The 252,826-nt window shown below is 41.6% G+C and overlaps 9 protein-coding genes across 18 annotated transcripts; 3 read left to right on the forward strand and 6 right to left on the reverse strand.

The window, feature by feature from the left end:
* Positions 1-41,620: 41,620 nt before the first annotated feature.
* Positions 41,621-54,305, reverse strand: LOC131469778 (NLR family CARD domain-containing protein 3-like). Of its 5 annotated transcripts, XM_058645105.1 has the most exons (12): positions 54,237-54,305; positions 52,686-52,778; positions 52,326-52,475; positions 51,311-51,430; positions 50,272-50,391; positions 48,714-48,931; positions 46,492-48,304; positions 45,861-46,034; positions 44,058-44,231; positions 43,405-43,578; positions 43,070-43,243; positions 41,621-42,115 (listed from the first exon to the last, which is right to left on the reverse strand). In XM_058645105.1, exons 2-12 carry the CDS (start codon positions 52,712-52,714, stop codon positions 42,097-42,099), a joined length of 3,165 nt encoding a protein of 1,054 aa, XP_058501088.1. In that variant the 5' UTR covers positions 52,715-52,778; positions 54,237-54,305; the 3' UTR covers positions 41,621-42,096. The 5 variants fall into 5 exon arrangements, with proteins under 5 accessions (XP_058501088.1, XP_058501086.1, XP_058501085.1 ...); XM_058645103.1 differs by lacking the exons at positions 41,621-42,115; positions 43,070-43,243; positions 43,405-43,578; positions 44,058-44,231 and having other exon boundaries at positions 45,842-46,034; positions 48,723-48,931; XM_058645102.1 differs by lacking the exons at positions 41,621-42,115; positions 43,070-43,243; positions 43,405-43,578; positions 44,058-44,231 and having other exon boundaries at positions 45,842-46,034; positions 46,492-48,307; positions 48,723-48,931.
* An 18,288-nt stretch (positions 54,306-72,593) lies between these two features.
* On the reverse strand, positions 72,594-76,736 carry acd (ACD shelterin complex subunit and telomerase recruitment factor). 3 transcript variants are annotated; one of them, XM_058645119.1, is made up of 3 exons: positions 76,621-76,736; positions 76,401-76,481; positions 72,594-74,437 (listed from the first exon to the last, which is right to left on the reverse strand). In XM_058645119.1, exon 3 carries the CDS (start codon positions 74,381-74,383, stop codon positions 72,725-72,727), a length of 1,659 nt encoding a protein of 552 aa, XP_058501102.1. In that variant the 5' UTR covers positions 74,384-74,437; positions 76,401-76,481; positions 76,621-76,736; the 3' UTR covers positions 72,594-72,724. The 3 variants fall into 3 exon arrangements, with proteins under 3 accessions (XP_058501102.1, XP_058501103.1, XP_058501101.1); XM_058645120.1 differs by lacking the exon at positions 76,401-76,481; XM_058645118.1 differs by lacking the exon at positions 76,621-76,736 and having other exon boundaries at positions 76,401-76,584.
* On the forward strand, positions 76,735-90,788 carry gan (gigaxonin). 2 transcript variants are annotated; one of them, XM_058645117.1, is made up of 13 exons: positions 76,735-76,849; positions 77,674-77,870; positions 78,032-78,146; positions 78,910-79,260; positions 79,364-79,432; positions 82,012-82,163; positions 82,955-83,076; positions 83,672-83,784; positions 85,640-85,789; positions 86,072-86,208; positions 86,641-86,775; positions 87,458-87,567; positions 89,503-90,788. In XM_058645117.1, the coding sequence occupies exons 2-13, from the start codon at positions 77,701-77,703 to the stop codon at positions 89,673-89,675; spliced, it is 1,797 nt and encodes a 598-aa protein (XP_058501100.1). In that variant the 5' UTR covers positions 76,735-76,849; positions 77,674-77,700; the 3' UTR covers positions 89,676-90,788. The 2 variants fall into 2 exon arrangements, with proteins under 2 accessions (XP_058501100.1, XP_058501099.1); XM_058645116.1 differs by lacking the exon at positions 76,735-76,849 and adding an exon at positions 76,910-77,186.
* A 977-nt stretch (positions 90,789-91,765) lies between these two features.
* On the forward strand, positions 91,766-131,087 carry cmip (c-Maf inducing protein). Its single transcript, XM_058645106.1, has 21 exons — positions 91,766-92,707; positions 106,739-106,864; positions 109,792-109,842; positions 110,028-110,189; positions 110,577-110,618; positions 110,927-110,989; positions 112,383-112,463; positions 113,267-113,370; positions 113,602-113,706; positions 115,898-116,323; positions 117,185-117,250; positions 119,205-119,231; positions 119,699-119,747; positions 120,629-120,736; positions 120,988-121,104; positions 121,210-121,350; positions 122,627-122,674; positions 122,777-122,923; positions 125,447-125,552; positions 126,957-127,027; positions 127,741-131,087. Exons 1-21 carry the CDS (start codon positions 92,363-92,365, stop codon positions 127,792-127,794), a joined length of 2,439 nt encoding a protein of 812 aa, XP_058501089.1. The 5' UTR covers positions 91,766-92,362; the 3' UTR covers positions 127,795-131,087.
* A 5,364-nt stretch (positions 131,088-136,451) lies between these two features.
* On the reverse strand, positions 136,452-179,609 carry plcg2 (phospholipase C, gamma 2). Its single transcript, XM_058645088.1, has 35 exons — positions 179,519-179,609; positions 178,846-178,883; positions 178,495-178,690; positions 173,875-174,063; positions 173,198-173,347; positions 172,877-172,970; positions 171,674-171,721; positions 171,096-171,180; positions 170,901-170,981; positions 170,771-170,814; positions 170,607-170,679; positions 170,060-170,161; positions 169,843-169,961; positions 167,666-167,751; positions 167,157-167,274; positions 166,463-166,631; positions 166,284-166,379; positions 165,929-166,024; positions 164,221-164,378; positions 163,604-163,804; positions 158,079-158,201; positions 157,182-157,362; positions 155,662-155,730; positions 155,456-155,565; positions 155,165-155,261; positions 154,998-155,070; positions 147,891-148,063; positions 147,703-147,805; positions 146,750-146,953; positions 146,434-146,573; positions 143,650-143,758; positions 143,393-143,560; positions 137,415-137,503; positions 137,175-137,341; positions 136,452-137,095 (listed from the first exon to the last, which is right to left on the reverse strand). Exons 4-35 carry the CDS (start codon positions 174,059-174,061, stop codon positions 137,053-137,055), a joined length of 3,756 nt encoding a protein of 1,251 aa, XP_058501071.1. The 5' UTR covers positions 174,062-174,063; positions 178,495-178,690; positions 178,846-178,883; positions 179,519-179,609; the 3' UTR covers positions 136,452-137,052.
* Positions 179,443-189,006, reverse strand: meak7 (MTOR associated protein, eak-7 homolog). The gene is made up of 9 exons (XM_058645125.1): positions 188,936-189,006; positions 186,834-186,977; positions 186,402-186,665; positions 186,154-186,298; positions 185,584-185,795; positions 183,002-183,188; positions 182,351-182,469; positions 181,133-181,312; positions 179,443-180,368 (listed from the first exon to the last, which is right to left on the reverse strand). The coding sequence occupies exons 2-9, from the start codon at positions 186,969-186,971 to the stop codon at positions 180,249-180,251; spliced, it is 1,365 nt and encodes a 454-aa protein (XP_058501108.1). The 5' UTR covers positions 186,972-186,977; positions 188,936-189,006; the 3' UTR covers positions 179,443-180,248.
* Positions 189,007-195,847: 6,841 nt separating this feature from the next.
* Positions 195,848-207,578, reverse strand: cotl1 (coactosin-like F-actin binding protein 1). Its single transcript, XM_058645134.1, has 4 exons — positions 207,171-207,578; positions 205,988-206,070; positions 197,208-197,365; positions 195,848-196,003 (listed from the first exon to the last, which is right to left on the reverse strand). Exons 1-4 carry the CDS (start codon positions 207,245-207,247, stop codon positions 195,893-195,895), a joined length of 429 nt encoding a protein of 142 aa, XP_058501117.1. The 5' UTR covers positions 207,248-207,578; the 3' UTR covers positions 195,848-195,892.
* Positions 207,579-213,020: 5,442 nt separating this feature from the next.
* klhl36 (kelch-like family member 36) lies at positions 213,021-220,985 on the forward strand. Of its 2 annotated transcripts, XM_058645115.1 has the most exons (9): positions 213,021-214,177; positions 215,371-215,446; positions 215,543-215,743; positions 216,201-216,323; positions 216,406-216,627; positions 218,055-218,345; positions 218,955-219,182; positions 219,264-219,421; positions 219,563-220,985. In XM_058645115.1, exons 2-9 carry the CDS (start codon positions 215,387-215,389, stop codon positions 220,143-220,145), a joined length of 1,866 nt encoding a protein of 621 aa, XP_058501098.1. In that variant the 5' UTR covers positions 213,021-214,177; positions 215,371-215,386; the 3' UTR covers positions 220,146-220,985. The 2 variants fall into 2 exon arrangements, with proteins under 2 accessions (XP_058501098.1, XP_058501096.1); XM_058645113.1 differs by lacking the exon at positions 213,021-214,177 and having other exon boundaries at positions 215,017-215,446.
* Positions 220,140-231,210, reverse strand: zgc:56622 (uncharacterized protein LOC326033 homolog). 2 transcript variants are annotated; one of them, XM_058645127.1, is made up of 10 exons: positions 230,852-231,210; positions 226,437-226,613; positions 226,239-226,355; positions 225,471-225,548; positions 225,149-225,265; positions 224,830-224,942; positions 223,263-223,350; positions 222,564-222,647; positions 220,851-220,929; positions 220,140-220,689 (listed from the first exon to the last, which is right to left on the reverse strand). In XM_058645127.1, the coding sequence occupies exons 1-10, from the start codon at positions 230,948-230,950 to the stop codon at positions 220,532-220,534; spliced, it is 1,110 nt and encodes a 369-aa protein (XP_058501110.1). In that variant the 5' UTR covers positions 230,951-231,210; the 3' UTR covers positions 220,140-220,531. The 2 variants fall into 2 exon arrangements, with proteins under 2 accessions (XP_058501110.1, XP_058501111.1); XM_058645128.1 differs by having other exon boundaries at positions 220,567-220,689; positions 220,847-220,929; positions 230,852-231,201.
* Positions 231,211-252,826: the final 21,616 nt, after the last annotated feature.

A 252,826-nucleotide genomic window follows, 5' to 3' on the forward strand; every position in this document is an offset into this window, starting at 1 on the left:
TGCTGTCCTTCGTCTTAATGTTGTAGTGATCTGTCTTAATGTTGCTGTGCTTCGTCTTAATGTTGTAGTGCTTCGTCTTAATGTTGTAGTGCTTCGTCTTAATGTTGCTGTGATTCGTCTTAATGTTGTCGTGATTTGTCTTAATGTTGTAGTGCTTCGTCTTAATGTTGCTGTCCTTGATCTTAATGTTGTTGTGATTCGTCTTAATGTTGTAGTGCTTCGTCTTAATATTGCTGTGCTTCATCTTAATGTTGTAGTGCTTCGTCTTAATGTTGTAGTTATTCGTCTTAATTTTGTAGTGCTCCGTCTTAATGTTGCTGTGCTTCGTCTTAATGTTGTAGTGCTTCGTCTTAATGATTTGTTTTAATGGTGTAGTGATTCGTCTTAATGTTGTAGTGATTCGTCTTAATGTTGCTGTGGTTCGTCTTAATGTTGTAGTGCTTCGTCTTAATATTGCTGTGCTTCGTCTTAATGTTGTAGTGATTCGTCTTAATGTTGTAGTGCTTCGTCTTAATGTTGTAGTGCTTCGTCTTAATGTTGTAGTGCTTCGTCTTAGTGTTGCTGTGCTTCGTCTTAATGTTGTAATGATTCGTCTTAATGTTGCTGTGCTTCGTCTTAATGTTGTAGTGATTCGTCTTAATGTTGTAGTGCTTCGTCTTAATGTTGTAGTGCTTCGTCTTAATGTTGTAGTGCTTCGTCTTAGTGTTGCTGTGCTTCGTCTTAATGTTGTAATGATTCGTCTTAATGTTGCTGTGCTTCGTCTTAATGTTGTAGTGCTTCGTCTTAATGATTCGTCTTAATGTTGTAGTGCTTCGTCTTAATGTTGCTGTGCTTCGTCTTAATGTTGTAGTGCTTAGTCTTAATGATTCGTCTTAATATTGTAGTGCTTCGTCTTAATGTTGCTGTGCTTAGTCTTAATGTTGTAGTGCTTCGTTTTAATGATTTGTCTTAATGTTGCTGTCCCTCGTCTTAATGTTGTAGTGATTCGTCTTAATGTTGTAGTGCTTCGTCTTAATGTTGCTGTCCTTCGTCTTAATGTTGTAGTGATTCGTCTTAATGTTGTCGTGATTCGTCTTAATGTTGTAGTGATTCGTCTTAATGTTGCTGTCTTTGTCTTAATGTTGCTGTCTTTGTCTTAATGTTGTAGTGATTCGTCTTAATGTTGCTGTGCTTCGTCTTAATGTTGAAGCGATTCATCTTAATGTTGTAGTGATTCGACTTAATGTTGTAGTGATTCGTGTTAATGTTGTAGTGATTTTTCTTAATGTTGTAGTGCTTCGTCTTAATGTTGTAGTGCTTCGTCTTAATGTTGCTGTGCTTTGTCTTAATGTTGCTGTGCTTCGTCTTAATGTTGTAGTGCTTCGTCTTAATGATCCGTCTTAATGTTGTAGTGTTTCGTCTTAATGTTGCTGTGCTTCGTCTTAATGTTGTAGTGCTTCGTCTTAATGTTGTAGTGATTCGTCTTAATGTTGTAATGCTTCGTCTTAATGTTGTAGTGATTCGTCTTAATGTTGCTGTCTTTGTCTTAATGTTGCTGTCTCTGTCTTAATGTTGTAGTGATTCGTCTTAATGTTGCTGTGTTTCGTCTTAATGTTGGAGTTATTTGTCTGAATGTTGTAATGATTCGTCTTAATGTTGATGTGCTTCGTCTTAATGTTGCTGTGCTTCGTCTTAATGTTGCAGTGCTTCGTCTTAATGTTGCAGTGCTTCGTCTTAATGTTGTAGTGCTTTGTCTTAATGTTGTAGTGCTTCGTCTTAATGTTGCTGTGCTTCGTCTTAATGTTGTAGTGCTTCATCTTAATGTTGTAGTGCTTCGTCTTAATGTTGCTGTGCTTCGTCTTAATGTTGTAGTGCTTCGTCTTAATGTTGTAGTGCTTCGTCTTAATGTTGCTGTGCTTCGTCTTAATGTTGTAATGCTTCGTCTTAATGTTGTAGTGATTCGTCTTAATGTTGCTGTCTTTGTCTTAATGTTGCTGTCTTTGTCTTAATGTTGTAGTGATTCGTCTTAATGTTGCTGTGCTTCGTCTTAATGTTGAAGCGATTCATCTTAATGTTGTAGTGATTCGACTTAATGTTGTAGTGCTTCGTCTTAATGTTGTAGTGATTCGTGTTAATGTTGTAGTGATTCGTCTTAATGTTGTAGTGATTCGTGTTAATGTTGTAGTGATTTTTCTTAATGTTGTAGTGCTTCGTCTTAATGTTGAAGCGATTCATCTTAATGTTGTAGTGATTCGACTTATTGTTGTAGTGCTTCGTCTTAATGTTGTAGTGCTTCGTCTTAATGTTGTAGTGCTTCGTCTTAATGTTGCTGTGCTTTGTCTTAATGTTGCTGTGCTTCGTCTTAATGTTGTAGTGCTTCGTCTTAATGTTGTAGTGATTCGTCTTAATGTTGTAGTGCTTGGTCTTAATGTTGTAGTGCTTAGTCTTAATGATTCGTCTTAATGTTGTAGTGCTTCGTCTCAATGTTGTAGTGCTTCGTCTTAATGTTGTAGTGCTTCGTCTTAATGTTGCTGTCTTTGTCTTAATGCTGCTGTCTTTGTCTTAATGTTGTAGTGATTCGTCTTAATGTTGCTGTGCTTCGTCTTAATGTTGGAGTGATTTGTCTGAATGTTGTAATGATTCGTCTTAATGTTGCTGTGCTTCGTCTTAATGTTGCTGTGCTTCGTCTTAATGCTGTAGTGCTTCGTCTTAATGTTGTAGTGCTTTGTCTTAATGTTGTAGTGATTCGTCTTAATGTTGTAGTGATTCGTCTTAATGTTGTAGTGCTTCGTCTTAATGTTGTAGTGATTCGTCTTAATGTTGTAGTTATTCGTCTTAATGTTGTAGTGATTTGTCTTAATGTTCTAGTGCTTCGTCTTAATGTTGTAGTGCTTCGTCTTAATTATTCGTCTTAATGTTGTAGTGATTCGTCTTAATGTTGCTGTGCTTCGTCTTAATGTTGCTGTCCTTCGTCTTAATGTTTTTGTGCTTCGTGTTAATGATTCGTCTTAATGTTGTAGTGCTTCGTCTTAGTGCTTCGTCTTAATGTTGTAGTGCTTCGTCTTAATGTTGTAGTGATTCGTGTTAATGTTGTAGTGATTCGTCTTAATTTTGTAGTGATTCGTGATAATGTTGTAGTGATTTTTCTTAATGTTGTAGTGCTTCGTCTTAATGTTGCTGTGCTTTGTCTTAATGTTGCTGTGCTTCGTCTTAATGTTGTAGTGATTCGTCTTAATGTTGTAGTGATTCGTCTTAATGTTGCTGTGCTTCGTCTTAATGTTGTAGTGCTTCGTCTTAATGATTCGTCTTAATGTTGTAGTGCTTCGTCTTAGTGCTTCGTCTTAATGTTGTATTGCTTCGTCTTAATGTTGCTGTCCTTCGTCTTAATGTTGTAGTGATCCGTCTTAATGTTGTAGTGTTTCGTCTTAATGTTGCTGTGCTTCGTCTTAATGTTGTATTGCTTCGTCTTAATGATTCGTCTTAATGTTGTAGTGCTTCGTCTTAATGTTGCTGTCCTTCGTCTTAATGTTGTAGTGATTCGTCTTAATGTTGTAGTGCTTCGTCTTAATGTTGTCGTGCTTCGTCTTAATGTTGTCGTGATTTGTCTTAATGTTGTCGTGATTTGTCTTAATGTTGCTGTGCTTCGTCTTAATGTTGTAGTGCTTCGTCTTAATGTTGCTGTGCTTCGTCTTAATGCTGCTGTGCTTCGTCTTAATGTTGTAGTGATTCGTCTTAATGTTGTAGTGATTCGTCTTAATGTTGTAATGCTTCGTCTTAATGTTGTAGTGATTCGTCTTAATGTTGCTGTCTTTGTCTTAATGTTGCTGTCTTTGTCTTAATGTTGTAGTGATTCGTCTTAATGTTGTCGGGATTCGTCTTAATGTTGCTGTCTTTGTCTTAATGTTGTCGTGATTCGTCTTAATGTTGTAGTGATTAGTCTTAATGTTGTAATGATTCGTCTTAATGTTGTTGTGCTTCGTCTTAATGTTGTAGTGCTTCGTCTTAATGATTCGTCTTAATGTTGTAGTGCTTCGTCTTAATGTTGCTGTGCTCCGTCTTAATGTTGCTGTGCTTCGTCTTAATGTTGCTGTGCTTCGTCTTAATGTTGTAGTGCTTCGTCTTAATGATTCGTCTTAATGTTGTAGTGCTTCGTCTTAATGATTCGTCTTAATGTTGTAGTGCTTCGTCTTAATGTTGCTGTGCTTCGTCTTAATGTTGTAGTGCTTTGTCTTAATGATTCGTCTTAATGTTGTAGTGCTTTGTCTTAATGTTGTAGTGATTCGTCTTAATGTTGTAGTGCTTCGTCTTAATGTTGCTGTCCTTCGTCTTAATGTTGTAGTGATTCGTCTTAATGTTGTCGTGATTCGTCTTCAGGTTGTAGTGATTCGTCTTAATATTGCTGTGCTTCGTCTTAATGTTGTAGTGATTCGTCTTAATGATTCGTCTTAATGTTGTAGTGATTCGTCTTAATGATTCGTCTTAATGTTGTTGTGCTTCGTCTTAATGTTATAGTGATTCATCTTAATGTTGTAGTGCTTCGTCTTAATGTTGCTGTCCTTCGTCTTAATGTTGTAGTGATTCGTCTTAATGTTGTAGTGATTCGTCTTAATGTTGTCGTGATTCGTCTTAATTATTCGTTCTTAATGTTGTAGTGATTTGTCTTAATGTTGTTGTGCTTCGTCTTAATGTTGCTGTCCTTGATCTTAATGTTGTTGTGATTCGTCTTAATGTTGTAGTGCTTCGTCTTAATATTGCTGTGCTTCATCTTAATGTTGTAGTGCTTCGTCTTAATGTTGTAGTTATTCGTCTTAATTTTGTAGTGCTCCGTCTTAATGTTGCTGTGCTTCGTCTTAATGTTGTAGTGCTTCGTCTTAATGATTTGTTTTAATGGTGTAGTGATTCGTCTTAATGTTGTAGTGATTCGTCTTAATGTTGCTGTGCTTGGTCTTAATGTTGTAGTGCTTCGTCTTAATATTGCTGTGCTTCGTCTTAATGTTGTAGTGATTCGTCTTAATGTTGTAGTGCTTCGTCTTAATGTTGTAGTGATTCGTCTTAATGTTGTAGTGCTTCGTCTTAATGTTGTAGTGCTTCGTCTTAGTGTTGCTGTGCTTCGTCTTAATGTTGTAATGATTCGTCTTAATGTTGCTGTGCTTCGTCTTAATGTTGTAGTGCTTCGTCTTAATGATTCGTCTTAATGTTGTAGTGCTTCGTCTTAATGTTGCTGTGCTTCGTCTTAATGTTGTAGTGCTTAGTCTTAATGATTCGTCTTAATATTGTAGTGATTCGTCTTAATGTTGCTGTGCTTCGTCTTAATGTTGTAGTGCTTCGTCTTAATGATTTGTCTTAATGTTGCTGTCCCTCGTCTTAATGTTGTAGTGATTCGTCTTAATGTTGTAGTGCTTCGTCTTAATGTTGCTGTCCTTCGTCTTAATGTTGTAGTGCTTTGTCTTAATGATTCGTCTTAATGTTGTAGTGCTTTGTCTTAATGATTCGTCTTAATGTTGTAGTGCTTTGTCTTAATGATTCGTCTTAATGTTGTTGTGCTTCGTCTTAATGTTATAGTGATTCATCTTAATGTTGTAGTGATTTGTCTTGATGTTGTAGGGCTTCGTCTTAATGATTTGTCTTAATGTTGTAGTGCTTCGTCTTAATGATGTAGTGCTTCGTCTTAATGTTGCTGTGCTTCGTCTTAATGTTGTAGGGCTTAGTCTTAATGATTCGTCTTAATGTTGTAGTGCTTCGTCCTAATGTTGCTGTGCTTTGTCTTAATGTTGTAGTGCTTCGTCTTAATGATTTGTCTTAATGTTGCTGTCATTCGTCTTAATGTTGTAGTGCTTCGTCTTAATGTTGCTGTCCTTCGTCTTAATGTTGTAGTGATTCGTCTTAATGTTGTAGTGATTCGTCTTAATGTTGTCGTGATTCGTCTTAATGTTGTCGTGATTCGTCTTAATTATTCGTTCTTAATGTTGTAGTGATTTGTCTTAATGTTGTAGTGCTTCGTCTTAATGTTGCTGTCCTTGATCTTAATGTTGTTGTGATTCGTCTTAATGTTGTAGTGCTTCGTCTTCATATTGCTGTGCTTCATCTTAATGTTGCAGTGCTTCGTCTTAATGTTGTAGTTATTCGTCTTAATTTTGTAGTGCTCCGTCTTAATGTTGCTGTGCTTCGTCTTAATGTTGTAGTGCTTCGTCTTAATGATTTGTTTTAATGGTGTAGTGATTCGTCTTAATGTTGCTGTGCTTGGTCTTAATGTTGTAGTGCTTCGTCTTAATATTGCTGTGCTTCGTCTTAATGTTGTAGTGATTCGTCTTAATGTTGTAGTGCTTCGTCTTAATGTTGTAGTGATTCGTCTTAATGTTGTAGTGCCTCGTCTTAATGTTGTAGTGCTTCGTCTTAGTGTTGCTGTGCTTCGTCTTAATGTTGTAGTGCTTCGTCTTAATTATTCGTCTTAATGTTGTAGTGATTCGTCTTAATGTTGCTGTGCTTCGTCTTAATGTTGCTGTCCTTCGTCTTAATGTTTTTGTGCTTCGTGTTAATGTTGTAGTGATTTTTCTTAATGTTGTAGTGCTTCGTCTTAATGTTGTAGTGCTTCGTCTTAATGTTGCTGTCCTTCGTCTTAATGTTTTTGTGCTTCGTCTTAATGTTGAAGCGATTCGTCTTAATGTTGTAGTGATTCGACTTAATGTTGTAGTGCTTCGTCTTAATGTTGTAGTGATTCGTGTTGTAGTGATTCGTCTTAATTTTGTAGTGATTCGTGATAATGTTGTAGTGATTTTTCTTAATGTTGTAGTGCTTCGTCTTAATGTTGCTGTGCTCTCTTAATGTTGTAGTGCTTCGTCTTAATGATTCGTCTTAATGTTGTAGTGCTTCGTCTTAATGATTCGTCTTAATGTTGTAGTGCTTCGTCTTAATGTTGCTGTCCTTCGTCTTAATGTTGTAGTGATTTGTCTTAATGTTGTAGTGCTTCGTCTTAATGTTGTAGTGCTTCGTCTTAATGTTGTAGTGCTTCGTCTTAATGTTGTCGTGATTTGTCTTAATGTTGCTGTGCTTCGTCTTAATGTTGCAGTGCTTCGTCTTAATATTGTAGTGCTTCGTCTTAATGTTGCTGTGCTTCGTCTTAATGCTGCTGTGCTTCGTCTTAATGTTGTAGTGATTCGTCTTAATGTTGTAGTGCTTCGTCTTAATGTTGCTGTGCTTCGTCTTAATGCTGCTGTGCTTCGTCTTAATGTTGTAGTGATTCGTCTTAATGTTGTCGTGATTCGTCTTAATGTTGTAGTGATTTGTCTTAATGTTGTCGTGATTCGTCTTAATGTTGCTGTCTTTGTCTTAATGTTGTAGTGATTCGTCTTAATGTTGTAGTGATTTGTCTTAATGTTGTCGTGATTCGTCTTAATGTTGTAGTGATTAGTCTTAATGTTGTAGTGCTTCGTCTTAATGTTGTAGTGATTTGTCTTAATGTTGTAGTGCGTCGTCTTAATGTTGTAGTGCTTCGTCTTAATGTTGTAGCGATTCGTCTTAATGTTGTAGCGCTTCGTCTTAGTGTTGCTGTGCTTCGTCTTAATGTTGTAATGATTCGTCTTAATGTTGTTGTGCTTCGTCTTAATGTTGTAGTGCTTCGTCTTAATGATTCGTCTTAATGTTGTAGTGCTTCGTCTTAATTTTGTAGTGCTTCGTCTTAATGTTGTATTGCTTCGTCTTAATGTTGCTGTCCTTCGTCTTAATGTTGTAGTGATCCGTCTTAATGTTGTAGTGTTTCGTCTTAATGTTGCTGTGCTTCGTCTTAATGTTGTATTGCTTCGTCTTAATGATTCGTCTTAATGTTGCTGTCCTTCGTCTTAATGTTGTAGTGATTCGTCTTAATGTTGTAGTGATTCGTCTTAATGTTGTAGTGCTTCGTCTTAATGTTGTAGTGCTTCGTCTTAATGTTGTAGTGCTTCGTCTTAATGTTGTCGTGATTTGTCTTAATGTTGCTGTGCTTCGTCTTAATGTTGCAGTGCTTCGTCTTAATGTTGTAGTGCTTCGTCTTAATGTTGCTGTGCTTCGTCTTAATGCTGCTGTGCTTCGTCTTAATGTTGTAGTGATTCGTCTTAATGTTGTAGTGCTTCGTCTTAATGTTGCTGTGCTTCGTCTTAATGCTGCTGTGCTTCGTCTTAATGTTGTAGTGATTCGTCTTAATGTTGTCGTGATTCGTCTTAATGTTGCTGTCTTTGTCTTAATGTTGTCGTGATTCGTCTTAATGTTGCTGTCTTTGTCTTAATGTTGTAGTGATTCGTCTTAATGTTGTAGTGATTTGTCTTAATGTTGTCCTGATTCGTCTTAATGTTGTAGTGATTAGTCTTAATGTTGTAGTGCTTCGTCTTAATGTTGTAGTGATTTGTCTTAATGTTGTAGTGCGTCGTCTTAATGTTGTAGCGATTCGTCTTAATGTTGTAGCGCTTCGTCTTAGTGTTGCTGTGCTTCGTCTTAATGTTGTAATGATTCGTCTTAATGTTGTTGTGCTTCGTCTTAATATTGCTGTGCTTCGTCTTAATGTTGTAGTGATTCGTCTTAATGTTGTAGTGCTTCGTCTTAATGTTGTAGTGATTCGTCTTAATGTTGTAGTGCTTCGTCTTAATGTTGTAGTGCTTCGTCTTAGTGTTGCTGTGCTTCGTCTTAATGTTGCTGTGCTTCGTCTTAATGTTGTAGTGCTTCGTCTTAATGATTCGTCTTAATGTTGTAGTGCTTCGTCTTAATGTTGCTGTGCTTCGTCTTAATGTTGTAGTGCTTAGTCTTAATGATTCGTCTTAATATTGTAGTGCTTCGTCTTAATGTTGCTGTGCTTCGTCTTAATGTTGTAGTGCTTCGTCTTAATGATTTGTCTTAATGTTGCTGTCCCTCGTCTTAATGTTGTAGTGCTTCGTCTTAATGTTGCTGTCCTTCGTCTTAATGTTGTAGTGATTCGTCTTAATGTTGTAGTGATTTGTCTTAATGTTGTCGTGTTCGTCTTCAGGTTGTAGTGATTCGTCTTAATGTTGTAGTGCTTCGTCTTAATGTTGTAGTGCTTTGTCTTAATGATTCGTCTTAATGTTGTTGTGCTTCGTCTTAATGTTATAGTGATTCATCTTAATGTTGTAGTGATTTGTCTTGATGTTGTAGGGCTTCGTCTTAATGATTTGTCTTAATGTTGTAGTGCTTCGTCTTAATGTTGCTGTGCTTCGTCTTAATGTTGTAGTGCTTCGTCTTAATGTTGCTGTGCTTCGTCTTAATGTTGTAGTGCTTAGTCTTAATGATTCGTCTTAATGTTGTAGTGCTTCGTCCTAATGTTGCTGTGCTTCGTCTCAATGTTGTAGTGCTTCGTCTTAATGATTTGTCTTAATGTTGCTGTCATTCGTCTTAATGTTGTAGTGATTCGTCTTAATGTTGTAGTGCTTCGTCTTAATGTTGCTGTCCTTCGTCTTAATGTTGTAGTGATTCGTCTTAATGTTGTAGTGATTCGTCTTAATGTTGTCGTGATTCGTCTTAATGTTGTCGTGATTCGTCTTAATTATTCGTTCTTAATGTTGTAGTGATTTGTCTTAATGTTGTAGTGCTTCGTCTTAATGTTGCTGTCCTTGATCTTAATGTTGTTGTGATTCGTCTTAATGTTGTAGTGCTTTGTCTTAATATTGCTGTGCTTCATCTTAATGTTGTAGTGCTTCGTCTTAATGTTGTAGTTATTCGTCTTAATTTTGTAGTGCTCCGTCTTAATGTTGCTGTGCTTCGTCTTAATGTTGTAGTGCTTCGTCTTAATGATTTGTTTTAATGGTGTAGTGATTCGTCTTAATGTTGCTGTGCTTGGTCTTAATGTTGTAGTGCTTCGTCTTAATATTGCTGTGCTTCGTCTTAATGTTGTAGTGATTCGTCTTAATGTTGTAGTGCTTCGTCTTAATGTTGTAGTGATTCGTCTTAATGTTGTAGTGCTTCGTCTTAATGTTGTAGTGCTTCGTCTTAGTGTTGCTGTGCTTCGTCTTAATGTTGCTGTCCTTCGTCTTAATGTTTTTGTGCTTCGTGTTAATGTTGTAGTGATTTTTCTTAATGTTGCAGTGCTTCGTCTTAATGTTGTAGTGCTTCGTCTTAATGTTGCTGTCCTTCGTCTTAATGTTTTTGTGCTTCGTCTTAATGTTGAAGCGATTCGTCTTAATGTTGTAGTGATTCGTCTTAATGTTGTAGTGCTTCGTCTTACTGTTGCTGTCTTCGTCTTAATGTTGTAGTGATTCGTCTTAATGTTGTAGTGCTTCGTCTTAATGCTGCTGTGCTTCGTCTTAATGTTGTAGTGATTCGTCTTAATGTTGTCGTGATTCGTCTTAATGTTGCTGTCTTTGTCTTAATGTTGTAGTGATTTGTCTTAATGTTGTCGTGATTCGTCTTAATGTTGCTGTCTTTGTCTTAATGTTGTAGTGATTCGTCTTAATGTTGTAGTGATTTGTCTTAATGTTGTCGTGATTCGTCTTAATGTTGTAGTGATTAGTCTTAATGTTGTAGTGCGTCGTCTTAATGTTGTAGTGCTTCGTCTTAATGTTGTAGCGATTCGTCTTAATGTTGTAGCGCTTCGTCTTAGTGTTGCTGTGCTTCGTCTTAATGTTGTAATGATTCGTCTTAATGTTGTTGTGCTTCGACTTAATGTTGTAGTGCTTCGTCTTAATGATTCGTCTTAATGTTGTAGTGCTTCGTCTTAATGTTGCTGTGCTTCGTCTTAATGTTGTAGTGCTTCGTCTTAATGTTGCTGTGCTTCGTCTTAATGTTGCTGTGCTTCGTCTTAATGTTGTAGTGCTTCGTCTTAATGATTCGTCTTAATGTTGTAGTGCTTCGTCTTAATGTTGTAGTGCTTCGTCTTAATGATTCGTCTTAATGTTGTAGTGCTTCGTCTTAATGTTGCAGTCCTTCGTCTTAATGTTGTAGTGATCCGTCTTAATGTTGTAGTGCTTCGTCTTAATGTTGTAGTGCTTCGTCTTAATGTTGTATTGCTTCGTCTTAATGTTGCTGTCCTTCGTCTTAATGTTGTAGTGATCCGTCTTAATGTTGTAGTGATTCGTCTTAATGTTGTAGTGCTTCGTCTTAATGTTGTAGTGATTCGTCTTAATGTTGTAGTGCCTCGTCTTAATGTTGTAGTGCTTCGTCTTAGTGTTGCTGTGCTTCGTCTTAATGTTGTAGTGCTTCGTCTTAATTATTCGTCTTAATGTTGTAGTGATTCGTCTTAATGTTGCTGTGCTTCGTCTTAATGTTGCTGTCCTTCGTCTTAATGTTTTTGTGCTTCGTGTTAATGTTGTAGTGATTTTTCTTAATGTTGTAGTGCTTCGTCTTAATGTTGTAGTGCTTCGTCTTAATGTTGCTGTCCTTCGTCTTAATGTTTTTGTGCTTCGTCTTAATGTTGAAGCGATTCGTCTTAATGTTGTAGTGATTCGACTTAATGTTGTAGTGCTTCGTCTTAATGTTTAGTGATTCGTGTTGTAGTGATTCGTCTTAATTTTGTAGTGATTCGTGATAATGTTGTAGTGATTTTTCTTAATGTTGTAGTGCTTCGTCTTAATGTTGCTGTGCTCTCTTAATGTTGTAGTGCTTCGTCTTAATGATTCGTCTTAATGTTGTAGTGCTTCGTCTTAATGATTCGTCTTAATGTTGTAGTGCTTCGTCTTAATGTTGCTGTCCTTCGTCTTAATGTTGTAGTGATTCGTCTTAATGTTGTAGTGCTTCGTCTTAATGTTGTAGTGCTTCGTCTTAATGTTGTAGTGCTTCGTCTTAATGTTGTCGTGATTTGTCTTAATGTTGCTGTGCTTCGTCTTAATGTTGCAGTGCTTCGTCTTAATATTGTAGTGCTTCGTCTTAATGTTGCTGTGCTTCGTCTTAATGCTGCTGTGCTTCGTCTTAATGTTGTAGTGATTCGTCTTAATGTTGTAGTGCTTCGTCTTAATGTTGCTGTGCTTCGTCTTAATGCTGCTGTGCTTCGTCTTAATGTTGTAGTGATTCGTCTTAATGTTGTCGTGATTCGTCTTAATGTTGCTGTCTTTGTCTTAATGTTGTAGTGATTTGTCTTAATGTTGTCGTGATTCGTCTTAATGTTGCTGTCTTTGTCTTAATGTTGTAGTGATTCGTCTTAATGTTGTAGTGATTTGTCTTAATGTTGTCGTGATTCGTCTTAATGTTGTAGTGATTAGTCTTAATGTTGTAGTGCTTCGTCTTAATGTTGTAGTGATTTGTCTTAATGTTGTAGTGCGTCGTCTTAATGTTGTAGTGCTTCGTCTTAATGTTGTAGCGATTCGTCTTAATGTTGTAGCGCTTCGTCTTAGTGTTGCTGTGCTTCGTCTTAATGTTGTAATGATTCGTCTTAATGTTGTTGTGCTTCGTCTTAATGTTGTAGTGCTTCGTCTTAATGATTCGTCTTAATTTTGTAGTGCTTCGTCTTAATGTTGTATTGCTTCGTCTTAATGTTGCTGTCCTTCGTCTTAATGTTGTAGTGATCCGTCTTAATGTTGTAGTGTTTCGTCTTAATGTTGCTGTGCTTCGTCTTAATGTTGTATTGCTTCGTCTTAATGATTCGTCTTAATGTTGTATTGCTTCGTCTTAATGATTCGTCTTAATGTTGCTGTCCTTCGTCTTAATGTTGTAGTGATTCGTCTTAATGTTGTAGTGATTCGTCTTAATGTTGTAGTGCTTCGTCTTAATGTTGTAGTGCTTCGTCTTAATGTTGTAGTGCTTCGTCTTAATGTTGCTGTGCTTCGTCTTAATGCTGCTGTGCTTCGTCTTAATGTTGTAGTGATTCGTCTTAATGTTGTAGTGCTTCGTCTTAATGTTGCTGTGCTTCGTCTTAATGCTGCTGTGCTTCGTCTTAATGTTGTAGTGATTCGTCTTAATGTTGTCGTGATTCGTCTTAATGTTGCTGTCTTTGTCTTAATGTTGTAGTGATTTGTCTTAATGTTGTCGTGATTCGTCTTAATGTTGCTGTCTTTGTCTTAATGTTGTAGTGATTCGTCTTAATGTTGTAGTGATTTGTCTTAATGTTGTCGTGATTCGTCTTAATGTTGTAGTGATTAGTCTTAATGTTGTAGTGCTTCGTCTTAATGTTGTAGTGATTTGTCTTAATGTTGTAGTGCGTCGTCTTAATGTTGTAGTGCTTCGTCTTAATGTTGTAGCGATTCGTCTTAATGTTGTAGCGCTTCGTCTTAGTGTTGCTGTGCTTCGTCTTAATGTTGTAATGATTCGTCTTAATGTTGTTGTGCTTCGTCTTAATGTTGTAGTGCTTCGTCTTAATGATTCGTCTTAATGTTGTAGTGCTTCGTCTTAATGTTGCTGTGCTTCGTCTTAATGTTGTAGTGCTTCGTCTTAATGTTGCTGTGCTTCGTCTTAATGTTGCTGTGCTTCGTCTTAATGTTGTAGTGCTTCGTCTTAATGATTCGTCTTAATTTTGTAGTGCTTCGTCTTAATGTTGTAGTGCTTCGTCTTAATGATTCGTCTTAATGTTGTAGTGCTTCGTCTTAATGTTGCAGTCCTTCGTCTTAATGTTGTAGTGATCCGTCTTAATGTTGTAGTGCTTCGTCTTAATGTTGTAGTGCTTCGTCTTAATGTTGTATTGCTTCGTCTTAATGTTGCTGTCCTTCGTCTTAATGTTGTAGTGATCCGTCTTAATGTTGTAGTGATTCGTCTTAATGTTGTAGTGCTTCGTCTTAATGTTGTAGTGATTCGTCTTAATGTTGTAGTGCCTCGTCTTAATGTTGTAGTGCTTCGTCTTAATTATTCGTCTTAATGTTGTAGTGATTCGTCTTAATGTTGCTGTGCTTCGTCTTAATGTTGCTGTCCTTCGTCTTAATGTTTTTGTGCTTCGTGTTAATGTTGTAGTGATTTTTCTTAATGTTGTAGTGCTTCGTCTTAATGTTGTAGTGCTTCGTCTTAATGTTGCTGTCCTTCGTCTTAATGTTTTTGTGCTTCGTCTTAATGTTGAAGCGATTCGTCTTAATGTTGTAGTGATTCGACTTAATGTTGTAGTGCTTCGTCTTAATGTTGTAGTGATTCGTGTTGTAGTGATTCGTCTTAATTTTGTAGTGATTCGTGATAATGTTGTAGTGATTTTTCTTAATGTTGTAGTGCTTCGTCTTAATGTTGCTGTGCTCTCTTAATGTTGTAGTGCTTCGTCTTAATGATTCGTCTTAATGTTGTAGTGCTTCGTCTTAATGATTCGTCTTAATGTTGTAGTGCTTCGTCTTAATGTTGCTGTCCTTCGTCTTAATGTTGTAGTGATTCGTCTTAATGTTGTAGTGCTTCGTCTTAATGTTGTAGTGCTTCGTCTTAATGTTGTCGTGATTTGTCTTAATGTTGCTGTGCTTCGTCTTAATGTTGCAGTGCTTCGTCTTAATATTGTAGTGCTTCGTCTTAATGTTGCTGTGCTTCGTCTTAATGCTGCTGTGCTTCGTCTTAATGTTGTAGTGATTCGTCTTAATGTTGTAGTGCTTCGTCTTAATGTTGCTGTGCTTCGTCTTAATGCTGCTGTGCTTCGTCTTAATGTTGTAGTGATTCGTCTTAATGTTGTCGTGATTCGTCTTAATGTTGCTGTCTTTGTCTTAATGTTGTAGTGATTTGTCTTAATGTTGTCGTGATTCGTCTTAATGTTGCTGTCTTTGTCTTAATGTTGTAGTGATTCGTCTTAATGTTGTAGTGATTTGTCTTAATGTTGTCGTGATTCGTCTTAATGTTGTAGTGATTAGTCTTAATGTTGTAGTGCTTCGTCTTAATGTTGCTGTGCTCTCTTAATGTTGTAGTGCTTCGTCTTAATGATTCGTCTTAATGTTGTAGTGCTTCGTCTTAATGATTCGTCTTAATGTTGTAGTGCTTCGTCTTAATGTTGCTGTCCTTCGTCTTAATGTTGTAGTGATTCGTCTTAATGTTGTAGTGCTTCGTCTTAATGTTGTAGTGCTTCGTCTTAATGTTGTAGTGCTTCGTCTTAATGTTGTCGTGATTTGTCTTAATGTTGCTGTGCTTCGTCTTAATGTTGCAGTGCTTCGTCTTAATATTGTAGTGCTTCGTCTTAATGTTGCTGTGCTTCGTCTTAATGCTGCTGTGCTTCGTCTTAATGTTGTAGTGATTCGTCTTAATGTTGTAGTGCTTCGTCTTAATGTTGCTGTGCTTCGTCTTAATGCTGCTGTGCTTCGTCTTAATGTTGTAGTGATTCGTCTTAATGTTGTCGTGATTCGTCTTAATGTTGCTGTCTTTGTCTTAATGTTGTAGTGATTTGTCTTAATGTTGTCGTGATTCGTCTTAATGTTGCTGTCTTTGTCTTAATGTTGTAGTGATTCGTCTTAATGTTGTAGTGATTTGTCTTAATGTTGTCGTGATTCGTCTTAATGTTGTAGTGATTCGTCTTAATGTTGTTGTGCTTCGTCTTAATGTTGTAGTGCTTCGTCTTAATTTTGTAGTGCTTCGTCTTAATGTTGTATTGCTTCGTCTTAATGTTGCTGTCCTTCGTCTTAATGTTGTAGTGATCCGTCTTAATGTTGTAGTGTTTCGTCTTAATGTTGCTGTGCTTCGTCTTAATGTTGTATTGCTTCGTCTTAATGATTCGTCTTAATGTTGTATTGCTTCGTCTTAATGATTCGTCTTAATGTTGCTGTCCTTCGTCTTAATGTTGTAGTGATTCGTCTTAATGTTGTAGTGATTCGTCTTAATGTTGTAGTGCTTCGTCTTAATGTTGTAGTGCTTCGTCTTAATGTTGTAGTGCTTCGTCTTAATGTTGCTGTGCTTCGTCTTAATGCTGCTGTGCTTCGTCTTAATGTTGTAGTGATTCGTCTTAATGTTGTAGTGCTTCGTCTTAATGTTGCTGTGCTTCGTCTTAATGCTGCTGTGCTTCGTCTTAATGTTGTAGTGATTCGTCTTAATGTTGTCGTGATTCGTCTTAATGTTGCTGTCTTTGTCTTAATGTTGTAGTGATTTGTCTTAATGTTGTCGTGATTCGTCTTAATGTTGCTGTCTTTGTCTTAATGTTGTAGTGATTCGTCTTAATGTTGTAGTGATTTGTCTTAATGTTGTCGTGATTCGTCTTAATGTTGTAGTGATTAGTCTTAATGTTGTAGTGCTTCGTCTTAATGTTGTAGTGATTTGTCTTAATGTTGTAGTGCGTCGTCTTAATGTTGTAGTGCTTCGTCTTAATGTTGTAGCGATTCGTCTTAATGTTGTAGCGCTTCGTCTTAGTGTTGCTGTGCTTCGTCTTAATGTTGTAATGATTCGTCTTAATGTTGTTGTGCTTCGTCTTAATGTTGTAGTGCTTCGTCTTAATGATTCGTCTTAATGTTGTAGTGCTTCGTCTTAATGTTGCTGTGCTTCGTCTTAATGTTGTAGTGCTTCGTCTTAATGTTGCTGTGCTTCGTCTTAATGTTGTAGTGCTTCGTCTTAATGATTCGTCTTAATTTTGTAGTGCTTCGTCTTAATGTTGTAGTGCTTCGTCTTAATGATTCGTCTTAATGTTGTAGTGCTTCGTCTTAATGTTGCAGTCCTTCGTCTTAATGTTGTAGTGATCCGTCTTAATGTTGTAGTGCTTCGTCTTAATGTTGTAGTGCTTCGTCTTAATGTTGTATTGCTTCGTCTTAATGTTGCTGTCCTTCGTCTTAATGTTGTAGTGATCCGTCTTAATGTTGTAGTGATTCGTCTTAATGTTGTAGTGCTTCGTCTTAATGTTGTAGTGATTCGTCTTAATGTTGTAGTGCCTCGTCTTAATGTTGTAGTGCTTCGTCTTAATTATTCGTCTTAATGTTGTAGTGATTCGTCTTAATGTTGCTGTGCTTCGTCTTAATGTTGCTGTCCTTCGTCTTAATGTTTTTGTGCTTCGTGTTAATGTTGTAGTGATTTTTCTTAATGTTGTAGTGCTTCGTCTTAATGTTGTAGTGCTTCGTCTTAATGTTGCTGTCCTTCGTCTTAATGTTTTTGTGCTTCGTCTTAATGTTGAAGCGATTCGTCTTAATGTTGTAGTGATTCGACTTAATGTTGTAGTGCTTCGTCTTAATGTTGTAGTGATTCGTGTTGTAGTGATTCGTCTTAATTTTGTAGTGATTCGTGATAATGTTGTAGTGATTTTTCTTAATGTTGTAGTGCTTCGTCTTAATGTTGCTGTGCTCTCTTAATGTTGTAGTGCTTCGTCTTAATGATTCGTCTTAATGTTGTAGTGCTTCGTCTTAATGATTCGTCTTAATGTTGTAGTGCTTCGTCTTAATGTTGCTGTCCTTCGTCTTAATGTTGTAGTGATTCGTCTTAATGTTGTAGTGCTTCGTCTTAATGTTGTAGTGCTTCGTCTTAATGTTGTCGTGATTTGTCTTAATGTTGCTGTGCTTCGTCTTAATGTTGCAGTGCTTCGTCTTAATATTGTAGTGCTTCGTCTTAATGTTGCTGTGCTTCGTCTTAATGCTGCTGTGCTTCGTCTTAATGTTGTAGTGATTCGTCTTAATGTTGTAGTGCTTCGTCTTAATGTTGCTGTGCTTCGTCTTAATGCTGCTGTGCTTCGTCTTAATGTTGTAGTGATTCGTCTTAATGTTGTCGTGATTCGTCTTAATGTTGCTGTCTTTGTCTTAATGTTGTAGTGATTTGTCTTAATGTTGTCGTGATTCGTCTTAATGTTGCTGTCTTTGTCTTAATGTTGTAGTGATTCGTCTTAATGTTGTAGTGATTTGTCTTAATGTTGTCGTGATTCGTCTTAATGTTGTAGTGATTAGTCTTAATGTTGTAGTGCTTCGTCTTAATGTTGCTGTGCTCTCTTAATGTTGTAGTGCTTCGTCTTAATGATTCGTCTTAATGTTGTAGTGCTTCGTCTTAATGATTCGTCTTAATGTTGTAGTGCTTCGTCTTAATGTTGCTGTCCTTCGTCTTAATGTTGTAGTGATTCGTCTTAATGTTGTAGTGCTTCGTCTTAATGTTGTAGTGCTTCGTCTTAATGTTGTAGTGCTTCGTCTTAATGTTGTCGTGATTTGTCTTAATGTTGCTGTGCTTCGTCTTAATGTTGCAGTGCTTCGTCTTAATATTGTAGTGCTTCGTCTTAATGTTGCTGTGCTTCGTCTTAATGCTGCTGTGCTTCGTCTTAATGTTGTAGTGATTCGTCTTAATGTTGTAGTGCTTCGTCTTAATGTTGCTGTGCTTCGTCTTAATGCTGCTGTGCTTCGTCTTAATGTTGTAGTGATTCGTCTTAATGTTGTCGTGATTCGTCTTAATGTTGCTGTCTTTGTCTTAATGTTGTAGTGATTTGTCTTAATGTTGTCGTGATTCGTCTTAATGTTGCTGTCTTTGTCTTAATGTTGTAGTGATTCGTCTTAATGTTGTAGTGATTTGTCTTAATGTTGTCGTGATTCGTCTTAATGTTGTAGTGATTCGTCTTAATGTTGTTGTGCTTCGTCTTAATGTTGTAGTGCTTCGTCTTAATTTTGTAGTGCTTCGTCTTAATGTTGTATTGCTTCGTCTTAATGTTGCTGTCCTTCGTCTTAATGTTGTAGTGATCCGTCTTAATGTTGTAGTGTTTCGTCTTAATGTTGCTGTGCTTCGTCTTAATGTTGTATTGCTTCGTCTTAATGATTCGTCTTAATGTTGTATTGCTTCGTCTTAATGATTCGTCTTAATGTTGCTGTCCTTCGTCTTAATGTTGTAGTGATTCGTCTTAATGTTGTAGTGATTCGTCTTAATGTTGTAGTGCTTCGTCTTAATGTTGTAGTGCTTCGTCTTAATGTTGTAGTGCTTCGTCTTAATGTTGCTGTGCTTCGTCTTAATGCTGCTGTGCTTCGTCTTAATGTTGTAGTGATTCGTCTTAATGTTGTAGTGCTTCGTCTTAATGTTGCTGTGCTTCGTCTTAATGCTGCTGTGCTTCGTCTTAATGTTGTAGTGATTCGTCTTAATGTTGTCGTGATTCGTCTTAATGTTGCTGTCTTTGTCTTAATGTTGTAGTGATTTGTCTTAATGTTGTCGTGATTCGTCTTAATGTTGCTGTCTTTGTCTTAATGTTGTAGTGATTCGTCTTAATGTTGTAGTGATTTGTCTTAATGTTGTCGTGATTCGTCTTAATGTTGTAGTGATTAGTCTTAATGTTGTAGTGCTTCGTCTTAATGTTGTAGTGATTTGTCTTAATGTTGTAGTGCGTCGTCTTAATGTTGTAGTGCTTCGTCTTAATGTTGTAGCGATTCGTCTTAATGTTGTAGCGCTTCGTCTTAGTGTTGCTGTGCTTCGTCTTAATGTTGTAATGATTCGTCTTAATGTTGTTGTGCTTCGTCTTAATGTTGTAGTGCTTCGTCTTAATGATTCGTCTTAATGTTGTAGTGCTTCGTCTTAATGTTGCTGTGCTTCGTCTTAATGTTGTAGTGCTTCGTCTTAATGTTGCTGTGCTTCGTCTTAATGTTGTAGTGCTTCGTCTTAATGATTCGTCTTAATTTTGTAGTGCTTCGTCTTAATGTTGTAGTGCTTCGTCTTAATGATTCGTCTTAATGTTGTAGTGCTTCGTCTTAATGTTGCAGTCCTTCGTCTTAATGTTGTAGTGATCCGTCTTAATGTTGTAGTGCTTCGTCTTAATGTTGTAGTGCTTCGTCTTAATGTTGTATTGCTTCGTCTTAATGTTGCTGTCCTTCGTCTTAATGTTGTAGTGATCCGTCTTAATGTTGTAGTGATTCGTCTTAATGTTGTAGTGCTTCGTCTTAATGTTGTAGTGATTCGTCTTAATGTTGTAGTGCCTCGTCTTAATGTTGTAGTGCTTCGTCTTAATTATTCGTCTTAATGTTGTAGTGATTCGTCTTAATGTCGCTGTGCTTCGTCTTAATGTTGCTGTCCTTCGTCTTAATGTTTTTGTGCTTCGTGTTAATGTTGTAGTGATTTTTCTTAATGTTGTAGTGCTTCGTCTTAATGTTGTAGTGCTTCGTCTTAATGTTGCTGTCCTTCGTCTTAATGTTTTTGTGCTTCGTCTTAATGTTGAAGCGATTCGTCTTAATGTTGTAGTGATTCGACTTAATGTTGTAGTGCTTCGTCTTAATGTTGTAGTGATTCGTGTTGTAGTGATTCGTCTTAATTTTGTAGTGATTCGTGATAATGTTGTAGTGATTTTTCTTAATGTTGTAGTGCTTCGTCTTAATGTTGCTGTGCTCTCTTAATGTTGTAGTGCTTCGTCTTAATGATTCGTCTTAATGTTGTAGTGCTTCGTCTTAATGATTCGTCTTAATGTTGTAGTGCTTCGTCTTAATGTTGCTGTCCTTCGTCTTAATGTTGTAGTGATTCGTCTTAATGTTGTAGTGCTTCGTCTTAATGTTGTAGTGCTTCGTCTTAATGTTGTAGTGCTTCGTCTTAATGTTGTCGTGATTTGTCTTAATGTTGCTGTGCTTCGTCTTAATGTTGCAGTGCTTCGTCTTAATATTGTAGTGCTTCGTCTTAATGTTGCTGTGCTTCGTCTTAATGCTGCTGTGCTTCGTCTTAATGTTGTAGTGATTCGTCTTAATGTTGTAGTGCTTCGTCTTAATGTTGCTGTGCTTCGTCTTAATGCTGCTGTGCTTCGTCTTAATGTTGTAGTGATTCGTCTTAATGTTGTCGTGATTCGTCTTAATGTTGCTGTCTTTGTCTTAATGTTGTAGTGATTTGTCTTAATGTTGTCGTGATTCGTCTTAATGTTGCTGTCTTTGTCTTAATGTTGTAGTGATTCGTCTTAATGTTGTAGTGATTTGTCTTAATGTTGTCGTGATTCGTCTTAATGTTGTAGTGATTAGTCTTAATGTTGTAGTGCTTCGTCTTAATGTTGTAGTGATTTGTCTTAATGTTGTAGTGCGTCGTCTTAATGTTGTAGTGCTTCGTCTTAATGTTGTAGCGATTCGTCTTAATGTTGTAGCGCTTCGTCTTAGTGTTGCTGTGCTTCGTCTTAATGTTGTAATGATTCGTCTAAATGTTGTTGTGCTTCGTCTTAATGTTGTAGTGCTTCGTCTTAATGATTCGTCTTAATGTTGTAGTGCTTCGTCTTAATTTTGTAGTGCTTCGTCTTAATGTTGTATTGCTTCGTCTTAATGTTGCTGTCCTTCGTCTTAATGTTGTAGTGATCCGTCTTAATGTTGTAGTGTTTCGTCTTAATGTTGCTGTGCTTCGTCTTAATGTTGTATTGCTTCGTCTTAATGATTCGTCTTAATGTTGTATTGCTTCGTCTTAATGATTCGTCTTAATGTTGCTGTCCTTCGTCTTAATGTTGTAGTGATTCGTCTTAATGTTGTAGTGATTCGTCTTAATGTTGTAGTGCTTCGTCTTAATGTTGTAGTGCTTCGTCTTAATGTTCTTGTGCTTCGTCTTAATGTTGTCGTGATTTGTCTTAATGTTGCTGTGCTTCGTCTTAATGTTGCAGTGCTTCGTCTTAATGTTGTAGTGCTTCGTCTTAATGTTGCTGTGCTTCGTCTTAATGCTGCTGTGCTTCGTCTTAATGTTGTAGTGATTCGTCTTAATGTTGTAGTGCTTCGTCTTAATGTTGCTGTGCTTCGTCTTAATGCTGCTGTGCTTCGTCTTAATGTTGTAGTGATTCGTCTTAATGTTGTCGTGATTCGTCTTAATGTTGCTGTCTTTGTCTTAATGTTGTCGTGATTCGTCTTAATGTTGCTGTCTTTGTCTTAATGTTGTAGTGATTCGTCTTAATGTTGTAGTGATTTGTCTTAATGTTGTCGTGATTCGTCTTAATGTTGTAGTGATTAGTCTTAATGTTGTAGTGCTTCGTCTTAATGTTGTAGTGATTTGTCTTAATGTTGTAGTGCGTCGTCTTAATGTTGTAGCGATTCGTCTTAATGTTGTAGCGCTTCGTCTTAGTGTTGCTGTGCTTCGTCTTAATGTTGTAATGATTCGTCTTAATGTTGTTGTGCTTCGTCTTAATATTGCTGTGCTTCGTCTTAATGTTGTAGTGATTCGTCTTAATGTTGTAGTGCTTCGTCTTAATGTTGCTGTGCTTCGTCTTAATGTTGTAGTGCTTCGTCTTAATGATTTGTCTTAATGTTGCTGTCCCTCGTCTTAATGTTGTAGTGATTAGTCTTAATGTTGTAGTGCTTCGTCTTAATGTTGTAGTGATTTGTCTTAATGTTGTAGTGCGTCGTCTTAATGTTGTAGTGCTTCGTCTTAATGTTGTAGCGATTCGTCTTAATGTTGTAGCGCTTCGTCTTAGTGTTGCTGTGCTTCGTCTTAATGTTGTAATGATTCGTCTTAATGTTGTTGTGCTTCGTCTTAATGTTGTAGTGCTTCGTCTTATTGATTCGTCTTAATGTTGTTGTGCTTCGTCTTAATTTTGTAGTGCTTCGTCTTAATGTTGTATTGCTTCGTCTTAATGTTGCTGTCCTTCGTCTTAATGTTGTAGTGATCCGTCTTAATGTTGTAGTGTTTCGTCTTAATGTTGCTGTGCTTCGTCTTAATGTTGTATTGCTTCGTCTTAATGATTCGTCTTAATGTTGTATTGCTTCGTCTTAATGATTCGTCTTAATGTTGTAGTGCTTCGTCTTAATGTTGCTGTCCTTCGTCTTAATGTTGTAGTGATTCGTCTTAATGTTGTAGTGCTTCGTCTTAATGTTGCTGTGCTTCGTCTTAATGTTGCTGTCCTTCGTCTTAATGTTTTTGTGCTTCGTGTTAATGTTGTAGTGATTTTTCTTAATGTTGTAGTGCTTCGTCTTAATGTTGTAGTGCTTCGTCTTAATGTTGCTGTCCTTCGTCTTAATGTTTTTGTGCTTCGTCTTAATGTTGAAGCGATTCGTCTTAATGTTGTAGTGATTCGACTTAATGTTGTAGTGCTTCGTCTTAATGTTGTAGTGATTCGTCTTAATTTTGTAGTGATTCGTGATAATGTTGTAGTGATTTTTCTTAATGTTGTAGTGTTTCGTCTTAATGTTGTAGTGCTTCGTCTTAATGTTGCTGTGCTTGGTCTTAATGTTGTAGTGCTTCGTCTTAATATTGCTGTGCTTCGTCTTAATGTTGTAGTGATTCGTCTTAATGTTGTAGTGCTTCGTCTTAATGTTGTAGTGCTTCGTCTTAATGTTGTAGTGCTTCGTCTTAATGTTGCTGTGCTTCGTCTTAATGTTGTAGTGCTTCGTCTTAATGTTGTAGTACTTCGTCTTAATGTTGCTGTGCTTCGTCTTAATGTTGTAGTGCTTAGTCTTAATGATTCGTCTTAATGTTGTAGTGCTTCGTCCTAATGTTGCTGTGCTTCGTCTTAATGTTGTAGTGCTTCGTCTTAATGATTTGTCTTAATGTTGTAGTGCTTTGTCTTAATGTTGTAGTGATTCGTCTTAATGTTGTAGTGCTTCGTCTTAATGTTGCTGTCCTTCGTCTTAATGTTGTAGTGATTCGTCTTAATGTTGTAGTGATTTGTCTTAATGTTGTCGTGATTCGTCTTCAGGTTGTAGTGATTCGTCTTAATGTTGTAGTGCTTCGTCTTAATGTTGTAGTGCTTTGTCTTAATGATTCGTCTTAATGTTGTTGTGCTTCGTCTTAATGTTATAGTGATTCATCTTAATGTTGTAGTGATTTGTCTTGATGTTGTAGGGCTTCGTCTTAATGATTTGTCTTAATGTTGTAGTGCTTCGTCTTAATGTTGCTGTGCTTCGTCTTAATGTTGTAGTGCTTCGTCTTAATGTTGCTGTGCTTCGTCTTAATGTTGTAGTGCTTAGTCTTAATGATTCGTCTTAATGTTGTAGTGCTTCGTCCTAATGTTGCTGTGCTTCGTCTCAATGTTGTAGTGCTTCGTCTTAATGATTTGTCTTAATGTTGCTGTCATTTGTCTTAATGTTGTAGTGATTCGTTGTAGTGCTTCGTCTTAATGTTGCTGTCCTTCGTCTTAATGTTGTAGTGATTCGTCTTAATGTTGTAGTGATTCGTCTTAATGTTGTCGTGATTCGTCTTAATGTTGTCGTGATTCGTCTTAATTATTCGTTCTTAATGTTGTAGTGATTTGTCTTAATGTTGTAGTGCTTCGTCTTAATGTTGCTGTCCTTGATCTTAATGTTGTTGTGATTCGTCTTAATGTTGTAGTGCTTTGTCTTAATATTGCTGTGCTTCATCTTAATGTTGTAGTGCTTCGTCTTAATGTTGTAGTTATTCGTCTTAATTTTGTAGTGCTCCGTCTTAATGTTGCTGTGCTTCGTCTTAATGTTGTAGTGCTTCGTCTTAATGATTTGTTTTAATGGTGTAGTGATTCGTCTTAATGTTGCTGTGCTTGGTCTTAATGTTGTAGTGCTTCGTCTTAATATTGCTGTGCTTCGTCTTAATGTTGTAGTGATTCGTCTTAATGTTGTAGTGCTTCGTCTTAATGTTGTAGTGATTCGTCTTAATGTTGTAGTGCTTCGTCTTAATGTTGTAGTGCTTCGTCTTAGTGTTGCTGTGCTTCGTCTTAATGTTGTAGTGCTTCGTCTTAATGTTGTAGTGATTCGTCTTAATGTTGCTGTGCTTCGTCTTAATGTTGCTGTCCTTCGTCTTAATGTTTTTGTGCTTCGTGTTAATGTTGTAGTGATTTTTCTTAATGTTGTAGTGCTTCGTCTTAATGTTGTAGTGCTTCGTCTTAATGTTGCTGTCCTTCGTCTTAATGTTTTTGTGCTTCGTCTTAATGTTGAAGCGATTCGTCTTAATGTTGTAGTGATTCGTCTTAATGTTGTAGTGCTTCGTCTTACTGTTGCTGTCCTTCGTCTTAATGTTGTAGTGATTCGTCTTAATGTTGTAGTGCTTCGTCTTAATGTTGTAGTGCTTCGTCTTAATGTTGTAGTGCTTCGTCTTAATGTTGTCGTGATTTGTCTTAATGTTGCTGTGCTTCGTCTTAATGTTGCAGTGCTTCGTCTTAATGTTGTAGTGCTTCGTCTTAATGTTGCTGTGCTTCGTCTTAATGCTGCTGTGCTTCGTCTTAATGTTGTAGTGATTCGTCTTAATGTTGTAGTGCTTCGTCTTAATGTTGCTGTGCTTCGTCTTAATGCTGCTGTGCTTCGTCTTAATGTTGTAGTGATTCGTCTTAATGTTGTCGTGATTCGTCTTAATGTTGCTGTCTTTGTCTTAATGTTGTAGTGATTTGTCTTAATGTTGCCGTGATTTGTCTTAATGTTGCTGTCTTTGTCTTAATGTTGTAGTGATTCGTCTTAATGTTGTAGTGATTTGTCTTAATGTTGTCGTGATTCGTCTTAATGTTGTAGTGATTCGTCTTAATGTTGTAGTGCGTCGTCTTAATGTTGTAGTGCTTCGTCTTAATGTTGTAGCGATTCGTCTTAATGTTGTAGCGCTTCGTCTTAGTGTTGCTGTGCTTCGTCTTAATGTTGTAATGATTCGTCTTAATGTTGTTGTGCTTCGTCTTAATGTTGTAGTGCTTCGTCTTAATGATTCGTCTTAATGTTGTAGTGCTTCGTCTTAATGTTGCTGTGCTTCGTCTTAATGTTGTAGTGCTTCGTCTTAATGTTGCTGTGCTATGTCTTAATGTTGCTGTGCTTCGTCTTAATGTTGTAGTGCTTCGTCTTAATGATTCGTCTTAATGTTGTAGTGCTTCGTCTTAATGTTGTAGTGCTTCGTCTTAATGATTCGTCTTAATGTTGTAGTGCTTCGTCTTAATGTTGCAGTCCTTCGTCTTAATGTTGTAGTGATCCGTCTTAATGTTGTAGTGCTTCGTCTTAATGTTGTAGTGCTTCGTCTTAATGTTGTATTGCTTCGTCTTAATGTTGCTGTCCTTCGTCTTAATGTTGTAGTGATCCGTCTTAATGTTGTAGTGTTTCGTCTTAATGTTGCTGTGCTTCGTCTTAATGTTGTATTGCTTCGTCTTAATGATTCGTCTTAATGTTGTAGTGCTTCGTCTTAATCTTGCTGTCCTTCGTCTTAATGTTGTAGTTATTCGTCTTAATGTTGTAGTGATTCGTCTTAATGTTGTAGTGCTTCGTCTTAATGTTGCTGTGCTTCGTCTTAATGTTGTAGTGCTTTGTCTTAATGATTCGTCTTAATGTTGTAGTGCTTCGTCTTAATGTTGCTGTGCTTCGTCTTAATGTTGTAGTGCTTAGTCTTAATGATTCGTCTTAATGTTGTAGTGCTTCGTCCTAATGTTGCTGTGCTTCGTCTTAATGTTGTAGTGCTTCGTCTTAATGATTTGTCTTAATGTTGCTGTCCTTCGTCTTAATGTTGTCGTGATTCGTCTTAATGTTGTAGTGCTTCGTCTTAATGTTGCTGTCCTTCGTCTTAATATTGTAGTGATTCGTCTTAATGTTGTAGTGATTCGTCTTAATGTTGTCGTGATTCGTCTTAATTATTCGTTCTTAATGTTGTAGTGATTTGTCTTAATGTTGTAGTGCTTCGTCTTAATGTTGCTGTCCTTGATCTTAATGTTGTTGTGATTCGTCTTAATGTTGTAGTGCTTCGTCTTAATATTGCTGTGCTTCATCTTAATGTTGTAGTGCTTCGTCTTAATGTTGTAGTTATTCGTCTTAATTTTGTAGTGCTTCGTCTTAATGATTTGTTTTAATGGTGTAGTGATTCGTCTTAATGTTGTAGTGATTTGTCTTAATGTTGTAGTGCTTCGTCTTAATGTTGTAGTGATTCGTCTTAATGTTGTAGTGCTTCGTCTTAATGTTGTAGTGCTTCGTCTTAGTGTTGCTGTGCTTCGTCTTAATGTTGTAATGATTCGTCTTAATGTTGCTGTGCTTCGTCTTAATGTTTTAGTGCTTCGTCTTAATGATTCGTCTTAATGTTGTAGTGCTTCGTCTTAATGTTGCTGTGCTTCGTCTTAATGTTGTAGTGCTTAGTCTTAATGATTCGTCTTAATATTGTAGTGCTTCGTCTTAATGTTGCTGTGCTTCGTCTTAATGTTGTAGTGCTTCGTCTTAATGATTTGTCTTAATGTTGCTGTCCCTCGTCTTAATGTTGTAGTGATTCGTCTTAATGTTGTAGTGCTTCGTCTTAATGTTGTAGTGCTTCGTCTTAATTATTCGTCTTAATGTTGTAGTGCTTCGTCTTAATGTTGCTGTCCTTCGTCTTAATGTTTTTGTGTTTCGTCTTAATGTTGCTGTGCTTCGTCTTAATGTTGTATTGCTTCGTCTTAATGATTCGTCTTAATGTTGTAGTGCTTCGTCTTAATCTTGCTGTCCTTCGTCTTAATGTTGTAGTTATTCGTCTTAATGTTGTAGTGATTCGTCTTAATGTTGTAGTGCTTCGTCTTAATGTTGCTGTGCTTCGTCTTAATGTTGTAGTGCTTTGTCTTAATGATTCGTCTTAATGTTGTAGTGCTTCGTCTTAATGTTGCTGTGCTTCGTCTTAATGTTGTAGTGCTTAGTCTTAATGATTCGTCTTAATGTTGTAGTGCTTCGTCCTAATGTTGCTGTGCTTCGTCTTAATGTTGTAGTGCTTCGTCTTAATGATTTGTCTTAATGTTGCTGTCCTTCGTCTTAATGTTGTCGTGATTCGTCTTAATGTTGTAGTGCTTCGTCTTAATGTTGCTGTCCTTCGTCTTAATATTGTAGTGATTCGTCTTAATGTTGTAGTGATTCGTCTTAATGTTGTCGTGATTCGTCTTAATTATTCGTTCTTAATGTTGTAGTGATTTGTCTTAATGTTGTAGTGCTTCGTCTTAATGTTGCTGTCCTTGATCTTAATGTTGTTGTGATTCGTCTTAATGTTGTAGTGCTTCGTCTTAATATTGCTGTGCTTCATCTTAATGTTGTAGTGCTTCGTCTTAATGTTGTAGTTATTCGTCTTAATTTTGTAGTGCTTCGTCTTAATGATTTGTTTTAATGGTGTAGTGATTCGTCTTAATGTTGTAGTGATTTGTCTTAATGTTGTAGTGCTTCGTCTTAATGTTGTAGTGATTCGTCTTAATGTTGTAGTGCTTCGTCTTAATGTTGTAGTGCTTCGTCTTAGTGTTGCTGTGCTTCGTCTTAATGTTGTAATGATTCGTCTTAATGTTGCTGTGCTTCGTCTTAATGTTTTAGTGCTTCGTCTTAATGATTCGTCTTAATGTTGTAGTGCTTCGTCTTAATGTTGCTGTGCTTCGTCTTAATGTTGTAGTGCTTAGTCTTAATGATTCGTCTTAATATTGTAGTGCTTCGTCTTAATGTTGCTGTGCTTCGTCTTAATGTTGTAGTGCTTCGTCTTAATGATTTGTCTTAATGTTGCTGTCCCTCGTCTTAATGTTGTAGTGATTCGTCTTAATGTTGTAGTGCTTCGTCTTAATGTTGTAGTGCTTCGTCTTAATTATTCGTCTTAATGTTGTAGTGCTTCGTCTTAATGTTGCTGTCCTTCGTCTTAATGTTTTTGTGCTTCGTCTTAATGTTGTAGTGCTTCGTCTTAATGTTGTAGTTATTCGTCTTAAGGTTGTAGTGCTTCGTCTTAATGTTGTATTGCTTCGTCTTAATGTTGCTGTCCTTCGTCTTAATGTTGTAGTGATCCGTCTTAATGTTGTAGTGTTTCGTCTTAATGTTGCTGTGCTTCGTCTTAATGTTGTATTGCTTCGTCTTAATGATTCGTCTTAATGTTGTAGTGCTTCGTCTTAATGTTGCTGTCCTTCGTCTTAATGTTGTAGTGATTCGTCTTAATGTTGTAGTGCTTCGTCTTAATGTTGTCGTGATTTGTCTTAATGTTGTCGTGATTTGTCTTAATGTTGCTGTGCTTCGTCTTAATATTGCTGTGCTTCGTCTTAATGTTGTAGTGATTCGTCTTAATGTTGTAGTGCTTCGTCTTAATGTTGCTGTGCTTCGTCTTAATGTTGTAGTGATTCGTCTTAATGTTGTAGTGATTCGTCTTAATGTTGTAATGCTTCGTCTTAATGTTGTAGTGATTCGTCTTAATGTTGCTGTCTTTGTCTTAATGTTGCTGTCTTTGTCTTAATGTTGTAGTGATTCGTCTTAATGTTGTAGTGATTTGTCTTAATGTTGTCGTGATTCGTCTTAATGTTGCTGTCTTTGTCTTAATGTTGTAGTGATTCGTCTTAATGTTGTAGTGATTTGTCTTAATGTTGTCGTGATTCGTCTTAATGTTGTAGTGATTAGTCTTAATGTTGTAGTGCTTCGTCTTAATGTAGTGATTCGTCTTAATGTTGTAGTGCTTTGTCTTAATGTTGTAGTGCTTCGTCTTAATGTTGTAGTGATTCGTCTTAATGTTGTCGTGATTCGTCTTAATGTTGTAGTGATTTGTCTTAATGTTGTAGTGCTTCGTCTTAATGTTGTAGTGCTTCGTCTTAATGTTGTAGTGCTTCGTCTTAATGTTGTAGTGCTTCGTCTTAATTATTCGTCTTAATGTTGTAGTGATTTGTCTTAATGTTGTAGTGATTCGTCTTAATGTTGTAGTGATTCATCTTAATGTTGTTATTTGTCTTAAGGTTGTAGTGATTCGTCTTAAGGTTGTAGTGCTTCGTCTTAAGGTTGTAGTGATTCGTCTTAATGTTGTAGTGATTCGTCTTAATGTTGTAGTGCTTCGTCTTAATGATTTGTCTTAATGTAGTGATTCGTGTTAATGTTGTAGTGTTTCGTCTTAATGATTCGTCTTAAAGTTGTAGTGATTCGTCTTAAAGTTGTAATGATTCGTCTTAATGTTGTAGTGATTCGTCTTAATGTTGCTGTGCTTCGTCTTAATGTTGCTGTGCTTCGTCTTAATGTTGTAGTGCTTAGTCTTAATGATTCGTCTTAATGTTGTAGTGCTTCGTCTTAATGTTGCTGTGCCACGTCTTAATGATCCGTCTTAATGTTGTAGTGCTTCGTCTTAATGTTGCTGTGCTTCGTCTTTATGTTGTAGTGATTCGTCTTAATGTTGTAGTGATTCGTCTTAATGTTGCTGTCATTCATCTTAATGTTGTAATGATTCCTTTTAATGTTGCTGTGCTTCGTCTTAATGTTGTAGTGATTCTGTTACGCTCCCGAATGAGAGTGGTTTGACTATGTATAGCAGTGGTCCCCAACCTTTTTATCACCAAGGACCGGTCAACGCTTGACAATTTTACCGCGGCCTGGGGGGGGGGGGAGGGGGGGGAGGGGGGGGGTCTGGTTATATTATTATTATTATTATTATCAATAATAAATAGCTGAAATAAAGTTTGAAGCGTCAGATCACGCTTCTGCATGTTTGTGTGCGCGCTAAGACTCACAAGCTCTCCTCTTCTCGACCACTGCTCTAACGCTCCCTAACTCTAGTTGCTATGGTAACGTTTAAACATGCCTGCAAAATAAGATACCGATACGCCACAAAAATGAATATAAAGTGCATGAAAATTTTGGTGGTCTCTAAGTGGCGAAGCAATTTTGAAGGCTTCATTGCCTCATTAGCAAGCCGGTCGCCGCATATTATGCAGAGCGGGCTTGGTATGTGGGAATCACCTGCCGCAATAAAGCCATATTTCAAGTAGCTCTCCTGGTATTGTCTGTTAAAAGCTTTCTTTTTCTTGGAAGTCGTAGGCTCTTCTTCTGTCTCTTCACTGGGCCTTTTCCCCTTCGCAAAGAAACTTTCCAAAGACGTCTGTTTCTTACTCATTTTGCTAGCTTGTGGGTTAAAGTTTGGCGCACAGATGTAACCGAGAGAATCCGGTCATTTTTCAAAATAAAAGGTTTTTCAAAATAAAAGATTGCTCATACTTGGATAATAAATAAAACGGAAATTATTAATTATTTCTTGTGCGGCCGGCTGCGTGTGCTGGTGAGCTCAGTCTTTTGGTCGGGAGGGACAGGAGGCGATGTAATGGCCGGCCTGACCACAGTAAATACAAACTCTGGCGGTCAGCCTCTGTTGTCTCTCGGAGGGAGTCAGGCGAGCCCGGCCCAACTGCATGGGTTCAGAGGAGTCGGTGTTGGGGACTGAGAGGAGTGAGGGACTGGGCCGATCGACGGGGGGGTGTGCCTGGAGCGAGTGAATGTGAGAGGGATGGGAAGCTTCGAGCCTTGGCTCTTTCGCGGCGTCTTTCTCGGAGTCGATTATCTAAGCGAATAGTCAGCTCAATAAGAGTATCTAAATTTATCGAGTCATCACGGGTTGCCAGTTTGTCCTTCAACTCCTCACATAAGCCCTGAATAAACACTCCCCGGAGTGCCATGTCGTTCCACCCACTCTCGGCTGCACGGATACGGAAGATAATTGAGTAGTCGGCGACCGAACTGTTACCCTGATGAAGGCTCAGCAGTCGCGAGGCGGCGTCATTCCCCTGGGGGGGATGATCAAATGCCCTTAATGTGGCTGTGGCCCACTGTGCGGCTCTACCTGAGAGAAGGTTTACAATGAAGGCTATCTTAGCATTGTCGGAAGGATATGTGGCGGGTTGCAAATCAAAAACCAGAGAACACTGAAAAAGAAAGCTAGCACATTTACCTATGTCTCCGGAGAAACGTTCGGGGATGGGCACGTATGGTTCACGTGGTGCAAGTAAGGGCGCAGTTACTGATGGTGATGGAGGGCTAACCACATTAGGAACTGAGGTGACCGTAGTTGACACGGGCGCAGGCTGGTGGATGAGTCTAGAAAAGTTGGCTGATAACTCTCGAAGTGAAGTGACTACCTCCGAGAGGATCTTATCGTGATTACCAATTAGTGCGCCTTGTGCGGATAGCGCCTGACGGAAATTGTCTCCGTCTGCCGGGTCCATAGCTGGTCAGATTGTTATGTTACGCTCCCGAATGAGAGCGGTTTGACTATGTATAGGACCCGAAAATGCAGAGGAGACAGATCACGTTTTTAACAGGGTTTTTATTTCCGATGCAGCTGTGCCGGGAAATAGCGAGAGCCCAGGGTGAGAGACAGTGAGTGGGGGGATACTGGCAGGAGCAGACTCACGATGGAGAATCGAGACAGGGAAAGGTTCCAACGGCCGAGATGTGTCGTGGGGAATCCGGAGCTCTCGGGGAAGCAGGAGGTGTGGCGACCTGAAGCAGAACAACAACTAGGGATGGGCAAACGATACCGAGGCTTTGGAGCTTGTGTCGCTCTTCCTGAAGCAGGCTGGTCCGAAGCGCTGTGTCGAGGCTTGTATCAAATCTCCGCGATCACATGACCGATGACGTTTGAAGCTTCACACGTCACAACGAACCACCGGAAGTGAGGTGACTGATTCGAAACTTTGGCGCGGCTTCGTTCTTTTTAAGGAGACCGAGATGCCCAGTGTTCCCCCTGCCTCATTGCGTTCTTACAGACCTTTGACAGCGACAACCCTACTTGAGTGATGGAGAATCCGAGTGGAAGAATTTGCATTTGAATCTTTTCATATTATGTTACATCACAATCATAAGTCATAACCATAAGTGGTTTCCACTGAATTGCATAAAAACTTCTCACAAACTCAGTCACACCTCCAAAACACACGTTTCAAGTAATTACAGGTAATAACAGGACAGCACATTTAACATTTTATTAGTCAATTGACATTTTATAGTAAAACTAATGTGTGAACAGTGATTCTTAGAATGAAGACACAACTGCTTAATAATGACTTTATTGCTTTTGTGTTGGAACTGGAATCAATGATGTGTGAATCATTTGGAGGTTCATTGCTGCTATAATTGCAGCTGACCACTAGATGTCACTGGTAGCGTCTTTCTTTGAAGCTTTGAAGCTTCGAATCTTTTTTCGGTACAATCAGAAAGAAGCCTCAAAAGCTTCCTGAGGCTTCATTTGCCCATCTCTAACAACAACGATGGTGAGAATTCCGGGAGTCAAAGTTTCAAAGATTAAAGCAGAAGTCATGGACGTTACCACTCGAAGAGCAAAAACAATCTGACGCTGGTGACTGAGACGGCAAAGGCTTAAGAAGGCTCCTGATTGCTCATCAGGAGCAGGTGAGAAAGACCTGCCGCAGGTGTTGCTGATCATCAGTGTTAGTAGGTCAGCCACGCCTCCTGCAGAGAGGGGAGAGAGGGAGAGAGGGAGCAGCACGGAGGGAAATAACAAATAAGGATAATAGTGGTGGAGGAGAGTGGGATCGTGACAGATTCGTCTTAATGTTGTAGTGATTCATCTTAATGTTGTTGTTATTTGTCTTAATGTTGTTGTTATTTGTCTTAAGGTTGTAGTGATTCGTCTTAATGTTGTAGTGATTCGTCTTAAGGTTGTAGTGATTCGTCTTAATGTTGTAGTGATTCGTCTTAATGTTGTAGTGATTCATCTTAAGGTTGTAGTGCTTCGTCTTAAGGTTGTAGTGATTCGTCTTAATGTTGTAGTGATTTTTCTTAATGTTGTAGTGATTTGTCTTAATGTTGTAGTGCTTCGTCTTAATGATTTGTCTTAATGTTTTAGTGATTCGTCTTAATGTTGTAGTGCTTCTTCTTAATGTTGTAGTGCTTCGTCTTAATGTTGTAGTGCTTCGTCTTAATGATTCGTGTTAATGTTGTAGTGTTTCGTCTTAATGTTGCTGTGATTCATCTTAATGTTGTAATGATTCCTCTTAATGTTGCTGTGCTTCGTCTTAATGTTGTAGTGATTCATCTTAATGTTGTAGTGATTCGTCTTAATGTTGTAGTGATTCATCTTAATGTTGTTGTTATTTGTCTTAAGGTTGTAGTGATTCGTCTTAATGTTGTAGTGATTCGTCTTAAGGTTGTAGGGATTCGTCTTAAGGTTGTAGTGCTTCGTCTTAAGGTTGTAGTGATTCGTCTTAATGTTGTAGTGATTTTTCTTAATGTTGTAGTGATTTGTCTTAATGTTGTAGTGCTTCGTCTTAATGATTTGTCTTAATGTTGTAGTGATTCGTCTTAATGTTGTAGTGATTCATCTTAATGTTGTAGTGATTCGTCTTAATGTTGTAGTGATTCATCTTAATGTTGTTGTTATTTGTCTTAAGGTTGTAGTGATTCGTCTTAATGTTGTAGTGATTCGTCTTAAGGTTGTAGGGATTCGTCTTAAGGTTGTAGTGCTTCGTCTTAAGGTTGTAGTGATTCGTCTTAATGTTGTAGTGATTTTTCTTAATGTTGTAGTGATTTGTCTTAATGTTGTAGTGCTTCGTCTTAATGATTTGTCTTAATGTTGTAGTGATTCGTCTTAATGTTGTAGTGATTTGTCTTAATGTTGTAGTGATTCGTCTTAAGGTTGTAGTGCTTCGTCTTAAGGTTGTAGTGCTTCGTCTTAATGATTTGTGTTAATGTTGTAGTGTTTCGTCTTAAAGTTGTAGTGATTCCTCTTAATGTTGTGGTGATTTGACTTAATGTTGTAGTGCTTTGTCTTAATGATTCGTCTTAATGTTGTAGTGCTTCGTCTTAATGTTGCTGTGCTCCGTCTTAATGTTGTAGTGCTTCGTCTAAATGATTCGTCTTAATTTTGTAGTCAGTCAGTCAGTCAGTCATCATCTACCGCTTTATCCTCCACCAGAGGGTCGCGGGGGGTGCTGTGCCAATCTCAGCTACATCGGGCGATAGGCGGGGTACACCCTGGACAGTTCGCCAGTCCATCGCAGGGCCTTAATGTTGTAGTGATTCGTCTTAATGTTGTAGTGATTCGTCTTAATGTTGTAGTGCTTCGTCTTAATGATTCGTCTTAATGTTGTAGTGATTCGTCTTAATGTTGTAGTGCTTCGTCTTAATGTTGTAGTGATTCGTCTTGATGTTGTAGTGATTCGTCTTGATGTTGTAGTGCTTCTTCTTAATGTTGTAGTGATTCGTCTTAATGTTGCTGTGCTTCGTCTTTATGTTGTAGTGATTCGTCTTAATGTTGTAGTGATTCGTCTTAATGTTGCTGTGATTCATCTTAATGTTGTAATGATTCCTCTTAATGTTGCTGTGCTTCGTCTTAATGTTGCTGTGCTTCGTCTTAATGTTGTAGTGATTCATCTTAATGTTGTAGTGATTCGTCTTAATGTTGTAGTGATTCATCTTAATGTTGTTGTTATTTGTCTTAAGGTTGTAGTGATTCGTCTTAATGTTGTAGTGATTCGTCTTAAGGTTGTAGTGATTCGTCTTAATGTTGTAGTGATTCGTCTTAAGGTTGTAGTGCTTCGTCTTAAGGTTGTAGTGATTCGTCTTAATGTTGTAGTGCTTCGTCTTAATGATTTGTCTTAATGTTGTAGTGATTCGTCTTAATGTTGTAGTGATTCGTCTTAATGTTGTAGTGATTCGTCTTAAGGTTGTAGTGCTTCGTCTTAAGGTTGTAGTGCTTCGTCTTAATGATTTGTGTTAATGTTGTAGTGTTTCGTCTTAAAGTTGTAGTGATTCCTCTTAATGTTGTGGTGATTTGACTTAATGTTGTAGTGCTTTGTCTTAATGATTCGTCTTAATGTTGCTGTGCTTCGTCTTAATGTTGCTGTGCTTCGTCTTAATGCTGCTGTGCTTCGTCTTAATGTTGTAGTGCTTCGTCTTAATGATTCGTCTTAATGTTGTAGTGATTCGTCTTAATGTTGTGGTGATTTGTCTTAATGTTGTAGTGCTTGGTCTTAATGATTCGTCTTAATGTTATAGTGATTCATAGGTGCTTCGTCTTAATGTTGTAGTGATTTGTCTTAATGTTGTAGTGCTTCGTCTTAATGATTTGTCTTAATGTTGTAGTGATTCGTCTTAATGTTGTTGTGCTTCGTCTTAATGTTGTAGTGATTTGTCTTAATGTTGTAGTGATTTGTCTTAATGTTGTAGTGATTTGTCTTAATGTTGTAGTGATTCGTCTTAATGTTGTTATGCTTCGTCTTAATGTTGTAGTGATTCGTCTTAATGTTGTTGTGCTTCGTCTTAATGTTGTAGTGATTTGTCTTAATGTTGTCGTGATTAGTCTTAATGTTGTAGTGATTTGTCTTAATGTTGTAGTGATTCGTCTTAATGTTGTAGTGATTCGTCTTAATGTTGTTGTGCTTCGTCTTAATGTTGTAGTGATTCGTCTTAATGTTGTAGTGATTCGTCTTAATGTTGTAGTGATTCGTCTAAATGTCGTTGTGATTCGTCTTAATGTTGTAGTGCTTCGTCTTAATGTTGTAGTGATTCGTCTTAATGTTGTAGTGCTTCATCTTAATGATTTGTCTTAATGTTGTAGTGCTTCATCTTAATGATTCGTCTTAATGTTGTTGTGATTCATCTTAATGTTGTTGTGATTTGTCTTAATGTTGCTGTGATTCGTCTTAATGTTGTTGTGATTCGTCTTAATGTTGTTGTGATTCGTCTTAATGTTGTAGTGATTCGTCTTAAAGTTGTAGTGATTCGTCTTAATGATTCGTCTTAATGTTGTTGTGCTTTGTCTTAATGTTGTAGTGATTCGTCTTCATGTTGTAGTGATTCGTCTTAATGTTGTTGTGATTCGTCTTAATGTTGTTGTGATTCGTCTTAATGTTGTTGTGATTTGTCTTAATGTTGTAGTGATTCGTCTTAATGTTGTAGTGATTCGTCTTCATGTTGTAGTGATTTGTCTTAATGTTGTTGTGACTGTCTTAATGTTGTTGTGATTCGTCTTAATGTTGCTGTGCTTTGCACTTCTTGGCCACCATATGAACTGGAACAACACACACACACACATCACTACATTCTACCGTGATCACTTGTACATCTGTGTTTAAACATTAGATATATAAATAATATTTTGAATATGTTTATTTCACGTCAGCTGTGTGTAAATACACATGATTTTGGGATGTTTTGTCTGATTAGGTTGCGGGACCAAGATCCAGTTTTCGAGGCTACCCACATCATCACCATTATTATTGTGCTATAATTAAAAAGTCGATATCATTAACTGTATTAACTTGTAACTTGATACAGTTGTTGTGTATCTGCTCCTGGTCTCTCTCTCTCTTCTGTCTCTACCTCATCTCCCTCTTGTCCTTTCTCTCCCCCCTCCCCTTTCTGTCCCCCACCATCCTCTGTCCCCGATTTTCCTTTCACCCCAACCAGTCGAGGCAGATGACTGCACATTTCTGAGCCTGGTTCTGCCAGAGATTTCTTCCTGTTAAGAGGGAGTTTTTTCTCTCCACTGATGCCTAGTGCTTGCTCATTGTGTGAACTGTTGGGGTTCTCTGCTCTCTTTGATGTTGTCTATGTACAGTGCCCTGAGATAATGTATGTTATGATTTGGCGCTATACAAATAAAATTGAATTGAATTGAATTGAAATTAGAGCTTAAATCAGGGCCCTCTGCAGTCGCATCCAGTGTTGCCAATCTGGCGACTTTCCAACGCCTCCTTTTTTTGTCAAAAGCAACTAGCGACAAATCTTGCAACTTTTTCTGGTGTTATTGGAGACTTTTGTGGTGTTTGCAGACTCTCGTGTGAAAGCACGTATCACTCTGCAGTTACTGTGCTCAACAAGCAGCGGGTGCTGCCGGGATCCCCTCCCAAAGCACTCGCAGGCGGTCAGTCTCACAGTAGCCAGTGAGTAGTATTCATTATTTATATCATTTGATGGATCAAATAGGTTTTGTGGCTCCAGATTACATTTATTTGCAAAAATAAGACGAAAGGTCGCAGACTCCTGGATTAAATGGACAGACGTCAGACGTGGAGGCATTGTAGCCCCTGGAAGAGTGCAGATGGACCCGGCTAAAGTTAGCGCTGTGGCTGAGTGGCCCACGCCTGATAGCCGCAAGAAGGTTCAGCAATTCCTCGGATTTGCTAACTTCTACAGGCGGTTTATCAGAAGCTTTAGCGCAATAGCTGCCCCGTTGCACGCACTTACCTCCCCACAGGTGAGGTTCCACTGGTCTCCGGCAGCGGAGGTGGCGTTCCAGAGCCTCAAACGGCGATTCACCACGGCACCCATACTGACCATGCCAGACCCCCGTCGACAGTTCGTGGTGGAGGTAGACGCATCCAACGAGGGGATCGGGGCGGTCCTCTCACAGCGGTCCGAGCAAGATGGGAAGATGCACCCATGCGCCTTTCTGTCGCGACGACTATCAAAGGCAGAGCGCAAATACGACGTCGGCAACCGGGAGCTGCTGGCGGTCAAGGTGGCATTGGAGGAGTGGCGCCACTGGTTGGAGGGCGCAGAGCTTCCCTTCATAGTTTGGACAGATCACAAAAATCTTGAATACATCCGTAAAGCCAAGAGACTCAATTCTCGCCAGGCCAGGTGGTCACTCTTTTTTAACCGCTTCTCTTTCTCCCTCTCTTACAGGCCGGGGTCCTGCAACGTCAAGCCCGACGCCCTGTCCCGGATCTACGACCCCGAGCCTGTTGCCAAGGAACCAGAGCCTATCCTTCCACTGAACTGTGTGGTTGGAGCGGTGACATGGCAAATAGAGAATGAGGTAAAGCAAGCCAACGGTGAGGCTCCGCCACCTAGTGGGTGCCCTGAGAACAGACTTTTCGTTCCAGTCAGGTTACGCCCACAGGTGATACATTGGGCCCACACCTGGACTATGTTTGCCATCGCCCGGAGGTTCTGGTGGCCACAGAATCCTCAAGTTTTGATCCTCTTTGTGAGCGACGGTTTATTTTGTAAGTTTTCTTAGCATAGCCTGTTAGCTGATACCTTAGTTAAGATTTATAGCCTCATTTGTTTTCCTCCTTGGGAGAGATTTTCTGTTTGTTCATTTTCACAGCTTTTTAGGAAACTCCAATCACTAGGATTGTGAATTACGTTTTATTAGTTAGACTGAGTAGAGCCAATCATTTAGATTGCGTTTTGTGTTTGACCTCGTTCTTCTTAGTTAGTTATAGATCGCCAATCAGTAGGATTGTGCTTTGAGTTTTTTTTCGTTTTGAAGTGCTTAGAGCCTTGTTTTTCCTCCGATTGGAGAGTTTTCTGTTTAAGTTTTTTATGATAACCATAGTTTGAGTTTTGTTTCCTCTTCGGAGTGATTTTTTGTTTCCGCGTTTATAGTTACGCAACGTTTCTTTGGAAGAGCGTTGCGCTCCCCATTGGTTATAGTTTTTTATAGCCACGCTTTGTTTTCCCTCAGTAAGAGGATCTGCCTTGTGTTCTGTTAAGAGTGCCAATAAAGACAATAAAAGGCCTCTGCGTCTGAGTCCTCGCTGTTCCGTCTTGTCAGTACTCTACACTTGACCGTCGCTGTCCCTGCAGATGAGACACAAGCTCCCCTTTGTTTGGCACAATCACATCTCCTCAGCTCAGGGTCTGCTCCTTCACTGAACGTAGTGTTGCTCTATAAAAGAAAATGTCAAATAAAATTGTATTTTGTATTTTTAACATGGGAACACTTTTATCCAGAATCAAGTAGTAATGAACTGGACTGCATTTGCCTGTAAGACTTTCCCTGTCCTAAAATATAAGCAGGCTAACTGAAATAAATCAAATCAAATGACACTGTTGACTGTGATTCAACAGAACTTCTCATTTCTAAACATGAAAAATATTATTTATCATCAAATCTTTTATCTTAACAATTGTAGAACTGAGGTCACAAGTTTTCAAATGAGCAAAACTGTGTGCAACTTCTCAGAGTCATTTAAAGATTAAAAAACAGATAAATACTAATATATAAAGAGCATATAGTTTATCTTATACGTTTCTTGGGTGAAAATGAGACAATGTTATATTGTCAATGTTATAACCTGTACAAATAATTAAAAGAAGAAAAAGGAAAAAAGGGAGAAAATCGCTGCGTCTTGCTTGCTGTTACAATCGCTATCGTTACAGCATGCAGACATTACTGGTTAATAAACCGCACTTAATTGATTTAATGTACACAAATAATGATTATTCATCCAGTGTTCAATATCAAAATGTGTTTTTATCCATTCTTATCTTTTCCTCTGTCATTTTGGACCGTTTTTCCGGTGTCTTCCGGACTCTCTCTCTTCATACTTCGTCAACGTAAACGTCATCACGTTTCAGACGCTGTTTCTTCTGTGACCCAATCAGAGTGTCGTTGAGTGTGAGGGGTGTGTCGTGTAGTGTGAGGGGTGTGTCGTTGAGTGGTCTGCGGGTCTGCAGCGGACCTACTTGGGCACACGAGCTGGAGCTTCCTCACTGAGACAACTCTGTCTTAGAAGATGTTGGCTGAAGGTTTCCCTGGATCAAGTCTCCTGCCTCATTAGTCCAGAAGGCAAAGTATTACATTATGTAATACTTTGCCTTCTGGCAAAGGAATCACTGAACAACTGACATTACTCTCAACAGACAACACAGACTGTCGTCTACAGTCCGTGTAAACCGTTCAAAAACGTATATACAGGATTTAAAAATGTCTTTAAAACAGATGAGAGATTGAGGCCCAGTTCATAATGGCACTATGACACAGTTTGCTGCTAAAATCACAAGTTAAAAGTTTTAATTGTGTCTTCAGTAGTGAGAAAATGCCAAAGTAATGTGTTCTGTGTTTGCCCTCCCTTATTTGTCCTCGATGTGAAAATGAAATAAGTCACAGGGCCTCACACTCTCACTCAGCTCCAGTCTCCAAGACTCTGTTCTTCCCATTTCATCTCATCAGTCCCCCTTTAACTCAGAGAGACACCGAACAGACAAAGCTTCTGTTCACTTCAAATTAAATGTCATTTAAAATCATTAAACATCATTAAACAAGCAGATATAGACATTGAAAACCTGCAGATATTAGTGGTATATTTCTGGTTTGGTAACTGACTGTTACTCATCACGGTTTAAAAAGAAAAAAAGAATAAAGAACATTGTACACGTATGTACATGCACAGGTGGACATCACTTGTATCCCACATACAAGTGTTTCCTTATTTCTTATTGTGATCTGTGAACAAAACAAAACAAGAAATCATCCCAAATCTTTACAAATGTGTTGTATGTAAGTTTTTCTACGGCTGGTTGGTCTGTGAACACACTTCCATGATAGTGCAAGTTTACGTTTAGCTTCAAGAAGACACAATACCACCATCTTCTTACTGCGATGGCTCAGCGTACAGCTCGCTGGGAAACACCTGAAAATACAAAGCTTGGGACAAAGAGGAAGTTGTTCCTTAATAAAAATGGACACCATTGTAATCACCTCTTTCTTGAATGAGGGTGCATTCCCAGAGGCAGTGAAACAGACATTTGACACAAGTAGCCGGTGTATTGGGGTAAATGTGACGCAATGATTCTGGAGTAAAGTATGTTCTCATCAACCATTTGTACTGGAGGAGTTGAAACACTGGAAACATATATCCTGCCACTCTTCTACACTGATATCTTCATTAAGGTCTGAACACCATGCTAATCTTTTATCCTCTGCAGATTCTTTTGCTGCATGGATGATAATCTGATAAAACGTTGAGATTAATCCAGCTGCTCCATAACGGGTCAGAACAGAGTTCTGTGTCTTCTTATCTGAAGACACGTGAAAAAGTGTTTAGGCTCAGTGCTAAACTTTAGCTTGATGTCAGTAAAACTTCAAATCTTACTGATGCCTCTGTCTGCTCACAACTTCAAACCAAGGTCATTAGTGGCTGGCGTGAACTTTGTGTTCCTCCAAACAGGTGAGAATTGGGACAGTGGAGCATTTTCCCCAAGATAACTTAACACCTGGTGTCTTTCTAACAAAGGGGTTTGTGGTGTGCTTTTTCAGAGTAACGGCAGAGACAGAAGGACACTTTAGAAGTTGTGATTTCCTCCATCCTTATCCAGTGCAGCGGTGACTGATGTTCAAACCAACATGAGGCTGCTCTTAGCTGGGCAGCCCAATAATATCCCTGGAGGAAAGGGAGCGTTAACCCGCCTCTGTCATACGGTAAGTACAACAGGCTCATGGGCAGCCTTAACAGGAAAGTGTTTCCATTTTATTAAAGAAGTGACCAGGGGGAGCGATATATATATATATATATATATATATATATATATATATATATATATATATATATATATATATATATATATAATAATAATAATAACATTCATACGTCCTATCATGGAAAGTGTCTGTATACAGATTATAGAAATAATAATAGAAATGATGTTTATTTTAGTATGAGCACTCATGATGAAGTCACTACACTAAGCCTTATAATAAAGTCAAAAGTCATAATAACAAATAACAAACAACAAGTAGCTTTTAGCTTTTTCTTTGACCATCAGTTTCGTGTAGAAAGAGAAATATTTTTGAACGACCATAACCATAGAATGAGGACCTCTGTGAAGACAGAGCCCACACACGTGCACGGAAGACGCCTCGGAAAGAATGAAGTTGTGAAGTTGTGAAGTTGTGAAGTTGTGAAATGTTCACGTCACAATGTCACAGGTTCAGGACGACAGGACCGAGATGACCACGTTAAAAGTGACGTCACAGAAAAACCTTTGTCCTTCACATGATGTTTGTTCCAGATGTGCTGACTCAGGATGAAGATCATCATCATCATCATCATCACCACACTGTCTTCCACCTGTTGAGAGAAGACGACCGAGGAGAAGAGTCAGAGTCACAGCAGTGAGTCAGTGAAGCAGCAGAGACTTCAGTCCACTTCAGAGCTGCTTCACATTCATCACTTTACTTTACATTCACTCATTCACCAAACACTAATAGTTTAGATGATGTCATCATAGAGTAACTGTGTATTTTTGAATGTATACAATAGTTGGTGTGAGCGCCCTCTGCCTTCAGACCAGCATCAGTTCTTCTGTAGGATTAGAGTCAGGTGTTTGATTCACCAATAAGACTGAACAGTGGATGAGCAACAGCCACACTCTGCTACCAAGGTGAGGTTGTGGAAGACGTTTTCATGTCACAGGTCAAACACTATGGCGACACTGACAAGAGCAACAAGACACAAGGTCGTTGAGCGACATCAGCAAAGACTTCAGAGCAGACGCAGGTTTCAACGTGTGCCGTTCAACATCTTTGGAAGAAGCACAAAGACACGGGCGACGTTGACCATCGTGGACGCGGTGGACGGCCAAGGACACTTGGTGTGGCAGATGAAAGACACGTCCTGCTTACTTCCCTTTTCAAATGTCCAGCAGTGTCATCAGCTCACAACTGGCAGAAGAAATCTGTCTAGACACGTGTGACCACAAGTGGTCTTCATGGAAGAACTGTGTCCAAAAAGCCAAACCACAGACGTGTGTGTGTGTAGAGCAGACTGCAGTCACACCAAACTCACATCATCAGTGATAAAGTCAAACTACAACATCATCATGTCAGGCGCTCGGCTCGAGTCTGTGATCACATGATCACCAGCAGCTCGTGGCTCGTCTGATTGGCCGACTGTTGTCTCTCTGTGTCTTTGTGTCCAATCATGAAGCCTGTCACTATTCTGCTCTCACAGCTTCACTGAGGAAACACTGGATCTTTGCTCTGACTGTGATTAGAACAACACTGACTCTAACACTCTACTCACCTCACAGTCTCCAGTCTGTAGTCTGGACTCTGCACAAGATCACACAGAGGCTTCACTGCTGAATCCTGCAGACCGTTCTCACTCAGGTCCAGGTCTCTCAGGTGGGAGGAGTTGGACTTCAGAACTGAGACCAGAGAAGAACAGCTGATCTCTGACAATCTGCAGCGACACAACCTGAATAAAGAATAAAACATGAGACTTTAGACAACGACTGTGTGTGTGTGTGAGAGAGTGTGTGTGTGTGTGTGTGTGTGTCTGTGTGAGAATCAAATGAGTTTAATGTTAATAAAATGAAAGTTTAAAAAAACAACAGCAGCTTCAGTCAGTGAACTCACCCCAGAGTCTCCAGTCCACAATGTGGACTCTCCAGTCCAGAACACAGCAGCTTCACTCCTGAATCATTCAGATGGTTCAGACTCAGGTCCAGGTCTCTCAGGTGGGAGGAGTTGGACTTCAGAACTGAGACCAGAGAAGAACAGCTGATCTCTGTCAATCTGCAGTAACTCAACCTGAATAAAGTATAAAAGATGAGACTTTAGACAACGACTCTGTGTGTGTGTGTGTGTGACTGTGTGTGTGGCTGTGTGTGAGTGTGACTGTGTGTGTGTGTGACTGTGTGTGTGTGTGACTGTGTCTGTGACTGTGTGTGTGTGTGACTGTGTGTGAGTGTGACTGTGTGTGTGAGTGCGTGACTGTGAGCGTGTGTGTGACTGTGTCTGTGTGTGACTGTGTGTGTGTGTGTGTGACTGTGTCTGTGTGTGTGTGACTGTGTCTGTGTGAGTGTGTGTGTGTGTGTGACTGTGTCTGTGTGTGTGTGACTGTGTCTGTGTGTGTGTGTGTGTGTGTGTGTGTGTGTGTGTGTGACTGTGTGTGTGTGGCTGTGTGTGTGTGTGTGTGTGTGTGTGTGACTGTGTGAGAATCAAATGAGTTTAATGTTAATAAAATGAAAGTTTAAAAAAACAACAGCAGCTTCAGTCAGTGAACTCACCTCAGAGTCTCCAGTGTACAATGTGGACTCTCCAGTCCAGAACACAGCAGCTTCACTCCTGAATCATGCAGATGGTTCCCACTCAGGTCCAGGTCTCTCAGGTGGGAGGAGTTGGACTTCAGAACTGAGACCAGTGAAGAACAGCTGATCTCTGACAATCTGCAGTGACTCAACCTGAATAAAGTATAAAAGATGAGACTTTAGACAACGACTGTGTGTGTGTATATGTGTGTGTGTGACTGTGTCACAGTCACATTATGAGGACTTGTCTTCCCTGTGGGGACAAAAATCAAGTCCCACAACGTAAAGTACATTTTAAGGTGAAGATATGTTTTAATGTTAAGGTAAGGTAGGGGTGGGGTAAGGGTAAGGGTAAGGGTAAGGTTAGGGTCACGTTTAGGATTAGGCCAGTAGGGTAAGGGTTAGGGTCAGGGTTAGGATTAGGCCAGTAGGGTAAGGGTTAGGGTCAGGGTTAGGATTAGGCCAGTAGTAATTGTGGTTAAGGTTCGAGTAAGTCTCCAGGAAATGAATGTAAGTCAATGCAATGTCCCCTCAAGTCATGAATGTCCAACACGTGTGTGTGTGTGTTGTTGTTGTTGTTGTTGTTGTTGTTGACAGGATCTAGAAGTGTAAGCGTTTTCGTTCCTTATTATGAGGTCAAATCTAAAATGAGTCTCCATAGGCTGTTTAAAGAATATTGTAACTTTTAATGTTTGTTTCTGTTGCTTGAGTGATTTGATATCTTCAATGGTTTGATTCATATCTTGTGTTTTGTTGCTACTTCTCGTGCGATGCATTGTGAACTGGTTGAACTGGGTGTGGTTAGAAGTCACTCTTCCTCCTTCCATCTTGACATCTGCATTCAAACGATAACGACCTAATCCTCCCTCTACTGGACAGAGCTGTTGGTGCCATGGATAAAAGTGTCCAAGTTACAATGGTTTTCCTTGGACACCTGTTAGCCCCAAAAACATCTTTGACGGTTTAGAGAAAGTGGGAGGAGAAAGAGTTCCATGTGGAAACTTGGTGACCTCTCCACACGTCTTTGAAAAGTTGATGCAATGTCACGTGATGTGGGAGCGAACCACGATTCAGCGTATAAATAAGGCTGCAAAACTCTGAAAACAGCAGTAGATAGAAAAGCAGGGAGAATCTTTGACGCTCTGACCTCTGACCTTCAACACAGAAGGACTTGGAATATTTTCTTTTTCAACAAAAAACAACAACTTTCAGATGTTGTTGCTTTCTTTTTCTTTTCTTTTTTATTCATTCTTTTTCACCTGTTTTTGCAAGAAAGACAATAAAAGTGGAAAAACCTTTTGAAAGAAAACATCTTTTCTCATTTGGTTCATTTTTCTTTCTATTTGACCACGAAAGAAAAGAAGAGTTTTTTTTCCTTTCAGGTCACCGGTCGCCCCCTGAGGTAAGCATATACAGCATCATCACCACGGCAACAGGACTGATATATTAGGGAGGACTCCGAGAGTAGCAGACTCAGAGTCAAGCTTTTAGACATAAAACTGATCCTGATGAGTTCAAACGTACTAGGTGAAGTGTGTGTGTGTGTGTGTGTGTGTTTCACTCATTCATCAGTGAATCAAATGAGTTTAATGTAGACTTGCGTGATATCAAAATGAAATATCTAGATATTGTGTCGGCGGCCGTTTAATATTAGATATCGTCAAAAATATCAACTCTGATGGCAAATATCGTGATATACGATAATATCAAATATCAGACCAAGACTAGTTTAATGTTCATGAAGTTTAAAAAAACAACAGCAGCTTCAGTCAGTGAACTCACCTCAGAGTCTCCAGTCTACAATGTGGACTCTCCAGTCCAGAACACAGCAGCTTCACTCCTGAATCATACAGATCGTTCAAGATCAGGTCCAGTTCTCTCAGGTGGGAGGAGTTGGACTTCAGAGCTGAGACCAGAGAAGAACAGCTGATCTCTGACAATCTGGAGCCACTCAACCTGAATAAAGAATAAAAGATGAGACTTTAGACAACGACTGTGTGTGTGTGTGTGTGTGTGTGTCTGTGTGTGTCTGTGTCTGATGGTTATTAACCAGCTAACGTCTGTGTCTTAATGTAACGTCAGCAGACTTCTCTGGATCTGAACACGGACTGGTTCTGATCAGGTCTTTGGGTTTGCTTTGACCCGTGTTGGAGTCTAATCAGATTAAGGTGAAAGCAAAAAGAGTCAAAGTCACATGAAGAGAAAGTTAACAATGAAACATTAACAGTAAATAAGTGTTTTCATTCAGTTCAAAGCAAGAATCACAAGCAGCTGATAAATCTGCACTTTGAACTTTGATCATTTAAAACATGAGCAGAAAAACAACACAACTGACTCACAATGTGAGAAGAATGAGAAGAATATTTGATAATCATCACTGACTGATGATGTTATTGATCATGTCTGAACTCACCGAGCCTTCCTGCAGTTCCTCACAGCTGGAAAAAGTCTTTGTTTTCCCTGGGCTGTTGTGTTGTACTTGTCCAGGTCCAACTCATCCAGAACCTCCTCAGACATCTGCAGCATGTAAGCCAGAGCTGAGCAGTGGATCTCAGAAAGTGCCTGTCCTCTGCTCTTTGACTTCATGAACTCTTGGATCTTCTGATGCACTGATTGGTCGTTCATCTCTGTCAGACAGTGGAAGATGTTGATGTTTCTGTCAGGTGAGATGTTGTCTGTGTTCATCTCCTTCAGGTTCTTGATGACACGCTGGATGATTTCTGGACTGTTCTGAGTCTGACCCAGCAGACCTCCTAAGAGTCTCTGGTTGGACTCCAGACAGAGTCCATGAAGGAAGCGAACAAACAGGTCCAGGTGACCATTTTCACTTTGAAGTGATTTCTTCATGGCTTCTTTCAGGAAGTCGTCGAGTGAGAAGTTTCTGCTAAATCTGTTTGAGTCCCTGTCTTTGTCTTCTTGTCTGAAGAAGTCCTGCAGTACCTCTGTCTTCCTGTTGGTGAAACAGTGGAACATGTAGACTGCAGCCAGAAACTCCTGCACGCTCAGATGAACAAAGCAGTAGACTGTTTTCTGTAAGATCACGCTCTCTCTTCTGAAGATCTTTGTACAAACTCCAGAGTACACCGAGGCCTCTGTCACACTAAGACCACACCGCTCCAGGTCTTCTTGGTAGAACATGATGTCTCCTTTCTGCAGATGTTCAAAGGCCAGCCTCCCCAGCTTCAGAAGAACGTCCCTGTCGGCCTCCATCAGCTCCTGTGGACTCATCTCATGTCCTTTATCGTACTTGTTCTTCTTCCTCTTTGTCTGAACCAGCAGGAAGTGTGAGTACAGGTCTGTCAGGGTCTTGGGCAGCTCTCCTCTCTGCTCTGTGGTCAACATGTGCTCCAGAACTGTAGCACTGATCCAGCAGAAGACTGGGATTTGACACATGATGTGGAGGCTCCTGGACGTCTTGATGTGTGAGATGATTCTGCTGGACAGATCTTCAGTTCTGGATCTCTTCCTGAAGTACTCGTCCTTCTGGTCGTCAGTGAAGCCTCGTACTTCTGTTACCCTGTCAACACATGTAGGAGGGATCTGATTGGCCGCCGCAGGTCGTGAAGTTATCCAGACGAGAGCCGAGGGAAGCAGATTCCCCTGGATGAGGTTGGTCAGCAGCACGTTGACTGATGACCTGTGTGTGACGTCAGAAACCAGAGTCCTGCTGCTGAAGTCCAGTGAGAGTCTGCTTTCATCCAGGCCGTCAAAGATGAACAAAGGTTTACAGACAGCAAGCTCCTCTGCTCTGACCTTCTCTAATGTTGGATAGAAAACATGGAGCAGCGTGAGAAGACTGTGCTGCTGATCTCTGATCAGGTTCAGCTCTCTGAACGAAAGCACAATCAGCAGATTCACATCCTGGTTTTCCAAACCCTCGGCCCAGTCCAGAGTGAACTTCTGCACTGAGAAGGTTTTTCCAACACCAGCGACGCCGTTGGTCAGGACGACTCTGATGCTCCCCTGCTGGTCAGGTAAGGCTTTAAAGATGTCGCAGCACTTGATGGGAGTGTCCTGGACCATTTTCTTCTTGGAGGTTGTCTCCAGCTGCATCACCTCATGTTGAGTATTGACCTCTTCACTCTGTCCCTCTGTGATGTAGAGCTCAGTGAAGATCCTGTTCAGGAGGGTTCTACTTCCTCTTGCATCAGTTCCTTCAGTCACATGTTCAAATCTCCTCCTCAGACTGATCTTATGTTCATCTAGAACCTTCTGCAGACCAACATCTGCTGAAAGACAAGAGACAAAGAATGTGAGCAGCTGAGGATTATTTTCATCAGTGTCATGTTTTTCTGTGACGTTGTTGTTTTATATTGTTTGTTGTCAAATGAAAAACTACATTTTCACTGTAATGACTTGAATAACTTTATTCTGAAAGACTGAATCATTCTAGAAGAACTGTGATGATTGTGAAGCAAAGAGTATCATCTGCATACAAGAGAACAATCATGAGAGAAAAGCAGCAAAATGAGGGGAAACCTTCATTTCTTCAACCTGCAGGGGGCAGCAGAGAGTTTAAACTCCATCATGGAGTTAACATGAGGAACATTTTTAACTTTTAAACAGTTTTCTCCTGTTTTTCCATTTCTAAAGTCTGCTAGTGCTGATGGGAGCTGCTCTCCTTATGAGTCTTACTCTGTACACTGATGCTCTGTGGTCCACGTCCTGTCCTGGGTCTTTTCCCACACTGGGGACAGCAGGAGTCTCCTGGTGGACCAGACTGGTCCAAGTATGAGGAGATGCAGTGTCTGCAGAACCGGTGACCACAGCTGGTGGAGACTGGATCCTTCAGGACGTCCTGACACAGAGGACAGCAGGACGTGTGCTTGTCTACAGAAACAGCAAACTTGTCTCTGTGAAGACATTTCTTTATTACTAACACGTCAGGGACAGGTGGACATGTGTCTGTGAAGACATTTCTTTATTACTGACATGTCAGGGACAGGTGGACATGTGTTTGTGAAGACATTTCCTTATTACTAACACATCAGGGACAGGTGGACATGTGTGTGGCTGAGACGGACAGTGAATAAAAACCCTCGTTTGTTGACTGAAGCAAATGTCGAGCTCAGCGACGACTGTGGACATGAGACAAACTTGTCTTCTGATGTGAGACACTTTATTTTCTTACAGCTTTGTCTCAGTGGTTCTGATGGACTGTTGTTCTAACCCTGAGGCTCATCCTCACACACTCTCTGATAGGGCTGGGTACCGAACTTCCTAAGTTTCCGGTCCTAAGTTTCGATACCTTCAGAGTTAATCACATGATCAAGATCTGATAATGCTGCCGGTGATTGACAAATTTAACGAAGCACCCAAACCTGCACGGCATCGACCTCAGAGCAGGAAGTTGCTCAGTATTTGAATGTAAGAAGAGCAGAGCGCAGACATCCACCTCCTCTCAACCACAGCTCTACTGTGGATGTTACAGAGCCAGAGCCATTTAAAATCTTCATCCATGACAAGTACAGAGTACTGACGGCGCTGTGTCGGGATTTCAACAGGTAAGTTTACGTGTTGTATGTTTGTTTACTGAAGTTAACGTTACTGCAGCGTAATATGTGTTTGAACTGGGATCCATGTAACGCTAACTTAAGATATGAGTGTGTAGTTTTATGTTATGGCTATATAGCTCACTAAATGAAAAGCTAACTGAATATAGACAGTAACTGATAAAGCTTAACCTGTAAACAGCTCACTCTTATGTTCATCTTGTCCTCACAGTGACCTCTGACCCTGATGTGAGGAGGAGGACAAGGCCAGTCAGTGTGAATCTGTTCACACTGACAGAAAAAGAAAATGAGTAAAGAAAAACATGACGAGTGCCACAGTCACAACTTTACTGTTAAAGGTTTGTTACCCTTTTCTACAGTGGGCTGAGTTAACTGTTGCTATTGTTGACCAGTTAAGCCTAGATTATCTCAGTCTAGATTATGGTTTTTGAGTAATAATAATACAACCATGTTATTGTTATGTTTTGTGTTCTAATGTCGACATTGATTTTACCTCTGTAAGTTTCTGTGAGATCCTTAGTGAAAATGACTTGTCACTTGTTTGTAATTGTTCTTTTTGCACTGAAAATAATTAGTCGTTAATTTTTTTGTATGTAAAAAACTGCATTGAGTGTAAAGGTTTGGTTATGAACCTACACTTTTATGAATCGGACTCCTTCACAGGACAAACTGTCTCTTACTTTGTCTCTGAGGCTCCAGGTTCATGACTGAAGACTGGAGGTTCTCCCATAGACCAGTCACTCTTCACAGACAGACCGCTGGGTCCTGGAGACTCTGCTCTCCGTCTCTGGTTCTGACCTCTGCAAACACACACATCACATCCATCACTGATGATGGTCTTTGTTTAGACATTGGATCAGAAAGCAGCGTCAGTGTCAGGGTGACCTCCAGAGTCTGGAGTGAAGGGAAAGATCTTGACAGAGTCAAACCACTGAATAATTTCTTTTCTCTAGATTTGATGATCCACATGTGACACCCTCACTGACAGATGTACAGCTTGTGGTTGCGGATATTTGTGTAAAAATGGATCTTCTACAGCAGGGGTATTCAACTAAAATTCTAAAAGGTCCAGTTAGAGAAAAATTTCCTCAAGCAAAGGTCCGGAACGTCATAATGTCTAACTTGCATTATGATTTAGTAGTGGGACATATATTGAAGTAGCCTCGTGGTTGTATCAACGTCTGCATGTAATCAACAACTGACTGTCAGATCAAATGTAGAAAGAACAATTCAAATACATTTGGACAATATTTACTGTCACTTTTATACAATTATACAGATATCTAATACTGAAGATATGTATTATTTTCTTCGCTCTTTATTTGTTTTTAATTTATTTTAAAAATGTTAAAACTGAAAAATAAAAACTAAGGATGGAGTTTTTCCATAATGTGTCATTTTCTTTTTTACAAATGATATTATAAAACTGGTATCGGAAAAAGTATCGATCAGGAGCCGGTATCGAAATGAAGGAATCGGTATTGAACATTTTTGGTTGATACCCAGCCCTACTCTCTGACTCGTCAATGGTTTGACTCGTTGATCAGTTTCTTCAGATTCTGAATCAGTTCCTCACACACATTTATTTCACGTGTGTGTGTGTGTGTGTGTGTGTGTGTGTGTGTGTGTGTGTTTCTGTCTTTGTGAGGACACTCAGGTTTGGTTATGAACCTACACTTTTTTGAATCGGACTCCTTCACAGGACAAACTGTCTCTTACTTTGTCTCTGAGGCTCCAGGTTCATGACTGAAGACTGGAGGTTCTCCCATAGACCAGTCACTCTTCACAGACAGACCGCTGGGTCCTGGAGACTCTGCTCTCCGTCTCTGGTTCTGACCTCTGCAAACACACACATCACATCCATCACTGATGATGGTCTTTGTTTAGTCACTTGGATCAGAAAGCAGCCTCAGTGTCAGGGTGACCTCCAGAGTCTGGAGTGAAGGGAAAGATCTTGACAGAGTCAAACCACTGAATCATTTCTTTTCTCTAGATTTGATGATCCACATGTGACACCCTCACTGACAGATGTACAGCTTGTGGTCGCTGATCTTTGTGTATAAATGGATCTTCTACAGCAGGGGTATTCAACTAAAATTCTAAAAGGTCCAGTTAGAGAAAAATTCCTCAAGCAAAGGTCCGGAACGTCATAATGTCTAACTTGCATTATGATTTAGTAGTGGGACATATATTGAAGTAGCCTCGTGGTTGTATCAACGTCTGCATGTAATCAACAACTGACTGTCAGATCAAATGTAGAAAGAACAATTCGAAAACATTTGGACAATATTTACTGTCACTTTTATACAATTATACAGATATCTAATACTGAAGATATGTATTATTTTCTTCGCTCTTTATTTGTTTTTAATTTATTTAAAAAATGTTAAAACTGAAAAATAAAAACTAAGGATGGAGTTTTTCCATAACGTGTAATTTTCTTTTTTACAAATGATATTATAAAACTGGTATCGGAAAAAGTATCGATCAGGAGCCGGTATCGAAATGAAGGTATCGGTATCGAACATTTTTGGTTGATACCCAGCCCTACTCTCTGACTCGTCAATGGTTTGACTAGTTGATCAGTTTCATCAGATTCTGAATCAGTTCCTCACACACACATTTATCTCACGTGTGTGTGTGTGTGTTTCTGTCTTTGTGAGGACACTCAGGTTTGGTTATGAACCTACACTTTTATGAATCTGACTCCTTCACAGGACACACTGTCTCTTACTTTGTCTCTGAGGCTCCAGGTTCATGACTGAAGACTGGAGGTTCTCCCATAGACCAGTCACTCTTCACAGACAGACCGCTGGGTCCTGGAGACTCTGCTCTGTCCTCGTCTTCCTCCACACAATCACTCATCTGCTGGACTTCAGTCTTTCTGAGACACACAGACACAGTAGCTTTTAATAAGATCAGAGAAAAGCCTGGCAGAACATTACAGACAGACTGAATGTAGAAACCGTCCCAATACAAACATTTACAGAGCAGAGAGTAAAATAAACATTATTTATAAAAAGCACTTTTTCTCTTTGTTGTTGTCATTAGTTATCCTCACTTACTTATCACTGCATCATATTGAAAGAGTTACCTCTCAGTTAGATTGAAAATCTTCTCCATGTTTCCTGGAGGACGTCTGATGTGGATCTGTGTTCAGTCCAGTGACCAATCACACGAGAGAGAACTGTAACACAGCAGCAGTTTTCTGTTAGAGAAGGTGTTTTATCAAATCTGCACTTCATCTTACTTGTATGGAGCTCAATCCTCTGTGGCCACACTGAAGGTGATCGAGTGACATTTGTGTGCTATAGCAGCCTATGGCCAGTAGATGGTGCTAGGCTACTCTGTATGTTATTGAAGGGCTGTTGTCTGCATTAAAGTCAGCTGAATGGAAGATAAAGTTTCATGTGTTCATATCCAGAGATATCACAAACACATGAGCCTCTGACTTTATCAGCAAATCCTGCCTTTATTTAGATTTTCCATGTGTCCATTTGAAGATTAGAAAATGTCACACAGTAAAAGTACTTCATGCTACTGTGCATGAAGTAAATAAAGTACTTTGTCCAATAAAATTGAAACCATAAACTATAAATTAAAATTGTGGATTTTATCTCACATCGATTTTAGATAAAAAGTAGGAATCTTGTTCAGGAACTTTTTAGTTTTTCCAAAAGTACATAGTCAAATTGCTAATTACTACTTGTGCATGAAGAATACATTTAAATCATAAACTACTAATGAAAATTGTTTTCAAAGTACTTCAAATAGAGACAAATATTTTAATCTTTGTTTGCAAATGCGAAATTTGACCCTGGATTTCTCCAAAATACACAGTAATAGTACTTCATACTACTTCTGATTTAAGTACCTACTAAATGATTTCATTATTTTTTCAATTAAATACAATTTTACTTATGCGTTTCATTTGACATAATTATTTCATTTTTAATCTTTATGATCATTTATAATCGTTTGGATTATTTCATCTAATTTAACATCGTGTTCGCATTGGACGGGACTTTATTTTGAAAACCGGAAATGGACAACTTGGTACGGACCGTTTAGTTTTAGTAGTTTTGCATCACGTGCGTCTCCGCAATATCACAGCCCATAATTTCCGAAAATATACTCTGTCAACTCGTGATCTCAGCACAAGAACTGTTGAGGAATATTTAGATGATTTGTGAACACTGAACAGTGGATTAATTAAATAAAAGTTAAATTAAATAAAACCACCAGACATTCTTTCATCTATGGGCTAATCCAGAATAGTGAAAACAAGGGGGGTGTTCTCTGAAGACACGCCGTTACCTGACACACAGGCTTGCTCTGAAGACACTCCCATTAGCACTTGGTACTTTCCTCCTGATAAAATTATGAAATGAACACGGCAAAAAACTACCAGTCAGAATTCTGGTAGAGCCAGAACGTATCGACCAATAAATCGAACAGTCAACTCGGAGTTTACAGCTTTAAGACTTTTACTTGAATAATATTATAAAAAGTGACTTCAACTTCTACCAAAGACATTCCTGGTCACATACTTGTACTTTTACTCAAGTATCACTTTAAGGTACTTCACACGCGCATCAAATCATCATATATAATCATATATTATTATAATCACTTCAACACTCACCATTGTGTCTTCGTGCTGCGCAGTTAAAATGGCGACTGAAGCAAAGTCACAGAATAGTTTCACTTTCACTTTCTCTGCTCCTCCCACAGTTTCCTGTGCAGTTCAGTGAGTCATGAACAGCCTGCACACGGAGAAGGGTCTAGCTGCAGACCCGCAGACCACTCAACGACACACCTCTTTACTCAACGACACACCCTCACACTCAACGACACACCCCCTCACACTACACGACGCTCTGATTGGGTCACAGAAGAGACTGCGTCTGAAACGTGATGACGTTTACTAACGTTATGACGTTACTTTTATTGAAACTTTATTTACACACGCGTATTTCACAGACACTTGTTGACAAGAGACTTTTATCCCGGTGTGCGACAGGAATAGAGAAGAATAAACACTCGTGTTGACTTTTATGAACACAGATATGTTCTTTCTGTGCAATTTGTGAATAATTAATGTCACTTTGTAAACTATGAAATGTTATAGCCAAACTGCTAAAATATATAAATGCCGATTGGAAACAGGCACGCAGTTCTTTCAACATTTAATAATCACGTTTATACAACATACTATCACATTTATATGATATAATTATCACGTTGATACAATATAGTATCACGTGTATATAATTATCACGTTGATACAATATAGTATCACGTTTATATAATTATCACGTTGATACAATATAGTATCACGTGTATATAATTATCACGTTGATACAATATAGTATCACGTTTATATAATTATCACGTTGATACAATATAGTATCACGTGTATATAATTATCACGTTGATACAATATAGTATCACGTTTATATAATTATCACTTTGATACAATATAGTATCATGTTTATATAATTATCACGTTGATACAATATAGTATCACGTTTATATAATTATCACGTTGATACAATATAGTATCACGTTTATATAATTATCACGTTTATACAATATAGTATCACGTGTATATAATTATCACGTTGATACAATATAGTATCACGTTTATATAATTATCACGTTGATACAATATAGTATCACGTGTATATAATTATCACGTTGATACAATATAGTATCACGTGTATATAATTATCACGTTTATACAATATAGTAGCACGTGTATATAATTATCACGTTGATACAATATAGTATCACGTTTATATAATTATCACGTTGATACAATATAGTATCACGTTTATATAATTATCACGTTGATACAATATAGTATCACGTTTATATAATTATCACGTTTATACAATATAGTATCACGTTTATATAATGATCACGTTTATACAATCTAGTATCACGTTTATATAATTATCACGTTGATACAATATAGTATCACGTTTATATAATTATCACGTTTATACAATATAGTATCACGTTTATATAATTATCACGTTTATACAATATAGTATCACGTTTATATAATTATCACGTTGATACAATATAGTATCACGTTTATATAATTATCACGTTGATACAATATAGTATCACGTTTATATAATTATCACGTTTATACAATATAGTATCACGTTTATATAATTATCACGTTTATACAATCTAGTATCACGTTTATATAATTATCACGTTTATACAATATAGTATCACGTTTATATAATTATCACGTTGATACAATATAGTATCACGTTTATATAATTATCACGTTTATACAATATAGTATCACGTTTATATAATTATCACGTTGATACAATATAGTATCACGTTTATATAATTATCACGTTGATACAATATAGTATCACGTGTATATAATTATCACGTTGATACAATATAGTATCACGTGTATATAATTATCACGTTTATACAATATAGTAGCACGTGTATATAATTATCACGTTGATACAATATAGTATCACGTTTATATAATTATCACGTTGATACAATATAGTATCACGTTTATATAATTATCACGTTGATACAATATAGTATCACGTTTATATAATTATCACGTTTATACAATATAGTATCACGTTTATATAATGATCACGTTTATACAATCTAGTATCACGTTTATATAATTATCACGTTGATACAATATAGTATCACGTTTATATAATTATCACGTTTATACAATATAGTATCACGTTTATATAATTATCACGTTTATACAATATAGTATCACGTTTATATAATTATCACGTTGATACAATATAGTATCACGTTTATATAATTATCACGTTGATACAATATAGTATCACGTTTATATAATTATCACGTTTATACAATATAGTATCACGTTTATATAATTATCACGTTTATACAATCTAGTATCACGTTTATATAATTATCACGTTTATACAATATAGTATCACGTTTATATAATTATCACGTTGATACAATATAGTATCACGTTTATATAATTATCACGTTTATACAATATAGTATCACGTTTATATAATTATCACGTTGATACAATATAGTATCACGTTTATATAATTATCACGTTGATACAATATAGTATCACGTTTATATAATTATCACGTTTATACAATATAGTATCACATTTATATAATTATCACGTTTATACAATATAGTGGAATATATATATTCCACTGTGAACACGCTTCTGTACAATGTAACGTTTTGAATAATTTCATTTGTTTTTGCAAACTTCCAACATCATGGCAACCTGTATGTTACAAAAAGGTGTGTTTAATATAGGCCTACATTTATTGAATGTCTTATTAGTCTGTAGTTTGACATGTTGTTCAACTGGACAGAACAACGATTAGAACTAATTAAAGTCTAATTGATCATGTTTTTAACCTGAAGAAAACCCTCCTAAAATTCTGTGCTGCTGTGGTCCAGCTGGTGGTGACAGACAGATGTTTAGTAGACGAGATCTGCTGAGTGCGTCATTAAGGAGATGTGACCTATTTCCAGGAAGATATATGAAACATTGGTATCTGAATCAAACCCAGCCAGTTGGACATCAGTAGGTATTTTGATGAAAGTAAAACAAATGCACTGAAACCCTTGATTCTGCACAGGAAGTTGTTTAACTTTCAAATCCATGTAATGAATACAAGTAATGAATGATATATGTTTTTTATTTGTATGCATAGCAGACAATTAACTATTTACATGTTTCTAAAAGTTGTCAGGGATTACATGTTTCTTTCTGATGGTCTGCTGTGGATGCCACAGTCACCGTGGACGCAGGAGTCACCGTGGACGCAGGAGTCACCGTGGACGCTGGAGTCACTGTGGACGCCACAGTTGCAGTAATATTTGTGGTTGCTGTCTTGCAGCAGAGTTTAAACTGACGGACACAACATTTTTCACAAAGCCACAGTGATAATGGCTTTGCACACAGTCAAGGAGGCATTTGTAGACACTGTATCCTAAAAGACAGACAGGAAAAGTGATTCAGAAGTTTCAAGAAACACACAAAACAATCATTTTTTAAAAACCCTGTCTGAGAGGCCAATTGTTCCATTTCTTCTTAATGAAGAGGTTCAAAGAACAATCACTATTATCAGGGACATCTATAAAAATGCAGGAATCCTGAAACTTTTTCTCAAAATCTAAATTCTCAACAAGAGTGAAAATACATGAATAATACACATGGACTAAAGATTCTACACACATGAAGTACAGTACACATAGATGACATGGCCCCAGCATTAGTTAAGTTTACTTAGTGTCCGAGTGTCTGATGTTCAAAGGGATGAGGGTCTGATGGTCACAGTTATCCATGGTCAGGACAAACAGACATAACATCATAGTTCATAACATGTAAGGCTCATGGGGAAATGAAGGCCTTTCAGCATTGAAATGAAAAAGTATTTGATAATATAGACGGACTTACCACCGTACTTGTCACTCCGGCAGTTTGCCCCGCCCCCTCCTCTGCCGGCCCTGATTACACACACCTGCTGACAATTAAGCCATGTGGACTTTAAAAACTCTCTGTTCCCCTGTGTCAGTGCCAGTGTGTTTTTCGCCCATGCCTGATCACCCGAGCTCCTTGTCACAGCCACAGAATCCTCAAGTTTTGATCCTCTTTGTGAGCGACGCTTTATTTTGTAAGTTTTCTTAGCATAGCCTGTTAGCTGATACCTTAGTTAAGATTTATAGCCTCTTTTGTTTTCCTCCTTGGGAGAGATTTTCTGTTTGTTCATTTTCACAGCTTCTTAGGAAACTCCAATCACTAGGATTGTGAATTACGTTTTATTAGTTAGACTGAGTAGAGCCAATCATTTAGATTGCGTTTTGTGTTTGACCTCGTTCTTCTTAGTTAGTTATAGATCGCCAATCAGTAGGATTGTGCTTTGAGTTTGTTTTCGTTTTGAAGTGCTTAGAGCCTTGTTTTTCCTCCGTTTGGAGAGTTTTCTGTTTAAGTTTTTTATGATAACCATAGTTTGAGTTTTGTTTCCTCTTCGGAGTGATTTTTTGTTTCCGCGTTTATAGTGACTCAACGTTTCTTTTGAAGAGCGTTGCACTCCTCCATTGGTTATAGTTTTTTTATAGCCACGCTTTGTTTCCCCTCAGTAAGAGGATCTGCCTTGTGTTCTGTTAAGAGTGCCAATAAAGACAATAAAAGGCCTTCTAGCCACCAGACAGTGGCTAGAAGCCCTGAGTACCCAGGAAGCCCGTCTCTCCAGGCAGGAGCAGTTCCAAATCACCATGGCGGAGCATCTGGGTCAGCTCACGACCCAGGTGCGGAACCTGACTGATCTCCTGCGGTCCACGACCAGCCCGCCCGCAGCACCGAAGCCTCCGGTGTCTGTGGCAACGCCGACGCAGGCTGCCTCCTTCGCCGGATCCGGGGTGAAACTCGCGCCCCCAGAGCGTTTTTCAGGCGAACCAGGACTTTGCCAAGCCTTTATAACTGAATGCTCCATGCATTTTGAACATTATGCCCCGACCTTTACCACGGACAGATCCAAGTTCGCCTTCATGATCTCTCATCTGTCGGGCAGAGCAAGAGCGTGGGCCATGGCCGAGTGGGGACGAGTCTCGCCCCTCTGCGGGTCACTCACAGACTTCCAGGGAGCCTTACGGCAGACGTTCGACCCGGTCTCCACAGCCCGGGAAAAGGCAAGAGAGCTGAGCGGGCTGAAACAGGGGAGTCGATCAGTCTGTGACTACGCTGTTCAGTTCCGTACCTTAGCGGCAGAGAGCGGGTGGAACGCGACGGCACTTTACGACATCTTCCTGAAGGGGCTGGCGAAACCGATCCAGGAGCAGCTGGTGCCGCTGGACCTGCCGACAAGCCTGGACGCCCTAATTGCTCTGGCCATCCGGACCGATAACAGACTCCACGAGCTCAGGCAGCGCGACGACCGACCACCACGCTCCGCAACGCCGACTGGGCTGGCGCCCCACCGACCACCTCCCGAGCAGCCTCGATACCCCAGGGAGGGAGTGGGAGAGCCCATGGAGCTGGGGCAGACGAGACTGACAGCCGAGGAGCGACGACGACGGCGGCAGGAGGGTCGGTGCTTTTACTGCGGGGAGTCAGGCCATCTCGTCGTTGCCTGCCCAGCCAAACGACCAACAGTGGTGAGTCAGTTTACGGTTTCTGGCCCGGAACCGCGTAAACTCACACCTGTCATCATCAAGCACCACACCACCAGCTATGATCTGGAAGCACTCATAGACTCAGGAGCTGATGAAAGCCTCATGAATTGGGATTTGGCAGCAAAAATAGGACTTAAAACCCAGACCCTGGCCAGGCCTATCAAAGCCAGTGCCCGTTAACGGCAAAGAACTTTTTGTGATCACTCACGCAACAGAAGCTCTCGAACTATGCATAGGGGGGCACACTGAAGCCATGAACTTTTACTTATTTAAATCCCCATCCCAAACATTGATCCTAGGGCTGTCGTGGTTGTGTAGGCATAACCCCCAGGTGGACTGGAGATCAGGGACCATCATGGGATGGGGAGAGAACTGTAAAGACCACCAGAGCAAGACCCAGACTCAGGGTGCGGATGTGACATACGTTAACCATGTCTCTGTTCCCCCTGCCGCAGATCCCGAGACCCCAGACCTGAGCGCAGTACCTCCCTGCTACCACCACCTTCAGGAGGTTTTTAGCAAGTCCAGAGCCATGTCACTTCCTCCTCACAGACCCTATGACTGCGCCATAGACCTGATTCCCGGCTCCACCATTCCAAAAGGACACCTATATTCAATTTCAGGCCCAGAGAGAGTGGCTATGAGAGACTATATAGAAACCTCACTCAAGGCGAGTCTCATCCGTCCCTCCTCATCAGCTGCAGGGGCCGGGTTCTTCTTTGTGGGCAAGAAGGACGGGTCTCTAAGACCTTGTATAGATTAAAGCCCTTTAAACACGTCTAAGGAACTCTTTTTACCCCACTGCCATCAGAATCCTTAACAGCTGAACAGGACTACAATAATCTTGTCACCTGGTTACACTGTCACTTAATCTGTTACCGTCACTTTAAACCTGACACATGTCACTTTAAATCTGTTAAATCTGTTTGCACAGCATCAAATTGCACAACCAGTGTTCACTTTATGTACAGTTCTTCTTCTTGTATATATGCATACGTTTACACTTATTTCATGCATATATATATTTAGTTTTTTTTGGTAATATTTATATTTATATTTTCCTTATGTATATTATACTATTTTACAAAAGCATTTCTTTTCTACTTTATGCTGGTGTTTTTGAGTGGACAGCAAAGTAAGAATTTCATTGTACAGGGAAACGTGTTTCTTTACTGTGCATATGACAATAAACACTTTGAATCTTGAATCTTGAATCTATCACCATCAAGAACCGCTATCCCCTGCCTCTCATGTCCTCCGTTTTTGATCAGCTTCAGCAGGCCAAGGTTTTTACTGAACTGGACTTACGTAACGCCTACCACCTAGTCAGAATCAGGGAGGGGGACGAGTGGAAGACGGGTTTTAACACCCCCGTAGGGCACTATGAATACTTAGTCATGCCCTTCGGACTCACTAATGCCCCCGCCGTCTTTCAAGCCATGATAAACGACGTCCTTAGGGACTTCCTCGACCATTTTGTTTATGTTTACTTGGACGATATTCTGATCTACTCCCCCGACCTAGACACCCACAGAGAACATGTGATGAAAGTTCTTAAGAGACTATTGGAGAACAAGCTCTATGTCAAGGCAGAAAAGAGTCAGTTCCATGCCGACATCATCTCCTTCCTGGGCTTCATTGTAGCCCCTGGAAGAGTGCAGATGGACCCGGCTAAAGTTAGCGCTGTGGCTGAGTGGCCCACGCCTGATAGCCGCAAGAAGGTTCAGCAATTCCTCGGATTTGCTAACTTCTACAGGCGGTTTATCAGAAGCTTTAGCGCAATAGCTGCCCCGTTGCACGCACTTACCTCCCCACAGGTGAGGTTCCACTGGTCTCCGGCAGCGGAGGTGGCGTTCCAGAGCCTCAAACGGCGATTCACCACGGCACCCATACTGACCATGCCAGACCCCGTCGACAGTTCGTGGTGGAGGTAGACGCATCCAACAAGGGGATCGGGGCGGTCCTCTCACAGCAGTCCGAGCAAGATGGGAAGATGCACCCATGCGCCTTTCTGTCGCGACGACTATCAAAGGCAGAGCGCAAATACGGAACCAGACGTCAAGGAGTACGCCGAGGCCTGTCCTGTCTGCGCCAGGAATAAGTCCTCCACCAGGTCACGCATGGGCCTTCTGCAACCGCTCCCCATCCCCTCCAGACCGTAGGGAGAAATATCCATGGACTTCTTCACGGGTCTCCCGGTCTCCCAAGGTAACACCACCGTCCTCACGGTGGTGGATAGATTCTCCAAAATGGTCAGATTCATAGCCTTGCCAAAATTACCTACAGCCAAAGAAACTGCTGAAATTATGACTAACCACGTCTTCAGGATTCATCGATTCCCCAAGGACATTGTTTCAGACCGGGGGCCCCAGTTCGTATCACGGTTCTGGAGGGAGTTTTGCCGGCTCATTGGAGCCACAGCCAGCCTGACCTCCGGATACCATCCGGAGGCTAACGGCCAGACGGAACGTCTGAACCAACAACTGGAGACCGGCCACCGATGCCTCGTTTCGCAGAACCCCTCATCCTGGAGTAAACACCTGGTCTGGGTCGAATACGCACACAACTCATTGCCCACCTCAGCCACGGGTATGACACCTTTTAAATGTGTGTATGGTTATGAGCCCTCTGTCTTTACCGACCAGGAACCTGAAGTTTTGGTGCCCTCTGCCCACGCCATGGTTCGCCGCTGCCGCCGCATCTGGGCAGCCGCCCATCAGGTGTTGGTCCGCCAGGGAGATCGGGTCAAGAAAGCTGCGGACCGTAGGAGACGGCCCGCCCCCACCTACCAGCCAGGGCAGAAAGTGTGGCTGTCTGCCAGAAACCTCCATCTGCGGGTCCCCTCCCAGAAGCTGGCACCTCGGTTTGTGGGGCCATTCCCAGTCTCCAAGGTCATCGGCCCCGCCGCAGTTCGCCTGCGCCTGCCCCGGTCCCTCCGAGTCCACCCCACGTTCCATGTCAGCCAGGTCAAGCCGGCCCAGGAGAGCTCCATGGTCCCACCCTCCCCGGCCCCTCCTTCTCCGGAAGTGATAGACGGAGGTCCAGTCTACAAGGTCAAGCGGCTGCTTGCGGTCCGAAGCAGGGGCCGGGGCAGGCAGTACCTGGTGGACTGGGAGGGATACGGGCCAGAGGAGAGACAGTGGGTCCCGTCACGGTTCATCTTGGACCCTAGCCTCATTAAAGACTTCCATAAAGACCATCCTGAGCAGCCTGGGCCGTCAGGAGTCGGCCCTTGAAGAGGGGGTACTGTCACTCCGGCAGTTTGCCCCGCCCCCTCCTCTGCCGGCCTGCCGGCCCTGATTACACACACCTGCTGACAATTAAGCCATGTGGACTTTAAAAACTCTCTGTTCCCCTGTGTCAGTGCCAGTGCCAGTGTGTTTTTCGCCCATGCCTGATCACCCGAGCTCCTTGTCACAGCCACAGAATCCTCAAGTTTTGATCCTCTTTGTGAGCGACGCTTTATTTCGTAAGTTTTCTTAGCATAGCCTGTTAGCTGATACCTTAGTTAAGATTTATAGCCTCATTTGTTTTCCTCCTTGGGAGAGATTTTCTGTTTGTTCATTTTCACAGCTTCTTAGGAAACTCCAATCACTAGGATTGTGAATTACGTTTTATTAGTTAGACTGAGTAGAGCCAATCATTTAGATTGCGTTTTGTGTTTGACCTCGTTCTTCTTAGTTAGTTATAGATCGCCAATCAGTAGGATTGTGCTTTGAGTTTGTTTTCGTTTTGAAGTGCTTAGAGCCTTGTTTTTCCTCCGTTTGGAGAGTTTTCTGTTTAAGTTTTTTATGATAACCATAGTTTGAGTTTTGTTTCCTCTTCGGAGTGATTTTTTGTGTCCGCGTTTATAGTTACGCAACGTTTCTTTTGAAGAGCGTTGCGCTCCCCATTGGTTATAGTTTTTTATAGCCACGCTTTGTTTTCCCTCAGTAAGAGGATCTGCCTTGTGTTCTGTTAAGAGTGCCAATAAAGACAATAAAAGGCCTCTGCGTCTGAGTCCTCGCTGTTCCGTCTTGTCAGTACTCTACACTTGACCGTCGCTGTCCCTGCAGATGAGACACAAGCTCCCCTTTGTTTGGCACAATCACATCTCCTCAGCTCAGGGTCTGCTCCTTCACTGAACGTAGTGTTGCTCTATAAAAGAAAATGTCAAATAAAATTGTATTTTGTATTTTTAACATGGGAACACTTTTATCCAGAATCAAGTAGTAATGAACTGGACTGCATTTGCCTGTAAGACTTTCCCTGTCCTAAAATATAAGCAGGCTAACTGAAATCAAATCAAATCAAATGACACTGTTGACTGTGATTTAACAGAATTTTTCATTTCTAAACATGAAAAATATTATTCATCATCAAATCTTTTATCTTAACAATTGTAGAACTGAGGTCACATGTTTTCAAATTAGCAAAGTTGTGTGCAACTTCTCAGAGTCATTTAAAGATTAAAAAACAGATAAATACTAATATATAGAGATCATATAGTTTATCTTATACATTTCTTGGTTGAAAATGAGACAATGTTATATTGTCAATGTTATAACCTGTACATATAAATAAAAGAAAAAAAGGAAAAAAAGAAAAAAAAAGGGAGAAAATCGCTGCGTCTTGCTTGCTGTTACAATCGCTATCATTACAGCATGCAGACATTACTGGTTAATAAACCACACTTAATTGATTTAATGTACACAAATAATGACTATTCATCCAGTGTTGAATATCAAAATGTGTTTTTATCCATTCTTATCTTTTCCTCTGTCATTTTGGACCGTTTTTCCCGTGTCTTCCTGACTCTCTCTCTTCATACTTCGTCAACGTAAACGTCATCACGTTTCAGACGCTGTTTCTTCTGTGACCCAATCAGAGTGTCGTTGAGTGTGAGGGGTGTGTCGTGTAGTGTGAGGGGTGTGTCGTTGAGTGGTCTGCGGGTCTGCAGCGGACCTACTTGGGCACACGAGCTGGAGCTTCCTCACTGAGACAACTCTGTCTTAGAAGATGTTGGCTGAAGGTTTCCCTGGATCAAGTCTCCTGCCTCATTAGTCCAGAAGGCAAAGTATTACATTATGTAATACTTTGCCTTCTGGCAAAGGAATCACTGAACAACTGACATTACTCTCAACAGACAACACAGACTGTCGTCTACAGTCCATGTAAACCGTTCAAAAACGTATATACAGGATTTAAAAATGTCTTTAAAACAGATGAGAGATTGAGGCCCAGTTCATAATGGCACTATGACACAGTTTGCTGCTAAAATCACAAGTTAAAAGTTTTAATTGTGTCTTCAGTAGTGAGAAAATGCCAAAGTAATGTGTTCTGTGTTTGCCCTCCCTTATTTGTCCTCGATGTGAAAATGAAATAAGTCACAGGGCCTCACACTCTCACTCAGCTCCAGTCTCCAAGACTCTGCTCTTCCCATTTCATCTCATCAGTCCCCCTTTAACTCAGAGAGACACCGAACAGACAAAGCTTCTGTTCACTTCAAATTAAATGTCATTTAAAATCATTAAACATCATTAAACAAGCAGATATAGACATTGAAAACCTGCAGATATTAGTGGTATATTTCTGGTTTGGTAACTGACTGTTACTCATCACGGTTTAAAAAGAAAAAAAGGATAAAGAACATTGTACACGCATGTACATGCACAGGTGGACATCACTTGTATCCCACATACAAGTGTTTCCTTATTTCTTATTGTGATCTGTGAACAAAACAAAACAAGAAATCATCCCAAATCTTTACAAATGTGTTGTATGTAAGTTTTTCTACGGCTGGTTGGTCTGTGAACACACTTCCATGATAGTGCAAGTTTACGTTTAGCTTCAAGAAGACACAATACCACCATCTTCTTACTGCTATGGCTCAGCGTACAGCTCGCTGGGAAACACCTGAAAATACAAAGCTTGGGACAAAGAGGAAGTTGTTCCTTATTAAAAATGGACACCATTGTAATCCCCTCTTTCTTGAATGAGGGTGCATTCCCAGAGGCAGTGAAACAGACATTTGACACAAGTAGCCGGTGTATTGGGGTAAATGTGACGCAATGATTCTGGAGTAAAGTATGTTCTAATCAGCAGTGATGCCACTAACGCATTACTGTGGTCTGACTACTTTTTTTCAGTAACGAGTAGTCTAACGCGTTACTATTTCCAAACCAGTAATCAGATTAAAGTTACTTTTCCAAGTCACCGTGCGTTACTATTTTTGTCATTTCCCTTAGTAAAAACACAAAACATTTGCTTTCTTCTTGAGTCTCGGGATGACGTAGGCTACGCGCGACAAATCACGTTTCCGCATGAGGAGGTAAACTCACGTGTAGACACAAACGTAAACAATGGCGGGAGGTGAGAGAACTGCGTTTTACAGCCATTATTTTGAGTACGTGTCAGCAAAAGATGGCACATAAAGTGTAGTAATGAGAAGTCCCACAAGGTGGCGCAATGGGTGCGTAGAACCAGAATACACACATAGAGGAAGTGAGGGTTGTTGATGCTCGGTGCCTCGTGTGATGTGTACATGTGTACCCTGCCTGCATCTCTCCAGTTAAATAAAGTAAACCAGTTAACACTGAGATACCATGACTCCAGTGTGAGTTACTACATAAATGGCGACGAGGATGAAGTTTTTTTCAGTGGATTGCCTCGTGGGAAAGTGCACAAATGCGTATGTTGAACTGCTTAGTGGCTGCAACAGAAATAAGCAGACAGAATGGTGGTGGCTATGGTCAGAAGTACTGCTCCGTTCGATAACCGGACTCAAACGTGGAAGGAGTATTGTGAGATTCTCCAACATTTTTTTGTGGCTAACAAGTTAACGGATGCTGGCCAACAGAAAGGTATTTTGCTCAGTTTGGTGGGCAGTCAGTCACTTACGGTCTAATGAGGAATCTGGTCAGCCCCGCTAAACCGGGTGACAAGTCATTCGATAAGCTTGTGAAGCTGCTAAAAGACCATTCCATCTTCGTCACTCCCAAAGAGAACCTCAACATCTTCATCTCTGCTGCCTCCAGCTCTGCTTCCTGTCTTTTCCTCAGTGCCACTGTCTCTAGACCATACAGCATCGCTGGTCTCACCACTGTCTTGTATATCTTTCCTTTCATTCTGGCTGATACTCTTTTATCACACATTACCCCTGACACTTTTCTCCACCCATTCCAACCAGCTTGGACACGTTTCTTCATCTCTTTTCCACAATCTCCACTGCTCTGGACTGTTGACCCTAAATACTTCAAATCCTCCACCTTCTTTATCTCCACTCCCTGTAGCCTCATGGTTCCACTTGGGTTCCTCTCATTCATACACATATATTCTGTCTTGCTGCGACTAACCTTCATTCCTCTCCTTTCTAGAGCATATCTCCACCTCTCAAGCTTTTCCTCCACCTGGTCTCTGCTCTCACCACTGATCACAATGTCATCTGCAAACATCATAGTCCATGGAGATTCCTGTCTAACCTCATCTGTCAGTCTGTCCATCACCACCACCAACAAGAAGGGACTCAGAGCCGAACCCTGATGTAGTCCCACCTCCACCTTGAACTTCTCTGTCACACCTACAGCACACCTCACCGCTGTCTCACAGTTGGCATACATGTCCTGCACCAGTCTAACATACTTCTCTGCCACTCCAGACTTCCTCAAACAGTACCATAGTTCCTCTCTCTTTTTCTAGATCTACAAAGGCACAATGCAGCTCCCTCTGACCTTCTCTGTATTTCTCTACCAGCAAAATACTGCTGGTAGAGAAATACTGCATCTGTAGTACTCTTTCTAGTTTCTGTTGCTCACAAATGTTGACTTCTGCTCTCAGTCTAGTTTCCACTACTCTTTCCCATAACTTCATTGTATGGCTGTATGTATGGCATACTTCAACTATGGTTGTCATGAGGTGTTTTACATATTTTATTGACTCAAACCTTTAAAAAAACAAGGCCACACATTTTAGTGTGTCATATTCATCCCCTCTATTCATTACATTACATTACATGTCATTTAGCAGACGCTTTTATCCAAAGCGACTTACAATAAGTGCGTTTAAACATTTGGGTACAAATAAGAGCTAGAAGTAAGTAAGAGCTTCAAGTAAGCCAAACTATGAAGTGCTAGTCATAAGTGCGATGTATAAGTTTGTTTGTTTTTTTGGTTTTTTTTGTCGTCGTCGTCTTAGTCAAGGTAGAGTCGGAAGAAATGTGTTTTTAGTCAGCGGCGGAAGATGTGGAGGCTTTCCGCTGTCCGGATGTTGATGGGGAGCTCGTTCCACCATTTGGGAGCTAGGACAGTGAACAGTGAGTTTTGCTGATGCTGATGCAGAGCGGAGTGGGCGGGCTGGGGTGTAGGTTTTGATCATGTCCTGGATGTAGGCTGGACCGGATCCGTTTGTAGCATGGAACGCAAGCACTAGAGTCTTGAAGCGAGCAGCTACAGGAAGCCAGTGAAGGGAGAGGAGGAGCGGTGAAGTGTAGGAGAATTTTGGTAAGTTGAAGACCAGTCGAGCTGCTGCATTCAGGGTGAGTTGCAGAGGTCGTATGGCACACGCAGGGATACCAGCCAGGAGGGAGTTGCAGTAATCCAAGCGTGAGATGACAAGAGCCTGGACTAGAACCTGTGCCGCCTTCTGGGTTAGAAGAGGCCGTATCCTTGTGATGTTGTACAACATGTATCTGCAAGATCGAGCTGTTGCAGCAATGTTGGCAGTGAGGGAGAGATGGTCATCAAGTGTCACACCCAGGTTCCTTGCGGTATGAGAAGGAGTTACCACAGAGTTGTCGAGGGTGATGGTCAGGTCTGTGGTGGGAGAGCCCTTTCCTGGGAGAAAAAGAAACTCAGTCTTGTCAAGATTGAGTTTCAGGGGATGGTCAGACATCCACTGAGAGATTTTGGTCAGACAAGCAGAGATCCGTTCTGCTACATGTGTGTCGGAGCTGGGAAAAGAGAGAATGAGTTGGGTGTCTTCGGCGTAGCTGTGATAGGAAAAACCATGAGAGAGAATAACAGAACCAAGAGAGTTGGTGTATAGAGAGAAGAGGAGAGGGCCCAAGACAGAACCCTGAGGGACCCCAGTGGCTAGAGGACAGGATTCAGACACGGATCCTCTCCAGGTTACTCTGTATGTTCGGTTTTGAAGATAGGACGAGAGTAGGGTAAGTGCAGAGCCTGAGACACCTAGTTCTTGAAGGGAGGAAGTAAGGATCTGGTGGTTAACTGTGTCAAACGCTGCAGAAAGGTCCAAGAGGATGAGCACAGAGGAGAGAGAGGCAGCCCTGGCAGTGTGGAGTTGCCCAGTGACAGCAAGAAGTGCCGTTTCGGTCAAGTGACCTGCTTTAAAACCTGACTGAAGAGGATCAAGAAGGTTGTTCCGGTGAAGGTAGGAGGAGAGTTGATTAAAGATAGCACGCTCCAGAGTTTTGGAGAGAAAAGGAAGAAGAGAGACAGGTCTGTAGTTATTTACTTCAGACGGGTCAAGGGTGGGTTTTTTAAGGAGGGGGGTCACTCTGGCCTCTTTAAGAGAGTCCGGAAAGCAACCAGATGATAGAGATGTGTTAATGAGGTGGGTGAGGAAAGGAAGAAGATCAGAAGCAATTGACTGAAGAAGGTGAGAAGGGATAGGGTCAAGGGGGCAGGAGGTGGGGCGTGCAGAGTTTATTAGGGAAAGAACTTGATCATGAGATAGAGGGGTGAAAGAGGATAGAGAAGAGCTGAATTTGTGGTTGGTAGAGTGGTGAGATCAGGAGGTGGGGTTGAGAAAGAAGAGCGAATGTCATCCACTTTTTTTGTGAAGTAGTTGACAAAGTGAATTGGTAGAAGGGAGGAGGGAGGAGGGGGAGTGGGGGGTCAAGGAGGTTAGAGAAGATCGAGAAACGTTTTTTGGGGTTAGAGAAAGAGGATTGAATTTTAGTCTGATAGAAAGATTGTTTGGCTGCAGAGATAGAGGCAGTGAAGGTGGAGAGAAGAGAGTGATAGGAAAGCAGGTCGTCAGGGAGTTTTGATTTCCTCCGTTTCCTTTCTGCTGCCCGTATCGTGGCTCTCTCAGTACGCACTGAGTCCGACAACCACGGGGCTGGGGAGGACTTACGAACCCGCCGTGAAGTAAGAGGACAGAGAGAGTCAAGAGAGGAGGACAGAGTAGAGAGGAAGGTGTCTGTGGCAGAGTTGGGATGCATGAGGGAGAAGGAGTCAGCTGAAGGAAGTGTTGATAGAACAGTTGAGGAGAGAGAGGAGGGAGAGAGAGAGCGAATGTTACGACAGACAAGTGGAATATCTGATGAGATGAGATCATCAGATTGGGAGAGTGGGAGAGAGTAGGAAATGAAGAAATGATCAGAGACATGAAGTGGAGTTACCTTGAGGTCGGAGGTGGAGCAGTTTCTGGTGAAGATGAGGTCAAGGTGGTTGCCAGCTTTGTGAGTTGGTGGAGAAGGAGCAAGTGAGAGAGAAAGAGACGAAAGTAGAAGAAGTAGATCAGATGACTTCTCTGACTGGATGTTGAAGTCACCAAGAAGAACAAGTGGTGGGCCATTTTCTGGGATGTTTGAGAGGAGGACATCTAGTTCCTCCAAGAAGTGTCCCAATGGGCCTGGTGGACGGTAGATGACAACAATGATTGGTTGACTTGGTGAGTTACAGTTACAGCATGAAATTCAAACGACTGTGAAGAGAAGTGTGACAGTGGGTAAAGAGTGAAAGTCCAGTTGGGGTTGATGAGCAGACCTGTCCCACCACCTCTTCCAGTGGATCTGGGTGTGTGGGAGAAGGAGTGGGCGGAGGAGAGAGCTGCAGGGGTGGCTGTGTTGGAGGGTGTTATCCAAGTCTCAGTGAGAGCAAGGAAGTCCAGGCATTGCTCAGTAGCAAAGCCGGAGATGAACTCAGTCTTGCGGGTAGCTGACTGGCAGTTCCATAGGCCCCCTGCAACAAGGTGTTGGATGTGTGTGGAGCGGGTGGGATAGATAAGTGAGGACAGGTTACGGAGATGCTGTGAGTGATTGTGAGGTTTGTAATATCTATGAGAGGAAACATGAACAGGAATGGAAAAAGTGCACATATGTGAAAGGTAGGAAACAATTGCAACAATTGACAGGTACTTAGCCTCATTAGCCTCCCTGTTAGACTCCGGTTTAGACTCCTTTGTCTTTCTGAGACTCCAGTTTAGACTCCTGAGTCTTCGTCTTCCTGAGTGTGCCGCTGAAGCTGCCGCTTCAAAGTGAGTGCTGATTTTTAAAGACACCTGATTAGGTGATGATTGGTTGCAGCTGTGTGGCCACTCCCTGATTAGGGGCTGATTGGTTACAGCTGTGGTGGCCACTCCCCTGTAGCCAGTGAAACTTCACACCTGGTGATGGTGATGGCTCAATAGAAACTATGTCAAAACAGCAACAATAACAACTTTCTCTTTGACCTAGCAGACAAAATATCAACAACAAACTTTCACCTTCACTAAACAGACAAGTCAAAAGTCAAGCAATCCAGTTAGATACAATAGCAATTAATGAAATAGCAACCAAATAAGAAAGACCTACAGAAGTGATGCTTAGCTTAATTCTAGTGGTCCGATGAGATACCCAGATAGTCCAAATGCACACTCAGAACAACATTCAGAAGGTTTGCATAATTTAACCACTTGTGTGTATTCAGCATATGTATCATTACCTCTATTAACCTCATTAACCTCTGTAAATTGGACTTGATATGAAATCTTAGTTTGATCACTGATTGACAATGAATGTGTTTTTAATCTTCAAAACTAAAGACAAAGTGTCTATTTACACCCGGGTGTGAGCACTTACAAGTAAGAATTAGTAAGAATACACATATTTGCTCCCTTCACTCTATGGACCGCATAAATAGACATCAATTGAAAAATGACTCAATCTGACCAGCAGGTGTCGCACTGTATCTGAACGTAAATATCTACAGGTGTGAAATGGTCAGTAAATCAAAATAAATAACACATTGTCATTTTGTGATGCTTAGGAGATGACAGCAGCGTTAGGCCAGAAGGACATGCAGGTTTAAATCTTTAAACAATTATTAAAGGGTTTTTAAAAAAGGTTTTAAAGTTGTCAGCCGTCTGTGGGGCCCTCAGGTGTTCCACAGTCGAGGAGCAGAGGAGCAGAAGGCTCGGTCTCCAAGTGTGCGGGTTTTAGTCCTGGGGGTGAGAAGTCTGTAACTGTTGGTGGAGCGTAGCGAGCGTGCTGAGAAGATCTTGAAGGTACTGTGGGGCGTTACCGTGGATGCATTGGAATGTGAGGAGGGAGACTTTATATCTCTTCATCTCCTGAGCCAACGTGACGTCACAGAGAAAACAAGTCCAGCAAGAACTCACCCTGAAGCTGATTTAAAGAGCCAAACACTGACAGGCACAGTTCAGGTATGTACGTTTGTAAACCACTCACTCTCCCACACCAAAGCCCAGAGAGAAAACCAGTGATTTTAACATCACACACACACACACACACACACACAGGAGTTGCTGATCCTCTGCTGCCTCCATCACTAAGTTCTAATGTCTGATTTTGTCACTTCAGTGTTTGAAATCCTTTGTTGAGATTGACGTCAGTGACACAAAGTGACCACACGGGGCAGCAGAGGACCAGCAGCTCCTGTGTCCCCGTCAGCTAAAATCACTGATTTTCTCTCTGGGCTTTGGTGTGGGAGAGTGAGTGGTTTACAAACTTCAGTTTCCTGTTGGAAACGTCTGTCTGACAGTGAGATAAAGACGTGGACATGTGGCGTAGAAGGCGTAGATTTAAAGTGACGTAGATGAGCCGATCAGATTTTAATTCAGTCATAACAAAACTCATAACCACACTTCCTAAAACCTGAACTTTGTTTTATTTAGATTCCACTTCAGTGACACTCTTTACATTTTGTTTTTTACAAAGACTAACGTAAACATGACTCATCAGAAACAGTCAGAACGCTGGAACTCTGGCACACTTTTGTTTTAACCCGTTGAGCCCACAGTGACGTGACCTCGACCGGGGTCAGAGGTCACCGGCTCCTGCTTTGGAAGCAGATATTTGACGGCCCAGTGCAGCAAAGACTCGGACACCGTGAAGCCACTGAAGTCCTGCAGGTTCTGTCCGGTCATCTGGTACGTGTAGGAGAACGGTCTGCCACTGCTGTGCATGCTGGGAGTTGTCCTCCACATGCTGCTCACACTTTGGCCGTTTCTGTGGCTGCTGCCGTCTTCTGAGCCTGCCTGCGTGTCAAAGAGCCAAGATGGCGGCTCCACGCTGGTCTGAGCTTCAGCTGCAGCCTCGCTTCTCTTCCTCTTCGCCTTTCTGTGTGTGGTCTCCTTCTCACACGTCTCCTGGTCTGAAGCAGAAGGCTTGTGTTTGCCTGCAGGGGGCGACACCTCCGCGGGTTCCGGTGGACTCACGAAAGGCAACGCCAAAGAAGCAGGCGTGGAGACGGCGCCGGTGGAATGTGGTGGTTTCAGGTGCGGCGGGAAGTCGCTAAAGTCTGTGCTCTGCGCTGACGTCGGCTGGGATTCCTTGGTGATGTGGACAGGAAGCCGAGTGCCGGTTGCTGTGACGGCGTGACCGGGTCTGGATTTAGCTTCAGCATTTGTTGTCGTGGCGTCTGGTGATGCCTCAGAGGAGGAGGATGTGCACGGTGGGGGGAAAATGTCCCAGGGGTTTGACAAAAGCGTGACATCGCTCTCAATCACGTGCCGCGTCACGTCGTCCACAGGAAGAGGCGGGATCTCGTCTGCACCGCAGAGTCTCTCTGCAGCTGCCGGTGCAGGTATTCGCCGCGCTGCGTCATCTACGGACAGCGGCGCGGGTTCTGGACTTGAATGTGTGCGTGTGTCCATGGTGTGCGACGACGTCCGCGGCTGCCGAGCTCCGTCCTCTGGGATGAGGAGATACTTCACGGGGACAGTGAAGCGCTCCGCTCCTTTAAATCTGAGCCTGTCCACGTCCCAGCCCGTGGCGGCGAGAGTCAGCAGTGGCGCGTACGAGGAGGTGGAGGGCTGCGGGCTCACAGAGCCCCCACCTGCCGCCGCCAGCCTGTCCCGCACGTCGTCCAGCACGGCCTGGACACAGTCGTGCTGCCACTCGCCGAGCAGCTCGGACAGATCAAACCCACACTGACTCCTCTGAGATTCTGGCTCCGCCTCCTCACTCAGTAGCGCCCGCCACGTCTCGCAGATCTTCAGCCGCACAGAGGACGCGGTCGTGCAGCACGGCGTGTTGTCTCTGACCGGACCGGCGGCGGTCGTGGCGAGCTCTCCCACCGAGAGGAAGAAGCGGCACCTGGTCTGTTCGGACGCCATGTGGAACCGGAGCTGGTAGTCGTGGATGCACGCGGTGGCGTTGAGGAGGCTGGCTAAACACTCACGGTCCTCCTGCTCCTGCAGACGCTCCCAGGCCGCTGCGGTGAGGACGGCGGGGATCTGGAGGAAACCGTCCGACAGGAAGAGGAGCCCAGTGAGGCCGTCAGAGTTCTGAGCCTGAGACTGAGACATCTCACCCACACCGACGACGTGAGCCTTCAGCCGCCCGCCCCTCCCCTCCTCCTCCTCCTCCCGGCTGCTGTAGCTCAGGATCAGCTTCTCTATCCATGGAGACAACTGGTTTCGAGGAGGTCGGGGCATGATTGAAGTCCTGAACCGTGTCTCCACTAAACCGCCACAACATCTGCTCACCAGCTGCAGAGCAAATCAAGCACATCATACAAAGAGTTTATGCTTCTTTACTGTATTCACCTGTTTTGTGGGAGCATTTAAATTGGACTAAGATTTTATAGTTTGAATTGTCAAATATTTTGATGATTTTTTTTAAAAACAAATTATTCAAAACCAGTTTGAGTGATTTTTCAGCTTCTTAAATGTGAATATTTTCTACTTTCTATCATTTTTCAGCTTCTTAAATGTGAATATTTTCTACTTTTTGTCATTTTTCAGCTTCTTAAATGTGAATATTTTCTACATTCTTTCATTTTTCAGCTTCTTAAATGTGAATATTTTCTACATTCTTTCATTTTTAGCTTCTTAAATGTGAATATTTTCTACTTTCTGTCATTTTACAGCTTCTTAAATGTGAATATTTTCTACTTTCTGTCATTTTTGTGCTTCTTAAATTTGAATATTTTCTACTTTCTGTCATTTTTCAGCTTCTTAAATGTGAATATTTTCTACTTTGTAATTTTTCAGCTTATCAAATGTGAATATTTTCTACTTTCTGTCATTTTTCAGCTAATTAAATGTGAATATTTTCTACTTTCTGTCATTTTTCAGCTTCTTAAATGTGAATATTTTTTACTTTCTGTCATTTTTCAGCTTCTTAAATGTGAATATTTTCTACTTTCTGTCATTTTTCAGCTAATTAAATGTGAATATTTTCTACTTTCTGTCATTTTTCAGCGTCTTAAATGTGAATATTTTCTACTTTTTGTCATTTTTCAGCTTCTTAAATGTGAATATTTTCTACTTTCTATCATTTTTCAGCTTCTTAAATGTGAATATTTTCTACTTTTTGTCATTTTTCAGCTTCTTAAATGTGAATATTTTCTACTTTCTATCATTTTTCAGCTTCTTAAATGTGAATATTTTCTACTTTCTGTCATTTTTCAGCTTCTTAAATGTGAATATTTTTTAATTTCTGTAATTTTTCAGCTTCTTAAATGTGAATATTTTCTACTTTCTATCATTTTTCAGCTTCTTAAATGTGAATATTTTCTACTTTCTATCATTTTTCAGCTTCTTAAATGTGAATATTTTCTACTTTCTATCATATTTCAGCTTCTTAAATGTGAATAACTTCTACTTTTTGTCATTTTTCAGCTTCTTAAATGTGAATATTTTCTACTTTCTGTCATTTTTCAGCTTAAATGTGAATATTTTCTACTTTCTGTCATTTTTCAGCTTCTTAGATGTGAATATTTTCTACATTCTTTCATTTTTAGCTTCTTAAATGTGAATATTTTCTACTTTCTGTCATTTTACAGCTTCTTAAATGTGAATATTTTCTACTTTCTGTCATTTTTGTGCTTCTTAAATTTGAATATTTTCTTTGCTCCATAAAACAAAATAAATCATTCAAACTGAATCATTTTGTTTGTGGACAAAAACAAGACATTAGAGAACATTTCTACATCACTATAAATAAGTTGATTAAACCTGTTAAATTAAGAGAATAAATCACATGCCATAAATGATCAGAGATATTAAATGCATAATTATGGCTGTAACTTACGATTCAATTTATAATCAAATCATTTGTCCACTATTTTCTGGGTTAAAATGACAGAAACTAGAAAATATTCACATTTAAGAAGCTGAAAAATCACAGAAACTGGTTTTAGTTATTATTAGAACAACACACACCAATTAATCGATCGTCCACCAACCAAACAACTCATGGACTAATCCAGAAAGTTGATAACTGTAGCCTTAGACCTTACAGTTTTTGTTTGTGGTCCATGTTTACGGTGGTGAATAAAAATATCGACTCCACTATAGCGGGCAACTGCAGCGTTACTGATTTACACGTACTTAACGTAGACATTAAACTTTACACGTATTCAACGTAGACATTAAACTTTACACGTACTCAACGTAGACATCAAACTTTACACGTACTTTTTAAACTAGTTTATCTTGAACTTCTTACCTTTGAATAAAGCTCAGGAAACCGAGACCATGTTGACGTTTACTCACAGTTATGGCGGCGGCAGTTTTAAGTTAAAGTCAACTAGAGAAAACAACGACACGAGGAAGTTGGGTCTTCAAAATAAAAGTCGCCACATTCACTATATTATTGCACGTGCATCTCAACGAGTCGCTCACTCGCGATAAGTCACGGCAACGGTGCACGTAGGTGACTGTCTTACCGGAAGTACCGTTCGGCGGGATTCTCGTTGGCTTGTTCCCGCTCACAGTTTGATTTTTCGGGCTATATTCCGCTTTGCTTAGCCGTCGTCTCTTACATTCACTCAGAAAAGTCGAACAAGAACACGTTTTCTTCTCACGCGAGCTTTATTTTGTGACTTTGTTCGCGCACAGGTGGCTCCTAAAAGTATTGGAACACTGTTTACAGGGGACACCGTTTCCGTGTTGCCGGTGAGGCGTTCAAGTACCATCTGAATTCTGTAACGTAAAAATAATAAGAGGCGTGTAAAGTTGTTGCCTTTGTTATTGCATGAGTGTTGGCGTCACAATGGTGTCTTCTGTGAATGTACTCGTTTTTTTGTACATTGTTTTATATATTAATTGTGTTGATTTTATTCCCGGACGACACGAGCGTTTATACATTTAAAACACGCGCCAGTGAACGCAGCACGAATACATGTCTTCGCTCCGTGTTACATTCACGCCTCGAGTGATTCACGTCTCTAAAGACGAGGAAACGCCGCCCGAACGTGTCTGATTTGACACGATTTGTAAAGGCAGTCTCACGGTAAGAGCCCTTTAACTTGACATTTTAAATAAGCAAACAAAAAAACCGCTGCGAGTGCTTGTAAACACGGACATGTCACTCTCGCACTCCCCGTTCGTGTTCGACAGTGGTTAAGTTAAAAACGGCCTATTAATGCGAACTCCTTCGTTTGCAACCGCCTCGCTACCAGCTCGGTATCTACGCCAGCAGCGGTATCTACGCCAGCAGCGGCACCAGTTCATACTCACAAACATGTTCAGTTCAAGGTGGCTGATTCTCACCAGAACCATTGCAGGCTAGCCAAACATGTAGCTAACAAACCAGCTTTTTACGCGTCATCTCTTGTCGAAATAAATGCTTATGTTGTCATTTGTTGAAGCGGAATTGAATTGAAGCGTGACTAACTAAAACGTGTGTTATCTCTAGCCCAGGTTTGTTGGTGAGCAGTAGATCCTAAAAGTGACACCTTTTTAAAGGGGGTTCGGTTTTCGGTGTTGTATGTGTACAGGAGGGGACGAGTGCTTTTCGGGCTGACATGCCCGATTCTGGATCCAAGTTTTCAGACCCTCAGCATTCACAGAGACTGCTCCAGGTTCTTCGCACCTTCTGGCAGGAGCAGAGTTTCCACGATGCCCTGCTGGTGGTCGATGGGGAGGAGCTTCCTGTCCAGAAAAACATCCTGGCTGCTGCGAGCCCTTACATCAGGTCAGGACATCAACCACTGACCATCAGTGATCATTTACCCTGGTATTTTAGGAGCACATGGTTAAATCACTGCCCTGTGAAAGCGAGCATGGGTGTGTCCACTTTCTGCTGGAATCACAGAAGAGCTGCCAGAGTTTCCATTTTTGATTTCTTCCCGTCAGGACCAAGCTGAACTACAACCCTCCAAAGGAAGACGGGTCTACATACAGGATCGAGTTGCAGGGCGTCTCCATGGACACCATGAAACAAATCCTCGACTTCATCTTCAGTGGTGAAGTGAGTGTGGAGAGTTTTTGTTTGTTGTGTTTTTTAAAAAAAAGGGCAGAACACAACATGTTTAGGTGCAAGGTGTGGTCAGAACAAGTTATTGTTTCCTGCCCATTGTGTACCACAGGGCTCTGTGTTAGGCCCTCTATTATTTACCAATTAGATAATCTCAATCTCAGATGGAATGTGTTGGATGCTATTTTTATTTTTTATGCAGATGTTACATAATGCTGTGTACAGGCGGCTGAAATCTGACAAAAGGCTCTGTGTGTGACACACAACATGCTACACAACTGCATTTCAAACTTGCTCTTAAAGGGGATAGTTCATGTGATGCAAGGAAAAAAAGAGTTTAGCCACTTTACTAAACGTTCACCAATAAAATCTATGTCTGCTTAAGTCTATGATGCTTTAATAATGCTTTATCCAGCTGTCAGACATTATAACCTTATAACATTATAAGACTATTATAACATGAAAGTGACCTTTGTAAACCGCTCACACTCCCACACCAAAGCCCATAGTGATGGAGGCAGCAGTGGATCAACAACTCCTGTGTACTGTGATGTTAAAATCACTTTTTCAATGGACTTTGGTGTGGGAGAGTGAGTGGTTTACAAACGTCTGTCTCACAGTGAGTTTAAGACGTGAACGTGTTCTTACGGCTGACACTTCAGAACCTCATACAACCACAGCAGAACTAACCCTTTCATCTCAACGGGACTTTCCTGTTTAAATAAAAGTTGTGTGTGTGTGCTCCCTTCACCCACAGATCACTCTGAGTGAAGACACCATCCAGGACATGGTGCAGGCGTCTGACCTGCTCCTCATGACCGACCTCAAGCTGCTGTGTTGTCAGTTCTTAGAGAGCTGCATCACTGCAGAGAACTGCCTCGGCATCCGCCTCTTCTCCCTCCACTACTGCCTGTACCACGTCCACTATGCCGCCACGGAGTTCCTGCAGACGCACTTTCGCGACGTGGCGCTCACAGAGGAGTTCAGGGAGCTTCCGCCGGAGCGGCTCTGCGAGGTGCTCGCCATGGAGAAGCTGAACGTGGGCAACGAGAAGTACGTGCTGGAGGCTGTGGTGCGGTGGTTGGCACATGACCCACAGGACCGTAAGGTGAGTGGCCATGATGATGTAAAGTTAAAATGTTTGTTTGTTGTATGATGATTTAAAAAAGAGCTTCAAGCTCAAACATGAGCATTGTTCCATGTGTTTGCAGGTGCACCTGAAGGAAGTGATGTCAGCTGTTTGGCTGCAGGGCCTGGACGCCAGCTACCTGAGAGAGCAGGTACTCCACCTGCGACATTAAACCTGTGGTAATCATCGTTGTTAAAGAGAAAATCCACCTAATGATGTTTGCTGGAAAAGCAACGCGTTCACGTCTTTATCTCACTGTGAGACTGAAGTTTGTAAACCACTCACTCCGACACACCAAAAAAAATGATTTTTACATCACAGCACACTGGAGTTGTTGATCCACTGCTGCCTCGTGTGGTCACTTTGTGTCACTGAGTACGGTGGCCTGGAAGTGCAAAAACCAGTGTTACAAAACTTGAAACAAATTTACAAAATGCAAAACACTTTTCCAAATCCTGAAACAGATTTACAAAAGCCACAGTTCTTACAGAAAGGGAATGTCCCAATTGTTGTGCGTGATCCAGAAATGATACCGTGAGTGCTCAGTTGTGACTTGTGTGTGTGTCGTAGGAATGGATACTTGTGACTGAGTGAGGTTTTGTCATGAATGTATTATTAAGAACTGGATAGAGCTCTGCTCATTCCTATGGAGTTGCTCACACAGCGTATATGTCGAAAAGTTCAAGTAGGTCTCGCTGCAGAGTCATGATCATATTATTGAGCTCGCCAGACCATGTGACCAACGCGTAATGCATTCTGGGGGTAAAGGCAAAATGCCGGTAGTCCGGCTGTTTACCTCTTTGTTTAGCTGCTGGAACAATAACAACGTGTTAAAAGTAGATTTATAACTCCAGATTATTTCACTCTAATTCATGTGTTCATCACATTTATCAGTAACTTTATGAAAAGATAGTGTTCATAAAGTTACTGACGTACATCGGAACAAAGGATTTTTAATGCAGAATTTTACAAAATAAGACATTAGAACTTAGTGATGGATCAACAACTCGTGTATGTGTGTGTTGTTAAAATCACTGGTTTCTCTATGAGGTCTCACAGTGAGATAAAGACGTTGTAGACTTCTTGGTGAGCCTTTTGTTAAACGTCTAAAATTGTCCTGTGATGCCTGAGCTGGCAGCTGTCATTCAAACAACTACCACACTTAAAAAAAGAAAAAAAAAAAAAAAGTCTCTTTTTTTTAAAAATCAACAGTTGCAAGTAACAGTGGGTACAGAAAGTATTCACAGTATTTGTAGATGTTTTTCCTCATACATGTACACACAGCACATCATTTTGACACAGAAACACAGAATTGTAGAAGTTTTTGCAAATTTATTGAAGAACAATAACTGAAACATCATATGGTCATAAGTATTCAGAGCCTTTGCTCAGTATTGAGTAGAAGCACAGTTTTGAGCTAATACAGTCATGAGTCTTGTTGGGAATGATGCAACAAGTGTTTCACACCTGGATTTGAGGATCCTCTCCAGGTCTGTCAGGTTGATGGACAGCCATTTTCAGGTCTCTCCAGAGATGCTCAACTCAAGAGTCACAGAGTTGTTCCTAAACCACTCCTTTGTCGCTTTAGCTGTGTGCTTAGAGTCATGGTCTTGTTGAAAGGTGAAGTGTCGGCCCAGTCTGAGGTCCTGAGCACTCTGGAAAAGGTTTTCATCCAGGTAATCTCTGTACTTGGCCACATTCATCTTACCTTCAATTACATTGTCCTGTCCCTGCAGCTGAAAAACACTCACAGCATGATGCTGCCACCGCCGTGCTTCACTGTTGGGGTTGTATTGTGCATGCAGGTGATGAGCAGTGCCTGGTTTTCTCCACACATTCCACTTAGAATTAAACCCAAAAAGTTCAATTTTGGTCTCATCAGACCAGAGAAACTTATTTCTCATAGTCTGAGAGTCCTTCATGTGTTTTTTGGCAAACTCTCTATGAAAGCCCGCCGTTCATGTGTCGTGCACTGAGGAGAGGGTTTTCTAGAACTTTCTCCCATCTCCTCAGTGCATCTCTGGAGCTCAGCCACAGTGATCTTTGGGTTCCTCTTTACCTCTCTCACCAAGGTTCCACTCCCCCCATTGCTCAGTTTTGTCGGATGGCCAGATCTAGGAAGAGTTCTGGTTGTTCCAAACTTCTTCCATTTAAGGATTGTGGAGGCTACTGTGCTCTTAGGAACCTTAAGTGCAGCAGAAGTTCTGTAGAAACCTTGGCCTGATCTGTGTCTTGCCACAATTCTGTCTCTTCGGGTAGTTCCTTCGGGTAGTTCCTTCAACCTCATGATTCTCATTTGCTTTGACGTGCACTGTGAGCTGTAAGGTCTGATATAGACAGGTGTGTGCCTTTCCTAATCAATCCAATTCATTTAATTAAACACAGCTGGTGTACTCCAATAAAGGTGTAGAACCATCTCAAGGATGATCAGAAGAAATGGACAGCGCCTGTCACAGCAGGGGTCTGAATACTTATGGCCATGTCATGTTTCAGTTTTTGTTCTTTAATACATTTGCAAACATTTCTACAATTCTGTTATTTTGTGTCAAAATGATGTGCTGTGTGTACATGAATGAGGGAATGAGGGAGTGAAAAATTTAAGGTGGTCTGAATACTTTCCGTAACCACTGTATATATATATATATACAGAAATAGTTGCGTGTGAGTGAGTGGAGGAAACAGCCACTGTGGCCACTCTCACTCGGTGTGTGTTGCTTGATATCCCATCAGGCCATGGGGGAGCCACTGATGAGGGAGGTGATCAGAGAGCACTGTCAGCCGGGGGCGGCGGACGGTCAGCTGCAGGGCCGAGCTCTGCTCGACGCCTTCAAACCCCGAGGATACTCTGAGTGTATCGTTCTCGCCGGAGGAGAAGATCGCAAGTGAGTCGGCCATGTTAGTTCCATGAACTATAAATATAATATGTATTTATGTAAAGAGGTGGACTCCTGTCAGAATCCTGTCGAGAAGAATTTTCGACGATACCAGCTGTCAGTCACACTGGTGTCCCGCCATATGTGTCGTATTTTATCACCTATTTCCCTTTAACACTTTAACACCTAAGCCTCAAAAAGGCCAGGAAAGTGCTTTGTGACCATTATTCCAGAATAACTTTCAACATCTGGCAGTTATTTACAGTCTACTGCATGTGAAAATAGTGTATTAAATATTCAAAATGAAGAAAAACAAAAGGTTTATTGAGAAAAGGAAACACTAGATTTAGTTAAATTTAAAATTTGAACAGTATAAAACACATTTGCAATAGCATTTGTTTGAGTATTTGGCTCAATGTGCAAAAACAGCCCAAAAAATGGAAATTATGCACACTCTTTCCTCTCTGGTGACAAAGACGCTGGTTTGCCGGCTGGTTTGTTGCTTTGATGTGCGACTTCTCAGCTCTCAGAAACTGTTGGAATTTTTCCGATAGCACAAACCGTCGCTTAATTACGGCGACGCACAGTGCTAAAGTGTGTTAAAGGGCTAAAGTGTGCACGTCATTCTGAACATCATGGGACATTTGTCCGCCCTGTTGGAACGGCGGTGTGTCTACTTCCTGTTGCCGCTAATGACCACGGACATGACAAATTCCATCAGAATGACCTGTACTTTTAATTTTATGGAGAAAGATAAATGTGCTGTTTATTTACCGTGTTTCTGTCCCATCGCGTCGCAGAACCAGGAAGCCGACCGCGGTGACGCGCTGCATGTGTCCGCTCTACGACGTCAGCAGACAGAACTGGATCGAGCTGCAGCCCATGAACGTCGCCCGCGTCGGTCACGGCGTGGTCGCCGCAGGTCAGTGCTGAGGATTCTTTTTAGTCGTCCGTCCTGAGGCATTCAAAGCACAACTTCCTGGTTGGTGTCAGTGGAAAACCAGCCTTGTAAAATCAGGGCCACCGTCCTGGAGTCCTCAGAATCTTGCGAAATCTCAGGTCTTGCGAGAAAAACTAATTGCTCATGGTTTCCATGGTCCTTGAAATCCTTGAAAAAAAGAGAAACTCCAAGCCCTAGAAAAAAAAAAATGTCATGGGTCCTTGAAATCCTTGAAAGTTTGTAAATTTGTAAAAAAAAAAAAAAAAAGGGGAAAACTCCAAGCCCTAGAATTTTTTTTCATGGATCCTTAAAATCCTTGAAAGTTTGTAAATTAAAAAAAACAACAAAATACATTCCAAGCCCTGGAAAGTTTTTCCTTGTGGGTCCTTGAAATCCTTGAAAGTTTGTAAATTAAAAAAAAAAAATTCCAAGCCCTGGAAAGTTTTTCCTTGTGGTTCCTTGAAATCCTTGAAAGTTTGTAAATAAAAAAACAAACAAAAAAAAAACTCCAAGCCCTGGAAAGAGATAAAAAAAATGAACTGAGCATATGGTCAATGATCACTTCCTGTTGTGTTAGAGGGTTTCCTGTTTGTGGTGGGCGGAGCTGACGGACATCACGTGGTTATGGACAGTGGAGAGAAATATGACCCGGACTGGAACACGTGGAGCCCCATCGCCCCCATGCTTCAGGTGAGCTCTTGGCTTCATCTCCTCCTCCTCTATAAATATAGACACAGACTTTTTTCTTTTTCTTCGGAGAAGTGGTCAAACTTGTGGCTCGTGGGTCAAACAGTTGATTTCATGCGACTGACCTCTGGATATCAGGTTATGATGACTTTTTTCTGTATGGTTTTTTTTTTTTCTCTCGAAAATAACAAATACATTTTAGATCATGAATACACTTTCATTATTTATTTAAACCCACTAATCACAATTTTCTTATTCCAATATAAAGACAAATACTCATACCTGAGAGAGTGAGTGGTTTACAAACTACAGTTTCATTTTCCCCTGCTGCTGAGAGCCTGCATGAAGCAGGTCAGTTTAAGTCTATGATATCGTCTTTATCTCACTGTGAGACAGACTTTTCCAACAGGAAAGTGAAGTTTGTAAACCACTCACTCTCCCACACCAAACCCCATAGAGAAAACCAGTGATTTTAACATCACACACACAGGAGTTGTTGATCCACTGCTGCCTCCATCATTAAGTAGAATGTCTTGTTTTGTCACTTCGGCTTCTTAAGTCCTATGTTCAGATTGACCTCAGTGACACAAAGTGACCACACGAGGCAGCAGCAGACCAGCAGCTCCTGTGTCCCCGTCAGCTAAAATCACTGATTTTCTCTATGGGGTTTGGTGTGGGAGAGTGAGTGGTTTACAAACTTCCTGTTGGAAAAGTCTGTCTAACAGTGAAGATGTCTTGTCATTGTAGTTTTTATGCGTAATTTAAAATCTATAGAAACATTTTTTCTTTGCGTCGTGAACACATCTGTAGAATTATAATAATTGTATTTACAGTCACGATTTTAAGTTTGAATTTGGATCATCCCTACCAGGGCTGGGCAATAATTCAATGAGTTATTAAGTAATAAATTAGTTTTCTCTGAAAGTAGAACAGTAGTCTCGGTGAGACACAGCACGTGTGAAATGTCTCTGTTTTCTGTCCGTAAATACGTTTCTTTAAAAGTCACAGTTAACTTTGTCTTTTCTCTCTCACTTGCGAACAGAACTCAGTTTTCAGTTATTCACATCGTCCAAATTGCTGTAAAACATTAATAGTTGTGAATTTCTCTGTGAGATGAATAAAGTATCTATCTATCTACAAACCTTGTTTTAAAAAAGCTCTGCTGCAGCCATGTTTACAGTGTTGCCTTGGTATTTGACTGTATCGCCACTGGAGCTGCAACTAACAATTATTTACATAATCGATTAATCTGTTGATTATTTTCTCAATGAATCGCTTGGTCCATAAAATATCAGAAAACCTAAAAAAAAAAGTTGATCATTGTTCGTCAAACCTGGAAATGATGATGTTCTCAAATGTCTTGTTTTGTCCACAAACCAAAATGATTGACTTTCAATGATTTCTTTGTTATCCAGAGCAAAGAAATGAAGAAAATATTCACATTTAAGAAGCTTAAACAATCAGAAATCTTGTTTTAATCATGAAAAAAGCTTCAAACCGATTAACCGATTATCAAAATAGTTGTTGATTAATTTAGATTTAGATTAATAATCGATTAATCGTTTCAGCTCTAATCGCCACTAGATGTCAGCATAGCTGCAGCGACACTTACCGCCCGAGGTGAAGATTTGAAACAAAGTTCCAGTCATTTCACAGCAAACTGTGGCTCACTTTATATGAGGTCAGAGAGGCTTGATTTGTCCCGCAGGGAGATTTCTGTTAGAATATGAATAACATGGAATATTCCACCTGCACAAATACACATAAAAGGAAGGAATATATTCAAATGTAGACAGGAATCCATATTGTCAGTAAACTAATGTATTTAATAATGGTTGTTTACATTTCACGCGCTCAGGCTCGTCAGAACATGGGCGTGGTGGAGCTGGACGGTCTCATCTATGTTCTCGGGGGAGAGAGTGACCACATGGAGCTGACCACTGTGGAAGTGTTCGACCCTCACTGCAATATGTGGAAGACGCAGACGAGTATGACCATGATCCGCAAGGTGACCACACACACACACACACACACACACACACACACACACACACACACACACACACTATGTCACATGCAAAGAGAACACAGAAAATACTGATTTTAGCCACTGCACAGAGGACTCGGCTCATAAAGGCTACGTCAGTCTACGACGTCTTAAAGAATACATTCACGTCTTTATCTTCACTGTGGTTTGTAAACCACTCACTCTCCCACACCAAACCTCATAGAGAAAAGAATGGAAGTGAAACGAGCTGAGTCTGTCCTCGTGTGTCTCCTCCTCTGTCAGGTCGGCTGCTACGCCTCCATGAACAAGAAGATCTACGCCATCGGTGGAGGCTCCTACGGGAAACTCTTTGACTCTGTTGAATGCTTTGACCCCAAGACACAGCAGTGGACCGGCCTCTGTCCACTGAAGGAGAGAAGGTACACGATCGTCTGAGTCATGTCATTGTCTGAGTCATGTCATCGTCTGAGTCATGTTATGTTATCAGCTGAGTCATGTTATCGTCTGAGTCATGTTATGTTATCAGCTCAGTCATGTCATCGTCTGAGTCATGTTATGTTATCGTCTGAGTCATGTCATCGTCTGAGTCATGTTATGTTATCGTCTGAGTCATGTCATCGTCTGAGTCATGTAATCCTCTGAGTCATGTCATCGTCTGAGTCATTTTATGTTATCGTCTGAGTCATGTTATTATCTGAGTCATGTTATCTTCTGAGTCACCATTTTGTGAGACCTACACTTAAACAAAATGCAATTGATAAACCCTGCCGCCTATTGTCAGCCCTCTGGCCAGTCATCACATGGTCTCATATTTGATAACGTATTTTTTTTATTTTACTGTCCATGGTCAGGTTTGGTTCAGTGGCCTGTGGCGTCGGCAAGGAGCTCTACGTGTTTGGCGGCGTCAGAAGCCAAGAGTCGGAAAACCCCGAGCAGCGACAGATGATGACGTGCAAATCTGAGTTCTACCTCGACGACATGAGAAGGTCCGTTTGAAACTACTGCATCTGACAGATGTTTTAAAAGTGTAAAACTGTACGAGGCAGCGGGACAGTCAGTGTTGACTGCACTATAAGCGCCCCCCAGCCTAAGACGTGTAGGGTCTGTAGAGTCTCGACAGATAAGATTTGTGCCGGCTTATATGTTAAGAACATGTTCACATCTTTATCTCACTGTGAGACAGACTTGTCCAACTTTGTAAACCACTCACTCTCCCACACCAAAATCCATAGAGAAAATCAGTGATTTTAGCATCACACACACACAGGAGTTCAAATGTCTTATTTTGACAATTTGGTTTTTGAAATATTTAATTTAGACTTAACTCAGTGACACAAAGTGACCACATGAGGCAGCAGAGGACCAGCAGCTAAAATCACTGATTTTCTCTATGAGGTTTGGTGTGGGAGAGTGAGTGGTTAACAAACTTCAGGCGCCTGTTGGAAAAGTCTGTCTCACAGTGAGATAAAGACGTGTTCTTAAGATAAATTGTAGACTTAAACTGACGTGGAGTTTATTAACTGAAAATCTTTTTTCAAGTAAACTGATGAAAGTACAGATTATTATACAGGACATGAGTGAAGAAGATTTCAAACAATTTGTTAAAATATTGTAACGTGAGAAATGTGCTTTGTTTATTTATTTCCTGTGTGGGCGTGACGAGTTCAGGTGGATGTTCCTCGATGACCAGAGCTTGTGTATCCAGACCAGCTCATCCTTCGTATATGGTGCTGTGCCCATCGGGGCTGCCATCTATGTCGTTGGAGACCTGGACACAGGTCAGTAAAACAAAACAAAAAAAGCCGCCTAATGCTGTGTTCACACCGGACACAACGCAAATGTGTTGCACGACAAGTTAACATACAACGTCATTGCACAGACACAATATTCACGCCGACTGGGCCAAGAAGCACAACTGGTGTGCAGCGAATCACGTCTGACACCTTATGAAAATGTCCTCACTCCCTAAAAATGTCCTCACTTAATTGAAACATCCTTGCTTCTTAAAAATGTCCTCACCTTATGAAAATGTCCTCACTTAGTTGAATTGTCCTCACTTCCTAAACATTTCCTTGCCTTATGAAAATGTCCTCACTCTCTGGAAATGTCCTCACTTCCTATAAATGTCCTCACCTTATGAAAATGTCCTCACTTCTTAAAAATGTCCTCACTCTCTGGAAACGTCTTCAATTCCTAAAAATGTCCTCACCTTATGGAAATGTCCTCACTTCCTAAAAATGTCCTCACCGTATGACAAAGTCCTCACTTCCTAAAAATGTCCTCACTCTGGAAACGTCTTAAATTTCTAAAAATGTCCTCACCTTATGAAAATGTCCTCCCTTCCTATAAGTGTCCTCACTTAATTGAAATGTCCTTGCTTCTTAAAAATGTCCTCGCCTTAAGAAATGTTCTCACTCTCTGAAAATGTTCTCACTCATTTGACCCCAACTTCCTAAAAATCTCCTTGCCTTATGAAAATGTCCTCACTCTCTGGAAATGTCCTCACTTCCTATAAATGTCCTAGCCTTATGAAAATGTCCTCACTTCCTAAAAACATCCACACTTTATGACAATGTCCACACTTTCTAAAAACATCCTCACTTTCTAAAAACGTCCTCACTTCCTAAAAACGTCCACACTTTCTAAAAGCGTCCACACTTTAATACAATGTCCACAGTTTGTGGAAACGTCCTCACTTCCTAAAAATGTCCTCACCGTATGACAAAGTCCTCACTTCCTAAAAATGTCCTCACTCTCTGGAAACGTCTTTAATTTCTAAAAATGTCCTCACCTTATGGAAATGTCCTCACTTCCTAAAAATGTCCTCACCGTATGACAAAGTCCTCACTTCCTAAAAATGTCCTCACTCTCTGGAAACGTCTTAAATTTCTAAAAATGTCCTCACCTTATGAAAATGTCCTCACTTCCTATAAGTGTCCTCACTTAATTGAAATGTCCTTGCTTCTTAAAAATGTCCTCGCCTTATGAAATGTTCTCACTCTCTGAAAATGTCCTCACTCATTTGACCCCTACTTCCTAAAAATCTCCTTGCCTTATGAAAATGTCCTCACTCTCTGAAAATTTCCTCACTTCCTATAAATGTCCTCACTTCCTATAAATGTCCTCACTTTATGAAAATGTCCTCACTTCTTAAAAATGTCCTCACTCTCTGGAAACGTCTTCAATTCCTAAAAATGTCATCACCTTATGGAAATGTCCTCACTTCCTAAAAATGTCCTCACCGTATGACAAAGTCCTCACTTCCTAAAAATGTCCTCACTCTCTGGAAACGTCTTCAATTTCTAAAAATGTCCTCACCTTATGAAAATGTCCTCGCCTTATGAAATGTTCTCACTCTCTGAAAATGTCCTCACTCAATTGAATTGTCCTCACTTCCTTAAAATCTCCTTGCCTTATGAAAATGTCCTCACTCTCTGGAAATGTCCTCACTTCCTATAAATGTCCTAGCCTTATGAAAATGTCCTCACTTCCTGAAAAACATCCACACTTTATGACAATGTCCACACTTTCTAAAAACATCCTCACTTTATGACAATGTCCACACTTTCTAAAAACATCCTCACTTTCTAAAAACGTCCTCACTTTCTAAAAGCGTCCACACTTTAATACAATGTCCACAGTTTGTGGAAACGTAGCTCACTTCCTATAGAAAGGTGCTGACATGACAGTCTCCTCCTCTGTTGTTGGTGCAGGCGCGAGCTTCGACTACATCCGTGAGTTCCGCCGCAGCACGGGGACTTGGCACCGCACCAGACCCATGCTAACCAGCGACCTCTCCAAAACGGGCTGCGCCGCCCTGCGCATCGCCAACTGTCGGCTGTTCCGCCTGCAGCTGAGCCAGGGAATGTTCCGGATCAGAGTGTGACGCTGCCCCTCCCTCTGCATGTGTGCAATTAGATTTGTGTCACTGTTTTGAAAACGGCACGTTTTTAAGAAGCAAACAACACAGAAATGAACCACACGATCAAAAATACACAAATGGCAAAAAAACAAAATGGATTAAATTGCTCAAAATATTCTATATTATTTGTTTGAAAACACTTTTTGTTTGCAATGATCAGAATTGTGTTTGCTCCGACTCTTTTGTGTTTGCGCTCCCACACTTGTTCTTTGTGGTTTTGTTTGATTCTGACCGTGGGCGGGGCTTAGGAAGCTGCCTGCTGATTGGCTCTATTGGCATATTTTATTTGCTGGTTGTGTGTTTTTGATCGTGTTGTTTGCAGTTTTGACTCAAATCTAACTCTGTAAACTGGCACGTCGCCTTCATGCTGCTCGTCTTTTGCACACCGTCCTCGCTCCCTCTCGTCAGGCACTGATGATTCCGTGGATGGAAACACATTTTTTTAAATGGTATTTTATGACGATCATGTGGTGATGGATTCAAACTCTTGATAAATGAGCCGCCACGTGTTCACCGTCTGGTTGAGACTATGTTTTTTAGCTTTGTCTCTACTTTCTTTTTGTTTAGACTTTTTTTTATTTTTTTGGTTAAGACCTGGTTTTAAGGTTAGACTTGGGTTTAGGTTAAGGTTAGAGGAAGGTGCTGGGGAGTGGGTAATGTCAATGTGTCCTCACTAAGACATAAAAACAAGAGTGTGTGTTTGTGTGTGTGTGAGACACGAGAGACCAAATGTTTGTGTGAGTGAATGAAAAAATAGAAATTCACTCAACGTCAGCTGAGGAGGTGGAGTCTCTGTCCTGAGGACAGGTGTCTCTGTGGGACAGACATGTGGAGTCTCTGTCCTTCGTCTCTGCTCGTACCATCATCGTCATCAGTAAATACTACAGTCAGTGTTTGAGCTGTCCTCACATGTTAGCATCACATGACCCACACGGTCGTGTGTGTGTGTGTGTGTGTATCACAGTGTTTGTGTGTGTATGTCACTGTGTGTGTGACACAGTGTGTGTTTGAGGAAGTTTTGTCAGATTGTGTTGTTTGTCTGTGTCAAAGTAATAAAAACAAACAAAGAGAAACTCACCTCATCTCCAGCTACTTCCTGTGTGCAGTTTTCAACAACACAACCATGTGTGGGATCGTCCACTGTGTGTGTGTGTGTGTGTGTGCGCGCCCAATCATGTTCCCCTTCAACTTTGGTCCGAATCTACACACAACAAAGAGAAAGAAGCAGCTCCCCCTTGTGGTACTTGAAAATAAACCACTAGGACTGTAGGTTGGTGAATGTTTTCTAGTCACTCACATCAACGTAGTTTAAACGTTTTTCCACTCATGAAAATTCACCACAATCTACTTCTATTAAAGATTATTTTACAACCATACAATTGGGTCTTTTCCTTTTAACAGACACACACAGATTACCTGACCAGCACTTTAATCCAGCTACAGGTTTGTACGTACTTTTTGTTTTTAAATGAAAATGTATAATAAAACAAAATCATGTATGTAACACAATTTATTTGCAATGACAAGAATAAAGTGAAAATTATAAACAAAATAAATGAATAAAAAGTTAATGAATTGAACGCTCAGGTTTCAGCCACTTCACAATAGAGCAGTGGGCGTGTCCCAGTAGAACACTGACGTCATTTGTCGTATAAGCCCCGCCCCCTCACAGCCTTCGCTCACAGTGATGTCATCTGTCGTTTTAGCCCCGCCCCAGAGAGACGCGAGGCACGTCAGAGAGACGTGAGGAGATGTCAGAGACATGTGGACATGTGAGAGACAAAGAAAGTTGACGTAAAATTTTATTTAAATGATATAAAAGAGAAGAGTTTTGTTAAAATGTTGTTTTTAATACATTTTTAAGACATAATTAAATACATATGTCAAAAAGAAAGAAAGAAACAGTACCATCAACACTCATCCATGTTCCTTGGCACGGGGGGGCGGGATTTTATTGGAGGCGGGGCTTGAGGAGGGAGCGTGCGCCCTCGGCAGACAGTCGAGCAAAAAAAAAGAAAAAAAAAAAGAGACGGCTCATCCGCTCGCCTCCCCATTGACGTCACTCCGGTATCACATGAACGCGCAGGCACCAATCAGCGCGGCCGCTGCCGGAGCGAGAGCGACAGCCAGAGCAGCTCCTTCCCCAGCGAGACACACAGTCAAAGGAAACCGAGTGTGGAGCGTGGAACCTCCGCGAAAAAACCCACGGAGGAGCGCGAGGAATACCGGAGCCGCCGCCACAGGAGCTCCCCCCCCCCCCCTCGCGTGTTCTCGGTTCGTGTGTGCGCGCTGTGGATATTCGCGAGCGGCACCGGGCGGACACGGCGGAGCAGGCCGTGACGGCCCTGACGGTTTAAACCGGAGGAGGGGGGAGACACGCGCCGTGACGCCGTGGAGGAGAAAAATGGTGGATTATTTTCATTGTGTCATAAAAAGCTTTCTGTTGCCGTGAGGCCGCGTCTCTGCCGCGTCAGTGCCGCGTCCGTGTCGCCCTCTCCACAGGCTGATCCGTCCTTTTCTCTTCCTCACATTCATGTAGGCTCGTGAGTGAGTGAGTGAGTGTGTGTGTGTGTGTGTGTGAGTGAGTGAGTGAGTGAGTGTGAGTGAGTGAGTGTGTGAGACGCGAACATTGTTGGATACATTAGTGAGACATGGATTTCAGCGGCGGAAGCAGCGAGCTGCACAACAACCAGTTCTATCCGTGCGAGGAGAACAAGCCTCTGCTGGGCGACACGATGATGCTCGTGACCGAGGGCAACAACAACAACACCACCAGCGGCAGCAGCGGCAGGCTGTGCGCGGGGCCGTGCAGGAGGCCGCTGCACCACTGCGGCGGCAGTGGCATGAGATACAAGCTGCTGCACGAGGGCGACATCCAGGTGTGCGTGGTCAAGCACCCACGCACCTTCCTCAGCAAGATCCTCACCTCCAAGTTCCTGCGGCGGTGGGAGCCGCATCACCTGACGCTGACGGACAGCAGCCTCACCTCCGCCACCGTGAGTGCCCGCTACACCCTCTCTGTGTGTGTGTGTGTGTGTGTGTGTCTGTGATAATAATAATAATAATAATAATAACGATAACGCTGTGTGTGTCAGTCCACGCGCAGCTTTGTTGTCCTGACGCAGACGCGCACGCACGTTTTTCTGTCGTTGACGCAGTTTTACGAGAAGGCCGCGAGCTTTTCACGGCCCTTTGTGCTGATACTGTAGCTGCTACACACACACACACACACACACACACACGCGCACACACACGTCTCTGCGTTGACTTCCATTCATTTGTTCAGACTAAACAAAGTCTTATCACTAACCATAACCATGACCAGCTAATGACTAACACTAACCATAACCTTAACCCCCATCCTTAGTCCTTAACTTAACTAGGTTCAGTTAGCCTCATTAGAACCAGGTTTTGGTCTCCATGAGGACTACAGGTCAGTGTTTATGACAGAGAACACACACACTCGTTCTTGTACACGTGTCTTTGTGGGGACACTGGTAGACGGTGAGGTGAATTTTAAACCCAAACATTTCCATCTCTATCTTTAAAAATAAAAAAACAACATGAAAGTCTGTATTCGTTTCCACGGTAACAGTGTCCAGTCGCTGTTATTGTTTGGATTGAGCGAGGCAGAAGTTACATATTGTGTTTTTAATTTGAAAAATACCAGGAATCAACAAAAGTATTTAATTTTAAGCATAATGATTTGTGTTTGTAGCAGAATTTGAGCACATTTATGATCAGTGTTATTGTTTGTCACTGTGATGTTGAACTGCGTAAGTAATCTGGTTTCATACAGCGATGTAATCTGATTACATCCACCAGAATAACCTGACTGTTTCCACTGAAACAATTGGATAACTTCAGTCAGATTGCACCGAGCAAAGTAGTCCAATTTTAACTGCCTCTGTAATCTGTGTTCACACGGCATGGCAATCTGAATAATCTGTAATAATCTGATTATGTATGATAAAATAATTGAATAAATATGCTCAAATGATCTGAGTACATTAACAAAAACTGTCTGATTGCACCCACCGTTACAAGTCATCTGATTTCATCTGATTCCAGCGAGGTAATCTGAATACATATGCTAAAAGTAATCTGATTACACCCAGTGAAGTGTAACGTTTTGTCTGTATGTTAAGGTCATGTGATACAGATCATAAACAGTAGATTATATTGTATTTTCACTCTCAAACGTTTCATGAGTCCAGAGAAACAACCTGTGCTCTCCCACACCAGAGCCCACAGAGAAAACCAGTGATTTTAACATCACACACACACTGCTGCCTCCATCACTAAGTTCTAATGTCTTATTTTGTCACTTCTGCATTTAAAATCCTTCGTTCAGATGTACGTCAGTGACACAAAGTGACCACACGAGGCAGCAGTAGACCAGCAGCTCCTGTGTCCCCGCCAGATAAAATCACTGATTTTCTCTATGAAGTTTGGTGTGGGAGAGTGAGTGGTTAACAAACGTCTGTCTCACAGTGAGATAAAGACGTGGACGTGTTCTGAAGACATCGTAGACTTAAACTGACGTGGATTTTACTGCGTGAATCTCTGCTTGTGTCCCAGTTGTTCCTGGACGTGGGTCAGGCTGCTTCTCAGTCGTGCAGCGCCGTTTCTAAACCAGCTATTGTGGTTGATTTCTGAACCGTAACACATTTTTAATGAGCCACTGTGATGTCCATGTCTGTGGTGAGCACAATAATCCTGAAATAAGAATAATAATAATAAAAGCCTTTATTTCCAGCTTCTGTTATCATCAACACGTCTGACATTTCCCACAGAGCGAGCTCTGTTTTATCAACACATTGTTTGAGGCTTGTTATGTGCGTGTGTGTGTGTGTGTGTGTGTGTGTGTGTGTGAGAGAAATCACATGACCTCACTGTTTGCATCACTTTCGTTTCATTCACATCTCGGTAACCTTGTTTAAAATGAACTCTTCTCTGTATAAAAGGCATTTAGAGAGTTGTTTTGGAACAAGTGGTGGAGTGGCTCAGTGGTTAAGACCGGTGCCCTGTGTGCGAAAGACATCATGGTCGCAAGTTCGACTCCACCCCTGGCTGATTGTAAGTCGCTTTGGATAAAAGCGTCTGCTAGATGACATGTAATGTAAGAAGGAATCGGATTTTTTTTTTATTACATTGCGATAAAAATTGCTCACACAATAAACTGAAGTTCTATTATTGTGATGATTGTCAATAAAGAAAGTCGTAAATGTTCCACGTGAGTGATTTAAAAGTGCTGCGTGGCTCTCGGTGATTTTATCACAGAGAGGGGGCGCTGGCATCCGTCCAGTCATTCAGGGACCTCCATGATTTGTGATTTTTGATTTATTTAATAAAAATCTTATTTTTTACGTACGTTTTTAATGCATTACTTTAATGACGATGATAATATTAGGAATTTAACTTATTTTGGTAGGGAATTTTTCATTTTCGATGTCCCACCTCCGGTCAAAGCTCCACCCCCGAAAACATTTTTTTAACAGCGTAAATTTTTACAATTTTTATACATATATATGTACGTGTATATGTATATATGTGTATATATGTATGTATATATGGGTATATATGTATGTGTATATGTATATATGTGTGTGTATGTGTATATATGTGTGTATATGTGTATATATGTGTGTATATGTATACTGTATGTATGTATGTATGTATATACACATTTCTCTCTATCTCTCTCTCTGTCTGTCTCTCTGTCTCACTCTGTCTGTCTCACTGTTGCATGAATGTGCATTTCTCAGATTGGCGTTGTTGTCCGGTGGTTTTTGTGGGCAGAAGAACAATGAACTTCACTCACTCTCTGACTGTGTGTGTGTGTCTGTGTGTGTGTGTGTGTGTGTGTGTGTGTGTGTGTGTCACAGTGTGTGTGTGGACGGACCACTTTTCAAACAAACATATCTTTGTGAGGACATTTACAGGACTTAACAGAGGATTAAGACCTGGTTTTAGGGTTAGAATTAAGATGTGTGTGTGTGTGTGTGTGGCTTTAATTAGATCCAGTAACAGAACTCACATGAATCCAATTTAAAGCAGAGCGTGTGAAACTACTTAAAGGGATAGTGTGTTTCATTGATCTGTGGACTGTAGAACAGCAGTAAGCCACGTTTAAATGTATTGTTGATGACAGAAGCATTTATTGATTATATATTAGAGAAGAGAAGAAGAGTCGCTGCGTCCTTGGTGACGGTTAATGAAGATTCTACTTCATCAGAAACAAACTGTCTCTCAGTGGAAACACAAGTCTCCCACACCAAAGTCCAGAGAGAAAATCAGTGATTTTAACATCACACACACACACAGGAGTTGTTGATCCACTAAATTCAAACGTCTGATTTTGTCACTTTAGGTTTTAAAATAATCTGTTCAGATTGACCTCAGTGACACAAAGTGACCACATGAGGCAGTAGAGGACCAGCAGCTCCTGTGTCCTTGTGAGCTAAAATCACTGATTTTCTCTATGAGGTTTGGTGTGGGAGAGTGAGTGGTTTACAGACTCTGTCTCACAGTGAGACAAAGACGTGATCATGTGACGTAGGTCTCTTGTGCTAAAGGACTCGTGTCTCCACAGACAGATGGGTTTTGTCTGATACGTGTTCTCAAGACAGGGGATATGGACATGTGCACACACAGTGGAGTACAACAAAGTGAGAGAATCAGTTCAACTTTTATTTTTCCTCTGAAAATAATGTGTGTGTGTGTGTGTGTTTCCTGATGTGGTTTGTGTGTGCGTCATTAAAGCTGCTGCCGCACAAAGATTATTCACAAATGTGGATTAAACCAAACGCTGTCACCGTCATGTCGAGTCAAGGTGTTTATTCAAGAAATCCTTTTACATGTGGTGTTCATGTTTATATCCACTATTATTATTATTATTATTGTTATGAACATCCAGATCAGCTGATCATGTGACGCTATCACTCCGCTAAAGAGGAAATGCCACAAAATGGATGTTTCTGTTTTAATGCAAAATAAAAGGAGAAACACGCACACACACACTTTTACAAACACTCCCACATGAACAAAGCAACATTTAGCTCACTCTCCCACACCAAAGCCCATAGAGAAAATCAGTGATTTTAGCCTGCAGGGACACAGGAGCTGCTGGCCCTCTGCTGCCTTGTGTGGTCACTTTGTGTCACTGACGTCAATCTGAACAACACTTTTCAAATGCCAGATTTAGAAAATCAGACATTTGGACCTAGTGATGGAGGCAGCAGTGGATCCTGTGTGTGATGTGAAAATCACTGGTTTTCTCTCGTTGGTGTGGGAGAGTGAGTGGTTTACAGACTCCTGTCTCACAGTGAGACAAAGACGTGAAGTTGTCGTCTGAGACTGACGTAGGTTTTATTAACTGAGTCTACAAGATTCCACTTCATTTTGAAAGCGTGTCAGCATTAAGCTCCGTTTTCTTCTGGTGTTTTCAGCAGGACTCTTGTCGTGTGCGTCAGCATCAGCGCTCGTTTTCCGCGCGTCTGACTCTTGAGGTTCAGCGTCCGACAGAGAAGGAGAAGTGGCGCTCGTGTTTTCCCGTCCACTCCTCCAGAAGTGACGTCCCAGTTCTTTGGGTCAGACCATAAATGAGAAGTGAAACTATCGTGTTGCAGCGCGTACACAGAGCTTTACCCTCCAATCTCAGCAATGACCTCAGAACTCATGAGAGGAAAAGAGTTCAAATCCTTAAATCAGAGATTAAGTCAGAGTTAGCTGATACAAATTCTGGGATTAGAGATTTCATTTTTCAGATTCTTAAATGTGAATATTTTCTAGTTTCTTTGCTCCATAAAACAAAGAAATCATTCAAATGAAATCATTTTGTTTTTGAGGACGCTGTCTGTCTGTCTGTCTGTGTGTCCGTCCGTCCGAGGTTGACAAACACTGATCACTCGTGGATTACTCGACTGTGAAACTGTTTGTTAGCTGCAGCCTCAGATTATTTCAGTTATTATGTTGTCTTCTTCTTCTCTGTCTGCTTCTCCCTGGAAACACACAAAGAACATGACATTACATCTTCATCCTCTTGTTTCTATGGCAACACAGCAGTGGAGAGAGAGAGAGAGAGAGAGAGAGCTGATGGAGAATCCATGGCAACGCTCAGCTGGTCATCAGAAAATTGAACTTCCTTGGGTTGTGTCTGCGTCTCTTCAAAGAAACACACTCGTCTGCTCGACTCACTGTTTTCATTTTGAAAAACTGTTCGTCAGTCAAGACGAGGATAGACAGACAGTTGGACAGGGGGACAGACAGAGACAGGTTTTTTTACTCTTCTGAGGAAATGAGGCGTCTTAGCCAGAAACAATATTTGATGTAGAGGTCTGTCGTCCATAATGAAAATTGTGTGTGTGTGTGTGTGTGTGTGTGTGTGTGTGTGTGTGGTGAGACAGAGTCTGCTTGCTCTGTCAGCAGCAGAGGGAGGTGGACATGAAGGAACAGCCTGTTTGTTCTTCACTGAGAGGAGGTGGGGGAGTGAGTGAGCTGCCTTTTTGCTGGAGAGAGAGATGGATGCAAATAAAAAGAACCACCTGTCTGCAGAAACAGCACTGTCACAGCACTTGCAGTACATGTGTTTGTGTTGAGAGGAGCCGCCTGTGTGTGTGTGTGTGAAGGCAGTGGAGTTATACCAGAACAGTCTGTGGTGGAGGAGCTATTTTATTTTTATTACGTTAGTCTGACTAAAACAGAGCTTTTAAGACGCGTTAGTCCGACTAAAACAGAGCCTTTAAAACACGTTAGTCCGACTAAAACAGAGCTTTTAAAACACGTTAGTCCGACTAAAACAGAGTTGTTAAAACACGTTAGTCCGACTAAAACAGAGCCTTTAAAACGCGTTAGTCCGACTAAAACAGAGCCTTTAAAACACGTTAGTCCGACTAAAACAGAGCTTTTAAAACACGTTAGTCCGACAAAAACAGAGTTGTTAAAACACGTTAGTCCGACTAAAACAGAGTTGTTAAAACGCGTTAGTCCGACTAAAACCGAGCTGTTAAAACGCGTTAGTCCTACTAAAACAGAGCTTTTAAAACGCGTTAGTCCGAGTAAAACCGAGCTGTTAAAACGCGTTAATCCGACTAAAACAGAGCTTTTAAAACGGGTTAGTTTGACTAAAACCGAGCTGTTAAAACACGTTAGTCCGACTAAAACAGAGCTTTTAAAACGGGTTAGTCCGACTAAAACAGAGCTGTTAAAACACGTTAGTCCGACTAAAACAGAGCTTTTAAAACGCGTTAGTCCGACTAAAACAGAGTTGTTAAAACACGTTAGTCCGACTAAAACAGAGTTGTTAAAACGCGTTAGTCCGACTAAAACCGAGCTGTTAAAACGCGTTAGTCCTACTAAAACAGAGCTTTTAAAAAGCGTTAGTCTGAGTAAAACCGAGCTGTTAAAACGCGTTAATCCGACTAAAACATAGCTTTTAAAACGGGTTAGTCCGACTAAAACCGAGCTGTTAAAACACGTTAGTCCGACTAAAACAGAGCTTTTAAAACGCGTTAGTCCGACTAAAACAGAGCTGTTAAAACACGTTAGTCCGACTAAAACAGAGTTGTTAAAACACGTTAGTCCGACTAAAACAGAGTTGTTAAAACGCGTTAGTCCGACTAAAACCGAGCTGTTAAAACGCGTTAGTCCTACTAAAACAGAGCTTTTAAAACGCGTTAGTCCGAGTAAAACCGAGCTGTTAAAACGCGTTAATCCGACTAAAACAGAGCTTTTAAAACGGTTAGTCCGACTAAAACCGAGCTGTTAAAACACGTTAGTCCGACTAAAACAGAGCTTTTAAAACGCGTTAGTCCGACTAAAACCGAGCTGTTAAAACGCGTTGGTCCGACTAAAACCGAGCTGTTAAAACGTGTTAGTCCGACTAAAACAGAGCTTTTAAAATACGATAGTCCGACTAAAACCAAGCTGTTAAAACGGGTTAGTCCGACTAAAACGGAGCTTTTAAAACGCCTTAGTCCGACTAAAACGGAGCTTTTAAAATGCGTTAGTCCGATTAAAACGGAGCTTTTAAAACACGTTAGTCCCACTAAAACAGAGCTTTTAAAACGCGCTAGTCCGACTAAAAACCGAGCTGTTAAAACACGTTAGTCCGACTAAAACCGAGCTGTTAAAACGCGTTAGTCCGACTAAAACCGAGCTGTTAAAACGCGTTAGTCCGACTTAAACAGAGCTTTTAAAATGTGTTAGTCCGACTAAAACCGAGCTGTTAAAACGCGTCAGTCCTACTAAAACAGAGCTGTTAAAACGCGTTAGTCCGACTAAAACAGAGCTTTTAAAACGCGTTAGTCCGACTAAAACCGAGCTGTTAAAACACGTTAGTCCTACTAAAACAGAGCTGTTAAAACGCGTTAGTCCGACTAAAACAGAGCTTTTAAAACACGTTAGTCCGACTAAAACAGAGCTTTTAAGACGCATTAGTCCGACTAAAAACCGAGCTGTTAAAACACGTTAGTCCGACTAAAACAGAGTTGTTTAAACGCGTTAGTCCGACTAAAAACCGAGCTGTTAAAACGCGTTAGTCCGACTAAAACCGAGCTTTTAAAACACGGTAGTCCGACTAAAACCGAGCTGTTAAAACGCGTTAGTCCGACTAAAACAGAGCTGTTAAAACGCGTTAGGCCCACTAAAACCTAGCTGTTAAAGCGCGTTAGTCCGACTAAAACCGAGCTGTTAAAATGCGTTAGCCCGACTAAAACAGAGCTGTTAAAACGCGTTAGCCCGACTAAAACCGAGCTGTTAAAGCGCGTTAGTCCGACTAAAACCAGGCTGTTAAAATGCGTTAGCCCGACTAAAACCGAGTTTTCAAAAAGCGTTAGTCCGACTAAAACCGAGCTGTCAAAACGCGTTAGTCCGACTAAAACAGAGCTTTTAAAACGCTTTAGTCCGACTAAAACTGAGTTTTCAAAAAGCGCTAGTCCGACTAAAACCGAGCTGTCAAAACACGTTAGTCCGACTAAAACAGAGCTTTTAAAACGCTTTAGTCTGACTAAAACTGAGTTTTCAAAAAGCGCTAGTCCGACTAAAACCGAGCTGTCAAAACACGTTAGTCCGACTAAAACACAGCTTTTAAAACGCTTTAGTCCGACTAAAACTGAGTTTTCAAAAAGCGCTAGTCCGACTAAAACCGAGCTGTCAAAACGCGTTAGTCCGACTAAAACCGAGCTTTTAAAACGCTTTAGTCCGACTAAAACTGAGTTTTCAAAAAGCGCTAGTCCGACTAAAACCAAGCTGTCAAAACGCGTTAGTCCGACTAAAACAGAGCTTTTAAAACGCTTTAGTCCGACTAAAACTGAGTTTTCAAAAAGCGCTAGTCCGACTAAAACCGAGCTGTCAAAACGCGTTAGTCCGACTAAAACAGAGCTTTTAAAACGCTTTAGTCCGACTAAAACTGAGTTTTCAAAAAGCGCTAGTCCGACTAAAACCGAGCTGTCAAAACACGTTAGTCCGACTAAAACCGAGCTTTTAAAACGCGTTAGTCCGACTAAAACCGAGTTTTCAAAAAGCGGTTGTCCGACTAAAACCGAGCTGTCAAAACACGTTAGTCCGACTAAAACTGAGTTTTCAAAAAGCGTCAAAACACACAAAAAAGATATTGTTTTGTTGCCCATAGTGAGAATGTTGGCGTTCACTCAACGGCATTTTCACATTCGGAATAACGGGAAATTCACCATAATCAGCTTCCTGTCAGTGTTTTCTTCTTCTTCTCTTTTTTACTCTTACTGTAAGTGATAATGTCCTATATATGGTTTCTTCTTCTGTCTCTATCCTTAAATAAAAATGTAAGTGAGCGAACACGAGCTGACGTTATTGTCTGGGAAAATGAACTGCTGATTCATGTGACTGCCATTTTCTGCTTCACACACACACACACGTCTTATTATAGACGACACTTCTCTGCAGACTTGTCTGGGGGTTTGAAGATCTACAAGCTCGGTTTCCTTGTGGCTTTCACTCGGCCTCGTTATTTTGATCTGTTTATATTCAGTTTCTTTCTCTCTCTCTCTCCCTCCCTCCCTCCCTCCTCTGTTCCTGACTCCGGAAACGTGTGGTCATTTGTCAGCGTTTCTGTAATCATTCTGAGACGAGCAAACAGGTTGTGGCTTGTTACTGTTGTGAGTGTGTGTGTGGACTCAAAGCTTCGTGAACAATGTGTTTCTTGCTGATGTTTTGTGTCATTGTGTGATTAATGGCCTCTGCTTAAATGAATTTTCCACTTTGTCTCAGTGCTCACTGACAGTTCACTGGGAACAATATCAAATGTCACCACAGCTGATAAAGACAACCTGTGTGTGTGTGTGTGTGTGTGTGTGTTCTGTTGAGATAGAACCTCTGGGTAAAACGATGTGAAGCTACTTAACTAAAGACTTAATTATTAGAATCTATCGTCAGTTGTCTACGACATCTTAAAGGCGACATAGAGCGGAAGCTCCAATTAACGCTGCGTTTGTGTGTGTGTATCTGCGTCATGACCTCGTTTATGAAACCCTAAAGCTTCAGAACAAACAGTTCAGCCACTGCTGAGAAAATAGTGTTGTATTGTTTTCCTGGGCTCTGTGAAGCGGATCGGCACTTCGTTAATCTGATGTTGTCATCAGAAATCCTCACCACTCCTCTCACCACCGTAGCGCCTCCCGGTGCGGGCACTAGTCCGGGCACATCCGGTTGCGTACGTTCAACCGCAGAAGAAGAAGAACTAGTCTCGTTGTAGCTGCTGAGATGCAGAGCATCCACCGTGCCAGAGGGGGAGCTGTGTATCTGAGAGCTGGCCTATCTATTACGTCACTTCCAGGTACCTGGCCAATCACAGGACAGTGGGAAAGCTCTCGTTGGCTAGCCAATCACAACACAGTCCACGTTCTGGGGGTGTGGTTTTGGTCTGAAACAGCGCGGCTGACGAGAGCATCAGTGAGGAGATATTTTGATCGGCTCGTTTGCAGCGATTAGGAGGTTTTTAATCATGAAAACAAGTTAATATATGTAAGTAGACCTCCATAACTCACATATATGTGACCATGAAAACAAGTTAATATATGTAAGTAGACCTCCATAACTCACATATATACGTGACCATGAAAACAAGTTAATATATGTAAGTAGACCTCCATAACTAACATATACGTGACCATGAAAACAAGTTAATATATGTAAGTAGACCTCCATAACTAACATATATGTGACCATGAAAACAAGTTAATATATGTAAGTAGACCTCCATAACTAACATATACGTGACCGTGAAAACAAGTTAATATATGTAAGTAGACCTCCATAACTAACATATATGTGTGACCATGAAAACAAGTAAATATATGTAAGTAGACCTCCATAACTAACATATACGTGACCGTGAAAACAAGTTAATATATGTAAGTAGACCTCCATAACTAACATATATGTGACCATGAAAACAAGTTAATATATGTAAGTAGACCTCCATAACTAACATATACGTGACCGTGAAAACAAGTTAATATATGTAAGTAGACCTCCATAACTAACATATATGTGACCATGAAAACAAGTTAATATATGTAAGTAGACCTCCATAACTAACATATATGTGACCATGAAAACAAGTTAATATATGTAAGTAGACCTCCATAACTAACATATATGTGACCATGAAAACAAGTTAATATATGTAGGTAGACCTCCATAACTAACATATACGTGACCATGAAAACAAGTTAATATATGTAAGTAGACCTCCATAACTAACATATATGTGACCATGAAAACAAGTTAATATATCTAAGTAGACCTCCATAACTAACATATATATGTGACCATGAAAACAAGTTAATATATGTAAGTAGACCTCCATAACTAACATATACGTGACCGTGAAAACAAGTTAATATATGTAAGTAGACCTCCATAACTAACATATACGTGACCGTGAAAACAAGTTAATATATGTAAGTAGACCTCCATAACTAACATATATGTGACCATGAAAACAAGTTAATATATGTAAGTAGACCTCCATAACTAACATAAACGTGACCATGAAAACAAGTTAATATATGTAAGTAGACCTCCATAACTAACATATATGTGACCATGAAAACAAGTTAATATATGTAAGTAGACCTCCATAACTCACATATACGTGACCATGAAAACAAGTTAATATATGTAAGTAGACCTCCATAACTAACATATATATGTGACCATGAAAACAAGTTAATATATCTAAGTAGACCTCCATAACTAACATATATATGTGACCATGAAAACAAGTTAATATATGTAAGTAGACCTCCATAACTAACATATACGTGACCGTGAAAACAAGTTAATATATGTAAGTAGACCTCCATAACTAACATATACGTGACCATGAAAACAAGTTAATATATGTAAGTAGACCTCCATAACTAACATGTATGTGACCATGAAAACAAGTTAATATATGTAAGTAGACCTCCATAACTAACATATATGTGACCATGAAAACATGTTAATATATGTAAGTAGACCTCCATAACTAACATATATGTGACCATGAAAACAAGTTAATATATCTAAGTAGACCTCCATAACTAACATATACGTGACCGTGAAAACAAGTTAATATATGTAAGTAGACCTCCATAACTAACATATACGTGACCATGAAAACAAGTTAATATATGTAAGTAGACCTCCATAACTCACATATACGTGACCATAAAAACAAGTTAATATATGTAAGTAGACCTCCATAACTAACATATATATGTGACCATGAAAACAAGTTAATATATGTAAGTAGACCTCCATAACTAACATATACGTGACCGTGAAAACAAGTTAATATATGTAAGTAGACCTCCATAACTCACATATACGTGACCATGAAAACAAGTTAATATATGTAAGTAGACCTCCATAACTAACATGTATGTGACCATGAAAACAAGTTAATATATGTAAGTAGACCTCCATAACTAACATATATACGTGACCATGAAAACAAGTTAATATATCTAAGTAGACCTCCATAACTAACATATATATGTGACCATGAAAACAAGTTAATATATGTAAGTAGACCTCCATAACTAACATATACGTGACCGTGAAAACAAGTTAATATATGTAAGTAGACCTCCATAACTAACATATACGTGACCATGAAAACAAGTTAATATATGTAAGTAGACCTCCATAACTAACATGTATGTGACCATGAAAACAAGTTAATATATGTAAGTAGACCTCCATAACTAACATATATGTGACCATGAAAACATGTTAATATATGTAAGTAGACCTCCATAACTAACATATATGTGACCATGAAAACAAGTTAATATATCTAAGTAGACCTCCATAACTAACATATACGTGACCGTGAAAACAAGTTAATATATGTAAGTAGACCTCCATAACTAACATATACGTGACCATGAAAACAAGTTAATATATGTAAGTAGACCTCCATAACTCACATATACGTGACCATAAAAACAAGTTAATATATGTAAGTAGACCTCCATAACTAACATATATATGTGACCATGAAAACAAGTTAATATATGTAAGTAGACCTCCATAACTAACATATACGTGACCGTGAAAACAAGTTAATATATGTAAGTAGACCTCCATAACTCACATATACGTGACCATGAAAACAAGTTAATATATGTAAGTAGACCTCCATAACTAACATATATGTGTGATACAAGCATTCTATGTCGCCTTTAAGAACGTGTTCACGTCTTTATCTCACTGTGAGACAGACTTTTCCAACAGGAAACTGGAGTTTGTAAACCACTCACTCTCCCACACCAAACCTCATAGAGAAAATCAGTGGTTTTAACATCACAGCACACAGGAGTTGTTGATCCCCTGCTGCCTCCATCGCTGACTTTAAAGGTGTTATTTTAGTGAATTCGGCTTTTAAAATCCTTTGACAGAACCAACCAGAAACAATCTGATGATTGTCAGTGACACAAAGTGACCACACGAAGCAGCAGTAGACAAGCAGCTCCTGTGTCCCCGCCAGCTTAAATCACTGATTTTCTCTATGGGCTTTGGTGTGGGAGAGTGAGTGGTTTACAAACTTGAGTTTTCTGTTTTTAAACTGTTACACTGGTAACATTTTCACTGTTCACACAGTTCACTTCTTGTGTTCAGACTCCGTTCAGTCCAGGTTTTATCGTTCATTTTTTGAGTTTTGTTTTGGTCTCTGAATGTTGGACTCACATTCTCTCTCTAGCTTTTAAAACACTTTAGTTCGACTAAAATAAAACTTTTAAAACGTTAGTCCGACTAAAACCAAGAGTTATTCGACATTTTTCACACTGATCAAACAATGGTTTAAAATGGTTTCAGAATTAAACCGGTTTTTAAACCAGTGAGAATTGGAGGTGGGCAGGATACATATCATGATTGTTGCTTTACAGATATGCAGATTGACTTGATGGAGTATTTAAAACTGAATGTGAAAGTTTTATCTCGAATGATATCAGAATGTAGACGAAACCAACTTGTGCTGTTTGACGCGTTCTTGGCGGTCAGAATTGGACAGTGTGTCAAAACTGGACATCCAATGTGTTAACAACAGACGTCCACTGAGTGCCACGCTTGGTTCTGTCACCCACAATCCCAGTTGCGAGCCAGTTTAGCTCAGTATCTTATATCTGAGTAGCTGTGGTGGCCTTAAAGGTGTTATTTTAGTGAATTCGGCTTTTAAAATCCTTTGTTCTTATGATTGTCAGTGACACAAAGTGACCACACGAGGCAGCAGTAGACAAGCAGATCCTGTGTCCCCGCCAGCTTAAATCACTGATTTTCTCTATGGGCTTTGGTGTGGGAGAGTGAGTGGTTTACAAACTTGAGTTTTCTGTTTTTAAACTGTTACACTGGTAACATTTTCACTGTTCACACAGTTCACTTCTTGTGTTCAGACTTCGTTCAGTCCAGGTTTTATCGTTCATTTTTTGAGTTTTGTTTTGGTCTCTGAATGTTGGACTCACATTCTCTCTCTCTCTCTCTCTCTCTCTCTCATCCAGCCCACTGGTTACATGGAGACGTGTCTGTCCTACAGCTCCATTGAAGACCTGCAGCTTCTCTCCTGGGACAACGCTCCAAAGTACTGTGTCCAACTGAGTTTCCCTGGAGGAACCGTCCTGCTGCAGGTAGCACTCATCATCTTAGAGCCCAGAAGAACCATATTCTTTGAATTGTTAGGGTTTTTTTTACCGCAGAAAGAGTTTTTTATATTAATGTCAAGAGAGGTGTCACCTCTACAGTGGCCTAAACTAAAACAGAACTTTTAAAACGTTCGTCCGACTAAAACAGAACTTTTAAAACACATTCGTCCGACAAACAGAATTTTTAAAACGTTAGTCCGACTAAAACAGAACTTTTAAAACACGTTAGTCCAACAAACAGAATTTTGAAAACATTAGTCCGACTAAAACAGAACTTTTAAAACACGTTAGTCCGACTAAAACAGAACTTTTAAAACACGTTAGTCCAACAAACAGAATTTTTAAAACGTTAGTCTGACTTAAACAGAACTTTTAAAACACGTTAGTCCGACTAAAACAGAACTTTTAAAACGTTAGTCCGACTAAAACAGAACTTTTAAAACACGTTAGTCCAACTAAAACAGAGCTTTTAAAACGTTAGTCCGACTAAAACAGAACTTTTAAAACCTTAGTCCGACTAAAACAGAACTTTTAAAACCTTAGTCCGTCTAAAACAGAACTTTTAAAACCTTAGTCCGTCTAAAACAGAACTTTTATAACGCGTTAATGCGACTAAAACCTAGCTTTTAAAACGTTAGTCCGACTAAAACCAAGAGTTATTCAACATTTTTCACACTGATCAAACAATGGTTTAAAATGGTTTCAGAATTAAACCGGTTTTTAAACCAGTGAGAATTGGAGGTGGGCAGGATACATATCATGATTGTTGTTTTACAGATATGCAGATTGACATGATGGAGTATTTAAAACTGAATGTGAAAGTTTATCTCGAATGATATCAGAATGTAGACGAAACCAAGTTGTGCTGTTTGACGCGTTCTTGGCGGTCAGAATTGGACAGTGTGTCAAAACTGGACATCCAATGTGTTAACAACAGACGTCCACTGAGTGCCACGCTTGGTTCTGTCACCCACAATCCCAGTTGCGAGCCAGTTTAGCTCAGTATCTTTTATCTGAGTAGCTGTGGTGGCCTCTGCGGTCATGTTTGCTCATGTCAGCCGAGTGTGGAAAAACTGCCAGGAGATCAGGCCACAATCTGTGGAAAACCAACTTCTCCAGCTCTGGAAAGATCATGGAAAATTGTCCGTAACTGTAACGGAAAAGTGAGAATGTCAGCGATTTTTAAAAACTGCAGTATAATTTGGTTGAACATCCTTTTTCATCTCGTTTCACCTTGATTTGACTGACACGATGTGGAATTAAACAAGTTTGTTAAAAATACTTGTCTCGTGATTGACAGGTGTTTTTGGTTGATAAACTGCTACTTTTGGTTTTAACTATCATGCTCGGTGAAAACATGGCTGCCAGAGGGGACATTGGGAAAAAAAAGCTAATTTTTGCCACTTAACAAAAGACTTATCTACGTCGCAGGTTCACATCTTTATCTCACTGTGAGACAGACTTTTCCACCAGGAAAGTCAAGTTTGTAAACCACTCATTCTCCCACACCAAAGCCCATAGATAAAATCAGTGATTTTAGCTCACAGGGACATAGGAGCTGCTGGTCCTCTGCTGCCTCGTGTGGTCACATTGTGTCACTGACGTACATCGGAACAAAGGAATTTTAATGCAGAATTTTACAAAATAAGACATTTGAACTCAGTGATGGAGGCAGCAGTGGATCAACAACTCCTGTGAGTGATGTTAAAATCACTGATTTTCTCTATGGGCTTTGGTGTGGGAGAGTGAGTGGTTTACAAACTTGACTTTATGTTGGAAAAGTCTGTCTCACAGTGAGATAAATGTGTATATATATATGTATATGTGTGTGTGTGTGTGTGTATGTGTGCACCGAGCGTCAGCAGAGGCGGAGCTTATCACCTTCGACAAACGTCGCTGCCAAACTATAAATACGTCAGATCTTATTACACAAACCACATGTTTGAATTCTAAATGACTAATTTCTCGCCTCAAATGATGTTAAAACTGCGTTCCAGGACACAGAAAAATATTTATTTCACATTTATATTTCCGGGTTTGAGAACCGTCCTCGCTGTTCGCTTACTTGAGAATTGGAACAGCACTTGGACTGAGGCTGATGACGTTTTCACAAGTACGGGAGTACGCACGTACGCACAAGTATGGATATTGAGAAACGGCCAATGATCTGAAGCACACCAGCAAGTCCACTTCTGAATGGCTAAAGAAAAACAAAATGAAGACTTTGGAGTGGCCTAGTCAAAGTCCTGACCTGAATCATATTGAGATGCCGTGGCATGACCTTAAAAAGGCGGTTCATGCCCGAAAACCCTCTAATGTGGCTGAATTACAACAATTCTGCAAAGATGAGTGGGCCAAAATTCCTCCACAGTGTTGTAAAAAGACTCATTGCAAGTTATCGCAAACGCTTGATTGCAGTTGTTGCTGCAAACGGTGGCTCAACCAGTTATGAGGTTTAGGGGGCAAACACTTTTTCACACAGGGCCATGGAGGTTTAGATTTTTTTTTCTTCATTGTGTTTACTTGTGTTAACTTTGACTAATATTTAAATTTGTTTGATGATCTGAAACATTTAAGTGTGACAAACATGCTAAAAAATAAGAAATCAGGAAGGGGGCAAACACTTTTGCACACAACTGTGTGTACATATATTGTATATATGTGTGTATATACATATATATGTATATACACATATATATATATATATATATACACACATATATACATACATATATGTGTGTATATATATACATATATGTGTGTATATGTATGTATATATATATATATATATAGTGTAAGTATTTTGTTTTGTTCAGGATGATCGAGTGATGATAAAAACTGTCTCTTAGTTATCATATTTAACAAGTTGTTTGTGTCTTCGTGTGTGTGTGTGTGTGTGTGTGTTGCCACAGGCTGCAAACAGCTACTTAAGAGACCAGTGGTTTCACTCCTTGCAGTGGAAGGTGAGGTTACAGTTTGTCTTTTATTATTAATGTTAGTTTCATCAACCACTTTAAAGCCCCCCCCCCCCCACACTCACACTCACACACACACACACACACACACACACACACACACACACACACACACACACACACGTGTGACAGGTCTTTCCTCAATATTTCGCCGCGTCATGTTTTCCCTGCAGAAAAAAATCTACAAGTACAGGAAAGTGCTGAATAACCCAAGTCGCTGGGACGTGGTGCTGAAGGAGATCCGAGCACTGGTGGACATGGCTCTGACCTCGCCACTGCAGGACGACTCCATCCACCAGGCGCCGCTGCACATCATCTCCACCCTGCTGGCTGAGGTGGGTACTGCACTGCTCTCTTTAATGTTGATACATACGTATATCTTTTGTTTAAATATTTAAAATATGACACGTCCCCACGGATCGAGCTGCTCAACAGTGTGTGAAGAGTTTTTAATAAGAAAAAAAACGAGGTCTTTAAAGTGAAAAACGTGGCTGCCAGTGAGGACAGGCGGGAATTTAACAAAAGTCTTTTGTTAAGTGGCTTAAACCAGAAATGTCCCTTTAAATAACACCTCCCACAGTCAACACACTGATCATATAGTTTATCGTCCTTGTTGTGCGGATGTACGGTCAGGGAGTTGCTACTGAATCAATTAAAGGAGCAGTTTCACATGTTATGCAGAGCTTAAAGGTGTTGTTTTTTCCGTCCTCTCTCTGCTGCAGAACTCAAACCTCAGCGCTCAGGACCATGAGAACATCATTGTGGTGAGTCAGCGTGAAGTTCACTGTCACTGTGAACTCATGTTTGATGTTAGCTCTGGAGTCAATGATTAACCCTCTGTAGTCGGAGCTTCTGCTCGTCGTGATCCACAGACTGAGCAGAATAAACACACATGTGGAGATTCTGCTCATGTTACACTGTGTGTGTGTGTGTGTGAGTGAAGCTTGTCAGGTTTAATGAGGCTCCTGCAGCTGAAAGCTCACATCTACACAGGTACTGGCTCCAGGCCAGAGTAAATATGAGAGAGGAGATATTCATCTGTGTGTGTGTGTGTGTGTGTGTGTGTGTGCAGGCCATCGCTCCTCTCCTGGAAAACAACCACCCTCCTCCTGACCTGTGTGAGTTCTTCTGTAAGGTAAGCTCCTCCATCATCTCTGTATTTCTTCTCTCTGCCTGATCTGTGACCGGAAACGCCATTTGTTCTGTGCACGTGCAAAGTGTGACTACTTCCTTTTCCCGCTTAAGTTTTACATCACTTTTGGAACAACTAATTAAAGGAAAGATAACGTAAAAAACCCAAAAACCATGTATTTAATGCACAAACAATCATTCTAAGCTTGATTTTATTGTCAACTCTTATGGCAAAAGGTTTTTTATGGTAAGTAGTAATAAAGCAAAGTCTCAGTGGCTCTTACTTTGAAGGTCAGGGTTAAAGGAAGTGATGATGTGTAAGATGCACATGAAAATGTGTATTTTATTGTAGGGATGTCCCGATCCGATATTGATATTGGATATCGGTCCGATATCAGCCAAGAAACAAGTATCGGATTATATCGGACTGCCTCTAAAATCCCCGATGCAACAGTCCATTCCACTCCAGCACTTCTGTCCTGCAGCGCCCGTTGTGATCACGTGGGCTGTGCGTGTTGGCCTCCGTTTGTTAATTATACCCCAAAAAGCAGCCATGGCAAGAGCTTTGTGTGTTTTAAATGTGTCCTGAAGCTCCACACACGGAGCTAAGTACGTCTGCAGGGCCGGTCCCTGGGCTCCGGGCTCCGGGCTCCGGGTTTACCTGCGGGACGAGTCACTCACCCTGTGTGGGTTGGGCTAATCCAAAATAGTGAAAACAAGGGGGTATTCTCTGAAGACACGCTGTTACCTGTGAAACACGGCTGCTCTGAAAACACCCCCATTAGCACTTGGTACTTTCCTCCTGATGAAATGAACCATAGACTGTATAAAATTAATATGGAGAAAATCCAATATTCTTATGTTGAAGGTTAAAATGGATGTAACCATTGGTTAATAATAAATGGGTCAGTTTGTCTCATACTGTTGTTCTCTGTTTAAGTCATTTCACTTGATCAGCCTATTCTAACATTCCACACTACAAAATATGTCATTAAAGTATGTATGATTCGTGCTGATATCATATCGGATCAATATCGGCCAATACTCAAGGCTGCAATATCAGTATCGTATCGGAAGTGAAAAAGTTGTATTGGGACATCCCTATTTTATTGTCTAAGAATAACAACTTAAACGAAAGACGACGTATAAACAATTAAACAATTAAAGACAACTTCAAAAGTATAACTACTAAAATGAAAGATACCATAAATAAGTATGTTTTGTCTATTGAGAATATCGATAAAAACTTGAATTATACTTCATAAGAACTGCCCTTAAAGATGTAATACAACATTATTTTATTGAAAATCCCTGAAACTGTGGACAGGAAGTAGTCACACGTGTGCAGAACACGTCAGAGACAAACTAAAGCTCCGCCGCTGATGCGTGTGTTGCAGCACTGTCGCGAGCGGCCGCGCTCCATGGTCGTGATTGAAGTGTTCACTCCAGTGGTCCAGAGGATCCTCAAACACAACATGGTGAGTTAAGTGCTGTGTGTGGTTTATGTTTGAAGTAGAAGATTTACTGCGCCTGTTTGCACCTGTACAATGTCTACATACTTACATGAACAGTAGGGGGCAGTGGAGAGGCGGTAAGTCTACGATCTCTATGTCACATGTCCACGTCTTTATCTCACTGTGAGACAGACTTTTCCGACAGGAAACGGAAGTTTGTATAACACTCACTCTCCCACACCAAAGTCCATAGAGAAAATCTGTGATTTTAGCTGCGGGGACACAGGAGCTGCTGGTCCTCTGCTGCCTCTTGTGGTCACTTTTTGTCACTGCGTTAAGTCTGAGTGAAGGAAAGTAAAAGCCAAAGTGACAAAATGAGACATGTGAACTTAGTGATGGAGGCAGCAGTGGACCAACAGCTCCTGTGTGCTGTGACGTTAAAATCACTGATTTTCTCTCTGGGCTTTGGTGTTTACAAACTTCACCTCTGCTCCTCCTTTTGACAATTTGACCAATCACAGAGAGTTTGTCTCTGATTGGTTGTTCTACTAAATCTACGATGTCTACATCACATGTTCACGTCATGTTATCTCACTGTGAGACAGACTGTAAACCACTCACTCTGCCACACCAAAGTCCATAGAGAAAATCAACACAATCCTCCTACAGCGTTGTCTTTTTTTAATTATTCTTATTGATAGCAAAATACAAAATCTGTAGTCCTACTCTGACCTCCGTGATTTGCCCCCTGGTGGAATAACACGTATTGCACAGCTAGTTCGCAAAGGCTAACGTGTGACGTTGGTTGATGTTTTCACGTGGTGTAGGATTTCGGGAAGTGCCCTCGCCTGCGTCTCTTCACTCAGGAGTACATCCTGGCTCTGAACGAGCTCAACGCTGGCATGGAGGTCGTCAAGAAGTTCGTCCACAGGTGAGAAACTGTCCAGTCTGGAATGTTGTCAGACTTTAATCAACAATGATTTGACTCGAGCAGACATTTGTTTATGTGTAAAAAGTGACGTACTGCAGCTTTAAGTGAAGCGAATCACTGACAGAAGCTTTAAGTTTGTCTCATGTTGTCCTTCTCTGGACAGATGCTGGACCCTCAGTCAATGTATGGCCTTTAACTGTGTGTGTGTGTGTGTGTGTGTGTGTGTTGCAGCATGCACGGACCAACAGGTCAGTGTCCTCACCCTCGTGTCCTGCCAAACCTGGTGGCAGTTTGCCTCGCTGCCATTTATTCCTGCTATGAGGAGTTCATCAACAGGTCGGTCACACACACACACACACACACGTACACACACAGACACACAGATTTTGTGGTTTTTTTTGTTTGTTTTTTTACCTCTGAAGGGACTAGAGGTTGAGATATGTGTATGTGTGTGTGTGTATATATGTATATATATATTTATATATGTGTGTATGTATACATGTATATATGTATGTATGTATGTGTGTATATGTGTATATATACATATATGTAGGTATATATGTGTGTGTGTATATATATATATGTGTATATTTATATATATATATTTTTATATATATATAAATATTTATATATACAGTATATATACATATATATGTATATATATCCCTACGTGTGTGTGTTTGTTTTACGTGCATTATATACATATATATCTGGAAGAATCTGGAAACAAAGACCAGAGGAGCAGAATCCAGAATCTGGTCCTCGATGTTATCATTATTGATGAGAATCAGATTGTGTTCACTGAGCCTTTAACTGTAAAAGATAAACCTGCTTCATTATCTTAGTTAATTCTGTCACTTTAATGACAAACGGCAGACGTCATCCTCTCCTCTCTGTCTCTGTGTGTGTGTGTGCGTGTGCGTGTGTGTGTTCAGCTGCTCATTTGTTCATGTTTTTTCTTCATTGATTAGTCAAACACGTGATCGGTAATTTCCCGCATGTTGTCGGACAAATGTGAAGGAAGCAAACAGTGATTTGCAGATGCTGCCGGGAAAGTGGCTCATCACCGAGCGCATTATGTCGTTTACCGCCATAAACTCATTCATCATCGTACGACAGAGACGGCCGTTCATTTTTCTCCTGTAAGAAGCAACGAAAAACAAACACGGCAGGAAACAGATTGAATTAACTGCACAGATAATCACATCACGCCATAATGTCGTTACACTTATCTCTTCTAAATTTGTTTTAGTGGGAAAAATCTCATGGGGAAAATACACGAGATGATTGAAAACACAACTCTACGCTTTCCGGTTTCTGTTTCTGACATTTTTTTTGTCAAATTAGATAAATGTCGAGGTTTTAGTGCAAGAAATCCTTCAGTTAAATTATTAATATCATGATAATGATTCGTAAGACAAACACATTCAGTGTAATTACTTGCAGACAAAACACAGTATGCTGCATTCCATTTACATCGGAAGTCGGAACTGTATTTCGGGGGCGGCCCTCACGTGGTGTTCTACGCACATACACAGTGTAGCAACATGTGTACGACCGATTAACAGTAAATGTCTCAGTGATTGTGCGAATGGCGACATGCTTTTTCTACAGTGGAAGAATTTGGTTAAGTGATGTCGGGGATTTGCGATTTTAAAAAGTCTCGGTCACGGGGGTTCCCTTTTTTAAGAGATTCTCACTTCTAAAATATTAAACAATAATCCTACTTTTTGTTTGTTCATTTGCATAACTCTGTGAACGAATGTTTATGCTTTTTATTACCGACCTCATTGTTGTGATTCAAATTTAAACGATCTAATGATCTAATCCTAACCCCCCTCCCATTAGCATCATTAGCTTGGTCACCTCAGAGATGAAACAGTGTCCGCTCATTTTTCCAAAGCTGGCGCTCTCAGAGGAGCCGGGTCTCCGGAGCGTCGCTTCCTTCTCTTTTTCCTTCCTCTCATTAAAGCTCACTCTGTTATTTTTAGGCTTCCTTTGTTTTACATGCATTAAAGCTGCGCTACGCAACACATGTCAATAATTCCATAATGACCTTTAATCACACTTTAAAACAAGCCGTCTGCTGAAAATGATCACATGACTCACAGCAGTAACGCACAGGTAAACACAATCCATCACCACTGTGCTGAGGTTAATGCTAAGCTAACTACTCTTATAGGGTTCATGCTTAACTAACTACTAGAGGAAATGTTAAGTTAACCCTTCTCCTGGGGCTAAGGCTGAACTCGGTACTCTACTAAGGTTAATCCTAAGCTAACTGCTCTTTTAACTCTAAAGAGTTCTGGTGGGAGGAGCTTAAGACTCACTAGATGTTAGCTACGTGAGGATACAACTCGATTCTTGTTGTTTATTTACTTGAGGTCGTTGACTTTCTTTATTTGAACCTTGGTCTTATCTGATGCGACGAGTCTTGCCCACCCCAGCTTTATGTGAGTATTGATTGTCGTGTTTGTGTGTGTGTGTGTCGTCCAATCACGTGTCTCCGTTTCCTCCCTCCCTGCAGCCGGGACAACTCCCCCTCGCTGAAGGAGATCAGAAACGGTTGCCAGCAACAAAACGACCGCAAGCCGCCGATGCCGCTCCGCCTCCTGCGGCCCGAACCTCCCACACCGCCGCCCACCACCCTCCTCCCTCTCTCTACCAACCCCGCCCCCCCTCAGCCGTCACTGCCCGCCAACTCTAACCCCGCCCCCTCCCTGCCTCTCTCCCCTCCGCCCTCCGTCGTCAATTCCAGTGAAATCCTGGTGGAGCTGGAGCGCAACAACAACTCGGCCAATGCCAAGCGGAAGGGTCCGCCATCAGGGGGCGACAGTGAGCCCAACCTTATCGACTGTCTGCTGGTCAGCCCGGCTGTCAACATGCTGTCCATCCAGCTGCCGGCGCAGGCCGACCGCGTGCTCGGCTGCTTCGCGCTCATCCTCAAAATGCTGTGAGTTCACGTGAGCGCCCCCTGCTGCTGTTAAGAGGCTGAGGCTCACTGAGACACAAAAGATTCAGCTTTATTTTAAATCTGTAGCTTTTATTGTTTTCAGGGTTTTAGCCACTTAATAAAAAACTCACTCAAAAAGATCTACGTCTGTTTAAGTCTACGACATCTTAAAGAACACGTTCACGTCTTTATCTCACTGTTAGACAGCAAAGTGAAGTTTGTAAACCACTCACTCTTCCACACCAAAGTCCATGGAGAAAACCAGTGATTTTAGCTGCGGGGACACAGGAGCTGCTGCTCCTCTGCTGCCTCGTGTGGTCACTTTGTGTCACTGAGGTCAATCTGAACAAAGTACTTCAGATGCGGAAGTGACAAAATCAGACATTTGAACTTAGTGATGGAGGCAGCAGTGGATCGACAACTCCTGTGTGTCCTGAGCTTTGGTGTGGGAGAGTGAGTCTGTCTCACAGTGAGACAAAGACGTGGACATGTGCTGAAGATATTATAGACTTTAAACTGACGTAGATTTTGTGACATGACTCTTTTGTTAAGTGGCATAAATGTGTTTCTCTGTGTAGTTTCCAGTGTCATACAACCACACAAAAGAAGTGAAATATCCCTTTAACCTGGATTAATGTGCTGTTACACACTGCATGAAACTGGAGCAGCAGTTGCCCGTGATAGCATCTGTGCCTTTGGTCAGCGTTGGAGGCGGAGCCTGTGTGTTTTTGCGTCATGTGAGCGCTGCTCGTGTTACAGCTGCCGCTCCTTTCTCTTTGTTTCGTGGTCGCACTCGTACGGGCGACGCCCCCTTCTGTTCGTCCTCACAATGACTCTTTATTGTCCGTCTGTGTCCGTCAGGTCAGACTACGATGACTGGAGACCTGCTCTGGCCAGTCTGCTGCAGCCCATCCCTTACCCCAAAGAGTGAGTCCACACACACACACACACATGTTACAGTACCGATAACAGCTGAATTTTATTATTTGAATTTCATCAATTTTACATTGACCTCTAGTAGATGAGACACAAGGCAGGTACTACAGTGTGGTTGTATGGCTGCGCTGTTAGCGCCCCCTGCTGCTGAGACAGAGACACAGGCGAGCACGCCTTCAGTGGAAACATGGCTGCCAGTGAGGACACGAGGAAAAGAAGAGCCACTGCACGATAAAATCTGCGTCAGTTTAAGTCTACGATGTCTTTAACAACACGTCCACGTCTTTATCTCACTGTGAGACAGACATCTGTAAACCACTCACTCTCCCACACCAAAGTCCATAAGGAAAATCAGTGGTTTTAACATCACACACACACACACAGGAGTTGTTGATTCACTGCTGCCTCCATCACTAAGTTAGCGATGTCTTAATGTCTCAGTGATCTCAGCATCTGAAATCCTTTGTTCAGTTTGACCTCAGTGACACAAAGTGACCACACGAGGCAGCAGAGGACCAGCAGCTCCTGTGTCCCCCCCCAGCTAAAATCACTGATTTTCTCTATGAGGTTTGGTGTGAGAGAGTGAGTGGTTTACAAACGTCTGTCTCACAGTGAGACAAAGACGTGGACGTGTTCTTAGACGTGGTAGACTTAAACTGAAGTAGATTTTATTAAGTGGGTAAAATCAGTCTCTCCCTGTAGACGGCAGTGTGAGATTTCCTCGGGATTTCTTTAAACGTCGACTTTTCTCTGAGAAGACGTCGTCGCTGTAAATATTTTTACTCGTAACAGTTCCGTGTTTTTCGCGTCTGTCCCCGAGCGCCGGCTCACCTTCCTCATTTATGTCCACCTGGTCGCGTCTCCGTCTCGGGGGACATGCCGGTGTTCCTCGCAGGGTCCTGCTGACGTGGGTGAGAAACATCGGCACGCCCCCCCGGGGGTCATGAGGTAGAGCGGCGGCTCCTCCCTCCCCAGAGGACGCCTCATAATTGGCTAAAAGCAGCCGCGAGCCTTATTTGAAAGCGAGCGGCGGCGCGCATCATTAACTCTGCCGGGATTGCCACTTGTTTTCGGCGACGCTGGGACTCGCCTGTTGCTCGCCTGTTGCTCGCCTGTTGCTCACCTGTTGCTCACCTGCACCGCGGTTGCCAGGCCAACGGCTCGGGGCGTCATTAGCAAAAGCAACAATACTCCCAGAACCGTGTGGCTGAGGACATAATGAGTCACACACCGACACGTAGACGCACGCACACGCGGGCAGAACATGTGACGTTTGCTTTATCGGAGCGCTAACGAGACAGTCGAGTCCCGTTCCATGTCTTTCAAACACTTAATGAAGTGATGCAACACAAGATTTGTGTTAAACAGACAAACTGTTTCATCTGTTCAACAAATGTTTGCAGATACAGTGATCCCTCGTTTATCTCGGGGTTACGTTCTAAAAATAACCCGCAATAGACGAAATCCGCGAAGTAGTCAGCTTTATTTTTTACAATTATTATATATGTTTTAAGGCTGTAAAACCCCTCGCCACACACTTTATACACTTTTCTCACTAGTTTAAACACTCTCAAAGTTCAAACCTTTGTAGTTTTTAAAACATAGAAGTATTATAGAATGAAATCAAAACTTTTCAGGCTCAAACATTTGTTTGAGACCTAAAAATATTATTATGTGACTCACGCGTATTTCATAGTTCCTCTGACGATGCCGCGGCCTCTTCGTAGTGATCAACAACTCCTGTGTGTGTGTGTGTGTGTGTGTGTGCACGTGTGCGTGGGTGTGCGTGCGGGTGCGTGTGTGTGTGCGTGCGTGATGTTAATCACGCATGAGTGAGTGGTTCACAAACTTCAGTTTACACAAGGAAAAGTCTGACAGTGACATAAACACGTCAACATGTGACATAGACTTACACTTTGTTGCCTCTGATCTCTCCCTCTCTCAGAGCCCTCGCTCACGCCAAATTCACAAAGTAAGTATAGTATATTATGTTATAGTATATTACAGTATAGTATATTATATTATAGTATATTATGTTATAATATATTACAGTATAGTATATTATATTATAGTATATTACAGTAGTATATTACAGTATAGTATATTATATTATAGTATATTACAGTATAGTATATTACAGTATAGTATATTATATTATAGTATATTACAGTATAGTATATTATATTACAGTAGTATATTATATTATAGTATATTACAGTATAGTATATTATATTATAGTATATTACAGTAGTATATTACAGTATAGTATATTATATTATAGTATATTACAGTATAGTATATTATATTATAGTATATTACAGTATAGTATATTATATTACAGTAGTATATTATATTATAGTATATTACAGTATGTCTGTATTTTCACAGACGATTCTCACATGAAAACAACCTGACGTCTGTGTCTCTTTGTCTGAACAGGGAACTGAAATATGTCATTCAGAGGTTTGCAGAGGACCCCAGGCAGGAGGTGTGTTGTCTGTCTGTGTCTGTGTCTGTGTGTGTGTGTGTGTGTGTTCAGTGACTGTCTGTGTCTGTGTGTGTGTTCAGTGACTGTCTGTGTCTGTGTGTGTGTGTGTGTGTGTGTTCAGTGACTGTCTGTGTGTGTGTGTGTGTTCAGTGACTGTCTGTGGCTGTGTGTGTGTGTGTGTGTGTGTGTGTGTGTGTTCAGTGACTGTCTGTGTGTGTGTGTGTGTGTGTGTTCAGTGACTGTCTGTGTCTGTGTGTGTGTTCAGTGACTGTCTGTGTGTGTGTGTGTGTGTGTGTGTGTGTGTGTTCAGTGACTGTCTGTGTGCCTGTGTGTGTGTGTGTGTGTGTGTTCAGTGACTGTCTGTGTGTGTGTGTGTGTGTGTTCAGTGACTGTCTGTATGTGTGTACCAGGTATTACTAATGTTGTGGGGACCAAAACCTGTTTACACAGTCACATTATGGGGACTTGTCCTCCTTGTGGGGACAAAAAGCAAGTCCCCATAACGTAAATTACAACATTTTAAGGTGAAGATATGTTTCATGGTTAGGTTGAGGTTAGGGTTAGGGTTAGGATTAGGATTAGGCCAGTAGTAATTGTGGTGTGTGTGTGTGTGTGTGTGTGTGTGTGTGTGTGGGTGTGTTCAGTGACTGTTTGTGTGCGTGTGTGTGTGTGTGTTCAGTGACTGTCTGTGTGCGTGTGTGTGTGTGCGTGTGTGTTCAGTGACTGTCTGTGTCTGTGTGTGAGTGTGTGTGTGTGTGTGTTCAGTGACTGTCTGTGTCTTTGTGTGTGTGTTCAGTGACTGTCTGTGTGTGTGTGTTCAGTGACTGTCTGTGTGTGTGCGTTCCTCAGTGACAGTGTGTGTGTGTGTGTGTGTTCCACAGGTTCACTCCTGCCTCCTCAGTGTGCGTTCAGGTAAAGACGGCTGGTTCCAGCTCTACAGTCCAGGAGGCGTGGCCTGTGATGATGATGGAGAGCTGTTTGCCAGTATGGTGAGTGTGTCTGCACACACACACACACACACACACACACACACCTACGACTGATTTAATGTGAACAAAAATACGACAATCAAAGTGAAAAGTCACGTTTGTTTGGGGGCATTTCCGAGTTCCGATGACAAATGGAACGCACGTGTGTTTGTGATCAGCCTTATCGTGAAGTTGGTCACGTATCACTTTACAAACGCTGTAGGAGTTATGGTAATAAGTGTGTGTCCACTTGTCTCCACCTCCTCCTCCAGGTTCATATCCTGATGGGCTCCTGCTACAAGACCAAGAAGTTCCTCCTGTCTCTGGCTGAAAACAAGCTGGGTCCCTGTATGCTGCTGGCCCTGAGAGGAAACCAGACCATGGTCGAGGTTCGTCCTCATGTTCACTGTGAGACGAGCACGTCTGAACGCTCTGAACCTGTGACGTTCAAAGTGTGTGTGTGTGTGTGTGTGTGTGTGTGTGTGTGTGTCCAGATCCTGTGTCTGATGCTGGAGTACAACATCATCGACAACAAAGACACACAACTTCAGATCATCTCCACTCTGGAGAGCACGCAGGTCGGCCTCCGCATGTACGAGCAGCTGTGTGACCGACAGAGAGAACTCAAAGAGCTGGTGAGTTATTGTGGCTGCAACTAAACCTTCATTTCGACATGAATCCACAATCGTTTGGTCCTGAAAATGTGGAAAAATGTTGATCAGTGTTTGTCCGACCTGGAAATGATGATATTCTCAAATGTGTGAAAAAATCATTGCAGAGAAATCTGTAGAAAGTAGAAAATATTCACATGTAAGAGCTGAAAAATGACAGAAAGTAGAAAATATTCACATTTGATAAGATGAAAAATGACAGAAAGTAGAAAATATTCACATTTGATAAGCTGAAAAATGACAGAAAGTAGAAAATATTCACATGTAAGAGCTGAAAATTACAGAAAGTAGAAAATATTCACATTTAAGACGCTGAAAAAATGTCAGAAAGTAGAAAATATTCACATTTGATAAGCTGAAAAATGACAGAAAGTAGAAAATATTCACATTTAAGAAGCTGAAAAATGACAGAAAGTAGAAAATATTCCCATTTAAGAAGCTGAAAAATGACAGAAAGTAGAAAATATATTCCCATTTAATAAGCTGTAAAATGACAGAAAGTAGAAAATATTCACATGTAAGAAGCTGTAAAATGACAGAAAGTAGAAAATATTCACATTTGATAAGCTGTAAAATGACAGAAAGTAGAAAATATTCACATTTGATAAGCTGTAAAATGACAGAAAGTAGAAAATATTCACATTTGATAAGCTGTAAAATGACAGAAAGTAGAAAATATTCACATTTAAGAAGCTGAAAAATGACAGAAAGTAGAAAATATTCACATTTAAGAAGCTGAAAAATGACAGAAAGTAGAAAATATTCACATTTGATAAGGTGAAAAATGACAGAAAGTAGAAAATATTCACATTTAAGAAGCTGAAAAATGACAGAAAGTAGAAAATATTCACATTTAAGAAGCTGAAAATGACAGAAAGTAGAAAATATTCACATTTAAGAAGCTGAAAAATGACAGAAAGTAGAAAATATTCACATTTAAGAAGCTGAAAAATGACAGAAAGTAGAAAATATTCACATTTAAGAAGCTGAAAAATGACAGAAAGTAGAAAATATTCACATTTAAGAAGCAGAAAAACTACAGAAACTTTTTTCAATATTGAAAACATTTAGTAATTGATTAATAATCGGTTAGTACTTGCACTTCTAGTCTCGACAGAGCAGAGACATGAAAACACGTTCTTTATTAGTTAGAAAATAAGAAAATAATCAATACCATGTTGCTCTGCAGCTGCACACTTACACCACCTACTGTCTGACAAGCATTTCTCTGTGTCCTCAGCAAAGAAAAGGAGGCCCCACTCGACTGACTCTGCCCTCAAAGTCCACGGTGAGATCACACACCGAGAGACCTCTGACACTTTCCACGCGTTCCACATTAAATGCCTGTGTTTGGTTTTTGTCTGCTTGTTTGTTTTTGAACGCACCTCAGGATGCAGATCTGGCTCGTCTGTTGAGTTCAGGCTCCTTTGGGAATTTGGAGAACCTGAGCCTGGCCTTCACCAACGTCACCAGTGCCTGTGCCGAGCAGCTCATCAAGCTGCCTTCACTCAAACAGCTCAACCTGTGGTCCACGCAGGTAAACACACACACACACACACACACAGAACGCTGTGTTCACACTTGACACAGATGTGATGTTCAAAAACATTGGGTGTGAGCGCAGCAGCAGCAGATCTCACATGTCTTGCTTGTGTTTGCCCTAAACAACAATAATAATAATAATCACAGCAGTAATAATAACAATAATAATAATCACAGCAGTAATGATGATAATAATAATAATAACAGCAGAAATGATAATAATAACAGCAGTAATAATCACAATAATAACAGCAGTAATAATCACAATAATAATAACAGCAGTAATAATCTCAATAATAATAAAAACAGCAGTAATGATAATAACAGCAGTTATAATCACAATAACAGCAGTAATAATCACAATAATAATAAAAACAGCAGTAATGATAATAACAGCAGTAATAATAACAATAATAATAACAGCAGTAATAATCACAATAATAACAGCAGTAATAATCACAATAATAATAAAAACAGCAGTAATAACAGCAGTAATAATCACAATAATAATAAAAACAGCAGTAATGATAATAACAGCGGTAATAATAACAATAATAATAATCACAGCAGTAATGATAATAACAGCAGTAATAATCACAATAATAACAGCAGTAAAAATCACAATAATAATAAAAACAGCAGTAATGATAATAACAGCAGTAATAATAACAATAATAACAATAACAGCAGTAATGATAATAACAGCAGTAATAATCACAACAATAATAATAAAAGCAGTAATAATCACAATAATCACAGCAGTAATGATAACAATAAAAACAGCAGTAATGATAATAATCACAATAATGTTAACAGCAATAATAATAAAAACAGCAGTAATGATAATAACAGCAGTAATAACAGCAATAATAACAGCAGTGAAGATAATAACAGCATTTATAATCACAATAATAATAATAACAGCAGTAATGATAATAACAGCAGTTATAATCACAATAATAACAGCAGTAATAATCACAATAATAATAAAAACAGCAGTAATGATAATAACAGCAGTAATAATAACAATAATAATAATAATAACAGCAGTAATAATCACAATAATAATAACAGCAGTAATAATCACAATAATAAAAACAGCAGTAATAATCACAATAATAACAGCAGTAATAATCACAATAATAATAAAAACAGCATTAATGATAATAACAGCGGTAATAATAACAATAATAATAATCACAGCAGTAATGATAATAACAGCAGTAATAATCACAATAATAACAGCAGTAAAAATCACAATAATAATAAAAACAGCAGTAATGATAATGACAGCAGTAATAATAACAATAATAACAATAACAGCAGTAATGATAATAATAACAGCAGTAATAATCACAACAATAATAACAGCAGTAATAATCACAGCAGTAATGATAACAATAAAAACAGCAGTAATGATAATAATCACAATAATAATAACAGCAATAATAATAAAAACAGCAGTAATGATAATAACAGTAGTAATAATCACAATAATATTAATAACAGCAATAAAAATAATAACAGTAATGATAATAACAGCAGTAATAATAACAATAATAATAAAAACAGCAGTAATGATAATAACAGCAGTAATAATCACAATAATAATAAAAACAGCAGTAATGATAAAAACAGCAGAAATAATAATAACAGCAGTAATAATCCCAATAATAATAACAGCAGTAATGAAAATAACAGCAGTAATAACAATAATAATAATGACAGCAGTATTAATAACAGCAGTAATAATCTCAATAATTATAACAGCAGTAATGATAATAACAGCAGTAATAATAATTACAGCAGTAATATAATAACAGCAGTAATAATAACAATAATAATAATAACAGCAGTAATAATCATAATAATAACAGCAGTAATAATCACAATGATAATAACAGCAATAATAATAATAATAACAGCAGTAATAATCACAATAATAATAACAGCAGTAATAATCACAATAATAATAATAACAGCTATTATAATAATAACAGCAGTAATAATCACAATAATAATAATAACAGCAGTAATAATAATAACAATAATAATAACAACAGCAGTAATAATAATAACAATAATAATAATAACAGCAGTAATAATAATAACAGCAGTAATAATAATAATAATAACAACAGCAGTAATAACAACAACAATAATAATAACAGCAGTAATAATAATAACAATAATAATAACAACAGCAGTAATAATAATAACAATAATAATAACAGCAGTAATAATAACCACAACAGTAATAATAACAGCAGTAATAATAATAACAATAATAATAATAACAGCAGTAATAATAATAATAATAACAACAGCAGTAATAACAACAACAATAATAATAACAGCAGTAATAATAATAATAACAGCAGTAATAATAATAACAATAATAATAACAGCAGTAATAATAACCACAACAGTAATAATAATAACAACAGCAGTAATAATAATAACAATAATAATAATAACAGCAGTAATAATAATGCCTGTTTTTGTGTGTTTGTGTCAGTTTGGAGACGCAGGGCTGAGGTTGTTGTCCGAGCACCTGGTCTGTCTGCAGGTGCTCAACCTGTGTGAGACTCCAGTTACTGACGCTGGTCTGCTGGCTCTCAGCTGTAAGACACACACACACACACACACACACTATTTGATCCATGAAGATGACATCATGCATAACGTTTTATAGATAGATATACTAATCTGTTTTTCACCACACCAAAGCCCATAGAGAAAATCAGTGATTTTAACGTCACACACACAGGAGTTGTTGATCCACTGCTGCCCACTGCTGCTGTCTGTGATGTCTTAAAGGTCCCATATTATACCCTATTTCTCCATGTGAAACTAGTTCCCTGGTGTCCTAATGAACATGTCAGTGACATGCTTTGGTCAAAATACCATAAGGATGAAGCATCATAGCAGTTCAATAACCCTGTTAAACCCGCCCCTTTCAGAACGCTCGGTTTTGTGCCTGGTCCCTTTATATGCAAATGAGACACAGGCAAACACACGCCCACTTCTTCCAGGGGGTGTGTTAACGCCGGCACACTCGCGTTACCATAACAACAGTTGAGTGTGAACTGTGGGAGGAACATGGCTGGTGGAGGAAACATTGCGGTTCAACCATATATGTTTGAACCTGAGTCCGACCCTGAACAAGAGGAAGCTACGGAAGAAGTTGTAGTATGTAGACTGCAACAGGACGTGTCAGAATGGTCAGTTATGACCTCTATGTGACCTTTTCTTAACAATGTGTGTGTTTGTACGTCGGTGAAATACGGTCGCTGACTAAATACGGCGACCGCTGGCCGCAGTCTGATGTGAAGTGGTGCGAACACACAAACACACGTTTGCTGACTTTATCCGGCACATTAGCTTCATATATAAAATCCTCTGTAAAACACTGTGCTCCACTGTGCAGCCACCAACAGCACACTTGTCCCTCCGTGTTGACATAATACCGCTCTTCCTCCCTCGCCTGCACTCTCGCAGGGACAAGGTGGAGCTAAGGTGGAGCTAAGGTGGAGCTAAGGTGGAGCTAAGGTGGAGCTAAGGTGGAGCTAAGGTGGAGTTAAGGTGGAGCTCTCCAAGTAAACTTCCTGGTGGGGTGGTAACATTCGCGGTGAAATGCGCATTGTGTCGTCATAAGTGCAGGGAATTCAACATCGAGTGTTATCTCCTTTGGCGACTGGTAGGGCCTCTAGAGTCCCAAATGTAAGTATTCAAATGTTTAAAAGTTGATTTTGCATAATATGTCCCCTTTAATGTCTTACTTTAGTGAATTCGGCTTTTAAAATCCTTTGTTCCGATGTACGTCAGTGACACAAAGTGACCACACGAGGCAGCAGTAGACAGACAAGCTAAAATCACTGATTTTCTCTATGAGGTTTGGTGTGTGAGAGTGAGTGGTTTACAAACATCTGTCTCACAGTGAGATAAAGACGTGGACGTGTTCTGAAGACGTCGTAGACTTAAACTGACGTGGATTCTCTTAGATTTGTTTAATCTGTGTGTTTCAGCCATGAAGAGTCTGTGCAGTCTGAACATGAACAGCACCAAACTCACCGCCGACACGTACGAGGACCTCAAGGTAAACAAACACAGAAACCATTCTGCACAACATTGTTAACCTTTTTACACTCCAAATAATCTCCTGGGAAAACAAAACCCTTTGCATAATCTCACAGATTATTACAGTGAACCAAAGTCATCACTCATTTTTCCATTCATTTTTTTTTAATTGGTGTCGTCATATAAGAAAAACGTTCGTTTTTTTAGCCTAATGTTGACATTTATTAACGTCTGTGGAGTTAAACGTTTGTTTCACTGTAATAAATCCTTACTTAAACATCACTGAACTATTATCAAGTGTTTATTAGGGGCCCAGACGTGCGAGGAGCCTAACGTTAATCCTTCAGATTCTATCTGTGGCTTTGCGGTCATTTTTAACGAGCATAAAAACTCAATAACCTTTTCATGGAGGTCAGGTCTGCCAAACATGTGATATAGACATAGTCTGTGCACTGCTCAATGGCTCTATAGCGCCCTCTGTGAAAACAGAGGCAAAATTGAGTTCCACCGAATCCCCCAAAACTTCTGTGGAAAGATGTCAGTAAAAAGTCGACGTAACCATGGCCTCAACTCAACAGGGAGTCGGCCTTTTGGAAGTTTGGCGTCCATTTTGGCCATTCGCATCCGAGGAATAGTAAATAATAAATACGCAATAAATGACGCAAAGAAAAAAATGACGTAAACGGGAGCAAACTTTCACTTTGTCCTCTTTGTCTTTGTCTTCGTCCACAGGCCAAACTGCCCAACTTGAAAGACGTTGATGTCCGTTACACTGAGGCCTGGTGAAGCCACGCCCACTCCCACATCGCGCGCACACACACACACACACACACACGCGCGTGCCGATACAAAACACGACCGCCATCGCTACGACAAAGAACCACAGGAAAAAACTCTGACCATGTTCACGCCAGAGGAGGAGGAGCCTCTGTCAGCTTCAATCCCCCGCCCCCCCCCCCGGGTGTCATCAGCCCTGTTGGACTTTTTTTCTACAGCAAACGTCTTCATGGACCTCGCTGCTCGCCATACTTCTGCCGAAGTACCGGCGTGATCAGAGGGAGTGGAAGGAGCCAGCGAATCACAGCTCAGACAGTCTCTCTCTCTCTCTCTCTCTCCGCCTTCTCCTCTGCCCACCAAACCCCCGCCGCCATCATCACCGTCATGAGGACTCCTGCCTCTCTGCTGCCCTCATGTGGTGAAGGTTGGACATAGTCGGTCACATTCCACTCCTCCTCCTCCAGTCTCACACACACACACACACACACACACACACACACGCCGGGTCACCCTCACGTCTTTCTTTGGGGGAAAATGAGGCGAAGAAGGCGGGGCCTAATTCCTCAAATCCACACATGAAAATGGGCGGGAAAAAACAAAACAAACAAAAAAAACATGGTTTTTATCGACGTGAACGGACGTATTTTTCCAGAAACATCTGTGTTTTCATAACGTTTGTGTTTCTATATTAAAAGATGAAGAGAAGTGCCCACACACACACACACACACACACACACACACACGATGTCCCGTTGTTATTTAAGAGGACTGTAGCTGTAGCAGTAGCCGGGCGTCTGCGACGGCCTCATATTTATATAAGTTTGTCTTTGGAAAAACAAACAAACAAAATTATTTTGTCTCTGATTAATTCAAGTTACACACGTCGTCCTGTTATTTTGGGAAGCCAACACTAGAGGGCGCCATGACTGTGGACTCATCACCAGCTGAGAGGTGTATATTTTCAGATCCTCCGCTTTCGCTCTCTGTCTCTCTCTCTTTGTCTCTGTCTCTCTCTCTCTTTTGTACAAACTTTATTTTGAGGAGGACGAGGACACATTGCCAAACATCGTTGAATATCTTTAGTTTTTCTTACGGCCGCTGTTTTACTAAAATGACGCCGTCACGTCTCTTGACCCCGTCCCCTTGCTTCACCTGCCCGCCCCCTGCTGAGGTAAAGAGTTTTTTTTTAAACATGTTCTGAGGACAAGTCACAAAAACAAAAGTCTGTCGCGGTCCCTGGTCGTCATGGCGACAGTCCCCCAAAAAACGACAAAAGTCCAAATCTTGGTTGATGTCGAGACAGGAAGTGACATTTGTACAGGTGTCCATGTTTGAAGCAGACAAAAATATTACATTTTTTTAGTTGGGTGTTTTTTTTCACAGTCAACAAACAGTTTGTAATTGTGCCTCTAGGGGGCGCCACAGCTGAAACTGGAACTCACTGTGTCCACGTTTCCTCTCTTTTCCTGTCGTCATGCGTGCGTCTCTTTGTCGGAACTCTTAGACCGTTTGATTTCTTGAAATAAAATCTAAATAAATAAGAGAGTTAAAGTCACATTTCCCTTTTTATTCTTTTTTGCGACGTTATTTATTCATGTCGACCTCCATGATGCTCGGACGTTTGTCACAGCACTCTGGGTGTTTGTCGCAACACTCTGGGCATTTGTCGCAACACTCAGGGTGTTTGTCGCAACGCTCTGGACGTTTGTCACAGCGTTCTGGGTGTTTGTCGCAACACTCTGGGCATTTGTCGCAACACTCAGGGTGTTTGTCGCAACGCTCTGGGTGTTTGTCGCAAAGCTCTGGGTGTTTGTCGCAACGCTCTGGGTGTTTGTCGCAAAGCTCTGGGTGTTTGTCGCAACGCTCTGGACGTTTGTCACAGCGTTCTGGGTGTTTGTCGCAACACTCTGGGCATTTGTCGCAACACTCTGGGTGTTTGTCGCAACGCTCTGGGTGTTTGTCGCAAAGCTCTGGGTGTTTGTCGCTACGCTCTGGGTGTTTGTCACTACGCTCTGGGTGTTTGTCGCAACGCTCTGGGTGTTTGTTGCAACACTCGGGGGGTTTGTCGCAACGCTCTGGGTGTTTGTCGCAACGCTCTGGGTGTTTGTCGCAAAGCTCTGGGTGTTTGTCGCTACGCTCTGGGTGTTTGTCGCTACGCTCTGGGTGTTTGTCGCAAAGCTCTGGGTGTTTGTCGCAAAGCTCTGGGTGTTTGTCGCTACGCTCTGGGTGTTTGTCGCTACGCTCTGGGTGTTTGTCGCAACGCTCTGGGTGTTTGTTGCAACACTCGGGGGGTTTGTCGCAACGCTCTGGGTGTTTGTGTTTGTCGCAACACTTTGGGTGTTTGTCGCGACGCTCTGGACGTTTGTCGTGACGCTTTGGGCGTTTGTTGCGACGCTCTGGGCATTTGTCGCGACGCTCTGGACGTTTGTCGCAACGCTCTGGGCATTTGTCGTGATGCTCTGGGCATTTGTCGCGACACTGGGTGTTTGTCGTGATGCTTTGGGCGTTTGTCGCGACACTCTGGGCATTTGTCGTGACACTCTGGCCGCAGACAGGACGTGTCCCGGTGATGAGGAGTTTATTTATTGAGTGCCATTTTGTTAGTTTTCGTTTGTTTGATTCCGACTCTTGGACCTTGCGCTGCGCTCTCTTTTTCGTATCGTGTATGATGTAAATACGAGTGTAAATAGACGTCTTCTCCTCCCTTTGAACAGTTTTTGACTGTCTCTCTCTCTCTCTCTCTCTCTGACGTCGCCTTTATCTTAACGTGTGTGTGGTTTGGTTTCTTTTTTAAAACACAAAGTGCACTGTTGTCTCAGAAATATGTTTTCATTGCGTAATATCCTCTAAGATTTTGATTTGATTAATCAAACTTTTTTTTTGCATGTACATGTCGCTGCGTTGTCTTTTTATTTTGTCATTTTGTTTTGGTTTGAAATATGATAAAAGGGTCTGATCACTATCGACTGAAATGGAGAAACCCTGAGCAGCTGTTCTGTGATTGGTTAAGACCAGGATCTGCCTGTCGAGGGTGTGGTTAACGTTGTTTATTGTTTTTAATAGAGAGAGAGAAACACCTGTTCTGGTACATTTGACTGAAGCTGTCTCGAGCTGAGATTTCAGAATAAAAGCTTGAGCTTTTTCTTTTTTTGTTTTCTTTTTTTTAAGAAAAGTGCAACTACTTTTTTCATTTGTTTACCTGAAAATTTAGTTTCTAATCCTGCCAGATAATCATATCAGAGGTGAACTGTGCTCAACAGCCATTGTGTTTTTAAATAAAGTTGTTTCAAAATATTGGAAAACTGTCGCTTTGGTTTTTATTTGTATTTCTATGACTTTTATAGTGACTTTTTGGACAACATACTAAACTATGACTTTTTAGACGACATACTAAACTATGACTTTTTTGATGAAATACTAAACTGTCTTTTTGGTGACTTTTTGGATGACATACTAAACTGTCTTTTTGGTGACTTTTTGGATGACATACTAAACTATGACTTTTTTGATGAAATACTAAACTATGACTTTTTTGATGAAATACTAAACTGTCTTTTTGGTGACTTTTTGGATGACATACTAAACTAAGACTTTTTGTCACATTTTGGACGACATACTAAACGATGACCTTTTTGATGACATACTGAACTATGTCCTTTTGGTCACTTTGGAAGACATACTAAACTATATGACCTTTTTGTCACAATTCGGACGACATACTAAACTGACTTTTTGGACGACATACTAAACTGTGTCTTTTTGGACGACATACTAAACTGTGACTTTTTGGACGACATACTAAACTGACTTTTTAGTGACCTTTTGGACGACAAACTAAACTATGACTTTTTGGACGACATACTAAACTATGACATTTTCTCACAATTTGGACGAGATACTGAAGTATGACTTTTTGTGACTCTTTGTAAAACATACTAAACTTTGACTTTTTTGATGACATACTAAACTTTGACTTTTTTGATGACATACTAAACTTTGACTTTTTTGATGACATACTAAACTATGCTTTTTTGTCACATTTTGGACGACATACTAAACTATGACTTTTTTGTCTCCTGATGGATGACAGACTAAACTATGACCTTTTTGTCTCATTTTGGACGACAAACTAAACTGACTTTTTTGTCACAATTCAGACGACATACCTAACTGTGACTTTTTGGACGACATACTAAACTATGACATTTTTCTCACAATTTGGACGAGATACTGAAGTATGACTTTTTGTGACTTTTGGTAAAACATACTAAACTTTGACTTTTTTGATGACATACTAAACTATGACGTTTGGTGACTTTTGGGACAAAAAACTAAACTATGACTTTTTAGACGACATACTAAATTATGACTTTTTGGTGACTTTTTGGACGACATACTAAACTATGACTTTTTGTCACAATTTGGACAACATACTAAACTGTGACTCTTTGGACAACATACTAAACTATGACTTTTTGTCACAATTTGGACAACATACTAAACTATGACTTTTTAGTGACTTTTTGGACGACATACTAAACTATGACATTTTTCTCACAGTTTGGACGACATACTAAACTGACATTTTTCTCACAATTTGGACGACATACTAAACTATGACTTTTTTGTCACATTTTGGACGACATTAAACTATGATTTTTTGGACGACATACTAAACTATGACTTTTTGTCACAATTTGGAAAACATACTAAACTGTGACTCTTTGGACAACATACTAAACTATGACTTTTTGGACGACATACTAAACTATGAAATTTTTCTCACAATTTGGTCGACATACTAAACTATGACTTTTTGTCACAATTTGGACAACATACTAAACTGTGACTCCGGACAACATACTAAACTATGACTTTTTTGTCCCAATTCGGACGACATACTAAACTATGACTTTTTAGTGACTTTTTGGACGACATACTAAACTATGACTTTTTGGATGACATACTAAACTATGACTTTTTGTCACAATTTGGACGAAATACTAAACTGTCTTTTGGTGACTTTTTGGATGACATACTAAACTAAGACTTTTTGTCACAATTCGGACGACATACTAAACTGTGACTTTTTGGACGACATATTAAACAATGACTTTTTGGTGACTTTTTGGACTACAAACTAAACTACGACTTTTTGGAGGACAAACTAAACTATGACTTTTTGGATAACATACTAAACTGTGACTCTTTGGACAACATACTAAATTATGACTTTTTTGTCACAATTTGAATGACATTAAACTGTGACTTTTTGTCACAATTTGGACAACATACTAAACTGACTTTTTAGTGACTTTTTGGACGACATATTAAACTATGACATTTTTGTCACAATTTGGACGACATACTAAACTGACTTTTTGGAAGACATACTAAACTATGACTTTTTGTCACAATTTGGACAACATACTTAACTGACTTTTTGGTGACTTTTTGGACGACATACTAAACTATGACATTTCTGTCATAATTTGGACGACATACTAAACTGACTTTTTTGACGAAATACTAAACTGTCTTTTTGGTGACTTTTTGGAATACATACTAAACTATGACTTTTTGTCACAATTTGGATGACATACTAAACTGACTTATTAGTGACTTTTTGGATAACATTCTAAAGTAAGACTTTTTGTCACATTTTGGACGACATACTAAACTATGACCGTTTTGATGACATACTGAACTATGTCCTTTTGGTGACTTTGGAAGACATACTAAACAATGACCTTTTTGTCTCATTTTGGACGACAAACTAAACTGACTTGTCACATTTTGGACGACATACTAAACTGACTTTTTGGTGACCTTTTGGAAGACAAACTAAACTATGACTTTTTGGACGACAAACTAAACTGTGACATTTTTCTCACAATTTGGACGAGACTTGAAGTATGACTTTTTGTCACATTTTGGACGACATACTAAACTATGACTTTTTTGTCTCCTGATGGATGACAGACTAAACTATGACCTTTTTGTCTCATTTTGGACGACAAACTAAACTGACTTTTGTCACATTGTGGACGACATACTAAACAGTGACTTTTTTGTCACAATTCAGACGACATACTTAACTGTGACTTTTTGGACGACATACTAAACTATGACATTTTTCTCACAATTTGGATGAGATACTGAAAGTATGACTTTTTGTGACTTTTGGTAAAACATAATAAACTTTGACTTTTTTGATGACATACTAAACTATTACTTTTTTGTCACAATTCGGACGACATACTAAACTGTGACTTTTTGTAAAACATACTAAACTATGACGTTTGGTGACTTTTTGGACAAAAAACTAAACTATGACTTTTTGGACGACATACTAAATTATGACTTTTTGGTGACTTTTTGGACGAAAAAACTAAACTATGACTTTTTTGACGAAATACTAAACTGTCTTTTGGTGACTTTGGAAGACATACTAAACTATGACCTTTTTGTCTCATTTTGGACAACAAACTAAACTGACTTGTCACATTTTGGACGACATACTAAACAGTGACTTTTTGTAAAACATACTAAACTATGACGTTATGGTGACTTTTTAGACAAAAAACTAAACTATGACTTTTTGGACGACATACTAAATTATGACTTTTTGGTGACTTTTTGGACGACATACTAAACTATGACTTTTTGTCACAATTTTGACAACACACTAAACTGTGACTCTTTGGACAACTAAACTATGACATTTTTCTCACAATTTGGACAACATACTAAACTGACTTTTTGGACAACATACTAAACTATGACTTTTTGGAAGACATACTAAACTATGACTTTTTTTTGTCACAATTTGGACAACATACTAAACTGTGACTCTTTGGACAACATACAAAACTATGACTTTTTGGACGACATACTAAACTGTGACTCTGGAGAACATACTAAACTATGACTTTTTTGTCTCATTTTGGATGACAAACTGAACTGACTTGTCACATTTTGGACGACATACTAAACAGTGACTTTTTGGTGATCTTTTGGACGACATACTAAACTATGACTTTTTGGTGACTTTTTGGACGACAAAATAAACTACGACCTTTTGGAAGACAAACTAAACTATGACTTTTTGGACGACATACTAAACTATGACATTTTTCGCACAATTTGAACAACATACTAAACTATGACATTTTTCTCACAATTTGGACGAGACACTGAAGTATGACTTTTTGTGACTCTTTGTAAAACATACTAAACTTTGACTTTTTTGATGACATACTAAACTATGACTTTTTTGTCACATTTTGGACGACATACTAAACTATGACTTTTTGGACAACATACTAAACTATGACTTTTTTGTCACAATTTGGACGACATACTAAACTGACTTTTTAGTGACTTTTTGGATGGCAAACTTAACTATGACTTTTTGGTCTCATGATGGATGACAGACGAAACTATGACATTTTTGTCACAATTTGAACGACAAATTAAACTATGACCTTTTTGTCTCATTTTGGATGACAAACTAAACTGACTTTTGACACATTTTGGACGACATACTAAACTATGACTTTTTGGTGACTTTTTGGACGACATACTAAACTGTAACTTTTTGGACGACATACTAAACTATGACTTTTTGGTGACCTTTTGGACAAAAAACTAAACTATGACTTTTTGGACGACATACTAAACTATGACTTTTTGTCACAATTTGAACAACATACTTAACTGTGACTCTTTGGACAACATACTAAACTGACTTTTTTCTCACAATTTGGACGACATACTAAACTGTGACTTTTTGGACGACATACTAAACTATGACTTTTTGGTGACTTTTTGGACGACATACTAAACTATGACATTTTTCTCACAATTTGGACGACATACACTGTCGTTTGTGACTTTTTGGATGACTGTCCTTTGTGACTTTTTGGATGACATATTAAACTATGACTTTTTGGACGACATACTAAACTATCACTTTTTGGTGACTTTTTGGACAACATACTAAACTGAATTTTTGGACGACATACTAAACTGTGACTTTTTGGTGACTTTTTGGACAACATACTAAACTGAATTTTTGGACGACATACTAAACTGTGACTTTTTGGACGACATACTAAACTATGACTTTTTGTCACAATTTGGACGACATACTTAACTATGACTTTTTTGTCACATTTTGAACCACATACTAAACTATGACATTTTTCTCACAATTTGAACAACATACTGAACTATGACCTTTTTGTCTCATTTTGGACGACAAACTTAACTATGACCTTTGTCACATTTTGGACGACATACTAAACTATGACATTTTTCTCACAATTTGGACGACATACTGAACTATGACTTTTTGTGACTTTTTGGACAACATACTAAACTATGACTTTTTGGTGACTTTTGGACGAGATACTAAACTATGACTTTTTGGACGAGTTACTTAACTATGACTTATTAGTGACTTTTTGGACGACATACTGAACTATGACTTTTTTTCACAATTTGGACGACATACTAAAATGTAACATCTTACTTTCTAATGACAACGTGTTGATCTTTTTTCATAAACCATCACCATCTCTTCTTTGTTTTAGTTATTATTTCTTTTTCACGAATCTTCTTCTTTATTCTTCATCGAGGAAATAAATATGAAACAACATAAATGTTTGAGTTACACCAATTTATTTAAACTATTTATGTGGAGGTCACACACACACACACAAACACACACACACGTGGTATTTAAACATTAAGTTTCCTGTTAATGTGACTAAATGGTCAAAGCTACAACATAAACATTGCAGAGAACATAACAGCTTAAACCTCTCCTTTTTATCATCATTATTAAAGTCAACAGTGGCTCCTCTGTGAGTACAGCAAGCAGAACTTTGTCTATAATTAAAAATAAATACAAATACAAAATATTATATCAAGGGTGACTTTGGGCGTCTGTGGCGACGCAAAGAAAAACACATCAGTCGCAAAAGCGTCTAAATAATCAGTTCATTTACATGTTTCTCAATCATTTTTATTTCATATATATACATGTGTGTATATATATATATATATATATATATATATATATGTGTGTATATATATGTACACACGTATATATGTAAAATCCGTCATAAATATAATGGTTTTTGTGTGAATGTTGGTATGAAAATGAAAACAGGTGGAAAAGTTGCTGAGTCGCTCAGGCAGGAGGAACACAGCCATTTCTGCTGAGTCATGTTTCCGTCCTCTAGCACTTTATCATCCACATCACGAGTAGAATTTACTGCTGTTCACTTTCTTGTCCTTTGTCCTGGAGACAGAATAATAAGATGATTAGAGGGCGGCGCTGGCGTCATGTGACTCACACACCTGCGGCACATCTGTCTCACCTGTGTCTCTCGCTGGTGCTGAACTCTCTGGTGAGCTGGCTCTGCTGGCGAGGAAGCGTGGACAGCTGAATGTTGGTTTGAGTGTCGTACAGGAAGAGCTCGCCGCTCACCTCAGCCTGTTTTTTCCTCAGCTGACTTGAAGACGAGTACAGCTCCTCGTCTGTCCTCTGAGCGACAGGAGGACAGAGTCAAACCTGTGTGTGTGCGTGTGTGAGTGTGTGTGTGTGTGTGTGTTCTCACCCCTGCCTGCTGCACACTGATATTGACTAAGAGTGAGGCCAACTCCAAGTCTTCATTGTATCCATTCTTCAGAGGAACAGAGCGGTAACCTGTAAATAAAATGCATTTTTACGATATCTACGTCACATGTCTGTAAACCTCTCACTCTCCCACACCAGACCCCATAGAGGAAATCAGTGATTTTAGCTCACAGGGACACAGGAGCTGCTGGTCTACTGCTGCCTTGTGTGGTCATTGTGTGTCACTGACATAAATTGAAATGAAGAATTTCAAGAACCAAAGTGACAAAATAAGACATTTGAACTTAGTGATGGAGGCAGCAGTGGATCAACAACTCCTGTGTGTGTGATGTTGAAATCACTGATTTTCTCGATGGACTTTGGTGTGGGAGAGTGAGCTGCTAACATGGTCACATATATGTTAGTTATGGAGGTCTACTTACATATATTAACTTGTTTTCATGGTCACATATATATGTTAGTTATGGAGGTCTACTTACATATATTAACTTGTTTTCATGGTCACATATATGTTAGTTATGGAGGTCTACTTACATATATTAACTTGTTTTCATGGTCACATATATGTTAGTTATGGAGGTCTACTTACATATATTAACTTGTTTTCATGGTCACGTATATGTGAGTTATGGAGGTCTACTTACATATATTAACTTGTTTTCATGGTCACATATATGTTAGTTATGGAGGTCTACTTACATATATTAACTTGTTTTCATGGTCACATATATGTTAGTTATGGAGGTCTACTTACATATATTAACTTGTTTTCATGGTCACATATATGTTAGTTATGGAGGTCTACTTACATATATTAACTTGTTTTCATGGTCACATATATGTTAGTTATGGAGGTCTACTTACATATATTAACTTGTTTTCATGGTCACATATATGTTAGTTATGGAGGTCTACTCACATATATTAACTTGTTTTCATGGTCACGTATATGTGAGTTATGGAGGTCTACTCACATATATTAACTTGTTTTCATGGTCACGTATATGTGAGTTATGGAGGTCTACTTACATATATTAACTTGTTTTCATGGTCACATATATGTTAGTTATGGAGGTCTACTTACATATATTAACTTGTTTTCATGGTCACATATATGTTAGTTATGGAGGTCTACTTACATATATTAACTTGTTTTCATGGTCACATATATGTTAGTTATGGAGGTCTACTTACATATATTAACTTGTTTTCATGGTCACATATATGTTAGTTATGGAGGTCTACTCACATATATTAACTTGTTTTCATGGTCACATATATGTTAGTTATGGAGGTCTACTTACATATATTAACTTGTTTTCATGGTCACATATATGTTAGTTATGGAGGTCTACTCACATATATTAACTTGTTTTCATGGTCACATATATGTTAGTTATGGAGGTCTACTCACATATATTAACTTGTTTTCATGGTCACATATATGTTAGTTATGGAGGTCTACTTACATATATTAACTTGTTTTCATGGTCACATATATGTTAGTTATGGAGGTCTACTTACATATATTAACTTGTTTTCATGGTCACATATATGTTAGTTATGGAGGTCTACTTACATATATTAACTTGTTTTCATGGTCACGTATATGTTAGTTATGGAGGTCTACTTACATATATTAACTTGTTTTCATGGTCACGTATATGTTAGTTATGGAGGTCTACTTACATATATTAACTTGTTTTCATGGTCACATATATGTTAGTTATGAGGTCTACTTACATATATTAACTTGTTTTCATGGTCACGTATATGTTATTTATGGAGGTCTACTTACATATATTAACTTGTTTTCATGGTCACGTATATGTTATTTATGGAGGTCTACTTACATATATTAACTTGTTTTCATGGTCACATATATGTTAGTTATGAGGTCTACTTACATATATTAACTTGTTTTCATGGTCACATATATATTAGTTATGGAGGTCTACTTACATATATTAACTTGTTTTCATGGTCACATATATGTTAGTTATGGAGGTCTACATACATATATTAACTTGTTTTCATGGTCACGTATATGTTAGTTATGGAGGTCTACTTACATATATTAACTTGTTTTCATGGTCACATATATATGTTAGTTATGGAGGTCTACTTACATATATTAACTTGTTTTCATGGTCACGTATATGTTAGTTATGGAGGTCTACTTACATATATTAACTTGTTTTCATGGTCACGTATATGTTAGTTATGGAGGTCTACTTACATATATTAACTTGTTTTAATGGTCACATATATGTTAGTTATGGAGGTCTACTTACATATATTAACTTGTTTTCATGGTCACATATGTTAGTTATGTAGGTCTACTTACATATATTAACTTGTTTTCATGGTCACGTATATGTTAGTTATGGAGGTCTACTTACATATATTAACTTGTTTTCATGGTCACGTATATGTTAGTTATGGAGGTCTACTTACATATATTAACTTGTTTTCATGGTCACGTATATGTTAGTCATGGAGGTCTACTTACATATATTAACTTGTTTTCATGGTCACGTATATGTTAGTCATGGAGGTCTACTTACATATATTAACTTGTCTTCATGGTCACGTATATGTTAGTCATGGAGGTCTACTTACATATATTAACTTGTCTTCACGGTCACGTATATGTTAGTCATGGAGGTCTACTTACATATATTAACTTGTCTTCACGGTCACGTATATGTTAGTCATGGAGGTCTACTTACATATATTAACTTGTCTTCACGGTCACGTATATGTTAGTTATGGAGGTCTACTTACATATATTAACTTGTTTTCACGGTCACGTATATGTTAGTTATGGAGGTCTACTTACATATATTAACTTGTTTTCACGGTCACGTATATGTTAGTTATGGAGGTCTACTTACATATATTAACTTGTTTTCACGGTCACTTATATGTTAGTTATGGAGGTCTACTTACATATATTAACTTGTTTTCACGGTCACGTATATGTTAGTTATGTAGGTCTACTTACATATATTAACTTGTTTTCAGGGTCACGTATATGTTAGTTATGGAGGTCTACTTACATATATTAACTTGTCTTCACGGTCACGTATATGTTAGTTATGGAGGTCTACTTACATATATTAACTTGTCTTCACGGTCACGTATATGTTAGTTATGGAGGTCTACTTACATATATTAACTTGTTTTCACGGTCACGTATATGTTAGTTATGGAGGTCTACTTACATATATTAACTTGTCTTCACGGTCACGTATATGTTAGTTATGGAGGTCTACTTACATATATTAACTTGTTTTCACGGTCACGTATATGTTAGTTATGAGGTCTACTTACATATATTAACTTGTTTTCACGGTCACGTATATGTTAGTTATGGAGGTCTACTTACATATATTAACTTGTTTTCATGGTCACGTATATGTTAGTTATGGAGGTCTACTTACATATATTAACTTGTTTTCATGGTCACGTATATGTTAGTTATGGAGGTCTACTTACATATATTAACTTGTTTTCATGGTCACGTATATGTTAGTTATGGAGGTCTACTTACATATATTAACTTGTTTTCATGGTCACGTATATGTTAGTTATGGAGGTCTACTTACATATATTAACTTGTTTTCATGGTCACGTATATGTTAGTTATGGAGGTCTACTCACATATATTAACTTGTTTTCATGGTCACGTATATGTTAGTTATGGAGGTCTACTCACATATATTAACTTGTTTTCATGGTCACGTATATGTTAGTTATGGAGGTCTACTTACATATATTAACTTGTTTTCATGGTCACGTATATGTTAGTTATGGAGGTCTACTTACATATATTAACTTGTTTTCATGGTCACGTATATGTTAGTTATGGAGGTCTACTTACATATATTAACTTGTTTTCACGGTCACATATATGTTAGTTATGGAGGTCTACTTACATATATTAACTTGTTTTCACGGTCACGTATATGTTAGTTATGGAGGTCTACTTACATATATTAACTCGTTTTCATGGTCACGTATATGTTAGTTATGGAGGTCTACTTACATATATTAACTCGTTTTCATGGTCACGTATATGTTAGTTATGGAGGTCTACTTACATATATTAACTCGTTTTCATGGTCACGTATATGTTAGTTATGGAGGTCTACTTACATATATTAACTCGTTTTCATGGTCACATATATGTTAGTTATGGAGGTCTACTTACATATATTAACTTGTTTTCATGGTCACATATATGTGAGTTATGGAGGTCTACTTACATATATTAACTCGTTTTCACGGTCACATATATGTTAGTTATGGAGGTCTACTTACATATATTAACTCGTTTTCACGGTCACATATATGTTAGTTATGGAGGTCTACTTACATATATTAACTTGTTTTCACGGTCACATATATGTTAGTTATGGAGGTCTACTCACATATATTAACTTGTTTTCATGGTCACATATATGTTAGTTATGGAGGTCTACTTACATATATTAACTTGTTTTCATGGTCACATATATGTTAGTTATGGAGGTCTACTTACATATATTAACTTGTTTTCATGGTCACATATATGTTAGTTATGGAGGTCTACTTACATATATTAACTTGTTTTCATGGTCACATATATATGTTAGTTATGGAGGTCTACTTACATATATTAACTTGTTTTCATGGTCACGTATATGTTAGTTATGGAGGTCTACTTACATATATTAACTTGTCTTCATGGTCACATATATGTTAGTTATGGAGGTCTACTTACATATATTAACTCGTTTTCATGGTCACATATATGTTAGTTATGGAGGTCTACTTACATATATTAACTCGTTTTCATGGTCACGTATATGTTAGTTATGGAGGTCTACTTACATATATTAACTTGTTTTCATGGTCACGTATATGTTAGTTATGGAGGTCTACTTACATATATTAACTTGTTTTCATGGTCACATATATGTTAGTTATGGAGGTCTACTTACATATATTAACTTGTTTTCATGGTCACGTATATGTTAGTTATGGAGGTCTACTTACATATATTAACTTGTTTTCATGGTCACGTATATGTTAGTTATGGAGGTCTACTTACATATATTAACTTGTTTTCATGGTCACATATATGTTAGTTATGGAGGTCTACTTACATATATTAACTTGTTTTCATGGTTAAAAACCTCCTAATCGCTGATAACGAGCCGATCAAAATATCTCCTCACTGACGCTCTCGTCAGCCGCGCTGTTTCAGACCAAAACCACACCCCCAGAACGTGGACTGTGTTGTGATTGGCCAGCCAACGAGAGCTTTCCCACTGTCCTGTGATTGGCCAGGTACCTGGAAGTGACGTAATTGGTAGGCCAGCTCTCAGATACACAGCTCCCCCTCTGGCACGGTGGATGCTCTGCATCTCAGCAGCTACAACGAGAGTAGTTCTTCTTCTTCTGCGATTGAATGTACACAACCGGATGTGCCCGGACTAGTGCCCGCACCAGGAGGCGCTACGGTGGTGAGAGGAGTGGTGAGGTATACTGATGACGACATCAAACTAAGGAAGTGCTGATCCGCTTTGCAGAGCCCAGGAAAACAATACAACACTATTTTCTCAGCAGTGGCTGAACTGTTTGTTCTGAAACTTTAGGGTTTATAATAATAATAATAGATTTTATTTGTATTGCACTTTACATTTGAAAAACAAACCTCAAAGTGCTACCTCATAAACGAGGTAATGACGCAGATACACACACAAACGCAGCGTTAATTGGAGCTTCCGGTCTATGTCGACTTTAAATGAATTTTAAATTGACCTCTGAATTATTTGCTGTTTCCTGATCTTTAGTTGCATCACAGTTGATTTAAAATCTAGTCCATTAAACTTTTGTTTTCTGATCCTGAGCTTCTGTCTGTCTCTCTCTCTGTCACTCTGTCTGTCTGTCTGTCTGTCTCTTCCTCACCTGAGCGTATTCCTTTGACAGGAAGTGTGGCCTGGGCCAGGAAGTTGGCCTCAGAGAACATGTCCTCCTCGTTGACGACAAAGCGCAGGAAGGTGAGCTCGGGCTCGTACACGGTGAAGAGGACCGGGTCGGAGGGGGATTTCCACACGGGGTTCAGACCGTTATCATCTGCACAGGCCAGAAAACAACATCACTCACTGCATCTTCATCATCATGGTCATCATGGTCGTTATCATCATCATCGTCATCATCCTTACGACAGACGAGGGTCTTGAACTTGTCCTCCGTGTGTCCGTATAGCTCCATCTCTACAAAGGGACTGGCGATGCTGCGGCCGGATTTAGGAAGATGTCTGGCAGCGATGACCTGCACCACGACATCACCATGTACTTACTTTACAGATGTACTTACTTATGTACTCACTTTGTTACATATGTACATACTTATGTACTCACTTTGTTACATATGTACATACTTATGTACTCACTTTGTTACATATGTACTTACTTATGTACTCACTTTGTTACATATGTACTTACTTATGTACTTACTTTGTTACATATGTACATACTTATGTACTCACTTTGTTACATATGTACTTACTTATGTACTTACTTTGTTACATATGTACATACTTATGTACTCACTTTGTTACATATGTACTTACTTATGTACTCACTTTGTTACATATGTACATACTTATGTACTCACTTTGTTACATATGCACTTATGTACTCAGTTTGTTACATATGTACTTACTTATGTACTCACTTTGTTACATATGTACATACTTATGTACTCACTTTTTCAAATATGTACTTACTTATGCACTCACTTTGTTACGTATGTACTTACTTATGTACTCACTTTGTTACATATGTACTTACTTATGTACTCACTTTGTTACGTATGTACTTACTTATGTACTCACTTTGTTACATATGTATATACTTATGTACTCACTTTGTTACATATGTACTTACTTATGTACTCACTTTGTTACATATGTACTTACTTATGTACTCACTTTGTTACGTATGTACTTACTTATGTACTCACTTTGTTACATATGTACTTACTTATGTACTCACTTTGTTACGTATGTACTTACTTATGTACTCACTTTGTTACATACGTATATACTTATGTACTCACTTTGTTACAATTGTACATACTTATGTACTCACTTTGTTACATATGTACTTACTTATGTACTCACTTTGTTACATATGTACATACTTATGTACTCACTTTGTTACATATGTACTTACTTATGTACTCACTTTGTTACATATGTACATACCTATATACTCACTTTCTTACATATGTACTTACTTATGCACTCACTTTGTTACATATGTACTTACTTATGTACTCACTTTGTTACATATGTACTTACTTATGTACTCACTTTGTTACGTATGTACTTACTTATGTACTCACTTTGTTACATATGTATATACTTATGTACTCACTTTGTTACATATGTACTTACTTATGTACTCACTTTGTTACATATTTACTTACTTATGAACTCACTTTGTTATATATGTACTTACTTATGTACTCACTTTGTTACATATGTACATACTTATGTACTCACTTTGTTACATATGTACTTACTTATGTACTCACTTTGTTACATATTTACTTACTTATGTACTCACTTTGTTATATATGTACTTACTTATGTACTCACTTTGTTATATATGTACTTACTTATGTACTCACTTTGTTACATATGTACTTACTTATGTACTCACTTTGTTACATATGTACATACTTATGTACTCACTTTGTTACATATGTACTTACATATGTACTTACTTATGTTCTCACTTTGTTACATATGTACTTACATATGTACTTACTTATGTACTCACTTTGTTACATTGTTTGGGAAATAAAAAATTGCTCACATGCTGCTAATGCAAACTTGTCTGAATTGTTTGTATAATATTATATAATTATTACTTCAGTGAAGTATTGTTTTTGTGGCTCTGTGTGTGTGTGTGCACTTGCCAACATGACCAACAGAGGGCGCCAGAGGCTTGTTGCATGACTGGGTGAAGTCTACCATCTGTGACTGCCTTGTTGTTATTATTATAAAACCAAGCCCACTTTGGAGCGTCACAGTGTGGTCATACTTTAACGTAGAGATGTGGTTGGAACTTTAAACGGGTCACAAGACTCTGGACCTTTCTCACCAAGTCAAAGTTTTGATACATATTTCAATTTTCCAACAATCGCAGTTTACATTTTGTACTTTTTTTCCGACGTTTTCTTATTTTATAATGAGTGTGTATTTTGTGCGTCAGCGGGATGCTAGAGTGACACACTCTTCTGAGATCGAGAAAAAAAACCAACTCTTCTCCTGCCCACAATTTCCACCTTACTCAGAAAATGTCTACATAAACATGTTGCAGTGGTTGTCGTCTAACCTTGTGTGTTGTTTTCATTTTCATGTGACTTGCAGTTTTTCTTAAAATCACCTAAAAGCGCAGAGAGTTCTGGTCCAAGCTCTGCTTTGGAGTTTTGGAAAAATCAAGACGAGGGTGATTTTAAAACTGTCGTCTCTCTGTCAGCTCACAGCCGTTTGTCACAAATGTAAATGTGGGAGCTGCTGAAAGCCTCCTGACACTCACGCATCAAACATTTACTCTCTAGCATCAGCCGTTCTTGAAATAAGACAACTTTATTAACAACTTTATTAACTCTGTTTTTCAGAGGTTTTCAGGGAAATGGGGAGGAGCTTGTGAGTCTCTCTCTCTTTCTCTCTCTCACTCCTATAAAACTTGGAGTTTTAAAGGCTGATTCCACCAAAATACCACTTTGTCTAAATACTTAAAGTTTTAAAGTTTAAATCCACCCAAAATTGGCAGAAAGAAGCAGGTACCATCAACATTTCGCCGCAGAATTGTCTAGTTTTAACATAATTGTTATTTTAATTGCCTGCTATTATTGTTTCAACCTTGTAAAGTACAGTCGAACCATGGTGTGTGTGTGTGTGCGTGTGTGTGTGTGTGCGCATGCAAACGTACCCGGATTCCGATATTGTACTTGACCTTGTTCTTCTCCTGATGAGGGTCGTAGGTGTCGTAGCGCATGAATTCCGGCTGCAACACGTAACCTGTGCTTCCATTCAAACTGAAGAGGGCGCTGTTCAACTGGGTGTATTTATCTGAACACACACACACACACACACACACACACACACACACGGTATAAACTTTGACTGTGTGTGTCTCGACCCTCACTGACCCTGTTATTCCTTAACTGTCCACTGGATTGGTGATTTTTGTGTTTCTGAATGTCTGCAGGACAAACAGACACCTGAGCCCAGGTGAACTCCTCTACCTGCAGTCTGGAAGTTGAGCGCCACCATCTGACATCCGGCGGCCCACAGTGGGTAAGGGTCGTAGTTGGACGACTCCACACGCTGGCCTTTGGGGTAAACGCGACTCAGAGCCTTGCTGTTGTACTGCAGGAAGTCCTTGGTGCGGCTCTTCCCTGGAGTCTTGTTCTCCACAAAGGAGCGGATTTCTTTATAGCTGTAACTGTCTGTAGAAACAGAGACAGATAAGTGATGTTTCAGAACGTGGTTGTATGCTGCGATGCACAGACGAGGCTTTTACAGGACAAATATGAGAGAAATAAAAAAATAAACACGAAAATAAAGACGAGTGTGAGAAATGGAGAAATATGAATATAAACATCAGTTTCATCTCTTCATCAGTTTAAGTCTACGATGTCTTAAGAACACGTTCACGTCTTTATCTCACTGTGAGACAGACTTCTGTAAACCACTCACTCTCCCACACCAAACCTCATAGAGAAAACCAGTGATTTTAACATCACACACACAGGAGTTGTTGATCCTCTGCTGCCTCCATCACTAAGTTCTAATGTCTGATTTTGTCACTTAGGCTTTTAAAATCCATTGGTCAGATTGACCTCAGTGACACAAAGTGACCACACGAGGCAGCAGAGGACCAGCAGCTCCTGTGTCCCCACAGCTAAAATCACTGGTTTTCTCTGTGGACTTTGGTGTGGGAGAGTGAGTGGTTTACAAACTTCAGATCACAGTGAAAAACAGCCGTCTTAACAGTGAGATAAAGTGCTAAACATGTTCTGAAGATATCATGGACATTTCCAGTGTGTCTTCCCTGTGGTTCTGAACATGAGGGGCCCTCACAGACCAGAACCAGACATCACAGCAGCACACACACGCGTATGGCTTGTTTGCATTGAGTGTGTTTCAGCTGTGACTCTGTGGTTAAGGTCTAGAAGTAGAAAGAGTTGGTGTTCACCGAAGCGGTCCTTCTCTTTGCTGCGTGGTTGACAGTAGACCACCAGCTCCGACATCTCCCTGGCAACCTCGTCCTTCTTCTCCACCTCCACCTGCTGCCTCATCTGTGATTGGGCAAAAAAAAGACAGAAAAAAGAAGCCACTCCCTGTTGATGCTGACACTTCACTGCTTTGTTGGTTTTCTCTCACCTCTTGTTCCCTGCTGTACTGTTTGCTGATTTCTCTCTGAGTAATGTCCCAGGTCACCTTGTACCACTCGAACAGCTCCTCCACAGAAGCTGCAGCCAGGTCAAACTGCAGACTCTCCTGCTCCAGGTCCTGCAGCGTCAGCACGTGAGGCTTCCCATTCTTACCACTCTTCACTGGAAACAAGGAAGAGGCACAGAGACGGAGGGTGAGGACCAGAGAGAGGACCAGAGAGAGAGGACCAGAGATAGAGAGGACAAGAGAGAGAGGACCAGAGAGAGAGGACCAGAGATAGAGAGGACAAGAGAGAGAGGACCAGAGAGAGAGGACCAGAGAGAGAGGACCAGAGAGAGAGAGGACCAGAGAGAGAGGACCAGAGAGAGAGGACCAGAGAGAGAGGACCAGAGAGAGAGGACCAGAGAGAGAGAGGACCAGAGAGAGAGGACCAGAGAGAGAGAGGACCAGAGAGAGAGGACCAGAGAGAGAGACTTTTTTTTTTGACTTTTAACACAACATTTATTTTTCCATTTAACATAAAATAAGTTACTGACAAATGTAGAGGTATGGATGAATAATAAATATAAATAAAAATATAAATATCACAAGCAACCAATTAAGTGATTAATCAATTAATCAACCAATCAATTAATTAATTAATTACTCAATCAAAAACAATCGAGCGATCAAAAAGAAAACAGATGTTCAATTACTCACATACGCGCATACACACTCTCACCCTCTCACACACACACACACAGTTAAAAATGAAGGACCAGTGAACCGTCTTCTGCCAGTGAGCATAAAACCTGTCTGATTGCCCACTGAGACCTGAAGGCGTCCAGCTGCCCAGTCAAAGTACAGAAGGCGTGTTCCACTCTAAGACGAGTGGCCACCAGGCCCTTCACGCTCTGGACCACATCGGTCCAGCCCTGACCAGACAGCTGACTCCTCCTGGTCCTCCAGATTGCCAACTTGGCCATTCCTAACAGGAAGTTGACCAGAACCAGGGTGTGCTTGTTGCTGGCTCTGTACTTAGGGCCAAAGACAAAGAGAGGGGAAGCAAAAGCTAACCCCAGAGGCTCCACCCACTCATGCAGTAGTTTAAATAAGCTCTCCAGTCGAGGACAGAGCAGCACCAGATGTTCCAGGGTCTCCCCCCGCTGGCAGAAGGGACATCCCTCCCCAGTGTTTGGATCAAGGCGAGCTATGTGTCTGTTTGTAGCTATTGCTCCATGTATGATCCTCCACTGGAGGTCCCCCACCCGTTTCTCAACGGGGGGCTTATACAGGAGCCTCCAGTTACCTTCAGAGACAGTTCCCGCAGAAAACACCCGGGTCCACCTGGACTCCAGGACACCAGCCAGCGAGCGCAGGTTCAGAACCTTCACGCAGCTTAGATAGAGCTGCTTCTTGTCACAGGCGCTGAAAACAGAGACAGAAGCAGCCCACGCTGTTCTGTCCACCCGTCTACAGCAGGACTGACAGACAGGGAGGGGAATACGTACTCACAGTCATCATCCCATTGGTCAGTCAGAGTACGGTTCCTTGTGAAAGCTCTGAGCGGCGCAGACAGATACTGCCAGACGTCCTCCACAATCTTCTGCAGAACTCTGGAAGACCTGATGTCCGTGATCTCACAGAGTTCATGTTGGGAGGCTTTGGCGAGATGACCCAGTTTTATTATTCCAGCCTCAACAAACTTAGTCCTGAGGGTGGCAGAAGACAGTGTGTGTGGTGGCAGAAACCTGTTGAAGAAAATTGGTTCCTCATATAACCACCTTCCGGGTGTGGGGTCAGGAGTTCTGGTGGTGGTTAGTGTCTGCCAGGCATTGATCATAGAACTGTAAAAAGGTTTCCATTAGGAAGAGCTGCTTGTCCAGCCCCAGACGTCCGGCTCTCCTCAGCAGGATCCGTGCGGTGGGGAACCAGCAGAGGTTGCTGCCGTACAGCAGCCTCTGTGCAGCCTTCAGCCTGAAGGCAGTGGTTCTGGACACAGTGTCAATAAGTCCCTGTCCCCCCTCTGCCACAGGAAGGTACAGGGCCGATGCCTTCAGCCAGTGTTGACCAGACCAGAAGAAGTTGACCAGGAGCCGCTGCACTTCCTCCAACAGCCCCGATGGTGGCGTCAGAACCGCCAGCCTGTGCCACAGAGTCGAGGCAACCAGGTTGTTAGCTATCAGGGCTCTGCCTCTGTATGACAACTGAGAGAGCAGCCATTTCCATTTAGACAACTTAGCTTCAACCTTGTCCAGCACTCCCACCCAGTTCTGTCTCTGCACCTCTCTACTGCCTAAGTGGATCCCCAAAACCCTGATGCCCCCCCGCCCCCACTGGAGATTACCTGGAAGACCAGGAAGATTACCAGGGTCCCAGCGACCAAGCAAACAGGCCCCACTTTTCCCCCAGTTCACTTTGGCAGAAGACGCTCTTTCATATAGCGACAGGCTACTTTCTAGTTCCTGAGCGTCTCTCTGGTCTTTAATAAAAACATTGACGTCGTCTGCATAGGCTGACACAACAACTGGAGGACTCTGGCCCAGCTCGGCCAGAACCAGACCCCCCAGCCTGCTCCTCAGCCTACACAGAAGGGGCTCAATGGTGATGCTGTAGAGCTGTCCCGAGATGGGGCAGCCCTGTCTGATCCCTCTCCTGACTGGAATGGGACTGCTCAAGCCTCCTCCCACCTTCACCACACAACATGCCTCGGAATACAGCAGCTGCACCCAGGACAGGAAACTCCCACCAACACCAAAGGCCTGCAGGGTGGAGAACAGGAAGTTGTGGTCCACGCGGTCGAACGCTTTCTCCTGGTCAAGAGAGACCAGACCAGCCTTCAACCCCTCCATTTCACAAATGTCAAAAACGTCCCTCATTAAAAACAGGTTGTCCAGCATGGATCTGTCCGGGACACAGTAAGACTGTTCTATACCGATTAAAAACTCCAGGCATGTTTTCAGTCTGTTGGATAAAACCTTTGATAAAATTTTATAGTCCGAGCATAAAAGAGCCACTGGCCTCCAGTTCTTTAAAAGAGTCAAGTCTCCTTTTTTGGGGAGCAGTGAGAGGACCGCACGCCGACAGGAAAACGGAAGTGTCCCCCTTTTAAAAGACTCTTTAAAAACATCTAGTAGGTCCTGTCCCAGAATATTCCAGAAGTGTTTAAAAAAGTCAGCAGGTAAACCGTCCACTCCTGGAGATTTCCCTGATGCCATCTGGAACACAGCAGAGGTCACCTCATCGAGGCTGATGTCACGGTCCAGCACCTCCTGGTCTCCGACAGTGAGCTGAGGAAGATGATGGAGAAGCTCTGCAGCAGCCGCTTCATCACAACTGTCCGCCCTGAACAGTTCTGTGTAGAAGTCCACTGCATGCTTCCTCATCTGCGCTGCTTCTGTGGTGACTGTTCCATCAGGAAGACGGAGACACACCATCCTCCTCCTCTCGACCGCAGATCTCTCCAGGTTAAAGAAGAAGGAAGAGGGCGCGTCCATGTCCTGGAGTTTGATGAAACGAGCTCGGACTAGAGCTCCTTTAGCTCTTTCATTTAAAAGAGAGCTCAGCTCTTTTCTTTTTTCTTTAATTAAAATGTTCTGGGAGTCACTGTGTGAGACAGAGACACTCTCCCTGTCCCTGATCTCCTCCTCTAACTCCTGCACAGCTTTCTGAGTTTTAACAGTGGAGTAGGCTGAGTACTGTTGACAGTAGACCCTGATCTGGGCCTTTCCCACCTCCCACCACTGACTAGAAGAGTTAAAATCCGCCTTCTTGGATCTCCAGTACTCCCAGAACAACTTAAAATTCTCACAAAAAGTAAAATCCTGCAGCAGTTTAACATTAAAGTGCCAGAAAGAGATGGATTTCTGTGTGTGAGATAAAACCAGCTCCATTAAAACTAAGTGATGGTCTGAATAAACCACAGGGAGGATCTGACAGCTAAAAACACGTGCAGTAAAAACATCAGAAAGGTAAAATCTGTCCAGACGAGCAGCACTGACTCGACCATCTGACATCTTCACCCACGTGTATTGTCTGACGTCAGGGTGTTTCATCCTCCACACATCCACCACGTGACTCTTCTTTACAAGCTGAGATAAAAACAAGGACGACTGGAAGTGTGACTCCTCTCCTGTTCTGTCCAGAGTCACATCTGTACAACAGTTCCAGTCTCCTCCTAAAATCACACACTCTCTGTTGTCAAGCTTATTTATTTCTTCTTGGAGAGTTTTAAAAACTTCTCCCCGCTCAGAGCCCTGGTTTGGTGCGTACACATTAATCAGATTAAAAGTGTGACCCTCCAGTTCAGCTTTAACCATTAAAACTCTGCCTTTGATAATCTCTGAGTTTAAAATAATCTTAACATTTAAAAGGGGAGAGAATAAAAACGCCACTCCAGCACTGAAATTGGTGCCATGGCTGAGGACGTACTGTCCTCTCCACCATAAAGCCCAGTCTACTTCATTCCCACTATCACTATGTGTCTCCTGGAGAAAAATGACATCCAGTTTTTTCTGTGTAAAGGTTTCAGAGACTAAAGCTCTTTTAAGTGCGTCTCTACCTCCATTGATATTTAAAGTGGCCGCTCTCAAGACCTTCATGATGGAAAAGAAAAGACAGAACAGTAAAACCCAGAAAAAAAGAAACACCAAGTGATAATTGATTATTTTCATTTTGACGCTTTCAATTTTTTCCTTTTCTTCACGTTCGCAATGTTGGAGTTTTTGCGAAGGTTTGTCACAAGTTTTTTTAAACGAAACCTTTTCTTTTCGTTCAGCAGGTCTAAGCCCACCACCTTCTGAAGGGTGGTGGCAGAAGTTATAAACTTCCCTGTGTCGGGGAAATAGTCAGTCACATTTACTGTTTTTCCAAAGGTTTCGTCTAAGAACAGATTAATCTCCTCCAGAGAATATAAATCAACATTCTGTGACACACTGTCAGTGAGAGAGGCAACATCTGACTCTGCCTCACTCACCTGATCTGTGATGTCAACTTCAGCCTCAGCCTGTTCCTCCCTGACGTCAGCTTCAGCTGACACCTGCGACGTCACCAGGCCGCCGCCACCGGGAGCCACGGACACCGGAGCGCCGACATCCGAGCCACCCACACCGGGAGCCACGGACACCGGAGCGCCGACATCCGAGCCACCGACACCGGCCGCCACGGATACCGGAGCACCGATGCCCGAGCCACCGACACCGGCAGCGCCGGACACCAAAGCGCCGACGCCCGAGCCACCGACGCCGGCAGCTACGGACACCGGAGCGCCGCCGCCCGAGCCACCGACGCCGGCAGCCACGGACACCGGAGCGCCGACATCCGAGCCACCGACACCGGCAGCCACGGACACCGGGGCGCCGACATCCGAGCCACGGACACCGGGAGCCACGGACACCGGAGCGCCGACATCCGAGCCACCGACACCGGCAGCCACGGACACCGGAGCGCCGACATCCGAGACACCGACACCGGGAGCCACGGGCACCGGAGCGCCGACATCCGAGACACCGACACCGGGAGCCACGGGCACCGGAGCGCCGACATCCGAGCCACCGACACCGGCAGCCACGGACACCGGAGCGCCGAGCCCGGCAGTCGCACCTTCCCCTGTGTTCACCTGAACAGCTGATCTCTGTCTGTGGGGACACGCGATCTTTTTATGTCCCACGTCACCACACTCAAAACACTTCATGTTTCCAGAGGAAGCATAGACCATATAAAAACCCTCCTCATGCTTCACCCTGAAGGACACGTCCAGAGTGTGAGTGGGAGAGTCCAGGAACATGAAGACCTGTCTTCTCAGGGACTGGACATGTTTCAGTTTCTGGTCCTTACATCCCAGAGTCACAGACCGGAATCCACTCGCCATCCTCCCGAAGCGCCTCAGTTCCTGTACTAGCGCCTCGTTGGGGATGAACGGGGGAACCCCGGACACAGTGACCCGGGTGGAAGGAACCGCCAGAGGAGAGACCTGTATAAACTCCTCATTTATAAATAAACCGCTCTCTATGAGCGGGGGAACAAAAGCCGCCTCCTTAAAAAACACAACCACGGCTTTGTTCATGCGGGACGCGTACGAGATGTTCCCGTGTCCCAGCTGCTCTCCTACCGCCAACAACACCTGCTCCACCGTGGTGTTCGGCTGCGGCACCAGCCGCACTCCGTGTCTCAGAGACAGAGACGGCGTCTCAGGAGACGCCATCTCCACCGTGAAACACGGAAACACCGACACCACACACACACACACACACACACACACACACACACACACGCAACTACACACACAAACACACACACTACTCTCTCATACAAACAACACGGTTAGTAACCAAGAAAAAAGTTTGAAAATTCGCAAACTCTCAAGACACACTCACCACGCTCTCCACCACCAAACTCCCAGCATGCAGTGCACAGAGAGAGAGAGAGAGAGAGGACAAGAGAGAGAGGACCAGAGAGAGAGGACCAGAGAGAGAGAGGACCAGAGAGAGAGGACCAGAGAGAGAGAGGACCAGAGTGAGAGGACCAGACCAGAGAGAGAGGACCAGAGAGAGAGGACCAGAGAGAGAGAGGACCAGAGAGAGAGAGGACCAGAGTGAGAGGACCAGACCAGAGAGAGAGGACCAGAGAGAGAGGACCAGAGAGAGAGGACCAGACCAGAGAGAGAGGACCAGAGAGAGAGGACCAGAGAGAGAGAGGACCAGAGAGAGAGGACCAGAGAGAGAGAGGACCAGAGTGAGAGGACCAGACCAGAGAGAGAGGACCAGAGAGAGAGGACCAGACCAGAGAGAGAGGACCAGAGAGAGAGGACCAGAGAGAGAGGACCAGACCAGAGAGAGAGGACCAGAGAGAGAGGACCAGAGAGAGAGAGGACCAGAGAGAGAGGACCAGAGAGAGAGGACCAGAGAGAGAGAGGACCAGAGAGAGAGGACCAGAGAGAGAGAGGACCAGAGAGAGAGGACCAGACCAGAGAAAGTGTCTAACAGTGAGATAAAGACGTGAATGTGTTCTGTAGACATCACAGAGTCTCAGCACAGTCTACGTCTCAGTACCTCACGTCTTTACTTTAAATCTAAACTCTCTAACTTTAGGTTGGAAAGCTGAATGTCTTGTACTCACAGTTTTGGATGTTGCACTTGGAGATGTCCACAATTCCCTTACATAGTTCCCCGAGTGGGTTGTCTTCCATTTCCTGATTTCATGCACACACACACACACAGATGAGCTTCAGTCAGAGGACAGGAGGTCATGGTTTAACTGAGGCTCAGTCACAAGCTGATTGTCACCTGTATTTTGGTGTCAGGTTGTGTAAAGTTGGAAACCTCCTCTACATAGTTGGATGGAAACAGCTGTTGAATCTTTCCACCATGGTCACCTTTCCACCTGCAGGGAGTGGACAGTGTGTTGTCAGTTGTGTTATTTTGTACATGATCATGCTAAACCAGGGGAAACGAGCCCAGCTTCATCTGAAAAACATGTCTTTTATTTTGGAAGAATAACTATGAAAATGAAAGACGACATAAAGAAGTGTACTTTATTTTCTGTGTGTGTGTGTGTGTGTGTGTGTGTGTCCTCACCATCCGTTGTTCTCCTTTGTCACGTTGTGTATCAAAGCTCCTTTAGTGAAGCTGAGCTCGTCTGACCTCTTCGCCTGGTAACTGTATAAAGCTCTGACTGTTCTTTGAGGCTGAAGAACACACACACACACACACACACACACACACACTTCATGTCAGGAGACTGCCGTGTATGACACACAGATACAGTTGCGGTGAATACACACCAGCGACTGCTCGATCTCATTTGGCTCCACGTACGTCTTCATCTCGTACAGAGACGCGCAGTCTTTCACCTGTGAAACACAAACTCCTGTCAGTGCAGAGCAAGTCAACTCACCTCAACCTTAAAGGGATAGTTCAGGCTTGTGTTTTCATGTAAACAAACAGAAAAACTAAAGAATCAGCAAGTAAAATATCTATGCCAACCACTCACTCTCCCACACCAAAGCCCATAGAGAAAATCAGTGATTTTAACATCACAGCACTGATTTTCTCTATGGGCTTTGGTGTTGGTTGGAGTGAGTGGTTTACAAACTTGAGTTTCCTGTTGGAAAAGTCTGAATCACAGTGCGATAAAGACATGGATGTGTTCTTAAAGACATCGTAGACTTAAATTGATGTAGATTTTATTCGTAAAAAACAAAAATGTTGCCAGTGTCACAGTTTAAAAACAGGAAACTCATCAGATTTAGTTTACATCAGATTACTTCAGTGGGTGCAATCAGACTGTTTTTGTTAACTTTAATTCACTGGTTTTAATCAGACCATTAGACCAGTCCAGTTACTTTAGTATACACAATCACATTATTTCAGTGAGTGTATTAAAATTCCTCACTGGGAGAAAACAGATTACGTAGGCAGCTAAAATCTGACTATTTCAGTGGACACAATCAGATTATGTCAGTGGACATATATATGTATATACACATACATACATATATATCATAATCATTGTGTCGATTCCTTATATTTTTAATCAATATACTCTATATGATATTACGTGTTGTAGAACCTGATAATGTAATAAATCCCTGATAATGTAATAAATCCCTGATAATGTAATAAAAATTTGCACTTGATTCCATTGAAAATGTAATAAAACCTGATAATGTAATAACTTCCTGATAATGTAATAAAGTGCATTTCCCAATAATGTAATACACTTTTGACCAATAATGTAATAAAGTATTACATTAACAGGAGGTTATTACATTATCAGGTTAGTCCTGATAATGTAATAATTCCCCAATATTGTAATAATTTAACAGCAGACCACCCGTTACTTGGGTTCAAGTGGTGATACTGTGTAAGCAACGCAAGCTCGAGAGCTCTAGCGCCATCAACAGGACAAAGTTGGACATGCATGTATGTACATTAACTTTTGACTTGTTCATCCGTTTTTCACAAACGATGTATCACTGGAACCCTTGGGCCAAGCCGAGTTCAACGCACCCTTAATGTTTTTTTCTGCCATCTTTGATTTTATCCATAACCTTTCAAAGGCTTCTCTTGTCACACATTTTGTGTAATCTTCTCAAAACATCGTTCAGATGATCTTCAGACCATGCCACACGAATGCATTCAAATTCAAAGGCACTTGGCCGTGGCAGCCAATCAAACATGACGTTGAGGTCACCAAACAGGAAGTTAGCCAATTTCTCTGCAATCCTTTAACATATTTTAATCAAACTTGGTACATAGATTCATGACATCATCATTCATCACATCTGCAGCATTAACTCACGGTGCTGAAGTGGTCGACCAGCTCGGGGGTGACTGGGTATCGTAGCTTGATCTTGCGATACAGTGGCTTCACCTTGAAGTAGCTGACCAGCTCCACCAGACTCTCAAACTCTGAGGTGGTGCCCAGCAGGAACACGTTGCTCTCCTTCTTGATCCGGCAGTGTTTCACCTTACCGTCGCCTCTGAAACACAAAGAACCTCGATGATGACGGATGTTAGAACATGTCCAAAGATCACAAAAACCTCCCTTTAATGTAACACTTAAAACCCTTACATGAATGAGATAACGAAACACATACAAGTGACTGCACTCTGTGTCAAGAAAGACAGATTTTAGCCCCTTACCAAAAGACTCACCTCATAAAATCTACATCAGTGTAAGTCTACGACGTCTTAAAGAACATGTTCACGTCTTTATCTCACTGTGAGACAGACCTTTCCAACAGGAAACTGAAGTTTGTAAACCACTCACTCTCCCACACCAAAGTCCACAGAGAAAACCAGTGATTTTTGCTGCGGGGACACAGGAGCTGCTGGTCTACTGCTGCCTCGTGTGGTAGTAAGACATTAGAACTTAGTGATGGAGCAGTGGATCAACAACTCCTGTGTGGTGTGACTTTAAAATAACTGATTTTCTCTATGGATTTTTGTGTGGGAGAGTGAGTGGTTTACAAACCTCAGTTTCCCGTTGGAACAGTGAGATAAAGACATGAACATGTTCTTAACATATCGTAGACTTAAATGGACATATTTTATTTTTAATCTGTTTTTCATCTTGTCCCCACTGAGCTTTCACATCACTGTCTCTTTAAATAGGTTCTTCTCTCTCTCCTGCCAAGTTAAAAAAGTATAGATTCAGTAGTTTTTGAACAAACGAACATTTCATGTGTTGCTGCACCTGAACGTGATGGCGAAGGCGTCTGGATCTCCCTCTCTCTGTCGGACAAGGAACGCTCCGTCTCTGGGAATCCTCATCAGATAATCCTCCGCCTGACCTCTGCTCAGGTTACTGTAGAACCACCTACGGAACACACACACACACAAGTTGTGTTGTATATAAGTTGTTATATATAAGTTGTGTTGTATATAAGTTTTGTTATACATAGGTTATGTTGTATATAAGTTGTTTTAAATTAGTTGTGTTGTACATAAGTTGTGTTGTATATAAGTTGTGTTATATATAAGTTGTGTTATATACAGTTGAAACTAGAAGTTTACATACACTATATAAAAAGACACATATGCTTTTTTTCTCAATGTCTGACATTAAATCAGACAATCACTGTTTTAGGTTCGTTAGGATTACCAAAATTATTTCTATTTGCTAAATGCCAGAATAATGAGAGAAGGATTTTTTTAGACAATTTTTTATTACTTTCTTCAAAGTCAGAAGTTTACATTTCATTAGTATTTGGTACCATTGCCTTTAAACTGTATGACTTGGGTCAAACGTTTTGGATATCTTTCCACAAGCTTCTCAAAATCCTGACAGAACTGGTGTAACTGAGCCAAGTTTGTAGGCCGCCTTGCTCGCGCATGCCTTTTCAGCTCTGCCCATACATTTTCAATAGAATTGAGATCAGGGCTTTGTGATTGACTTTGTAATCCTTAAGCCACTTTGTAACCAGTTTGGCAGTATGCTTTGGGTCATTGTCCATTTGGAAGACCCATTTGCGCCCAAGCTTTAACTTCCTGGCTGATGTCTTGAGATGTTGCTTCAGTATTTCCACATAATGTTCTTTCCTCATGATGCCATCTATTTTGTGAAGTGCACCAATCCCTCCTGCAGCAAAACAACCCCACAACAGTGTGCATTTGGACTATCTGGGTATCTCATAGAACTACTGGAATTAAGCTAAGTATCACTTCTGTAGGTCTTTCTTATTTGGTTGCTATTTCATTAATTGCTATTGTATCTAGCTGGGTTGCTTGACTTTTGACTTGTCTGTTTAGTTAAGGTGAAAGTTGTGTAAAGATATTTTGTCTGCTAGGTCAAAGAGAAAGCTGTTATTGTTGCTGTTTTGACCTAGTTTCTATTGAGCCATCACCATCACCAGGTGAGAAGTTTCACTGGCCACAGAGTGGCCAACACAGCTGTAACCAATCAGCACCTAATCAGGTGTCTTTTAAAAAGCAGCACCGACTTTGAAGCGGCAGACTCTTCAGACAAAGACTCAGGAAGACAAAGACAAAGGAGTCTAAACCGGAGTCTGATGAAGACTCAGGAAGACAAAGACAAAGGAGTCTAAACCGGAGTCTAACAAGGAGGCTAACGAGGCTAAGTACCTGTCTGCACGTGTTTTCTACCTTTGACATAGTATGTGCCTTTTTTCCATTCCTGTTCATGTCTCCTCTCATAGATACTACAAACCTCACAATCACTCACAGCATCACCGTAACCTGTCCTCACTTATCTATCCCACCCGCTCCACACACATCCAACACCTTGTCGCAGGGGGCCTGTGGAACTGCCAGTCAGCTACCCGCAAGACTGAGTTCATCTCCGGCTTTGCTACTGAGCAATGCCTGGACTTCCTTGCTCTCACTGAGACTTGGATAACACCCTCCAACACAGCCACCCCTGCAGCTCTCTCCTCCGCCCACTCCTTCTCCCACACACCCAGATCCACTGGAAGAGGTGGCGGGACAGGTCTGCTCATCAACCCCAACTGGACTTTCACTCTTTACCCACTGCCACACTTCTCTTCACAGTCGTTTGAATTTCATGCTGTAACTGTAACTCACCCAGTCAAACTAATCATTGTTGTCATCTACCGTCCACCAGGCCCATTGGGAACTAGATGTCCTCCTCTCAAACATCCCAGAAAATGGCCCACCACTTGTTCTTCTTGGTGACTTCAACATCCAGTCAGAGAAGTCATCCGATCTACTTCTTCTACTTTCGTCTCTTTCTCTCTCACTTGCTCCTTCTCCACCAACTCACAAAGCTGGCAACCACCTTGACCTCATCTTCACCAGAAACTGCTCCACCTCCGACCTCACGGTAACTCCACTTCATGTCTCTGATTTCTTCATTTCCTACTCTCTCCCACTCTCCCAATCTGATGGTCTCATCTCATCAGATATTGCACTTGTCCGTCGTAACATTCGCTCTCTCTCTCCCTCCTCTCTCTCCTCAACTGTTCTATCAGCACTTCCTTCAGCTGACTCCTTCTCCCTCATGCATCCCAACTCTGCCACAGACACATTTCTCTCTACTCTGTTCTCCTCTCTTGACTCTCTCTGTCCTCTTACTTCACGGCGGGTTCGTAAGTCCTCCCCAGCCCCGTGGTTGTCTGACTCAGTGCGTGCTGAGAGAGCCACGATACGGGCAGCAGAAAGGAAATTGAGGAAATCAAAACACCCTGACGACCTGCTTTCCTATCACTCTCTTCTCTCCACCTTCACTGCCTCTATCTCTGCAGCCAAACAATCTTTCTATCAGACTAAAATTCAATCCTCTTTCTCTAACCCCAAAAAACTTTTCTCGATCTTCTCTAACCTCCTTGACCCCCCACCCTCCCTCCTCCCTTCTACCAATTCACTTTGTCAACTACTTCACAAAAAAAGTAGATGACATTCGCTCTTCTTTCTCAACCCCACCTCCTGATCTCACCACTCTACCAACCACAAATTCAGCTCCTTCTCTATCCTCTTTCACCTCTATCTCAGGATCAAGTTCTTTCCCTAATAACCTCTGCCCGCCCCACCTCCTGCCCCCTTGACCCTATCCCCTCTCACCTTCTTCAGTCAATTGCTTCTGATCTTCTTCCTTTCCTCACCCACCTCATTAACACATCTCTATCATTTGGTTGCTTTCCGGACTCTCTTAAAGAGGCCAGAGTGACCCCCCTCCTTAAAAAAACCACCCTTGACCCGTCTGAAGTAAATAACTACAGACCTGTCTCTCTTCTTCCTTTTCTCTCCAAAACTCTGGAGCGTGCTATCTTTAATCAACTCTCCTCCTACCTTCACCGGAACAACCTTCTTGATCCTCTTCAGTCTGGTTTTAAAGCAGGTCACCCGACCGAAACTGCACTTCTTGCTGTCACTGAGCAACTCCACACTGGGCTGCCTCTCTCTCCTCTGTGCTCATCCTCTCGGACCTTTCTGCAGCGTTTGACACAGTTAACCACCAGATCCTTATTTCCTCCCTTCAAGAACTAGGTGTCTCAGGATCTGCACTTACCCTACTCTCGTCCTATCTTCAAAACCGAACATACAGAGTAACCTGGAGAGGATCTGTGTCGGAACCCTGTCCTCTAGCTACTGGGGTCCCTCAGGGTTCTGTCTTGGGCCCTCTCCTCTTCTCTCTATACACCAACTCTCTTGGTTCTGTTATTCTCTCTCATGGTTTTTCCTATCACAGCTACGCCGACGACACCCAACTCATTCTCTCGTTTCCCAGCTCCGACACACATGTAGCAGAACGGATCTCCGCTTGTCTGACCGACATCTCTCAGTGGATGTCTGACCATCACCTGAAACTCAATCTCGACAAGACTGAGTTTCTTTTTCTCCCAGGAAAGGGCTCTCCCACCACAGACCTAACCATCACCCTCGACAACTCTGTGGTAACTCCGTCTCATACCGCAAGGAACCTGGGTGTGACACTTGATGACCATCTCTCCCTCACTGCCAACATTGCTGCAACAGCTCGATCTTGCAGATACATGTTGCACAACATCAGAAGGATACGGCCTCTTCTAACCCAGAAGGCGGCACGGGTTCTGGTCCAGGCTCTTGTCATCTCACGCTTGGACTACTGCAACTCCCTCCTGGCTGGTCTCCCTGCGTGTGCCATACGACCCCTGCAACTCATCCAGAATGCAGCAGCTCGACTGGTCTTCAACTTACCAAAATTCTCCCACACTACACCTCTGCTCCGCTCCCTTCACTGGCTTCCTGTAGCTGCTCGCATCCGCTTCAAGACTCTAGTGCTTGCGTTCCATGCTACAAACGGATCCGGTCCAGCCTACATCCAGGACATGATCAAAACCTACACCCCAGCCCGCCCACTTCGCTCTGCATCGGCAAACCGGCTCGCTGCCCCCTCACTGAGAGGATCGCAGAGGCATTCACAGAACTCGAGACTGTTCACTGTCCTAGCTCCCAAATGGTGGAACGAGCTCCCCCTCGACATCCGGACAGCGGAAAGCCTCCACATCTTCCGTTGCCGACTAAAAACATTTCTTCCGACTCTACCACGACTAAGACGATGACGACGACGACAACAAAAAAACAAAAAAACACCTAAACATCGCACTTACGACTAGCACTTCATAGTTTGGTTTACTTGAAGCTCTTACTTACTTCTAGCTCTTATTTGTACCCAAATGTTTAAATGCACTTATTGTAAGTCGCTTTGGATAAAAGCGTCTGCTAAATGACATGTAATAATGTAATGTAATGTAATGCTGCCACCCCTATATTTCACAGTTGGGATGGTGTTCTCAGACTTGAGATAGTTGTGTTGTATATAAGTTGTGTTATATATTAGTTGTGTTGTATATAAGTTGTGTTGTATATAAGTTGTGTTATATATTAGTTGTGTTGTATATAAGTTGTGTTGTATATAAGTTGTGTTGTATATAAGTTGTGTTATATATTAGTTGTGTTGTATATAAGTTGTGTTGTATATAAGTTGTGTTATATATTAGTTGTGTTGTATATAAGTTGTGTTGTATATAAGTTATGTTGTATATAATTTGTGTTATATATAAGTTGTGTTGTATATAAGTTGTGTTATATATTAGTTGTGTTGTATATAAGTTATGTTGTATATAAGTTGTCTTATATATTAGTTGTGTTGTATATTGGTTGTGTTGTATATAAGTTGTGTTGTATATAATTTGTGTTGTATATAAGTTGTGTTATATATAAGTTGTGTTATATATTAGTTGTGTTGTATATAAGTTATGTTGTATATAAGTTGTCTTATATATTAGTTGTGTTGTATATAAGTTGTGTTATATATTAGTTGTCTTATATAATAGTTGTGTTGTATATAAGTTGTGTTGTATATAAGTTATGTTGTATATAAGTTGTCTTATATATTAGTTGTGTTGTATATTAGTTGTGTTGTATATAAGTTATGTTGTATATAATTTGTGTTGTATATAAGTTGTGTTATATATAAGTTGTGTTATATATTAGTTGTGTTGTATATTAGTTGTGTTGTATATAAGTTGTGTTATATATAAGTTGTGTTGTATATAAGTTGTGTTATATATAAGTTGTGTTGTATAAAAGTTCTATAACTTCTATAAATCTTATCTATAACTATATTCTTTCATGTTTGTTCAGACCTTCTCTTCTTCTCTCTTTTTAAAAAACAGAATCACTTGGTTCGGACTTTTGGTGAATACTGATGAACGCTGATTAATGAACGAATGAATGAATGAATGAATGAATGAGACAAACCCTTCTCTCAGGTGAGGGTTGGGCTGTGGGACAGCTTCGGTGAGGCGAAGCTCGAAGTCCTGGCAGCGGAGCGGGTTCTCTCTGTAGTGCTGGATCAGTGCGTAAATGCTGGGCTTGTGCAGGTGGGGCGTCAGGTAGAAGTAGGTGGGGCCTCCATCTGAACCCGAGCGAATACGGCAGTGCTGGACCCGCCCACTGTGCCTGAAAAAACCCCACCAGATTTGTGATTATTAAAAACTATGTTTAAAGCATAGGTCTGTAAAACCCCTCCCCCTACGGTCAGACCAGTGCTCATAGCTCCGCCCCCAAAACATAGGCAGTTGTTTAGTTAGATTAAAATATTTTGTGGCATTTTGTAGTCATGTTATTTGTAAAACGACAGTTTTTTGTTCACATAATTCATGTTATAATTCAAATGTTTGTAGTGTAGCTTTTGTGTATTTTTGATTTTGTGGTTAGTTTTTTTGTTTTGCTCGATTCATAACGTGATGTTTGAAAGTTGTTTCGAAAGTGGGCGGAGATGGAGAGATCACATTGGATCATTTGTCCATGTTTATCTGGTGGGAGGAGCTTACGACAGAGAATCTCCATTCTAACATGTGCAGATGAAGTGGTACCAGAATGACAGTACGTAGGTCTCGCTCTCTCGCACCAGGAAGGTCCCGTCCATCCCTGCGTTCTCTGTGCAGTAGCTGTGGATGAGTCGCTCAGCTGCCACTCTGCTGTCCTTCATACGACCATGAAACCACGGCTCATGACTGTGGAGGTCTTTGTACTGAGACGCACAAAAAGACAAAGTCACTCACTCACCCACTCACTCACTCACTCACTCACAACTGTGGAGGTCTTTGTACTGAGACGCACAAAAAGACAAAGTCACTCACTCACCCAGTCACTCACTCACTCACAACTGTGGAGGTCTTTGTACTGAGACGCACAAAAAGACAAAGTCACTCACTCACCCACTCACTCACTCAGACACTCACTCACAACTATGGAGGTCTTTGTACTGAGACGCACAAAAAGACAAAGTCACCACTCACTCACAACTGTGGAGGTCTTTGTACTGAGACGCACAAAAAGACAAAGTCACTCACTCACTCACTTACACACTCACTCAGGCACTCACTCAGACACTCACTCACAACTATGGAGGTCTTTGTACTGAGACGCACAAAAAGACAAAGTCACTCACTCACTCACTTACACACTCACTCAGACACTCACTCACAACTATGGAGGTCTTTGTACTGAGACGCACAAAAAGACAAAGTCACTCACTCACTTACACACTCACTCAGGCACTCACTCAGACACTCACTCACAACTATGGAGGTCTTTGTACTGAGACGCACAAAAAGACAAAGTCACTCACTCACTCACTTACACACTCACTCAGGCACTTACTCAGACACTCACTCACAACTATGGAGGTCTTTGTACTGAGACGCACAAAAAGACAAAGTCACTCACTCACTCAGGCACTCACTCAGACACTCGCTCACAACTATGGAGGTCTTTGTACTGAGACGCACAAAAAGACAAAGTCACTCACTCAGACACTCACTCAGACACTCACTCAGGCACTCACTCACAACTATGGAGGTCTTTGTACTGAGACGCACAAAAAGACAAAGTCACTCACTCACTCACAACTATGGAGGTCTTTGTACTGAGACGCACAAAAAGACAAAGTCACTCACTCACTCACTCACTTACACACTCACTCAGGCACTCACTCAGACACTCACTCACAACTATGGAGGTCTTTGTACTGAGACGCACAAAAAGACAAAGTCACTCACTCACTCACTTACACACTCACTCAGGCACTTACTCAGACACTCACTCACAACTATGGAGGTCTTTGTACTGAGACGCACAAAAAGACAAAGTCACTCACTCACTCACTCACTCAGGCACTCACTCAGACACTCGCTCACAACTATGGAGGTCTTTGTACTGAGACGCACAAAAAGACAAAGTCACTCACTCACTCACTTACACACTCACTCAGGCACTCACTCAGACACTCGCTCACAACTATGGAGGTCTTTGTACTGAGACGCACAAAAAGACAAAGTCACTCACTCACTCACTCACTCAGGCACTCACTCAGACACTCGCTCACAACTATGGAGGTCTTTGTACTGAGACGCACAAAAAGACAAAGTCACTCACTCACACACTCACTCAGGCACTCACTTAGACACTCACTCACTCACTCACTCACGTTATGTACTTTTGATCATTAATTACAGTAAATGACTTTCTGACACTTTTTTGACATATTTGATAGACGATAGGACACAGGTGTGATCTCACCTTCCTGGGATCTTCCACCTGCTCCTCCTCCTCCTCCTCCTCCTCAGCGTAGTACAGCTTATCGTCTCGGATCACGCAGTAATGTTTCTTCCACAGCTGAGAGAGAGAGAGAGAGAGAGAGAGAGAGAGAGCGAGGGAGAGAGAGAGAGAGAGAGAGAGAGAGAGAGAGAGACTTAACACTGTGTTGAATTCCACCTCAGTATCATCACACAGTGATTTTACTGCCCTCTAAAAAACCTAAAGTGTCTATGCTTTGGTGCTGGGACGAGGGGGCCCCAAAATAATTCAGTTTAGGACCCTATACAGGCTTGGGCCGGCCCTGGTTTGACCTGTGGGACAGTAAGGGCTGCAGTACCTGGTCCACAGGATCCCAGATCTCCAGGTCTCCCTGTTTCTGCCCCTTCCTCAGGTCTTTAGGGACTTCTCCTCCCTCCACACTGAGCTTCTTGTGCTGCACAAGGACAAAAAAAAGAAAAATGACAACACACGTGTACACACACACACACACGTGTACACACACGTGTACAGGCAGACCTTGATGATGATCTTGCCCTTCAGCTGTGTGGGTGAAGGAAGGTGCTCGGCCATCAGCTCCACAGGTTCTGTCAGCAGTTTGTTTCCAAACACGTCTCTGAAGATGCGAGCCATCTGACGCTGCTGGTCTAACGGACAGTGCTCCTCGATGGACAAGATCACCGGGAACCTGCCGGGGGGGGGGGTGAGTGGTTTTCTGTTTTAACCTGTTACACTGGAAACATTTTTGTTTTGTTTTTTACTAATAATTACATTAGATTTAATCTACGATATCTGAAGAACGTGTTCAAGTCTTTAACTCACTGTGAGACAGACTTTTGTAAACCACTCACTCTCCCACACCAAAGCCCATAGAGAAAATCAGTGATTTTAACATCACACACACAGGAGTTGTTGATCCACTGCTGCCTCCATCACTAAGTTCAAATGTCTTATTTTGTCACTTCGGCATTAAAAATACTTTGTTCCGATTAACCTCAGTGACACAAAGTGACCACACGAGGCAGGAGTGTCCCCCGCCAGCTAAAATCACTGATTTTCTCTATGGGCTTTGGTGTGGGAGAGTGAGTGGTAGTGGTTAAACTGATTAAACTGATTACTGACTGTAATAAAGGGTCTGAGCTGCTCTCTTCACAGCAGCTGTTATTGATGTGTGAACAGGATGAAAGATACAGGCAGGGTTTGTGAGTCTTACTCTGACGTGACAAACGCATGGTCGTTAATGGCTTTGACCACGTCTTCAAACTTGATCTTGGTTGTTCTGGTCCAGCCGTGGTAGATGATGGGCTCCCCTGGTCCTTCCCAACAGTCCACTGACATGAAAACACACACACACACTGATATTGAAGTATTTACATGGCAACACACATGACAAGCTGAGAGGACCTTCACACACGCGCACAAACACACACGCACACATACACACACACACACACACACACACACACACTGATATTGAAGTATTTACATGGCAACACACATGACAAGCTGAGAGGACCTTCACACACGCGCACACACACACACACGCACACATACACACACACACACACACACACACACACTGATATTGAAGTATTTACATGGCAACACACATGACAAGCTGAGAGGACCTTCACACACACACACACGCGCACACACACACACACGCACACACACACACACACACAGAAATGTGACGACATGAAGCAGATGTTTGATACTGACGTTCCACGCAGCGGCAGCCAAGACGCAAGCAGCGCACGTAAGCCTCAGTGGACGACTCACTACGCAGCTGATCACCGGTCAGGTAACTGTGGAACACACACACACACACACACACACAATTATGAGTAATAACTTTAAGACGTTTTTGTGCGTATAAGTAGATTTTTGAATTTAAGTAGATTTTGGAACTATAAGTAGATTTTGGAACTGAAGTAGAATTTGGAACTATAAGGAGATTTTGGAATTACAAGTAGATTTCGGAACTATAAGTAGATTTTGGAACCGAAGTAGAATTTGGAACTATAAGTAGATTTTGGAACCGAAGTAGAATTTGGAACTATAAGTAGATTTTGGAATTACAAGTAGATTTTGGAATTATAAATAGATTTTGGAATTTTAAGTAGATTTTGGAACTTTAAGAAGTTTTTGGATTATAAATACATTTTGGAACTATAAGTAGATTTTGGAACTATAAATAGATTTTGGAACGTTAAGAAGTTTTTGGAATTATAGGTAGATTATGGAACTTTAAGAAGTTTTTGGAATTATAAGTAGATTTTGGAACTATAAATAGATTTTGGTACGTTAAGAAGTTTTTGGAATTATAGGTAGATTTTGGAACTTTAAGAAGTTTTTGGAATTATAACTAGATTTTGGAACTATAAGTAGATTTTGGAATTTACCGTATTTTCCACACTATAGGGCGCACTTACAAGCCTTTTATTTTCTCAAAAAACGACAGTGCGCCTTATAATCCGGAGTTCCTTATATATGGATTAATTCTGGTTGTGCTTGCTGACCTCGAATCGATTTTGTGGGCCAAAAGAAAAGTTTCCAGCCGGCGTCATCATCAAAGCTAACCCGAAGGGCTGGTTGGACGAGGAAAAGATGAGTGAGTGGCTGAGAGAAATTTACGTGAAGAGACCGGATGGCTTTTTCCACAAATCTCTGTCCCTATTGATCTGCGACTCCATGTGCGCCCATCTCACCGACGCTGTCAAAAACCAAGTGAGCACAGCCATCATTCCGGGTGGATTAACTAAAGAACTCCAACCACTAGATATTGGTGTCAACAGGGCGTTCAAAGCTAAACTGCGAGCTGCGTGGGAGCAGTGGATGACAGAAGGTGAACACACATTCACCAAGACAGGGAGATACGCCACTATGTGCCAATGGATCGTGGATGCCTGGGCTCAGGTATCACTCTCAACTGTGGTCCGAGCTTTCACGAAGGCCGGAATCATCACTGAACTGCCAGGTAACAGCAACGACACTGACTCGGATAATGACGAGAGGGATCCGGGCATGCTGGATGCAGTAATCACCCAACTGTTAAACTCGGACACTGAAGATGAAGAATTTGAGGGATTTGTGGACGAGGGATGAACTGAAAAAGTGAGTGTATTGTGTTGTATTTCACGTGTAAACTGAACAATTTTGAGAGTTATTGTGAATACGCTCATTAACATTTGAACAATGTTGAGAGTTATTGTGAACTGACTGACTTATCTGACTGTTTTGTTTTGCTTAATGCGCCTTATAGTCTTATAGCTTTATATATGAAAAAAGTTCCAAAATAGACCACTTATAATCCAGTGTGCCCTATAGTGTGGAAAATACGGTAAGTAGATTTTGGAATTATAAGTAGATTTTGGAATTATAAGTAGATTTTGGAACTTAAGTAGATTTTGGAACTATAAGTAGATTTTGGAACTATAAGTAGATTTTGGAACTTAAGTAGATTTTGGAACTATAAGTAGATTTTGGAACTTAAGTAGATTTTGGAACTATAAGTAGATTTTGGAACTATAAGTAGATTTTGAAATATATTCATCACTTCTGGCTACACACCAAATAGTGTAATTGTGTACTTATGTAACAACTATTGAGCACCCATGTAATAACATAGCAGTAACTACAGAGTAATCATGTAGTAACATAGTAACAACTGTATACTTTTACTGATTACTCATATAATGATATGGTAGTAACTACTACGTACTACGTATGTAACAGTGTGGTGACCTTACTGGTGTAATAAAGCGGTAGTAACTACTTAGTAACTAATAGTGTTTGTGAGGTACTGACATGTTATATATGTGTTGTAAAAATGTATTACTACAATAGAGTAGTGGTGTAATAAGACCGTTTGTGTGTTTATTTTGTCAGATACTGACGTGTTGTGAGAGGAGCTGATCCAGTAGTGGGACAGAGGATTGTTCATGTCCAGGTGGTTCATCTCTGAGAACTTGTCATCCCACAGAGAATTCTCCTTAGAGAACAGGAAACCCAGGAACTAGGAGAGAACACAGTCAAGTAGCAGTCAGTCAGGTAAGTTGTCACGAGCTGTGTTAATAACTCTGGAGAGCGATACGAGAGAACGCGACAGCTTACTTCACCGACGGTGAACTCAGGGTCGTTGGTTTTTCTCATGGTGTCGTCGATGAAGGTGGTCATGAGTTCTCTGACCTGGTTCAGATCGGAGGCCCAGGATTCCTGAGGGACAAAAGCAGCAGAGACAACAAAGACAAGTGATGTCACAACAGACTTGCTTTGCAAAAAAACACTACCACACCAAACCTCATAGAGAAAATCAGTGATTTTAGCTCGCAGGGACACAGGAGCTACTGCTCTACTGCTGCCTCATGTGGTCACTTTGTGTCACTGAGGTTAATCTGAACAAAGGATTTTAAATGCAGAAGTGACAAAACAAGACATTTGAACTTAGTGATGGAGGCAGCGGTGGATCAACAACTCCTGTGTGTGTGATGTTAAAATCACTGATTTTCTCTATGGACTTTGGTGTTGGAGAGTGAGTGGTTTACAAACTTCACTTTCCTGGGAAGTCTTTTGTGATGTTGCTATGAAAAGTTCACTGTAGGTCAAAGTTGCAGATTTCTTCCAATTCTTTATGAGCTATTCACGCTGACGGTTGCGTTACCTTTTGCTGGTAGATGAGGAATCGCTGGAAGTCATGGAGCAGAACCACAGAGGCGTCTGGTTTATCTGTGTTACTGTGAAATAACAGCAGACCCACAGTGAAACACACACACACTTCACTGGCTGCTGTTTCGTAAAGTTAAAATAATAAAACAACAGTCTCACCCCAGAATAAAAGCACATGAGTCCTGTTTGAACTCATCGAGGATCTGAGTTTGAGAAAACAGACATGTTTACAAACACATATTCAGTGTTTACAGCAGATACATGACCAATGTGATCGATCGGGACTCACCTCGTTCTGTTCAAACATTATGAGGTTGTACAATTTATGAAACTGCTCAAAGTCCAGGTGATCTTTCTTTGCTCCCACTTCCTGTGACAACAGAAAATAAAAGCACCGGCTAAAACAGACACTTCGTTCACAGTTGGATGAATTGTGGGATCAGTGAAGACGTGATGTGAAGTGAGGAGGAGATAAAGTGTGAACCTGGAACTTGTCTTTGAGAACCCGAGAGCTTGGAGCCTTGTAGTTGAGTAAAGGAAGAAGACCTTTCATTTCCTTTAAGGAGATCCTGTGAAGGACACAGATTTACTCTGTACAAACTGTTAATGCTCATACAATGGCTGCTCCCACCAAAGTCCATAGAGAAAACCAGTGATTTTAACATCACAACACACAGGAGTTGTCGATCCACTGCAGCCTGCATCACTAAGTTCAAATATGTCATTTTGTGAATTCAGCCTAAAAAATCCTTCGTTCAGTTTGACCTCAGTGACACAAAGTGACCACACGAGACAGGGGTTTGGTGTGGGAGAGTGAGTGCATTACAACCTTCACTTTCCTGTTGGCAAAGTCTCTCTCACAGTGAGATAAAGACGTGGACGTGTCCTTAAAGATATTGTAGATTTAAAATGACGTAGATTATATAACGTGAGTCTTTTCATTGGCTGCCAGCCATTTTAGGAGCAGTGATCGAATTGACATCTATAGCAGTCAATGAGTTAAGTGGCTGAAATCAATCTTTCTGTTCATTTATGTGAAGAGATGATTTATACGTACAGTACCTGTTTGTTTTGGTCTGATTAACAGAATACATCTGCTTCCTCAGCCAGCTGTGGTGAAAACAACACAGACATGAGTGAGTGGATTAATGAGGGTGAATCAGAAAACTGAATATGAATCAGTCAAAATTGAGTGTGAATAAGTGAAAACCTAGTGTGAATCTGTAAGAAATTTAGTAAAAAGTAAGTGTGAATCAGTGGAAATTTTGTGTAAATGAAAGTATAAATGAAGTGGGAATCATACATTTTTTTGTGTAAATTGGTAAAACCAAGTGTGAGTAAGTAAAAACAGTGTGAATTAGTAGAAGTTGAGTGTGGATTAGTAAAAACTGTAGTGAATCACTAAAAAGTGTGAATCAGTGAAAAGTGTGTGTAAGTTAAAGTAAAAATTAAGTGTGAATCATAAAAACAATTGAGTGTAAATTGGTAAAACCAAGTGTGAATACGTAAAAACAGTGTGAATTAGTAAAAACTGAGTGTGAATCAGTAAACTTGAGTGAATCAATAAAAAGTGTCAATCAGTGAACATTTTGTGTAAATTAAAGTAAAAATTAATTAATCAGTAAACGTTGAGTGTGAGACAGTAAAAGTTGAGTGTGAATCAGTAGAAACTGAGTGTGAATCAGTAGAAACTGAGTGTAAATCAGTAGAAACTGAGTGTAAATCAGTAGAAACTGAGTGTGGATCAGTAGAAACTGAGTGTAAATCAGTAGAAACTGATTGTGAAAAAGTCCAAATTTTAGTGAATCATTAAAGGTTGAGTGTGAACACTAAAAGTTGAGTGTGAATCAGTAATAGTTGAGTGTGAATCAGTAATAGTTTAGTGTGAATCAGTAATAGTTGAGTGTGTATCAGTAGAAACTGAGTGTAAATAAGTAGAAGCTGAATGTGAATCAGTAGAAACTGATTGTAAAAAAGTCAAAATTAGTGAATCAGTAAAAGTTGAGTGTGAATCAGTAGAAAACTGAGTGTGAATCAGTAGAAACTGAGTAGAAATTGAGTGTGAATCAGTAGAAACTGAGTGTGAAAAAGTAAAAACTGTAGTGAATCAGTAAAAGTTGAGTGTGAATTAGTAAAAGTTAAGTGTGAATCAGTAGAAACTGAGTGTGAAAAAGTAAAAACTGTAGTGAATCAGTAAAAGTTGAGTGTGAAAAAGTAAAAACTGTAGTGAATCAGTAAAAGTTGAGTGTGAATTCATGCAGCGACCTCTCGATGAGGACTGGAGTCGGAGCTGCCACCGTCTCCTGCCTCAGCAGCTCTAGTCCAAGCAGCCACTTCTGAGCCTCGTCCACAGAATCAGCTGAAAAAAACAAAAACAATCGCAAACATCGAGAATAAACAAAGACAAAGAGGAAATCACGACAGGTTGCCAGGTCTTTATTTTTTCATGTTGCCACTGGTTGAGCACAGACAGTGAAGGGGCAGCCATCTTAGAATCCCATGTTGGGGTTGATGACGTTGAAAATCTGTTTAAGAATAAATCTGTTTAAGAATAAATCTGTTTAAGAATAAACAAAAGGAGCTCACCTCCCAGACTCAGGGTGTTGAGGACAAACTGGGAGCCATAGAAGATAGTGAAGCAGCTGCTGTCGCTGTGTTTGTCCTTCCCGTCTCTGAAGCGCTCAAAGTCCTTAGAGTTTCTTCCAGGACGAATTTCTCTGATCTCAAACAAGTCCACTGAAACACAAAACAACACACACACACACACACACACAGTGTTTTAGTTGCAGAGGGATGTGATTCATTGTTCCATCATCATCTCAGAAGAAGAATATATTTTAACCTGGTTATTATCTGACATTCTCCTCAAAGTTTATGTAAGGAAGTAAAGTTTATTTATATAATCACAGATTTAAAAAATCACAAAGTTCTGTACAATCACAAATAAAATACTTACTCAGGTTTTCCGGTCAAAGTAACCGTAAAAACTGCTACAGTAACCTGAGGTGTTCCTCGTGGCTCTATCCTCGAGCCAATTTTATTCTCATTATATTCTTAAAATGATACATATTTTTACTCTTCTGTCTCGTTGCATCTTTTTGAGCAGCTATTTTGATACATTGAAATATCAGATGTAACAGATGTTCCTACAGTTAGAATCTGGGCTCTAAATGATCTTTGACTTAGACTTTAGCAGATAATTATCATCAGGTTTTTCTCAGGACGCCACGTCTCAGCTGAACCTTCGTGGCGCTGATACTTACAAACACCGTCGGTCTTGTCTGCAGTGCGCGTCCACGCCACCTGACGTGTCTCCATGATGACCTGCACAGTCAGGCGCTCCACTTTCTGCCGAAACACGGTCATGACCACGCCCATCTCCAAGTCCCGTTTGATGAGAATCTTTTTGTATTCTGTCATCTCGCCCTGCTGGCCACCCGAATGAGCCATGTCTGCAGCGAGGACAAAAGACAGCATCAGCTAATGTATGTACTACTAATGTCACGTCTACTGTAGAAACTGTGTATTTATGTACTACTAATGTCACGTCTACTGTAGAAAATGTGTATTTATGTACTACTAATGTCACATCTACTGTAGAAAATGTGTATTTATGTACTACTAATGTCATGTTTAGTGTAGAAACTGTGTATTTATGTACTACTAATATCACGTTTACTGTAGAAACTGTGTATTATATGTATATATATACAAGTAAGACAGATATGAGACATAATGAGGATGACAAAGTGTCCATTAGTACAGACAGTGAGGGGGTGGTGTGTGTGTGCAGCCTGCTTCACACACCCTCACACACACACACACACACACACACACAAACAGACTATTTCACTTGCAAATGAGCAGAGAGATAAAAACAGAGGAAGAGTTCTGAAAAAACTGTTATGAGGTCTAAATGTAGGTTCTATATTTTTCTTTCTTTAGTTGAAGACAATGATTAAAAAAATGGTTTTACATCTTGAACTTTACCTCTTGTTTCCAATATTTGCTTCCTGTAAAAGGAAGAGTATCTGTCTCTGTAATTATACATTAACTAACTAATGTCCTCGTACTGATGATACATTCACCTGTGAACAAACACCTGTGTTCACTGTCAAGGTAACTGAACTGTAACTTCACTGCATGTGTCTGTGTGTGTGTTTAGAGTTTAAAGGATGTTCAGTGTGATAATTAGTGAAATAAAGCAGATTATTCCAGTTCATCACAAATGTATGGACGCCTGTTTCCAGCAATAAAAAAACAAAGCAACAAAAACATGCGAAATTATGATATTAATTAATTCATTCATTCATTAATTCATTCATTCATTCATTTTCTACCACTTTTATCCTCCACATGAGTCATAATGGTGAGATTAAACAGTCAGAATGTGACATTAAACAGTCAGATTAAACAGTCAGAATGATGAGATTAAACAGTCAGAATGGTGAGATTAAACAATCAGAATAATGAGATTAAACAGTCAGAATGGTGAGATTAAACAATCAGAATGATGAGAGTAAACAGTCAGGATGATGAGATTAAGAAGTCAGAATGGTGAGATTGAACAGGCAGAATGATGGGATTAAACAGTCAGAATGATGAGATTAAACAGTCAACAATAAAAAACTGAATGGCAGGAAATGTTCCCAGGAGGTTTTAAGGGTTAAATATAATAATATTCACCCTGTGCATAGTCTTTTTCTAGGTAACTGTGCTGCTGCTCTGGAAAATGAAAGGGAAGCGTTGAGCGGAGTGATTTTAGAGCAAAATGTGTATGTGGAAAAAAACATCACTGCTGTGTGGGAATAAACTAATATGTGTGCTAATAGTTTAGCTAACCTCTGTTACAGTCTGTCCTTTAACTTTAATGTATGTGCTAATAGTTTAGCTAACATTAGCTACAGTCTGTCCTTTAACTTTAATGTTTGTGCTAATAGTTTAACTAACATTAGCTACAGTCTGTCCTTTAACTTTAATGCCTGAGCTAATAGTTTAGCTAACCTTAGCTGCAGTCTGTCCTTTAACTTTAATATTTGTGCTAATAGTTTAACTAACATTAGCTACAGTCTGTCCTTTAACTTTAATGCCTGTGCTCATAGTTTAGCTAACCTTAGCTGCAGTCTGTCCTTTAACTTTATTGTTTGTGCTAATAGTTTAACATTAGCTACAGTCTGTCCTTTAACTTTATTGCCTGTGCTAATAGTTTAGCTAACCTTAGCTGCAGTCTGTCCTTTAACTTTAATATTTGTGCTAATAGTTTAACTAGCATTAGCTACAGTCTGTCCTTTAACTTTAATGCCTGTGCTCATAGTTTAGCTAACCTTAGCTGCAGTCTGTCCTTTAACTGTATTGTTTGTGCTAATAGTTTAACATTAGCTACAGTCTGTCCTTTAACTTTATTGCCAGTGCTACTAGTTTAGCTAACCTTAGCTGCAGTCTGTCCTTCAACTTTAATATGTGTGCAAATAGTTTAGCTAACCTTAGCTACAGTCTGTCCTTTAATTTCAATGTCTGTGCTAATAGTTTAGCTACCTTAGCTACAGTCTGTCCTTTAACTTCAATGTCTGTGCTAATAGTTTAGCTAACCTTAGCTACAGTCTGTCCTTTAATTTCAATGTCTGTGCTAATAGTTTAGCTACCTTAGCTACAGTCTGTCCTTTAACTTCAATGTCTGTGCTAGTAGTTTAGCTAACCTTAGCTACAGTCTGTCCTTTAACTTTAATATGTGTGCTAATAGTTTAGCTAACCTTAGCTGCAATCTGTCCTTTAACATGTGTGCTAATAGTTTAACCAACCTTAGCTGCAGTCTGTCCTTTACCTTTAATATGTGTGAATAGTTCAGCTAACCTCAGCTAGTCTGTCCTTTAACTTCAATGTATGTGCTAATAGTTTAGCTAACCTTAGCTGCAGTCTGTCTTTTAACTTTAATTTCTGTGCTAATAGTTTAGCTAACATTAGCTACAGTCTGTCCTTTAACTTAATCGCTGTGCTAATACTTTAGCTAACCTTAGCTGCAGTCTGTCCTTTAACTTTAATGTCTGTGCTAATAGTTTAGCCACTTCAGCTGCAGTCTGTCCTTTAACTTCAATGTGTGCTAATAGTTTAGCTAACCTTAACTGCAGTCTGTCTGTTAACTTTAATATGTGTGCTAATAGTTTGGCTAACCTTAGCTGCAGTCTGTCCTTTAATGTTAATGCCTGTGCTAATAGTTTAGCTAACCTTAGCTGCAGTCTGTCCTTTAACTTTAATGTATGTGCTAATAGTTTAGCTAACCTTAGCTACAGTCTGTCCTTTAACTTCAATGTGTGCTAATAGTTTAGCTAACCTTAGCTGCAGTCCGTCCTTTAACTTTAATGTCTGTGCTAATAGTTTAACTAACCTAAGCTGCAGTCTGTCCTTTAACTTTAATGTCTGTGCTAATAGTTTAGCTAACCTTAGCTGCAGTTCGTCCTTTAACTTTAATGTCTGTGCTAATAGTTTAACTAACCTAAGCTGCAGTCTATCCTTTAACGTTAATGTGTGTGCTAATAGTTTAGCTAACTTTAGCTGAAGTCTGTCCTTTAACTTTAATGTTTGTGCCAAAAAAGTTTTAGAAATCTTTAAAAAAATAATGTGTTTAAAACTAAAAATGTTATTGTTAATTTGGCAAATTCACCTTTTTATAACCAAATGTTTATATTAATCTATCATAATATTCAACCACTAAAAGTAAGTGGTAAATTGAACATCTTAATCATGATCTCTCTCAAACCCGCTATGACACACTGCGCCACCTACAGGAGAAACCTGAAGTCCTTGTAAACACCCTTATACGACATGTATGAAACAACTTAAACAACACAAATGATGAGTTTGTGCCAAAGTAAAAATTTGTAAAATTTAAAAAAAAGATTATAGGGATTACAGATTAAGGCAGGGGTGTGCTGCAATCTGCAGTTCTGGGGCCACATGTGGCTCTTCAGTTTAAATAAAAGCGTTGCATTCAAAGTCTACGTCAAACCCAATGTTAAAAAAAAGCCTCGACAAACGTGTGCGTTTGTCTTTGTAAATGTATTTTATATAAAATCCTTTTGGGTTCATATGAAGTGTGTTTTTTTTTTATAATATAAGGAATTTCACCACAGCAGTTTACCAAGGGTGCACCTGTGTGAGCACTGAAATTCGTATTATGACCTTTTTGCATCTTGCACCGGGCAAATACTCAAAAACTAAAATTAATAAAACCAAACTCATTTTAAAAATAAAAAGTCAAAATGAAATAAAAACTACAACTAATGAAACATCCAAAACTATTATAACCTTGATATAAACAGCAATGAAATGTTTTCTTTTCGTAGTTCTTACATTTCATAAATGCAGCAAACTATCGTTCTTTTATATTTATATATGTATAGTACATCTGTATAATAAACTTTATACGTGTTATTTTATGGGTCAAATAGGTTTGTGCGGCTCCACATTAATTTATTCTGGGTGGAGAGGGCAACAAAAATGTCTCTTTTCATCCTGAAGGTTGCCGACCCCTGGATTAAGGGGCTGCATTGGAATATAATTCACTAAAAGCAACTAAAATGATTTTTAAACTGTCTATGTCTGTGTGAACTAACAAATGTCACTACATTCACCACCACGCTGGCTGGCTGGCTGGCGCCAAACGAAGCGAGCAGCTGTGAGTGTGACAGGAAGAAAGAGCCATCACATCAATCGACCGATCAATATCTGCAGTTCTGGAAACACACCGTATCATTTAAAGACAGAAAAAGAGCGGAAAGGAATGAGACGAGAGAAAAATTGATTTCCCCCCGTTTCACTACACCCTCACACGACTACAGCAGCAGCAACTAATAAACATGAATTATTGATTAAAGTAGAAGATTTACCTTTTCTTTCTTTTTTTTTTTTTTTTTTTTACAAGTGACGTCGACTCTGTCCACTCTTTTCTATCCAACCATGATTATTTTCTTTGCTGGGTTTTTGGAGTTTGAAGCAGGAGAGGATGTGGAGTGTTGACAAAAAAAGGGCCAGCCGCAAAACGGTCAGTTCCTCTATCCGACTGTACGAGGAAGTAAAAGTTCACTTGCATTATACAAGCACACACACACACACAGAGAGAGAGAGAGAGAGAGAGAGAGAGAGAGAAAAGAGGCCGGATGTCAGGACAGTATCTATGCAAACTAACAGTCAGTCTGAGCCCTAAACAAAATGACAACATAAAGCAACAGTTCACTCACGTTTGAAGAGGTTAAAACAGAAGACATCACGATGGAGTCTAAACCAACAAAACACACACAGTATTCCATATGTTATCATGAGCAGTGGTGAAAGGAGCATTCACAGCCTCCACTTAAAATAGTTCAACTGCAGGAGAAAGGTCAAAAACAAAACATGCACTCATCATCAAGAATGAGATTTGACTTTAAATCAGCTCAACAGTTTAAAGCCTATGAATAATAATAATAACAATGATAAAATCTAGGTCGGTTTAGTTCTATGATATCTACGTCATATGTTCACGTCTTTATCTCACTGTTATACAGACTTTTCCAACAGGAAAGTGAAGTTTGTAAACCACTCACTCTCCCACACCAAAGCCCATGGAGAAAGCAGTGGAGTTGTTGATCCACTGCTGCCTCAATTTGTCAATTTGGCTTTTGAAAATCTTTGTTCAGATTGACCTCAGTGACACAAAGTGACCACACGAGGCAGCAGTAGAGACTCAGACTGGTTCTCATCCCACTATAAACCTGGACTTTCCCTTTAAGACGTGATCTACACTCATGACAAAAAACAACAAACATAAAGAGGGTGTGAAAATGAAATCAACTCAGTTATCTTAGTCACAGATTCCTCCGACCTTTATTCTCTCAATCAAAGTCATTTGATGTTGATCAGTGTATGTCAAACCTGGAAATTGACCTGAGTGCAGACAGCAGAAGAGAAAGCTGCTTTTTCCCCAATTTCCTTGAACGCCTCATTTCTTTCACGTCACGTGACATAAATGTCGTCAGGAATCAAAAGTTACACAAATAAAACAACTCGTTATTTCAAATTATTTACAGAAAGAAAAAAAAGACGCATTAAAATACTTTTTTTTTGTTAAATATAAAGATGTCAGAATTGAATGTCCATCATCATCTTCATCTTCATCATGGTGCCACTGAGAGATTATAGAAGAGATTTGCATATGGAAATTATCCAACTGATTTACATGTCAGCAGAGGAGGAGGAAGAAGAGAGGAGGAGGAGAAAGAAGACAGTGAGGAAGAAGAGATGAGAAGGAGGAGGAGTAGGAGGAAGAGGATTAAGAGGAGGAGGAAGAGGTGGAAGAAGAAGAAGAAGAGGAGGAGGAAGAGGATTAAGAGGAGGAGGAGGAGGAAGAGGAGGAGAAAGAAGACAGTGAGGAAGAAGAGAGGAGATGAAAAGGGGGAGGAGAATGAGGAGAAAGAAGAGGAGTAAGAGGAGGATGATATTGTAGATGTTATTATTGTAGACTCTCCAGTGTCTCGTCCTCTCAGATGATTGTAAGACTGACTCAAACACTTTTGAATAGATTCACGAGCTCAGGTGAAAACATGAACCCGCTGAGTCAGATGATACAATCCCACCATGACTCAGCAGACAGTGACTCCGCCTCTCACTGCTCCTCCTCCTCTGGCTCCCTGAGGCCCTGACTGTGCAGAGTCTTCCCCGTCATCTCCATGATGGCCTGGACCTCCAGGTCTGTGTCCAGGACGCTCCTCTTACCCTCCTCACCCTGACACACACACACACACACACACACACACACACACATTAGTTTACAGGAGTACAGTGTACAGTCAGGGATTGGTGAGTGTTTCATGCTGAGTCAGCATTCCCGACTGTTGTTTTACATTTTTTACCGCTGTGAGACAGACTTTTTCAACAGGAAACTGAAGTTTGTAAACCACTCACTCTCCCACACTAAAGTGATTTTAGATGGGGGGGACACAGGAGCTGCTGGTCTACTGCTGCCTCAAGTGTTTGACTTTCAAACACTGAAGTGACAAAATAAGACATCTGAACTTAGTGATGGAGGCAGCAGTGGACCAACAACTCCTGTGTGTTGTATTGTTAAAATCACTGATTTTCTATATGGCCTTTGGTGCAGGAGAGTGACGACAAAAGGAAAACCATTTATTATGAAGTAGGTTTTCATTCTAGAGCCAAAATCTATCATGGATGGCACAGGGTAAATTTTCACTTCCTGTTTTTGACGTGTGGGACCAACACATGTCATTTAGTGACCTCTAGGGACCATGTTTGTGTCTGGTATGTAAATATAAGCAGTTAAATGTTTGACAGACCCTGAAGGAGACAAACGTGATACATACAAAATAAAGTAATAACATAATTTCACCTGAAAACAGAACGTCTTAGTTTCCCTGCATGGTTTCCTGCTTCATTTGTAGATTATATACAGACAAATGTGGAGCTCTTTCTAAAAGTCATGTCCCTGCTTCCTCTTCAATGAAAACAGAAGTGAACATGTGCTCTGACCTCCTCAGGTTCTGGGGGTTTTCCGACTGCCCACACCTCCACGGAGTCCACGCTGAAGTCTTCCTCCCCGGAGAGCTGAGGGCTGCCATATGTGGTGCACTTGGGCCGAGCGCGACTGTGACCGCGGCCGAAATCACTGTCCAGCCACAGGCCGAAGTAGTCGTGCTGACCGCCCATACCCTGAGTAAAGACAGACCAGAGGAAAACATGACATCACACAGAGAAAGACGACAGCACACTGTCCTGGTTATTCTTAGACTACCTACGGTGGCTGAGCAAACACAATCAGTCACAGACATTATATTTTTTTAGTTGTTTTGATGACCTGTTTTTGAGCTTTTAATAGCTTTTTTAGTTTATGCATTATTTTGATTGAAAATACAACTGCTCTGCGGTGCAGACCCTAAGTGTTGTTTAGTAACTGGTTACTGAAGTCATGTTCTTAAGCAAATCCATCGACCTCTAGTCTACAATAACTTAACATATTACAGTATGTTGCTTTATCTCACTGTGAGACACACTTTGACAACAGGAAGCTGAAGTTTGTAAACCACTCACTCTCACACACCAAACCTCATAGAGAAAATACGTGATTTTAGCTCGTGGGAACACAGGAGCTGCTCGTCTACTGCTGCCTCGTGTGGTCACTTTGTGTCACTGAGGTCAATCTGAACGAAGGAATTTTAAGGCCGAATTAAAAAAAAGGGAGATTAGAACTTAGTAATGGACCCAGCAGTGGATCAACAACTCCTGTGTGCTGTGATGTTAAAATCACTGGTTTTCTCTATGGGGTTTGGTGTGGGAGAGTGAGTGGTTTATAAACTTCAGTTTCCTGCGATAGCTTAAGAACATGTTCATGTCTTTTTCTTACTGTTAGACAGAAGTCAATTTTATTACGTGAATCTTTTTTTAAGTGGCTATATAAATATACACACACATATATATGTATGTATATATATAAATATATATATATATATATATATATATATATATATATACACATACATATATATACATATATATAAATATATATATATATACACATACATATATATATATGTATGTATATATAGTTTGGTGTTGTGTGTGTCTTCCTGCAGATTCTCAGCAGGGGGGCAGATACATGTTTCTGAGCAGGCAGGATACGAGAATGAAAAGGTGACCTCTCTCAGATATTAACTACGCTGTGAACACTCTGTTAAACTAACACAGTCTCACCAGTCCGTTGGGCATTGTCTGCTGGTGCTGGTTGAGATACATGAAGTGCTCGTTGTACCCTGTCGCTGTGAAAACTCTCAGTTTGGGAAACACAGTGAACAGGAAGCATCTGGAGTCACCTGCACACACGTAAATAAAATATACAAATGACATAGATGAGAGAGAGTCACAGTATTCAAAAACACAGTGGCACTTCCTCAACAAGTCACTTCACACAGACAGACACAGGCTTCATTTCACTGAGACCACAGCGTCGTTTTCAGAGCACGTGGTTTAAGGTGTACGTGTGAAGGAGCTTCAGGAAACTTTTAAAAATAACACCTTAAAAAATAAATATAAAATCACTTGCAATTGGTTAAATGTGGTTGGATTCTCACTACATAGAAGGGATTTATTTTGAGAGCCTACATCTTTTCAAACATTACCAGACCTCATGATTTACATTGACACTGAAAAAACCCACTCCATAGCGTTATGGTTCCTGTTCTTCTACGTTTCCTATCTACGATGAAAACAAGCGATTTCTTTCTCTTTATAAAACGTGACGTACAGTGATGAGATGACACTTTAATCACGAATCGTAGCCACACTCGTCACCATAATCCCGATATGTGACATGAGTTTGTGTAGAGATTTTTATTTTTCTCTCACCCTGGAACTGAGGTTTGACCTCCCAGCCATGTGAGGCGAAGCCCCCGAACACGTGTCCCGCCGAGTCTTTGATGAGCAGCAGCGTCGGGCCGTGACGGGTCAGACCGCTCACCATTCTGGTGAAGCTCTCGCCATGCAGCTGTGTGGAGAACACAAGTCTCCAGGGGGCGCTGTACCTGTCCGGCAACTGGAGAGTTGAGAAAAGAGCAAAGCAAGTAAAGAAATAAAAATTTAATAAATTGAACATTTTCATAGTTGATTAATCTGTTGATTACTTGTTTTGGTCCAGAAAATGTTGACTGGTTGATTTTTTTATATGGAGCAAAGAAACCAGGAAATATTCACATTTAAGAAAGTAATCGCCAAACTATTTTGAGAATTTGTTTAGCAATTTATCAAGAAACTTAGTGTAGATCACTAACAGAAGTTTGAAGTTCCACAGGGCGAGATGCATCGTTCCAGGACTTCATCATCTATAAAATTAACATGTTTCCTATCTGTGATGAAAACAAAGACAGAGAATCACATATGTGTGTGTACACACATATATATATATATATATATATATACACAGGTATATATATATATATATACATATATCATCATATATATATATATACATCATATAATTAGAATATCATCAAAAAGTTGATTTATGTCAGTAATTCAAAAAGTGAAACTTGTATAATGTATACATTCATTCCACACAGACTGATATATTTCAAGTGTTTATTGCTTTTAATTTTGATGATTATAACTGACAACTAATGAAAACCCCAAATTCAGTATCTCAGAAAATTAGAATATTGTGAAAAGGTTCAATATTGAAGACACCTGGTGCCACACTCTAATCAGATAATTTACTCAAAACACCTGCAAAGGCCTTTAAATGGTCTCTCAGTCTGGTTCTGTAGGCTACACAATCATGGGGAAGACTGCTGACTTGACAGTTGTCCAAAAGACGACCATTGACACCTTGCACAAGGAGGGCAAGACACAAAAGGTCATTGCTATAGAGGCTGGCTGTGTCCAAGCATATTAATAGAGAGGTGAAGGGAAGGAAAAGATGTGGTAGAAAAAAGTGTACAAGCAATAGGGATAACTGCACACTGGAGAGGATTGTGAAACAAAACCCATTCAAAAATGTGGGGGAGATTCACAAAGAGTGGACTGCAGCTGGAGTCAGTGCTTCAAGAACCACCACGCACAGACGTATGCAAGACATGAGTTTCAGCTGTCGCATCCCTTGTGTCAAGCCACTCTTGAACAAGAGACAGCGTCAGAAGCGTCTCGTCTGGACTAAAGACAAAAAGGACTGGACTGCTGCTGAGTGGTCCAAAGTTATGTTCTCTGATGAAAGTTAATTTTGCAAGGTCCCAGAGTCTGGAGGAAGAGAGGAGAGGCACAGAATCCACGTTGCTTGAAGTCCAGTGTAAAGTTTCCACGGTCAGTGATGGTTTGGGGGGCCATGTCATCTGCTGGTGTTGGTCCACTGTGTTTTCTGAGGTCCAGGGTCAACGCAGCCGTCTACGAGGACGTTTTAGACCAAGTTCATGCTTCCTGCTGCTGCTGACCAACTTTATGGAGATGCAGATTTCATTTTCCAACAGGACTTGGCACCTGTACACAGTGCCAACGCTACCAGTACCAGGTTTAAGGACCATGGTATCCCTGTTCTTAATTGGCCAGCAAACTCGCCTGACCGTACTGTGAAGAGGAAGATGTGATACGCCAGATCCAACAATGCAGAAGAGCTGAAGGCCACTATCAGAACAACCAGGGCTCTCATAACACCTGAGCAGTGCCACAGACTGTTCGACTCCATGCCACGCTGCATTGCTGCAGTAATTCAGGCAAATGGAGCCCCAACTAAGTATCGAGTGCTGTACATGCTCATACTTTTCAGTTGGCCAACATTTCTAAAAAACCTTTTTTTGTATTGGTCTTAAGTAATATTCTAATTTTCTGAGATACTGAATTTGGGATTTTCATTAGTTGTCAGTAATAATCATCAAAATTAAAAGAAATAAACATTTGAAATATATCAGTCTGTGTGTAATGAATGAATATAATATACAGGTTTCACTTTTTGAATGGAATTACTGACATAAATCAACTTTTTGAAGATATTCTAATTATATGACCAGCACCTGTGTGTGTGTATATATACACACAACCTTCCCTCCTCCTCTGCAAATACGCACTAAAGAGCATGGACCTCATCTCCATCCACTGTAAAACGCGTTCCACCAATCGGCATTCTTCAGCAGATAGCCCCGCCCTCCCAGAAGTCCCCAGTTGCGAGTAGCTACTTCTTTTACCCGTCATTTTCCTCCGGGTAATTTCAGTAGAAACAAGCCGAGGTTTCTCATATGTGGGTGAAAGGACAGACCGTGGCCAAGTGGCTGCTCCGAATTCTAGGAAGGTTTCTACTCGAGGATGGGTTAAATTCAGAGAAGGACCCCCCCCCAAGGCCTGATAAAGGACTCATTTATTTTATTTAAATAGAGAGAAAAGTTCAAAAGGTGCAAAAGTGCTTCTTGAAATGTTCTTTGGTTTCAGAAAACAGTTCTTCTCCTGACCTGCAGTGCCAGAAACATGAGGGTGGGGACGTCCAGCAGACAGTGCAGCTTGTCCCAGGGCGTCTCCCTGCAGGGCGGCAGCAGAGTGGGAGCCGGACGCCCACTCAGGGAAACACTCAGGCCTTCAGCGACCAACAACTCCAGGTACAAGGACACCTGAGAAACCCTGAAGATCCAGTCCTCTAGACAGGAAACATCACAACCCCCCTGATCTGAGGAGGACAAACAGCATCAGCAGTTACAAGACCTGAGCAAAACATTCACAATGTTTCTTAATTTGGATGTATAATACATTTGGAAATGGTAACAGTCAGGACTGGTTATGTTTACAGACACAGAGGAAACAAGGAGTTAAAAAATGGATACATTTTTCTTCATGTTTTGATTTAGAATATAATGTGCAGTGTTCCCAATGCATCGAAATAAAACATATTATAAGGATTTTGTGCTTTATTCACGTTTTTAACACAACTGTATGTTATTTATAGGACATGTTTCAACATTGTCTGACAACTAATTGATTCACAAAAAATGAATTATGTAAAATCATATGGTTTATCACCTGTTTACCTGTGGGTTTTAGCTCAGAACACATCTGCTCTGCCAGGAGTTTGACTCCGACGGAGCCATCGCCCATTCTGCCAGACTTCCAGCCCTGCAAGCGCCCCCTGTGGACCAGAATCTGAACTACAGCAGAGATCAGGTCCTGCAGGAACTGTGCAGAGACCGGTGGAGGAAGCAAAAGAAGACAAAGGAGAAGCAGTATTAGAGCAGTAGAGCTTCAGCAGTGTCAGAGCTGAAGATGGAAAACCTCTCACCTCTGCGACCTCCTCACATGTGACGGCGGCTGCAGCCTCGGCTCCGTGCTGCGTCATGACCATGACGAGTGGCGCCCGTTCCTCTGCCGTGCCCCGCAGTGCGTCTGCCAGGAAAACCACCAACTGCTCCCGACTGACACCAGGGGCTGCAGAGCCGCTCGTGTCCCTAGAGGCTGCTGCCGCTACCAGACCAGGGTCAATGCTGCACATGCACCTGTAGAGACGCTGGATCATGGAGTCTGGAGCCAGACCACTCATAGAGGTCTGAAGGAGACAAAAAAAACACCACACTGATTATACACAGGCTACAAAAACTGTATTTCACTCACTCATTCACTCAGAGTTTGAAATCCTGAACTATCCGAACTGAGCTACATTTTAAAGTTCTAGGCAAATCTTTGTTGTCATGTGACTTCCTCTGAGGTCCCAGACCTGCAGCGCGTCCAACGTCAGCGTCTTCCCTGCAGTTCCACCCTGGAGCCTGTTGAAGGCGCCCTCGATCACAGGGCGCTCATCGGGGCGGAAGCGGGCCAGTCGCTTCTGCACCACCACACTCTCGGTGTTACCCATGATGCTCTGCGGGGTCAACACACACACACACACACACTGTTAAGTATATGTTCAGAAAGGGAGAAAAATAAAAAATATATTTTATAATTATGAATCAACAATGACAAAAATATCCCACCCATTGCATCTTAAACGATAAATTATATCCATTATCAATTATAAAACAGTAGCTTTAATTATTTATATATTTAATGATCACACATGAGACTTTTTCCAACTACATTTGGGGACTTTTTACATTTACATTCACTAAAAACAATGACGGAAATCCTGCCTGTGATATGATAATAGTTGACGTTCATTGTGAACCATAACCTGAACATACACTGAACAGCTGCAGTAAACCAGAATAGGAACAAAACTTTCCCATAAAATGATGTGTTTCTTAAAATGGACTGTGTAACTGTTCAGTTGTTGGTAAGGACCCCCCTAAGGTGGTATTTTTCGGTATATTTGTATAATTTTAAGTTTATTTAAGTATAGGTTTGTCACTACTATGCTTATAAATAATGAATAAATGTGTGAAAAACGACAGAATTAAGCACATTTTAAATGCAGAAATTTGCCCACAGACCTCCACAGGAAAGCATTTCCAGGCAAATTTCAATGAAATCACAGAGTCACTATAATTATTCAAACCAAAAAATACAATTTTCAGAGTAAAAATTGTCCTGACCTATACATCATATCTGTTTCACACAGATGTAAAATTGCCATTGCCTCTAATATTGCAAATCATACCTCAATCGTAATTTCAGTCAAAATCGTTCAGCCCTAGTGTGAAAGATATTTTGAATGGAAAACCATTTATTTCTTCAGTGTTTTATAACATATACAATGAAACAGTGACGATCCAACGAGTGACTTATGACAAATCTTACTGTAAAAATAGAGCACAATCAGCCAGTTCTCAGCCAGTTCACAGAGGTGCGCGCTTATGTCACGCTGTCTGTCAGAGTTCGATTGTGCACTAAGTCACACAACTACAGAAAATCTGTTTTATTGTTATCCATGCAGTATAAACAGAGGTTTAACTTCTCTGCCGTGGCCTCACCTTTACATCGTGTTTCTGTACCTGATCTAATAAAGAGATGTTGACATGTTGAACAGCAGGATTATATGAATACTTTACAGTCATTTTTCTACTTTCACTCCACTACATTTCCTCTAAATATCTTTGTTACTCGTTACTACCAAATAAAATCAGAAGAAGAGTTGGTATTATGATCTGTATTTATACAGACAGAGCTTTTCTCATCTTGATGAGCTGCTTTACACTACAGTTTTCACGCATTCACACGTCTTTCAAACTCATTCACACGCTGCAACATGGGCTTAAGTGTCTTTGCTCGGGGACACATATCAACCTCTTACATCTACAACTTAAGTACATTTTATATCAGAAAATGACTTTTTTGATACTTAAGTACAGTAAATGTCATAAACTTTAAGGCTTTCATTTCAGTAATATTATAAAAAGTGACTTCAACTTCTACCAAAGTCATTTTCTGGTAACATACTTTTACTCAAGTATCACTTTAAAGTACTTTATATAGAGACTGATATTTTATGTACTTTATGCCTCAGTATTTGATCATATTAAACTGTATTTTGTATATAAAATAGTTGAGTCTAATTTGAACTGTGAATGATGTACCTAACTAGACCGTTCATAGACTATTTGCTCATAAATAGATGTGAATATAGGTGACAGTAAACACGAGGAAACTAATTGTGAGAAACTGTATTAAATGACGTGAGCATGTGTGAAGGACAGGAACAGGTACAAGTCTGTGTATCTCTAGCTGCGGAGCTAGCTGCTGCTACAGCACTCATCTTACAAGCTAGCTGAGCGAAATGGCCGAATGTCATACACGTTAGAGATTTATATAAGAAATAAAGTGAAGCGTGGCGTTCGTACGGGGCTTATAGAGCTTTAAACATCAGCGTCAATGTCCACAAACCTTGTTTTTAAACGACTCCGCTCATGATTATCGTCGCGTTACAGCGCGATGTAAACTTCCGGGTGTAGATGATGACGACAGTGATATCAGCCAATGAAAATAGCTGCTCTCTCCTCGCCTACATCGTGATTGGACGACGGCGTCAAGAGGCGGGAGAAGTTGTCCTTTGACTTTGTTTGGATAGGAAATGCAAGGAAATGTGTAGATTATATGCAGATTATGGAATTATAAATAGATTATAAGTAGATTTTGGAATTATAAATAGATTGTGGAACTATAAATAGATTTTGGAATTATAAATAGATTTTGGAATTCTAAGTAGATTTTGCAATTCTAAGTAGATTTTGGAATTATACATAGATTTTCAAGTCTTTTTAATTGATCTACAGTTAGAAGTGTTGATTCACTTCTTTCCCTCTAAAGGTGCAGCAGCAGAGGGAACCACTAGGTGGCGACATACGGCCACACATGACACAGACAGACTGTGAGTGACCTGTTGTGATGACCCGAGGTCATATGTCATATGTTTTGGGCTTGAGTGGCACCTTTGAGCCATTTCTCCACTACATGGTCTCGCCTCGGCACGGCTCGAGAGGGATTGGTTTGTTTTCCATGACAATATAGTTCCTTCTCAAGGGTTAGGGTGAGGCTGCGAAGTGTTTTTTTACACGACACAAACACAAACTAGTGACTTGTAAAGCACACACAGAACAACAACACCCTCACAGGTGATCCTAACAACCTGAGACTGGGCGCGGTGAACGATCTGCATGATAATTGTTCAACTGATCAAGTCTCTGGAGCCTCAGAGGGTAAACACCTGCTTTTATGACCTGGCTGAATACTCCCACAGCTAATTACAGAACTTATAAAGTAGTTCACATGCTGTGAAATACTATGTTTAACAAGGGGGAAGCAACTGTTTTTCTTTTCCTGACATTCCAAGAAAAAACTTACAAATATAATCCGTGATTATTACACTGATGATTAAGTATTTACATCATAGTTTTCTGGAGGGTGCAATTCCAATTTTTTAGGGGCTTACTCTTGCTGCTTAAAGTCATTTTGACTTATATTATTTATTTATTTATTTATCTATTTAAAAAAGCACCAACAGCAACACGAGGAGATGAAGTCACTGTAATGCCACATGTCACCAGTAGAGTGTGCACTGGAGCAGCTGAAGAGCAGAAGCAGCCCTGAAGCACAAACGAGGCAGCTGAAAAAAAGCTCCTTTTAAGGGCATGAGATGAGATGTGCTGTGTGTGTGTGTGTGTGTGTGTGTGTGTGTGTGTGTGTGTGTGTGACGTGACGACGATGATGATGAAGAAGAAGAGGGTGAATATATACCTATATATATGCAGTGAAGTGACTATAGTGAGTGTGTGAGTTAGTGAATAACTGGGTCATAATCTGTAAATGAACACATGAATTCAACCTTGAATGTCGCAGCTCAAAGGAAACTGCTCGCCCACATCATCACTGACATCATACTTAAAGGTCCAGTGAGTCACAATCACCTGCTTGTATGAATTGTTTTCTTTAGGATTATGATTATTATTATGGTCTGAGCACTCACACAGTGGTGCGAGGGCCTGTGTATTACAAGTCCTTCAGTACGTATTTGACGTACTAAACGTTGGTGAAAACAAAAACAAATTGGCATGCAAATCAGAAACTCATTTGTCTAACAGTGACGTGAAGACGTGAACATGCTCTTAAGATGTCAATGACTTGACTTGATTTTAACTGGAGGGGACACAGGAGCTGCTGGTCCTCTGCTGCCTCGTGTGGTCACTTCAGTTAATCTAAACGACGGGTTTCAAACACTGCATTTACAAAATCAGACATTTGAACTTAGTGATGGAGGCAGCAGTGGATCAACAACTCCTGTGTGTGTGATGTTAAAATCACTGATTTTCTCTAGGAGGTTTAGTGTGGGAGAGTGAGTGGTTTACAAACTTCAGTTTCCTGTTGGAAAAGTCTGTCTCACAGTGAGATAAAGACGTGCACGTGTTCTTAAAGATATCGTAGACTTAAGATTTTATAATGTCAATCTTTTATTAAGAGGCTAAAATGTGTTTTCCTCTGTGTCCCGGAGATGAGAAATCTACAGATTTAATGGATGAATTTGCATTCAAACAATACTGTGTAATAAAGCTGTTTCAGTTCAGATCAGTGGATGGTCTTCTTGCCTCACAGTTATTTGCAGCAGGTACAGACAGATCCAGGACAGATCCTGGTTCACTGAGACTTGGCCTCGTCACTGTGCGTTCACCGCTCTGAAACGATTCAGCCGACGACAAGTCCGGACTCGAGAGGTGAGTCTTGTTCCTTCCTCTTTTCTCTTCCTCTTCGTCCACCGGCCCCTCCTCTCACTCACATCCCTATAAGGTAAAAATGTGAGTGTGAGTGCACAGGAAACACCACCAACACCACACATCACAAACATGTGACCAAACTTAGAGGAAATGAAACGGTACCTCAAAGCTTTCAAAGAAAAAGGTTTTTTTAATCTTTTCTCGGTCACATGACTGTTCCATAAAGTTCCAAAATCGACTTATAATTCCAAAATCTACTTAAAGTTCTGAAATCTACTTAGAGTTCCAAAATCTACTTATAATTCCAAAATCTACTTAAAGTTCAAAATCTACATAAAGTTCTAAAATGTACTTATAATTCCAAAATCTACTTATTATTCCAAAATCTACTTAAAGTTCTGAAATCTACTTAAAGTTCCAAAATTGTCTTAAAGTTCCGAAATCTACTTAAAGTTCTGAAATCTAATTAGAGTTCCGAAATCTACTTAAAGTTCCAAAATCGACGTAAAGTTCCAAAATCTATTCAAAGTTCCAAAATCTACTTAGGGTTCTGAAATCTACTTAAAGTTCTGAAATCTACTTTAAATTCAGTAGATTAACCGTTAACTGTCACTAGCTTGTGTTTGTGTCGCGGTGAACTCCACGTCACCAGTTTCATGCAGCCGTGCTGTGTTGACTCCGCCCACTTTGAGGAGGAGCTATGAAGTCACGAGTGAAGTGGGTTTTATCGCAGTGATCCACGATCTTTGGTGATGTTCTCTGACTTTATTTACTGTGCGTCTGTGGATGTGAACAGAGTCCTGGTCCTGGACCTGATGGAGACTGTTGGATGGGATCCGTCCTGCATTCCTCGTCCTCCTCAGCACAGCAGCATGTTTCACAGCCCACACTCAGTCATGTGTCTCCTCTGAGAACATTGCACAATTGTCTCATAGAAACCCAGAACCTCCAAATGCCTGAGTGCTGACGCTCTGCTCCTTCTTCTTCTTTTGAATCCACATGAGAATCAAGCAGTTTCACTTTGACACACACACACACACACACACACACAGACACACACACCGTAACATAAGCTGAGGTGTGTCACTTCCTCAGTTTACTTAAAGCCACTGTGAGACACTGACCATAACACCACACACACACACACACACAACATTTCGTTGTGTCTTATTTAAGTGTTAAAGTCTTTCGTTATTTTTGTTTGTTTGTGCCTTTAAGTCGGGAGTCACTGCAAAATTTAGTTATGTCCTAATAATGACAATAAAAAAGTCTTGACTTTTGACATAAACACAGACACACAGACACACACACACACACACACACAGACTCACTCACACACACACACACACACACACACTCCCAGACTCACTCACACACACTCACGGACAGACAGACAGACACACACACACTCACAGACAAAGACACACACTCACAGACACACAGACACACACACACACTCACAGACACACACACATACACACAGACACAGACACAGACACACACAGACAGACACACACTCACAGACACACACAAACACACACACACACTCACAGACACACTCACAGCCACACACACACACACTCACAGACACACACACACTCACAATCACAATCACACACACAGACACACACTCACAGACACACACTCACAGACACACTCAGACACACACAGACAAACACACTCAGACACACACAGACAAACACACACACACAGACACACACACACACAGACACACACACTCACAGACACACTCAGACAAACACACACACACACAGACACACTCACAGACAGACACAGACAAACACACACACACACAGACAGACACACACAGACAAACACACTCACAGACAAACACACAGACAAACACACTCAGACACACACAGACAAACACACACACACAGACACACACTCACAGACACACACACACACAGACACACACACTCACAGACACACTCAGACAAACACACACACACACAGACACACTCACAGACAGACACAGACAAACACACACACACACAGACAGACACACACAGACAAACACACTCACAGACACACACACTCACAGACAAACACACAGACACACTCAGACACACACAGACAGACACACACAGACACACACACTCACAGACACACAGACACACACACACACAGACACACTCACAGACAGACACACACAGACACACAGTTGTAACCTGACACCTCTCTGGTTAATTCATGGTCGTATCTTTGAACAGAATGACGTGGTCACAGTGAAGCAGAGTCAGGTGATCTGGTTAAAGTTAGTGATAGTTGTGCTTTTATTAACTAGTAATACACGGTGAGGAAAAACATGGCCGCCTTAAGCCACAGCTGACGACCACTGTCGCACTCACTGTCCCACGCTGGTCCTCTGCTGCCTCGTGTGGTCACTGTGTGTCACAAAATCAGACATCTGTGTGTGTGATGCGGTTCACAAACGTCAGTTTCTGTTAGGAATCTCTGTAAAAATGTAACTTTAGAGGAAATGGAGGATGTTTATGTAGCAGGAAGTTTCCAGTGTTCCAGTGTACCTAATGAGTGATACATTCATTTCCCCAAGTCTTAAACATGGTGGACACAACAGCGTCCAGCGTGGTTGCCATGGAAACCCCCTCAGAGCCCCCTAAGCTACTAGAGACGGTTTCCATGTTTGACTGAGAAGAGCCAAAGAGTTCCCATGACCTCATCGTCACACGTCAGTGAAGACAAAAGACACAGAGAGAATTTAAAGAAAAACATGAACTTTTATTTTGAAATGACTGATATTGTGCCAGTTTTTCTTTTTTTTGAAAATCTCTTCCACCAAATGTTTCAAGACAACAATGCTCTTCAAAATAAAATGAAAAAGATAAAACTCCTAAGATTAAAAAACAAAACCATCTCTTTATTTTGCAGGGGGAGGGGTTTAAATTAATCGGATAAAGATGCTACAACCGAGAAATGGCGCCCCCCGTCTGCTCTGGGAGGAAAAGCTCAGGCTCATGCTGCGATGACGACTCCCAGTCACATGTCAGGAGGACGGCCAATCACAGTGTAGTGTCCACAGACTCCCATGATGCTCCACTCTCCATGGGAGACTAAGGCAGTCAAACAGGGTAGGTTACAGTTTTTCATGGATTCTCCCGGAGGAAAAGATCTCCCAACGTCAAACCGCTGAATCAGCACTCACACTAATCTGCTGTCACTATTGTTATTATTATTATTATTATTATTATTATTATTATTAGAATGTATTGTCACTGTTGGCTGCTCCGCCCCCTTTTTTATACGCTAACCGTTGGTCCAGTGTTCCACGCGTGCCTGAACGCGTTGCCGGGGAAGTCGGATGCGTGCGATCAACACGGTCCCAAATATCTGGACCGTACCAAGACTTGGACTCAGAGACATTCAGCTCGCGTCGCGCTTCCTTTACCCGCTCTCAACGTTCTGTCCAAATACGCCGTGTTTTCACAGAACGTTTGGACTGCAGATGCCAACGACGCGCAGTCGGCGGCGAGCGGGTGTCGTGTCGTGGAGAACCCGGGAGAACCTCGAGTGGAGACACGATTTTGCGTTGACTTTGCGGCGTTAAAGATAAAGAGCGCAGCGCCACACGCCGCAGAGGAGGAAGAAGACGTTTCCGTTCAGCTCCTCGGCGACGATGCTTTCTGGAATTCTTGTTAGGTTTTGCCAAATGTGCAGCAGCGAGAGCATGAGAGTGAGATAGTTTGATTTCCCGGTGCGGAGGTGGAGATCTTTTCCTCGTGGGTTACAGTGTATCACGACTAAGAGCTGGCGTTCTGGTGTCAAAAACAAACACGCCTGCTGCAGGAGGAAGGGCTCTGAGGGGAAACCCTTCACTCCACCACATCCTCACTGCGGGGAAACGCAGAGGCCCCGCCCCTCCACGTCACGCGGGCTCAGCTGCGGCTCCGTCGAGGTGAGGATGAGTGTGAGTGAGATGATGAAGCACAGTAGACGACAAAACCATGAGCCGACTGAGGAGAGGACAGAGGGCAGGACAGCAGGGGGCCACACCAGTGTGTGAGGGCCCGCCCACGCCAGTGTGTGAGGGCCCGCCCACGCCAGTGTGTGAGGGCCCGCCCACGCTGTATTTTTTTGAATACACTACTTGACATCATCGCAGGAGGAAACAAAACCTATTTTTACTTAAATAAACAAAAGTGATCAGTTTACGTCTACAGCGCCACCTGCAGTCCTCTCAAGTGTACTACAGCGTTCTGGGTTAGGGTTCCATTTCCTGAAACGACAGCGTCTTTACTTTACTTTACTTTACTTTAACGGGGAACGTTTATGAAAAACAGCAAATAACGCGGCCTGAATCATGAGCAACTGGACTTAAAGTTCTAAGTTCTTCTTGTGCAGAACTTCAGTTCTACACAAGAAGCTTTGTTTGTTTGTTCTGGCAAATACACAAAGTGCTGATTTGTTAAAGTCCTCTCTGTCCTGCCACGCCCCTCTCCATCCTGCCACGCCCCTCGCCCCAAGAGGTAACAGCCCTGCCACGCACGCCCACCCGACTCATTCCACCCCTCACCAAAGCCCCACCCCTAACCCCAACCCCAAAAAGCCCACCCCTGACCCCGCCCCTTCCCTTCCAGTTGACTGTGGCACTTCTCTACTCGGCCTGAGCGTCGTAGTTGGCTCCGCCCGCCTTCCTCAGCTCCTCGATGATGTAACCCTCCTCCAGCTCCTTCTGGTCCATCACCAGGAACTCCTTGGCAAAGTTCTGCAGAAATAAAAACACAAACATTTGAACGTAGTTTAGTGTAGAATAAAAAGTCCGCTGTGATCATTTTAGTTTGAACCACTCCTGGAAATGATGTTGTTATCAGCGGCAACGTTTCCACGGCGACAACCTGATTTACCCCAAAGGAATCAACAACACTTTCATTACTACGCACACGCACGCACACACACAGACACACACGCACACACAGACACACACACACACACGCACACACACTCACACAGACACGCACACGCAGACATGCACGATTTCTTTGACCATAGTCTTGTCAATGCTGATATTGGCTCTCTCTCTTACACACACACACTCTCTCTCACACAGACACACACTCACACACAGACACACACTGACACACACGCACACACACTGACCTGCATGGTTTCTTTGACCATAGTCTTGTCAATGCTGATCTTGGCTCTCTCTCTTACACACTCACACACAGACACGCACACACAGACACACACACACACACACACACACGCACACGCACACGCAGACACCCACACACTGACCTGCACGATTTCTTTGACCATAGTCTTGTCAATGCTGATCTTGGCTCTCTCTCTTACACACTCACACACAGACACGCACACACAGACACACACACACACACACACACACGCACACGCAGACACCCACACACTGACCTGCACGATTTCTTTGACCATAGTCTTGTCAATGCTGATATTGGCTCTCTCTCTTACACACTCACACACAGACACGCACACACTGACACACACTCACACACAGACACACACTGACACACACCGACACACACACTGACCTGCACGATTTCTTTGACCATAGTCTTGTCAATGCTGATCTTGGCTCTCTCTCTTACACACTCACACGCACACACAGACACACACACACACACACACGCACACACCGACACACACACTGACCTGCACGATTTCTTTGACCATAGTCTTGTCAATGCTGATCTTGGCTCTCTCTCTTACACACTCACACACAGACACGCACACACAGACACACACACACACACACACGCACACACTGACACACACACTGACACACACACTGACCTGCACGATTTCTTTGACCATAGTCTTGTCAATGCTGATCTAGGCTCTCTCTCTTACACACACACACACACACACTCTCTCTCTTACACACTCACACACAGACACACACACACAGACACACACACGCACACACTGACCTGCACGATTTCTTTGACCATAGTCTTGTCAATGCTGATCTTGGCGCGCTTCAGCGCAGGCACGTTCTCTCCGATCCAGGTGATGAGGGTGAACTTGGTGCGTCGGCTCATGGCGTCTCCTGTCGTCACGCGGACGTAGGCGTACAGACGAGTGTCGTCTGAGGGAAGAGGCGGAGTCAGTGGACCATGAAGACATACTGCACGTCCACGCAACACACACACACACACTTTACATACATAATATATGTCTGTGTGCGTGAGAGAGCGAGAGAGAGAGAGAGAGAGAGAGTGTGTGTGTGTGTGTGAGAGAGAGAGAGAGAGTGTGTGTGTGTGAGAGAGCCAGAGAGAGAGAGAGAGAGAGTGTGTGTGTGTGTGTGAGAGAGCGAGAGACAGAGAGAGTGAGTGTGAGAGAGAGAAAGAGAGTGTGTGTGAGTGTGTGGGGAGAGAGTGTGTGTGTGTGAGAGAGCCAGAGAGAGAGAGAGAGAGAGTGTGTGTGTGTGTGTGAGAGAGAGACAGTGTGTGTGAGAGAGCGAGAGACAGAGAGAGTGAGTGTGAGAGAGAGAAAGAGAGTGTGTGTGTGTGTGTGAGAGAGAGACAGTGTGTGTGAGAGAGCGAGAGACAGAGAGAGTGAGTGTGAGAGAGAGAGAGTGTGTGTGTGTGTGAGAATGCAGTGTCAGGTTAAAATAACAATAACAAGGTGATCAGAGATGACAATAAAGAGCAATAACAGTGTAGCGTTACAGCGTCACTTACAGGCCTGGCATGTGTACTACAGCGCTTTGAGTGGTTCTGTGTGGATGAAGACATTTCCCGGGGAAACCTTTACAGAACGTCGCTAACGATGAAGAGAGAGTGTGCGTGTGAGTGTGTTTGTCTGTCTTTGTGAGGACCTCATCTTCACAGCACAGTACTGAGGACATGTTGTTGCCTTGAAGTGCAGCACTTTGTTGTGATGCTCGGGGAGTTCAGTAAATGACCTGGGAATACAATGGTGTGTGTGTGTGTGCGCGCGAGCATGTGTGTGTGTGTGTGTGCGTGCGTGTGTACTTATGTGTGTGTGTGTGCGCGTGCACTTGTGTGTGCGTGCGCGCGCGCATGTGTGTGTGCATGTGCGTGCGCATGTGTATGTGTGTGCGCATGTGTGAATGTGTGTGCGCGTGCGCATGTGTGTGTGTGCGTGTGTATGTGTGTGCGCATGTGTGAATGTGTGTGCGCGTGCGCATGTGTGTGTGTGTGTGCGCATGTGTGTGTGTGTGCGTGCATGTGTGTGTGTGTGCGCATGTGTGTGTGTGTGTGCGCATGTGTGTATGTGTGAGGAGGAGACATTTAGGTCATCAGACGACATGAAGCATGAGTATATTGTAAGCTGTCACACACCTCCCTGTGGCCGCGCCCATCATTGTTATTTTGGTCATCTGATCACACTCAACTCACTCTCTCACACCAAAGCTCATAGAGAAAATCAGTGATTTTAACATCTCACACACATGGAATAACGACATCTGCCTCCATCCATCAACACAAAGAAGAACTCTGAGGTTATTACTGATTGGACGTGGTGCGAGGTCATTTTTCTCTTCCGTCGCTGTAGATAAAGACTTTTCCTGTTGAGAGCAGGAACTCACAGGAGCTGCTGCTGCTGCTCTGAAGAGTCTTATCGCTGCAGTCACACAGGATACTGCGTGTTTCAACACCTTTAAAGGCCACATAGAATGCTTGTATCACACATATATGTTAGTTATGGAGGTCTACTTACATATATTAACTTGTTTTCATGGTCACATATATGTTAGTTATGGAGGTCTACTTACATATATTAACTTGTTTTCATGGTCACATATATGTTAGTTATGGAGGTCTACTTACATAAATTAACTTGTTTTCATGGTCACATATATGTTAGTTATGGAGGTCTACTTACATATATTAACTTGTTTTCATGGTCACATATATGTGAGTTATGGAGGTCTACTTACATATATTAACTTGTTTTCATGGTCACATATATGTGAGTTATGGAGGTCTACTTACATATATTAACTTGTTTTCATGGTCACATATATGTTAGTTATGGAGGTCTACTTACATATATTAACTTGTTTTCATGGTCACATATATGTTAGTTATGGAGGTCTACTTACATATATTAACTTGTTTTCATGGTCACATATATGTTAGTTATGGAGGTCTACTCACATATATTAACTTGTTTTCATGGTCACATATATGTTAGTTATGGAGGTCTACTTACATATATTAACTTGTTTTCATGGTCACATATATGTGAGTTATGGAGGTCTACTTACATATATTAACTTGTTTTCATGGTCACATATATGTTAGTTATGGAGGTCTACTTACATATATTAACTTGTTTTCATGGTCACATATATGTGAGTTATGGAGGTCTACTTACATATATTAACTTGTTTTCATGGTCACGTATATGTTAGTTATGGAGGTCTACTTACATATATTAACTTGTTTTCATGGTCACATATATGTGAGTTATGGAGGTCTACTTACATATATTAACTTGTTTTCATGGTCACATATATGTGAGTTATGGAGGTCTACTTACATATATTAACTTGTTTTCATGGTCACGTATATGTGAGTTATGGAGGTCTACTAACATATATTAACTTGTTTTCATGGTCACGTATATGTTAGTTATGGAGGTCTACTTACATATATTAACTTGTTTTCATGGTCACATATATGTTAGTTATGGAGGTCTACTTACATATATTAACTTGTTTTCATGGTCACGTATATGTTAGTTATGGAGGTCTACTTACATATATTAACTTGTCTTCATGGTCACGTATATGTTAGTTATGGAGGTCTACTTACATATATTAACTTGTCTTCATGGTCACGTATATGTTAGTTATGGAGGTCTACTTACATATATTAACTTGTTTTTATGGTCACATATATGTTAGTTATGGAGGTCTACTTACATATATTAACTTGTTTTCATGGTCACATATATGTTAGTTATGGAGGTCTACTTACATATATTAACTTGTTTTCATGGTCACATATATGTTAGTTATGGAGGTCTACTTACATATATTAACTTGTTTTCATGGTCACATATATGTTAGTTATGGAGGTCTACTTACATATATTAACTTGTTTTCATGGTCACATATATGTTAGTTATGGAGGTCTACTTACATATATTAACTTGTTTTCATGGTCACATATATGTTAGTTATGGAGGTCTACTTACATATATTAACTTGTTTTCATGGTCACATATATGTTAGTTATGGAGGTCTACTTACATATATTAACTTGTTTTCATGGTCACATATATGTGAGTTATGGAGGTCTACTTACATATATTAACTTGTTTTCATGGTCACATATATGTTAGTTATGGAGGTCTACTTACATATATTAACTTGTTTTCATGGTCACATATATGTGAGTTATGGAGGTCTACTTACATATATTAACTTGTTTTCATGGTCACATATATGTGAGTTATGGAGGTCTACTTACATATATTAACTTGTTTTCATGGTCACGTATATGTTAGTTATGGAGGTCTACTTACATATATTAACTTGTTTTCATGGTCACGTATATGTTAGTTATGGAGGTCTACTTACATATATTAACTTGTTTTCATGGTCACATATATGTGAGTTATGGAGGTCTACTTACATATATTAACTTGTTTTCATGGTCACGTATATGTGAGTTATGGAGGTCTACTTACATATATTAACTTGTTTTCATGGTCACGTATATGTGAGTTATGGAGGTCTACTAACATATATTAACTTGTTTTCATGGTCACGTATATGTTAGTTATGGAGGTCTACTTACATATATTAACTTGTTTTCATGGTCACGTATATGTTAGTTATGGAGGTCTACTTACATATATTAACTTGTTTTCATGGTCACGTATATGTTAGTTATGGAGGTCTACTTACATATATTAACTTGTCTTCATGGTCACGTATATGTTAGTTATGGAGGTCTACTTACATATATTAACTTGTTTTCATGGTCACGTATATGTTAGTTATGGAGGTCTACTTACATATATTAACTTGTTTTTATGGTCACATATATGTTAGTTATGGAGGTCTACTTACATATATTAACTTGTTTTCATGGTCACATATATGTTAGTTATGGAGGTCTACTTACATATATTAACTTGTTTTCATGGTCACATATATGTTAGTTATGGAGGTCTACTTACATATATTAACTTGTTTTCATGGTCACGTATATGTTAGTTATGGAGGTCTACTTACATATATTAACTTGTTTTCATGGTCACGTATATGTTAGTTATGGAGGTCTACTTACATATATTAACTTGTTTTCATGGTCACATATATGTTAGTTATGGAGGTCTACTTACATATATTAACTTGTTTTCATGGTCACGTATATGTTAGTTATGGAGGTCCACTTACATATATTAACTTGTTTTCATGGTCACGTATATGTTAGTTATGGAGGTCTACTTACATATATTAACTTGTTTTCATGGTCACGTATATGTTAGTTATGGAGGTCTACTTACATATATTAACTTGTTTTCACGGTCACGTATATGTTAGTTATGGAGGTCTACTTACATATATTAACTTGTTTTCACGGTCACGTATATGTTAGTTATGGAGGTCTACTTACATATATTAACTTGTTTTCATGGTCACGTATATGTTAGTTATGGAGGTCTACTTACATATATTAACTTGTTTTCATGGTCACATATATGTGAGTTATGGAGGTCTACTTACATATATTAACTTGTTTTCATGGTCACATATATGTTAGTTATGGAGGTCTACTTACATATATTAACTTGTTTTCATGGTCACATATATGTTAGTTATGGAGGTCTACTTACATATATTAACTTGTTTTCATGGTCACATATATGTTAGTTATGGAGGTCTACTTACATATATTAACTTGTTTTCATGGTCACGTATATGTTAGTTATGGAGGTCTACTTACATATATTAACTTGCTTTCATGGTCACGTATATGTTAGTTATGGAGGTCTACTTACATATATTAACTTGTCTTCATGGTCACGTATATGTTAGTTATGGAGGTCTACTTACATATATTAACTTGTTTTCATGGTCACGTATATGTTAGTTATGGAGGTCTACTTACATATATTAACTTGTTTCCATGGTCACATATATGTTAGTTATGGGGGTCTACTTACATATATTAACTTGTCTTCATGGTCACGTATATGTTAGTTATGGAGGTCTACTTACATATATTAACTTGTCTTCATGGTCACGTATATGTTAGTTATGGAGGTCTACTTACATATATTAACTTGTCTTCATGGTCACGTATATGTGAGTTATGGAGGTCTACTTACATATATTAACTTGTTTTCATGGTCACGTATATGTTAGTTATGGAGGTCTACTTACCTATATTAACTTGTTTTCATGGTCACGTATATGTTAGTTATGGAGGTCTACTTACATATATTAACTTGTTTTTATGGTCACATATATGTTAGTTATGGAGGTCTACTTACATATTAACTTGTTTTCATGGTCACGTATATGTTAGTTATGGAGGTCTACTTACATATATTAACTTGTCTTCATGGTCACATATATGTTAGTTATGGAGGTCTACTTACATATATTAACTTGTTTTTATGGTCACATATATGTTAGTTATGGAGGTCTACTTACATATATTAACTTGTTTTCATGGTCACATATATGTGAGTTATGGAGGTCTACTTACATATATTAACTTGTTTTCATGGTCACATATATATTAGTTATGGAGGTCTACTTACATATATTAACTTGTTTTCATGGTCACATATATGTTAGTTTCGGAGGTCTACTTACATATATGAACTTGTTTTCATGGTCACATATATGTTAGTTATGGAGGTCTACTTACATATATTAACTTGTTTTCATGGTCACATATATGTGAGTTATGGAGGTCTACTTACATATATTAACTTGTTTTCATGGTCACGTATATGTTAGTTATGGAGGTCTACTTACATATATTAACTTGTTTTCATGGTCACGTATATGTGAGTTATGGAGGTCTACTTACATATATTAACTTGTTTTCATGGTCACGTATATGTGAGTTATGGAGGTCTACTTACATATATTAACTTGTTTTCATGGTCACGTATATGTTAGTTATGGAGGTCTACTTACATATATTAACTTGTTTTCATGGTCACGTATATGTTAGTTATGGAGGTCTACTTACATATATTAACTTGTTTTCATGGTCACGTATATGTGTTAGTTATGGAGGTCTACTTACATATATTAACTTGTTTTCATGGTCACTTATATGTTAGTTATGGAGGTCTACTTACATATATTAACTTGTTTTCATGGTCACGTATATGTTAGTTATGGAGGTCTACTTACATATATTAACTTGTTTTCATGGTCACATATATGTTAGTTATGGAGGTCTACTTACATATATTAACTTGTCTTCATGGTCACATATATGTTAGTTATGGAGGTCTACTTACATATATTAACTTGTTTTCATGGTCACATATATATGTTAGTTATGGAGGTCTACTTACATATATTAACTTGTCTTCATGGTCACATATATGTTAGTTATGGAGGTTTACTTACATATATTAACTTGTTTTCATGGTCACATATATGTTAGTTATGGAGGTCTACTTACATATATTAACTTGTCTTCATGGTCACATATATGTTAGTTATGGAGGTTTACTTACATATATTAACTTGTTTTCATGGTTAAAAACCTCCTAATCGCTGCAAACGAGCCGATCAAAATATCTCCTCACTGACGCTCTCGTCAGCCACGCTGTTTCAGACCAAAACCACACCCCCACAATGTGGACTGTGTTGTGATTGGCCAGGTACCTGGAAGTGACGTAATAGATAGGCCAGCTCTCAGATACACAGCTCCCCCTCTGGCACGGTGGATGCTCTGCATCTCAGCAGCTACAACGAGAGTAGTTCTTCTTCTTCTGCGGTTGAATGTACGCAACCGGATGTGCCCGGACTAGTGCCCGCACCAGGAGGCGCTACGGTGGTGAGAGGAGTGGTGAGGATTTCTGATGACGACATCAGATTAAGGAAGTGCCGATCCGCTTCGCAGAGCCCAGGAAAACAATACAACACTATTTTCTCAGCAGTGGCTGAACTGTTTGTTCTGAAACTCTAGGGTTTCATAAACGAGGTCATGACGCAGATACACACACACAAACGCAGCGTTAATTGGAGCTTCCGCTCTATGACGCCTTTAAACACTGTAACACTGCTGATAGGGCACAAAAAAGGGAAAGAAACCACGGTTTATCCAGACACCAATGGATTAAGAATCAATTACTAAATCCACCGCTCATCCACTCATCACCACACGTGTTTCTCAGACTCATAAAATATCCTTAAATGTGAATATTTACTGGTTTCTTTGCTCCATAGAACAACATCAAAAACAAAGACGTTAGAGAAACATGGACCAAACAACTCATCCATCCATTGATCAAACATGGAAATAATATCCACGATTAAGAAGCTGAAAAATGAAAGAAACGTTTGTTTAATTATAAAAACACTCAAACCGATTAATCGACTAGTCATTCAGTGATGGCATGATCGTTATAGCCCGACTTCAAATATCACAATTCACAGCTATCTCCTCTCTTACAGCCTCAGCTCCTCCTACACCCGGGTTCTTCTCTTCAGAGTTACTACTGCAACACTAAATAAGGAAAACAAGAGAGGTGCGTGTGTGTCATCTCTGAACAGGAAGTGACAGCAACTTTCACGCAGCAGCAGCAGCATCATCATCATCATCATCATCAGCAGCAGCAGCAGCAGCAGCAGTGCTGTTGTAAAGCACAGTGATAAATGAGCTATTTCAACAGGAATGTGAGGTGCATGAGTGCGGCCCTGAGGGCCCACGTTTGAAAGACGGGAGCATCAGAACAGAGCCACACCCAACAGCTGAGCAGATGCTCTGGACTGGAGGAGACGCAGCCGACGCACAGCTGCATTTTTACCTTCTTATGGGAATAAAATGAGCCAAACTCAGACAGGGGAGACAGAAAAGGACTGAACGTCCACGTCTTTATCTCACTGACACAGCTACAGTCACTGATTTTCTCTATGAGAGTGAGCGGTTTACCAACAGAAGTTACACACTGCAGCTTTAAGAGACTCACACAATGAAATCTGCTTCAGCTTAAGTTTGAAATGTTTTGCACAGCTCACAGGACTTGATCCACTGCTGCCTCCATCACTAAGTTCTTATTTTGCAACCTTGCGGTTTAAAATTCTTTGTTCAGATCGATCTCAGTGACACAAGGTGACCACACGAGGCAGCAGAGGACCAGCAGCTCCTGTGTCCCTGCAGCTAAAATCACTGATTTTCTGGCTGGGAAAAACTAAGATACTGTATATATTGGTATTGAATATTAGCAAGATATTAAAAATAAAAAAATGAAACCTTAAATAAACAAGCAGTAATTGGACGATTATTAAACAATAAATCGACAAAACCCCACACACACACACACACACACAGTGTCATTTCATGGCTTAGTCACGCAGCTCAGAACCAACGGGTTAGAGAGCACGGAGTCTTAAGAGATTAGTGTCCTGCTGTGAGACTGCTGGACCTGCACGCACGCACACACACACACGCGCACACGCACACACACGCACACACACACACACGCACACGCACCAAGGCTCAGGTGAGATTATTATGTGCACTTTTACCTGTGCACAGCTTCTTGAACTCCTCATAGTCGGTGCCTTGACCCCCAGGTACAATCGTTGAGCCTTCGTATTTAAACACAGCCCTGAAAGAAGAAGAAGAAGAAGAAGAAGAAGAAGTGCAGTTGATTGCGGTGTATTATCAGTTCATATTTCCAACGAGCCAACATACCAGTCCGTACCAATCTCAGAGGTTTTTATTGTACTTCAGAAAGTTCGCAATTGTAAAAACGTGCTATACGTGTACGAACACTCGTTTTTTTAGGAGTTTAAAGCACATTTTCACAATGAGTGTGATAATAAAGCGATAATGTCGTGAATCGAAAACCCTCACTGATGTTCGTCATCCTGTCACGTGATCTGTGCGTTTGCGACTACTGTACGTAAAATGTGCGCCGTTAAAAAAAATGCTCCAAAAGATGCGCACGCGCTGTGGATGCTGCTGTGTGACAGTGTGGCCCGCGTGGAAGTGTCACGAACATGACGTGATCCGTCTGTGAATACAGGACAAAGGAAATTACTTCTGCCCTGTTGGGCCTGATTACTGAGAACACACACACACACACACACACACACGGTGAGACTGCGCGTTCTGTTTTCATCACATCATCGCTGTGATATAATCACACACACACACACACACACACACACATTTGTAGTTTCGCGCATGAATATGTAAAACGAACGTCTCAAATGCGGTGTGTCACTGTAGCGCGAATTCGTGGAAAGCAGGTTGAACTACGTTAAAAAAAATCATCAATTTAATGTGATTTGTCCTTCTGTCACATCCATAAAGTGTAAAATACAATTAAAATCACGACTTATATTTTAAGAAGCTCGTCTTTCAATCGGCGTATATTGTGACATGGAAGCCCTCCGCATTTAAATAAGAAAATGCCTAGTTTTGTTAGGACACCTCCTATTTTCGCAGCCTTGTTCACAAACAGCGCAGCAGCAGGGCGGCACCGGTCTGTATGAAGTAAATCATTTAACATGAAATAAGCACAAAAATACAGAATGCTCGACGCGTTATATTCATGCCGAAGTGAATATTAGACCGTGACAAACCTAAAGAAATCATGGTTCGAATGTGTGACGCATGACATTTTGCATATTGACATAAAAATGTATAATAGTGTGATTTCTTAACGAGATCTGGAGCAGCAACCTTTCTCCTCACACTCACCAGTTAGAGTCCGTGTTGTCGTCCCTCACGTCTTCGTAAGCGACTCTACAGCCGTCCTTATCGATCTGGGATTCCATGTCTGTGGTGACCGCGGGCAGTAAAGTGTTAAAATTGGGAGGAAAAAAGCAGGGGGCGCTAGCTCCACAGTGACAAAGCAACTAACGTCTGCGGCTGGTGCTGCAGCTGAGCATCAGATAACTACACCAGTGACGTCGCTAGGCTTCCCTCCAAAAAGAGCAGAGCAGGGTGGCGCGGAGCAGCAGCAGAGCCGGTCACAGTGAACGGGATGAGGCGGCGGCTTCTCCTGCGGCTCGGTTAATTTCCTGGATGATTCCACGGTGAGGGCGGTGGTGATGAGAGAGTGAGGCCACAACACACCGAGAAAAAGAGAGGGAGGGAGTGAAGAGTGTTTCCCTCCTCCCCATTTTAAGGGCTGCCGTCAAGGCCGCCATTACCGACAGGGACAGTTTCCGTTACGGACTTTCAAAATAAAGTGGTTGTGTATATATTGCAAATATTCATTAATCTGCCCTCATCATTCATTCATCTGTCCTCACTATTCAATTCACCTGTTCTCATCATTCATTCACCTGTCCTCATCATTTATTCACCTGTCCTCATCATTCATTCACATGTCCTTATCAATCATTCCCCTGCCCTCATCATTCATTCATCTGTCCTCACTATTCAATTCACCTGTCCTCATCATTCATTCACATGTCCTTATCAATCATTCCCCTGTCCTCATCATTCACCTGTCTTCATCATTCATTCACCTTTCATCATCATTCATTCACCTGTACACATCATTCATTCACCTGTCCTTATCATTCATTCACCTGTCCTCATCATTCATCTGTCCTCGTCATTCATTCATCTCACCTATCCTCATCATTCATTCCCCTGTCCTCATCATTCATTCATCTGTCCTCATCATTCACCTGTCTTCATCATTCATTCATCTGTCCTCATCATTCATTCATCTCATCTGTCCTCATCATTCATTCATTCACCTGTCCTCATCATTCATTCATCTCACCTGTCCTCGTCATTCCTTCATTTACCTATCCTCATCATTCATTCATCTGTCCTCATCATTCATTCATCTCATCTGTCCACATCATTTATTCATCTGTCCTCATCATTCATTCATCTGTCCTCAACATTCATTCACCTGTCCTCATAATTCACCTGTCTTCATCATTCATTCACCTTTCTCATCATTCATTCACCTGTCCTCATCATTCATTCCCCTGCCCTCATCATTCACCTGTCTTCATCATTCATTCACCTTTCCTCATCATTCATTCACCTGTCCACATCATTCAGTCACCTGTCCTTATCATTCATTCACCTGTCCTCATCATTCATCTGTCCTCATCATTCATTCATTTCACCTATACTCATCATTCATTGACCTGTCCTCATCATTCATTCACCTGTCCTCATCATTCATTCATCTGTCCTCATCATTCATTCATCTCATCTGTCCACATCATTTATTCATCTGTCCTCATCATTCATTCATCTGTCCTCAACATTCATTCACCTTTCTCATCATTCATTCACCTGTCCACATCATTTGTTCATCTGTCCTCATCATTCATTCCACTGTCCTCATCATTCACCTGTCTTCATCATTCATTCACCTTTCCTCATCATTCATTCACCTGTCCACATCATTCATTCACCTGTCCTTATCATTCATTCACCTGTCCTCATCATTCATCTGTCCTCATCATTCATTCATTTCACCTATCCTCATCATTCATTCACCTGTCCTCATCATTCATTCACCTGTCCTCATCATTCATTCATCTGTCCTCATCATTCACCTGTCTTCATCATTCATTCATCTGTCCTCATCATTCATTCATCTCATCTGTCCTCATCATTCATTCATTCATTCGGCTGTCCTCATCATTCATTCATCTGTCCTCATCATTCACCTGTCTTCATCATTCATTCACCTGTCCTCATCATTCATTCACCTGTCCACATCATTCATTCACCTGTCCTCATCATTCATTCACCTGTCCTCATCATTCATTCATCTGCCCTCATCATTCATTCATCTCACCTGTCCTCGTCATTCCTTCATTTACCTATCCTCATCATTCATTCACCTGTCCTCATCATTCATTCATCTGTCCTCATCATTCATTCATCTGTCCTCATCATTCATTCATCATTCCTCATAATTCATTCCCCTTTCCTCATCATTCACCTGTCTTCATCATTCATTCACCTGTCCTCATCATTCAGTCACCTGTCCTCATCATTCATTCACCTGTCCTCGTCATTCGCCTGTCCACATCATTCATTCACCTGTCCTCATCATTCATTCACCTATCCTCTTCATTCATTCACCTGTCCTCATCATTCACTCATCTGTCCTCATCATTCATTCATTTATCCGCATCATTCATTCACCTGTCCTCATCATTCACTCATCTGTCCTCATCATTCATTCATTTATCCGCATCATTCATTCACCTGTCCTCATCATTCACTCATCTGTCCTCATCATTCATTCATCTGTCTTCATCATTCATTCACCTATCCTCATCATTCATCTCATCTTTCCTCATCATTCATTCATTCAGCTGTCCTCATCATTCATTCACCTGTTCTCATCATTTATTCATCTGTCCTCATCATTCCTCATAATTCATTCACCTGTCCTCATCATTTATTCACATGTCCTTATCAATCATTCCCCTTTCCTCATCATTCACCTGTCTCCATCATTCATTCACCTGTCCTCATCATTCAGTCACCTTTCCTCATCATTTATTCATCTGTCCTCATCATTCCTCATAATTCATTCACCTGTCCTCATCATTTATTCACATGTCCTTATCAATCATTCCCCTTTCCTCATCATTCACCTGTCTCCATCATTCATTCACCTGTCCTCATCATTCAGTCACCTTTCCTCATCATTCATTCACCTGTCCTTGTCATTCGCCTGTCCACATCATTCATTCACCTGTCCTCATCATTCATTCGCCTGTCCTCATCATTCATTCATCTCACCTGTCCTCATCATTCATTCACGTGTCCTCATCATTCATTCACCTGTCCTCATCATTCATTCACCTATCCTCTTCATTCATTCACCTGTCCTCATCATTCACTCATCTGTCCTCATCATTCATTCATCTGTCTTCATCATTCATTCACCTGTCTTCATCATTCATTCACCTATTCTCATCATTCATTCACCTGTCCTCATCATTCACTCATCTGTCCTCATCATTCATTCATCTGTCCTCATCATTTATTCATCTCATCTGTTCTCATCATTTATTCACCTGTCCTTATCAATCATTTCCCTGTCCTCATCATTCACCTGTCTTCATCATTCATTCACCTGTCCTCATCATTCAGTCACCTGTCCTCATCATTCATTCACCTGTCCTCGTCATTCGCCTGTCCACATCATTTATTCACCTGTCCTCATCATTCATTCATCTCATCTGTCCTCATCATTCATTCATCTCATCTGTCCTCATCATTCATTCACCTGTCCTCATCATTCACTCATCTGTCCTCATCATTCATTCACCTGTCTTCATCATTCATTCACCTGTCCTCATCATTCATTCATCTCATCTGTCCTCATCATTCATTCACCTGTCTTCATCATTCATTTACCTGTCCTCATCATTCATTCATCTGTCCTCATCATTCATTCACCTGTCCTCATCATTCATTCATCTGTCCTCATCATTCATTCATCTCATCTGTCCTCATCATTCATTCATCTGTCCTTATCATTCATTCACCTGTCCTCATCATTCATTCATCTGTCCTCATCATTTATTCACCTATCCTCATCATTCATTCATCTCATCTGTCCTCATCATTTATTCACCTATCCTCATCATTCATTCACCTGTCCTAATCATTCATTCATCTGTCCCCATCATTCATTCATCGCATCTGTCGTCATCATTCATTCACCTATCCACATCATTCATTCACTAGTCCTCATCATTCACCTGTCCTCATCATTCATTCACCTGTCCTCATCATTCATTCATCTCATCTTTCGTCATCATTCATTCATTAAGCTGTCCTCATCATTCATTCACCTGTCCTCATCATTCCTCATTCATTCATCATTCCTCATCATTCAGTCATTCATCTGTCCTCATCATACATTCATCCCATCTGTCCTCATCATTCACCTGTCCTCATCATTCATTCAACTCATCTGTCCTCACCATTCATTCATCTGTCCTTATCATTCATTCACCTGTCCTCATCATTCATTCATCTGTCCTCATCATTTATTCACCTATCCTCATCATTCATTCACCTGTCCTCATCATTCATTCATCTGTCCTCATCATTCATTCATCGCATCTGTCCTCATCATTCATTCATCTGTCCTCATCATTCATTCATCGCATCTGTCCTCATCATTCATTCACCTATCCACATCATTCATTCACCTGTCCTCATCATTCACCTGTCCTTATCATTCATTCACCTGTCCTCATCATTCATTCATTAAGCTGTCCTCATCATTCATTCACCTGTCCTCATCATTCCTCATTCATTCATCATTCCTCATCATTCATTCATTCATCTGTTCTCATCATACATTCATCTGTCCTCATCATTCATTCATCTCATCTGTCCTCACCATTCATTCATCTGTCCTTATCATTCATTCACCTGTCCTCATTATTCATTCATCTGTCCTCATCATTTATTCACCTATCCTCATCATTCATTCATCTCATCTGTCCTCATCATTTATTCACCTATCCTCATCATTCATTCACCTGTCCTCATCATTCATTCATCTGTCCTCATCATTCATTCATCGCATCTGTCCTCATCATTCATTCACCTATCCACATCATTCATTCACCTGTCCTCATCATTCATTCACCTGTCCTCATCATTCATTCATCTCATCTTTCCTCATCATTTATTCATTAAGCTGTCCTCATCATTCATTCACCTGTCCTCATCATTCCTCATTCATTCATCATTCCTCATCATTCATTCATTCATCTGTCCTCATCATACATTCATCCCATCTGTCCTCATCATTCACCTGTTCTCATCATTCATTCATTCACCTGTCTTTATCATTCATTCACTTGTCGTTATAGTGTGGTAAACATTTAGTATTTTTTTCCCCACAGCTTATGGCTTTTATTCTGAAGGAGAAATAGCTACTTCCGTGTTTCTTTCAATCAAATCAACACGGAGTCGAGTTTAATTCCATCAGTTTTTAGTTACAGTAGTTTGTTTTTTTTACTTCTGTGAGAATAAAAAGTGCAGCTCAGGTTCTGTAGTGAAGGACAAGGCCGGCCAGCACAGAGGTCAAAGGTCACCTCCCATCTCCACAGAGAGCTGAGTTTGGCGAATAGTATGTCTGCGTCGCAGCACCACCTGCTGGTCCTCAACAAACATCACACACAGGTTCAGGAAAATGACAAGTAATTATGTGATAAAAAAATTATAATTATAGGATTAAAGGTCATCATTTATAGATGAAAGTAATACGTATGAAATGAAGCCAGAATTATACATTTAATATAGAATAAACTTGAATATGTGACAGAAAATTCATATTTTTAAGATCATATGTGGGAAAAACCTCACAACCTATGGTAGAAATGTTGTAATTATGAGACATGTAATGATTATGAAGTAAAAAGGCACAACTATGAGATACATTTAAAAAGACGCATACTTTTTTCAATGATAATTAAATGTGTGCAATAAAATTTTAAGTCAATATTATGCAATAAAAGTTATAATCATCTCGTAATTTTGAGATTTTAAAATGTCCTGTTATAACAAAAAACTATTAGATATCAACTGAAATTGTGAGGTTAAACATGTGAATTGTAAAACGAAAGCAGAGATTATGAGCTTAAAAAAATCCCAACAAGATTCAAGATTCATGATTCAAGATTCTTTATTGTTATTATGCAAGCATAACAAAATTTCCTCCCGAGACACTCAGCACACATTGAAATAGAAATGAACAAAGGGAAGTGAACAGTGCAGGGAAATGTATGTACAGGGGGAAAAAGAGAGAACATTTCATCACAATAACGTTTTTTTGTCAAAGCTTATAAAAAAAAGAAGACTTTTATTATTGTTATTAATATATGTTTTGATAATAAATACCGTATAATGATAATAAACGTGTAAACACATAGCTGGGCTGTGATTGGTCCGTTCAGCTGCAGCTCATTTCCTTGTCACAGTATCCGGATGAAATGATTTTAGCTTCAAAATAAAAGGGGGTGTAGAACTCGTCGATTTAAATTTAAAACGACGCAAAGAGATCATTTTAGTAACATTCGTAGGATGTCAGTGCTGTCCACACACACTGCCGACTGTGTTCATTTTAATGTACTGACAATTACTTGTTTTATTTAATTATTTTAATCGCTTGACTAAGGGACTTATTCTGAAAATCCGAACCGGAAGTGCGTCTGTTTACCCGGATGATAGGAAGCGGTGCATCTTTTTTTGTGTCCGATCAACTGTCCTAACATTAACGTGTTTTTAACGTGTCTTTGTTGACATTAACGTGTCTTTAACGTGTCTTTGTTGACATTAACGTGTCTTTAACGTGTCTTTGTTGACATTAACGTGTCTTTAACTTGTCTTTACTGACATTAACGTGTCTTTGTTGACATTAGCATGTCTTTACCTTGTCTTTACTGACATTAACGTGTCTTTAACGTGTCTTTACTGACATTAACGTGTCTTTATTGACATTAACGTGTCTTTGTTGACATTAGCGTGTCTTTACCTTGTCTTTACTGACATTAACGTGTCTTTAACGTGTCTTTACTGACATTAACGTGTCTTTATTGACATTAACGTGTCTTTGTTGACATTAACGTGTCTTTATTGACATTAACGTGTCTTTGTTGACATTAACGTGTCTTTATTCGTTGCTAAAAACTGCGACAGAAGCTGAAGATGGTGACGATGTGACCGTGGAAAAAAGACGACTGGTGATGCAACACACACACACACACAGTGAGAGAGAGAGAGTGTGTGTGTGCGTGAGAGAGAGAGAGAGAGAGTGTGTGTGTGTGTGTGAGAGTGAGAGTGTGTGAGAGAGAGTGTGAGTATGAGAGAAAGAGAGAGAGAGTGTGTGAGTGTGAGAGAGAGAGTGTGAGTGAGAGAGAGAGAGAAAGAGAGAGTGTGTGTGTGAGTATGAGAGTGAGAGTGTGTGAGAGAGAGTGTGAGTATGAGAGAAAGAGAGAGAGTGTGTGTGTGTGAGTATGAGAGAGAGAGAAAGAGAGTGTGTGTGAGAGAGTGTGTGTGTGTGTTAGAGAGAGTGTGTGTGTGAGAGAGAGAGAGAGAGTGTGTGTGAGAGAGAGAGCAAGAGAGAGAGTGTGTGAGTATGAGAGAGTGTGTGTGTGAGAGAAAGAGAGTGTGTGTGAGAGAGAGAGAAAGAGAGAGAGTGTGTGAGTATGAGAGAGAGAGTGTGTGTGTGTGTGTGAGAGAGAGAGAGAGTGTGAGTATGAGAGAAAGAGAGAGAGAGTGTGTGAGTGTGAGAGAGAGAGTGTGAGTGAGAGAGAGAGAGAAAGAGAGAGAGAGTGTGTGTGTGAGTATGAGAGTGAGAGTGTGTGAGAGAGAGTGTGAGTATGAGAGAAAGAGAGAGAGTGTGTGTGTGTGAGTATGAGAGAGAGAGAAAGAGAGTGTGTGTGAGAGAGTGTGTGTGTGTGTTAGAGAGAGTGTGTGTGTGAGAGAGAGAGAGAGAGTGTGTGTGTGAGAGAGAGAGCAAGAGAGAGAGTGTGAGTATGAGAGAGTGTGTGTGTGAGAGAAAGAGAGTGTGTGTGAGAGAGAGAGAAAGAGAGAGAGTGTGTGAGTATGAGAGAGAGAGTGTGTGTGTGTGTGTGAGAGAGAGAGAGAGTGTGTGTGAGAGACTGACCCGTGAGCGCCCCCTACACTGACAACCAGCTGCCAACTGATCATCTTACGTCTAAAATGTCACATGTTCACGTCTTTATGTCACCGTCTAAAATCACTGCTTTTCTCTGTGGGCTTTGGTGTGGGAGAGTGAGTGGTTTACAGACGTGTGTCTGACAGTGAGATACAGACGTGAACATGTGACGTAGACTTCGTACGTTGAGTTTAGAATGGTGAGGGTTAGTTATGGTTCAGGTTCTGTTAAACCTCTGGTGTTGTGTGTTGACAGTTCAGACATTAACGTGATGGACGACGTCAAACCAAGCCGCGCGTGTCGTCCTCTGTGCATCAGTCAATCATCAAAGGTCTGTTTGTTAGTGAGTGTGACTTTCTGTGGTGGCCCCTGAGGGTCAAAACGCCGCCATTTACAAAAACCAGAGTCCGTGCCTTGATGTCGTCAGGTGTTCCGTTGGAGGGACGGAGCTGTGGAGGTGTTGCGGGGCCTCGATGAGCAGCGGCAGCAGCAGCACAGTCACTTCTGTGACGTGGTGCTCGTGGCCGATGACCAGAGGGTTCCCGGTCACCGCGCCCTGCTCGCCGTCTCCAGCCCGTACTTCCACGCCATGTTCACCCTGGGCATGAGGGAGGAGCATCAGGAGGAGGTACACCAGTGACCACACACCTCTGTCTCATACAACCCTACAGAGATCGTTGAGTGCTTTATCTCACTGTGAGACAGACTTTTTCGAACCACTCACTCTCCCACACCAAAGTCCAGAGAGATTTTAACATCACACACACAGGAGTTGTTGATCCACTGCTGCCTCCATCACTAAGTTCTGATGTCTGGTTTTGTCACTTTGGCATAAAAAATCCTTCGTTCAGATTTAAATCAATGATACAAAGTGACCACATGAGGCAGCAGAGGACCAGCAGCTCCTGTGTCCCCGCAGCTAAAATCACTGGTTTTCTCTATGGACTTTGGTGTGGGAGAGTGAGCGGTTTATAAAAGTCTGTCTGACAGTGAGATAAAGACGTGGACGTGTTCGATTTCACGTTCACAGTGGAGTCCGTGAGATCACCTGGATGAATATCGCGTTGTCCTCTTCTTGTCCACAGGTGGAGCTGGTTGGAATGTCCTACGTGGGTCTGAAGGCAGTCGTGGACTTCCTGTACAGCGGCGAGCTGCCACTCGATGGAGGAAACATCGACTCTGTTCTGGAAGCTGCTCACCTTCTTCAGGTACACTTGTTTTTTTAAGACTTCAAATTAAATGTGAAGATCAGCGTGAAGCTAAACCTCGCCCCCTGGTGTTGTTGTGCAGGCATGGCGTGTGGTGGACTTGTGCTGCCAGTACCTGGAGCAGGAGGTGAGCGAGGAGAACTACCTGTACCTGCAGGAGCTGGCTCTGTTCTACAGTCTGGAGCGCCTGGACGCCTTCATCGACCGCTTCATTCTGGCCCGCTTCGCCGCGCTCTCGTTCACCGCTGACTTTCTACACAACGTTCCTGTACGCAAGCTCACGTCCTACCTCGCCAGTGAGCAGGTAAACGCAGAGGGTTGTAGCAGCCGCGGTCGAAAAGATGGTCTCTCGAACTTATGGTTCACAACCTTATTTAACCTTGCATGTGAACACACCGTAAGAGCTACAATGTAAACAATGAGCAACTTGTGACAGCATGTTTTTACCTTTAAAGGAAACATATTATACCCTATTTCCCCAATTAAAATAGTTCCCTGGTGTCCTAATGAACATGTCAGTGACATGCTTTGGTCAAAATACCATAAGGATGAAGCACCATAGCAGTTCAATAACCCTGCTAAACCCGCCCCTTTCAGAACGCTCGGTTTTGTGCATGGTCCCTTTATATGCAAATGAGACACAGGCAAACACACGCCCACTTCTTCCAGGGGGTTTCTGATTTGTCCTTGTTACTGCGCTCACTCGCTCAGCTCCTGTTCCCTCCGCTCCATTCCTCTCCCCCTCCCTCCACTAGTTCTCTGACAATATCAACATGGCAGCGAGAGTGTCGTCACAGGAAGAGACGTCCGACACAAGGATCAAGCCGAACACTGACCAACTGTAAATCAGTTAAAAACACTTAGGGACAGCACCACTGATCGCCACCACCCAAATATAAGTATTGAAATGTTTAAAAAGTTGATTTTGCATAATATATCCCCTTGAACCTTTTACCATATTTATTACCTTAAATGAATTGCCTTAAACTATTAACCTTTTACATTCTCTACCTTGAGTGCCATAAATATGTCATTCCTATGTATTTACAAACTCTTTCAACTGTGTCCCTTTTAACCATATATCTGTACAATAAATAAATTGCCTTTCACTTCACAAAACAATTAACTTAAACCTTGAAATCAATGTGCTAAACATGGCTTTACTGAAATGCAATAGCACCCTCTAGTGGGTGAAAAAGGTATCATTACACAAAGCAGATAAAGTCCATGAAAAGTAGATAAACACACATTTAACTTAACAAACTCTATACCAACCTTGTTCCCTTATCAACCGGGTGCTGATGAACCTTAAGTAACCAAAAAAAACTACACCTGTGTTTCTCTCCATCAACTTTTGTGGCATTTCTGAGTTTCACTTTGCAAGTTGTTTCAAAGTAAAAGCATGAGCATTATTTTTTCAAAATAAAATAAACACTTATAACTATGACAAAAATGAACTTAACATCAAGGTCATTTACAGGGGTTTCTAACGCTGTCGCTAGTGGCCGTTGGCCCTCAGTGACACGCGGGTCAGAAGTGGAGGAAACGTTTATCAAATGAAGGAAACATGTGGCGCCAAATGGCTCAGTAGCGCCCCCTGAGGTGAAATCCAGTCACAAACTTTGGTGGAAACATGTCACCGCTCAAGACGAACATAAAAGTTCCTCTGCACCACAGCCTCAAATCAACACTGACCCGTCGGTTCACGTTGTGGGTGTTTTTGTGTTTCAGGTGCAGCACGACAGTGAGCAGTGTCTCCTGCGGGCGGCGCTGCAGTGGCTCGCTCAGTCTCCTGAGAGGCGGGCCCACGCCGCACAGCTCCTCTCCCACATCCACTTCCCGCTGATGCCGGTGGACGAGCTGCTGAGCCGCGTGCTGCCGGCCGCGCGGGAGGCCGACTGCGCGGCGCTGGTGGAGGAGGCGCTGGAGTACCACGCCAGCCCCAGCGCACAGCCGCTCCTGCAGACGGGACGCACGGCGCTGAGGGGCGGGGCCGAGCAGCTGCTGCTGATGGGAGGAGAGGTGACATCATCAGACATTTTTATTTCACAGCTGTTTTTTGGAAGAAAGTTAAAGTTGCTGGTGGAGCTGTTGACTTAAAGGCATAGTCAGGTGTTCTTAACATAAGACTTGACTCCTAAAGTCTACGTCAGTGTAAGTCAACAGTGTCTTCAGAACACGCCCACGTCTTTGTCTCACTGTGAGACACTCAAGTGTGTAAACCACTCACTCTCACACACCAAACCTCTGTGGACTTTGGTGTGGGAGAGTGAGTGGTTTACAAACCAAGAGAAGTTACACACTGCAGCTTTACCAAGAGACTCACACAATGAAAGCTGAAATGTCCCAGATTGACCCCAGTGACACAGAGTGACCACACGGGGGCAGCAGTAGACCACGCCTGCTAAAATCACTGACTTTCTGTCACACCTGATATTTTGAACAGGTAAACCGTTCATTTCCAAGTCAAATGTGTTGATAAATAAATCACAGCTGAGTTTTTATGAATGTGTTATTTAATAAATCACAACACAATCTGTGGGCGGGTCCTGACCCAGTCTGCATGAACCTTTACTGATCCACGTCTGTGTCGGAACAGAAGCTCGTGAGATTTCTGCTCGTCTTCTCCAGGTGTCTGAAGTCGGCGAGGAGCTGAGCGCCAACGTTTGCCGCCTGGACGGCGAAACAGGAAGCTGGGCGGTGGAAACACAGCTGCCGTCCCAGCGGAGCCACCACTGCCTCGCCGTGCTGGGAGGCTTCGTCTTTGTCGCGGGCGGCAGCTCGTCCAGAGACGACGGCGGAGACGCCGCCTCCGACCTGCTGTACAGATATGACCCCCGACACAACCAGTGGACCAGGGTACGACAGAGCGCCGCCGTTTCACGTGTACGTCCTCGTGCTTGTTGTCAGACTCGGTGACAGTGCGGTGTTTCATGTCAGGGGGCTTCCATGAACCAGAGGAGAGTGGATTTTTACCTGGGGGCAGTGGGTCAGCGTCTGATCGCCGTCGGCGGGAGGAACGACGGCGGAGCTCTGTCCTCTGTGGAGGTCTACTGTCCCTCTGAGGACTGCTGGTCCTACACAGCAGGACTGCCCAGGTAATAATGACTCAGCTAAAGTCTGCGATGTCTTCAGGACACGTTCACGTGATAGTTTGTAAACCACTCACTCTCTCACACCAAAGACGTCGTAGACTTCATATCGTGGCTGCAGTCATATTTTTTTATCGTTGTTTCAAGGTTCACGTACGGTCACGCCGGGACGGTCCACCGCGGCGAGGTCTACATCTCAGGCGGCCACGACTATCAGATCGGACCGTACCGCAGAGACGTCCTGAGCTATGACGCGTCACGTGACGGGGACGCGTGGGCGGAGCGACGGCCCATGTCTGTGGCTCGAGGACGCCACTGCATGGCCTCGCTCCACCACCTCATCTACGCCATCGGGGGCAGCGACGACCACGAGGACACCGCCGAGCGCTTCGACGTCCTGCAGGTGGAGTCCTACGACCCGCGCGGCGGACAGTGGACGCGAGTGGCGCCGCTGCTGCTGCCTAACAGTGAGGCGGGGCTTGCGGTGTGGGCGGGGCGGATCTACGTGCTGGGGGGCTACGGCTGGGAGAACATGGTCTTCTCCAGAGCCACCCAGGTGTTTGACCCCGACACAGGTTCCTGGTCCAGAGGACCCGACTTACCGAAGCGCATCGCAGGAGCGTCTGCGTGCGTCTTAACTGTAAAGTCATCGCCGTCCTCGTCTTCACCGGAGGACAAGACGACGGGACAAAGTGTGAGAGGACAGACCAAGGACTTCAGAGGCTTCTAATGAGAGGAGAAGTCTTTATTTATAAGAAGCATCACAATAAAATCACTCTTATTTATTTATTTTGAAAGGGAAAGTTTATTTGTTTTAAAGTGGTGTGTAACGCGCTCACTCTCCCACACCAAAGTCCATCACACACACAGGAGTTGTTGATCCACTGCTGCCTCCATCACTGAGTCTCAACGTCTGATTTTGTCACTTTGGTTTTAAAATCCTTTGTTGACACAAAGTGACCACACGAGGCAGCAGAGGACCAGCAGCTAAAATCACTGGTTTTCTCTTTGGGCTTTGCTGTGGGAGCCTTTAAAATAAAACCATCATTCATTCATGTTTTCACCTGCCTGAGAAGAACCACTGAAACTAAACGAGTTAGAGTTGTGTTGAATTTCTCAGCATCGTATTTGCACCTCCCTGTGATGGAGGAGGAGGAGGAGGAGCAGCAGCACCTCCCTGTGATGGAGGAGGAGGAGGAGCACCTCCCTGTGAAGGTTGATTCCACAGTTTCCGGCAGCTTCATTCAAAAGGATAGTACGGGTGAGATTTGACTCTGAAACAAACAGGACACAGTTGTTGAACGAGTGAGACGACGCTGCAGCACGGCTGTGTTCACTCATTCACTGAGCAGCACAGCTGTGTTCACTCATTCACTGAGCAGCACAGCTGTGTTCACTCATTCACTGAGCAGCGCGGCTGTGTTCACTCACTCACTGATCGCGCAGGCCCTCCAGCCTCGGTCCAGTCCTCTCAGTGCCTTCATGTCGTCGTCACAGAGTTTGAAGTCAAATATCTGCACAGTGCACAACTCAGTGGGTTATTTCTCATAATAAAAGAATAATGAACTGACTGAGTGAGTCTGAATCTTTGTGGAGTCGTACGTGAGAGGGTGAAACCACGCGGCCACACAAGTAAAAAGTCAAAATAGCGACTTTGCAAAAGCTTCAGATGAAGAGTCTCATGATCACGTAGCTACGGCCATAGATAAGAAAAGATAAGCTGTAGGTGTTTTTGTTGATTTACGTAACACAGTGTCACACCTCGGAAAAGTTATTTATACTTTATTTGAATGATATTTGTACAGTATTTAATACGTTGAAATTCATTACATTTGCGGATGATACAACTTTATTTTGTTCAGGACTAGACATTAAAGACAACAGTAGAATAATGGTTTGATATTAATAAGTTATCATTATTACACATTATTCCTGAATGGAGTAAAAATTGAAAGAGTATATGAGACTAAATTCTTGGAAGTAATTTTAGATCATACATTTAGTTGCAAGCCACATATAGAATACATTAAAAAGAACTGAGCTAAATCATTTGGTATTATTTATAAAGTAGGGGATTAGTTGAACAATAAATGTCTGCGTATAATAATATACTTTTCACTTATAATACCATATACTTCATATTGTGTTGAGGTTTGGGGAAATACATGCAGGACATACATAGACCCTATAATTAAACTCCAGAATAATGAACAAAGCTTCCTATCGTGAAACCACTAATACATTATTTATAAAGTCTGACATCTTACAATTCTTAGACATTGTAATTTAAAAACATTAGACATTTTATTTTGAGCAAAGAATAAAAGTCTTCCCCCCTGTATTCAACATTTTTTTAAACTGAGAGAAAGAGGGTTGTGTGTCTGATACATGTAAAGTGAGAGCTAATGATAAATATAGATGTGTTTCATTTTTGGGAGTTAAATTATGGGATGGACTTAGTGATGAACTGAAATTGTGTAGAACACTGTTGAGTTTCAAGAAAACATTGAAAGGTAAAATACTTACAATGTAAAATGACTGAAATGTGAAATGATTAAGAAGTAAGAATTTACATTTAGTACATTTTATGTTTTTTTCTTCAGATTTGTAGAACCGATATTTAGGGTTATTTTATGGATTGCACAGAATAGGCAAAAAAAAGCCTTGGCTTCAGTGTATGTGTGTATGGTAATATCTGTCACATAATTTAAGTATTTATATTGTAACTGAAATACAACTATATTCATTCATTCATTCATTCATATATCTCACTGTCAGACTGACTTTTCTAAACCACTCACTCTCCCACACCAAAGTCCACAGAGAACATCAGTGATTTTAACTGGCGGGGACACAAGAGCTGCTGGTCCTCTGCTGCCTCGTGTGGTAGGTTTGTGTAATCTCCATAAATCTCCAGGTGAAGGATTTCAAACACTGAAGTAACAAAATCAGACGGTTGAACTCAGTGATGGAGGCAGCAGAGGATCAACAACTCCTGTGATGTTAAAATCACTGGTTTTCTCTGTGGACTTTGGTGTGGGAGAGTGAGTAACCACTCACTCACTAACCCTAACCCTAAAGCAGGAGAGGGGAGAACGGCCGGAGACTCAAACCTAAACGTTATAAATGGATGAATAAAAAGATTTACCTTTGTGTTTTCAAGAATATGATGAGACTTGTCACTCTTAGGGATCACCGTGATGCCCTGCTGCACGTGGTACCTGAGCAACACCTGCAAGGTGATCATCGTCAGTGAATCAAACAAAGGCGCGCACACACTCACACACACACACACGCTCACACACAACACACACACACGCTCACACACACACACACACACACATGTTCGACATTCATGACTTGAGGGGACATTGCATTGACTTACATTCATTTCTTGGAGACTTACTCTAACCTTAACCACAATTACTACTGGCCTAATCCTAATCCTAACCCTAACCCTAACCTCAACCTAACCATGAAACATATCTTCACCTTAAAATGTAGTAATTTACGTTATGGGGACTTGCTTTTTGTCCCCACAAGGAGGACAAGTCCCCATAATGTGACTGTGTAAACAGGTTTTGGTCCCCACAACATTAGTAATACCTGGTACACACTCACGCACACACACACACACACACACACACACGCACACACACAAACACTCACGCACACACACACTCACGCACACACACGCACACACATGCACACTCACACACACACAAACACTCACGCACACACACACACACACACACGCACACGCACACGCTCACGCACACACACGCACGCACGCACGCACGCACACACACACGCACTCACGCACACGCGCACACACACACACACAGACCTGTGCAGAGGTGCGTCTGTGCTTTCTGGATATTTCTGCAACAACTGGGTCCTCGAGCAGCTTCTGTGGATCAGTGTCTCCGCTGAGCCTGAAACAGGATGAAAAGGTTTGTGAAACACTCACTCTCCCACACCAAAGTCCACAGAGAATATCAGTGATTTTAGCTGCGGGGACACAGGAGCTGCTGGTCCTCTGCTGCCTCGTGTGGTAGGTTTGTGTAATCTCTGTGAATCCAAATGAACATTTTCAAACACCAAAGTAACAAAATACTGTAAGACATTAGAACTTAGTGATGGAGGCAGCAGTGGAACAACAACTCCTGTGTGTGTGATGTTAAAATCACTGATTTTCTCTTAGGACTTTGGTGTGTGAGAGTGAATGGTTTACAAACGTCTGTCTCACAGTGAGACAAAGACGTGGACGTGTTCTTAAAGACATCGTAGGCTGAGACTTTTGTTAAAGTGGCTAAAATCACTGTTTCGTTGTGTCACCACTGGCACCTATGTCTTTATTTATATATTATTTTATTTTACATTACATTACATTACATGTCATTTAGCAGACGCTTTTATCCAAAGCGACTTACAATAAGTGCATTTAAACATTTGGGTACAAATAAGAGCTAGAAGTAAGTAAGAGCTTCAAGTAAATCAAACTATGAAGTGCTAGTCGTAAGTGCGATATATATATATATATATATATTTTTTTTTTTTTTTGTCGTCGTCGTTATCGTCTTAGTCGAGGTAGAGTCGGAAGAAATGTGTTTTTAGTCGGCGGCGGAAGATGTGGAGGGTTTCCGCTGTCCGGATGTCGAGGGGGAGCTCGTTCCACCATTTGGGAGCGAGGACAGTGAACAGTCTCGAGTTCTGTAAATGCCTCTGCGATCCTCTCAGTGAGGGGGCAGCAAGCCGGTTTACTGATGCAGAGCGGAGTGGGTGGGCTGGGGTGTAGGTTTTGATCATGTCCTGGATGTAGGCTGGACCGGATCCGTTTGTAGCATGGAACGCAAGCACTAGAGTCTTGAAGCGGATGCGAGCAGCTACAGGAAGCCAGTGAAGGGAGCGGAGCAGAGGTGTAGTGTGGGAGAATTTTGGTAAGTTGAAGACCAGTCGAGCTGCTGCATTCTGGATGAGTTGCAGGGGTCGTATGGCACACGCAGGGAGACCAGCCAGGAGGGAGTTGCAGTAATCCAAGCGTGAGATGACAAGAGCATGGACCAGAACCTGTGCCGCCTTCTGGGTTAGAAGAGGCCGTATCCTTCTGATGTTGTGCAACATGTATCTGCAAGATCGAGCTGTTGCAGCAATGTTGGCAGTGAGGGAGAGATGGTCATCAAGTGTCACACCCAGGTTCCTTGCGGTATGAGAAGGAGTTACCATACCGCAAGGAACCTGGGTGTTATTTAATTTTAATGACCCTGTGAAGAATGCAGTCGTGTCTTGGGGGTGAGGTTGGAAATTGAGGTTCATGAGAACGTAAGGTGGCCTCATGGTAAACATGAAAAGCGCTTCAAATGACTGATTCTAACATTTAAGATTGCGTGCGTGCGTGTGCGTGCGTGTCTCACATGTGCGGGGGTCGTGCAGGTGAACCAAACGGACTGTACGCAGTCAGAATAATGTTCTTGGATTTGCAAAACTCAATCATCTCCGTCTGCACGAGGTAAGGATGTAGCTCCACCTGCAGGACGACATGAGAATAGAGTCTGTGTTTGTTTTTCACAGTAGGTTCCAGTTACTTCCAGACGTTTAAGCTGCAGCAACCTTTAATAAATTTGAGATAAAGACGTGAACACGTTCTTTACACATCATAGAATCAGTAACTCAGACCACTGATGTTTTAAAGGCACAGTGAAGTTGATGTCACTCGTCACTCGTGTGCTGCACCTGATTGACAGCAGGGGGCACCCTGCACAGAGCCAGCAGCCTCTGCAGCTGCAGGATGTTGAAGTTGGACACACCGATGCTTCTCACCTTCCCTGAAGCCTGCAGAGCTTCCATACCCTGCAAACACACACCACACGCCGTTCAACGGTCCAATAAGATAATAAATAAAAAGAAATCAATTCACAGTTTAGGAAACGTTTACATTCTTCTCCACCATGAAGAGATAAACATTTAAAAACATCACACTGTGTTCTGTCGGGGGAATAAATGCAGGTGAATGGAAGAGCACAGAGACGTGAGTCACATGACCCTCCGTTCTTACCCTCCACACGTCCACATAGTCGATGTCAGAGGTCAGCAGCTGTCCGTCCTTTTTCGGGAAAAGCTCATCGCCCACTTTCTATGGACACGTTCAAATCATCGCAGTCAAACACAATTACAACAGAGCTTTTATATTTAAATTTGTATTATAATTCATTTTAATGTCAACTTTGAATCTGTTAAAAGGAGCTTTCTTTTGTGCTTCAGACGCCAGTGAGTCAGTTTGAGAGTATGTTGTCTTCAGAACACGTCCACGTCTTTATCTCACTGTCAGACAGACTTTTCTGTTTGGTGTGAGAGAGTGAGTGTTTGTAAAACACTCACTCTCTCACACCAAACCTCATAGAGAAAACCAGTGATTTTAGCTGTGGGGACACAGGAGCTGCTGGTCCTCTGTTGCCTCGTGTGGTCACTTTGTGTCACTGAAGTCAATCTGAACGAAGGAGTTTAAAAGCCGAATTCACTAAAATAAGACATTTGAACTTAGTGATGGAGGCAGCAGTGGATCAACAACTCCGGTGTGCTGTGAAGTTAAAATCACTGATTTTCTCTATGAGGTTTGGTGTGGGAGAGTGAGTGGTTTACAAAAGTCTGTCTCACAGCGAGATGAAGACGTGGACGTGTGACGTAGATATCGTAGACGTTCTTGTCCTTCAGTTTTTCAGTGTTTTCCAGGGTGTGTAGTTTCAGTTTGTTTGTCAGAATCTCATACAGACACACTTTACGACCACTGAACACTGAACGGTGCCTTGAGAATGACATGATCGACCTTCAGGGCGACTGGGAAATGAACAAGGTAGAGATCCAGGTAGTCGAGCTGGAGATCGTGGAGGGACTTGTCCAGGCAGACGGGGATGTCCTCGGGAGCATGGTGTGTGGAGTTCAGCTAGAAAACAAAACAACCACTTTTAAACCTTTATTACATTCATATAGAAATCATGGCGAACACGTGGAAACACCTGCAGACCTTACTGACGATGAACATGTCCTGGCGTCTGATGATTCCCTGCCGCATCTTGGCGCGCAGAGCTTTGCCAATGTCCACCTCGTTGCCGTAGCTGTGGGCGGTGTCTATGTGGCGGTAGCCGGCGGCGATGGCGGCCTCCACGGCAGGCTGGATGGAGGTCCGGGGCAGATGGGAAGACTAGAGCGAGTAAAAACATGCCAGGAGAGTGAGAGCTGCAGATACAGGAGTGAGAGCTGCAGATACAGGAGTGAGAGCTGCAGATACAGGAGTGAGAGCAGCAGAAACAGGAGTGAGAGCTGCAGATACAGGAGTGAGAGCTGCAAATACAGGAGTGAGAGAAGCAGAAACAGGAGTGAGAGCTGCAGATACAAGAGTGAGAGCTGCAGATACAGGAGTGAGAGCTGCAGACACAGGAGTGAGAGCTGCAGATACAGGAGTGAGAGCTGCAGACACAGGAGTGAGAGCTGCAGATACAGGAGTGAGAGCTGCAGACACAGGAGTGAGAGCTGCAGATACAGGAGTGAGAGCTGCAGATACAGAAGCAGCAGATAAAGGAGTGAGAGCTGCAAATACAAGAGTGAGAGCTGCAGAAACAGGAGTGAGAGCAGCAGATACAGGAGTGGGAGCTGCAGATACAGAAGCAGCAGATAAAGGAGTGAGAGCTGCAAATACAAGAGTGAGAGCTGCAGAAACAGGAGTGAGAGCAGCAGATACAGGAGTGGGAGCTGCAGATACAGAAGCAGCAGATAAAGGAGTGAGAGCTGCAAATACAAGAGTGAGAGCTGCAGATACAGGAGTGAGAGCAGCAGAAACAGGAGTGAGAGCTGCAGATACAAGAGTGAGAGCTGCAGATACAGGAGTGAGAGCTACAGATACAGAAGTAGCAGATACAGGAGTGAGAGCTGCAGATACAGAAGCAGCAGATAAAGGAGTGAGAGCTGCAAATACAAGAGTGAGAGCTGCATATACAAGAGTGAGAGCTGCAGATACAGGAGTGAGAGATGCATATACAAGAGTGAGAGCTGCAGTTACAGGAGTGAGAGCTGCATATACAAGAGTGAGAGCTGTAGATACAGGAGTGATAGATGCATATACAAGAGTGAGAGCTGCAGATACAGGAGTGAGAGCTGCATATACAAGAGTGGGAGCTGCAGATACAGGAGTGAGAGCTGCATATACAGGAGTGAGAGCTGCATATACAAGAGTGAGAGCTGCAGATACAGAAGCAGCAGATACAGAAGTGAGAGCTGCATATACAAGAGTGGGAGCTGCATATACAGGAGTGAGAGCTGCATATACAAGAGTGAGAGCTGCAGATACAGAAGCAGCAGATACAGGAGTGAGAGCTGCATATACAAGAGTGGGAGCTGCAGATACAGGAGTGAGAGCTGCATATACAAGAGTGAGAGCTGCAGATACAGAAGCAGCAGATACAGAAGTGAGAGCTGCAGATACAGAAGCAGCAGATACAGAAGCAGCAGATACAGGAGTGAGAGCTGCAGATACAGGAGTGAGAGCTGTATATACAAGAGTGAGAGCTGCAGATACAGGAGTGAGAGCTGCATATACAAGAGTGAGAGCTGCTTCTGTATCTGCATATAGAAGCAGCAGATACAGAAGCAGCAGATACAGGAGTGAGAGCTGCAGATACAGAAGCAGCAGATCCAGAAGCAGCAGATACAAGAGTGAGAGCTGCAGATACAGGAGTGAGAGCTACAGATACAGAAGTAGCAGATACAGGAGTGAGAGCTGCAGATACAGAAGCAGCAGATAAAGGAGTGAGAGCTGCAAATACAAGAGTGAGAGCTGCATATACAAGAGTGAGAGCTGCAGATACAGGAGTGAGAGATGCATATACAAGAGTGAGAGCTGCAGTTACAGGAGTGAGAGCTGCATATACAAGAGTGAGAGCTGCAGATACAGGAGTGATAGATGCATATACAAGAGTGAGAGCTGCAGATACAGGAGTGAGAGCTGCATATACAAGAGTGGGAGCTGCAGATACAGGAGTGAGAGCTGCATATACAAGAGTGAGAGCTGCAGATACAGAAGCAGCAGATACAGAAGTGAGAGCTGCAGATACAGAAGCAGCAGATACAGAAGTGAGAGCTGCAGATACAGAAGCAGCAGATACAGAAGCAGCAGATACAGGAGTGAGAGCTGCAGATACAGGAGTGAGAGCTGTATATACAAGAGTGAGAGCTGCAGATACAGGAGTGAGAGCTGCATATACAAGAGTGAGAGCTGCTTCTGTATCTGCATATAGAAGCAGCAGATACAGAAGCAGCAGATACAGGAGTGAGAGCTGCAGATACAGAAGCAGCAGATCCAGAAGCAGCAGATACAAGAGTGAGAGCTGCAGATACAGGAGTGAGAGCTACAGATACAGAAGTAGCAGATACAGGAGTGAGAGCTGCAGATACAGAAGCAGCAGATAAAGGAGTGAGAGCTGCAAATACAAGAGTGAGAGCTGCATATACAAGAGTGAGAGCTGCAGATACAGGAGTGAGAGATGCATATACAAGAGTGAGAGCTGCAGTTACAGGAGTGAGAGCTGCATATACAAGAGTGAGAGCTGCAGATACAGGAGTGATAGATGCATATACAAGAGTGAGAGCTGCAGATACAGGAGTGAGAGCTGCATATACAAGAGTGGGAGCTGCAGATACAGGAGTGAGAGCTGCATATACAAGAGTGAGAGCTGCAGATACAGAAGCAGCAGATACAGAAGTGAGAGCTGCAGATACAGAAGCAGCAGATACAGAAGCAGCAGATACAGGAGTGAGAGCTGCAGATACAGGAGTGAGAGCTGTATATACAAGAGTGAGAGCTGCAGATACAGGAGTGAGAGCTGCATATACAAGAGTGAGAGCTGCTTCTGTATCTGCATATAGAAGCAGCAGATACAGAAGCAGCAGATACAGGAGTGAGAGCTGCAGATACAGAAGCAGCAGATCCAGAAGCAGCAGATACAGGAGTGAGAGCTGCAGATACAGGAGTGACAGCTGCAGATACAGAAGCAGCAGATACAGGAGTGAGAGCTGCAGATACAGAAGCAGCAGATAAAGGAGTGAGAGCTGCAAATACAAGAGTGAGAGCTGCATATACAAGAGTGAGAGCTGCAGATACAGGAGTGAGAGATGCATATACAAGAGTGAGAGCTGCAGTTACAGGAGTGAGAGCTGCATATACAAGAGTGAGAGCTGCAGATACAGGAGTGATAGATGCATATACAAGAGTGAGAGCTGCAGATACAGGAGTGAGAGCTGCATATACAAGAGTGGGAGCTGCAGATACAGGAGTGAGAGCTGCATATACAAGAGTGAGAGCTGCAGATACAGAAGCAGCAGATACAGAAGTGAGAGCTGCAGATACAGAAGCAGCAGATACAGAAGTGAGAGCTGCAGATACAGAAGCAGCAGATACAGAAGCAGCAGATACAGGAGTGAGAGCTGCAGATACAGGAGTGAGAGCTGTATATACAAGAGTGAGAGCTGCAGATACAGGAGTGAGAGCTGCATATACAAGAGTGAGAGCTGCTTCTGTATCTGCATATAGAAGCAGCAGATACAGAAGCAGCAGATACAGGAGTGAGAGCTGCAGATACAGAAGCAGCAGATCCAGAAGCAGCAGATACAAGAGTGAGAGCTGCAGATACAGGAGTGAGAGCTACAGATACAGAAGTAGCAGATACAGGAGTGAGAGCTGCAGATACAGAAGCAGCAGATAAAGGAGTGAGAGCTGCAAATACAAGAGTGAGAGCTGCATATACAAGAGTGAGAGCTGCAGATACAGGAGTGAGAGATGCATATACAAGAGTGAGAGCTGCAGTTACAGGAGTGAGAGCTGCATATACAAGAGTGAGAGCTGCAGATACAGGAGTGATAGATGCATATACAAGAGTGAGAGCTGCAGATACAGGAGTGAGAGCTGCATATACAAGAGTGGGAGCTGCAGATACAGGAGTGAGAGCTGCATATACAAGAGTGAGAGCTGCAGATACAGAAGCAGCAGATACAGAAGTGAGAGCTGCAGATACAGAAGCAGCAGATACAGAAGCAGCAGATACAGGAGTGAGAGCTGCAGATACAGGAGTGAGAGCTGTATATACAAGAGTGAGAGCTGCAGATACAGGAGTGAGAGCTGCATATACAAGAGTGAGAGCTGCTTCTGTATCTGCATATAGAAGCAGCAGATACAGAAGCAGCAGATACAGGAGTGAGAGCTGCAGATACAGAAGCAGCAGATCCAGAAGCAGCAGATACAGGAGTGAGAGCTGCAGATACAGGAGTGACAGCTGCAGATACAGAAGCAGCAGATACAGGAGTGAGAGCTGCAGATACAGAAGCAGCAGATACAGGAGTGAGAGCTGCAGATACAGAAGCAGCAGATACAGGAGTGAGAGCTGCAGATACCTTCCATGTCCCCAAACCCAACACAGGCATGTGTGACGAGCCGTCGTTCAGCTCTAAGCTTCTGGTCACCTGAGTGTCCTCCATGTCCACTGAGGACATTTTAAAAAGAAGAAGCGCACACACACACACACACACACACTCTGTCACAGCTTCCTCTTCTCTAACGCTGACTTCATGTCCTTCCTTTTTCTGTGCTGAAGTTGCTGTCCTGTCCTCACTGTGTCCTTGTGTCCTTATCAGCTCTGTGGTTAATGATTGGACAACATGAAGATTTCACCACCACCGAGTATTTACATGTACACTCAGTGAGTGAGGAGGGACAATGTCACAAAGGTCACTGCTGCTAATGACACAGGGTTTACATAAGGGCACACACACAAACACACCTACACACACACACACACACACACACACACACACGCACACACACAATATCCTTAACCTTAACTAGTTAATGGTTAACCCTAACCTTCAGTGTGTGAAGTGTCGTTGTGTGAGTGAGTGACACAGTGAGCGCCCCCTGCTGCTGAGAACACACAGTTCACTCACCCTCTAACAGAAGAGACACAGCAAACAAAGAGCTGAGCAAGCACGCGTGAGTTGCCCTGTGTATGAATAGTGCTATAAAAATAAACTTTATCTCACTGTCAGACAGACTATTCCAACAGGAAACTCAAGTTTGTAAACCACTCACTCTCTCACACCAAACCCCAGAGAGAAAATCAGTGATTTTAGCTGCGGGGACACAGGAGCTGCTGGTCCTCTGCTGCCTCGTGTGGTCACTTTGTGTCACTGAGGTTAATCTGAACAAAGGATTTCAAACACTGAAGTTACAAAATAAGACATTTGAACTTAGTGATGGAGACAACAGTGGGTCAACAACCCCTGTGTGTGTGTGTGTGTGTGTGTGTGTGTGATGTTAAAATCACTGATTTTCTCTCTGGACTTTGGTGTGGGAGAGTGAGTGGTTTACAAATCATCAGGATTTACTGTAAAACAAAATTTGGTAACCCTTTATTTTACAGTCCGATGATAACCTGGTATTTACGAAGAAACTAGATGGTAACAAAACACAGTTAAAATCTATGTATTAAGAAAGTACCCATACAGAAAGGATAGTAAGTACTATGTTATTACTTGGTAAATACATGAAAAACTACCAAGAAACTAGATGGTAATACAATCTATGTATTAAGAAAGTACCCATACAGAAAGAATAGTAAGTACTACTTTATTACTAAGTAAGTACATAAAAAAACTACCAAGAAACTAGATGTAATACAATCTATTTACCCATACGGGATGGGTGTAAGTACTAAGTCATAACATACTAAGTACATGGAAACAAACTAGAAAAGTAGATAGTATTTCAATATACATATTAACAAAGTAGCAGAAATAAAAATGAAAGTTATTACCAAGTAAGTACATGGAGTCTACTAGGAAATTAGATGGTAATACAATACACATATGAAGGAAGTATCATAGTCAAGGACAGTTAGTTCTAAGTTATTACCTAGTAAGTACCTACAATACATTGGTGAGTGCCAGTTACTTACTTTAAATAACATTTACTGCCAATCTGGAAGTATTCTGTTCTGGCTTGATGACGTGTCATAGTGCTTAATGAACTGTCAAAGTGCCATGTTTTTTCCCGGTACTAAAATATCACTTTTTGTGTACATAACATGTACTAGGACTGTAAAATAAAGCAGCAAATTTTTCCCTATAAATACAGAGTACTTTCTTACCAAATAAACATAGTCAACCTTTAGGTGGATATGTATTAGTAAAGTACCCATACTAATAGGATAAGAAGTTCAAAGCTATTATCTATTAGGTACTAGAAACATACTAGGAAGATGTGGTAAAAATATCCTCTTTAGGAAGGTACTCCAATAAATGTTTAGGGAGTAATAAGTTGTACCACTAATAAACACCACAATACGTACATGTATATACCTTAAAATGGTTAGATTTATTCTTTAACATTCACACTTCTTCATTAAATCACCCCTTGTTTCACTGGCTTTAATGACTTATTGTATTGTGAATACAGGGGAAGAGACTCGAAGACAAAAACCATCCACCTGCATGGACGTGCAAACCAAAACAATCATCTCAAAGAACCGTTTTTTTTTCCATTTCTTGGATTTTTTCAAACAAACAAATGAAAACAATTAGAACCAATTTTTTTAGAAATATAACTGTTGTTAGAAGAACATTGTTTAACTGTGTACAGTTCAGGGACAAACACTTTGCACTATTTACATATTTTACATTTATACATAGCTGTTTAACTAGCAATAAACGTTAGTAGCGTGTGTATACCTTGTACTAGCTAACGTTAGCCTAGATGCTAATGAATTAATAATGAAGAGATGCTACTAGCATAACATTCACATGAAAGTCTATGAAGTACTAACTGAGATTAAAAACAACAACACACATGATACCAAATAAAACATATACACACCTTGTGTCCTGTCATAAAATAAATCACCACAAGCCTTAATTGGATCCACGTTTCTCTCGTTTTTTTCTACTTCCGGTATTTTAGCCTTTCAAAATAAAAGCATCACTTTTGCACAGATGACCTACCACAATAAATTAACAAATTAACAAATTAACAACAAATTAACTTTGAGTTTTAGATAACTTGTTCTCCAACTAAAGTTACACAAACTACTATAACTTGACCCACAATAATAATACAATTCCCATATTATTACAATATTACAGTTAGAGTTTTGCAGATTCTTCTGGGTGTTAGTTCACTTTCACAACGATTAGCATCAAAGTTCAAAGTAGGCGGAGCCAGAGCAGTGTAAATAGAGCCTCAGCTCGCAACCATGTACTTAGTATGTTATAACTTAGTACTTACATCCATTCCGTATGGGTTCTTTCTCAGTACATAGCTTGTATTACCATGTAGTTTCCTTGAAGGTTTTAATGTGCTTATTTTGTAATAACATAGTACTTATTATGCTCTTAGATGGGTACTTTCTTAGTACATAGATTGTATTACATCTAGTTTCTTGGTAGTTTTTCATGTCAGAAATCAGAAACCTTTAATTGTCATTGCACATGTACAACGAAATTATAGCAGCAACCAAGTGTCAAGTACGTAAAAAAGTACAGGTAATAAAAAAGGAACAATGTTCAGTGCAAAGGATATAAAATAGATAAATAGGTTGTATGTACAGTGTTGTTACAGTATATGCAGAGCCGGCCCTGGGCATAGGCAGTATAGGCAAATGCTAGGGACGCCGTCATCCGCAGGGGGCGCCGAAAACGGAGGAAAAAAAAAATATTATATAAGCCCACAGTGACAAAGTGATAGCAAAGATTATTAAATAATGCAGAAGCCTTTTTTCTGGGTGCAACGAGCCGTTGTTCTGTACCTGCCCTCTGTGAGGGGGGCGGGGTCAAGAGGCCAGCTGCCTGAATCTGACCGGACCGTGACCCAGAGACGAAGAAAAAGATTAATGACACTGTATCGGAATTATGTCCAAAAGACTAAAGCCATCCGGCACCCAAGGAAGGAAAAGAAGTTAAGAAGAGGAAGAAAAACGTGAAAAAGATTGAGGTACAGTAATGTCAATGTGATGAAGTGCATGTAATGAATAGTTTAATGCATCGTAGTTACCGTTGTTGGAGCAGAGTGTTAGCTTGCTAGCTTACTTCGGACGATAGCAACATTGTTTAATAATCAATAAATAGCTGAGTGGACGTGTGTTAATGTTACTCCACCTTAAATTCATCAGGGACGTTTGGAAACTAAACGTTAGGCCTGTTCAGTGACAAGACGGATCAGCGAGGACTCAGACGCAGAGGCCTTTTAATTGTCTTTATTGGCACTCTTAACGAAACACAAGGCAGATCCTCTTACTGAGGGAAAACAAAGCGTGGCTATGAAAAACTATAACCAATGGGGAGCGCAACGCTCTTCAAAAGAAACGTTGCGGAACTATGAACGCGGAAACAAAAAATCACTCCGAAGAGGAAACAAACTCAGACTATGGTTATCATGAAAAACTTAAACAGAAAACTCTCCAAACGGAGGAAAAACAAGGCTCTAAGCACTTCAAAACGAAAAAAAACTCAAAGCACAATCCTACTGATTGGCGATCTATAACTAACTAAGAATGAGGTCAAACACAAAACGCAATCTAAATGATTGGATCTACTCAGTCTAACTAATAAAACGTAAGTCACAATCCTAGTGATTGGAGTTTCCTAAAAAGCTGTGAAAATGAACAAACAGAAAATCTCTCCCAAGGAGGAAAACAAAAGGGGCTATAAATCTTAACTAAGGTATTAACTTACAGGCTATGCTAAGAAAACTTACAAAGGAAAGGCGTCGCTCATAAAGAGGATCAAGAACTTGTGGCATCTGTGGCTGTGACCAGGAGCTCGGGTGATCAGGCATGGGCGAAAACACACTGGCACTGACACAGGGGAACAGAGAGTTTTTAAAGTCCACATGGCTTAATTGTCAGCAGGTGTGTGTAATCAGGGCCGGCAGGCCGGCAGAGGAGGGGGCGGGGCAAACTGCTGGAGTGACAGTACCCCCTCTTCAAGGGCCGACTCCTGACGCTTGACCTTGTAGACTGGACCTCCGTCTATCACTTCCGGAGAAGGAGGGGCCGGGGAGGGTGGGACCATGGAGCTCTCCTTGGCCGGCTTGACCTGGCTGACATGGAACGTGGGGTGGACTCGGAGGGACCGGGGCAGGCGCAGGCGAACTGCTGCGGGGCCGATGACCTTGGAGACTGGGAATGGCCCCACAAACCGCGGTGCCAGCTTACGGGAGGGGACCCGCAGATGGAGGTTTCTGGCAGACAGCCACACTTTCTGCCCTGGCTGGTAGGCGGGGGCGGGTCGTCTCCTACGGTCCGCAGCTTTTTTGACCCGATCCCCCTGGCGGACCAACACCTGCCGGGCGGCTGCCCAGATGCGGCGGCAGCAGCAAACCATGGCGTGGGCAGAGGGCACCGAGACTTCAGGTTCCTGGTCGGTAAAAACAGGGGGCTCATAACCATAGACACATTTGAAGGGTGTCATACCTGTGGCTGAGGTGGGCAATGAGTTGTGCCCCCTCATCCTGTTTACTCCAGGATGAGGGGTTCTGTGAAACGAGGCATCGGAGGCCGGTCTCCAGCTGTTGGTTCAGGCGCTCCGTCTGGCCGTTAGCCTCCGGATGGTATCCGGAGGTCAGGCTGGCTGTGGCTCCGATGAGCCGGCAAAACTCCCTCCAGAACCGCGATACGAACTGGGGCCCCCGGTCTGAATCAATGTCCTTGGGGAATCCATGAATCCTGAAGACGTGGTTAGTCATAATTTCAGCAGTTTCTTTGGCTGTAGGTAATTTTGGCAAGGCTATGAATCTGACCATTTTGGAGAATCTATCCACCACCGTGAGGACGGCGGTGTTACCTTGGGAGACCGGGAGCCCCGTGACGAAGTCCATGGATATTTCTGCCCACGGTCTGGAGGGGATGGGGAGCAGTTGCAGAAGGCCCATGCGTGACCTGGTGGAGGACTTATTCCTGGCGCAGACAGGACAGGCCTCGACGTACTCCTTGACGTCTGGTTCCATGGCTGGCCACCAGAACCTCCGGGCGATGGCACACCACACAGTTCAGCGGAAGGATAGGCTCTGGTTCCTTGGCAACAGGCTCAGGGTCGTAGATCCAGGATAGGGCGTCGGGCTTGACATTGCGGGACCCCGGCCTGTAAGAGAGGGAGAAAGAGAAACGGTTAAAAAAGAGTGACCACCTGGCCTGGCGAGAATTAAGTCTCTTGGCTTTACGGATGTATTCTAGATTTTTGTGATCTGTCCAAACGATGAAGGGAAGCTCTGCGCCCTCCAACCAGTGGCGCCACTCCTCCAATGCCACCTTGACCGCCAGCAGCTCCCGGTTGCCGACGTCGTAGTTGCGCTCTGCCTTGGATAGTCCCATCTTGCTCGGACCGCTGTGAGAGGACCGCCCCGATCCCCTCGTTGGATGCGTCTACCTCCACCACAAACTGTCGACAGGGGTCTGGCATGGTCAGTATGGGTGCCGTGGTGAATCGCCGTTTGAGGGTCTGGAACGCCACCTCCGCTGCCGGAGACCAGTGGAACTGCACCTGTGGGGAGGTAAGTGCGTGCAACGGGGCAGCTATTGCGCTAAAGCTTTTGATAAACCGCCTGTAGAAGTTAGCAAATCCGAGGAATTGCTGAACCTTCTTGCGGCTATCAGGCGTGGGCCACTCAGCCACAGCGCTAACTTTAGCCGGGTCCATCTGCACTCTTCCAGGGGCTACAATGAAGCCCAGGAAGGAGATGATGTCGGCATGGAACTGACTCTTTTCCGCCTTAACTAGGAGGTAGGCGTTACGCAAGTCCAGTTTAGTAAAAAACTTGGCCTGCTGTAGCTGATCAAATACGGAGGACATGAGGGGCAGGGGATAGCGGTTCTTGATGGTGATAGCGTTGAGAGGGCTGTAATCTATACAGGGTCTTAGAGACCCGTCCTTCTTGCCCACAAAGAAGAACCCGGCTCCTGCAGCTGATGAGGAGGGACGGATGAGACCCGCCTTGAGTGAGGTTTCTATATAGTCTCTCATAGCCGCTCTCTCTGGGCCTGAAATTGAATATAGGCGTCCTTTTGGAATGGTGGAGCCGGGAATCAGGTCTATGGCGCAGTCATAGGGTCTGTGAGGAGGAAGTGACATGGCTCTGGACTTGCTAAAAACCTCCTGAAGGTGGTGGTAGCAGGGAGGTACTGCGCTCAGGTCTGGGGGTCTCGGGATCTGCGGCAGGGGGAACAGAGACATGGTTAACGTATGTCACATCCGCACCCTGAGTCTGGGTCTTGCTCTGGTGGTCTTTACAGTTCTCTCCCCATCCCATGACGGTCCCTGATCTCCAGTCCACCTGGGGGTTATGCCTACACAACCACGACAGTCCTAGGATCAATGTTTGGGATGGGGATTTAAATAAGTAAAAGTTCATGGCTTCAGTGTGCCCCCCTATGCATAGTTCGAGAGCTTCTGTGGCGTGAGTGATCACAAAAAGTTCTTTGCCGTTAAGGGCACTGGCTTTGATAGGCCTGGCCAGGGTCTGGGTTTTAAGCCCTATTTTTCCTGCCAAATCCCAATTCATGAGGCTTTCATCAGCTCCTGAGTCTATGAGTGCTTCTAGATCATAGCTGGTGGTGTGGTGCTTGATGATGACAGGTGTGAGTTTACGCGGTTCCGGGCCAGAAACCGTAAACTGACTCACCACTGTTGGTCGTTTAGCTGGGCAGGCAACGACGAGATGGCCTGACTCCCCGCAGTAAAAGCACCGACCCTCCTGCCGCCGTCGTCGTCGCTCCTCGGCTGTCAGTCTTGTCCGCCCCAGCTCCATGGGCTCTCCCACTCCCTCCCTGGGGTATCGAGGCTGCTCGGGAGGTGATCGGTGGGGCGCCAGCCCAGTTGGCGTTGCGGAGCGTGGTCGGTCGTCGTGCTGCCTGAGCTCGTGGAGTCTGTTGTCGGTCCGTATGGCCAGAGCAATTAGGGCGTCCAGGCTTGTCGGCAGGTCCAGCGGCACCAGCTGCTCCTGGATCGGTTTCGCCAGCCCCTTCAGGAAGATGTCGTAAAGCGGCGTCGCGTTCCACCCGCTCTCCGCCGCTAAGGTACGGAACTGAACAGCGGAGGCACAGACTGATCGACTCCCCTGTTTCAGCCCGCTCAGCTCTCTTGCCTTTTCCCGGGCCGTGGAGACCGGGTCGAACGTCTGCCGTAAGGCTCCCTGAAAGTCTGTGAGTGACCTGCAGAGGGGCGAGTCTCGTCCCCACTCGGCCATGGCCCACGCTCTCGCTCTGCCCGACAGATGAGAGATCATGAAGGCGACCTTGGATCTGTCCGAGGTAAAGGTCGGGGCATAATGTTCAAAATGCATGGAGCATTCAGTTATGAAGGCTTGGCAGAGTCCTGGTTCGCCTGAAAAGCACTCTGGGGGCGCGAGTGTCACCCCGGATCCGGCGAAGGAGGCAGCCTGCGTCGGCATTGCCACAGACACCGGAGGCTTCGGTGCTGCGAGCGGGCTGGTCGTGGACCGCAGGAGATCGGTCAGGTTCCGCACCTGCGTCGTAAGCTGGCCCAGATGCTCCGCCATGGTGGTCTGGAACTGACCCTGCCTGGAGAGACGGGCTTCCTGGGTGCTCAGGGCTTCTAGCCACTGTCTGGTCTCTGCTGAGTCCATACTGGCCAGTGTGTACTGACAAGACGGATCAGCGAGGACTCAGACGCAGAGGCCTTTTAATTGTCTTTATTGGCACTCTTAACGAAACACAAGGCAGATCCTCTTACTGATACCAATGGGGAGCGCAACGCTCTTCAAAAGAGACGTTGCGCAACTATGAACGTGGAAACAAAAAATCACTCCGAAGAGGAAACAAACTCAGACTATGGTTATCATGAAAAACTTAAACAGAAAACTCTCCAAACGAAGGAAAAACAAGGCTCTAAGCACTTCAAAACGAAAAAAAACTCAAAGCACAATCCTACTGATTGGCGATCTATAACTAACTAAGAACGAGGTCAAACACAAAACGCAATCTAAATAATTGGATCTACTCAGTCTAACTAATAAAACGTAAGTCACAATCCTAGTGATTGGAGTTTCCTAAAAAGCTGTGAAAATGAACAAACAGAAAATCTCTCCCAAGGAGGAAAACAAAAGGGGCTATAAATCTTAACTAATGTAAGGTCTGGGAAAACACTGGACCCAAGAGCACGATTCAGAGTGTCCAAAAAAAAGGTTTTTATTTAAAGCAAAAACCTAAGCACCAAACAAAGGTGAAAACTAACTGAGGGAGGGAGGTCCAGAAAAACCTCTGGCATACGTAGAAAGCAAAAAGTCTTAGGCAGAGCAAAACTGGCAGGACAAGAGCAAGTGTAGCCCAGGCTTCATAAGCCTATTATTCAGTATATATGTATGTGTGTGAATGATAGTTGGCATTTATGGGGTTAACTGTGTTTACCTGAGCAGACAGCGTCAGGCTGTGATATTGCGTCATGACGTCACACAGGCCGACAGTGAGAGAGAGAGAGCGATCACGCTGTCGGGCTGCATGTGCGTGAGGGAATCGCGTTGCCCGAAAAGTGTCTATAACTTATTATTAAACCTTTATTTTCACTTGATAGTTCCTGCTCGGCAGTGAGTTAATTGTGTGAAGAGAATTGAATAAAAGCGATGTTAGCTGCGGAGCTAATGTTAGCTGCTAATCGCTAACGTAACTGTTTAGATGGATTTGTGTTGACTTGAGCTAACGGTTAGCATTGTGTGAGTATAAGCTGTTGTGTGTGTGTGTGTGTGTGCGTGTGTGAGGAGAAAAAAGGAGGAAACTTACCTTCTTTCGTGTGTGTGCGTGTGAGGAGAAAAAAGAGGAAACTTACCTTATTTCACCATTTTGTATGAATCTAATTTACATTCTGAGGATTTTCAGTTGTATTACAGTGGTAAAGTGAAGCATGTATTTTTGGAAAGACTATTTGAGTTTATATATTATATATTTCATATATTTTTATGTTTCTATTCCAATTAGGAATTTATTACTTGTGTAATTTAATTTTATTGAAATAGTGAATGTGGCCTGTTCCATAGGTCAGGTTTTTTGAGTTGGATATGATTTACTGAAGATTTGGTTTTGGAAGTCGACGTCACCGTCACCAGTAGCCAACTTCAGAGAGGAGACCAGCAGCAGATAGCCACGAGGCGGCTTCCTGCTGGAGAATTGGATCCAGAGAACCAGATTGCGAGCCAGAGCTGATGAACAGCGGATGAAATACCTACCTTCTTAACTGCGGTGTGGTAGGACCACGAAGTACACACAAAATTAAAGGGCCCCAACGTAACAAGGACAGAGGACACTTTCTTTTATTTTTCCATTATTCTCGTGCGCACTTTATTATTTTTCTTGTTAAGTCAATTGTATTTTTGTCATATTGTTCTATGAGTTCTATTGAGTATTATTATAATACAGTGTTGAGAACTCAATTTCGTGTGAGTGTGATTTAAATTGATGTTCCTTCCTGGGCTCCATGAGCGACTTCCTGGAATTCTGATAACTAGTCCAAATAGATCTAATTGTGAATATTAATAATACTTGCAACCTCACTGTTAAAGGAGGGGTTACATAAACTTGGCGAGCTAGCCAGGAGCCCAGTAGGTGACACCAATATTGCTATTGTGCAACATGGATTTTATCCAGAGGTCTGGTGTAAAAATACCCAATGCGATCATTGTTGATGGCATAACGGGATTAGCCCAAGATGAAGAGGTGATTGATTTCCTGAAGAAGTATGGTGCCATTCAGCGCACTGTGTTGGTTGATGATGAGTCCTCTGAGTTTCATAAAAACCTGATCGTCGAATACTCCAGTGGCTCAGCTGTAGAAGCTTTGGAGTCACTATTACCCTATAGACACACACTAAAAGATGACCCCAATGTTGTGTATAATGTTCAGACCTTACGTAGTGTTTATACTTCCAAGCTAGGTAGCAGTGCTACTAAAACCTACCTAACAGAGCTAAAAGAGCTAGCAAAGCTTAGCGGCAATGACTACGAAGTAGTTTTAAGAGAAATGATGACACAGATTAGTAATGATGTTGAAAGCATGCAATCTGCTGATGATCCGTCACTGTTAGCACTCAGTGAGACCCCTGTGGAGTCCCCACAGCCCACCAGTCCTTATCCAGGTCCCCCTCAGAATGGCAATGACGTAAACGTCACTGCAGCAGCACCAGCCAATGATGAGAGACGAGTTCCATCCCTCTCTGTGAGTGATGTCAATCCACCAGAGGTTCAGAAAGTTGTGGTTGAACACATTGTGAGGAGGGAGGACACAGGTTCTTTCTTGTCATCCCCTGTCCGACTTCGCTCATTTTCTGGGAAAATCCCCAGGCATAATAGCGAAGCAGATTATGACACTTGGCGCTCGCACATTGAACTTCTCTTGAATGATCACAGCATATCTCCTCTTCACGTGTCCCGAAGGATCCTAGAGAGTTTGCTTTCACCAGCAGCAGATGTGGTTAAAGGGCTCTGTCCAAATTCACTGCCTTCCGCCTACCTGCAACTGCTAGATTCGGCTTTTGGTGCAGTTGAGGATGGAGAAGAGCTGTTTGCTCAATTCATGAATACCCTCCAGGATCCAGGCGAGAAGCCATCTACTTACCTGCAGCGGTTACAGCTCGCACTTAATCAGGCTGTTAAGAGGGGGGGGGGTTGCACCAGGGGAAGTAGGTAAACACCTCCTCAAGCAGTTTTGTAGAGGGTGCTGGGACACTGCGCTGCTCTCTAGTCTACAACTTGAGCAGAAGAAAAGTTTTCCACCTTCGTTCTCAGAGCTTTTGCTTATGTTACGTACTGAGGAGGACAGACAGGCTGCCAAGGCTAGTCGCAAACATGTACTGTGGAAACATGTAGGTTCTACAAGGCAGAGAGTTCAGCTCCAGTCGCAAAGTAGCTGTATCTCTGAGCTAACAGAGAACCCAGAGACCGATCCAAGTGCCATTGATGACCTTAGGAAACAGGTAGCTAGCCTCCAGAGTCAGCTGACCACCTTAATGGCTCAGAAGAAGTCTAAGAGGTTCAGTGATAGGGGTGCTACAGGGAAAGCACAGGATAGAGTGTTAGCATCACACAATGCAAAACCAGACATGTCAAAACAACCAAGAAAGAACTACACAAACAGACCCAGACCTTGGTATTGTTTTAATTGTGGGGAGGACGGGCACATGGCGACATTTTGCACCAATCACTCAAACCCAACTTTAGTGACTGAAAAGAGAAAACAGCTAGAGGAAAGACAGCGCATGTGGGAACGACAGAACCATACTGACTTACCTTTAAACTAGACTCGGTCTCTGTCGGGGGGCAGACAGAGGCTGAAGAGAGGCAATCACGCTCCTTAAAGAAACAAGAGGTTAAGATGTATGCCACTTCAGAACATTTGAAAAGAAGCCACTCTTTTAAACTTCCTTCTGGGTTAGTTGGTACCAGAACTACAGCTGAGGTGACTATCAATGGTGAGCGAGTTAGCTGTCTCCTCGATACGGGCTCCCAGGTCACCACTGTTCCCCATTCATTTTATGAACAGTACTTAGCTGAACAAGAGATCCAACCCTTGCATGATCTCTTGGAGGTAGAGGGAGAGAACGGACAATCAGTGCCCTACCTAGGTTATATTGAAATGACTGTTGTTTTTCCACAAGCTTTTCTTGGTGTTTCGATTGATGTACATACTCTTGCTTTGGTTGTGCCTGATGTCCGGCCCAACTCACAATCTCTTGTACTAATAGGTACCAATACCATGGATGTCTTGTATGATATGTACTCTGATGTCAAGTCAACCAACTATCAGTCAGCCCATTATGGCTATCAAACTGTAATCAAGGTCCTTGAACACAGACACAGACAGACTAGCGGTAGCTATGGCATGGTGATGCTACAAGGCAAAAACCATGAGGTCATTCCAGCTGGAAGGACTGTTGTCATTGAGGGCATTGCTGTAATTAATGACTTCCAGAATGAGAAAACTGTTGTTGTTGATCATCCATCTTCATCTTCCTTACCTGGTGGCTTAATAGTGAAGACTTGCTTGGTTGATCTTCCCAACCAGCGACCCTTTAAGCTACCAGTCATTGTCAGTAATGTATCTGAACACGATGTTGTCCTTTCTGCAAGGTGTAAACTTGCAGACATCAGTACTTACCAGCGGGTCTTGTCCCAACAGCACTGCGTAAGTAAACCAACCGATGTTGAGTCTTTACAGAAGTCAAACTTGCACTTCAACTTTGGGGAGTCCCCAATTCCACCTGAGTGGAAGGAGCGCATTGTCCAGCAACTTCATAGCATGCCAGAAGTGTTTGCACAAGACGACTTAGATTTTGGGCGAACAGATAAAGTGGCACATCACATTAAGCTTTCAGAGGAGACTCCTTTTAAGCAGCGGCCTCGGCCTATACATCCAGCTGATGTTGAAGCTGTTCGCAAGCATATCCAAGAGCTCCTCGATGCTGGGGTAATAAGGGAATCAGAGTCACCTTTTTCGTCCCCAATTGTGGTTGTTAGAAAGAAGAACGGTCTTCTCTGCACTTTCGGGTTCTCAGTGGTTTTCAGTCCTTGATTTGAAGTCTTTCCTTGACGACCTGATCATCTTCTCAAAGACGTTGGAGGAGCATGAAGCCCGACTCATGAAGGTTCTTGGTCGTCTTAAGGAGTTTGGCCTCAAGCTCTCACCAGAGAAGTGCTCTTTTTTTCAGACATCTGTCAAGTATCTTGGACATATCGTCTCTAGGAATGGGGTTGAAACTGACCCGGAGAAGATCACTGCTCTTGAAACTTGGCCAGTCCCTCAGAATCTGCGAGAATTTAGATCATTCTTGGGGTTTGCTGGGTACTACAGGAGGTTTGTGAGGGGGTACTCCAACATCGTGAAACCTCTGCACGGCCTGACTTCTGGGTACCCACCTCCACACAAGAAATCCAATTTGAAACAAAAAACTGATCAGACTTATCATAACCCGAAGGAACTCTTTGGAGGTCGGTGGACACCTGCTTGTCAGCAAGCATTCGAGCAAGTCATTGAAGCACTTACCACTGCTCCTGTATTGGGTTTCGCTGATCCTCAAAAGCCATATGTACTTCACACTGATGCCAGCACCAGTGGCCTTGGAGCCGTTCTTTATCAAGAACAGGAAGGTCAGCTCCGCGTCATAGCTTATGCGAGCAGAGGGCTATCACGGAGCGAGAGCCGATACCCAGCCCATAAGCTGAAATTTTTGGCACTTAAGTGGTCAGTTGCTGAAAAATTTTGTGACTATCTCTATGGTAATCACTTCACTGTAGTTACTGACAGCAACCCATTGACGTATATTTTGACAACTGCAAAACTTGATGCAACAAGTTACAGATGGCTTGCAGCATTGTCTACTTTTTCATTCAAACTTATGTACAGACCTGGAAAACAAAACACAGATGCCGACGGACTGTCGCGCAGACCCCATGGCGAACTGTTGGACGATTCCAAATCACAGAAAGAGAGGGAGCGAATTTGTCAGTTCACTCGCGACCATCTCTCTGACCCGGACAATATTGATGCAGTTGACAACGCTGTCGTTCAAGCTATTTGTGAGAGACAGCTTGTCTACAGTGACAACCTTGATGTCCACAGTTGTGCGACTTTGGTTGAAACTCTTACCACCTCCACAAGAGCTATACCTGATAGCTATGGGAAAGAGGATCAGTTTGGAGGATTGCCGGTCATCCCTCACTTAACTGAGGATGAGTTGGCAAGCAAACAAAGAGCAGATCAGTGTTTAAGACATGTCATTCTTCAGCTTGACTGTGGGCAGAAGCCACCTCCCACACTAAGGAGCGAACTTCCAGAACTCCCACTCTTGTTGAGAGAGCTACAGCGTCTTGAGCTCTTCAATAATGTGCTTTACCGGAGACGGCAGGTCGGCTCTCAGACATCTTATCAGCTGGTCTTGCCAGCTGAGCTTCGTGACATGGTTTTGACGAGCTTACATGATCACATGGGACACATGGGGGCTGATCGTACCTTAGATCTTGTAAGAACAAGATTCTTTTGGCCCAAGATGGCTTTAGACGTTGAAAGGAAGGTGAAAACTTGTGGCAGATGTGTACGCCGAAAGGCGTTGCCTGAGAAAGCAGCGCTGTTAGTCAATATCAACACGACGCGGCCTCTTGAGTTGCTTTGCATGGATTTCCTTTCTTTGGAACCCGACAGCAGTGGAACGAAGGACATCCTTGTCATAACAGATCACTTTACCAAGTTCGCTGTAGCCATTCCAACGGCCAACCAAAAGGCCCGAACTGTGGCAAAGTGCCTGTGGGACAATTTCATTGTACATTACGGGTTTCCAGAAAGACTTCACAGTGATCAGGGACCCGATTTCGAGTCTCGCATGATCAAAGAACTTTGTCAAGTTGCCAGCATACATAAGGTTACACAGGGCATGTGGCACGACGATCTGACAGAGGGTGAATGAGAATGGGTTGTATTTGAAGTGGGCTCTCCTTGACAGGTTTCAATTGAGAAACATGGAAGGTGGGATGAACCCTCATGGAGCGAGGCAGACAGAGTCGAACAGCAGCCAGGTTGACGACTCTGTCGAGGGAGAAGGGGCCCACGAACCGTGGAGCCAACTTCCTGGACTCCACTCTTAAGGGCAGGTCTCGGGTTGAAAGCCATACTTTCTGCCTGGGGGTGTAGTGAGGAGCAGGAGTGCAATGTCGATTTGCATCTCTCTGATACCGGGCCGATGTGCGAAGCAGAGTGGAGCGGGCTTGAAGCCAAGTGCGGCGGCATCTGCGAATGAAGGCCTGGACTGATGGAACCCGGGCCTCCTGCTCCTGTGCCGGGAACAGTGGCGGTTGATACCCCTGAGAGCACTGGAGGGGGGAAAGTCCGGTGGCCGAGCTTGGGAGGGTGTTGTGGGCATATTCCACCCACAGCAGCTGTTTGGACCAGGAGGAAGGGTTGTTGGACGAGAGGCACCGCAGAGCTGTCTCCATCTCCTGATTCATCCGCTCAGTTTGGCCGTTCGACTGTGGGTGGAAGCCCGAAGATAGGCTGACGGAGGCACCAAGGAGACTGCAAAACTCACGCCAAAAACAAGAGGTGAATTGGGGACCCCGGTCAGAAACAACGTCTCTGGGGAGGCCGTGCAGACGAAATACATGTTGTAACATGAGTTCAGCAGTCTGTTTAGCAGAGGGTAACTTGGGTTATGGTATGAAGTGAGCAGTTTTTGAGAAACGGTCAACTACTGTGAGTATTACTGTGTTACCGTCTGAGGGAGGAAGTCCAGTGACAAAGTCCAAGGAGATGTGGGACCAAGGTCGCTTAGGGACTGGTAAGGGGTGAAGCAGACCAGCTGGAGCTTGGCGGAGACTCTTGTTCTGGGAGCAGACCTGACAGGCAGCAACAAACTCTCGGGTATCCCTCTCCATGGTCGCCCACCAGAACCGCTGTTTGAGGAGCGCCAGGGTGCGTGTGACCCCAGGGTGGCAGGCTAGGGGTGAGGAATGCCCCCACTGAAGAACCTGGGAGCGAAGGTCGTCTGGAACATAGAGACAGTTATTGGGGCACTTGCTAGGAGCAGGGAACTGAGAACCTGCCTGTTTGACCATGTCCTCCAGAGGCCAGGTGATGGCGCCCACCACACAAGCAGAAGGGAGAATCCCCTCTGGTTCGATCGGGGAGCTCCCAGCCTGGAACTGTCGTGAGAGGGCATCTGGTTTGGTGTTTTTGGACCCCAGGCGATAGGAGAGGACGAAGTTGAACCGGTTGAAGAACAAGGCCCACCTGGCCTGACGAGAGTTCAGTCTTTTAGCAGAACGGATATATTCCAAATTTTTGTGGTCGGTCCATACCACAAATGGTAGCTCCGCCCCTTCCAGCCAATGCCTCCATTCCTCCAAAGCCATTTTAACGGCCAGCAGTTCACGGTTCCCTACGTCGTAATTCCTCTCAGTGGGAGATAACTTGTGGGAAAAATAGGCACAGGGGTGAAGTTTCTGGTCCTTGGTGGACCGCTGAGAGAGGACAGCTCCTGCTCCAGAACCAGAAGCATCCACTTCCACAACAAACTGAAGTGAGGGGTCAGGGAAGGTGAGTATCGGGACAGATGTAAATAAATGTTTTAGCTCACCAAATGACCTCTCTGCCTCAGGGGACCATACGAAGGGGGAGTTGATTGATGTGAGCGCCGTGAGGGGCCCCGCCACGGCACTGTAGTTCCTGATGAACCGCCGATAGAAACGTTGCAGTTCCTTGCGGGAGGTGGGAGGAGGCCAATCCAAAACAGCACTGACTTTGCTGGGGTCCATCTGGATGCTCCCCTCCTTGGCGATGAAGCCGAGAAAAGACACTTCGGAGACATGAAACACACATTTCTCGGCCTTCACATATAGTCTGTTCTCCAGGAGCCTCTGGAGAACACACCGCACATGCTGGACATGCTCCTGTTTGTCTTTGAAAAAATTAAAATATCGTCCAAATAAACAAAAACACAGGAATTGAGCAGGTCCCTGAGCACATCATTCACTAAGCCCTGGAAAACTGCAGGGGCATTAGTGAGTCCAAAAGGCATGACAAGATACTCATAATGACCCAGAGGAGTGTTGAAGGCAGTCTTCCACTCATCCCCTTCTCGAATGCGCACCAGGTGGTATGCGTTCCTAAGGTCAAGTTTGGAAAACACAGTGGCCCCTTGTAAAAGTTCAAAAGCAGAGGAGATGAGTGGGAGAGGGTACCTGTTCTTCACGGTTATTTCATTCAGACCTCGATAATCAATGCAGTGGCACAGCGACTTGTCCTTTTTCTCTACAAAGAAGAATCCGGCCCCAGCAGGGGACGAAGAAGGGTGGATGAGGCCTGCTGCCAATGAGTTATTTATGTACTTCTCCATGGTTTGGGTTTCTGGAGCGGACAAAGAGAAAATGCGACCCCTAGGGGGAGATGTGCCGGGCAGGAGATCTATGGCACAGTCATAGGGGCAATGCGGGGGTAAGGAAGTGGCCTGAGCCTTATTAAACACCTCCTTAAGATCCATGTACTCCGAAGGCACTCCTGACAGGTCTGGGAACTCAGAAACAGGGGGGTTACACTCAGTTACAGGCAAGGCAGATCTGAGACAAACAGCATGGCAATGAGAGCTCCATTGTGAAATGACTCCTGAGGACCAGTCTATGTGAGGATTGTGGAGTTTAAGCCATGGATAACCCAAAATCACAGGTATGCTGGGTGCATTAATTAGGTGAAAAGAGAGAGTTTCTTGGTGGTTACCTGACAATCCCAGGTGAATGGGGGTGGTGCGGTGTGTGACAGAGTAGAGCAGGCGGCCATCGAGAGCGCTGGCTGGGACAGGTCGGAGTAGGGGCTCCCTGCCAATCCCCAGCTGGTCAGCCAAGGTTTTGTCCATGAAATTGGCATCGGCTCCAGAATCAATGAAGACTGCGACTGCAATGGTTTGACCAGCCACAGTGAATTGTCCATGGTGCAGGGGACGAGAGGGCATTCTCGGGTTGGAGGTTCGGCTCACCAGCACCCCTGGAATTACTGGTGAGCCTGTTCTTTTGCTGGGCAAGAAGCCACAAAGTGACCGACCTGGCCACAGTACATACATCTGCTCTCTCGTCGTCGGCGCTGACGTTCCTCCAGGGAGAGACGAGTCCGCCCCAACTGCATTGGGGAGAGTCGGACCAGGAGCTGGAAGTGAAGGGCGGGGCTGCGGCAGGTTCCACGACAGGCAGATGTAGAGGACCTCGGGGGGTAGCTGAGCGAGCTCTCTCCTTTCTTCGCTCTCTGAGGCGCCCATCCACTCGAAGGTCTCGAGCAGCCAGTTCATCTTTAATCTCATCGGAAAGGCCATGATAAAAGGCATCAAAAAGTGAAGCAGAGTTCCACTTACTTTCAGCGGCTATGGTGCGAAACTCAATGGAAAATTCTGCAACAGTCCTTTTCCCCTGAACCAGGTTGAGCAGTCCTCTAGCCGCTTCTCTTCCTGGAGTGGCGTGATCAAAAACTTTTTTCAGTTCAGCAGAGAAAAGCTGAACGGAGGAGCAAACAGCTGACTGCCTTTCCCATTCCGCGGTTCCCCAATCTCTGGCACGACCCGAGAGCTGGGAGATTATAAATGCCACTCTAGATCTCTCCGACGGACAGGAGGAGGGCTGGAGCTCGAAGAGGAGGGAACACTGAATGAGGAAGGGCCTGCAATTTCCAGGCTCACCAGAGTACCGTTCTGGAGGAGGGAGACGAGCCTCTGTTGCTGGAGTCCGCACCGACAGAGCGAGCTGTTGCATCTGTTCACGAAGGGAATCCAAAAATGTATCCTGACGAGCAGCAAACTCCTGAACAGAGGTTGCGCTAGACTTTTTCGTTGTCTGTCATTTTGACTGACAGGGTCATAAAAATCCCGTCATAATCAATTTTTACCGGTTACTTTAAATGATAATAATGACATATTCATATTGTTCATATTGCAGTGGAATATGAACAGTTCACCTGTGGCCTAAACGCAGTCTCACACCTTCCTCCTGGTCCACATGGACTTAAATCGTGTGCCTGCTTGCGCGTAGTTGCGCGTGGTAGGAAATCCCGCAACATGCGCTCCTTCTGCACCAGTGGATCCGCTGCACCGGTCACAGACGCGCTCCAAAGCCTCCTGTCCATAGCTCTTTAACACGCTGTCAGCACTACAAGGATAGCGAGATGCATTGAGTACGGTGTCCAGGTCAGAAATTATGCTCAGATTCTCCGATGGGAATCTTTATTTTGTCGCACAACATTTTTCTATCCGCCCTCCTCAGCCAGGAGAACTCCCGCTCCCACTGAACTCGCCTAACCTCCTTACTGCCGCTTCCTCGCTCCGCTGAGGCCAAGGGCTGAGTTTGTCCTTCATCTGCATCTATCCCTCTTTTTTCACCTCTTTTATCAACATAGTTTTTACGGCTGTGAATTGCAATCTGTCAAAATGACGGATGGCTCTCAGATTTTTCCGTCACCGTTTTAAAAAAACGGTCAATGACGGAAAATATTCGGTTAACGTGATCCCTGCTCCTGAAGACCCTCAGCAACCGAGTCGAGCCGAATCCTCTGACGCTGGATAGCAGCAGCTTGAGTTAGCAGCTCCTGCTGTACTGGGTCTGAATCGGCTGGGTCCATTTCTTGGTCAGATCATACTGTAAGGTCTGGGAAAACACTGGACCCAAGAGCACGATTCAGAGTGTCCAAAAAAAAGGTTTTTATTTAAAGCAAAAACCTAAGCAGCAAACAAAGGTGAAAACTAACTGAGGGAGGGAGGTCCAGAAAAACCTCTGGCATACGTAGAAAGCAAAAAGTCTTAGGCAGAGCAAAACTGGCAGGACAAGAGCAGGGCATGTGGCACGACGATCTGACAGAGGGTGAATGAGAATGGGCTGTATTTGTAAGGGAGGCTGATGAGGATAATGAGGGCCAGGTGTGGAAGTGGGCGGGGAGACTCAGGTGAGTGGAATGAGGTGATTGCAGGGCCAACGTGAGTGACAAGATCTGCAATGACAGGAGAATTAGTGAGGGCAGATCAACACAGGAAAAATAAACAAAAACAGTCCTTAAGCAGATGACCCCATGACAACTAAGGTATTAACTTACAGGCTATGCTAAGAAAACTTACAAAGGAAAGGCATCACTCATAAAGAGGATCAAGAACTTGTGGCATCTGTGGCTGTGACGAGGAGCTCGGGTGATCAGGCATGGGCGAAAACACACTGGCACTGACACAGGGGAACAGAGAGTTTTTAAAGTCCACATGGCTTAATTGTCAGCAGGTGTGTGTAATCAGGGCCGGCAGGCCGGCAGAGGAGGGGGCGGGCCAAACTGCCGGAGTGACATTCAGGTGTTATTTTACAGGTGTCTTTCCTGCTTGTATGTCAGTTAAAATGCTTTTAGTTGTCCATCCCCTTTGTAACAGGGTGGTTGTAAGCCTTTGGTTTTATGTGTCACAGTTTATGTTTGTTAAAGTTTACATCAGTGTTAAAGTGCAGTTAAAGTGTATTACTGTTAATATTTCATACCTTAGCTTTCCCATATCATTCATAGGCTATATATACATATATATTCATTTCACTGCACGTTTTTGCACTCTGGTTAGACTGAATTGCATTGCAATGACAATAAAGTTGAATGAATCTCATCACATTTGCATTATTAGTCTATATTAGTCTCATGTGTAGCACACCAAGCATCTGTTTTTTTATTTAAATGTAACATGCAGTCATCACATATACTTCTCTTCTCTCTTCAGATGCACTTTTAAAATATTTCAGTACCACCCCCAGTGACACAGCATCAGGTGCTGCTGTCCCGTCTACCTCTGCACAGCCCAGTGACACAGCATCAGGTGCTGCTGTCCCGTCTACCTCTGTACAGCCCAGTGACACAGCATCAGGTGCTCCTGTCCTTTTGAATTTTATCACTTGTTTCTTTCTTTAGTTTTTATTTGGTGTGATATTTTTTACTCAAAGAAATAAAATCTTGAATACACACATGCAGTTTCTGTGTGATTGTATAAAAGTTGATTGTGAAATTGACTGCTGCGATGCAAGGCGGCACCAGCTAAAAATCTTGCCTAGGGCACCAAATTACTCAGGGCCGGCACTGAGTATATGCACAATGTCCTTGGGTGGTGTGTGTGCGTGTCAGTCAGTGTGTGTGTGTGTGTGTGTGTGTGTGTGTGTCAGTGTTTGTTTGTGTTCACTGCAGTGATGGCTTGTGGGTAAAAGCTGTTTCTGAGTCTGTTTGTTCTGGTTTTGATGGCCCTGTAGCGTCTGCCAGAGGGTAACAGGTCGAAGAGGTGCGGGGTGGGAACTGTCTTCTGTGAGCGGGAAGAGTAGATGTCTCTGAGGGAAGGGAGGGGGCATCCGATGATCCTCTGTGCTGTCTTGACCACTTGCTGTAGCCTCTTCCTTTCCGCCTCGGTGCAGTGGGAGAACCACAGCGTGATGCAGTAGGTTAAGATGCTCTCGATGGTAGAGCGGTAGAAGGCCACCAGCAGCTTCTGGCAGATGTTACTTTTCCTGAGCACTCTCAGGAAGTGCAGATGCTGTTGTGCCTTCTTGATGACAGCTGAGGTGTTAGCAGACCAGGAAAGGTTTGCAGAGATCACGGTGCCCAGGAAGGTGAAGGTGTGGGTCCTCTCTACGCAGTCCTCGTGTATGTAGAGGGGAGGTGGATCTGACCTGTGTTTCCTGAAGTCCAGGATGATTTCTTTTGTCTTTGTGGTGTTCAGAGACAGGTTGTTTACTGAGCACCACTCAGACAGTTTCTGGACCTCGTCCCTGTAGGCAGACTCGTCTCCCCCCGTGATCAGTCCCACCACCGTTATGTCACCTGCGAACTTGATGATGGTGTTACTGGAGTGGGT

Source organism: Solea solea, chromosome 12 (genome assembly GCF_958295425.1).
Source record: "Solea solea chromosome 12, fSolSol10.1, whole genome shotgun sequence".
NCBI lineage: Eukaryota > Metazoa > Chordata > Actinopteri > Pleuronectiformes > Soleidae > Solea > Solea solea.

Bases quoted from the DNA above. Each gene is read 5' to 3' on its own strand.
- cmip (XM_058645106.1), top strand. From the start codon at position 92,363: ATGGATTTCAGCGGCGGAAGCAGCGAGCTGCACAACAACCAGTTCTAT. The intron at 112,464-113,266 runs GTGAGTTAAGTG...CACGTGGTGTAG, and splicing joins GGATCCTCAAACACAACATG to GATTTCGGGAAGTGCCCTCG. The intron at 127,028-127,740 runs GTAAACAAACAC...CTTCGTCCACAG, and splicing joins ACACGTACGAGGACCTCAAG to GCCAAACTGCCCAACTTGAA.
- LOC131469778 (XM_058645105.1), bottom strand. From the start codon at position 52,714: ATGGAGAAGATTTTCAATCTAACTGAGAG. The intron at 50,392-51,310 runs GTAAGAGACAGT...GTGTGTTTGCAG, and splicing joins CCTGGAGCCTCAGAGACAAA to AGGTCAGAACCAGAGACGGA. The intron at 48,305-48,713 runs GTAAGACTCATA...GTCTTTCAGCAG, and splicing joins ACAGAGCATCAGTGTACAGA to ATGTTGGTCTGCAGAAGGTT.
- plcg2 (XM_058645088.1), bottom strand. From the start codon at position 174,061: ATGGCTCATTCGGGTGGCCAGCAGGGCGAGATGACAGAATACAAAAAG. The intron at 169,962-170,059 runs GTAAGCTGTCGC...GTTCTCTCCTAG, and splicing joins CTGAGTTCACCGTCGGTGAA to TTCCTGGGTTTCCTGTTCTC. The intron at 166,632-167,156 runs GTAAGACTCACA...CCCCCCCGGCAG, and splicing joins CATGCGTTTGTCACGTCAGA to GTTCCCGGTGATCTTGTCCA.
- gan (XM_058645117.1), top strand. From the start codon at position 77,701: ATGCCCGATTCTGGATCCAAGTTTTCAGACCCTCAGCATTCACAGAGA. The intron at 83,077-83,671 runs GTCAGTGCTGAG...CTGTTGTGTTAG, and splicing joins TCACGGCGTGGTCGCCGCAG to AGGGTTTCCTGTTTGTGGTG. The intron at 85,790-86,071 runs GTGACCACACAC...CTCCTCTGTCAG, and splicing joins GTATGACCATGATCCGCAAG to GTCGGCTGCTACGCCTCCAT.
- zgc:56622 (XM_058645127.1), bottom strand. From the start codon at position 230,950: ATGTCCTCAGTGGACATGGAGGACACTCAGGTGACCAGAAGCTTAGAG. The intron at 226,614-230,851 runs GTATCTGCAGCT...TACTCGCTCTAG, and splicing joins TGGGTTTGGGGACATGGAAG to TCTTCCCATCTGCCCCGGAC. The intron at 224,943-225,148 runs GTGCAGCACACG...GTCGTCCTGCAG, and splicing joins TGCCCCCTGCTGTCAATCAG to GTGGAGCTACATCCTTACCT.
- cotl1 (XM_058645134.1), bottom strand. From the start codon at position 207,247: ATGGAATCCCAGATCGATAAGGACGGCTGTAGAGTCGCTTACGAAGAC. The intron at 206,071-207,170 runs GTGAGTGTGAGG...TTCTTCTTTCAG, and splicing joins GACAACACGGACTCTAACTG to GGCTGTGTTTAAATACGAAG. The intron at 196,004-197,207 runs GTCAGTGTGTGC...TTATTTCTGCAG, and splicing joins TGGTCAAAGAAATCGTGCAG to AACTTTGCCAAGGAGTTCCT.
- acd (XM_058645120.1), bottom strand. From the start codon at position 74,383: ATGCCCCGACCTCCTCGAAACCAGTTGTCTCCATGGATAGAGAAGCTG.
- klhl36 (XM_058645113.1), top strand. From the start codon at position 215,312: ATGGTGAGGGTTAGTTATGGTTCAGGTTCTGTTAAACCTCTGGTGTTG. The intron at 215,744-216,200 runs GTACACCAGTGA...TCTTGTCCACAG, and splicing joins GGGAGGAGCATCAGGAGGAG to GTGGAGCTGGTTGGAATGTC. The intron at 218,346-218,954 runs GTGACATCATCA...CGTCTTCTCCAG, and splicing joins TGCTGCTGATGGGAGGAGAG to GTGTCTGAAGTCGGCGAGGA.
- meak7 (XM_058645125.1), bottom strand. From the start codon at position 186,971: ATGGGTAACACCGAGAGTGTGGTGGTGCAGAAGCGACTGGCCCGCTTC. The intron at 186,666-186,833 runs GTCTGGGACCTC...TGTCTCCTTCAG, and splicing joins TGACGTTGGACGCGCTGCAG to ACCTCTATGAGTGGTCTGGC. The intron at 181,313-182,350 runs GTGAGACTGTGT...GTCTTTACTCAG, and splicing joins AGACAATGCCCAACGGACTG to GGTATGGGCGGTCAGCACGA.